The sequence below is a fragment of the Emydura macquarii genome, unplaced genomic scaffold, assembly GCF_026122565.2.
Source record: "Emydura macquarii macquarii isolate MOO-44397 ecotype Brisbane River unplaced genomic scaffold, CSIRO-AGI_Emac_v2 contig_67, whole genome shotgun sequence".
NCBI lineage: Eukaryota > Metazoa > Chordata > Testudines > Chelidae > Emydura > Emydura macquarii.
Window position 1 is genome coordinate 12,792,918 of NW_027130204.1, and position 288,358 is coordinate 13,081,275.

At 40.5% G+C, this 288,358-nt stretch overlaps 3 protein-coding genes and 2 long non-coding RNA genes across 8 annotated transcripts; 4 read left to right on the forward strand and 1 right to left on the reverse strand.

Annotated features, from left to right (window-relative positions):
• Nucleotides 1–4,262: 4,262 nt before the first annotated feature.
• Nucleotides 4,263–14,507, reverse strand: TMEM254 (transmembrane protein 254). Its single transcript, XM_067539898.1, has 4 exons — nt 14,303–14,507; nt 11,685–11,788; nt 11,238–11,297; nt 4,263–6,108 (listed from the first exon to the last, which is right to left on the reverse strand). The coding sequence occupies exons 1-4, from the start codon at nt 14,393–14,395 to the stop codon at nt 5,988–5,990; spliced, it is 378 nt and encodes a 125-aa protein (XP_067395999.1). The 5' UTR covers nt 14,396–14,507; the 3' UTR covers nt 4,263–5,987.
• Nucleotides 10,362–32,630, forward strand: LOC137147567 (uncharacterized). 2 transcript variants are annotated; one of them, XM_067539886.1, is made up of 4 exons: nt 10,362–10,423; nt 20,443–20,565; nt 28,017–28,201; nt 30,201–32,630. In XM_067539886.1, exons 2-4 carry the CDS (start codon nt 20,562–20,564, stop codon nt 31,206–31,208), a joined length of 1,197 nt encoding a protein of 398 aa, XP_067395987.1. In that variant the 5' UTR covers nt 10,362–10,423; nt 20,443–20,561; the 3' UTR covers nt 31,209–32,630. The 2 variants fall into 2 exon arrangements, with proteins under 2 accessions (XP_067395987.1, XP_067395979.1); XM_067539878.1 differs by lacking the exons at nt 10,362–10,423; nt 20,443–20,565 and adding an exon at nt 27,549–27,685.
• Nucleotides 32,631–37,895: 5,265 nt separating this feature from the next.
• BMS1 (BMS1 ribosome biogenesis factor) lies at nt 37,896–77,644 on the forward strand. Of its 3 annotated transcripts, none has more exons than XM_067539917.1 (23): nt 37,896–37,913; nt 41,201–41,444; nt 41,715–41,905; nt 45,835–45,914; nt 49,015–49,203; nt 49,894–50,036; nt 51,675–51,796; nt 52,491–52,687; nt 53,419–53,558; nt 56,006–56,829; nt 57,488–57,589; nt 58,984–59,138; nt 59,774–59,855; nt 60,886–60,962; nt 63,616–63,798; nt 65,564–65,752; nt 66,452–66,632; nt 67,966–68,024; nt 72,140–72,262; nt 73,727–73,874; nt 75,360–75,535; nt 76,114–76,275; nt 77,103–77,644. In XM_067539917.1, exons 2-23 carry the CDS (start codon nt 41,269–41,271, stop codon nt 77,331–77,333), a joined length of 3,930 nt encoding a protein of 1,309 aa, XP_067396018.1. In that variant the 5' UTR covers nt 37,896–37,913; nt 41,201–41,268; the 3' UTR covers nt 77,334–77,644. The 3 variants fall into 3 exon arrangements, with proteins under 3 accessions (XP_067396018.1, XP_067396009.1, XP_067396027.1); XM_067539908.1 differs by lacking the exon at nt 37,896–37,913 and adding an exon at nt 38,086–38,239; XM_067539926.1 differs by lacking the exon at nt 37,896–37,913 and adding an exon at nt 38,086–38,239 and having other exon boundaries at nt 56,009–56,829.
• Nucleotides 77,645–86,394: 8,750 nt separating this feature from the next.
• Nucleotides 86,395–229,230, forward strand: LOC137143770 (uncharacterized). Its single transcript, XR_010917258.1, has 3 exons — nt 86,395–86,514; nt 106,172–106,299; nt 227,926–229,230. It is a non-coding gene; the product is annotated as an uncharacterized lncRNA (long non-coding RNA).
• Nucleotides 229,231–240,972: 11,742 nt separating this feature from the next.
• On the forward strand, nt 240,973–260,715 carry LOC137143822 (uncharacterized). The gene is made up of 4 exons (XR_010917278.1): nt 240,973–241,088; nt 256,557–256,669; nt 256,766–256,829; nt 259,758–260,715. It is a non-coding gene; the product is annotated as an uncharacterized lncRNA (long non-coding RNA).
• Nucleotides 260,716–288,358: the final 27,643 nt, after the last annotated feature.

Below are 288,358 nucleotides of genomic sequence, written 5' to 3' on the forward strand. Positions count from 1 at the left end.
TGACAAACACAAGAGGAACTCAACCCATATTATTTAGGACAACTTCTGTTTGGAAGAAGAAATACAAAGATGTTTCAACATTTATTTCCGTTGAGCTAACAGGTGCGAGTTCACAAATAAGGACATTTCATTCTTGCAGTTATGTTTGGGATAGTGCCATAGTTGTGGGTGCTAGCAAGCTAAATGCATACGGGCCAGATCCTCATCTATTGTGGCTCCACTGATTTCTGTAAAACTATGCTGTTTTACAGCAGCTGAGGCTCTCACCCAGAAAGCCAAATCCTGCTCGTCTTAAAGCAAATGCGCTTACTGGGTCTTGCTTTGGTGAGATCAGAATTTGACCCAAAGGGAGAAAATATTTTTGGAAAAAAGAGTGTTATAGTGAAGGACCAGCCTAAAATTGAGCTGTCTTGCTTTGTAGACTGTTGTGAAGCTTTTAGTCCCATTACATAACATGCTGTTTGATTACGGTTCTTAGATAAGCAGAGACAGCTAGAGGGAGAAAAACAAGTAAGATATAGCAAATCCAAGATCAATTGGAACATTATACTGGCAGATGGAATCAAGTGTGAGCTCATCTCATGCTGACTGGAAAATAAGTGTGGTTCTAAGTTAAATGTCATAGAATAAGATTTTAAAATGTACTTTAGGAATACTTCTGGAACTTTTTCCATCCTACATATTCACTTAATTGCTCTCCAATATAGTCAACAGCTACTGATCACTTCACACTCTTCCTTAGCAAATCACAAACGGTTCTTAGGCAAGGTTCCTAGGCTCTGTTGTGATCTGGGTTATAAGGAATTTTTAGTCAAGGTAGAAAGGAAAATTGTTAGCAAAATGAATATAGATTGGCTGGCTGAATATTGTTGGGATAGGTGACAGCACTGTGTGTTAGCCAGCATCCATTTAAGCCCAGAGCCATATAGCCCGACCTGGCAGTCGTGAGATTATTCATTACAGCTCATTTTCGCTATGTGGATTTGGCAAGTAAAAGAGAGCCAAGTGGTGGTTTATTTAGTACATGCAACTGGTTAAATGTCATCTATGGCAACAAAAAGAAAGCGTGGTGTTCATTTCCTATTAGTCTGGTGTTCACACACAATGCAACTGAGAAGTAAGAACCAGAGCTCCGCTCCTCTTTTTCAGGAGGAAAGGATGGTTGTGTAAATGGGGAGGAAGTATACACTACATACCTTCATTCTGGAGCCTGTGGGAACCCCACCACATCGGCTGCTTTCCTGGGAGGAGTTTCCAAGACAGCAATAGAAAGAGTTAGGGAGTAGCCACTGTCTGTGGCCATACCTCTTTCATAAAAAGTTGGGAATCTATAGCTTCTGCCCCATCAGCCGGGGGATAATGCACACAAATGGCAGCCCACGTGAACTTGGTCCTGCAGAGTCAAATTCTGGTTTGTAGCCACTTCACAACCATGTGTAAAAAAGTCATCCAGTTGGACTGAAGGTGTGCTCAGAGACATTGAGGACAGCTTTATCATTAATCAATCAGGAACTCATTAATCAACCACAGGACAAATAAAAAGTTCTTAACTACAGAATGAACCCTCAGGGACTGATCCAAAGCCTAATGAAGTCAGTAGAAAGACCCCTTCTATCTTTCATGGGATTTAGATCAGGCCTTCAAAGAGAAAAAATCTGGTGTGATCTAGCGTCTCTAACGAGGCTATTAGCAGTATTATCAAGATTCAGCCATAGCTTTTAGGCATCAGGAAGTCTTCTAGAAGCAGATGACTGGCGTCTTACTGCATCTATCTTTAGCTGATCTTTTATTTAAAAAGAAGTCCAGAGTGAGTTTTCTGAGCGTTCCCCTTTCACAGGATTCAGATTATGGCATCCTATTTCTCAGTCTAGCTTGACAAACACAGAAACTCATTCAGTTAAATGAGGCTTTACAATCTAGCCATGTAAGCAGCTGTTTACTGAGTGTGTTGATCTGGCTGTGGGGGTTTACTAAGAGACTTACTTTGTGGGAGTGTATGGCAATTGTGAATGCATAAAGCTACTTGGCAGTGAAAGTGACTTTTAAGAGCTGGATAGTTTCTGTCCCTGCTGTTTGAATTCTCTTAGAATTAAATTAGTGAACAAATCTAGCACACAGAGTGGTTTGTCAGTGACAAATACTTGCATCACTTAATTTCTGCTCATCGCTGGTGCAAGCCGGACAAACTAACTGTTCTTTGTCTGACCTGCTTACACAAAACAGTCCACTGCTCCCAATATAGCTTATTGCTTTGCTGCCTTGTTGACTGTGACAACCTTGCTGGCATTCCTCCGCTACAGCACTGAGTGCTTTAAGCAGGTAGTTGGGTGGGTTTGTAATGATGCTTCACTTGCCATGGTTAAGAATATCCATCTAAATATCTGTAGCTTTATCCAGAGTTATGAGTTACTTTAACATATCACTTATCCCAAGATGAGGGTTTTTTACCTACTTTAATCTGTGAGAGTTCAGCCCCAAGATTGACTAGCGTAGAGCGATTACCAATGGAAGACAGACCTCCCAGTGCAGAACGGACTACACAGTGCTTTCTGTAATACTTACTTTTATTAACCAACCAAACAATACACACACACACTGCTATCTCATAAAGGAGAGAGGAAAACAATATAGAATGTCTGGCATTTGCATTACTCACACTGTCCCTTTATGGAGAAACCAAAAGTGTCAGTCATCATCCTTGTCATCAGCAGTGATAGTCATCCTGGCATCTACCGCCAAGGAATGCAAGCTGTGATACAGCTCTTATAATATGTTAGGCTGATGTTCACTGTAGTTCATAGATATTTAGGAAGATTTTGAACCCTTTTCTTATTTGAAATTCTAGCCTCCACTATTTTTGAGGTGCCCCATTTTCCATACGCTAACATGTTCCCCTTATACTACTTAACATTTATATCACCTTATCATCATGGTAACAGGCAGTTACCATAAGGAAGTCTAACATTTCACCTCAGCTACCAATGGTCATCTTGCGGTTCTGCTGATCTCTTGGAGACACTTTCATCCAAACTCAGCAGCTATTTTCAAAACATCAGCACATCACAAACTAGCACAAGCTCAGCAGGTTTATTATTAACTTAGTTATATTAACTCATCTTTACAATATAGCTAACTTCTACATCCTAATTTGGCTGAGTATTTTACAAGCCTGAGGGCTGTGGGCCCTGAATTGTGACATGAATTCATATTTATTTCACCTCTATATCCTAAATATTCCTGATATCTTTTTATCTTATACCATGTATCTGATGACTATTCTCTTACTGAATCTGTCTCAGCAACTACACAATAGGAAGAGCTAAGAATAGCATCTTGAGTGATAACTGGAAAGAGACTACGACTAGTGCTGTTGAGATTCCATACCCTCTTTCCTTGCTTGCTTCTGTTGACTCACGCATTTTGAGAGTGTCTGGCTTTTGCCAGTTGTACACTACAGGGTTCCCCCGCCTCAACAGCTCAGTTCTGGTTCTAAGTCTGAGTGATCTTCCATTGTAAAATGCACACTGATTTCCCTGGACATATACTAAATTAAAAGATTTCTACACACTTGCTAGATATTTCCTTCATAGCTTGAGCACATATTTTATGTGAGAATATGAATGCTGTACCATTGTTGAATAGCCCTGCATGTTGCCAGGGAGCCTTTACCATAGTGAAGTGGGAATTTAATTGTCTGAGGCAGGACCTGTTATCCCTTTAACATCCTTACAACAGCAACATTGTACACAGGATTGGCGGACAGACAGCTCCCTGACTTCCATTCTTTGATGGCTCATAAAACTTAAGAAATTGTCAACTAAGTATTTAAGACCCATGAGATTGTTAAACTAGAAGACTATTTCTTTGAACTCATGAAAATACAATTATTTACATGTATGCTGGACTACTGTATGTTTCTTTTTAGAAATGGAAAGAATGAGGAATACTGACCTGTGGCTAGAACAGGGAACTTAAGTTAGATTCCAGTGTTCTAGTCCCAGTTCTGCCATGATTAACTGTAGCTCTAGAGAGGTTGTAATCTCTGTTCTCCAGTTTAATAACTAGTTCTCAGTCATCTTGTGGGATTTACTCTCTAGCAAGTGTGTAGAAATCTTTTAATTTGTGTTTAATATGTGTATATAACATGTAAAATGCTAAAACAAACAGTATTCGTTAAACAGGCTTTTCAGACAACTGTGGTTCACCGTATTTACTTTTGTGAACTGGCAGAGTAGGGTCGAAAAGAAAAGTCTCAAGACAACTTTCTCTTTCAATTCTTTATTTTTATTTATTTTCAAGGATCAGAAGTTCTAAAGAAGGTGGAAAAATTATAGAAATGAAGCAAAGCTTGTGCTCTCACACCCAGTTCTTTAGCTACCAGGTGTGGCACTCTACTATCCTAAATGCTCTTAACAGCACAGGTCTGTCATTAATAAACTGCCTCTTATCTCTTCAGCTCCGCATCATATATTTACAATTACAGCAGAATTGGTCAAGTTAACTCTCTATGTTTTAGTGCTTGAATGAAGCCTCTGCACCTCATAACTAACTGCTTAAAAAAGACAATGCCAGCATTGAGAGATCCACCAGTCTTGGTTCATAGGCAGACAAAGGCATTGCCTAAAGTGGTATTAAGATTACTCAGGGTGACTCCACTACAGCAGAAACAGCGCTCTCTCCATTTCTGTAAGAGCCATCATGGAGTCTCCCCTCCACTCTAAGAGGAGACTAGCACCACAAGGGATATGAATCATAGTAGTAATACTTTGTAAACATCTATTCCCCCCTTCTACCTCCTCCCTGCCCTCAAATATTTGGAATACAGCAGCTCAGATATTTTAAGTGGTATTGCTCCGTTGGACTGAACACGTTTTCAGTATTTCAGTAGGATTAAGTGATTGAAAAGTCCAACAATAGAAAGATACAATAGTGTACAGTAGAGTGAAAGCGGTCTTAAACCACTGACAAATTGATTGATTGCTTATAGAGGTGGTCTAAGAAAGATGGAGCAGAATTTTACTCCATACATTTGGGGAACTGCATACTAGAGTCTCTTGGACCAGTACATCAACAGCTAGTTGAAAAATTAATCTATACTATTTTGCAGTAACAGTAGGTATAAAATACTTGTTTTGAGAGAAGAAAATATTACATCTAGGAATCCTCCCAATTAACGTAACTTCTACATGTATTGTTAATCAGTCTTTCAGAAAATAGCTGCACCTACAGTCTGCTCTCCCTCAAGTTATATTTGTTCACTGACTTCCATAATCTAAATTCACCATTCAAAGAGACAAGTTCCCCCTGTGTGAGGCTTATGACAAGGTAACTTCAACAAGTTCTCTACCACCTTAGAGTAACAGAGTGAAATGTTTTACTACATATTCCAGTTCAGATCATTGCATGTCTTCCTGGATAATTTAACCACTTGTTACTGTTCCTGCACCCTTAGGGACCTTTCCATCTTATATGAGAAGACTGAATTAAAGAAAAATAGGTAGGTGGCTTTTTAACCAGAAACGTTGGTGAAAAGCATTGATAGTGAAAGCCTGGGGAAACAGTTCTAAGCTAGAACAGGCAGAGACTTCTTTACACTGCATAAGTAAAGTGTCTCTCTGCTGATGAGGGAGGAAAACACCTACCCCCCCAAAAAAGGTAGTTCTGTCTTAATGCCAATTGCTAGCAAGGGTAGTGGATTTTCTTTAGGTGGGAGTGGAGGGAGAATTGTGCTTTTATGTAAGAAGTAAACTGAATACATGATACAGGGCATTTAAACAACCAACTGAGGAGAGTGATGTTATTTGGTCCCTGACCCAATCTGAACTGAATTTTGAGGCTCTGTGTTCCCATAGAGTTAAATGGGAACTGGCTCACACAACAGTAAATACATTTTAGATTACCAACAGCAACTAAACACATGGGGGTAGATCTATTTTCTGAGAATGAGGTTGAAATATGTTAGCCTTATTTTCCTCTTTCCCAATCCTTTATCTCTGCTTCTTAGATGGAGGCTTGTAAGCTAGCAGGTGGGAGAGAGAAGCTATACCAAAGAAGAAGGTTTGGATGAACCATCGACATTGAACAGAGCTGTCAACGATGCCTTTGGTCCTGCAATAAAACAAAGTAAGTTTTTATTTAAGATACTATACCCTCTTCATAAAAGTGGACTGTGAAATGAATCTAATACTTCATATTTACTGGTCATATTTATTGGTGTTTACAGCTCATGTTGTTTACATCTCAAAAGACCTTGATATGAAGAATGTTTAGTAATGAGCCTCAACTTTTACCCACCATTTACCATAGTCCTCAGTACCACTCATGAAGACTTTTTAACCATGATCACGAGACATTTTTTCTGACCCTGATTCGTTATTGATACTGTCAACATTAACATTATATGTAGAGTCTGGGTAGTCTCATTTCCTGTATATACACTGAAGTGCAAAAGAAGCATGGAGATATGAGACCATTTGGCATTACTAATATAAAGTAATCATGAAGTAAGATATAAAGTATAGGATGCTATGCAAATCCCTACATGATACAGAGTTTATGAATGTGTTTTCACTATGGAAAGGGCTTTTCAGTCAGAGTGGCAGCCTGGAGAACAAACAGCATACAAATAATACATTAAAGGTGCACACTGACCTCATTTTTGGGGAATTTCAGGGGCAGTGATGAGAATGTCAAACTGCTAATACCAGGGATCACATTTCTTAAACAGTGCTAAACTTTTCACATGGAACTGATGCTGATTTGCATGTGGAAAATACTGTTTCCACAGAAACATAGTTAGCCAAACAGACTAACGCCCTTCAATGCTTTATGCAATGGATTTTAAACTACTTTGTCAGTTACAGGAATGGGCTTTACAATGCTGGTTAGCAATCCCCAAGACAGTACACTACGGTGCAGAGGGAGCAATGCTAACAGAGTCACTGAGATTACACTCAATTAGTTTTCTCAATTGTCTTTGAGTTAATATGGTTTGCAATTTTTGTATTGCCTAGACATTTTTAAGATAAATTCAAACAAAAAACAAACAACCTCTTGAATGTTCACTAAAGGGAGATGGGACCTCAACAGGTGCAGGGCTAGCTGACTGTTTTTGTGTGTTTCCCTAGTACAGCAAGGAGGAAGAGGGTGTGTCTGGTGCAGTTTTTGCTACAAGAAACCCGAAGGCACAGGGGCAAATTCCATAGTGTGGTTTGGAGTATATTTCATTGCTCCAGAAGCATTAACCAGCGCTTGCTACTGATGGCAGCTCACCGCTAGTTAATGTGAAGGGAATAAGAGAAGCCGCCAACCCCCTCCTTCAGGTGATATTTCTTTGGCAATCATAATTTGCACTGGTGAAATCATGAGATGAATGACTTCTTCCCATGCTGCAACCAGTTCCAAGAGCGTACAGTTAATAGTATCAGGAGAACTAGCACATGCTTTAAAAGACAAAGAAGCTTGGGAGTGCATTTAGATTAATTAAAAACAGATCCCCAAAAATGTGAAGCTCTAAATCTTTTTTTCCTGCCTTTCCTTATAGTGGGGAAAGGGTAAATAAATAATGCCACAAAAGTGCCAGACAAAGTGGTCAGGAACTCAGTGAAAAACTCATTATTGGAAATATAAAAACAGCTGATGGGCTAGACTTTTAATGTCTTATTTAATGTGTAATACAAGAAGCTTTAACCACACATGCTACCTCAACTTACTTGGCACTCCCTCTACTGATTTCAGCTAGAATATTCCAACCCTGTTTATATTGTTGGGCCCTGTCTAGACTAGGAAGATGAGCAGATAGCAAATGTGTTAGCTAATATATGTTAACGTGTTTTTAAATGGCACTTAGTACCTAGTGTAACGAAAGGCAGTGTTTTAAAACCTAACACACTAGCTAAACACTCTTGTTGTCCAAACAGGGCTTTAGCGTTCCTCACTCTTTTCTGCATTAGCTGACAGTTTTAAATACTTTAAACGGCTTATGCAAGATAACACTCTTGCAAAACGTGTGTGTGTATATAATCTAGGCAAACAAATACTTTCTATCCTTAATAAGATTTAACTGTGATTTAATTCCCTGTCTCCTTAGAAATGTCTGAAGTACTAGTGGAAAGTGGATGTTAGTGTCATTAGAATGATGCTAGCAGCGGCTGCCTGAGAAGAAACAAGGTGTTAGGTAAGCAGTCTATATTTCTTCCTCTTCATAGCACTTTACATTTTAATAATACTTTACAAACTTAAGTGCTTCCTGTCAGGGTGCAAAACCTAGAAAAGGCCTGTCATATCTACTATGTCTGTCTGATTCTTGTAAATTTGTGCACAAACTTAAATATTAATTTTAACTCTGAGACATCTGCCCTTCCTACCTTTAAATCTGGGACATTATGTAATTGCAAACAGGTGTCACTTCATACTCCCCTTCTAACTAAATCATCTAAGGGGACAACTCTTTTATTTCAAATACAATCTGAGGGCCTGATTAAGCAGCCCTTACATGGATAAAATAAAAACACTATTTACTCTGAAGTTTTGTCTGAATAAGGAGTGCTAGACAGAGCCAGTGACAAATGTAATAGGACTGCTACATGAGACCGTCTTCCCTTTCTCAGTACGCACGACTCAAGATGTAAGCAAGACTGCAACATTAAAAGTTAGCAGAAGAGCTACCTAAAATTTTAAAAAAAGAAACAGTTGAAAATATTGCTGTGAAAACATTGCTGATCAACATGGGATTTTTAGTGAGCATAAGAACTATTATTAATTGTACAACCTTCATAATCTGTTGCTCCTGAACCATATACATCTTCCTTTGAGTAGGGCTGAACTTCTGCACACTGTTTCTGATGCAAACAGAATTCCTTTTATAAGTTTTCTACTTCACAAAATCCCACTAGGTGGCAGCCCAGTGTCAACCAGCCCCACAAAAGTGTACTGCTGCATTTTCACAAGATAGATTAGCTCTATTGATTACAAAGACGCCTACAGATTATTTTATAGACTCTCAGAAATGTAGGGCTGAAATGTACCTTAAGAGGTCATCAAGTCCAGCCCCCTGTGCTGAGGCAGGACCAAGTAAACCTACACCATCCCTGTTTTTAAAAACCTCCAATGATGGGGATTCCACCACCTCCCTTGGAAGCCTATTCCAGATCTTATTCCAGATGGTTAGAAAGTATTTCCTAATATCTAACTCAAATCTCTCTTGTTGCAGATTAAGCCCATTACTGCTTGTTCTACCTTCAGTAGACAAGAACAATTGACAGTCCTCTGTCAAATGTTATAAAAAATCGGGTCCCTCCAGCACACTCAGTCTTCTTTCCTCTAGACTAAACATGGCCAGTTTTTTTTAAAGCTTTCCTCATGATCAGAGTTTGTAAACCTTTTATCGTCTTTAGAACGACGTCAGAGGAGAGTAACAATTTGTCCACTTCTTTCCTAAATTGTGGCACCCAGAATTGGACACGGTACTCTAGCTGAGGCCTCACCACTGCTGAAAAGAGAGGAACAACTACCACTCTTGTCTTACATACACTTCTGTTAATACAGCCCAGAATATTAGCTTTTGTAACTGCATCATATTGCTGACTCATTCAGTATGATGCACTGTAACTCCCAGAACCTTTTCAGCAGTACAGCCAGCCAGCCATTCCCCATTTTGTAGCTGTACATTTGATTTCCCCCCCCTTGTCCTAAATATGGTTGTCTTTATTGAATTTCATTTTGGTGAAGTCAGACCAATTCTCCAATTTGTCAAGTTGCTTCTAATCCTGTAGGCCAAACCCCTTCCAGGTGAGTCATCTGCAAATTGTATAAGCATACTCGCCACTTCATTATCCAAGTTGTAATTGACTAGTATTGAATGGAGGACAGACCCCTGCAGGATCCCACTAGGTACACCTGCCAGTTTGACAGCAAACCATTAATAACTACCCTGTTTGTGGTCTCTTCACCAGCTATGCATCCCTCTTAAAATTTCATGTAGGCCACATTTCCCAATTTACTTATGACATTGTCATGTGGACTGTCAAAAGGCCTTACTAAAATCAAAACATCACATCTACAACTTCTCTCCCATACATGAGGCCAATAACCCTGTTTATTTTTTAGTTCTACTTAAAGAAAAGCCCCTAATTTGGTCTTAATATTTGAAGGTATGTGAAGGGATATGCCCTCATTCTGGTGTAGAGGAGACTAACAAGCACTACTGGGCCTGCTTAGTACTAATGAGGCACCCCTGAAAGACTTGTCCAGCCTGGAGGGGAAGCAGCTTAAATAGATAAACCTATCAGAGGAAGGGCTGGTGAACAGGAAGAAGGCTATTCCACCCCAGCAACTGCTGAGTGACTGGTCAGCTGAGAAGGAGATGGTCATACCCTGCACTGACTGGCCACAAAACCATACGTCTCAAGAGGAGGGGCAAAAGGTAGGCCCCACTAAGAGTAAATAGACTCTGATAAAGCTAAATCCAGAAAGAGTGCCTGAGAGACAGGCCACCTTAGACTTTCTTTGTTTTCATTCAGATTCTCCTCTCTCATAAGGATAAGAGTATAAATGATGGAAAGTTGAGTTGGGGGTGTTAAGTATACCCTTGATCCTCCACAACATATCAGAATTGTTTTTATTCCATCTATTGGTATGACTCTTTTCTACGGCACTCTGCACTACAGTTAGATCTCAAAGGATTAGATTTTTATTGGTAAAAGTTTATAAACATCAATTTCACCACATGCACAGTCCATTGATGATAATTATAACTTGCAGAAATGAAAATTAAGAAAAATGCTGCTTGAGAACTCAGTTTAATTTAAGGATATTTACTTTGTACATCTTGACAACTTGTGTTAATGGTTACAAGGCTTCAACTTTTTGAATCTCAATTCCTGTCATTAAAACAATTGTCTGACACCTCAATTTCCCACAGCAGAAAACTTAAGATGATTAAAAATAAATACTTGCTCAACTGTAAAAATTTAAATCAAATAGAAAAAAATGCTTAAATGGATATGCTTGACAGAATTCAATTTATTTTTTTTAATAATGTTGATGGATAAGTAGAATATCAGAGCACACATGGGAGAATGAACTAATTCTCCCAAATCCCCTGCCTTAAGTGAGGTTCCTAAACCCATATTTAACTTTAGGTTTCTGGGTGTGGGGTTTTGTTTTTAAAATAAATCTTGGTCATAAAATCAAAGACAGAAGGAAATTTAAAAAAAAATCCCACCCACATAACTTACTTGCATAACTTGACACTGTACAATGCTTCAGTTACATGAATTCCCCAGACGAGCCAGAACCTGGTAAGACAAGCGTGCACATTAGTTTTAATGTTGTTTCAAACTTAGGACTACACTGTGTCCATAATGCAAAACAGTTCTCTCCACTTGCAGAGAGAAGGTATTTAAGAAAGAGACAAGTTAACTTTTTCTAAAGGACAGCTGAGAAACTTGTATTCTAAGGGTGTGTTTGAAAGAAGTTGCTCAAGGACAGGTTACGAAGCTCAGGTGTAGTGAGTCACCTAAACCATCTGGTACTACCTACCTACCGGCACTGAGGTGAAGAACAAACCATTAAAATGTAACAATAAATCAAACTAGATTATTATGGAATATTAAGAAGGGGTGCAGAGAGGGAAACAAAACAATGTAAGTAGCAAAAATAGTAGTTTCCCAAAACCAACTTACCCATTATATAGTAGCTTGTGGTGGTTGTCCACTAAATATTTAGTAAAATAGCCAAGTGGTCCCAGATTGTTGTAGGGTATTGTTGAAGGTAAAAATACTGCCCACTAAAAGAAACAAACACTTTAGAAATCTCAAAATTTTCACTTTAAGGAGACAACACTAAGCTTGAGCCTTGAAATTTAGCTCCTCATATCCCTGGTCAAATTTGCTTGCTATTAAATTGACTGCCCTTATATGTGCTGGCTGATTTCACTGATGTGGGCTACTTTCTCAGCTTTGTGCATTTCTCTCTCTCTCTCCCACCCCACCCCACCCCACCCCCCCCCCATGCTTAGCAGACAGGCTACTAGCCCTCTAAGATGACTGCAGCAAAATAGGTGCTCTTAGGCTGAAGGAATCCAAGCAAAACAGGCTTATGCCTCTGCATTTCTTGTGCTAGTTACACCAGGAAGATGGAAGGGATGAGGTGGTGAATGCACCAGATGTGCCCTTTGATAAAGTGGCATATCATTAACAGACAAGAACCATGCACAATGTTTAACAGGCAAGATAAATTATCAGTGGTATGAAAAGTTCAAAATCTAATTCGTCAAGTTATATAAGTGATTAGATACTGAAGATGTGGGAAAAGGGAGGAACAGCATAACAGCAGTATCATTAAACAATAGTTTTGGTTGGTAACGAGCATGTCAGAGCTTCCAAAATGCTTTAGTTGTGCATGTGCAATACTCTCCCCCACCCCAGAAATGTTTTGAGAAGGAAGTGGAAGGTACGGACATGGAGTCAAAATAGCAGGGACTAGAGGGCAACTAGGTATGGGTGAAAGACTGGGAAAGGGTCAGGGTGGGAAGGTAAGAGTCACTGCCTGCCTTTGTGCTCCCCTCTAACATGTGCACTGATGAGACAAAAGTGAGTTTTTTAATTGGATACAGTCAACTTGAAATCTATTAATTTCAAGAAATGGTTCAAGAGTATTTTCATGAATCACTCCTGCCAATCTTAATAATCTAACAGTAACTTTTAAAAATAATTATCCTATGCTTGTTGACTCTCACAAACAAAAGAAAAATTACTATACAATGGAGCCAGTGAACCAGACCATGAATGGCTGTCAAATACATAAACTGAACTTTCTCTCTAATCTCCTATTTATACTAATCTTATGTGTTGTAACAGTAACCAAGGTCCATTTTTAAGGCTAACAGACTGGTTTAGTCACTGGGCCCAGGCAATCCTTAATCTCTTTGCTGAGTACAAAAATCCAACACACAATTGTATTTGCAGTTGTCTCCATGGAACTGGACACACGACCCCTTTTTTTCCACACAACTTCCTTAACTGCCAAGTGTGACTTTTGGTCTCATAAGAACTGGTTTTACCAATACACACTTCCGTCTCAGAGTCCCCTATGTTGAAATTTTTAACCTCTCTCCCCTTCTGCACATTCAAACTTTGCATTACATGTGTAATACTTCACCTTCTCCTATAGTTAAAGATGTACAATTCCTCTTCAAACTCCCTATTGGATCCCCACTCATTTCAGAATTCACTTCAAAACTGCCCTCATTTTAAAAAGCTTCAATCGATCTGCTCCTCCTTACTGTACAAACTGTGTCTTCCTCCACAGTTAGAATGAACTTCCTTTTTCTGTGCAAAATCTGGCCACTGTTGCCTCTGTCTACAATTTTTGTTTTTAATTCCTAGTGTGGGTAATATGAGGTCAGCTTTACTACTAGTAGAACTGGACAGAAGGCTATTGTACACAAGCCTCCAAGGTCACCAGTGCTTAACACTATGTCAATTAAATGTACTCTGACCGTGTTTATCCGTGACAGTAGCAGGAGCTTTGTGTGCAAAGGAGGAGTGCAGTGCCGGTATCTGGGAAGAAGATCCTGCTGTTTGCAAGACAGGAGCAGGGACACATACCCATGCTCTATTCTAGATCAGGCTGGCCTATGAGCTGCTACTGTTGTATCATTCAGATATCTGTACCAATTTCACCATCTCCTGGGACAGTGTCTTTTTGCTGTTGTCTACTCCAAGGGAAGAGGACACTTACACAAACAATCCAGGGGTGCGGAAACAGCTATTGATGAGACAAGTGTCCTCATTTCATCATCTCATGAAGGAGGGACACCACCCACTTCACTGAGCTCCTACAACCACCCCTGGCAGCCTGGTCCTGTCTCACCCCTCAGCCCAAATCCGCACACACCCGCACTCCTCACCCATGCACCCTCTATCCCCCATCCCTGACCTCCCTCTCTGCACCCTCTATCCCCCATCCCTGACCTCCCTCTCTGCACCCTCTATCCCCCCATCTCTGACCTCCCTCTCTGCACCCTCTATCCCCCCATCTCTGATCTCCCCCACCCAACCCCTCAGCACCTTCTATCCCCCATCCCTGCCCTCCCCCGCCCCCCAGAACGCTCTATCCCCCACCCCGACCTCCCCGGCACCCCCAGCTTCACCGTGCCTGCCATGCACCTCCCCCCGCCATGCACCTCCTACTTCCCTCCAGCCCTGATCTCACCCCCGCACCAGGCACCCCCCAGCGCTCCCTCCCCCAGCTGCCACCCATGCCCCAGCGCGGCCCCCGGAGTTGCCCGGCTGCTTACGGCGAAGTAGCTGATGGAGAGGACGATGACGCCCATCCAGACGGGGCTGGCGCACCGAAAATAAGCGCCGGGGTTGCCGGGGGGCGCCGCCATCCTGTCGCCGGCCTCGATCCCGCGAACGCCGCTCACAGCGTCACCTTCACTGGCCGAGAGCTGCCAGCCAGCCCCTGTACCCCGGGGGGCGGGCGGACCCTGCCTCCCACCAACGAACCGACGCCTCTGCCCTGGGGGAGGGGCAAGGCAGGCAAGCGGGTTCTCTTCTGTCATAAGCCCCGCCCCTCTGGAGAAGCCCCGCCCCTCGTGGGCTCTGGTGCTGAGTCTGGCAGCTGGTTCCCGCCGCCGGAGGCCGGGCGCGCGCGACCTGCCACTGCCAGGAGCTCGCGAGACGGGGAGGGGGTGGCGCTGGGCGCGTTCCAGCTCCTCAGGAGGCTTGCTTAGAGAGAGAGAGAGAGAGCCGCGTGGGGTGGGGGGGTTGGGGCGGAGGGGCCCTTGACTCCTTGCTAGCAAAGGCAGGCAGGCTGTCTGTCTACGTTGTCAGACAGGTTTTCCGTGGGGAGGGCTGTCCCCTGCCAGCCCCACACGGTGTTCCTCGCCCCCGCACCCTATCAACAGCTTCTCGTTGCTATGCGCTCCCCTCTGACAGGGGTTCCATGTAGTTCCCTACGGAGGGCCTGTATCAGCCCCAGCTTGCAGCAGACGCAGCCTGCTGTCATCCTGGCTTCCCAGTTCAGAGCCACTTGGCTTCCTGCCTGCCCCGGGGGCTTCAAGAACTCCTGCTGCTTTTAGAAACATTGGGCTGGATTTTGCAGGTGACCCGAACAGAAACACAAACCCTCTCTTGGGATAACTCACTGTAAAGTGATGCTGTTTTGCAATTGGCGTTGTCGCCCTGGATAACAAACAAGTAGTTGTAAGCCAATATCCTGGCTTTCACTCTAGGCGAGTCCCCTAGGCCCCAATCCATGAACGTAGTTAGGCTCTCAATTTCAGTAAAAATTAGGACTCTAAATACCTTTTTGGATCTGGGACTTAATTTCTCTGCCTCAATTTCCCCCTGTGTGAAATTGGGAGAGTCACAGGAGTGCTCTGTGTGTTAGTCAATCTTGGTACAGTTCTCTGAACATGTAAATAGTAATCACTAGTGAAGACATTACAGTTAATAATCTGCTCGTAGAGCGAGGACCATGGCCCAGATTCGGACTTCCGATCTGTATTATACAGGACCTGTCCATGAGTTTGAGGTACGAATTCAGGTCCCATGTTGTTTTTGCAACAGGTGTAGAGACTATAGTTTTTGTAGACTTTTATCTTCACTGCTGTGGCAATAATACTTGGTAGTACTACCCTTCCTTACAGAGAGAATTTACGTTTGATTTTTGTCACAGGATTAGCGAAGGCAGAAATTTAGTATTAGATTAGATTATTCCACAGCCTAATAGATCTCACTGTCAGAAGCTTTTTCCCATTAATTATTCAGCAATTTTTCTCTTTCTGAGTTTTACTCAAATTCTTTTCTTAGTGATGACCTTTGTACCACCCTAAGAAGTTCCTCTCCATGGCCTAGATCAATCCCCCTCCCCACTCTCAGATCCACATTTACAGGGATATTCCCACTTCTCCTTGGCCAACCCCATCATGGCCCTCCATGGTGGGTGATTCGTAGGTCTTGGGTCCATGCAACAAGAGGAAGCAGAGATGGGCAAACACAGCATTCCCCCTGTGGCACTGCAGAAATTCTGAAAATGAGCTAATGCAACCTGTATCTATTCTGTATGGCAGAAGTCTCTGGGGGAGTCTCCGGTAGTGAGACTCCAAAAGAGCTGTTCTACCAGAGAAGTGGGGTGGGGTTGCTGGGGTTAGCCAGGCCTCCTGGGGATTACCAGGTTTGGAGGGGGTGGGTCTCATGACCTCTTCCACAACAGAGGAGAGATGCAAACCCACACTACCAGCAGATGTGAGGGAATCTTCACTGAGGTTTCTCCCCCATAGCCTCCTACCACAGGTTTTTCCATAGGAGGAGTTGAGATTTATACCCTTCAAATACCTGGTATATGATTACCACTATAGCTACCCATTAATCTAGCAATACAGGTAAACCAAAATCTTATGAGCAGCCACTTAATTAAAACTCCTTTCTAATCCATGTTTTAAAATTGATACAGGACTGACATTTGTTTATCTGAAGCTCTGGGTTTAAGCTATTCCTTAAAGTCCTTTGCAAAATTGGGATCATCATTAGCTGCTTCGATTGCCTCACAAATCAATCCACCCAGTCCTTCAATTATTTTTTCTTCCCTTGTCTTTGTTTCCTCCAGTTTATCTAAATCTTTCTGGTTATCATTATCCTGGATACTGTTCCAGGTTTCTTCTTTAGCAGTGACTCTGAAATCCAGAGGATTTATATCTTCTATAGGTGTTTGATCAGTGTACTGAATAATCATTTATTTTTCGCCCCCACTGTAATTGGCTTAATACCAGATGCATCGTGTATGAAATGCTGTTGCTGACACAAGAGGGCAGTGGCACATATAGGAAAACAGTTTGCATTAGCTGTTGCTGATATAACGTGGTCCATGAAAGATCATCAGCTGTGGGAATGCAAGCTGACAAAAATGGGAAATCTAATCTGTTCTCCAGCTGGGGAACAGAGGCCAACTCTTCCACTTCCAAATATCTCCTAGGGATGGGAGTGTGCCTGGTGGCAGCCTGCCCTGTGTTGAAGTTCTCTTCTACAGTTAGGAGGTGTAGGATCCCTTGAATTGTTTTAACGCTGTCTTGTGTGGCAAAAAAGGTGTGTTTTTACAGTGAGAAAACTAAAGTGAATTAGTTATCCTGATGTAAATTCTAGCATAGATCAGCCTCCGTAGTCCTTATTGCAGTGTAGCTATGTGATGTCAACTGTGGGTCCAGTGTTGACCTCGCCTAGATATACTGCAGTAAAAACTGAACTAAACTACCACCAAAACTACCTGTGCCTTGTCTCCACTAGACTTTTTTACAGCAAGATAGTTAATGCATGTTAGTTATCTTGTTGTTAAAAAACACACCTTTTTTGGCAATGAAGATTTAGTCTGAATGTGTGTTGTGTCCCTACTACCCCACAGATAGTTTGTAGGGCCACTGTTTGTCCCTGTGTCCAAAACACTGTTCCTCTTGTTGGAGGGAGAGGTCCTTGGAACCTACCTCCAAGACCAGCATGATTCCAGTTGACTTCATAGGGGTTGTGCATACAGGGATAAAGTGCTAGGGTAATGGGAGACATGCTTACATTAGGAGTTAATCTGTTTTATAACGTTGAGCATGTTCCTTTATAGACAATAACACTAAGAATAACCACCGGGTACATAGTCAAAGATCTTGTCTATGCTTGGGTCTAGTCTTGATTCAGTCATCAATGGCTACCAATGAGTGTAGCTGCACCAGTGCTGACACCCTGTAATGTAGACAGGCTAACTTGCTTCATGTTTGCTCGCTGTAGACAAGGCCTTAGAAAGTTAAAGGAGAAAGCAAACTTTAAGAGACTGAAGAGGGGGGAAAAGTGTGTCTCCATTGCTATATAATGCACAGTAACCCGTTTTATCTTTCTGTTCTTCAGTATCATTCTTAAGGGTGCACCAGGCCCAAGTTTAAAAGCTGAGTAATGGTTTGGTCCTGTTGCAGGGAAGTTGAAGTAGATGGAGCAATGCTTCTTCTTCCCCCTATCGCTCTGCGGGCCTATATTTCTGCTGCTCATTTCACGCATTGTTTACAACATTAAATTAGTCTTTCAGATTTTAAATGCCAACGCCATGTCTGTTGTTTCTAGTACAATGGAAAACATGTTCTGCCTCCAAGTTAGAGACATTGGTTTAGGACTATCTGGGAACACAAATGGTATTTGTCAGGCAGTCTGTCACTTGTGTTTTGTGCTCTTGATAGATGCCAGAGACTAGATAGTAGGAGGCAGGGTTTCTTCTTCTGTGTCTTTGGGGAGGGGGGTGAGAGGAAAAATGGAAGAAGAAATTTAGGTTTTAAGAGTTTGATTCCATCTAAAGAATTTTGAAACATGGTTTGGGCTAATCTAGAGTTGTATAGTTGCAGGATTGGGTCCCTTGTTAGGAAATTATTTAGCTGCAGCCAACTTTAAACTGAGTTGAAAGGCTAATGTAGATGAGACAGAATATGTGTTTATTCACTGTAGATTCTATAAGGAGATGGATTTAACAAATTATTTCTGTTACTCAGAGTTAACAAAGAAGGATGTAATGAAAGTGCCGCAAGCATTTCCTTACTATTAAATTAATTTACTACGCATTTTTTTAAAATAACCTCCCTCACAATTTCATTCCTTCTACAAAAATATTTCTTCTTTGAATAATGGTTGGTTTTAAAATGATCACTGCTGCTTTTAAATTCTAAGATGAGACAAACTAAGCAAGAACTCTTTTTCATTTCCTGTTTTACTACTTCATAAATATTTATATTACTAATTACAATGGCCAAGATTTTCAACAATAGAAGTCCAGCATTATCTTCCTAAATCTATATTTAAGCACTTAAATAAGTGGTCACATTTTCAAAAGTATTGAGAAATCCATTATACAGAAATAAATAGACAAACTAAAGGCTGTTTTCTCCCCTCAAACTGTGGGTATGTCTAAACTGCAGAAAAGGTGTATTCTTAACTCAGTTTAGCTAACTAAGGCCTTGTCTACACTAGCACTTTTTCCGGCAAAACTTTTATTGCTCAGGGGTGTGAAAAAACACACCCCTGAGCGACATAAGTTTTGCCAGCATAAGCGCTTATGTAGACAGTGCTATGTTCGCGTGAGACATTCTCCCACCAACATATCCACCGCCACTCATTTAGGTGGTTTTATTATGTTGGCGGGAGAGCTCTCTCTCCCATTAACATAACGCAGCTACACAAGCACTTTTACAGCAGCATAGTAGTACCAATACAGCTGTGCACTGTAAGTTTTAAATGTAGACTAGCCCTACCTTGCTTTAGCAAACGCGGTTAAAATAACAATGAAATGGCAATTCAGCTTTGAACTCAGGTTAGCAAGCCAAGTTAAAATCTGTAACAGACCTTGGGGTTGAATTCCAGCTGTCTAACCTGAGTTCAAACCCAAATTGCCATGTCTTCACTTCCATTTTAACCCAAGATAGCTAAACCAAGTTGAAAACATTCCTTTTTTTTTTTTTTTTTTTTTTTTTTGCAGTGTAGACATACATACTCTTTGTATTGCAATGGAAGTTCTTTGTACAGTAAGAATGATAGCTATATCCTTGTTATACATAAATGTTTAAAGTTATTAAAATGTGATGGAAAATTAAACTAATTGTTTGGTATCATATTTTGAACTATAATAGTAGGTGGCAAAATCTATGGCTTGGATCTTGTTAGCCATATCAGCCTCATTCATTGATATCATCTTTACAAAAATTTAGGAATAAATTCTTCCCTGAGCTATAAAAGTGTAGAAAGTCCCATTGATTTAAAAAGAAATTGAGTACTGTATGTACATAGGAGAGCAGCATTTGGCCTTTAATTTGTGCCAAAGTCCCATATGTTTAACATAAGCTGTATACCATGCCACTAGACATATAATTATCATCATCATGGGCTTTGTATTCTAAAAGGAAAAAGAAAGATGAACACAAAGAAATCCAGTCACTGACATTGTATGTTCTACTAATTATTAAGCCCTTGTTTACAGTAAAATGACTTAGTCAGGAGACATGGTTATAACATGGTTCCAGTTTGCAGTGTAGACAGGATTTTAACAATGGTTTGTAATTGGGCTTTACTGATGTCTGATGGAAGCCATTTAGTGATGCCAATGCACCCATTGAATACATTTTGTGTTTCTCTGTCTAAAAGTAGATTCGGCATACATCTATGCCTCAAGGTGGAAATTTAATTTCCAGCCCAGGTAGACATTCACATTCTGTGTTGGCTTCAGCTAGTATGCTAAAAATAGCAGGGTAGGGGACTACACTTCTATTTTTAGTGCACAAGCCTAATCCAACCTAGTTTGCTCACTTCTGCCTGAGCTGTACATTTCATCCCCAGTTTGAAGTGTATGCATACCCTGAATCTATCCTGTTGTTTTTAATGCATCCTATCCTTTTTGTTTGTTTGTTTTTTTAAATAGCAAACAGTTACACACACAGAAAACAACTTTCATCTGACAATCTCAAAGGACTTTTCAAAGATACATTACACCCAGATTGATGGCACACCGAGGTGAAGCAACTTGCCTCACATTGCGCAATGAGTGAGTAAAGAAACAATCAAAAGGTTAAAAAAATGAGTAAAACAACCGGTGAGCTTCCTGACTCCCGGTTTCCTGCCCTAACTAGGCCAGACTACCTGTATCATCCGTATCCCCAGTAAATGACCTCGGGGTATCATTTTTTCATTTTCTAAATGCTGGCTTGCTATCCTGCTCCTTTCTGCTGTCACTTAACTCGTAGAGTAAGATGTTTAATGCTTTGGAGTCTGTCCAGATTTGAAAAGCATGGTGCTGGACACTGGAGAGTATAGTGTTGCAAAAGAGGAAAGGGTTCTGATCACTGAGAAACGCTATAGTCAACTGCAACCAGCTAGCACATTTTAAACATGACTGTCCACGAAGGGCAAAATCACCTTTGCTAACATGTTTTTCTAACGTGATGCATTTTCGCAGTGGGTATTATGCAAATAAGGATGGGAAGGCAGGCTGAGGTGGGGAAAAAAGCAACATGGACCTGGCAACGGGTCAATTGGAAGAGTAAGATGGGTGGGCAGCATGTTCCAGCAGGAGTGGAAGGTATGGCTTTTAAGATGGGAGAAAACAGCATTGAAAATCAAGGTAGGGCTTCTGCTCTGGGGACAGGGAGGAGGGGAGACTCCAGACGATTTGTCTCCAGTCCCTGTGGAAAAAGCCTTGAGGCTAAGTTTACTTCTCTTCAGGGGCCTAAGGTTTGTAATCAGGTTTGGCAGACTATGCTGTTGTCTTCCCTTTCTATAGCATTATGTGAGGGTGTGGTATTTTACAGAAATCAAAGAAGATGCAAGGCTGGTCCTACAACACTTGCAGTCTAAGAGCCTGCTACTGTAAGGTGCTGAAGGCCCTCATGTGCCACTGAAGTAAGTGGGAGTTGAAAGTGTTGATTGATCATGTTGCAAGATCTATGACAACAGAAAATCTGTGATAAGAGGAGGGAAGAGGGGAAAAGGATTACAATAAAGGAATGCAGATTAAGTGCTTGTCCACACTGGGGATTTCAGAAGTTAGTGGGCATGTACCCGTTAGGGTGACCAGATGCCCCGATTTTATAGGAACAGTCCTGATATTTGGGGCTTTGTCTTATATAGACTTCTATTACCCCTCAGCACCGTCCCAATTTTTCACACTTGCTATCTGGTCACCCTAATACTCGTGCAACTGTACCAGATCCACTGCCTTCAGTTGAACTGCTTGTTGTGAGTAGGGTTTGTAGCACTGAGCTGCCAATGAAACACATGCAATATGGATCCTAAATATATATATACAGAGAGAGAGAGAGAGAGAGGAAAAGAACCCATCTGCACGTGGGGAGGATATTTGGGGGGGGAGGAAAGCTTGATGGACAAAGGAACACAGGAGAGGGTTTCACTTCCAGGTAAAAGCGGTTGCATAGAAGACAACATGAAGGCAGTACTGGGATTTAGACAATCCCAGGCCACAGGTGCACCTCAGTTGGAGCCCCTTTCATGGCCCTGCCCCACCCCTGCACTAAGGTGCTCTCTTGTGCTGGGGCCCTGCCCCATCCTGAGCCATCTGCTAGACTGGTGTGTGGTGACCATCCCTCCTTCCTGAGAAGGCTGATCTTCTGCAAACCCCAGATCATTGCTCCTTGCCTTGAGGTGGGAATCTGTCCCAAAAGAAGAATGTATACGGGGACTCCTGCTAGCACTGCCCCAACAGAGCCATAATTGTCCATTAGCAGCAAGAGATGGTATAAGCATCCTTCCACACCAAAGCAGTGATTTCAGAGTTAGTGACCCACAGAGATGAATGGTGTAGCCCATACCTCTCATAGCTATTGTTTCAGGCTGTCTGCAGACTCTGGCATTGCATCAGTTACTCTCAGGTCATGTTTTCCTGCTGTTTTTTTTTTAAACCACAAGGGCTAGATTTCCCCCCCCCTCCCCCTTTGGACATCAGCACATGAGTCTGGGCATTAGACAGCAGAAGAGGAGTTAAAAGGTCAGATGTTTTTTTCAAACAGCATTATTTTAGATAACTGATTTCAGCGCAGTCCACAGCCAAGTTTCAGGGACTTACAGGCAATGGAAAGGGAGATTTTTAAGGGTTCAGTAAATGTAACAGGTAAGGGTGAGATTTTTCAAAAGAGGGATTTTGCCTGAATTCTGTGAGCATTGCAATCAATGGTACAACTCCTTTTGACTCCAGTGGGAGCAGAGTTAGCCTATCACTAAACACCTTTGGAATTTTATGGCTGTACATTTTTCATCTGATCTCGCTTTTATTGACATTAATAGGGGGCAAGTCGGGGCCCCCTGTGAATTATCTGATGTCAGAAAATTCACTTCAGCAGCAGGAACAGAACACTCTTCAGTCCCAGTGGCACTCCCTACACTAAAGGTAAAGCTCATATGTGCAAGAGACAGATATTCCTCAGGGGTTGGTCCAAGACTGTGTCATGAACTCACCCAGAAACTAAGGACCATGACTAACCTCACCACCTTCCCCTCCCAGTGCAAGGTGCACTTTTCCAACGTGTCTTTGACCTGACCTTCTCTGACATATATATATATATATATATATATATATATATATATATATATAAAACACCATGTATATTTTGAAAAAAAGAAAAGAAAAAAACCTACTAAAATAAGACATTCCGCTGCCCACACTTCTCTCCTGGGTGAGAGGAGAAGCAACAAACAGATGTCAGATGTTAGTAAAGGTGCTTAAGGCACTACTGGTAGGTACTGAGATACTATGGTAATGAGTGTGACAGAAGAACTTCTATAGAATAGAATAGACCCATTACAAACACATTCTATTACACTACATTATTACAGTGCATTTGAATTTGAAATCTCTCTGCAACACTTCAGACGTCCTTTGATATTTTTATTTCAGTGGTATACGCTCTGCCTTCTGCTGCTCTCTGTCAAGTCCAGAATCAAAGTGGTGTTGATTAGTAAATAATGGGGCTGCAAAATTTGACACCAACAAGATAAATAAAGAGGTGTTTTAGATAAGCAGGCATGAGATGAGCCTCCCTTTTATGATGTGTAAATGTCTGATGGCTAAGTTGTACCACTGATTTTGGAACACAACTCCCTACTGGATGCAATGGAAAGTTCTGCTTAAATTGGTGCAGTATGGGTCTAAGAAATGTTTGCTGTATGGAATTAGAGATTAATTTAACAGCAGCTCAGTGATTATTTCACCAGTGGTAGTTGGGTAGCAGTAATGCATTAAGCAGGCGTTACCAACATTTGACACGTGTTGTTTGTTGGCTTGTTCTCCCCCAGGGAGAGAAGTGTGACCAGTGGAATGTCTTGCTTTAGTAGGGTGTTGTTTTTTTAGCATATCTGTTGTTATGTATACATATTACATATACAGCACAGAATGTGGCCCTCGGAGAATAAGGATCCCCTCCCCCCCTTTGCACTTCCCAGAATCTGAGCTGCTCTGGCAGCTGATGCAGCCCATGGCATAAATTAGAGCAGATATTAGAGAGCCTTCTCCAAACTGTTTTTGGCACAGCTGCCAATGGACTGCTCTGCACAGCTGAGATATACGCCCCAACTTGCTCCTTGCTACCCCTTGCAACTCCTGCATATCTCTAAACCAGGTGCAGCCAACTGCCCCAGTGCTGTGAGTATTTTCTAGGCATTTCATGACTGTTTTTGCCTTCTCTTAGCCCCCTTTATACCAGCAGACTGGCATAAAGGGAACTTGGTGGAGGACAGAATCTGAATCCTGACCTCCCTGAAATCAATGGCAAAACTTCCATAGCTTTCAGTGGGACCATGATTTAGTCCCAGATACTCGAAATCAGCACTCATTTTAGGCTAGGTCACATTGGATCAGTGGTGACCTGTTTTGGTGGGAGGTGGTGTTTTTTTTTTTTTTTGAAGGGAGAAGGAGAGGGACGCTTGAAACTGTGGATCTTGTTTTCTAGAATCTCACTGTTTTTGTTTTTTAAATAAAACTTAAATCCCTAGCTATTAGCATTGCAAAGAAAACCTTGGAAACTTGGAAGAGTAAAGAGCCTGCTTGACAATGTATCTGAAACAATAGCTCTGGGAAGTGTGAACTGCCCTATTCATCTTGATGGTGTGTTAACCAAGGCCTTCTCTTGCTCTGAGTCATCAGTTGATGGCTAGCGTCAGAGTTGCTAACCCCAGCTGTGGACAAGGAAGGAATCCCCTTGTGCTTCCTTTCCTTCCTCTTTTATCCCTTCTTCCAGAGCAGCAGATATCTAGCCCTGGTTTATCCGAGTAAATTAGATTGGTATAATTACGTCACTCAGAGGTGTGAAAAATCAATGCCCCTAAGCAGCAGTTAAACCAATCTGAGTCCCCTTATAGACAGCACTAGGTTGACAGAAAAATTCTTCTATCAACCTAGCTACTGTCTCTCAGGGAGGGGAATTACCTACATCGATTGGAGAATCCCTCCTGTCGGTGTAGGTAGTATGTGTCTACACGGACGTGCTACAGCAGTTATGCTGAGCTCACATTGTCAAGCTTTTCTTGGCAGCCATGAGGGCTAGAAATGTAACATTAAGAAGAAAAAATGAAAGTTTATATTCAGACATGGTTGCATGACTTTGGGAGCTGAAGCTCCATGTATATGTTTATTATGCCTATGCCTTAATTCAAACCTGCCCATGGGCATATCTAAACCCCATTAAGATGGAGCCAAATCAAGAACACAGATGATCATATTTTAAACCTCTGCACAAGATTCCATAAGTATAGTCACATGGGGGAGAGTGTGGCTTGTGAGCAGAGTTATTATTAATGCTGTCAATCTGCGCCCTATCTAAATGTATTTATTTATCATTTGAATGGAAAGGAAAGTCTTCCAGACAGTCCAAAGGATTGGTGATTGAAGATGGCTACTATGAAGAAGATCCAATGGGACTGATATGTGCCATAATACCACAAGTTATGGGAGTGATACAGTAAAAGAAAACAAACAAACAACTCACACAGAACAGGGATGGGGTAGGCAGGGGATTGTGGATGGACTAGTTCATTCCGTTAGTGCAGGATTATTGTCTACATGAAACCCATGAGTGTTTCTTCTATACTATCATATGTGCAGATTCTATTGGAAAGTGTATTTGCTTAAACTACTATGGTATTGTTGTGTGTATATTAAGTTGTTGTTTTGTCCCAGAGGTGCACTTCAGTGGTGGGTGATGTGAGCCCAGTGTATATAGCTTAAGGACCTCTATCTGTACCTCTTGGCTTCAGTGTAAGCAGAAGCAAGACACAGATTTGCAAAATGTTTGGGGACACTTTGGGATGAAAGGCATATACAGTAATTATATATCTCCCGTGATAGCCTTTAATGGCCTCTTTTGGTAAATTATTACACAAACGAATTGATCCACTAATATCTACCCAATGTTAGATTTCATTTCATTGCTCCTTGTTCATACAAATATTACCAATAGCCACTTTAAATAATTCTGATCTCTCTTTTGAGTTAATACTTCAGCCATTATTGTTATATCCCACCTTAGACCCAGTTCTGTAATCTGTACTAATAGGAACCATCCCTTGACTTCCTTGAAATTGCTCGTGTGAGTTTCAGACTCAGGCCCCTTGTTTCAGGGATTACTTGATGGAATGAGTAGGATTTAGCTGTAAACAGATTAAACCATATCCAATTTTGGGGCTCAGTTTGGCTGTGCTTAATCAGAAGTCAATGTGACTTTTGCTAGAGTCTAGACTACAGCAGGTTGAGACTCTTACTGTGATTGAAATGTTCATGTTCCACTGTATGATTTTTTATTTTAATACATTTGGTAAAGCCACTGGCATTTACTTACCTGATTTCCTTCAAGACAGTGGTAAAACTCCCTCTGACGGAAACAGAACTGAACTAACGATTATAAAGAGTTAATTTTTTTAAAAAAAGAGAAGTAGTAAAACCAAGTAATTATTATATCATCAACACAATAAAATCTGGATTTGTTTTTGTTCCAAAGGAATACATCCACAGTCAGGGAGGCCACTGTCATAATTAGAGTTCTACTGATGTTTAAGGGAGACCTGGATTTGTAGAAACAAACAAACAGCGCCTCTGTTCTGATCAGCATGAGCTCTGCTTTGGTCACCTGGAATCTGGAAGCAAGGGGAATTTGTTCTGAGAGCTACAAGGCCTTTTTTCCTCTGCCAAGCCCCAGGACCCCTATAATCCTTATAGAATGTTGTATAAGAAAGGAAAATGTTACCCTTGCACATTTGGAAAAACTCTTCTTCCCAGTTGCCAGTGCTGGATTTATATATGAGAGTCTAAAGCAGTGGTTCTCAACCAGGGGTACATGTACCCCATGGGAGGTATGTAGCAGTCTTCCAGGAGGTGCATCAATTCATCTAGACATGTGCCTACTTTTACAACAGGCTACATAAAAAGCACAAGCGAAGTCAGTACAAATTAAAATTTCATACATACAATGACTTGTTAAGTACAATATTGATATTCCAATTGATTTATTTTATAATTATATGGCAGTAATGAGAAAGTAAGCCATTTTTCAGTAAGAGTGTGCTGTGACACTTGTCTTTTTATTTCTGATTTTGTAAGCAAGTAGTTTTAAAGTGAGGTGAAACTTGAAGTACGCAAGACAAATCAGTCTCCTGAAAGGGGTACAACAGTCTGGAAAGGTTGAGAGCCCCTGGTCTAAAGGCCTCAGTCAGAGAGACACTTTGGCTACTTCTCAGGGGACAAGATCTACTTATGTGTATTTTGGTGATTTGATGACAATAGAGGTGTGGGACATCTTTCTGAGTCAGACTTTAACTTTTTTAAAAAAAGGAGGGAAAGCCCAACACCACACAACCTACAGCTCAGTTTTCTTTTTAAATGGGTAACAAAATAGGACACAATAAGAGGCCTTTGCCCCCATTGGATGCAGGATAGTGTGGGGGAGGGTTGCTAACCTCTTGGGTGAAGGACACTATAAAACTGAAGGAACCTACCTACCTTACACTGTTACTCAAAGGAGGAGTCTGCAGCTAAATTAAAACGGGTGGGGCCTTATCTGCCTTCTAGGGTGGTGAACATTTAAAAACAAAACTGACAATTTTCGCTAATTAGCAAGCTCCTAGCCCAAAGATGGAACGTGCCAAAGTGAAAAACAGCGTCACAGGTAACTATAATATTCATATATTTCCCCAAAGTTTGATTAAAATTAGTTGGTGGCCCAGGTAATTTTGGTTGATTGTAAAATCAGGGGCTTTCTGCTGCATAGAGAGCTAGATCAAATCCCTGCGCGTGTAGCACATGGGGTAGGGGCCGATGTAGTTATTTTTTTCGCTTGTTATTGGTGGTCTTGTTTGTTCTACTAGCAGAAAAGCTAAATGGTTCTTTACTGCTGCGATGTTGCTATTTTGCCTTAGGAAAGGTTTTAATAATTTATTTTAAAAATATCTGTTTCTACCTTACCTATTTTTTTTTCTTTTTTCTTTTTTTAATCGCAGACAAAGTCAAGGCATGCCCCGTCATTTCCAAAACGCCGAAAGGAGGAGGCAGGAGGAAACGGACTACGTTTAGCAAAGCCCAACTCGACCTTTTGGTGAAGACGTTTGAAAGTGATCCCTACCCCGGCATCACCGTGAGGGAGAGGCTATCCAGCCTCACCGAGATACCCGAGTCCAGGATTCAGGTAAGAGCACAAGGAAAAGCATATACTTGGATTATTTGTTTGGGTGGGTTTTTTTGTTTTGATTTTTTTTTTTTTAAATTACAATATCTGTTCAACACCCAGTTGGCCTGGAGGGTTAATGAACTGCGCTTTTCCGGATGCATGTCATTCCAATCTGCAAATTTAAAAAACAAACGAAAAAACCCCCCCAGCGCTGGATGCCAGCCAGCTGCTTGATTTCTTCTTTCTCAAGCCCAGCAGCGACCAAGGCTATTTTCCGTCGTCCCGTAGAACTCCGTGGCTTGTGTGCAGCGGGGCTTGCACGCCTGATCCTGGGTTGCCTGCTTGTTGTGACTTGGGTCTTTCTTTTTTGCGCCGGGACCCGATCCTGCTGTACCGGCTCCTGTGATTAACTGGTATTGGAGGAAGGGGGCAGGGGGTTTAACGACTGGGAGAAGTCTTTCCAAGCGGAATACACCATTTCCCTTTTGCTCGTTTAGCCAGGCGCTCGGTAGCACACAGCCGTGATGCCCTCTCCTTGCTTCCCCTTTGGTTGCGGGGAGACGGCAACAAGCGGCACGTTCCACTGTACCATGTAAACGATACTGGGGGAATCTGGATTGAGAAGCGTTTCTAGCGGGAGAAACGCTGCTGCCCTCCCTGCTGAGTTTAGGTTTGAGGGGTCTGCAGAGGGCCCCCCACCCTCGAGTCCCGTTGGGGCCCGATCCTGAAGCTCGACTGTAGTTGAATCTGGAGCGCTGTATTCGCTTGCGAGCGATCAGCGATTGATTGTAATAGCTTTAAGGAAGGTCCGGTGGTCCCGCTGGGGCTTGCCCTGAGTCTGCATTTGTCTGCATGGGAGTTCAAACCCGAGAAAAGATACGTGACCTTCCCTGAAAGTGTTACAATCGGCACAGAAAGAACTGCCAGATCCCAGTATTTATGAGGGGCGGGGGAAATACTTGCCACCACTCACTGGAAATGTATGGGTGTGTTATTTTTTAAAACGATTACAGAGCCCACGATCCACACAACCCTAAGCAGCTTTTTGCTCCCAAACCGAATCCCCATCGCTGTGGGGCCATCACAGATGTAACCACATTAATAAAGCTTCGATTTAGAGTCAGCTTGCAGAGTCACTACTCAACCCGAGCCCTCAGTCAGCAGATCTCAGTTAGGCTCCTGTACTGAATACAGTGCTGGCTAACCGAGGGAGCACCGATTAGCCCGTGCTGGAGAGCTACAAGTTATAACTTGAATCTGGATTATAAATACATTAAAATAAAAAGCAGCCCTCCCCGTTTAGCTCCTCACAAAGACAGGGGAAATAGCACCTGATTGAGCTCTGCTACTCCCATTGACTGTAGAAGGCAGGGTTCAACAGGATCATGGGTGGGGCCCATTGTTTGTAATAAGGCCAAACCCTATTTTCCAGCTGGGTGGAAAAGGGAAACAAAGTAGGGTTTGAATTTGCTTATTAACTAAAGCTGGTAGTGTTATTGTTATGTTGAAACGCTGACAGTTTTTAAAGTTACAACTGAGAATTCTTCACCCACCTTCACTCTTTTCAGCCTGTGCCAGTAGAAACTTAACTGCAAGTTCCTCAAACAGCTGACAAGGACCTGATCAAACTCCCAAAATGCTTGGGAGCCTTTTCATTCATTCTAATGTGAATTGAATGGGGTCACTGATCTCTAAAAGGTTCTGTAGTTTTCCTTAGCAAAATATTTCAGAGAGGGGTATAAATACCTGGCAATTCAAATAGTTAAATGAACTCTAAACTGGAAAATATGAGGGTGGGAACACTTCTTAAAAATTGGGGCCAAATGCTGTACTCTTGTACACCATTAACTCCACTGAAGCAGTGCTCTGACTCCAGACTTACACTGGTATACCTGAGGAGAATTTGACCTTGTAAAAGCTTGTGTATTTGAGTGGGCTTACATTAAAAAATTCACCTGCAAAGTCCCCTTTCACAGAAATGATTATGGCTTCTTTCTTTCTGTTAATTCCCTCCCAGGTTTGGTTTCAAAACAGAAGAGCCAGGCAACTGAACCAAAAGAAGACTGAAGTCCCTACCTTTCCCATACCTGATTATGGCAATAAGAAGCTGACCCACCTCAGCATCAATCTGCAAGATAGGCCAAGAACGACACAGACTCTTGCATCCGATCAGAGTCTGCTCACTCTACAACAATGTCTGCCAGGAGGGAATCAAAATGTTCCTAGGCAGCCCATGCAGTATTCAGAGCAACAACTTCCTAGGTCAGATGGGCATTTCGAGAGCTTGGATAGCACCTTTAGAACAGGGCCCCAAATCCAGATCCCATCAACTCACTTCAATTTGGACTACATGTCAAGAGACAACCAGTTCAGTTTAGGAGCCATGGGGAATCCTTTCCAGATCCAGCACCCTGTGCAACCACTGCAGCAACATCCATACTACCAGAGATCTTTACCTGAAAATGATTACTCAGATGCAAAGCTATTCCAGGCCTCTTCTCCCCTGGGTGGGCAGCAGTGTGGTCAAGATCATCAATATCCAGCAGCTAAAGAGAATGTGTACAGAATGCCTGTCATTGTCAACTACTTAGACTCTAGCCAAGGAATGGTCAGTGAGGAGTGTTCATATATCAAAGCAAGCACATTTCATCTTAGTAAGAGTCCAGTTTTAGGCCATGGTGGAGGAGACCCACAAATAAAAATGGAGCCTGCTCAGGCTGAATGTAACTTGTCAACTGACATTGATTCACCTGTTTCTTCTAGCATTACTCTTCCTCCAACATTTGCAAACTGCCAGGTAACATCTCAGAGGATGTTCACGCCTCTGGTTCCTGTGTTTGGGCCTCAACTGAAAGGAATGATAGATGAATTTGATCCTCATTGGTCAGACATGAGAAATGATGTCTTAGGTACCGGTCTAGATTTGATACTTGAAAGTGAACAAAATGGAGAGCTAAGTGGTTGTAGAAGTTACCCCTTCACCTCTGGTGACCAGAGTTCAAGCTGCCACTTAGGTCACACGTGAAAATAAGTTTGGTGGGTGTGTGCATGTAACAAAAACACCTCATAACTTAGCATGATTGGTAATGGGGAAAGGCTGAGGAGTGTTGCTGGCCAATGTGTTTAGGGTTTGTTATGAGAGCGCTGTGTGTGTCAGTAAGGAGGGAGGGGAGAAGGCAGGCATGTAGAAACTGGAAGGTGGCTGCTAGAAATGAGTGAATAACTTCATCACTGAGTGTTTTCTGTGTGGGCATTGTCAACAAGCTGCTTGCAGTGATCTTGTGTGTGTTCATAATTAGCCACCAGATAACTTTACTTGGTCTGTGAACTGTCCATGACCAGTCTACAATGAAAACTTAAAATGGAAATTGCAGGGAGGTGGGATGGTATATTTCCTACTTGATGTGTGCCTTTAGCTCAAGTCACTAGTATCCCCTCTTTCAGAAGTATTTAACATACAACATTGTTTTTTAATGAACAAAATGTGTAGTCCTTTAAAGGCAATGCTTTGTGCAAATTGGTGGTATTCTAACGGAATTGCATGAATTCTGCCATAAGAAAAGGTTTTTCAAACCCTTTTTTTCTTTACCATTTTTCTTTCTCATAGTCGTCATCCTCTAAGAAAAAGATGGATTAACAGTATCTCTATAAAGTAGGCTGTAACAGGACTTGAAGGAAAGCATCCTTTTGACCTGTACTCTCAATGCTATATTGTAGAGCATGATCCTGATGAGACTGGGACCCAGCTCCTCAAAGATATCGAGGTACCTAATACCCATTGATTTTGGACATCAGTGAGTGTTGGGAACCAAAATATCTTTAAGAAACCGTGCCTAGAGGCTACTGAAAGGACAGTTCCCTGTTTTTGCATGGAATTTGATTGAAGTCAATGAACTCTGGGGGGCTCTACATCTGTGTGGGGCTCTGCTCATGCAGTTGCAGGATTGTGGTCAGGATATCCTAATCTCTTTCATATATAACTTTTAAAATGTTTGTATTATACTCAAAAAGCAGTTGTGCATTCATTTTTTTTAAGTTGGCTTCAAACTTTAAGATGTTAAAAAAAAAATTTAAATTGATTTCATTCATTTTATAAAATAAGACCAATGAAAGTGGTGTTGTTTTTTTTAATTGATGTAGCTACAGAGAGCTAGTCCAGTCACTTGCATATGGATTGAGAATTAACAAGTCTTGGCTTTTACATCTGTGGTCTTGGACAAATCACTTAATCTCTCTGCCTCCATCTTCCCTATATTTAAAATGGAAATAATAATACTTACCTACCTCATAGGAGTCTTATGATGAACAATAGACTAATGTCTATAAAGCGCTTTGCACACAAGGCACTATGTGAGTGCTAAGTATTGTATTTATTATCAAATGATTTGTACTGCTTTTAATGATCTAGCATCTGATTGCCTCAGTAAAGTTTTTATTTCTAAAATGTGTTGAGTAATGCTTATTGTTTGTCACTTATTAATTTCTTGATTTTCTGGTAGATTGGGGGGGGGGCGGGGAGGAGAGTGGAGCCGGGGATGGAACCCTCTCTGGCATCCTAACTCCTGTCCCAATCTAGCAAAGTTTTTGGAAGATGCTTAAATCCTTCTGCTTTCAATAGACTACTCACACTTAAAGTATATGGTGAAAGATTAATTGGGGTCTAAAGGCTAAATTTGTATTTCCCTAAGTATTTAAGTAGCTATTTATAGCACAAGGTGGCTTCTATCAGGCTGGAAATGGAAAAGAATCATCCCAAATATGGCTGCTGAATGGATTCAGAGCCACTTTGAGGCTGCTGTAGTTGTCCTGAGGCTGCCTATGTGCTCTGAAGCACCATATTAATGAATTCATATAGCACTGTAGCTGAGCTCTCGAAATCTTCACTCCTTTGAAGTCAATGGGAGTTTTGCCATTTGGTTTCAACAGGGCCAGGATCTCACCTGTGTGCTTTCTGTGTGGGCTCTCCACAGCTTCCTCTACTTCCATCTTTGTACTGCAGAGCTTCAGTGGTTCCATGACACCTGGAACTCCCCACCCCGCCTGTTTATTATAGAGCAGTGGGCTGTCTTTGCTCATAAAAACCACTGGGGAGATTTATGCCCCCATTTTCAGAAATGCTGAGCACTCAGAACTCCCAGTTCAAGTCAAGAGGAGCTGTGGGGTACTCAATCCTTCTGAACATTGGGGCCCATCTTCATTTTAAAAATTGCTGTTGGGGGGGGGGGGGCGGGGAAATGTGGTGTCTTAAATACACTTCTGTGCAGCAGTGTAAATGACAAGATTTAAATCTTCAGATACAGGAATTTTCTCAAAAACAAACAAAAAAAACAAAACACCGCAACCTTTCCATTTTGCTCAGTGAAATGAATGTAAAGTGGAATTCACACTTCTGTTCTTAATAAAAGTATCTTTTATAGACAGTTATATATTCGAATAGAACTTTAAAAAAAAAAAAGTAAATGTAGAGACCAGGTAAGTGGATGAGGTAATAACTTTTATTAGGCCAGTTTCTGTTGGTGAGAGACCAGACAGGGCTATAGCACTTAAAATAAGAGTAAATGTGTCAGGTATCATGCACCTTCTATTTGTATTTGTTGGGGGGGGGGGGGAATGAATGGGGCAAGTATTACTGAAGCTGCCCACAATAATTTTGTAACACCTTTCTGAATGGTTACTAACTGGGGCCCTTGGGACCTGCTCTATGAGGGTTGGAAAGATGGAGTCTGCATCCCTTTTCAGCTACCTTAGTTAATAGATTTAAAATAAAACACAGCAACATCCACCACTATACTTTACATTTTTTTAACATGAGAGAGGAATCTGCTTGTAGGAAGTGTTTCCAATTCCATTAGTTTCAGGGCTCCTGGGGCTGAGCTCCTTTCAGCTTCAGGAGAGTTTGTGGCTTAGTAAGGGCTTTGGTTTAGAACCTTACTGCCCCACCACTCCTCTAGGCAGATAGAGGAATTCTTCCATTGACTTAGCTACCTTTCCCTCTCGCGGGCATAGGTAATGCCTACAGTGAAGTATGGCAGTGGCACTGTTGTAGCATTTTAAGTGTAGACCTACATTAGCGAAGTGTGTTCAACTAGGCAAATCCAAAAGCCACTGTCTGTAAAAAAAAGAATTGCACCAATGGTGTGGGCTACTACAGCCTCGTAGCTACAGTTGTGCCTGTTAAATGGTGCCATAGCCTGAAGGGCAGAATCTTTTCCTCGATGCATAGTCCCAGCGGGTCACTCCACCACAGGGGCTCTGCTGGTTCCAGACGTCTTTCCATTGACAGACTTTGGGTCAGGTCTTCAATGATTAGTGGCACTTCTACTGCTGAGGGACTTCATCTGAAAGCTACAAGAAGTCAACCCATTACACGAGACAAATTATTAGGATGAGATTCTCAAAAGGAATCTTTTTTTTTTTTTTTTTTTTACCCCCCTCCCATGGGGAGTAATGTGCTGCAGTAATATAGGGCTGCATTGCTTGTACTCTTGGTATATAGTGTATATGGTGAATTGCTTTCTTCTCATTGATCAAGCCTGTAATTTAAATATGAAAGGGGAGTCTCTTATGGTCATTTCTCACAAGTATGCAGTATCTCGAGGTCAAGTAGAATACATGTTTTTCCACACACAGAGCTGTGAGTAGCAAATATGCATGGCACACTGCAGTGCTCTATCCCAAATGAATTGATAATCTGGTGTGAATTATTTGTCCTCTCCCTTTGTTGCAAATTGCATTTTATCTTAAACTGTCACGTTTAGCATGAATTTCATGATAAGGAAATGTGCCAGGACTTGTTAAATACCCACTCTCTCCTTTATAATGCTCTTTTAAAGATTTCCCAAAATCTTTTAAAAAGATTTTATTAAATTACATTTACTGCTTGCAGAAGTTGCAGGACTGAGAGCTCTGGATGGTTATTCTTCAGAGAGCAGGTGCAGCCCAGGCAATGACATTACAAGATTAGCTCTGCTCTACAGGGATTAGCCCAAACTAAGAGTGGGGAGTTTGGTACCCAACAGTCTCTTCTGAGACTGCCAAGAATAATGCCAGGTAATACCATTTGTGCATGGTGGTTTTGGTGCAGGGAATGCCTGTCAACTGGAAGTTGTATTGCGACTGACTCATTTCACTAGAGAGACAAGGTGAAAGAGGTAATATCTTTATTGGACCAACTTCTGTTGATGAGAGACAAGCTTTCGAGCCACATAGGTCACATCTGGTCACATAGGTCACTGAAAAACAATTAGATGGTAACAAAAGCTTTGGTCACTATTAATTTGGCATGGATTCAAACTGGTAAATGAAAAGTAAAGATTCTGTGAGCCTCTGTCAGGTCTCTGAGCCATCCAGTCCCTCATTTTCCACCTTTAACGTATGTTCTTATCTTCTAGAAATGTCCCTGAGCACAATGAAACCAAGGGGAAGCTTGAGGACCCTTATCCCATGCAATCTTTAACACCAGAGGCCCACCCCAAACTTCTTCAGCAGCTGGACCAAACAAAGAGGACATAACCAACCCCTTGCTCATTCCTGCTGGAAACAGGATCACAGGGAAAAGAAATTCACAGCCAGAACCCTTTTCTAGCAGCTCTGCTTGCTGTATTGTTTGGCATAAGGCCAGTCCTGCATTTTCTGGTTGCAAATTACTTTAAAAAAACAAACAAACAAAAAAAAGCCATCTCCATTTAATAATTCAGGGCCCAGCCCTACACATATTATTCTGGAAAATTCCTCATTAATTTCTATAGAAAATTTGCCTAAGGATGGAGTGAAGGCTCAAAGAAACAACTCATTCTTACTACTCAAAAGATATTTTAAATCATATGCCACATCTTGCTATCATGTATTCAAGTTATGCTGGATTTTGCCCCAGTATGACACACAATTCTATCCCTGTATAGTTTTAAAAAAATCCCTGCTGGTTTTCATTAATTAAAAAAGATTTTTCTATACTCCTTGGAGATGAAAACAAACAAAAAAAGATGGTGTTGGAATGAGGTGCATCTTTTATATTATTTATTTCCAGAAACAGAAAAGATTTCCCAGGAGTTGACTCATGCAAACACAAATGGCTGCAGGATCTAAATATAAATAAGCAGTTTCCAATTATTATGCTCTATTTGTATTTCACTAGTATCTAACAGCCCCAACGGAGATCAGGATTCCAATGTGCTGGGCGCTGTACTTGAAGAGCATACAGTCCAAGGCCCTGATGCTGCAAACACACATGTACTTAATTTTATTCTCATTGATTTCAATAGCACTACTCACAATTGTTAAACATGCATGTAAATGTCTGCAGGATTGGGGCCTAAATAGACAAGACAGACAAAAGGTGTCAAAGAAAGTATGGGGCAAATGGGATGAATACTAGTGTTTGTAGATGACTTGTACTAATGGCCCATGTAGCTGCAGAGAAATGGGACTTTAAACCTTTTCTTGTTGTACTATCATAGAAAATGTGCTACTTCACAGTGTGATTAAAATGGTGCTATAATCAGACTACATAGAAACAGCACTACTTTATGCACTACTTTTTCTATGAGTCTTCCATGTTAGTCCTGCAGACTCAATGCAGAAGAAAACTGGGCTCAATGGTGCTTCAAGGATAATTAACAAAATTGTCAGCTGATTGCACAACCTTCATTGCTGATAACCATACCTTGTATCAAAACGACTCAGCTTTACCACCCAATCCTAGGCTGAGTTTGCAGGACTTTTAGTGAGGGGGAAAAAATAATTTTTTGACTGAGGAACCCTGATATAGATTTACTGAGAGAAAATAAATATGGGAAACCAGACCATTTTTATGGAATCACTTTTCTGACTCCTGTGTATCATTTTAAAAAGCTACTGTGAAAGTGATAGCCTTCCCTCTGCAAATCTTCAGCTCATAGTTAAATGAAAAGACATTTTGTTTACAGATTCCTTAATTTAGGTCCCAGTCCTGGAGCCATAAACACCTGTTTACTCTTCCCACCCGCACTGTGAATTGCCTTCGTTACCTCAGGGGTACTACCCTCACTGCACCAAGTTAAGCAGGTGCATAATTCTTGCAGTATCAGGGCCTGGAGTGTTGAATCTCCGAACAGCCCATGAACAAAACGTGCCCGATGCCCCTTTTCAGGAGTCAACTGACAAGTCACGTTTGGTCGGAAACTATCTGGCTGCTGCGCTGTTGTCCCAAGAAGAAGAGCACGCGGAGCGAAAGGAACCCGAGAGCACACGCGCCAGCTGCAGCGAGCTTTCCTTCGCCGGCCTGTTCCCGGGTCCGAGCCAGCTCCCCTGCGCCTCTTTGATGGGGCAGTTTCACCTCTTGTCGCTCTGAGCCTTTCACACACCAACGGGAGCGGAGAAGGCCGATTCTCAGGAGGGAAATGCGCCCGCAAACCTGGCCTCGCGGGCGGGCGGGGTCAGGGGCCGCACTCCTCCCCCCGGGGCCGACCCCGCGGCAGGCGCTGGCTGCCCCCCCCCGGCGGGAAAGGAGGGGGCGCAACCGGCTGGGGGCGGGGCGGGGCCGGGCCGTGACCCGCTCCAGAGGCGGTCGGAGCCAGGGACGGGAGGCAACCGCTGGGGGCGAGACACCGAGTGCGCGCCGGGCTCCCCAGCCCGGCCCCTGTCCGAGGGCGCTGTCCGGGCTCTGGGGCCCTAGGCGGGATTGCGGGGGACTCAGCCCGGCCCGGGGCGCTGCAGCTGCGCAGTCAGTCAAGGGCAGACGTCGCCCCCCGCGGTGAGAGGGCGGGGCCGTCTGGGGCGAGTCAGCCCCTCGCTCCCTGCCTGGTGTTACAGCGATAACCGCCCCCCGGGCCGGACTTCCGCTCCCAGCCGCTGTTGCCGGGCGGGAGCAATTGGGCGGGGCGCACTTCCGGCCGCGGAGCCCATGCGGGACTGGAAGCCGAACGGCTGCTGCGGGTGCCGGGGGGTAGGTAGGGCCGGGACCCTCCACTCGTTGAGCGCCCTCGCGGGGGAGAGCCGGGCTGCGACTTCCTCCTCCGCCGGTGGGCAGCCCCGCCCCGCTCCGCCCAGCGCAGGGGAGCTCCGTTGTGGCTGAGGGAGGTCAGTGACTAACTTACGTCGGGCGCAGGTGGGGCCCCCCGTGGGCGGGGATTTTGGTTGTTGTCGGGGGTGGGGCAGTGACCCCTTGGCCCCGTGGCGATACCCTTCCCCCCATAGGACGCTGAGGGCAGGGCCTCTGCTGTGTGTGAGCCTGTCAGACGCCAGCCTCTGCCAGGGTCAGCGCCGCCCCCCCAAGGAATGGGAGCCTGTGCCACTGCGGGTCACGGGTGGAGATCTACAGCCACCGAGGGGCTCCCTTACACCCTGGGGGGGTGGGCTGGTCTCCCAGATTAGCGCAGCTCCTGCAATGAGCCTAGTGGACCTTTGTGCCCACGTGGCGCCTTGTTGCCTGTGTGGGGGCTCCCCGCAGAGAGAGGCACGGAGCTTACTGTGGAAGTGTATGGGAGGCCACCCAAGCAGGCGCCGGTTTCTGCAGATCCAGTTGCAGGATCAGGGCCTAAATGATAAACGTACCTTTTTAACGGTGACTTGCAGTACGAACTGCAAGATTTGCAGCAGTGTTTTGCAGCATATAGGCAAGTAAAAGCTAAATGTTTATCGTATATCTGGAATGATAGTGCTATTACTGCAGTTTAACTAACTAGTTTTAATGGAGCCCAGTGATTGCTAAGTTTTAATTTTATCCAGGGAGTTAAAACTATTTAAAGAAATCTCTTTTCCTGATACACTTCACAATACATGCTGAGTGTAGGCACATTGATGATCTTCTGGTTAAAACTCAGGACTAGGAGTCTGAATATGTAATGAAATCTGTCTGTGGATTTTCTTTTAAGGCACATATTTTCATGGTAGCTAAGCCCTGGCCTTAATAGATAATTATTATTGGTGTATGTGTGTGTTTTGATCATTTGCTTTCCGTTCCTCAGTTGATGCTGTTTCTCAGATGCTGACATATTGATAATGTAGGGTTCGGATTTAGACCTGAACACTTTCACTTTTAGTGTAGTCCCTCTAAGTGAATGGGAGAGAGCTTGCCTGTTGGCTACATTATTTCAGTCTCTGGCAGTGGCAGTTGTGTTGCCCGGAGAAGCTCTCCTGCCGACACAGCATTGTCCGCACCAGTGCTTAAATGGTCATAAGTGATGTTGATCAGGGGATGGCTAATTCACATCCTTCAGTGACAGTTTATGTCGATTTAAGCTGCAATATAGCCATAGCTTTAGCATCAGTTTAATGTAAAGGGATCCGTAGTTGAAGTCTTCCTGTTGAAAATACTTTTTCCCTTGAGTCATATGTCTGGAAGATCTGAAACATTTATCCAGCAACACCGAGGGCTGCTCTACATTAGACAGTTTTGTTGACAAAAATCAGCTTTTGTCAACAAAACAGTGGAGGGGTGTAAACATTCAAATGCTCCTCCCACCGAAGTAACTCCCTTGTACCCTCAGCGAGAGCTGCAGGGCTTATGCTGGCATACATGAGGCAACGCAGAGTCAGTGTACACACTGTGTTCCCTTACATTGGTGGTTATGTCATTCTTTTCAATTTCAGGGCAAAACCAGCTGGGAGTGGAGGGAAAAGCCCCTGGCTGCTGAGAGGGGAGAAGCCACCCAGCCACTCTCTGATGGGAACTGGGCAGTCTTGTCAATTTCACGGCTGGCTGCCCCAGATGTGGGGGTGGGCTCAGAAGCCAGGAGCAAGGGAGCCTATGGGGTTCCTGGCTGTGAGCCAGGACAGGAGAAGCCACAAGCAGTTGAACCCCAGCTTATGGCAGGGAGGGGAGAAGTGCTGGGTGCTTCTCCGCCTGGTCCCTGGCAGGAGCCGGACAGCAGGTGGGGATGGGGAGTGAGAAGCTAGGAGTACGCAAGCCTGTGGGTCACAGTGGAAGTGCTCCTGCTGAGGACACACTCCACCCACCCAAGGAGGATAGTGTCGACATCAGCCACGGTTGTAATTACTGAGGTGGCTAGACGTCAACCTATGTTAGGGCATCTTATTTTTCAAGTGTACATAAGGCTTTCGTGCAAGGGTCGGTAATCTTTTGGATCCCCTCTCTCATGTGCTGTGGGCCAGCATCCTGGCCAGAGTGTTAGGTGGTGGTGGTGGGAGGGAAGGCCTGCGGGCCAGTTTCCTGCTCTCCCTCTCCTGCTACGGCAGTGATGTACCTGCGGGGGGGGGGGGGGGGGGGCGGGGCGGAGGAGAGAGCCCTCCTCTGAGGAGTCGGCCCCCATTGACATCCCTGGCAGCTGCCTCTCTCCCATGTGGGCCGAGTGGTGTCCTAGGCGGGGGAGCAGCTGTTGCGGGGCTCCTGACCACTGCTCCCAGCCCCTCAGCCTCCCATCCTCCCGGCCCTCGTCTGCCACTTGGGAGGGGGCAGGGTTGGAAGGGGGAGTGGCCGCCACACGGCTCTGCTTTGGGGCTGGGAGCAGCACGGCGTGCCGCTCAAACTGGTCCCGTGTGCCACACCTTACCAACCCCTGCTTTAGGGCAAGAACTAAGCCTACTTCCCAGACCAAACTCTGCCTGGCAGTGCTCCATAGCTTGAGACTCACCACTTCCTGCCTGATCTCCCTGCTCATTGAATTCTGCCCTCAGTTACTGTTGGACTTTTCCTCCCCTCATGCACACCTTCATGAATAAATTAATAAATCATGAGCCACTCCTAAATAAAACTACTACTGCAATCCATCCAATGATAAATTAATGCTGGGCAACCCTGCTGTCCCCACCCATAGATCTCTGTGGAGATGATGAGCCTTCCACAAACAAGGCCCTCTTGGTGGGTGGCAAGGAAGGCAATTTCCATAGTCACCAAAGAAATATTCAAGTGGAAACTCCATCGTTCAGAACTCACTTGACTTTCCTTTCTCTTAGATAGGCATGACCCTCCTAGAGGAAACTTCAGCCTTTTACATCTTAGGTGGAAAATGGGTATTTAAAATAATGCTGCTTCTCTTTTCTGTGTATGTTGTGTAATAAGTGTTTTTTTCCATAAACTAGCTATGCTCTGTACCGTTGGCAAAAGCAATCCACTTGACCCTAGTGACAGGTGATCCCTGAGACAAGAGATGGAGGAAAAGGACAGGAAGAAGCATCATCAGAAGCACAGTGGGCCAAAGGCTGACAAAAAAAGGAAACGTCATCTGAATGATCTAGGACTTGGAGAAGATGAGGATGCTCGAAAAAGAAACCCAAAGGCCTTTGCAGTCCAGTCTGCTGTGCGGATGGCCAGAACCTTCCACAGGTACGGAGACTTTTAGAGCATGAGGGATTTTTTTGTTTTGTTTTCCCCAGTAAATTAATTTTGTGGGTGCTGATTGAACTGTGTTTTGTGAATCAGGCTTTGACATGCTCCTACAGCTGACTTGGGAGTTGTGTGTCTCTGTGTGGATAGCTGAGTCCTTAATGATTCAACCTAAGTGAATGAGTGTCTGAAGCACTTAGCACTTGAAACAAGTGTGATTGCTGCTTTATAACTCTTATTAAACTTTTTAATACATTTCTTCATAAATAGGACTCAGGACTTGAAGACGAAAAAACATCACATTCCGGTGGTTGACCGAACTCCTTTAGAGCCTCCTCCTATCGTGGTGGTTGTAGTTGGTCCTCCAAAAGTTGGGAAGAGCACTTTAATAAAATGTCTAATTAGGAACTTCACAAGGCAAAAACTGATTGAAATACGAGGTCCTGTAACGATCGTATCAGGTGAGAACAAAAAATACAAGAAACAAATTGTTTAGTATACAATGTGTTGGCTATGGTTAAATAGAAAGGTTATTTGATCCTAGCACGTATGCATGCTCTCTCACATACACAATACATTTTGGTGTGACCTCACATATTTAAGATATTACGAGCAGGCAGCATGTTTTGATACAGTAATCTAAGGAATCTGTTGATTTGATAATCTCTTTAAAAGAAAAATGAGTTAAAAGTCATTTCAGATACTATTCCCCTTACCCATTTTTGTAGTTTTATAATCACTTTCTGATTTCTTTTTTTAAAAACATTTGTCTCTCCCCTGCTGCTGTGTGAAAAAACACTAGCAAATATGAGAAATTGACAGACTATTCACAAAATAAGCAAATGTTTTTCTCTTGTTTTTCAGTTAAAATAGTTTTAAATGATGTTTGTAACAGTAGTAGGTAACTATTTTCTAACAGATGGGTGACTTTCTTGTGACTTAAGAAAATAAGATACTTTCCTTGTCATACATTTTTAAGGACAATTTTTATCTACAAGTTATGCACAAAAAAACTGTTATAAGAATATTATTAAGGTTGCAAAATCAAGCATTCAGAAGTTAGGAAATGCCATAATTAAAGTAGTCCGTTTTAACTTTAATTGATCTCCTATCTGTGTATTCATTATGATACAGTCTTTAATTATATGATCATATAATTAAATTTTTCACAGGATTCCATCCTCATTTAGTACACAGGCTGCATGGTGCTCAATTAATGATCAGCCATTCAGCATTTTGTTTTCTTCTCGTTTGGTGTGTGGCCCCAGGCCTTATTTACTGCATGCTGTTCAAACCCTGCTCTGTATGCAGAATTATTAATTTCTTCATGGACTTTTCTGTGTTGCTCATCACTATAATATCAGAAGGATTCTCAGATACTAATTCATTTATTTTCACAAAACCCCTGCGAGGTGGGCAGGGCAGGATAGTATTGTTTGAGGCTCAGAGATTAAGGTCAGAAGTGTCCATTTATTTTGGGTGCCCAGTTTGAAATTTGAGTGATCGAATTTTTTGGAGTACTTAGTATTTTATATGTTCAAAGCACAAAACCCATTGACTTCAGTTGCAACATTGCTGAGTGCTGAGCTGCAAGTGCAGAACTCCTGGTCTCAAGCCAGGTCCCCATAAAGTGAGGAACACATAATTAGTGACCACTTGTGAATAGTTTGGTTTAATGGCTTGATTAGCATTGCACAGGAACCTTCGGCCAGGTCTGCATGGCTGTGGAATCCCCTGGGTTCCCACTCCATTCCCTGCTGCTCCCAGAAAGGCCCCAGAGACCCAGCATGGTACAAGCGGGGGTAGAATGCAGTTCTCCAGGGCAGCATTCAGCTGCCTTAACTATATTATCCTTTCTTTGCAATCCCCTGCCAAAGTCAATACACACCTTCTGCTTTCTGCAAAAATGAAACAGGGGTTCTGTAGATGACTGTCTTCTTAACTACTCGATCCTGCTCCATCCCCAGAACAGGGCTGGCCTGTGAACCAAGTGAAACAGAAAGCCTGTGGGGAATAAAATAGTATGTGATCAGTAACAAAGACTAGCCTAATTGAACCTTGCAATCTGATGAGAACCCGTCAGCCTCAGGCCTGGTCAGGTATGACTTTTCTGAACACATTCGGGTCAGGTAGTTTTTGTGTATCCTGATGTGTTTAGTTTTGATTTTGCTACAGGGAGACAACCCCTGAGTGTATGTGGTTTGTGTCCACGTTTGTGAAATGTGCGTGTCTTTACTGTTGTCTCCCTGGAATGGCCCTAGCTGGGTCCCCTGTCAGGTGGGTGTGGAGGGGTAGGGTCCCTGTTTCAGTCGAGTGTATCACTGGGTGGGGATGTGGCAGGCTTCGTGCTCCTTCCCTTGGGGTGCCATGCGCTGCCTCTGGGGCAAGCTGGGTGATCTAGCTACTGGTAACTGAGGGGGCTTCAGCTGTAGTGTGAGCAAGTGAGCCCTGGCAGTCAGGGAGCGAGGGCAGGTGCAGGCCTCTTTCTTGCTCGCTGTGTCTCTGGGGCCTTTCTGGGAGCAGCAGGGAATGGAGTGGGGACGTAAGGGATTCCCTGGCCATGCAGACCTGGCAGCATCTGCTACCTCCTGAGTTGCCTGAGCTGGCCATCCCCAAAGCCTGTGGAGGCCAAGGCACCCTGCTCCCCAGGTTCCTGCTGCCCAGTGTCAAGCTTGGCTAGCTGGGGAGTAAATCCATGTCATGGGAGTGGGGGGGTTTGTGTCCCTGCTGTATTGGAACAGGGTCCCAGGGCTGGTGACTCAAAGGAGCCAGGACCTCACCCCCCAGCCTTCCCTTCTCTGCCTGGTACAGCCAAAGGGAAGAGACTCTCTGCCTCCACCACCAAAGAAGAGGTCTGGGAAACTCCTCTCTGAGTCCCCAGCTCTAGGACCCCCCATAGCCCCCGAGTACAGCTAAGAGTACTCCAAGTAGACCCTTCAACCCAATCTGAGCCCGATGGGATCTGACTACAAGGGTTGGGTTCAGGTCGGGTGTGATTTTTCTCAATGCTCTGAGGCTCAGGTTTGGGTTGGGCTTTAAAATTAGGCCTGAACACACTTGTGTATCATAGTGTATATGTACAAGGGCATCGAATTCAGGTTGCATAGGAACCTTAATTTTGGTATTTCCAAACTTCTTCTTGCTTGATTTTGCAACTTCAGTAATGTTCTGTCAGTGTAATTTTGTGTGTGTGTGTAATTTCCTAGGTTTTTAAAAAAGCAAACTGAAATAACAAATTTTGTAATGTGGCCTCATATTGCCAATGACCTATGTCAGTGTCAGGGCTAGAACTAGAACTGGGTGAAAAACTGATTTTTTGGTTCATTGGCAGTTCTAAGAAATTAAAAAAAATAATAAATTAGAAAATTGATATGCGTTGCACCAAATCTGAAATTTGCAAACCCCCACCCCCACTTCCCCAATTGGCTAATTGAAAAAAATCTGTTTTGGGTTGAACAAAACATGAGGTCAATCTCAAATGTTTTGTTTGTGGCATTTTTAAAGAGCTACATTCACAAAGAGCTGGAGGAGGACGTGCCGCCCTCCTTATAATTTGTAGCTTAGTGTTTGTGTACTCCCATTGGTTGTGGGAGACTCAGGTTCAGTCCTCCCCTGAGTCTGATGTGAAGACTGGATTTGAACCTGGGGGGGACCTGACCACTGGGATATTCTGGGGCAGGTGTCTCACCTCTCCTGTTGAAGCTGTTTTATTTTTTATAAATCATTAGTCGTTGGTGCAGGAGCTAGCACTTGGTTCTCTCATATCACCAGACTATAGCGTCAGTCTCACTCTCTTCCTGGCTCAATGACTATTGATTGCCATTATGGATTACTATGACTTGCCACTGTGATTGACGTTGAATAATCATGGAAGATTTCAGCCCAAGTGGTTAAAGTTTGGCAAAGTTACAAGCAACTGAAAATAGTATCTTTATAAAATGGGCAGTGTCAGCCAACCAGAATAACAGGTGATGCTCCTAGCTCCACCTATGATTAGAAGCATAAGAAGTTTGAATTGGGAATAAAACGTTGGCTCATCTCATCTATCCCCTCCATCACGTGAGTGCAGTTTGTAAGCCAGGAGAACAGCTGTACAATAAATCAGCACAAAGCTAACAGGAATTTAAAATTTTGTTGTCTCTGTGCATTCACTCTCCAAGGCTGCTCTTATGTTTGATATTTTTATAGGGAAATAAATTATCCATCAAAATTGGTTTGAATAAATAAATCTGAGTAGCATTCCAGGATGCAAGCATGACTAATTAGGGAAGTCTGCATCCACACCGTACCTTAGCAGATTTGATGAAATAGCTGAGACCATTGAAGTTAAGATAAAATATCTTTAGTTGGTTCATTTTTGTTTTTTCTTAAATTTGCATTTTCTTCACAGGTAAAAAGCGTAGGCTAACTATTATTGAATGTGGATGTGACATTAACACAATGATTGATCTGGCTAAAGTTGCAGATTTGGTAAGTCAGCAATTATGTACAAAAGCACAGATACTGATATTGGAAATAATACTTTTGCCTAGATCACACCTACAGATTAAAAGCCTGATCTTTACTTCCATTGCAGTCACTGGTAAAACTCCCTTTGACTTCAGTGGGAGCAGGATGGGTCCCTAAAAAGCCTAATTTTCTTGTCCAGCCACCGTTACTGAGATGTAACAAGGGGGAAACTGCCTTTGAACTTCCATGTGACCCCGTGTTGTCCATACAACTTCTAAACCTTAATGAAAAATCTCTTAACAAGCCAACTTGGAACAGCAACTTTACACTAAACAGATTCCAATTCAGCCCTATTGACATTTGAAATGGTTTTTTAAAACATAAGAATAGCCATGCTGGGTCAGACCAATGGTCCATCTTGCCCAGTATCCTGTCGTCTGACAGAGGCTAATGCCAGGAGCTTCAGAGGGAATGAATAGAACAGGCAGAATCATCAAGTCATCCATCCCCTGTCATCCACTCTTAGCTTCTTGCAAACAGGCTTGGAACACTCAGAGCATGGCGTTGCGTCCTTGTCCAACCTGGCTATCCTCCATGAACTTATCTAGTTCTTTTTTGAACCCTGCTATAGTTTTGAACTTCACAACATCCCCTGGCAAAGAGTTTTATGGGTTGACTGTGTGTTGTGTGAAGTACTTCCTTTTGTTTGTTTTAAACCTGCTGCCTATTAATTTCATTGGGTGAACCCTAGTTCTTATGTTTGTTCACTTTCTTCACACCAGTCAAAATTTTATAGGCCTCTGTTATATCCCCCCTTAGTCGTCTCTTTTCCAAGCTAAACAGTTCCAATCTTTTTAATCTGTCCTTGTATGGAAGCTGTTCCATACCCTTAATCAGTTTTATTGCTCTTCTTTGTAACTTTTCCAATTCAAATATATCTTTTTTTGAGATGGGGTGACCCAAGTCTGCACACAGTATTCAAGATGTGGGCATAGCATGGATTTATATAGCGGCATTATGATATTTTCTATTTTACCTATCCCTTTCTTAATGGTTCCTAACATTGTTAGCTTTTTTGATTGCTGCTGCACATTGAGCAGATGTTTTCAGAGAGCTATCTACAATGACTGCAAAAACTTTCTTGAGTGGTAACAGCTAATTTAGACCCCCTTATTTTGTATGTCTAGTTGGGATTATGCTTTCCAATGTGCATTACTTTGCGTTTATCAACATTAAATTTCATCTGTAATTTTGTTTTCCAGTCACCTAGTTTTGTGAAATCTTTGTATCTCTTCGCAGTCTGCTTTTGACTTCAGTATCTTGAGTAATTTTATATCATCTGCAAATTTTGCCAACTCACTGTTTACACCTTTCTCCAGATCATTTATGAATATGTTGAACAGAACTGGTTTCAGTACAGACCCTGGAGGACACCACTATTTACCTCTCTCCATTTTGAAAACTGACCATTTATTCCTATCCTTTGTTTCCTGTCTTTTAACCAGCTACTGATCCATGAGAGGACCTTCCCTCTTATCTCATGACTGCTTACTTTGCTTAAGAGCCTTTGGTCAAAGACTTTCTGATCCTAAGTAAAAACTGTATCCCCTGGTTCAACCTTGTTCACATGTTTGTTGACACCCCTTGCCCAAAACTCTAAAAGAAAAAAGTCTTCAGTGATCAGATTGTTCACTAATGTGTAGAATGGAAGCATACTGCTACATCATTTCGGTTCATCTGATGCATTCTAGCTAGTGAACCCTGGATTTGAAGGTTTGAGTCTGCTGCAGTCAGGGTGTTTTCATAATAGAGCCTCCATTCTATAATTTACCTCTGTCTTTGGTCTAACAAATCTGAGCCTGTTGATCTTCAGGACACAGTACAAAGCTGACTTGTCTACTCAGATTTTTTGCCTAAGGTGGTGGACATGGAATATATTTTCACTGGTAGTTGATTGTGGTGTTATTTCTGGCCATTGCTGAAATTGACCAGCTAATCTTGATAGTCTTCTACTGTACCTATGTACCTGGAGACAATGAGATGCACTTAAAACGTAAATAATAGATATGGTATATGCCTGAGATTATGAATGTATGAGGCGGTGGTCTGATTGTCACAAGGTTAGGATGACTTAATTACTGACTGAGCCGTAAGCCATCAGTTCCTTTGCATTTTAGGCTCCTCATTGCTGAGGACCTAATTGGCTTTGTGTCATGTTCACGTGACTACAGGAGACGATTATCCTATGTCAATGTTCTGCTCCATTATCATCATGTCTTAGTGACACATTACAGTAATTGCAACATATGAAGGAAGTTTGTTTATCTCACTTGTACCAAAGACCTGTTTATGATCTAAGATGCCCTAGTCCCTTAAGGCATTAAAGCAGTAGTCTCTTGAAGTAACCTAATCTGTGGTTGCGTTTGTCAGATACCCAAAACAATCAGGACCTTTATCTGTACTAATTTAATCAGACATTCCTGCAAATATTGATAAAAGCTCAATCTTGCATGATTTAAGAGAGGACAAAGTTCGTTAGCTGAGGAGGGCCAGATTCTGATACTCTTACCCTGTTTTGTATTATCTTTAGCCTCATTGCTGTTTGAGGAGTAAGATAATACTGCCTCATTGCTGTTTGAGGAGTAAGAGGCTACTTAACTAAATAAGGGTGTCAATATCTGTCCCTCTGTGTTCAGCAATTGCTGGGACTAACAATTTTTTGGGGGGTTTGGGGGGTTGTGCTGGGCAGGGGGGCTTCTGTTCTGACTATTTTTGTCTGTAGGTGGTTTTTTAATCCTTCTGTAATCTTTCTGGAGAGAGGGAAGCAAAGTGAAAGAAAATTATATTGATTTAGAAGAGTGGGTTTGATTTCTTAGCCTTTTCTAAAGTAAGAAGTGCTTAAGACACAACTTTTAATTAAAAGGCCACAATTGGTTCTCTAGGTTTTGTGAAAATCCTTCGGAAGACTGCCTGACTCCTTGAGATTAAAAGTTTATCAAAGACAACAACAGACTGGATGAAAAGATTGATCCGGTTTAAAAGCATTGCTGTTAAATTAGTTAAAGATGCTGATGAGGGCATCCCAGTAGCATCAGAGTAAATTGTTTTCATTCACTTTCAGGTTCTTATGCTCATTGATGCCAGCTTTGGATTTGAGATGGAAACCTTTGAATTTTTGAACATCTGCCAAGTACATGGCTTTCCCAAAATCATGGGCGTCCTTACCCATCTGGATACCTTCAAGAACAACAAACAGTTAAAGAAGACCAAAAAGAGATTAAAACACAGATTCTGGACGGAAGTATATCAGGTGTAACACCAAACAGTTATTTTTCATAAATGTTTGAACTGCAGAAATTGATTTAGAGGTGGGAAAAATATTTAAGTATTTAAAGGTATTGCATTTGTTCTGTCTTTCAGTAACATAGTGAATAACAGATACTGTCAGTGTAGCATTTAGGATTGAGCCTCAAATTGTGCAATCTTTCTTTCTCTTGAAAATTGACTTGTGTGATTGATCTTTACCACAAAATGATAGAACTGTTCCAGCACTGAAGCCTAATAGTCGTTCATACAAGTAATAATGTGGGTAGGGAATTGCAGGATCAAATCCTTGATTCATGAAGGGCAGATGGTGTTGCCTTGCAAACTTTAATGTGGTTTCTGGCAATGCTAATGTTGAGTAGCTTATATATTCTTGTTCTACCTGCTGTTTTAAAAAAAAAAAAAAAAAAGGCTGGTTTCTGTGAAACATACATCTGCCTTTTAACAGATGCATTGCATGTCTTTGAGGCTGTTATGAACCTTGCACACCTGATGCCAAATTGTTGAAGATTTATTTTTGTTTTGATGGAGAGGAGGAGATAATTAACAGAATTAGCTCAAATCTGTTGTAGGCAATTGTAATTTATTGAATGCAATCTCCTTGCTTTAGTTTTAATAGGTAGGAATTTAACTGAGGTAAGTTTTTTTTAAATTTTTAATGTAAATTTGATTTTAGGGTGCTAAGCTCTTTTATCTCTCTGGGATGGTACATGGAGAGTACCAAAAGCAGGAAATTCATAATCTGGGACGCTTTATCTCTGTTATGAAATTCCGTCCCCTTGCATGGCAGACATCTCACCCGTATGTCCTAGCAGACAGGTATGTGGTTTTCTTTTCTCCTCAATTCTTTCTCTGTCCCCCGCACTCCAATCCCTGTGTTGTTTTTATAAGAATGTAATAGAGCCAGTCAGCTATGAGTGTGTGCCAGAGGTTTGATGATGGCTAAATTAAAGTTAATCTTTTTTTTTTTATTGACATAAATGAGGGGAAATCGATGGTTATAAGAAGTGTATTTTCAATCCTGTGCATGCAAATTTAGCCACTTAACTCCACTCATGTCAGTCTGAAGGAATGATGTAATTCTGTTCCTGTGCACCTCTGAAAAAGGCATTTCCACAGTTATGTAACTGTTGGGCATGCCAATGGCCTAATTTATTGTCTAGCTAGAGTTTTATGGAGTTATCCATCATGGTAGCATCTGGTGCATGGTATTTGTTATAAATAAATGCAATTCCACTGATTTGAAAAATCAGTTACAATAACTTGTAATCTGACTTGAGTAGAGCTGAGCCCACTTAAATCGGTGGTAAACTTGGCCTGATGACTTCCGTGGAAATAGGATTTATTTACAGACTTGGAGGATGAGGTACTTAAACGTGTCTTTAGAATATTACAGGATATTTGAACACTGTCCATAAAACATTTAAACAAAATTGCTGCTTGATTATGTTGAACTCCTATGAAAGCATAACATCCCAATAGCGTAGCAGCAGATAGTGAACATATCACTCTGATCTCTAATCACTGGAATGGCTCCCACTGAATACAGTCTACTTCAAGGTCTTTATCCTGAATTTCAAAGCTTTCCATGGGATTGGTTCTAGCCATTGAGAGATTATCTCTCCTCCCTCTGATCTTACACAACAGCTAGGTTTCACTGGAACAATGTATCTACCTACTAAAAGGGGGAGGGAAATTTTGTGAGTTCTGAAGATGAAACTTTCACAGGAGCTGGACCTAGACTATGAAGCTCACTCTTGGAAGAGATTCACAGAAATGAATTAAAAAACCCTTGCTTCTGTCAAAGTTCCATTCATTCATAAGTGAGAGAAAACATCAATGAACTCATCAGGTTATTTTTCTTGCAAAAGGGGAAAGAAGGAAGAAAGAGACATTTTGTTTTCTGTTTTTAAATACTAGGGCAGTGCTCAAGTGATATGTTTGGAAAAGTACTTAGAAAGCTCTGTGAAATGCACAGAGTACGTTGGGGGGAAAAGAAATAAAAATCTACCTGTTCCAGTTGTAGGTGTTAAATTAACATTGTTGTGCATGAGAGCCTAAAAGTGAAATTGGCTAGAAAGTGACTATAAACAAAAATGAAACTGACTCATCAGTTTTCTCTGTCTGCTGGAGGGAAAAGAGAAATGCCCTAAATGAACACACACTTAATCTTTCAGAAATATAGTATTAGATGAAATTTTATACCTTAAAAATAAAATTGTTAGTCAGAAATTGCTACGGTAAGAATCTTTTTTTTTTTTTTTTTAAGATGACTTTAACATGACAGTTCCTATTATCAAACAGTGAAAATGTTAAATGAGATCCTACTGTCTGTGATTTTTAAATAAAGCTGCAATAATAGTTGTGTAGCAAGTGCAAAAGGTGGCTGCAGTACTTTCTTTTTGGAAGATGATAGTTGAGAGAACATATTGCTATATCTTTTCTGATATTCTTTAGAATGGAAGACTTGACAAACCCAGAAGATGTCCGAGTCAATCCGAAGTGTGACAGGAAGGTGTCACTTTATGGTTACTTAAGAGGGGCATACCTAAAAAACAAAAGCCAAGTTCACATGCCAGGTGGTGTATCCAATCTCTTAAAATTCTTCTCATTATTTTGCGGATTTATAGCTTGTAAAGCTATTACTGTTAAAGAGATGGTTTACATCTGTAAAAGACCAACATGCTGTTGATTTTTGCACCATTTTTTTTTAAAAAAAAGTGATTTTAAAAAAATTATAGTTAATATTTCAATGTTTCATAAAACTTTTAATAGCTAAATCTTTTTGCAGTGTTGAATCCAAACACAATAACAGTGTACTAGCATCTGAAAACTAGAAAGTGAAATTGATCTGTGTAGTACCCTCTCTAGGACGATTGGAAATGCAAAAAATAAGTAGTGTAAGTAGTGGAAAAATATTAATTAGTGTAATAAATGAACACTACTTAATAATAAGTTAGAGATTTAAATTATTTTCTTTTTAACAATGCTGAGATCATGTTAGTAATGAAGATAAGTATATATTTAAAGGAATGAGTTGCCAGTGATTTATAGTCCACTAGCTGGTTAACTTGTAAAGTGTTTTCTGCACTTAGTGGTAAGTATTCAAAGTATTGCATGTGATTTTATCTATGCAGTGTCCCATTAATGTTAAATCACTGCATGCCACAGTAAATTCTTTATGGTGAATTGTACAGTATTTTTTGGATTTTTTGTTTTGTTTTTTTATCGGAGCATTGTCAAAAATCATTTCTCCTTTGTCCCCCACCACAGGTGTAGGAGACTTTGCTGTGAGTGATGTGAGTTTTCTGCCAGACCCCTGTGCACTTCCTGAACAGCAGAAGAAGCGTTCCTTAAGTGAGAAGGAGAAACTGATTTATGCCCCCCTGTCAGGAGTTGGAGGTGTAGTGTATGACAAAGATGCTGTTTATATTGATCTTGGTGGAAGTCATGCTCATCAAGATAAAGAGGTGAGGGGGAAAGCCTGTTAGAGTTCTCTGTTCTCAGTAGATTATAGTGTTTGTCTAAAAAAGGCAAAGCAGTGGTGCTTGGAAAAAGTTGTTTTGTTTTGGTTTAGATTTTTTTGATTTTATTTTTTTTAAAGAAACATCATCAACCCAAGTGGCATGCAAATGTATCCTTATCCTTAAATATCTTGATTAACAACCTTTCTTTCCACAATAATTGAGAAAGAAAATAGATTTTTCTGGTTTGTTTTTTTCCCAATCTCCCTCTCTCAAAAGCGGTGGAAAACAGCTAAGGGAGTAATTAATAGTAAATACATAGCTCATTTCTCTTCAAATACTTTCTGAGCGTTAACTAAGTCTCACGCCATCCCTGTGAGCAGAGCCTATGTATTTAGTCTCATTTTGTGGGTGGGGAAGTTGAGGGAAAGTGGTTGGTTGTATCTCATCCAAGGGCCTAGAGGAATGGCCCTCTGAGCCAGGGCTTGAACTCAGGAATTCCATTTTCCCTGTCTTGTACTCAGACCACTTCAAATATTATGGTACATGAGTTAAAATAATATTAAATGTGTGATATTTTTTTTAATACACTGATAAGGAGCCCATCTTTTGTGTGGCTTAGTATTGGGTCTGTTCCCATTGCCCTTTTTTTGGAATTTTTAACAATTTGTAGATTGTTTAGCAGACATTTTGCATAATTGGTTCATTAAACAGAAAAAAAACCTTTGGTTTGTCAGGAAGAAGTGAGACCAAATCATGAACTAGTCCAGAGCCTCATCTCCACACATTCCACCATCGATGTTAAGATGGCTTCAAGCAAAGTGTCTCTTTTCATGGACTCCAAACCATTAGGTTCAGAAGATGTGGAAAACCAAGAGTAAGTTTTGAGTTTTACCAAGCTGTGGGAGACAGAACAACTTGACTAGAAGAGACGTAACACAAGCAGCAGCTTTGGCCACTTATGTATCATAGTTAATAGCTGGTTCAGTGGGCAGACATTAAAGGTGTGTGGCAACACAGTTTGGGAGAGATTTAATGTGGAAGAAAAATGGGAGTATAGAGCTCTGAAAATTGAAACAGACATGTTTAAACTTTGACTCTGTTCCCACACCTTCGCTAGAACCAGAGAATAAGGTGAGATCATACTTATTTTCAGTAGTGATTTTATCAGGGTTTGAACTTGTCTTGTAGTTGAAAAGGGCTGTTGCAGAGTTTCCTACTATTTTCTGTAGCAGTCCTCCCCTAAACAGCAAACATACTTTAGCTGAGGTTAAAGTAGAGGATGGGAGTAGGAATGCTTCAGGATGTGGACATGGATGTTTATAGGAGAAATAATTGTAGGATGGGGATATGTTTGCTTTCACCTTCAGACATGCATCTAGCTTTTTTTTTTTCTTGGACATTTCTATTTTTGGACACAGTAAATTATGATCACTCATTAAGTATTTACTTTTCAGAATGGAATAATCAGTACAAGGTTCCTCTTTTGTCAAGTCTTAAGGGGAAAAGAAATCGAAGCTTTATTTGCATTTTCTGTGTTTAATGTAGTTTCTCCTGGAAGATAGGTAATGATGGTTGTAAATTTCCCTGGTCTTTGTGTGATTAGCTTTGGGATTGCAAACTTCAAACTGCTGTTCAGAATCTGCTGCAGGAGTATATTTCTAATTATAGATGAAATTGGTAATGCCATCCACAGTTAGATTGCTTATCACTTCCCATTATAAGACTCTATTTTCTGTTGCTTGTAACTTTTGTTTAACTGTTCAGGCTGAAATTTTCCATGCTGGATGTCAGCCTTGGCCTAATTATTTTATGTTTTTTTAAACTTTTGCTTAACCAGTTCAGCTATTTCTGAGAAGATTAAGGGAAACACATGTTGTCTTGTTCCTCTTATAAAAAAAAAATCTTACCATTTCATTAAGATCTTCTAGTACCTCCATGTTTTCTTTTAATGAAGTATTTAGGATGTAATTTCTATATAGCTGCAGATGACTGATACATATATATTTGGTGTGTGAGATAGATTGTTGGTAATATCTGTTTATATTGGACCAACTTCAGCTGGTTAGAGAGACAAACTTTTGAGTTTACACAGAACTCCTCTTCAGGTCTGAGAAACCTATTCTCAGGTCTGTGCTTAAAATGCTGCATAATTAAATTGCTGTAGTGCTTTAATGTAAATGCTCTAAGCTGATGGGAGAGAGCGTCTCCTGTTGGCTTAGTTAATTCATTGCTGTGAAAGGCAGTAGCTATGTTGGTGGGAGAAGTTCTCCTAATGATATGGCCGATGCTTAAGTAGGCAATAACAAAGTAATTCTGTAGTGTAGACCGAAACTCAGAATGTTACAGCTGTATACAAGGTAAAACAGATTGGTTAGCATAAGTGGTTAACACATATTTGCACAGAATTAATGTTCCCAGCAGAATTTTATTTTTTCATGTAGAATTTGTGATTTCCACCAAAATGCTTCCTTTTTCTGGGGCTGACAATGGGAGCCCTAGCCGTGTGACATTTCCTGAATCTTTTTTCTTGTCTGTATTGGTACAGACGTACTTGCTGACAGGTATTTTGAAATAAATTACCAAAATAAGTGAAAGTGACTTGATTATATTGTGTTACCTTGACAAATAAAATATGCAGAGTTTTGCAGAATTTTAAAATATTGTGAGCAGAATTTTTAATTTTTAGTGCAGAAATCCCCCAGGAGTAAATTGTGTGGTATAGACATGGCCTAAGCTTGAAAGCTGCTCTCTCCCCAACAGAAGTTAGTCCAATAAAAGCTGTTATCTTACCCACCTAGTCTCTCTAATATCCTGAGACCGACATAGCTACAATAACACAGCATACAACAATGGTTGTTTTTTGTCATCTGTTTCTCCATATAAAACAGTACTTATCCCCAGGTTAGAAAGGATTGAGATGACATGAGCATGGAACATAGTACATTTTTCCTTTCCTTTTTTCTTTTAAAAAATGATTCACTGGCATAGCCATGTGTGATACACTTTTGGTTTTTATGAGGGCTCTGGGAGAATGGCAATCATAATCTTCAGTAAAAAACTTAGTGCAGGCATTCTGTCTAAACTAGTAGACAACAATGAGGAATCACTAATTTAGTTGTGAGATTACTATGATGAAGCTTTTTGAATTGAGAGATTTCTTTGTCAGACAGTGTTGCTCCTTGTTTTAATGGCATAGATAGCCATATTCCTGCAGTTGAAGTCACACCACCAAAATGTTGTTTAAATATTTGTTTGCAACTTCAAATGTTTAATTCAAGCTAATGCTGAAATTTTTAAAAATCTTTTTCTTCTTTTGGAAAGCAGATTTGTGATGCCAAAAGAAGAGAAACAAATTGATTTGAAGACTGGGAGAGTACGTCGGAAGGCACTATTTGAAGAAGAAAATGATGATGAAGCAAGTGACGAAGAGGACGGCCAAGATGAAGAAATGTCTGAGGATGAGATGGATGGAAGTGAAGATGGTGGTGAAGTTAATGATGTTGAGGGAGAAAGTGACAAAGAGGTACCAGGGCAAGAGCTGGGTCTTAGGAGTGCCAAGCGTCTGAAAAAAGAGGAGACTAATAAAGAAACGGCAGTAGAACTGCCAGCATTTGCTGATAGTGATGATGATCTTGAGATGAGTTCAGGGGAAGAAGGAGAAACTGGCCTTGATGAAAGCCAGGAAGAGGCAGAAGATCCTGGAGATGAACAAGAGAGTGATGAAAAGGAGAGCTCAGACTGTGATTCTGAATCTTCAAGCAGAAGAACAAGTAAATTCACACCAAGTGAACTAGACAGGGAAAATAAAGAAAGAAGAGAGAATCATAACCTAGATCACACTTTGGGTAAAAAAGTGGTTCCCACTACAGATTCTGGAAACTGCACAGCTGAAGAGGCATCTGAATCTGAGGCTGAAGGAGCCTCTCTGGATGAGGAGGAAGAGGAAGGATCAAACGATGTCTCAGAAGTTGAAGAGTTAGATAGGAAAGGGATTCAAAGTACTCAAGAGAAGAATGTAGATGGTGTTGAATGGACTGAATCGAAGACTATAGAAATTGAGGATGGTGGTGATGATGATGTTGAAAATCTGCTGAAAGAGGAACAGGAATATGGAGAAGATACTGACTTTTCTGCAGACACAACAGGTAAATTTTAAATTTTTCATTTTTTCTTTACTGTGCATGTGTCGTCATGTTCAGTGCTTGAGACAGTGTCTTTTTCCTTTTGGGAAGCAGGTTGTCCTGTAGCTAGAGCAGAAAACTGCATCTAAGGAGACCTTTATAAGCCATTGATTCTCTGTTTTCCTGACAGTAAAATTAAGACAATACCTAGTTTTTATAGAGTTCTCTCATCAAAGGCCCTTAACATGCAAAATTGTTAGCTTTTAAAAAAAGTGAAACTTCTGGAGTGCATTTGGGAAAAGTAAACCACCTTTCAATGATTTTATTAACAGATGTAATCAGTATTGGTGGTGAATTTATGATGATGAAAATAAATAGTCTAGTATGCAGGCTTTAGTCCTAATCTTTCTTTTACTCTTTATTCCTTCGAAAGTTAGGAACGATCTATACTGCAAAAACAACCACAGCACAGAATCTGGTTACAATACAGGATGAAAAACTAGAGCCAACCCGTATAGATCTGGGTCGCATAACCAGATGAAGTCTTGATTGTATCCACCAATTTTAAGTGCATTGTAACTGGCTTCTGTTTAAGTTTTCTCCCTAATACAGATGGTCCTTTAGTCTAATACATTACCAGTGGAGGAAGGAATTTACAGTGTTTTTTTCCCCCCCCTTTCAGGTGCACTTAAATGGAAGGAAGATCTTACCCAAAAGGCAGCCGAGACGTTTCTGAGACAACAACAGTCAGCTCCCAACCTTCGCAAGCTTGTTTATGGAACAGGTAAAAATACACTTTTACATGTATGCCTGGAAGTTTCTCTCCCAGTGTCGTAACACTACTACTCTGTAGTAGCCGTTTAATCATAGGCATGTCAATTAGCCTTTAGGATCTACTCTTCCATGGGTACATGAGGAAATAATGGATTTAACTCTCCTTATTCACGTTTGGTTTTCCGATATACCCCCGAGAAAGAAAATTTTGTCTTCATTGTGAAACTTATCTTAGGCTAGTTTGAATAGGGTGTTACACTATTTATTTAGAAGTTTGCTAAACATATGTTTGTTTGGTCCTTTCTTTTTGAGATACAGCAATATTTTTCCAAGTGCATAAATAGAAAGTTGAATTCCTGTTTACATTTTTGGTTACAGTGTTTTCCCAAAACCAAGGTCAGCATTAAAAAAAAAAAAAAAAAAATCTAGTCGTAAATACTGTGCTGACACCATCCATTGTGGCAACTGCTTATTTATGATCTGTCTAGTCAGGTTAGATTTTTGGCTGTCCTCAGTGAATTTTGTCTAAAATTAACCAAGCCTTCCTTGAAAGGTAAGGAAGAGTTCATTCAGAATACGAATTGAGTTAATTTTGTAATGTCTGTCATAAGTGTATTTTTCAAAATAATAATGGTAATTAGTCAAGAATCAGGCAGGTGGTTTCAAATGAAGCTAAAGCTGTCTTTACATGATGTATCCTGTTTAATTCATAAACTGATATATTTCCAAGCAAGAGACTGGTTCCTCAACAAGTTGAAGCTATTGGGCATTCTGCATACATAAGATTTGCAGTATAATGCCATAAGAAATTACTAGTAAATTCACAAACCCAGTGTTAGCAGTTTGCAGACTGGTACAAACCAAATGAGATTTGTTTTTGGAGAATTTGAAAGCCTTTTTATAATGGGTTGATTTTTTTTTAAATCTTATGTTAAACAGTTTCTATCTGAGGTGTTGAACAAACACCTCACAGTTGCTTAATCAGAGAACAGATTTTTCAGATAAATTCAATCATCCAAAAGACCACCCGATTTCTCTCTTGAAATATGTGAAATTTTACATGTGGAATATATTTGTCCCACAGTCATGTCCCGACTAATTAGCTCTCCAACTAAAAACCTGATTTTTGGGTTCTGATCGCAATATATAATCATTCCCTTGCTGCTGCTTGCTCTATAAAGGAATCAAACAATGTATTAGTTGCTCTGCTTTCTTAACTTAATCCAAGTTGGAACACCGGTTTTCTTACTAATACACTTGTGCATAAACCACTTCTATAATTTAATTTCTTTTTCCTCAAACTACATCTTAAATTTAAAGATGTAAGGAGCAAGAGTGTTTTTTGATTCATCTAATAAATACACGTTTTGCAGATGATAATTTTAGCTGTTGCATTTTATTTAGTGGCTGAGGATGCCAATGAAGAGGATGATATTGATGAAGAGCTTGGAGGGCTGTTCCATGTCAGCCGTCCTGACAAAGAATCAAAACAAAAGGCTAATGCCCTTGACTGCTCCAAATTTCCAGTGGAAACCCCCCAGGATTGGGATTTAGATGAGGTACTGCTCTTGGAGAGACATCTCTTACGCTCTATTCTTAGGAGCAGGTTCAGTATGTATCCACTTACACTAGTCCTGAATTGCCCTCATAAAGACCTGCTGATATGTCATGGAGAAGTGAAACTAACTCCTGAATTACAGACAGTTCTGCTTATATGTTGTTTCTTTGGAAATTCTCATCTCTTTATCCTCACTAGACACATTTACAAACAAACAGGATGTTAGGGTTTTTTGTTTTTAATAAGAAGGGGAAGTTAAAGTGAATGAACTTAATGCTAGTGAAAGATGTTGGATAGACTGCCTTAATGACTGATGTCATTTATTCACCAAATGGTTACCGCGGGGGCATTATCACTGTAAGCTTCTGTGCTGACTCAGATTAATGTGCTTTAGCTTTTTTCTGGTAGGAGGATTTCTGGGGGGTAGGGAGAGGTTAATTCTTTTTCCTCCACCTCTCTGTGGAGGCTGCCAGCAAAGAAGAGAGTTTTGCTAGTTGTGATGTGGGTAGCTGTGTGCTAGCAAATGGACTGAGAGCAAGCCTTCTCTCAGGAAGATTATTACAAAGTGTGTCAACTGTTGAAGTATTTTTGTGGTGGTGACAAATAAGTGTACAAAGCAACACTTTTAATTTACAGGTTATGAACAGCATTCGGGACTGCTTCGTAACAGGAAAGTGGGAAGCAGATAAAGATGCAGCAAAACTGCTGGAGGAAGATGGTAGGTCTCATGCTCTTAGAAAATGACTAGTGGAGGAAGAATTAGCAAATACTGTAACTTAATATTTAATCCAAAACTCTTATGTATTTTAAAATGTTTTACATTACTAACACCCTTGCCAACTTCTCTACCTGTTTTATATATCTGAAGCACTCTGCAAGCATTAACTGATTTTATTAGTGTAGCAGGTGCACAAATAGGAGAGAAATAGCAGATTGCAACAGGGAGCAATTTACAGTCTTTGAATATGGAATAAGTCTGTCATATAGAATAGAAAATAGAATCCCCACTCAAGGCTGGTTGGCTTACACTTACACATACCCGCTTTCAGTTTTGTGGGTGTGTTTAGCTGTTCCTTTTGAATAGGGAGCTGAAATGAACAGAAATCCTGTTTGCAGAAAGTAAGTCTTGTCTGCTGGGTTTGCTTTGCTGAAAAGTTGGGACTTTAGATATGTTGGAGGACTGAGAGGTACTATTTTTAATTTAAAGTATGATTATATTGTCTCTCGAGCAAACTGTTTGAATATTGATAGCTTTTGTAGAGCAAACTTCCAAGTTTTTTAGCTTGAAATTACTGGATCCATTTTAGATTTTACTCTTCCTGCAGTCTCTGCCTCTACATCCTGGTGAGAGGCAGAGGCTCAGGTTGCTCTGCTGATACCTTAGCAGGCAGTGTTCAATCAGAGATAATGATACATGCTGTCAAAACTAAGAATTGTTTCACTCCTTCCAATTTTGTGACTCTGACTCTGAGAGATGCACCTGGATTTTTGAGGAGGTGGAGATGTGTGAAAGAGGTTGCTGATGGTGCAATACTGAAAGGAAGAAGGAAAAGCCACTGAAAAGCTGGGCTGTCCCTTGCTTGCCACAGAGTATGGAAAAGTGGTGGAAAGGAAATGTGATAAATCTGTATAGCAACCAAAGTATGAAGTATTAGTGAGAAATAAATGTACACAACAAAATAAAGTGCTTAGAAATATTACAGAGCAGTGCAAAAATGTTGCTAACTTATGGATTGTTGTGTTTATAGAACACCTGTATGGTGATTTTGAAGACCTTGAGACGGGGGTTGTGCAGAAAGGGAAACCTGCAGCAGAAGGAGATGAGGTACAATCTATAGCTTGATTGTTTATCAGCGACTCACATTTAGTATGTGTTTCTGCACAGTGGATGGTGATGATGTTTAGGACATCCCTTCAGCTTTGGAGCCCAAATGGAAAGTTGTTTATAATTCAGTAGAAACAAGACTGTAATAAAGAGAAAATTTTGGTATCTGAAGGATTGGAATTAAATAAATACATTCTTTCTTTTATTTTCATTAGGGTCAGATATGCTTTTAATTTCAGGTGATCAAATAAACTATATTATTCCTTACATGGAGCTCATAATTGTGGGGGAGCAGAAGTCAATGTACCATAGCTAACAGTAGAGGGCAGGCGTAATCAACTTGCTGAGTCTGAAAATAAAGGGTTTGAGTGATGGATGATACAAGTTGAATATGATCCTGACTGTTAATACGTTGTACTTTCATGTAATCTTTTCCAAAATAATGTCAGAAAATGGAGGAAAAGAAATGGAAGACTAGGATGTGACACAGACAAAACATGTCAAAGTGAATTTAAGCTGTAGTGCTATATGCTGCTACATAATATGCCCTAGTCTATGGGCTTGTCTACACTTGAAATTCTCCAGAGACATAGCGGTGCCGCTTCAGCATAGATGCTATATATATATATATACATATACCGATGGGAGGAGTCCTCACATCAGCATAGACAATCCATCTTCCCGAGAGGCAGTAGGTAAATTGGTGGAAGAATTCCTCCGTCGATCTAGCACTGTCTGCACTTGGAATTAGGCTAGTTTAACTACTCTAGTCAGAGGTGTGGATTTTCACATCCCTGAGTGACGTAGTTGAGCTGACTTAATTTTCTAATGTAGACCATGTCTGTATGCTTTGAGATCAGTATTGTGCAATATAAATTTAAAGGGAAAGGGCGCTGTTCTAAACTTGGTCTCTGTAATCATGAGGAAAAAAGCTTGTTTTATGTGAATGATGTGTTGCTTTTAACTGTCATCATTAGGGCTTTCTAATTTTGTGAGGCATAGTAATGTAGAGTAACCTTTGTATGGTGACATTCACATTTTTGCAGAAAGCCAGCCCTTTATGGCGGGCTAATGTGGCACCTAAGTGGTTATGAGGCTTTGTGCTAGCTCTCTGTGTAGGGATGAACTTCACCCAGTGTTTGATCTTTCGTGGAATCATAGAAATTTTAGAGTTGGGGAGGGGGGCGGCGGGAATCTATTTGGCCCTTCTAACACTGACCGGCACAGGATTGTTCTCTACAGTTCTCTGATGACTTCAAACAATGGCCTTCCACCATTTCTCTGGTGAGACTATTCCACTGTCTCATAGATCTCACTGTTTTAATCCGATTACTTCTCTTTAAACCTTCTTGAGTTATCCTTTGTTTGCTGAGCAATATATAGAGAGGTGCTGTTATAGTAAGGCAGTACCTCCGCGATAGGTAAGGATGAAACTAGTTCGTTATTTAAAATCCAATTTTCTAAGTATTCTAAAATTCACCTGTTCGTTTGAAAATTACTGTGCCTCATGGTGCATCCAGGATAGGATTAGAGGTTCTAATTTGAGGTTGTTTGAATAAGGAGTTTCTGAGATACAGCTCCCTTAAAAAATACATGACATGAAAATATTAGTGTTCTTACCTTATTTTTTCAGTACAAATTTGGGGCCCAAACTATGGCTTTGACCCTCCCCAAGCTCTCAAGCTCACGATTGATTTTAGATAAAGAGCTGACTTGCAGTAATGACATTTTTCCTCCAAAGCAAAACTGTCTGGAAAACTGGTGTTCTATAGTAGGGGCTGAGATAGACTTTGAGAAGGGAGAGGAGAACGTCCTTTAAGATGAATGGATCAGTCCATGACAGGAGCTCTCAGGGCTCTGTTTGTATCAGCTCTGTTCATTTCCATGTGGTGTTCTTAATGACTTGAGAACGTCCCACTGAGATGAATGAACCACTTCGCACCTCTGCGACCCTCCTATGCTGCAGGGTTGTGCAGAGCCCCTTCCCCCTGAAATGGATTCTGGAGCTACTTCCACTCCCCTTTTGCTGCCTCCTGCTGGTAGACGTACTCCTCAAAGCCCATCAGTCGCCACCTCTCTCTTTTTTCCCATGGCTTCTCCAGCACTACTGGAAGGGACAGGAGACAGGCACAACTGGTAGCTGAATGGCGGGTATGGTTCCTAGGAAGTCTTCCTGTACCTTCCCCACTCCATTAGTCATGGTCCTCTCATTATCACCACTTACTCAAAAAAGAAGGAAAATTCACTGCCCCAAAACTTTGTTAGTGGAGAATTACGGTTCAGTGGCAGTACCTTATCCCTTTTCAGAACATCAAATGCACCTATCCATAGACTTCTGAAAACCAGGAAATAAAAAGTTAAGAAGTTTAAGTATTGGTGCATTCAATGTTCAGGAAGAGAATGTGAATTCTGTGTTTGCTATGGGATCATGAGCTAATCTGAAGTAATAGGGACCAAATTTATTTAGGGCAAATATCTAAGATATATACAAAATATTGTTGAATTTTTTAGATTTTTTTTTTTTTACTTGAGTGACTTTTGAAGATTTTTTTTGCTTACGTGTGAAATGGTGGCTAATGACAGCGTCTTGAATGAAGCATTATTCATGTCCAAACTTTCAAAAGCTGTTTGTTAAACTCCTCTTTCTTACTAGGCTGGAAGTGAAGTTGAGGAAGAGGATAAAGAAGGAAAAGAACCCAAAGCAGTAGAGGAAGAGGAGAAGAAAAAGCGCATGGACAAGAAACGCAGATTGAAGGAAATGTTTGATGCTGAATATGATGAAGGGGATGCCACATACTTCGATGATCTCAAAGGGGAAATGCAGAAACAAGCTCAGGTACAAGCTGTCAACTTGGCAATTTGATTATAAAACTTCATAAGTACTCTTTCTTTAGGGAACTTAGATTCAGCAACCATTGATATCTCTTCAGCATTTACAGGCAAAACCCCATACATTTAGAGGGATTTTTTTAATGGGTAAATATTGTGATTCCATTACTATTTTAAAAAAACCCAAAATAATCGTTCTTTTGAAGCTCTTTGTTTTAATTGACTTATTGAGTCATTATTGCTACTAAAACATGCAACTCATTTAAAGCTCCCTTGTAAATGTTATCTGTTCAGGGGGTCCCGAGCTATGGTCTGTGGAGCACTCCATGGTGGTTTGCAGGGAGCTAACTGGTCACATGATAGGTGTTTTCAGTGGAAATAAATATTAGATGGAAAGAGGAGAGGAAATTTAAAAGCAAATGTAGTCTGATTAACCTTTAAAGAGGTCAAAATCTTTATTGCACTGACTACCACTAAAAAAACTTTGCTAATATTAGTTTTTCTTGGAAGCAATTGCTGTGGTTGCCATATGGATGTTAAGGAATCACAAGTGAGTGTGATGTCTACAAGGCAAAATATCCTGTTCCAGATGGGATGGGATTTTCAAAGACGCTCAAGACACAATTTGAGCAGCTAACTCTGCCCCAATGTTTAGTTATTAAATGAAACCCTGACTGTAGTTTTTAATGTAGCTTTTTGTATTGTACTGACATCTTTTTGAATAACTTTGCTGATTTATGTCATGGTGGAAGGTTATAAATAAAAAAAAACAAATGCTGAGTGTACACCATCTTCTCATCTAACAAAATCTTGCTCAGATGAGCCATTAACTCAGTTGTACCAGTTTGCATTAACCTCTGACACAAGTGACCAAACAATAGACCTAGTGTTCCGATGTGCTTGCATAAGAACACTTAAAATGTAAACAAGCCTCTTCCAGTAAAAGAATGAGGCAATTTAGAGCTCCTTCACTTACCGCCTGTTAGGGAAACATGTATTATTGTGATTCTCAAGCAGTGTGTTGCTATCTCAGGCCAGAGAGAGAGCAACGGATTTGGAGAAATCCAAAGACTTCAGAAATGTACTTGAACCACAGGATTTATCCTGTATTTTAGACTCCAATATATGTACAGACAGTCTCCAGAACAGTCTAGCAGCATAGCAAAGTATTGATGTTCCTAGCAGTACAAAAACAGGGGAAGAAGCCTCCTCTTAGTTACAAGCATCTTTTGTGAATTACACAGAACCTTAGGTACACTTAGCACGTCCCAGATAAAGACAGGCCCTCCCCTGGGGCGCTAAAGGTAAAAAATAATTTCACAAGTGCTTAAATGATTTAGCAGCCCACATCCCATTTTCAAAAGTGATTTTGGTGCCCAGGTCAGTGAGGCGCTTTTTGAAATTTTACCCTAAATTCAGTCTGCTGAGGATCTGTGCACGAAGTCACTCAGACATTCACTTGTTTGTTCTGGGTACTCTACTCAGGGTAGAGCAATATGCCCAGGTGTGATTCAGACTTTGCTATGTAAAGCTGGATCTGCTGTTTCCTAAAGGGAACCACGTAGGAAAGACTTTTTGTGGTAGCAGACATCTGTTACTCTGAAGTAAGTTACTAGAACTATTAGGGCTATCCAGACAGATACCATGCAAATTAGTGTTAATTTGCTTTTCAAATAAAAGTGAAACCTTCTACACAAGCATTGTTGATGCATAATTTTTCACATACCATTATATTCTCATTAAAAATCTTCCCCCCCATCTTTCTCACATAGCTTAATCGGGCTGAATTTGAAGATCAGGATGATGTATCCAGAGTTCAGTACGAGGGCTTCCGCCCTGGGATGTATGTTCGAATGGAGATTGAGAACGTCCCATGTGAATTTGTGCTTAATTTTGACCCTCACTATCCAATCATCCTAGGTGGTTTAGGCAACAGCGAAGGAAATGTGGGATATGTACAGGTATGCAGCCAGAGCTGGTTGTGCTCTGTGTAGTGCTACAACTGTGTTTCAGTATGCATGGTGCTGCTGTTTATTTTTATTTCCTATTTGACAAATACAAATAATAGCTAAAAATTGACGGGGAATCCTTCATCTGAAAGTCCTATTGCTGAAAAAAGAGATGGCTTTAGGCATGGTTAATTTAAAAGTCCAATGTCTGAGTTTGTAACTAGGCTGCCATGCTGTTTTAATACAGGTTTGATGATCCGAAGGAAAACTTTGTCATTATTGTTATTTTGGTATTTATATTATATCAGCACCAAGAGGCCCCAGGGAGGTTTGGGCCCCCATTGTCCTAGTTGTTGAACAAGCTCATGCAAACACATTTGTGGCTCTCTGGGGTCTATAATCTAAATAAGGCAAATTACAATCAAAAGTTTGGGTTTGAATTACTATTAGATATTTTGTGTGTGTGTGTGTGTGTGTGTGTGTGTGTGTGTGTATTATACCCACACACAGTTTTAAAACATTTTAAATAAGTGAAATGCCAGCTATCTTTGTTTGTCAGCCTGACCGTCATTAATAGACATGTTTTAAAAAAATTAAGTTCTTTGGTGGTTCAATAAGCAACTAAGAAGGATGGAAATTGCTTCAGTAATCACTGATGTTAGGGCTAATGCTGTGCTCTTGATGATATTGTTCATCTTTTCTTTTCACTAGCTGCGTCTGAAGAAGCATCGTTGGTATAAGAAGATACTTAAAACACGGGACCCTATAATCTTCTCCTTGGGGTGGAGGCGATTTCAGACTATCCCTATGTACTACATTGAAGATCATAATGGGCGTCATAGGCTTCTTAAGTATTCACCCCAACATATGCATTGTGGAGCAACGTTTTGGGGTAAGGATTACTTAGATTTACAGTGTACAATCGTGATGAACCGCAAAACTCTCTAGCCTTAAAGGAGGCATTAGTACTTTCCTCTACAAATAATCAGCTTTGGGGGGAAAAGGAAGAATAATTTAAAACAAATGCTAGAACATAAAAATGGTCATACTGGACGGACCATTGATCGGACTAGCCCAGTACCCTGTCTTCTGATAGTGGCCAATGCCCGGTGCTTCAGAGGGAATGAATAGAACAGGTAATCATAAAAGTGATCCATCCCCCTGGCTATTCCCAACCTCTGGCAAACTGCAATCCCTGCCTATCCTGGCTAATAACCATTGATGGACCTATCCTCCATGAACTTACCTAGTTCTTTTTTTAACCCTGTTTTGGCCTTCATGATATCCTTTGGCAAGGAGTTCCAGAGGTTAACTATGTGTTCTTAAGAAATGTTTCCTTTTGTTCGTTTTAATTTCATTTGGGGATCCCTATTTTTTGTTATGAGAAGGAGTAAATAACACTTCCTTATTTACTTGCTCCACACCAGTCATGATTTTATAGACCTCTATCATATTCCCCCCTTAGTTGTCTCTTTTCCAAGCTGAAAAGTCCCAGTCTTATTAATCTCTCCTCATATGGAAGCTTTTCCATCTCCCTAATCATTTTAGTTGCCATTTTCTGTACCTTTTCCAATTCCAATATACCTTTTTTGAGATGGGGGCAACCAGATCTGCACGCAATATTCAAGATGTGGGCATACCATAGATTTATAAAGATTTTGTCTTATTATCTACCCTTTTCCTAATGATTCCCAACCTTCTTTTAGCTTTTTTTGACTGCCGCTGCACATTAAGTGGAAGTTTTCAGAGAACTGTCCACAGTGGACTCCAAGATCTCTTTCTTGAATGGGATTATTATTCCCAGGAGATATAAAATAATACCAACAATTAGCAAACATGCAATATGGTTAAAAGAGAGAAGGGGAGTTGGCTGGGAATTATCTAGCTCCTTCATGGAGGGCTCCAGTCAAATTCTGATGAGCCTTCTGAGATATTGTATCAAGTAGGAACTGATGATCATATGTCCAGAACGAGAGACCGTGTTAAGGTTTCTGCAAACCCTTGTGGGAGTTCCTTCACTCATGCAAATAATTCCATTAATGTGAGTAATGTGCTGAATGGCTCCTTTAACCTGTCTTTTTTTTTTTTTTTTGGATGGGGGATATTGAATACATAATTCTAAACTCACTAATTTTATTTCAGTATTCTGAGGCTACCATTAAACAATAGCCCGTTGTTGTTTAGCCAAACACACCATAATTTGTTTTATTCAATGTTGATTTTAGGCCCCATCACTCCCCAAGGGACAGGATTTTTGGCAATTCAATCAGTCAGTGGCACAACGGTAGGTTTACTATTACAAAAACTTATTCGGCTCTTTCTGTAGATCGTTGTATCTAACAATGAATTTTATTTAGAAAGCTTGCTTATGTGTAAAGAAGGATATGACAGAATCTGAGAGGATCTTTTAAAATTTGTAAGGCACTTAAATACTGCTGTGATGAGCATGGGATAAAGACCTGGAGAGGAAGCTAGACAGATACTTCATTTGGTAAAGGTTTTCATCTTCTGTGTTGGGAAAGATGAAATCTGTTCCATTACTTTCTATGGAGAAATATATTCCTACTCCTTCGGCTGGGCTAATGTCCCAAGTGTATAGGATAATTTTATTATAATAAGATCTGATTAACTAAAGGGCAGTGATATATCTGATGCAAGAGATTTTCCTGCACTGTGATTTATCAGAAACCCTGTTTATCAGAAATGTTACAGGTGTCCCTTCAACTTTTTTGATGGATGGTGGTGTGCATGCTGTATTAAATTGTACTTTTTGTTGTGTATACATTTAGGCTATGTCAACATTTAGAGCATGGGTTCCCAGACTGTGGGTCATGCCATCAGCGGATGGAGTTGCGGGACCACGGGCCAGATTCGGCCTGCAAGATGATGCCGTCTACCCCCAAAACTGTCTGGATCTGCTCCACAAACATCGCACCAGGAGGCTGCTGTTTTGTAGATCAAAATGGTGGCTTCCTGGTGCAGCATTTGTGGAGCAGGTCCAGATGCACTGGCTTGGCTGTGCAGAGGTGGCTGTGTGGATTCCAGTTTGGCCATTTGCCACTATCTAGTGCAAGCATCCAGTTGAGGGACTTGAATGAAGAAGTTTCCTTATCTGTGGGCAGCAGCCTCATCAACAGAGCATCCTCTCTGCTGAAGCTGGTAGGAGCCTGTGCCAGCAATTTATGAGATGGGAATCGATAGTGGCTTTTATGGGCCCTACCTTAGGGAACTTATCTTCTTTTATGCCACTCTGAGCACCCTGTTATAACTCAAGGATAAAGAATCATTGTAAGTCTCTGTGCTGCCCTAGTTTCACCACACATTGCTATTTGCCAGAGGCTGGGAATGGCTGACAGGATGGATCACTTGATGATTACCTGTTCTGTTCATTCCCTCTGAAGCATGTGACATTGGCCACTGTTGGAGGACAGCATACTGGGCTAGATGGACCATTGGTCTGACCCAGTATGGCCGCTTATGTTAACATGTGGCTTTCCTAAGTCCTCACCTCGTGTTTACCTGTGAATTCCTCTTTTTGCTTTGCGATAAGACGCACAAATGACTCATTTTTATGCAGAGTATCTACTTCAACCTCCAGCAGTGAGTCTAGTGACGCAGTTATGAACAAAAAAAACGGAGTCTGAGAAACATGCTCACAAATATGACGAGGCTTTCTTTAATTATGGCTTCAACAGCGTTTTGGTCAAGAACAAAGAAAGGCCAAAATGCCTGCTCCGTCACACAGTCTTATCTAGTGAAAGCATGAAGCCTAGTAAACTTAAATGATGCTTGGAACCCTTCATGAAGAACACACAGGAAAACCAGGGTCATTCGTCCAGCTCCAGAAGAAGAACTTTTGTATCAACACTTGGAATTCAAGAGAGCCAGGCCCACCTCTGATGACGCTCGAGTGGCATTTGAGGTGAGTTGCCACATCACGCAGGCCAAGAAGCCTCATGCAATTGGAGAGACTTTGATTTTGCGAGCTACAATCAACATGGTGACGACAATGTGCAGAAAAACGAAGGCAAACAATTTCAAAGTCATCCCACTCTCTAACAGCACACTGAAGCAAAGGATTGAAGTGATAGCAACAGATCAGGAAAAGTCACTGGTGGAGCATCTGAAAAAACATGGATGCTTTTGTTCCTCAAGTTGATGTGAGCACTGAGGTTCATGATACAAATTTCTTGGCTTTTGTGAAACACATAGGATGATGCATTCTGTTCTGTCTCCTTCTCGGAAACGAGATGGCACAAGGAATGTTTGATGTGCTACGTGCAAGACAAAAATATCCCATGTGATCGCATGGTGGGCTTTTCCACAGGCAGAGCTCCGTCTATGGCAGGCCACAAAACCCGTCTGCGTGCCTTGGTAAAGAAAGTTTCTCTGACTGCTGTGTGGACTCATTGCATAATTCACAGAGAACAACTGGCATCTACAGCTCTGAGTTCAGAGCTAGGTGAAGTTTTACAGCAGGTCTCATCTCTTGTGAACTACATCAAGGCAGCCACTTTGCTCACATCTGTTTATGAAACTGCATGAAGAAATAGGATCTGATCATGACGTGCTGTTGTTTTACACAGAAGTTTATTGGCTTTCGAGAGTAAAAGTACTGGGATGATTTTTTGAACTGAAGAACAAGCTGCATGCCTGTGCAATGGACTGCAAAAAGACTGTATTCTTTGATTTTCTATGAGACCGAATGAAGATATGCTTTCTTACCCATGTCACAGATGTATTTGGAAAATTGAATCAATTGAAAACTGGTCTGTAAGGAAAGAACACCCACATCCTTCAGCTGAGAGATTGAATCATAGTATTGATGAAGAAAATTGTTTGTTGGAAGTCTAATTTATTGAAGACAAACTATGAATCCTTCCTCCCCAAGTTCCTGGTTGACAATGACATTTTTCTGCCTCCCACACAGGTGATGGCTGAGTATCATAGTCAACTGGAGAAAGTTTTCATCCTTTTTCCTGCTACTTGGACGTGACCAAGTATAATTGGGTGTGAAACTCCTTTTAGTGCAAGCCTGATGCCATGGATTTGCCAGCAGCTGAAATCAAACAGCTCATTGAAATTTCCTTGTGATTGATTTTTCGAGCAACATATACCCAACTTTCTCCCTTGGAGTTGTGGTTCACTGTCAAGAATGATTATTGCACCCTCTCAACACGCACCTTGAACCTGATGGTGCCATTCTCAAGCACATATTTTGTGAAGCTGGGCTCAGCAGACTTTTGTGTGCTTCAGATCTTGCTATCAATCTATTGTAGATGTCACATTGTTGATTAGATATGCAATTTTTACCATGCTGCCAGACTTTGAAAAGCTGTATTGCAACATGCAAGCCCCATGTGTCACATGAGAGATCATTAAATAAAATACTTAATGTGTAAATTCCTTGGATGTCTTGGTCACTATTTTGGTGTCTGAGGTTACAGGAAACAGTACGTCTCAAAATAGGCTCATGCAGGCAAAAAGTTTGGGAACCCCTAACATAGAGCTAGGGCTGTGGTTCCCAGCTCATATAGACATACTTATGCTAGCTCTCATTGAGCTAGCATGCTAAAAATAGTAGTGTAGCTGCAGAGAGTGGCAGCACAGGCTAGCAAGGCCAAGTATGTACCCACTGGGCTCAGGGGAGTTTGTTCGAGGCACGGCTAGCCTACGTTGCCCTCACTGGCTTCCCGTGCCACCGCAGCTAAGCTGCTATTTTTAGAATGCTGTCTTAAGGAGAGCTAGTGCAAGTATGTCTGTGTGAGCTGGGAATCACAACCCTCGCTCCAAGTTTAGACATACCTTTATTGTATATACACTTGTATACACCTATTAAGAAATTCAGATGGCGCCCTGGTGAGCCAGATAGTAATTCTGGTGATTATTTTTGTTAACCCAACCCTGAGAGAATTCTGTCTGCCTCTTCTTTTATACGTTCTTCCTGTTTGTTTTTATATATTTAGAGGGTATGTTCATAATATCTCAACAAGAGAGGTGTGATTATTACAATACACAAAAAGTCCCTTTGCTCTGAGCCCTTCTGCACGTGTGTGCATGTAAATTTTTCTTTTTCATGAAGAAAGAGCGTGCAGGGTACAGTAGAAAATAGGAAGAAATCTTAAAGATGACTTTGAAGTTAATTTGAATAGCCGTTCTGAATATCTCTTTAATGAATGCTAGGGATGTGACATCGGCAGTAACTCAACCAGTTTTTATGAAGTTGATTGTAGTTTGTCATGCTGCAGTGCTACTGTGAGAGTTGCAAAGTCTGTGAACTCAGGCTATGACATGTAATGAAATAGTACCTGTCAAGTGAGTTCTTCACTAGCTGGCAGTAGGATCATTGGTACACACATTTAATGATCTGCCTATCATCCATACTCTTGTATATTTCAGCCTGATTTCCGGATAGCTGCTACAGGAGTCGTGCTTGATTTAGATAAATCCATAACAGTTGTGAAGAAATTAAAGCTGACTGGTTTCCCGTTCAAAATTTACAAAAACACATCATTTATTAAGGTATGTGTGTGTACTGTAATACTGCTAGAATGAAGGTTGGAAGGAAATGCAACTTGCAGCTCTGTTTATCCGACTTTTCTAAGGCAGAAGTCTCCTTAAAGTAATGGGAATTTAGCTGAGTTAGGGATGTTAGATAGGGTTCTTGGTCTTGTAATTTTGTCTTTTTGAAGTACATTCAATATGTTTCCTAAAAGGATCTTACAGGAAATATAAATTATTTTGACTATTTCCATTAGCCAAACCTCTCTCTTCTGAACGCCCTGTGGTGCCAAATACGTTAGTCTTCCAGCGGGTTTCGTGCAAGTGGGGTGTGGATAGTCAGCTGGCCAGCTTCCCTAGTGCCTTTAATCTTGGCAAAATAATAACCCAGCCAGTTCCTTCTCTAGCAGGTTTTGGTCCTACAGAATTTACAAACTGCAGGATAGAAGTTGAGCTCCCGCTGCAGTTAGAACTTCCTGTACAGCAGTTGGCTGGCAGAGGAGGTGGTGTAGAACTGAGTTTCCAATGAGCCAGCCAGCTTTGTTGAAGCCTGCCATCTGCCCTAAACCAGGGAGGCAGAGCTTCAGGTCAGGGGACTTAAGGCTTGAGCCTGTAAGTTGCTGAGCGCTCTGCACCGAGTCCCGCAAAGCAGTCAAGCACTCACTTAACTTTAAACACACGAGTAGTCCCCTTGACTTCTAGTGTCTGTTAAATGCAGAAACGCACAGTCTGGAATGCTGCATTATATTAGGTCCCCTCCGCCCCTGCAATTTAAGGCAGTTACACCTTATAAGTAGAGCTCTGTCCGGGTAAAAAAATGTGGATCTGCATCCACTGGAATCTGTTGACATCCGACCTGCCATCTGCAGTCTCTATCTTCTAGATCATCTGCAATCACACGTACCTGCAGCTCTGGGCCCCTCAGTCGGCTGTTTGGAGGCCAGCCCTGATGCCACTGCTGCCACTAATCAGCTGTTTGGGGTCCAGCCCCTCCAGGCAGCTGCCCAACAGCTGATTGGTGGCTGGCAGGGGGAGCCCTGCTGAACAGCTGCTCGGCGGCCAGATCCCACCCCCAGATCTCAAAGGCGGGGAAGCAGCCAAATGTTATGTTACAGCAAATAAGTCTTCAAAGAAAAAATAGGCAGATGGTTTCTAATTCTTCCATGGTTGAGAGGGTGGGTGCAAAGGTGAAGACCTGAATTTATTGTTGAGAAACTTCATCTCTATATGGTGTAAATTAGATGATGACTATCTTAGAAGAAAAAAATAATCGCTATAATGGATTCGTAATGTGGTCGGTGTTCTCTATATTAATTTAAGAACAACATTTTATGATTCCAATTCCCTGTTTATGTGATAAACTGCTTGGGGATGGTTGTGTTTTTGTGGCTTACACAAGTCTGTATAGATAATGGTAGGATTGTACATTATTCATAATAAACATACCATCTTTAATAAATGGTCTATAATCTTTGTGTTTCACAGGGAATGTTCAATTCTCCACTGGAAGTGGCTAAATTTGAAGGGGCGGCCATTCGCACTGTGAGTGGTATTCGAGGACAGATCAAAAAAGCTCTTAGCAGACCTGAAGGAGCATTCAGGGCAACATTTGAAGACAAGCTGCTGATGAGTGGTGAGTAGCGCTTCCCAAAGAAAAGATTATCCCATGCCTTTCCTCCTCCTTTGCAGAATATGGAAGCCCCACTTATATTCGTGGACTGTAAGGTCAAAAGGGACCAATGTGATCCTCTAGTCTGACCTCCTGCACAATGCAGGCCACAGAACCTCACCCACCCACTCCTGTAATAAACCTTTAACCTATGACTGAGTTATTGAAGTTCTTAAATCATGGTTTAAAGACTTTAAGGTACAGAGAATCCACCAGCAGGTGAGCGGTGCCCCATGCTACAGAGGAAGGCAAAAAAAAACCCAGAGCCTTTGCCAGTCTGCCCTGGGGGAAAATTCCCTCCCAACCCCAGATATGGCGATCAGTTAAACCCTGAGCATGTGGGCAAGACTCACCAGCCAGACACCAAGAAAGAATTCTCTGTAGTAACTCAGAACCCTCTCCAGCTAACATCCCTTCACAGGCCATTGGCATATCTTCCACCAGTAGTCAAAGATCAGTCAATTAATTGCCAAACTAGGCTGTCCCATCTATAAATTTATCAAGCTCAGTTTTGAAGCCAGATAGGTTTTTGTGTACTTCTAATTTTTGAAACTCTAATAACCTAAATGTGAATTCAGAGAGAACAGAATCTCTTGATTATTTATCATATATTGCGATAAACGTGTGTGTGACAAAGATGGAAAAAAATCACTTATTTGGTTCTTCTCAATGATGCCGTTCTTGAGAATAGTAGAAAAGACAAATGAAGGTCTATTAGATGACCTATTGCCATTGTTTGTGTTAGTTTGTTTTGTAGACTATATTCTGGAAAATTTAGAACTCTGTTTGACTAGAGAATTCAAGCACGTGCTTATTTAGTGGCATGAATGCTAGAAATGGATTTTTGTGATAGCTGTGAATCAGAGGCTTTTCTCTAGTTTATGATTACAAAGCAGATGTTTAATATTTAGTGCTCTGCTGGGGATTCCCTACTCGACTGCAATCGGATGAAATGTGCACCAAGTCACTCTGCCTGATGCTGCTTTCTCCTATGATTGCAGTTACAGTATGTTGAATTTGTGCTAGTGGAAAATAGCAGCATATAGTTCAGTTTAGAAAAATATCTAGTGAGAAACTAATTATTTGGACATGCTGCTGTTGACAGGCACAGACTATATGTGAACTCCTTTGTTATAGACCATGATAAGATTTTAATCATGTAGGAATATCTAATACTGTGATACTCAACCTGTGACTCTTGAGGAATATGCTTCTCTTTGGGACCTTGCATGCATGTTTTGAGAAGTCCAGAGGTATTAATACGTGCATTGCTCTGCCTGATGTTGTAGAGACTGAGGATAAGAGGAGCATTTCTCTTGTAAAATAGAAGTTAATTTAGTGTGTGGTTTGCGATTCAGTTGACTTCCTTATTCAAATAATGTGTATCTGTAGCATGGATACAGTAAACCACATCGTCAAAAGCTAAGTGATCATTTTCTTTCCTATCAGATATTGTCTTTATGCGGACTTGGTGTCCTGTTTCCATCCCATCCTTCTATAATCCAGTAACATCCTTGCTGAAGCCAACAGGTGAGAAAGATTCTTGGACAGGAATGAAGACAACTGGCCAACTGCGGCACGAACAGGGCATCAGACTAAAGCAAAACAAAGATTCCCTCTATAAGGTATCTTTTATAGTCTTGTGATCTGAGAGTTAAAATATGTGTGTGTTCCCAAATTCCCACTGTTCCCAAATTTGGTGTAAAATTAAGTGCAATATAAACATGAGTGTAGGCATATGTACATCATTTTACTCACAGAATAGTTTGCATAGTCCTCCTTTAGTGGTGTGCAGAACAAGAACCAAGTTGTGGGGGGGTCAAGTTGGGTGGTGAAATGAGAATTGACAAAGTGACCCATGGAAAATTGGATAATCACTGGGACATCCACAGGAAACAGCACTGGGATGGATCTAGGCAGACTTCTTAATTACCACAAAGATGTTTGTCATGGATGGCAAGGTTGATGTCCATAATCTTGTAAAACCATATCATAGGATTTTTTGAAGACCCTCAAGTGATAAGGGCTTTGGTTTTACATCTTATCCAAAAGACATGAGACATAGTATAACACAGATGAACCTATCGTCTCCAGCCAAGGGCAAGAATGTGAGAACTGTTTTTTATTTGAAATGTAAAGTACTGTACACATGAAAAGCATTATAAAAATATGACTTATGCATGTGTGGAATTTGTTTTTTCAGCCAATAGTGAGGGAGAAGAAGCATTTCAATAAGCTCCACATTCCAAAAGCACTCCAGAAGGCACTGCCATTTAAGAACAAGCCTAAGAATCATGAGAAGAAAGCTAAATCTACAAAGGACCAGTGGAGACCAGCTGTTATCAGGGAGCCTCATGAAAAGAAGGTAATATTTTATTGTGGAAATGAACATTTCCTGTTTAAAATTGTCTTGCTTGGATCATGGCTGACTTTTAGTTTAATTTTAGGATCACAGAAATGTGCAGCTCTTGCCAAAAATTTGTACCTGGGATTATATCTTGCCCCCAGCTATCATTCCATCTTTGTGTATGGTGTATATCAGCGCTCTGTGCTGAACTGGTCTTGAGCTGATTACAGAGCAGGTGGTTGCTTGGTATTGCTATAGTAGATCATATATGGCCAAAGTGTGACTTGCCAATTTTCCTACTATGTCCTAGTCATAGTGTTCTCAAAATGGTCAATAGTGTGCTGTTCTCACCACGTGGGAATTTTAGATATATAATTGCCTGCTTCTCTGTGCTTACCTTTGCCATCTATTAGTAGTGAAGAGAGGCTTTGAACTCAAAAGATACTGTGCAGGATTTGTGGAATGGTAGAGGGTTTGCAAGAACAGAAGGATCTAAATCTCAATTTAACCTTTCTGAAAAGTTAAATAATCATATAATGATGCACAACATTTTTCAATAATATCTTCAATGCAAGGATGTCAAAAGAGAATCATAAATGATGATAATTAAGCCTCTTAATGCTCCTATGAGTTAGGCACGGTAATTTTCCCTATTTTACAAAAGATGAAACAGAGTGAGAGTTAGTAATTTGCCCAATGTCTCTGATCCTGACACTGTTCATTAAATATCTTTAACTCATGGTTTCCCCGGGGTTAAGTTAGTTCTTACTTTTGGGAGCTGTTCTGTGGCTCACCCAAAATGTAATTATTTGTATGTTTAATGCATCGTTTTCTGTTTCAATCAGATATCAGCCCTACTTAGTGCTTTGGGTACCATGCATAATTACAAAATAAAGAAGGCCAAATTAAAACATCGTCAGCATCTTAAAGATTACCTCAAAGGGAAGCAAAAGGAAGAGGAAGAGAAATTTAAGAGGCAAAAGGAAGCCAAGAAAAAACTCTTTCGGATTATGGGACAGAAGGAGAAAAAGAGGCAAAAGTCAAGCTTGAAGGGATCTGGTGAGAGAGAAAAGTGAGTTTCTGAAGGTCTCATCAGATCTGAAATGGAATTGGAAGATAGTTAGCTATGCAGTACTTATGGACATCAACTAAAAAAGACAGTATCTGAGACCATGCCTTGGAATAAACTGAACTTGCTATTGAGAAGACATGGGGGGAAAAAATGCAAATATGACCTCTTATCATTTTGAAGTGTATTTAAATAAGAGATGTAACTTGTTTTTTTGGGGGGGGGTTTACATATACTGGAGAACTGTCCCCTTTTTTCAATGCAGTTACATCCAGACTGCATGCTCTGCAAGCAATCATTAAAATATTTTAATGTTAATTATTGAATGTCATTCATTTATGCATGGACCATCTTAATTTCAGTGGACTGCTCATGGAGCAAGGTGCTACCCAATAAAGGCATCAGAATCTGTTTCTGGGTTGGTAATGTTCTACAAAATTAAGTTGGCATAACTACATGGCTTAGGGGTGTGAAAAATCCACACCTCTGAGTGGCATTGTTAAACCGGTATAAATCCCCGTGTAGACAGCGCTAGGTCGACAGAAGAATTCTTCCGTTGACCTAGCTACTGCCTCTTGGGGAGGTGGATTACCTATGCCAACAAGAGAAGTCCTCTTGTTGGCATAGATAGTGTCTACTGTGACATGATGCAGATATGCCTCTCTGGTGTTTTTAAGTGTTGACAAGCCTTCAGCCTTTTCCTAATTCTGCTTTGCAGCAGACCTTCTGTGAAAGGGCAGAAAGCTCACTATCAGACAACATCTATGTCCTGCAGAGGGCAGAGTTGCGTTATCTGGCTTTGGCGTTCTAGTAAATGCCATGGAAGTAGTCACTTCCATGTACTTGGGTTTTGCATTCCTGAACGCGAGCACCACAGAAATACATCTTCCCTCATGCCCTCCGCTGTAGTTCCAAGCCAAGTGTTCAAAAGAACAAATGATTCACTCCCTTCCTACCCCTGGTCAGTTCTTATTGTCCACTTAGACTATGGCTAGAACCATGAATGCATACTCCACAACTTGTGTGAGTACTTTGGGACCCTGTCTGCTTGGGTGCAAAAGGTGTGATTTTTGCATCAAGTAAGCTCAGTTGAGTTAGCATAAATCTATTGAAAACACCCTTAACACACGTCTGACCAACTCAGTTGATAGTTATCATATTAAACTGCCTACATGATGGTGGGGGGAGGTGGAAGGAGAGATTTTCAGTCATGTAAAGATGACATAGTTGAAAAACACACCTTTTGGTCCATGTGGACAAAGCATTAAATTGTAAACTCTTGAAGACAGAGGGGACTGTTTTCATTTATTCACATTGTTTGGCACTTATCTAATTATAATACTTCATCCCCAAATTGGCAATCGTCAGATAAAATCATTTTGGGATTATAATCTTTTGGGAGTTTATTCCGAGTGAGATCTTGTTTCCTTAAAATGAATTTCCTCATTATTATTATTATTTTTGTTTTATTACTGCAGAGATCCCAGTCAGGATCAGGGCTCCATTGTGCTCACTTTGTATGTAAAGGCATTATATTCATCTGCCCATTGGTATTTCGTATTACAAAATACAACGGTGCCCGCAGCCTCATTATGCTAGGCACTGTACAGAGTGTTCCCATTGAGACTTCTGGTTTGATGGTGCATGCATCCTGATCTGCATGTTTAGTCTCCATCCTGGCATCTATAGCTTCCTCAAGATGCACTTCTGTGTTCTGCTCTAGTTTATGCCAATTAGGTGTAGACCTGGGGTCCTGACATGTTACCAGTGCAGCCCTTGACTACTTGAAGTTTAGGTTCCCCTGTTTCTTATAGTTAAGAAAACCAAGTTGTGAAGTGTTCTGAACTCTCATCACTACACACTGAAGTGTGCAAAGGGTTGGCTGATAACACCTTTGAAGAGGAAGAAAGTGGAGAAGAGAGGGACTGTAGTTTTGCTTTTCCTTGTGGTCAGATCCACTAGGAGCATTGGTCCAGGTAAGAAAATGTGTTCATTGGTAGGCCAATGCAAAATGTGTGCTCTGATTAGGCTTATACTGTTTGTTTTTTCCTATGCAGCCTCTATAAATATTCTCATTCAAAAGAGCAAATCCATTAATTTAGACAGATGCTTCTATATGAACAAAAACTAAATACGCCTCATGGTTATATATAAAGGTCTGACACAGCCTGCTAGATTTTTGAAAGAACCCATTTTTTATTAATTTGCATTCTTAAATTACTTGTAAAGTCTCAAAGCTCAGTTCAGGTGAGAGCTCGTCTTCTCCCAGAGTTGTACTGCTTTAATTAAAGGTATGATTTGCCTGGACTGGGACACAGAAGACTTGGGCTCTATTCCTGACTGTGCCACTCGCTGGGTGAGCTGGAGCAAGTCATGTCTCTGTGCCTCGGTTTCCCCATCTGTAAAATGGGCATAATGAGACTGTCCCTTCCCCTCCTCACTTTATAAAGCACATTTTGAGCTATAGATGAAAAGTGCTATATGAAAGCTAGGTGGTGGTATTTATTTTATTAAACTGGTGCTAAAGGCTATATAGACTCCATGTACATCAATACAAAACCCTGGTTTATATATCAGTTTAGCTTAAATGAGTTTAAACTACCCTGCAATAAATCATTGTTAACCTGAACTAAGGGTCTGCACCAGTTTAAAAATAACTTTAAACTGGTGTAACATCTCTGTGTTAAATGTTGTGATTTTGTGGAGGGTAAATGGTATTCATGTGTATCCAAAAGGTAGAACTGCTTTATGTGGAAAATCAACTCCACCTTAACTATGAAAGAGTAACTGGAACCCCCCATAGTAGAGAAAAAAATTATTCTGAAAACACCCTTTTATTTTGGAAATTTATGAGGGGCAATGTATTAAGTAACCATCAAGGCAGAATTTTTTTCATTGCTTTGGACTTTAGGGGGGCCAGTATCCCCCACATTTTATGATGATAGGGAGCCTGGCCAGCTTCCAATACCTTTGCTAATTGTTCCTGTGCCATGATTTAGAATGCTCTAAGGTAGGTCCCTATAAATCCCTACCTATAACAAGAGGGAAGTGTGACACGCAATGTATAGGTGTATAAAATAACCGCTGTGAATGTCTGGGGGGGAAAAAAAAAAGTCCAATGCACATCGGGGGGCTCACAGTAATATTGTATGTGCTAAAAGCGAACGGAGTCCTGGTCACATGCACGTATATGGTTTTCATTCAAAAAAACTAGAAAATATTTGTTTTTAATAATAATAAAGGCCTCTAATATGCTATTTGGCCTGTTTTTCACATTGAAATGTTTTCGTCTTCTCTCCATGGAATATGGAAGGGAAGTGCCTTGTTCTCAAATGTCCTATAATGCTAGAGTGGGGCTAAATTCTAAATTAGTCCCTGGTGTGACACCATTAATGATGGTGGAATTGCAGCTGAGAGTGATTTGGCCCAGTTTTGGGAAAACACCTGGACAGCTTTCTGAGATGAGCAAAACTGCTGGTCATTCTCTGGGCCTGGAGAAAATAAGGGCCTCCTGCTACACTGGAGTAACCCCCGAAGTACGAATGAAACTCCAAGATTTGTACTTGGGGAATTTCTTTCAGATTCTCTCAGGAGGGAGGAGTGGGGTTGGTTTTACTCCTAGGCAGAACTGGTACAGAGTTGGCTATTTGAACACTGCTGATCCTTGTGGAGATTCTGTGCTGCTACACTGGCCCAGAACGCAGTGGTTCTAACTAGCATACTGCCCTCGTTGCCCTGACCTCCGCTGTGATGTCATAGCCTGGAGGGAGGTGCACAGGCATGTTAATCTTGACTCAGCATTCACTCTCATTGGTTTGCCCTTGGGCTTGAGAGGGGAGAAGGTGTCAAAGCTGAGCCAGCCCCTGTTCCAGCCTGGCCTTTCCCCACCTAAAGAGCATGTTGTGAAACATCTGCATGTGGGCTGCTGGGGGCATAGCATGGAAGAGTGGCTCAGGGTGTGTCTATGCTGTCGGAGACATTGTCGGCAGTACAGGATCGATTCTGTGGGATCGACTGAGCGGCAGTGGCGACCCGTTCTATCAATCCCGGAAGTCGATGCTGTTAATCCATTCCCGCAAGAAGAGTAACGCTGCGTTGACCAGAGGGCGTTTCCCGTTGGCACAACGCAATGGGGATGCTGTGGTAAGCAGAAGTTAGTAAGCCAACAGGAGATATACAAACTACACTACGTAGCTTGACTATCTCCCGTCAGTGTAGATCAGGCCTCAGCTTGCCAAGCCCTTCTGTGCCCTAAGGGCCAAAATCCATAAGTCTGACTTTTTCTCTGCTCCCTTGAGCAGAGGTGAGAACATCTGGCCCTACATTTGACGGCAGAAAATTGCTTGTATTATAGGGCTGTTTGACAAACTGACTCAACCTCTCTCTTGCATATAATCAAATATGGACTATACCTAACAGGGCAGAGACTTGCAGACGTTCCCAGGAGACCTGCAGTAGGAACATCCTCTCTTTGTACTATGCTAGGTCACGAACTGAAGCTCAGCCAGGCTCTGATGACATGGCACAATTATCTACCTGAAAATGTCAGCCTCCTCTTTGTCTCTGAAGAGTGTTACAAGGTAAGCAGAGTAGAACTATCGTTGTCACAAGAATAACGTTGTCTTGGTAATATACAGCTGGGCGAATAAGACAACAAAGCCCGAGTTAGCTGAGAGAATAATTGTCAATGTTCCTGCAGCTGACAGGTGGCAGAACAAGGGTCTGGAGCTCTTCTTATCTCACGTTGTGAACTCTATGGGAGGTACAAATAGTAAGCAATTTTGCTCATGCCTAATTCCCAGGCAAACTTAAAAAAACAAGCTTTTACACACTGATTCCAAGCAAGACTCACTTTCCACATCATCTTCCAAACCAATACACCAGGCTGGCCTGTCTGGAGGAGGCTCTCCAAAATAAACTGTCCCCTAAAGTATTTCACAAAGCTAACGGTCACAGGGTATTTGCCACCTTTAGTCATGGATTTCAGGGGAGTTCAGTGTAGGGCTGAATCAGCCTACAACATTACAATAAGCACAATACCAGGAAGAGCCTGAAAAAGGAAGAGGATGGGGCAGTACAGCCTTTTGAATGAGATTTGAGAATGGCTGGAGAGTAAGCGAGGGAGCGGGACATGGGCAGAAGGCTGCTCAAGCTGGCAACTACAGTACAGCAGGGGAGGGTCTCGCTTTGCGGTGATGGGCATGTGAAAGGATGGTAGCAGCCAGCGCTAGATGAATGGACAATAAGAGGAGGCAGCATTTTTTCAATTGTCCTGGGAAGCAGAAGGTCAGCAAAGGAATGCTTGCTTCTATGGGGAGGTTTTCAAGTGGGCATATTGCAGTCAGGCGCCCAATGCCCATTGACTTTCAAATCTAGGTTAGGCACCTAATGGCCCTGTGACTTTTGTGATTCTGCCCCACGTTGTCTTCGTTAATATAAAGATGTCAGGTCACTGCAGTACACTACCGTGACTTACTCACGCTGAAAAACTACCCTAGGTGATGTAACAAAATAGGTGCTGTACAATCAGTTTCTATTTATGCATCCGTCATTGTAAGTTTGGAGCTTACAATGGCAGGCAGTCCAGTCCCAACCAGCATTTGGAGGATTTTTATTTTATACCCATTATGTTTTTAAATTGGGAGAGCTACTATGCAATGATAAGAATTTATTACATAAAAGCCCCAGCCACATTGCAGAGCAAACCTAGTGAATGAATACTGTATTTAAACACAGCGGTAGAGGACACACTGGAAACTACTTTGTGAGAAAACTGTTAAAACATCATAACCCCCAGATGTAATCAAAGCATGGTTTGACCTTGTTTGTGTAGGCAAGAAAAAAACATACCTTAGCTGTGTCTTCAAACTATGATACAACCCTAATAAAGTCCAAGTATGTTTGGGGATACAGTTAAAAACATGAGCACTCACCGTTCCACATGAAGTCCATGGGAGCTGCAGGTATTCACCACGTCTAAAGATCAGGGCTATGGTATGTTCCCATCTACACTGTACTAAGAGTCTTCAATAGTGATAGTGTTGACGGAACCTAATGCAATTAGGCATGGTAGATATTGCTTTCTCTGTAACCACGCTTAAACGCCATCCTTGCTCTAGCTTTTAAAGGTCACTGCTGATGGAGCCTTAAATTCAAAAACACCAGGCTTACTATGTTGTCTGTTTTAATATATTGTTCCCTAAATTACTGGGTTTTGAAAACAGAATCTATTAGGAAGCTTAATGGAGCATCTCATTCCAATGATAAGAAATGCATTGGTGGGAGAAATGGAAAGGCACAGAAGATGAATGTGTTATAGTATTGCCTAAAATGAGGAAATAGCTTGAAATTAACCCTGTTTCATACACAGGCGTAACTTGCTACAGGATGGTGCACAAATGTGGTGTCACTTAAATTACAGAGCAAAAGAAACAGTGGTTCCCAGTGTGTAAATAGCTAGAAAAGTCAGGTTAAAATATACCCACAAGTTTTGCACAAGCCACAATCCTTCTCCAAGATAGCCTTCACAGTCCTTTGGCCTTGGCTTTGACTCATACTATATCTGGCTACACCCCTTTATTTTGGCTTTTCCCTGTCTCCTGACAGGCAGACTTTTGTATAGTAAATTGATATGGCAAAATATTCATGTATCAGTGACCCTAGTTCAGTGTATCGGGGACCTCTGGAAAAGCAGGGGTTTCTACCGTTCAACAAGCAGGTCCATTAGCTCCCAGGGCAGTACCTCTATGCATTGTTGACCCACTGGTGGGAAACAGAGCCATGATCTGTTAACAGAGATTGTTCTAAATTCCTTGTACATTCAGTGTGGAGGCAGGCTACGCAAGACATTGCTAAGCTTTTTTGTCAGGCGGGTGCCCAGTAGATGATAGTGATAGAAAAGACAAGATATGGTGGAATAATTTTCATTATATAGTATAATTTATTTGATAAATCTCCTTCTTTGTTGTTGTTTTTGCACAACTTGTCCACAAACCGTTCACCATTTAATCATAATTTAATTAAAACTATTCATGAAATACTGTTCTGTAGCTGATTCACAAGCAAGAAAGCTGTTTGTAGTCCGCCCACAAATTAGCAAGTGGAGATAAAAACTACTTAAAGTTGGTAATACAGATTTAACCAACTGGGCCTGCTAAGTCATGGACAGACTACAAACGTCCTTGTTTTTGTGAGTTAGTTAATGTGCTTTAAGAATGCACACATTTCCCAGGGAAGACAAGGCCCCATGAGGAAAATCCTGCCCTTGAGCGCCTTGGGTGTAATGGAACTGAATTGGACGAAGTCTCTGTTGTGGATCTGAAGATTGTGAGGTCAGTCCCTGCCAATGAATGATGTGGGAGTGAAAAAAAATGCATCTATTCAACTGTTAATGCAAGAACCCTAGAGTGCATTTATACTGTAGAACATCTTTAGAAGTGAATTTGGATATTGTACTAAAATTAGACTTCCCGTTGCATTTTTATTACTTGTATTTGGTTAATGGCAGCTGTCCCTTGAATAATAAGGTGGGGCAGACAGCATGTGTTAGAGACAATCTGGCTGACTTTTCCTGTGTAAACTCCAGACTGGGTTGTTAGAAATCTGCAACCTACCCTTGTTCCCTTGAATCTCTAGCACACCCAAATGAAACAGAAAACCCCACCCCTCCTGGAGGGGACAGGAGCCTGGAGAGCACCTGTGTGACTGGCTCTCTGTGTTTGATTCACAATTAATAGGTTTAATTGGCTTTAATTCTGGCTTTGATCATACCTCCCCTTTGAAGTAAATGGAAGAGAGGTTCGTGACTTTGCTACTGCTGCTAATGTTAAGCCAGAGACACTATCCCTCTGCCCCACCCAGCACAGCACTCTCTTCTTTCAGCAAAGAAGGGGAGATGAAATTTGCCACAGGAGCCCCCCTTTGCTGCTGCAGTGTGCTCCAGGATCTCAGATTTTCATTAAAAAATGTGAATCCAGTGTGACCAATGCAGGGTTGTCTGACTCAGCAAACACACAGCAGGAAACAAAAGCTCTCTGAGCTGTGAAATGCCCCACTCAACTCAACAAGGCATTGGGTTTTTTTAAAATCTAATAATGCGAATTTAAATGTCAATGTCGTTAATGCACAGACAAGATCAACAGTGCGACTGTCTTCAAGTTTCACAGCTAAAGTTTGCATTTACCATAGGCATGGGATGGAAAGATCACACTTTTCTAATGAGATCATGTTTCAGGCTCTTTGGCTTCTGACTCAGCCAGTGGCTGCCCTGGGCCACTTTCAGAAGAGTCCTCCCCACAACACACTGACGCCTCCTCAAAATTTGGATCTGTATTTGCTAACAACAGTGAGGTGCTGAGGCCGACAGCAGAGCCCAGATGTTTTTAACCACTTGCCACACAATTTCGGAGCAGGTTGCGGTGGCTGCAGTCTGTGTCAGTCATTTGGCACCCTGGCACCTGGTCTGGTGAAAATATAGGTACTAATTTTGCCAGTGCAGATGCAGCTAGAATTTTAAGCAAAGCTTTAATTCTGCACAAACTGATTGGGGCTGTAATGAAGTTAATGGTGACTTTGACTCAATTCCAGTTTATTCTGAGCCCTGTGGAAAACATGTTGGAATAAAGTGCTTAGAAAGCTGGGATTTGTCACTGCTGTAGTACGCCCATAGTGCAATAACTAACATAGTATGCCAAAACAAAGAGAGAGGGTGCAGAGTGCGCTCATCATCTCTCCACATTATGGTGGAGGATGATGCAGCTGACCAAACAAAGCTGTGGTTCAACAGATCATTATTGGGGGGAGGGTTATTCCAGAAAGTCGGTGCTGAGCAGCAGTAAGACCAATTTAAGAAAAGGAGGAAGGCAGATGAAAGCATCTGCTAGTTAATGATAAACAGCTGCTATCCCTCAAAAAATCACTCAGCACTGGGTGCTGTTATGAGGCCTCCAGAACATAGCTTAGCTTCCCCTCTAATTGCAATTAACCTACCTCCTGCCTGTGGGAGGGGCTTATTCTAGAAAGGGACTGCCTGCCTAATCCCCTCTCTAGTTTGAGTTTGGTTTGGGTGCTGCTGTTCTTCTAGCAAAGGCTGTTCCTGGTGTAGAGAAGAAGGTACAGGTGAAGAAAGAACAGGCAGAAGGAGGAATGATCAAGGCTGGGCAGAGTGCAGTTGTTGTGCTCTTTCTCAAGTAAGAAAAGAAAGTAAAGAAAGGAATAAATGAAATGTACAGGGAAATCTTCTGTTGAGTTATCTCTGTGGGATATGATAATTTTAGGCATCTCCTTGTTAGGAGTAGAAACCTCTGCGAGGTGCATTAATGCTACAAAAATAGGAGAAAAAATGTTTTTGTTTTTTTTAATTAAATAGCTAGCACAGCAAGATAAGTAGGTGCAAAAGGGATACATCTAACAATCAAATATGATGTTACCCAAAACATTAAAACTGATTAGAGAGAACCAGATTTTCTGATCTTTTCCCCCTTAAAGATCTCTGGTAGTCAGTTTGTAGAGGAGATACTAATAATTAGTAATGATCTGATATCTTTACTCAAGGATCCCAAAGCTCTCACCTATGTACCATTATAAATTGCAAAGAAAATTTGACTCTGACAACCTGTAACAAAATAATGCCCAATCCTGCAAAGACATAGGCAGTATGCACCTGTGTAAATCTTTGCTTATGCGGTCCAAATACAGAGGGATTATTTTGCTCACCAGGAACATATAACTATTGTGCTGACATCTGGCTGGAACAGACAGGTGAAGATACGGGGCAGTGAGGCAATTCAGTTGCTGCCAAGTTCTAATTTACAGTCTGATTGAAAGCCTGGGTACCATATGAGAGGGGTCCTTTGTCCAATAATCAGTACTAGGTGAACATGAAAGGACTGAAAGTTCAGGCCTAGGAGAGAAATCATCAGTTTAGGGAAGGAGCTTTTTGAGGAGCTGTACTATGTGCTTGATATTTGCCCAGATCTTGGTGCCTTCCTTTACCCATTGGTATAGGAGCCTATCTACACAGCTTAAGCTATGGTGTGTGGGAGGGGACATGTTATAAGACAGTTTGGTCTTGCTTTAATAAACATGGTTCATGGACACGCTTAAGCCCACAGATCAAAATTTGTTTCTATCTATGCAGGCAAGAGACAACTGGTTAAAATTAAAGGTCCCAGGAACAGTGCTGAGCCCTAATACGTGCCTGCTAGATGTGAGTTGTGAGGTTTCATTAAGATTTGTGAAGTGCTCGGAGATTCTTAGATGAAAGGCAGGTATCATTGTAGGTAAGGCTTGGATTAGGGCTGTCGTCTTTTTGCACATGTAATGCCCAGGTTCATCAAAGGAGATTTAGAAAGCATAAATCCTCAACAGTTAAAGCAAACCCCGTGAATCTGAGGCAACTCCATATTTAGAGTTTTTTGAAAGCTTCACAGTGCTTTATAAACCGTATCTGATACTCTCTGAAAACTCACTCTCTCCCCTTGCAAGCCAGCTTTGATGCCAAGAACACTTAGAGCTAATTCTCTCTTCTTTGCCCTTGCTGTTGACCTCATTTACAGAGATGAAAGGAGAGAAAACAATTAGTTCACTGAGAAATTCTATTATGTGGAAGGGATGTGGACATTTGATCAATACTCTAGGGTTATGGTCTCAGCTAGAAGGGGAGATTTGTCTCTGGATTGACTGATGCCCATTAGTCCCAGAAGTCTTTGCAAAAGGAGTAAGAGAGTGATCCAAGCTTTCACTACTGAAAATCTAAAATATACCATTTAATCTTCTCAAGTGGTGGACTATGATGTATTTTAAACCTAATTCATCATAATGAGCAAGAGTAAGGTCTAGGTAGGGAAATGTGCCTGCAGTTTCACTGATTTGTAAAGAAAGAACAGATAGTTTCTTTGTATGTTGGTGTCTATATTCTCTACCTCTCTCCATCCCTTTAAAATGCTACCATAAATCCTAGTCCTATAAATTGTGGTCTGGGCAAGCCAGATTATTCCACCCACATAGAACACCATGGTCTTCAAGTTCCTAGTGTACGAGGAATCTACATGCTACCACCATTCTGCACCACTCTTCTGCCCTCGTCCTGTGCCCGCACACACCTTCCATTTTTGCTTCATCAGTTAGCTCAGTTATAATAATTTCAAAGTCTCAAATATTTTTAATAAGGGGTTCTTAAAATATTAAATATCATGTGAGTAACCATAAACTGTAATGGTCACTTGTGTACTCTTCTTTCACAATTACTTTGGAGTTACTGTAAATGACTGTCTCGTTAAGATGGGACACAAATCTGCATACAAGATAACAGAGGTTATTTCTCTGTGTCCATATCATCCATCTCCCTCCATCTCTTTAATATATACCCTAGAATTTAGTGCAATAAGCTGATCTGTGCACGTTCGATCCTTCCTTCCACATGGAAAAACATGGACTTCAACGTATCTTGTTAACAGGCAGTAAAGGTTAAATGAAGAATCATTGTTCCATTCTCCAAATCTTAAGAGCAGAGCCAGAGGTGGCCCACAATTGTATAGCTTGTCACGCTGTTAAAATCTCATTGAACTGAAGGTCAAGATGGTGTGACTGCAGACTCCCATTTCAGGTGAAATGGCCCTGGCTCCTTTTTAAATTTACTCCTCGTTGAGGCATTGTCTGTGTGTACTGGGGTTGCAGGGAGCAACAGAGTTATCTTTGAGGCTGCTGTTGTCTGGCTGGCAGGTGGTTTTCTGCAGGGCTACATGCAAGAGTAATGGTGAATCAGCTGCATTGTTGAAGGCTCTTTGAAACAAAGAAGTGTTAAATGCTCTGCAAAGCAGCAAATATAGGGCACAGACACCACAATTGTCGGGTCTGTCAATTTTTTTTTTTTTAACAGGATCTATGCAAGTAATTTCCAGGGAATGAAGTGCTGCCACTGTTATAATTAAAGGGTTAATTCGACATAACACCTTTGTGAAATGTACAGAAGGATGGCTGGTGATATTAATCATAGTCAGCGCTTCCTATACTAATGCACTTTAAGCACATTTATTAATTTCATGCTGCTAGCAGCCTCCAGGAAGAGACGATTTACCATATAGAGTAAGACAGTTGGTCTTTAGAGTCAGTCATCCTGCCTGCAGCAGCTGCCAGTGTCTGATGTGGCAGGGACAGTAAACAGATATTTTGCATTTGAATAGCACTTTCCATCCATGTGTCGCAAAGGGCCTTGCCAGCATCCATACAGTTTGCCGCCTAGCAACCCTGAGAGGTGGCTAGTGTGGTTACGGAAGGGGAAAGGAGCACAGAAAGGTTAAATGACTTGCATAAGGCCACCCAAGCTAGTCAGTGGCAGAGCTGGAGAAAGTGCTGTAAAGCTCCGGTTAACCTTATCTTTGCATGGATACCTACACTTGAGATCAAGCCCCAGAGCTGTGGCTGCGGGGCTGTCAGGGGATGGCTAAGAAACTGTGCAGGTTCCGGATGTAACCATTCTGAAGGGTGGGCTGCTTTGAAAGATGCTTTTGCTGATGCTGCTCCCCTTTCTGCTCACTCAGGGTGTTCTCCTGAGCACTTTTATCACTATGTGTGTATATGAAGAGGACGAAGGGGGGCGAGACTTTCTTTGCTTCTCTCCTCTGTGTTTGTATCGGCTTCATCTCCTGGTGGGGCCTTGTTCCACCCGAGCTCCTTCCAGCACGAGCGTGGCTGTCAATACACGCTTTACTCTCATGTTTGCCTTACTTGCTGTAACAAATGCCATGAGATCTGTTTGCAGGCGAGAGTGCATTGCACTAAAACAAACTTGGTGTGCACGCTACAGGGAGGGGTTTATGGTTAATGCTGTGATAGAGGCTGGGGAGGCGGTATAGGGGGAATGGGACACTGGATTAAGAGTCGGGAGATCTGAGTTGTAATCCTAGCTCTGCCTCCGGGTGATCTGGAACAAATCATTTCATCCCTCTAGGCCTCGGTTTGCCTTCACAGTCTTTGTTTGTCTTGTCTATTTAAACAGGCAGGGACTCCACCTTCAGCTGGAGGTGCACTTTCCAGATGGGGTGGATGTGCATGCGTTACCTCTGATTGAGCTAGCACACTAAAAATAGCAATGCAGCCATGGCAGGGCAGGCAGCAGCAGCATGGGCTAGCCAACTGATGCAGTAACCTTGGATCCCCAGCAGCATTGTAGTTGGTGGCTTGCCTGTCCTGCCACCCGCACTGCTCGCGGCTCCCCTGGTATTTGTAGGACGCTACAATAAAGGCTAGCAGCTGTCTGAGCTGGAAATGACACACCCCGAGTATCTGTGCAAGGCTCAGCACAAAGGAGGGGTCTTGATGTCAGATTGGGGTCTCTCAGCACTGCTGTGATATAAATAACAAATTAAAAGATCCAGAGTTACTGGCCAGCTCTTTAGGCTGTGATTTTTTGCTTTCCCTTTCCGTCCCCTGCCTCCTCAGAGATTAGACTTGCTAAATGGGTAATCAAGACTTGGTTTATTATTGTTTGTTTACGTCAAAGCTGCCATACTGGGTCAGACCATGGGTCCGTCTTGCCCAATATCCTGTCTCTGACAGAGGCCCATACCAGAGCTTCAGGGGCTGTATTCCAAAGGGCAATTTTGGAGTGATCCATCCCTGTCTTGCACACCCAGCTTCTGACAGGCAGAGGTTTAGAGTTGCCCTGAGCGTGAGTTTGTATCCCTGACAATCTTGGCTAATAGCCAGTGATGGATCTGTCCTCCATGAATGTATGCAGGTATTTTTGGCACCCAGTTATACTTCTGGGCATCACAATATCCCAAGGCAATGAGTTCCACACATTAGTTGTGCATTGTGTGGAAAAAGCACTTCCTCTTGTTTGTATTAAGCCTCTTGCCTCTTACTTTCATTGGTTTTTGCGTTATCTGAAAAGAAAGTAGCACTTCTCTATTCACTTTTCCCACACCAGTCATGATTTTACAGACCTCTATCCTATCCGTCCCTTCGTCATCTCTTTTCCAAGCTGAACAGCCTAGTCTCTCCTCGTATGGAAACCATTCTGTACCCTTGATCTTTGTTGATCTATGAACCTTTTCCACTGCCACTATATCCTTTTTGAGATGGGGCAACCAGGACTGGACACCGTATTCAGTTTGCATTGTGGTAGTCCCTAGGGGCCCTAGCTCCACCGTGCTAGGTGCCATAGAAGATGACCCTGGCCCCAAAGATTTTAGTCTCCATAAGCTGAGTCCTGGTTGTAGATTCTTGCTGAATTAAAAATCAACTTTGCAAGAAAAACCAGGCTGGGGAGATTGCACACACCCATCATTCCTTGAAATAAGACAAACTTCCAGTGCAGGCAAGGCATTGCTGAAAGGGGAATATACAGCGTTTCATGCAGACACAGCAGGATCCGAGGTGCCAGTTGTAATTAAGAGTTTAAGACTGAGGGGGAACGCCACAATGGATTCATAGTGTGAAGTCACGTAATCTAGTGCACTGTTCGACCTTTATCTCTTTGGTCAGGAAATCATGTTTTTAAAATATGCTGAGAAATGGCTCAAGTACAGTTGCGGCCTGCATTAACCCCACAGGCTGAGACCCCACCCCCTTCTCCGCTTCTCCCCCCCAAGGCTCTGCCCCTGCACGCCGGGAGCCTCCTGGGCAGCCTGGCCCCAGAGGCGGGGACGGCTGCTGTTGCTGTGCTGCCTCCTTCCTTCCACTTAGGGTTGCAACAGATTTAAAAAATAAAACAAAACTGGACATCAGGGCTTGTCAAATGGCACCCGGACACACAAGTCAAAACCTGGAGTGTTCAGGTGAAAAATAGATGGGTGGCAACCCTACTGTGTATGCTGCATTTGAAGCTGGGCTTGCAACTCAGGTAGGCACACCCTGGTTAGCTTTAGTGTAGTTAGCTGGCACACGTACCAGTAGTAGTGAAGGCACAGCACATGAGCTTCAGTGTGGGCCATCAAGGCAAGTGCATTCCCTGGTTCCCTGACAGGCCTGTACCAGCTATTTTTATCCATGATAGATAGATTAAAGCCAGTGCAGGTTTGTCTTTACCTTCATTTGCAGTGTAGACACATCCTAGAAGTTCCATGGTCAGTCTCTAGGGAAAGGCTAGGATATTCCAAAGAGATTGCTATTTAGAACATCAACTACACTGATACAGTTAAAGCTATACAACTTGTGTGTGTAGACCAGGTCTTAGTTGAAGTGGTACAGCCCCTTTTCCTCCCACTGTGAATGCAGTTATATAAGTGTGGCTCATTCTCATATGGGGAGGGGAATAAGCTATGCTGGTGTAAGGCAATATTACAAGGGGGGAGCGCAAAAGAAAATGCCCGATTGCTTTCCAATCTAGATGAGCAAGCGAAGAGAAAAAGTGAGCATCGGGACAAGACTTTCGAAACGAGCCCGTCTTCAATGCTGCTGATGGAATTTCATGTAGTTAGACTGGCCTTGGTTAATAGCATTAGGCTTAGTTACCTAGCTGTGTCAAACAGGGGTGTGAAAAAACACACCCCTGACTGGCATAGCAATGCTGACCTAACCCCCAAAGCAGATGCAGCTCTGTGGACAGAAGAATGCTTCTGTTGACGTAGCTACCATCACTCAGGGAGGTGGTGTTCCTATATCAATGGAAAAACCCCTTTGGTGTTCTGTAGCAGGATAGGCCATGTCTGCACTAGAGAGCTTAAAGCGGCACAGCTATACCAACGCAGCTGCACTGCTGTAAGATCTCTCGTGCAGCCGCTCAATGCCAATGGGAGAGAGCTCTCCTGTCGACATAATTAAACCACCCCCAGTGAGTGGCGGTAGCTATTTTGGCATGAGAAGCTCTCCAGCCAACATAACGCTGTCTACACTATTGTTTATGTTGGCAAAACTTATGTAGCTCAGCAGGGTGTGTTTTTCACACCCTTGAGGGACAAAAGTTTTGCTGGCATTAGCGCCAGTGTAGACAAGCCCAAAGTTGTGAAGTCACTTCACGGAGTTGAACTAGTCAGGGTGTGGGAGTAGAGTTCATGTCTTTGCTGCTGCTGTTTGTCAGGAGCCCATTTTTCCCATAGGACTGGATAAACAGGGCAGCAGCACATGGGGTTCTGTTGTGAAAGCTGCTCGCAATGGAAAAAGATAGGAGCAGTTTATTTTAATGAAATCTCAGGCCTGGTCTATGCACTGTTTTCGTACCACTGTAACCGTTAAGATAAGGGGTGTGATGCTTTCACCAAATTACGGATGGTGTGAATGTAGAAGCAAGAGGGCTGTTGGAAGTTACAGAGTCCAAATTCTTGTTCTTCGCTGTGGTTACGAGAATGATTTTGAAAGTTTTTGTTCCTGTGAACAATTACCTTCAAAAGGAACTAATGCACCTTGCTAAAAGAGTTGAATTGATGTCTGTAGCCTTCAACAAAACAAAGAGAAGTTTGAAGATATTTTCTCAGAGATTTCATCCAAGATGTATGTGATGAAGCATCAGCATTAACAGGTGCCATCAAAAGAACCAAGATATTGCCCCCAGAATTTCAAGATACCATAGTCACTGAAGATTTAGCAGGATCCTAAAATGTAAATGAGCATCAGTGGTCACGGACTTGTCACAAATTGATTGATGAAACCAGTGGTGAATTGCAAAGGAGATTTTCTGAGAAGAACTCCAAGTTATATGAAAGCTTGTCAATAATCTATTCCACCAGCTCTCCAGACTTCTTGAAACTTGAATCACTGTGTGCTTTGATTGAATTGCTTGGATTAGATATTGAGAAAGTGAAAGTTGAAAGGGCTGTATTTAAACCACTGATAGAGAAGAGAAATTGCAAAGGATTTGAAGTTCTAGCTGCTGCCAAGCGGGGCTAGATTTAGGGGCAGGAGAACCAGGCAACTGCCTGGGGCACTGGACTCAAGGTGCTGCTTTTGTTGTTAGTGACAAAAGGGAAAACAGAATGTTTGAAGTAAAATGTTTCAGGTATTCCGTATGTGATGGACATCGCAACTACTACTACTTTGATGAGAAAGGGGACTATAGAGACAATAAAAAAAGAGAGTTCTGTGGCACTTTAAAGACTAACAAATTTAATTTTTGTAGGCATAAGCTTTCGTGAGACTCAGCTCACTTTGTCAGATGCAGAGGTAGAATGATACAGTAAATAGGAAACATAGATACACAAGTGCATAGAGAACAATGGGGAAGATAGATGAAAGCCGGGTACTTGAGGGCTAATGACAGTCATTGAGTAGGAGGTGAGAATGGGTGAGCAAAGCAATTTACCTCTTGTAATGAGAGAGCCATTCCAAATCTCTGTTTAAACCCAGTTTGAATGTGTCAAGTTTGCAGATCATTTCTAACTCAGCAGTTTCTCGTTGTTTTTGCTATATACAGACTAACATGGCTACTCCTCTGGAACTGTTCTATAGAGACAATGAATTTGAAGATGTCATCACTGCTGCCAAAGAAATGGCGGAAAACTTAAGAGTTGAGCCTGTCTTTGAGGAAACTCATTCATTGGAAGAAGAGACAGTTTGCTAAGGTTATGAAGGCAGAGATGAGGTGTTGGAAAGCTCAGAAGAAAAATTCAAGAGGGAGTTTTTGTTTTTGTTTTTTGTTTTTTGTTTTTGCTCGCTCATTGACACTGAAAAAAGGTTTGGAGAAATGAAGCACCACAAAAAGACCTGTGGGGTTTTGTATGACTTTAGTAAGCTGCTGGCAGACAGGAAAACACTCTTGAACAATTGTACAGACCTTCAGCAGACGCTGACACATGGGGAACGTTCGGACATCAATAACAAAGACCTCTATGTTGAATTGGACAACATCTGTCACATTTTGCCACATGGGAAGCACTCTCCACTCTAAGGTCTCCAGTTCATTGATGATGCAGAGCTGAAGGATACTTTTTCCTAATGTGTGGGTGGCTTGAGGATTCTGCTCATGCTCCCAGTCACAGTCGCAAGTGGTGAGCGCAGGTTTTTGAAAATTAGGCTCGTTCAAATGTATCTTCTATCAGTGATGGCTCACAAGAGACTCACACCGCTTGCTATTTTATCACTTGAAAATGCCATTGGCCAGTCTTTGGATCTCACTGACGCTGTGCTTCAGTTCAGGAGGGCAAAGATGAGAAAAGCAATCTTTGGAACTAAAGGACTAGGGTTATCATTCTAAGGCTATTGTACCACTGTTTAATACTGCTCCACCCAGTGTTGGTGCACAGTTCAATTTCTTGTTAGTACATTTCAGTTATTCTTAAAATGAAAATTTTCTATAAGCTTAGAGGAAATGATTTTTTTAATATTTGCTTATAAATGGCTTGAATAAGTACAGATTTACAGATCTTAGCATGCACATTTATCGTCTTATATGATGGATAAATCATACATGCAAATCATGCATCGAAGTCGTGAAATAGACCACAGATGCAATAAAAAATAAGATATTCAAATGTTTAACAAATGGGGGGTGTGCCAGAGATACTCCTCGCCTGGGATGCTATTTGGTTTAGGGCTGGCCCTGCAGTCAAGGTATTAAAGAAGGCTTTTCTATGTATTTTTGAAATGTCTATGGGGGTCTTGTTTGGATCATCAGCTGCAGCTTGTAAGAGTTCCTTTTCTTGCTGGAAAAAAATGTATCACACCAACACATGAACATGATCCAGGAAAGAGAGAGAAACCTAATTCTCCTGTCATATGAAAGTGATTTCACTTCAGAACTAAACCTGGATGTCTTTGTGGAGGAATTGAGATGCCACGATCCCAGAAGACTACAATTTTAGTTTCATGATAGTCTTTACATTACACAGCACTTTCCTGTTAAGATCCATACTGTTATATTTTTGAATCTTTGAATTTTTTTAAACACTTGAATGTTTGTTACACTGAACAATCACATAAATATGTCTTATTTTTTCTTAATTCATAAAAATAAAGTGTAAAAAAAAAAAAAAAAAAAGCTGTTGACTGAAACTGCATTTTTCACTGAGTACGTGAATTTCTGAAGGCCAGGACAAGTGCCCCTCTTGTCATGCAGTCTGCCCCACTCCTCGTCGATGTCCTAGCTACATGACTCTTGTCACACCGAGTCTGCACAGCCTGACCTAGCTCCAACATGGTTTTCAGATGGGCTCAGGTTATTTTAACAAAGAAATTGCTCATCCTGGAAAAGATTCTGAATTTAGCCAGTCACCAGGAGAAGGCTTTCATCCTGTCTTCCTGCCCTTAGGCACAGTATAGGCTAAATGGTTTGCTGCTTAGGCCTTTCCGTATCAGGTGATACCTTAAAAGCACTGGATCCATTGTGATCTGTCATCAATAGACCAACCCTGAAACTGCTCTTCTCCAGTGTGGAGGTCCTGCACACAACTGAACAGAAACGGAGGTAACCTTTAGAAGGCGGAAACGATGCAGACAGGGTACTGAGTGGGTTGTAGAGCTAAATGGGAAGGAGGATGCAGGGTACACCACTTTCTGTCTTTGCTCCGAGAACCTATATACTTATGGCCAGCCCTGCACTGTGGGCCACTATTCTTCGCTTTCACCTGTGTGCTTCTCTCACCTTATGGGCAGAAGGAATAGAATCTGGTTTTAGAAAGCTGCAACTTAAATGCTTATGAACTGTGAACTCATGTATTGCATTATTTAACCTTCACACAGTGTTTGCCCTTTGTTCAGTACACCTCGGAAACACAGCATTATGTCTCAGAAACTTAATCTAAAGGCTGTAGTATTGTGCCCTTGAACTTGCTACAGTATTCCACATCTGCACTGAGTGAAGGTCAAAAGTTGTTTAAAAAATAGAGAGAGCAGGAATTGTACTAGAAATATTGGAGTGTTGGGGAGGAAATCTGTAAATTAAACAGTGTCAAGAAAAGGGGAAAGCATTTGTGAGTGGCCAAGGAACCTTTCATCACTTATTGATTCTGTGTTAATAGAAAATGACAATCTAAGGTTTAAAAAAAAAAAAAAAGCGAACAAGCATGGAGGAAAATACAAGGACTGATTAAAAATTTACAAGGCTGATCTCCAAAACCTCAGAATGACATTTGCGTCGGGGCTCTTTCTGTAGCAGTATTTGTAAATAATCTGGAGTGGATTAGGCCTTCATGAGTGAAAATTTCATTTGGGGTCATCTTTAAATGAACTCTAAAAGCGTTAGATTTCACTTGGCTGGGCTCTTTGTTTTGGGCTTAGGCCCAACGTATCTTCAAATCAATTCCAAGGTCCCTTTATAGCCCAAGCTACTATTGATTTTTTTTTTTTTTTCCTTTTTACAACAACTCGTCTCTAAACTGATCGTGGTATATATCTTCCCTAGTAAATCAATACGGCTGAATTCAGATCAGGAGAAACGATTGTACCAGGAAGTAGGAACACCCTAGCTTGTTTGTGACCACTGAGGATATCTGGCAGTTCCAAAATGGATCAGGAGGTGGCATTTCAGGGCTAAGACTCAAAGTCAGCTAAGGCTGTTTCTGCTGTTACAAGGCTTCGCATTCTTGTAATGTGTGTGTAATCTGAATGCATATTCATATTATAGTCTTCTATTATTCCTTGCTGTCAGAAGGCCTGATCCAGTGCCCTTTGAACCAGGCCATTACCATACACCTCATCAGTGAAACATTTTGAGGCGTTACAAAGAAAACGTGCTATGAATGTAATGCTTTTTGCGTGTGAACAGCTGGATTTACTAGAGGTGTGTGAGGTGGCATGTGTTTCTTTTGAACAAAGAACATGCACGGCATGCGATATCACCCTGGGCATGTGAAGTTCTGTGCTGGCCTTATTTACAGCACACAAGCAGATACAGAGTGCATTTCCTGAGAACCCAGGCACAGGGAGAGCTGACAGCATGCTTGATTGGGCTGACGTGACCTCCTGCATAGGGACAAGGCTAGAAAATCAGTGCATCAGCAGTTTTCTTTCTTGTCCCATCGGTGGCAGAGAGAATTCAGATTCATGTATTTCATTTGTACGTGCACGGTTGTCAGAAGCAAACGTGGTACAACACAATGGATTGTGGCATCCAACTGGAGGAGGTAATACATTCAGAGAACTCTTGCTGGGCATGTGCCATTCACAGTCAATAGGATCATATAATCCAGAATACAATCACAGGGAATTGACTGTAAGGGGGACCTGATTGAAATCTATAAAATCATAAATGGTGTGAAGAAAGTGAATAAGGAATTGTTGTTCACCAGGGGTCACCCAATGAAATTAATAGACAGCAGGTTTAAAACAAACATACGGAAGTACTTTTTCATGTGAAACTTGTTGCCAGGTGATGTAGTAATGGCCAAAAGCATAACTGGGTTCATACAAGAAGTAGATGAGTTCATGGAGGCCATTAGCCAAGATGGTTGGGGGGACAACTCCATGCTCTGGGTGTCCCTAAACCTCTGACTATCAGAAAATGGCACTGGACAATGGGATGCATCACTCAATACATTTTTGTTCTGTTCATTCCCTCTGAAGCAACTGGCACTGACCCCTGTGAAAAGACCGAATACTGGGCTAGATGGACCAACGGTCTGACCTAGTATGGCTGTTCTTATGGATTGTTTTCCCATTTCTCTATCCTGTTGCCTTTTTGACAAGACAAGAATGAGCTTTGCTATAAGGTGCCTTGGTTTTAATCTGAACCAGGTTTACCTGCTACAGAAAGTGTGGGAAAATGATTGTTTCTAGGAAACTCTTAAAAAGCACATCATCTTGCTGGAATGGTGTTTCTCTTCTCATTTTGGGCTGGTATTTTTAAGGTCTATGTGGGTGAAGGTGTTGTGGTAAGAAGTAGTTCAACTATCAGAGAATGGGACATCCTTTTTCTTTCTGGTCACTTCACTACCTTTTGTTTTAGAGAGATGAGGTGGATGCAGTAATATCTTTCAATGGACCAACTTCTGTTGGTGAGACAGACAAACTTTCAAGCTTACATGACCGAGCTCCTCTTCAGGTTGGGCAAATGTACTCAGTGTCATAGCTACATACAAGATGGAACAGATTGTTTAGCATAAGCAAATACATATTTCAAGTGACCTTTTAAGGTGAAGTGGCCATTAACACCTCTCCAGTCATGGTAGAGAGGGAACTGGGGTTAGTGGGTAATAGATTGTTGTAATAAGCCGTAAATCCTGTGTGTCTTTTCAGTCCATGCTTTTTTTTTTAGTGTCCAGCAAATTTATGAATTTAAGCTCCCAGATTCATCTTTTGAAGGTGTTGTGCACGTTTAATTTGAGGATGAGGACTGATAGGTCAGATATAGAGTGATCGCTTTGTGAAAAGTGTTCACCCACTGGTGATAGGTGTGTTTGTCTTTTATCATTTTTCTGTGTGTTCATTCAAGAATGTAGTGATTGTCTGGTTTTACCCACATAGTTGCTGTTGCGGCAGTTAATGCACTGGATGAGGTACACCACGTGTTGTGATAGGCATAGATCTTGAAAGGTGTGTTGGGGGAGGAGGGTGTTGATCATTGGACCAGTGGAGATATGTCTACATGTCTATGTCTATCTGTTGTTCTGACAGGGTCTAGTGCCAGAAGTTGGTCTAATAAAATATATTACCTCACCCACTTTGTCTCTTTAATATCCTGGTACTAATGTGGCTAGAACAATATGACATATCTTTTGTTTTGGCATTCCTGAAGCAAGAAATGACCCTAGTTCTATGTATAAAGTTGCATTGGTGTTAGTAAAGGTGTGATTTTAAATCAAGTTAATTGCCTCAGTGCAACTTTGGGTGTGGATGCTTTTAAAATTGATTTAAATCTGGCTTATATAAATTTAGCTTTCTCCTATAGTAGACTTGGCAGAACTCAGTTTTTATTTTTTAAATCATTTTGATGGATATTGGTTTATTTTAAAGCATTTTTCTATTTTTATAAATTTAAATTTTCAGTTACATAAAATTATGGGTTTTATGCATTGTTTTATTTCTGTTGATTTAAATTTTCACAACGTTGTCACACAATGTGGGGACAGGGGATATCAGACAGTAATTATTTAATGACAATTTATTTAATGATAATTTAAAACATCACACATCAAAATATACAAAGTAAATACCCTTAAATCAAATTTTGATAGTTTCAAGCAGTATTTTTCTCATTTTGCCGATCTGTAAATTTCTGTGATCATCGATGGAAATACTTTTTTCATGAGTTTGTGTGTATACTGCGAAATCTATGTTTATTGACCTTTACCAATGAAAACCGAATCTTAACAAGCCTACCTATAAATTACTAGTTTTAAACGAGTATAAGTGGGTCCTCCACACTGGGGTTTGTACTGATTTAACTAAACCAGTTTCATTAAACTGATGCAAGCTCCAGTGTAGACAAGCCCTTAGTCTCTTATGTTAAGCAGGATGTGTGTATATAAAGATCAGCATCTTGCATGTTTCTAGGGGGATTCAACCTGAGGTCTCCAGCCCTAATGTATGAGCTTCTACAATTTAAGATGAAGGACTAGGAGTCAGATTTTTAAAGGTATTTAGGTGCTTAAAGATGCCAATGGGGTCAAGTGGGATTTTCAAAGCACCTAGGTGCCTAACGCCTATGGACTTTAAATTTGCTTTTGAAAATGCCACTAGGCACCTATTTGCATCTTTAGGTGCCTAATACCTTTGAAAATCTTGCCCTAAATCCCTTAGCTTGAAGCCAATACAGAGGAGCCCATATAACATACATTTAACAATTTACACCTTCTCCCCTACCAGCACTACCTTCCACTTTGAAGAGGAGAAAGCTGTTAAAGCATCCTTTCCCTTAGCATTTGGACAATGTTGATTGATAGAATGAAGGAGACTTGCTTTTGTGCTCATATGAGGAAACTGAGCTGCAGAAGTTTGTGTCCACCTGTAATACATGAGTTTCTACAGGGCTTAATTAAAGTTTAGTGCTTGGAGATTCTTGGGTGAAAACAACTCTCTAGAACGTGTACATTGTTGCTGGAGTCCAATGGGATTATAATGAAAAATAAGGAACAGATATGAACATAATCTGGAACAAGGGAGACACGTATGAAATAAGAATTAGTCTTTTAAAATAAAGACCAGGTGGCAGTGGAAACCAGAGCATCAGAGCCCTTTATATGTTGGCTACTAACTTGGTTAGTGCAGTTATCAATAATTACCACATCCTTAAATGGCCATATTGTATTCACTAATGCCAGAGGTCAATTCCCAGTCATAGGATATAAGGAGGGCAATGCAGTAGCTCCTAATGTGCATCAGAATGAGAAGATTGATATTGACAAGGTGACCTCAGGCTCTACAGAGGCAGTTTATTTTGAATGCCTCTAGTTTATCCTGCTTATGTCTGAGACTCCAAGCGATAGGACTTTTCTTTCTTTCTGGAACACAGTTTACACAGGATGTTTTAGAACAGGACAGCAGCGGTGGAAATAAACGGAAACTGGTAACTCACCCTATGGAAACTTGTTGCTGTCCTAATACCCGATGCCCCCAGAGTGCCCTTTGGTTGTTCTCTGAATGACCGCAGTGCCGTGTTCATGTCTGGCAGAGAGTTCCGCAATTAAAATGTGTTGCCTGAGATCAGTTCCGAATTTGTGTCTCTTTCCATTTTTCATGTCCACCCAAATTATCCCTGTATCCGCTTAACCATCTCTGTGCCAGATATGTGTGTGTGATTCCAATCCTTTTGTTTGCCCTCAGTTGCCAAGTTTACATGCTGCTGATTTTGTTTTCTCTGTTTGTTTTACGTTAACTTTTGTGCTGGGAAGGATTTTCATTGATCCTGCAGTTCAGTTTGAAATCTGTGGTTATCTCCCTGTTGTCAGTTTGCTTTAGTTTTTGAACTGAAGGCAATTTTGTTTAGGAGGAATTTGGCTACTTCAGAGGTATACTGATATGTAACTTCAGTCTGTTCAGATATTTTTGTCAGGGTTTTGCACTGGCAGATCTGCCACTGAAAATCCATTGATTTAAAAAAAAAAAAAAAAAAGTCACTAAAGCAACTGAATGTAGCATTTGTAAATGCTAAGAGCCAGGTTGTCAAAAGTATTTAATTAAACTGTAACTGGAATTTCGCACATGCAATTATATATGTGTTTTAAAACTCAAATTTCTGTTCTTAAGATGCACTTATCAATGCAATTTTGTGGGTAAAATTTGATACTAAATACAGAACACTTTTTGTTTGTATAGACAACTTCAATGGTAAAGCCTAGTGCTCCACTTTATTTTGAGAGGAAAAGAGAGACGTGAAGCATTTTTAATAAAAACGCATCTCCTTCAGGATTTGAACTCGTATTGAACGCAATACAGGATGGATATTTTCTCCATCATGCTGCACAATCCTCGTTTCACCTGCTATGGGAATTAACCAATGTAAAATTAGCTACAGAAGGGGTCTGAGATTGATGCTTAAATGAACAGAACAATCTTATTGAGCATTACTGAATTTATAAGGCGTTTATACACTTAATGTGTATGCACAATGTCTTGGCAATTAGGGTCAATTTACAGAACATTTTGCTTCAATAAAATAGTGAAATAAAGAACAAGAGTTCTGCATTTTAGCTTTAAATTTGCCCCTCATTAGGGCAGATTACTAATGTGACTTTTTGTATGATCAAGTGTGCATGAAAACACAAAAATGGCATTGTTTGTTTAAATAATGCTGTCCGCTGCGTAAAATGAGCCTGACAAATAGGAGTCCTAGCCTTGAAGACCTTACTGTCCTGCCATGTACGGATACAATACAAAACAGAGTAGAAAGTAGTCTTTGCAGGCAGAATGTTCTATGGAACAGGTTAATGCAGGGCATAAAGTTCCCCAGTGTTTGGTGTTGTCAAGGCAATAGGTTTCAGCTTCACCACTAGATTCTGTCATACATATATATATATAAATAAATGAATGCTCAGTCTTTGAGTTGGGGGAACTCTCAGGGCCAGATATTCAGCTGATGTGAATTGACGTAGTTCCATTAATTTTACTAGCCTATGCTGATTTACACCAGCTGAGGCTCTGGCCCTCAATAACCAAAACTGTACTTACTGCTAACGGCACTTCTATGTGAATCTGCACTGACGTACTGTAATTTAAGACTAGTTAATCCAGGCTTGCCATTTCTTTGTCTCAGTATGGGTAGCAGTATGTGTGCACTGCTGATACTATACTGTGTGGTGTTGTCTAACCCCCTTGTGGTGGGGGTAGAGAGGCCATTTTTCTACCAGTTTGGCTAAACTAGGTGTAACCGATTGCCTTGAATTTTTCTATTAACCAGATCCCGGGAATATTCTGAAGAAACTTTGGCTAACTACTGAAAACAAAGTCAATATGTACGCGTTGTAATAAGCTTGCATCGATTTTGCTCATATGTTAAGATTTATGCCCTCCAGAGTGTAATAAATCTGAGGTGGAAGACAGGTCAATATATGTCATTATGTGCTGTCACTGGGGAAATAGACTTTCCAAAGAGATGTCTGTCCCTAGAGATTAATACCATCAGCCTGCATATCTAGCATTGAAAAGGCTATTCTTTTTACTTGTAATGGCCTGATGTTCAGTGACAAACCCGCATGGCAGTTCTTTTAGATCAAGGCGGTCTTCTGCAGTCTTCAGCTCTAGAGGGAGAGGTATACAATAATATAAGGCCTGGTCTAGACCTAAAACTTAGGTTGATTTAGCTGCATTACTCAGGACTATAAAAAATTTCACACTCTGATCACTGTAGTTCAGTGGACCTAACCCCCAGGGTGATGCAGCTAGGTGGACGGAGGACTCTTCTGATTAACTGCATAGCTGGAAAAACCTCTTCCATCAATTTTGGAAGCCTCTACCCCACAGTAGCACAGCTGAAGCATAGCTGTGCCGCTGCAGTGGCTGTAGCATAGGTATGTCCTGAGTGAGGTATTTGGCCGTACTGCTTGACATTTATATGTCCCATTATGTCAGAGTTTGCATCGTCCCTGCAAAGTGACCTTTCTCGTATTCACCTTGACAACATGGTGATGCGAACGTATATTTTAGTCTAGTTCTTGACCAGAACCTGCCTTCATTTTAGCACCAAATGTGTTAATCCCTGCAATTGTTCAATGTTTTGCCTTCACTTTGCTGGTTCAAATGGAGGGAAGTGTGTGTGCGTGCGTGCGTGCGTGTGTGTGTGTATGCATGTGCGCCCACCCCTGTCTTGATTGATTCTGTGTTCAGTTGTTCACCCTTTGAACAAAGCTCTGGGAACAATAAATAATGAAGTGTTAGGTGCTTGTTTCGAATGGCAAAAGGGTGGGGGATCAAAGGGCACTCTCCTGATTGCAGGTGGTTCTACACATTCCATAAAGAAAGCAAGTGAGGTAGTTAGATTTGTTGTTCCATTATTATCTGTAAAGGGGCACTTGTTCTGATAAACCCTCCCCCATCTTGCAAGCTGTGTCACCAGCTCCTCTGACCCAGCTAGCATCCGTTCAGGGTGAAAAGAGACCCTAGTGTTGGGATTTACTCAAGAGACTCACTGCCATAAAGCATTTAACACGGTCTGTGCTGCTCTTGTGTCGGTAGACAGCCCATTCCCTAGAGGAGGAGTAGATGAGTGAATGGTCTTCACCATGACTCTGGTGAATGCAGCTGAGAGGAGGTGCAAATCTGCAAGGTCTCCTCTTGTGGATGGGAGTATCCCGCTTTCACTTGCATTCTGTGCATCCCCTGCCCTGGAGCTTAAACATCCTGTTTTGGAGATCTGAGAGATGCTCTAGGCGGTGATCAGAGCCATACTACGCTGGAACCGGTCAGCTTGAGGACTTTAACCAAAGATATGTAGCCTCGAGCAATATTGGCAGTGCTTCAGCCATCGCTCTCTGGCCACATTGGCAGGCAGGAGGACCACAGAAAGAGTGCCCCCTAGCCAGGGGTCAGGCCTTCCAGCCAGGTGACAAGGGACAAGAAGCAGGAAGAGCCAGACCCCCAGCTAGGGTTCAGCAGCCCAATCAGAGCATCCTGTTGATGACAATTAGTAACCAGATTCCTCTCCCAGCCCAGGGCAAGCAGCAGCTGATACCCTGGTCTAGCAACCCAACCCCAGCCCTCCACTTGGTCCAGGAGAAGAAGCAACAAAGCCCAAGGCCTCAGGAAGCCACTTCTGGCTGGAGACCAACCAGCCCGGGTGATTCCAGAGCCAGCTGGGCATATAGCAATTCCTATGCTTCAAAGCTGGTCCCATGCTGGAGCCTGGGTCAGTGTTAAGTTTGGATAATCAGCACATTTGTCATTATCCATTTAAATAAGGTAATGAATATTCATTGGATATGCAGGATGTATATAAAATCCTGAAGCCTCAGGCTGAACCAAGTCTGAGCTATACTGGCCTGGCCACAAGATGGGTAGTCAGATGCTCTGAAGTCCTAACCCTAGTTCCGGTCCAGAGTTCCTCTGAAGCATGTTTCACCTGTACTCTCTGCCTCTCTTTCCCATCAGCAAAACAGAGAAAAAGCTTCCCTTCAGGGTGTTTTGAGGACTAATTAATGACTTTAAAGCAGCTCAAGGGCTATTAGAGCGAAGTATTATTATACAGCAGATAGTGTTGATTGAATAATTTATTTGTCAAAATTGTTGGCCGTTTCTTAAAATCAGTCCCCCTCCCTACTCCCTAATTCGATACCTGTAATTGCAAAACTGTGTCTCGCTCATCAGCAGGACAAGGGTGGAGGACACTGAACAGTAACTTTTGTCCTTCATCAGAGTATTGAATGTATCAGTTTCTTGTGGAATGGTTTGCCACGTTTGCCTGAATAACCCCTGTGGGAGGGAGGGTGATGGCAAAGATTTAATTCTTTGCTAAATACATATAGTTTTTCTAAGAAGTGTGTGTCCTTGTTGCTGCACCCAGGAGCATGGTATCTGATCATATTGTTTTCTATATTCATTTAGATGGAGGAAATGATATGGAGCGCATGGATGGTATTGGGTATTTGGTCTGTCTGCCCCTGCTGAACAGAATATTACTGGGGTCTCCCGTACTATTGTTATGGACAAAGCCCCTGTGAACAGTTATATCTGTAAGTAGTTGACATTATGTTGGTCCTTTAATTTAAACTGAAGGCTTGTGCTGATTCAGGTCAGCATTACTGTGTGAACAAATGGATTTCAATTTCTTCTAATGTGGCTTGCGTTTGAAATTCCTCTGAGAGCATATATAGCAGGTTTGTGTTTGGCTGGGTATCTGCGTACGGGTTTCACTTCACACTCTCAACCATCTCATCACTGCAACTTTACAAACGTTTTTCATTTGTTTCTGCTGTTTTATTTGTGTGTGTATTATCGACGCAGTCTCATTTCCCCAGCCCTCTGCCCTACTGTAACAAAGCTCAGCCTCATGGATGTCAAAAACAGAATGAAAAAGAGAAATAACTCTGGGCAGAAAATGTTGCCTACTCCTAAGGGTCCCCTTCTCTCTCAGGCTTTGCTGGCTATTCTGGTTCATCAGCCAAATGTGGTGGTAGCAGGACACTTTAAATCACCTCTGTTACTTTCATTTTTATCAGTATCACTTGGGTACTAATCTGTCAAAAGAGACATCTGGAAGAGGAGCATGTTATCCGTGCTGACTGCCATCCTGAGCAGTTCTTTGATACTGTGGGACAATTGGTGGTTTGTGCATCTCTTCCTGGACCACCCCCAATGAATTCTTACAACACACAAAAAAAAAAAGACACACATAGCTAGTGAGAGAGAGACAATTTGCAACACTTTGCAGCTGCTACAACAGCCCTGGTGACTTTTCAGTACAACAGTGCGAATCTCTTGATTATTTCCCAAGCCAAAATTTGTTACAAATTCATTCCTTAGAGGATGCCACAATGAAAAACAAGCAAAATAATCACAATGATTAGTTATTGCTATTTTTTTAAAGACAGGCATGAATAAACAAAACACAAACAAGTTGTAAGCAATGGTTACTTCAATTACATCTTCTTTTGTTTGTCTGTTTGAGGAGAGCTTTCAGCACAGATTATGCCTTTGAGAGTGCGTCTATCCTTGGAGGGGATGCTGTTATCTTGTGCCAGGTCTACACTACAGATTTGTATTGGTATAACTACATCGCTCAGGGGTGTCCAGAGCAACATAGTTACATTGACGTAACCCTGCCACATAGACAGCGCTACACTTAATTTAAGACACTCTATGCCAATAGGAGAGCTTCTCCTATCACCGTGGCTACTGCCTCTTGGGGAGGTCAATTAACACACCAATGGGAAAAGCGCTTCTCTGGGCATAGGCGTGTCTTCACTTAAATGTAGACTGTCCTTGGTAACTACAATCCAAGTATGTTTTTCCTCAAATCAGCAGAGTCTTGTTTTAAGGTTTCTGGGTTTGTCTGAAATGGTACAATGGCACAGTTGCGCTGCTGTGGTGCTTCAGTGTAGAGGCCACCCATGCAAATGGGAGGGGTTCTTCTGTTGACCTACATTGGAGATTAGGTCAGTTTAGCTATGCCGCTCAGGAGTGTAGATTTTTCAGACCCCTGAGCAACACAGTTAACTTAATTTTTTAATGTAGACCAGGTCTCAGATAGCTAAAACAGTTCACAGATGGTAATGACGTTCCATTTAAGGGTTGGTGAGTCCTAAATAGTTTGTAATGGGCAAAGGTGAGTAATTTTGACTGTCTTAGGAAACCAAAGAAAGTATTTAAATTCAGTCACTTAAAAGAAGGCATTCCAGGAGTGGTCCTGAGACAGACAAATTAATGATGATTAGGAATCTTAAATTCAGATTAAATCCCATAGAGATTTATACGTAGCTCTTTTCATAATTTCACTTCAGGAGGAAGGCACACCTCTTTCAGGCATTTGGTTAGATTTAAATATCAGCTGCTGTCATTCATTCACTGACTCATCACCTTGACAAACGGAAAAGGTAGGAGTAGCCAAGGGAGACAGCAAGGGATTGGAAGGAGTGGTCCTTAGCTGCCTACCACAGGGTCTCTGGGCTCAATCCTAGAGGAGTTCCCTGCCCTCTACAAGAGGGGAAGTCATAAGCTTCAGGACCTAGAAGCAGAGACATCTGGGTCCCAGATGGGGAGGCTAAAGGTCTGGCATAAAGACCACTGGAATTTTGGTTTGTTCTGTTTATGCTTTTTCTGTTACCCCAGAAGGGGACTGAACTGAAAGGTGACCTGACCAGAAGGCCACGCCACAGAAGCATCAGTTTGCTGCGCAACCCAACCAATAGATGATGGGGGGAGGAGGGCACTAGAGGAGAACTTTCCTGAAACATCACATCTTGGCACAAGGGGGCACTGTGGCAGTGAATCTGTGATATTAACAGAAAATAGGGATCTCCAGGCTATGGCAAGTTTGTAATAATCTAATGTTACCAGGAATACAGTGTATATATTTTTATTAATGATTTTTGCATCAGTACTGAGGCTTGCCACCTGCAATAGATTTGTACATTTAGCATTTTTTGCATTGAGATTGTAGGCATTTGATATGTGCCATCGCAGTTCAGTTATTTTTCAATGCATCAACTGTGGCTACGCAAACTGATGTTTGGGATCTGTTGGTATACTGTAATCCCTCTGCGCTGGCTGGCTTCTCTATTTGGAAAATTCAACCTGCTTGACAGCAGCGAAGTCCTTGTCTCTGCTTCTCAGTCTGGAAACAAGTTGAAAATGCTAAAGGAGGAAACAAAGAAATAGGGATGGAAACCGTGGAGAGGGAAAAGGATTTGTTTACTTTATTCGGGTCCAATCCCTTCTCCCTTTGAAGTCAAAGGAAGTTTTGCCAATGACAGCTTATAGCTCTTTGAGGCTTTTGTTTATATGTGTGTCCAATGCCTAATATAATGTGTCTCTGATCTCTGTTAGGGGGAATCTCTAGTCACTACCATAACACAAGTAAAAAATGACTTCATTAGAAGCAGGTTGGGCTAGTTCTCAAACTCCTCTTCCATCCTTACTAATCAGCAGGACTCTAGCCTTTGAAATTATTGTTCTGTATTTGTGCATATATTGTTTGTTTATATTGGGATTCTCCAGCTGCCTCACATTGCTTTGAAACAAAATGTGAACAGGTATATTGCAGTTTTTCTGGGCAGAAGAGAAGAGCTGGAGTGGGGAAATAAGGTGGAGGGAAGGACAAAAATAAAAAGGAAAATGATAGATTTGTGAGTTTATTCAGCCTGTTTATGGTTAATAGCTTACAAACAGGAAACATCCTTAAGTTAGCATTACAGTACACTGGCCTGGGAGCCCTATAGGGCTTTCCCTGAGAGAGAAAAAACTTGAGACTTAACATCAGAGGGCAGGCAAAGAGTGGCCAAGAGTACATAGGGATGGCAGAGCCTTGTTTGTATTCAAGAAATGTCTGATAAGGCAGGAAGGGTTCAGATTTAAAACGTTAAACAGCCCCATCTTGTTATTGCCCTGCATTCCTCATTCATATTCATTTCAGTGTAGCCCCATGCAGAGATTGATGGCAGGCTCAAGCTTCAGAAAGGAATTTAAAATTTGATCTTCTCCATTTGAGCAGTTTGTTGGAGAAACAATATTTAAATATTTTTGTAAGTATTATTCCTGTAGGAAAGTAGCATTTAAGACTCTCCTGGGCTATATGCTCTTGACTTTTATATTTCTTCTTCACAAATGCCTGTCATTATGGAGGGGTGGAATTGCATCAAATTTAATTTACCACTGTTAGTATTTTACACAGCATCACTTCTGGAGAGAGGAACAAGGTAAATTTACAAGTTTGTTAGAAAAGCCAAAGTTCATCTGTTTGAACAGAGATCAAAAATTTATGGGCAGAATGTCAGGAAAGGCATAAATCATTTTGAAAATGTTACCACAAGAAATCATTGAAATTATTCAGGCTCTAAGAGCCACAGTACCATTTTATTTCTTCCCAGAAAAGGGAATATATTTCCTGAGCATATTTTAATGAGGAGTAATATGTCCCTTCGTGCTAGTTGTTTTTCAGAAGCTGTATAAATATTATGATGCAATAGAATGATGGTGTATGTGTTTGTATTTGGTATATTTGTTATATATTTCACATTGGAGCTAGATGTGAGACTTTCATGAATTCAGTGGTTACATAATTTAACTGGGTTTAAATATTCCCGTGAACAACATTATTGGTGAGTGAATATTCATATTTGCTTCTGATGGAGGATTTAGTTTGTCTTGCTGATAACAACTGATCTGTTATTATATAGAACCTTATTATGAAAGTTTTCCAGAGGGGTAGCCATGTTAGTCTGTATACAACAAAAACAACAAGAGTTCTGTAGCACTTTAAAGACTAACAAATTTAATTTCAGCGGGCATAAGCTTTCGTGAGCCTCAGCTCACTTCTTCAGATGCAGTTGGTACAAATGATACAGCAAATAGGAAGCATATAGAAGGCAACATTTACATATCCAAGGGCATAGATAACAATGGGGTAGGTGGATAGAAGCCGGGTACTTGAGGCTTAATGACAACCATTGAGTAGGAGGTGAGAATGGGTAGTCAGAGCAATTTACCTCTTGTAATGAGAGAGCCATTCCAAATCCCCGTTTAAACCCAGTTTGAATGTGTCAAGTTTGCAGATAATTTCTAACTCAGCAGTTTCTCTTTGAAGTCTGTTTTTGAAGTTTTTTTGGAGAAGTACAGCAACTTTCAGGTCTGCGATAGAGAGCCCTGGGAGACTGAAGTGTTCTCCACCTGGTTTATGGATGTTGTTATTTTTTATGTCTGATTTTTGTCCATTTATCCTTTTGCATAGTGATAGTCCAGTTTGGCCAATGTACATGGCAGAGGGGCATTGCTGGCACATGGTGGCATATAAAACATTAGTGGATGTGCAGGTGAATGAGCCCCTTACGGTGTGATTGATGTGGTTAGGACCAGTGATGCTGTCACTAGAGTTGATGTGTGGGCCGAGCTGGCAACGGGGTTTGTTGCAGGGATAGGTTCTGGGTTGGACTTTTTGTAGGGTGTATGGTTGCTGGTGAGTATTTGCTTCAGATAGGGGGGCTATCTGTAAGCCAGGATGGGTCTGCCGCCCACTGCCTGACCGAGAGACCTTCAGTAACAATGTCCTAATTCAGCAAAGCACTTCAGCATATGCTTCAGTAGGATTTTAGCATGTACTTAAGTGCATTGCTGAACTGGCAGTCCAAAAGCATCTGCCTCTGTGCTCTTTATCTTAACTATTAGTAGCCTGTACTCTTGATGCTGACAGCCCTGGATACACATCCTGTTGATGAATTATAGCGTCTCTGTCTGAAGCCATTTCACATTAAATTCAAACATGCAGCATACCTATATGTTGTCTTGATGTAACAGTACAATTTCCTGTTATTTTCTCAGCAAGCAGGTGGGTAATTAAGTTCCTTTTTGTTTGTGCTTTGCACTGTGGGAAAGAAAATCTGATACCACACATAAGAAAACTGTGATAGACACCTGCTAATTCCATTATACATCAGAGACTATATATACCTCTGGCTTTACTTAGCATAACCCACCTATGGGAGGGCTTTATTCTGTAATTAGACTTATCCAATTTGAAATTCTTTGTCCACATAAACACTTCTAGAGGGGAGTGAGAAATGGCAAAAGGAAAGAAAAGAAACACCCTTTAAAAGAAAACCCTTTACTCGTTAGAGCTCTCTGGGACACGAATCACTGCACGTGCCCCTATGTCTCCCACCCCAATCACACGCAACAACGTTAAGAGTAAACTGGAAGTTGGCTTCTCCTTCTGTTGCACATAAGGAAGTTCTGGAATGATATCTCACAGTACTTCCTTTAAATGGAGAAATGTCACTATTAGAGACGATAAGAGCAAGAAAGTAAACATTAAAAGCTAAGCTCATTCTCCCAGCACCTTAAAATTATTCTACCTCCCTCCCGTTGACGAAGAATATGCAACAGAAACATTTTCCCAGAACAAATGCTTTAAAACTGATAAAGCAAAAGGTTTTTTGTTGTTGTGCTATTGGCTTCACCTATGAATGAAGCCAAGATAGATCCAATATTGAGCTGGCCTATAGAACGTCTTGACATTTATTGAGAAACGTTACTTGGCAATATGTAAGACAAACAAACAGAAGTCTATTCTACCCAGAGTGAACTGAGACTAGAGAGGCTGCTTGAGACTAACGCAAAGAGACAGGTGTCAGGGTTAATACCAGCTGGGGAAAGCATGAGAACCCAGAAAGGAAGAGGATGCCTAATGTCATTTTAAGGTTTATGAGACTTTGGGGATCTATATTCTACTTATAAAATAGAATAAAGTGATTGATACCCTCACACTATCCCCCAAAAATCTTAACATGTCTCATATTTTCTGAAGGCAATTTGTGACCAATTTGTATTGAATCTGCTGTGTTTAACTTTTTAACTCCAATACATTCAACATTATGACTAATAAATCCTTTGTTATATTTTGGTATGTCTCTGTTAATCAGACTTGCGGAATCAAGACAAAAGATGTGATATTTGTTTTAATGGTTCCTTTTTTTGGACAAATATCTGTGTTTAATAATGTCACTTTTCCAGATATTTGTGTAGTACTGCCTGCTAGATATATTGTGTTTTAATTTATCTGTTTGTGTTTGCCGAGGGAGATGTGAAGCACCTTTCTAATGGTCAGAGTTGAAGCAGATGTAGGGCTGGGCATTTGAACTGTCCACAAATAGTTGGTCATTTGATTGGTCAAATATTGTCAGATAATGTCAAAAATAGTTAGATGTTTCAAAGCACTAATTTATTAGAACAGTAACAAAAAAGAGTAAGACTTTATGGTCTCTTAGCCTTACATACTTATGTCTAATTGCAAAACCAAGTTTTGTTAACTGAGCTATTTTAACTCAGAAAAATGTGAAACACAATGAAATGAGGTTCAAAAAAAGAGAGAGAATAATTGTCTTTTTTTAGCTATGTGAGGTTAGCCCTTAAACATGAAAGTTATTCAAGACTGAATAGTTACAAAAGAAAAACGGCATTAAAGAGAAATAAAACAAACATATGGGCACATAAAAGAAAAAGTAATTTTTAAATGCACTTAGGCTAGTTAATCAGGAGGAGGCCCAACTCTTCAACTATTTTACTTTTCATTATCATCTTTTTTCTTTATCAGCTTCAATTGCTTCATCTATATCTTTCTTGCCATCATCAAATTAATCAGTATTTTCTTCTTTTCATCTGATGAATTTTGAGTCAACTCTACATCTGCCACTTTCATCTCTAATCTTACATTGTGATACAGGGTCACCAGCTTTCCAGCAGTGGAGGTCTTCAGTCTAGTTCTGGTGTCTGAATGGATGATTCCCCAAACCAGTTTTGTTCTGCATTAGGAGTACTACACAAAAGTATTGAGTTTCTTCCCCGGAGGATAGAATGCAAGTAGAGATGACACACAACTGCTGATATAGGGAGGGGAGGGGCACAATGTAAAGATTCTGGAGGGTCATGTGACTGCCCCAAGTGTTGCCTCTGGGTGCAGAAATCTTCCAGCACTACCTCTTTGGGCCAGGGCAGCCAATCCTGCTGGCTCCTAGGGGGCTAGGGCTGCAGGAATGGTGAGCATGGGCCTCTCGGCCAGTCCCAGAAAGGGAACTCATAGTAACAAAGTTCTCCCCAGAACTCCTGTGTCCTTGTGGACTCTTCAAAGGGGTGGGGGGTAGGCGATGCCCCTAACTTGGGCTGAGCACAAGGAACCTGCTTCCAGTGACCATACGCCCGGCCTGGGGCCAACATGCTCTCCTTGCCCCACAGGCCTCTGCCACCTCCCCAGCTGGGCTCTCACAAGCAGCTTCCCCGCTGCACAAAGGCAGTGACTTGGAGCAGCCACCCTCACCTGGCAAGGGAAGAGGAACTGTGCCACCCTCTCCCAGGCATCACCTTTGAATACAAAGAGGACATGACACTTCCCACCATAAAATTTAGTGCTGTACTAAATGACACTGAAAAATAGCTGCTGGTACTTGTTTTAAAAGAACTTGACAATGCTTTTGACACCTGTTGAGAAAGCTGTCAGATCTTCAACATCACCATTAAAATGCTGCATCATAAGGACAGCACATCCATAACACAGAAGGTAAGGATATTCATTTATCAACAATACCGAAGCAGCTTTCATATTAGCCATGTTGTCGGTCGCAACTGAAATAACCTTTTGTGGACCCAATTAATTGATTGTTTTTATACTGATCAGCAATATATTGGGCAGTGTGTTGATGCTCAGTTCTGCATTGGAATGAGTAAAGCACTGGTTATGGAGTTATCGGGAAGTTTGACACCTTCCCTGGGAATATTGCTTCATCTATCGGACAGTAGAGGCATGTGAAGAGCTTGTGGAATAAGGACACCAACTCTCTCTTTCACATCATCCACTTGAGCAAGCAGGAGACTTCTCACAAGCTGTTTCCTTCTGGGTAGGTTGTAAACTGCCCTCAACCGATAGTCTAAAAACCTTATTCTACAGTTTTTCCATCTAAAATGATGTATGGCTGGCATTGATACCTCTATCAAGTATATGGTTAAGTTCGATTTTCTGGTCATGGGACAGTCAATTAAAAAACCTCTTAATACCACTTTGATGAACATCTGAAGACTTTACAGGAGTAGGAGTTTTTGATGCGGAAGCGGATGATGTAGCAAAATTCTTATTAGACGATGGAGAAATGAAATTAGCTTTACTTTCATTGTCACTCAGGACTCTGTCTTCATCAAAAGACCCTGTGCTTTATGAGCTGCTGCCAAAGACAAGTATAGAAGGAGAATGCACAGAAGAAAAATGTGATACAGATGAGTTTTCCCTTTCTTGCTCTTTGACTGCAATAATCTATCTTTGACGGTAGCTGGAAACCTACTGCAAGAATTCCCCAAGTGTCTCTCCATTCTATCTACATGTGTCACCTCTTCAGAAGAACAGAACTTGCACTTAGCTTTAACAGTTTTTCCATGTTCATGTCTAGTAAAAGGATTCCATACAAATGATTTTGGCTTTCCCCGACTCTGCCTAATTTATTATGTCACTATTATTAAAGTCTCACTGCTTCTGACGTGCTTTCTAGATTATGAAGTAGCTGCTGTATTTCAATTAACCAGTTTCGAATTGCTGCTCTTCCAGAAGATTCCAGCAAGTCAACATGTTTCTGGGCCTGCTGCCTCTTGGGAACCTTATAGATCCCAGATGGCATGTAGGGGGAGGGGAACAGTGGCACCGTATTCCTGCAGTAAACACAGTAGACTCATAATGGCAGGAGGAGGAGGGAACAGAGCAGTAAGAAAGGGGCTTCTACATAGATATGGTGCCGCACACCTGTTAGCTCTTCCAAAAAGGTGAGGTAGCATTAGCATGGAGTCGAGTGAGCAAGAGATTTGAGCAGGCTTGCTAACAGATGGAACCATAATGCAATCAAAAAAGTAGGCAGCCATCTACATTAAGACAGACTTGCTGGGATTTTGGTCAATGTCCGATTGGTCAAATAATAGTCGGTCAATTGCCATTATTGGATTGGTCAATTGACTGGGCTTGCCAAGGTTAAGCATGTGTCATGATAGAGCCTACTATTTATTATTTTATTATTTGTATTTTGATAGTGTCTAGAGGAAGACATAACTAATAAAATAAATTGGAAGTAGTTATTACTAATTACTACTAATTAATTATAATTGTAAATAGTAATTATTTAATTAAACGAAATTAAATTATACCACTACTATATATAAAAAACTTCTGTAAGATAAAATGTTGATGGGCCTATCCACCTCTGTCCTTAAACCAACCAAACCTTTTAATGAAACTACAGCAAAGGAACAAAGGAGTGAGTTTGGCTGAAATGCATTAGAATAATAGATGTTAGGGCTAAAAGGGACCATTATGATTGTTTAGTGTGACCTGCAGAACACAAATGTTATAGAATTTTTCACCCAATAATTTTTTGATTGAACCCAATAATTTGTGGTTGAACTAAATCCTATCTTTTAGAAAGACCTCCAGTCTTTCTTTATGGATAGTTCACTGCATCACTGGGTAAGCAGTTTCAATTGTTAATTACCCTTGTTACACTTCAGAAAAGTATATTTATGATGGCCCAGAAGTGCAAAATGTGTACAAATTCAGAAGAGACTAAACCTGTTCGATTATACATGCATGACATTGAGAACATAAATCCAGAATACCTGTCTGAGGCAATTTCCACTATGCTTATGACACAAATTTCATGGTAATGCATCAGTTCAGAAACCCAAAACTATTGAAATTAGGGGATTGTTCCAGTTTCAGGTTTAGAATCTAAATGGGCATTTCCTGTGCCGATTTAAACTGCCGATTTTAAAGGAACAACGTTAACTTGTCTAGGACCCAAAATACACAGTCATTAATAAAGGCTAAATCCTCAAGCACTCCTGGAAGAAGACACATATGATTGTTTAAAATCCCATTATACACTTGATTCCCGGTTGGTATCCTCGGTTATGAATAGCAAGACATGAATATTGGTGGGAGAGGCACTTAAATATTCAGGTTAATCCTTGCCCCTTTTGGACACATGATTCAGGATTTTACATTCTGTGATCCACTCCCGAGCTTTTATTTCAATAACAAGAAATGGCCAGTCATTTTTAATAAGCCTCTGTGGACCCTCATTTCATTTACATTTCCTGATCCTGAGTAAATTTTGCTTGACTTTTGAAGGTCCCTTTTGCATGTGTTCTTGATCTGACGCTTTCAAAAGTTGAGGAAAATTGCCATATTTTGAATAAAAAATAGACAAACAAGCTAGGGTATTTTGCCTTTCTACCGAGACTCATGCCTTAGAGCTCCAGTACAATACTGCAGTATAACATGCATGCAGACATTGCACAGCCACAGCACACTTTGTGTTGAACATGGCCAAGAACGGGAGAAATTAAACCCCTCATTACTCCAGCAGATGTTTCAGCCATTTGAGACAATAGCACTTTTACAGACTATTCTTCCCCTTCTTTCCAGGAGCAGTGCCAGCACACTCGAGGACAGGAAACTTGGCAGCCCCAGATGCCTTTCTTTATTAGTGCACTGCACCTCTTAACTTTTATTCTCACCTAGCTAAGGGTTCTGGAGAATAGAAGAGAGACTCTTGGAACCTAGAATCTCGGTGCTGGGGAAATCCTTTATCCTGGATTCAGCTCTGATTGTCTTACTGGAGTAAAAATGGCTTCATTTGTCCTTTCCTTTTTAAAAACAATTCCCCCTTAGATCACATGAATGCTGCTTTTTCTTGGGGTCGGAAGGAGCAGCTGCTGGTTAGTTATTAAAAGCTACAAAGGCTAACTCTGTCAGGTGCCATTAAAGTCAGGCATTGTAAAACACAGAGATAGACCATGACACTTGCTTGATGCTGATGTTCATGTCTTGTCTAGCAAGTTTTTCTTTGAAGCAACTGACTCTTTTTGGGAATGGAAAGAGAATAGACTGGTAGGTTAAGCAATTATACTAAAGATCACCTAAGATGATAAAGTGATGCATCATTCAGGAATTCAAATGTTCATTGAATTGCATCAGGTACATGTACCACCACTGAGGCAGCTGAATTGCTAATGAAACAGTGTCCATGATTGATAAGATGTTATTTCTACGTCTGCTCATGCATTTGCTCCTTTTTTTCTTTTTGCAAAATTATATCTGGTATTTTCATTAGGGATGGGTGATTCTGCTTGGATACCTTTTAAATGCTGCTTGTTACCACATTTTTGCGTGTAGTTGAGTGAGCAAGACATTTGAGCAGGCTGGCTAACAGATGGAATCTTCACTAGATCAAGCTTAGTTTGAGGTTCAAATATTTCAGGTTAAATTTTGTCTCCACTGTTTTTGTTCTGTTTGGTTTTTGTTTTACTTTCTTTGCACTTCTGGATCCTGGCTAGAAACAAGTTGCTGAGGTACTATCTTGGGGAGAAAGAACCTGCCTTCACAAGATTTCCAGCTCAGTTCGGTAGACTTAAGAAGTTTGAACAATCATATGAGCTCTTGGGTTCTTTTCCAAATAGAACCTCTTGATGTTTTTCCCTCATTGATCTCCATATTTATTTTTATACCCTAAATGAAACATGTTTGAATGATCACAGGAAACACATGGTGACTTTTTACATGATGGCAGTTTGTTGACAGTGCTGTTAAGTATGGGAGAGCAGCCTACATGGGTCCCTGAGTCATCTGTGGAGTCTCATTCAAGTCTTGTTTCCTTTTATCTGTGAATCAATTAACTTTTATCCATTCATTCCAGTGCTTTCATGCCAGTCCTTAATGGGGCAGAGGATTTGTAGTGTGGTGTGTATAGTCTTTCACCACTGGGCTACTAGTTCAAATTCAGCCCAAGTCAGTCATCACCCCAAGTCATTGTTTCCCCAGGATAGTTGTTTCAGTGGCTGAGGTCAAGTGACTTGATTCCTACTTCAGCAAAGCACCTAAGTATATCCTTAAGTTAAACACATGTTTAAAGTTAAGCATGTGCGTAGTGTTTGGCTGAATCAGGATTATAGAGGGATGTGATGTCAGTCTAGTTCCTCCTGGCCTAGTGTCTGTACACCATGATATCATCAAATTGACATCCTCATTGACAGTATCCATAGGGAAAGCTAAATACTGAATGTGATTATCTTTCCTAGAGGTTGTCATTCCAAAACCTAGGTGAGTGGCATGGAACAGAAGGGGATATGTATGAGGAAGTTTGCAATTCACCGCATATCCTATAACTGTTCTGATGATAGATAGAGGACTTCCTTTTCTAGCGCTGCCAATCTGGCACCATAATCAGCTCTAATTTAATTTCTTAATAGTATGTGCAGCAAGTGGAGCAAGAGAGAATAGCAAATGAATAGATGTTCCAGCTCTTGACTTTTACACAAGTCTTTTACACTGGGTTTTATAAAGGATTCTTGCGGTGAGATCTCTATTGATGCACTATTTTTGCCCATCATAGGAAACAGAGTTGTATCTTAGTCACACACAAACAATTCACCAACACAGTGATCTGGTTCCCTGGCTACATCTTCACTTTAAAAATGGATTCCACATATGTTACCAAGTTGTTGCTATATCTGGTTTTTGTGATGCCAATTAGCAACTGGTTAGGGTAAAATGGTCTTGTTGTGGAAGGTAACTCAGCCCTTGTGAGTGCAAGATAACAGGTGAAATAATCCCTACTCATTATGTTACACTGTAGGAACTGTGCCAGCCTGCCTGGGGTGTTTATAATTATTGAATCCCACTTGTGTTGAGGTACTTGACTTCGGTGAGGTGCCTGATGATAAGGTCTCAGTGAGTGAAAGCTCAGTATAAATACAACTAAATTAGTCTGACTCTGTTTCATAACTTGCAGGTGGTGGTTGCTGCTTCTGAAAGCACTGATCCTCCTTTGGTTTTATTACAGGACTCTGTAGAGGCCCCAGCTGCGGTGGGTTCCCAGTGCTACGCATCCACCTCGGATGTGCCCAGGGCCCAAGAATAATTTTTTGAGGCCCAGGACAAACTTGTAACATGGGCCCTCTCCCACACAATCCCTCATCCCATACATAGAATCTCGTGAGCCATGAAAAAAGTTTTCCTTGTGGTAATGGGGGTTGCAGCCTGGGCTGCGCCCCCCAGGGCCTCCGGGCCCCAGGAAAGTGTACCCTTTTCCCCTCCCCCCCCCATGTGTGCCTACGCTGCAGCTGGGATCATGCTTCCTGGTTAAGTGGAAAGACATGCACTACCTCTGCTTGAGCTAGAGCACTAAAAAGAGCAGCATAGCCAGTGCTAGCATGGTCAGCACTCAGGGGAGCTACCCTAGTCCAAACCTGCCCAGACCCCCCCAGATAAGTGTTTGAGCAGCTGACCTGTGCCTCCACCCATGCTACCCCCGGCTACACTGCTATTTTTCCTGCGTTAGCTGAAGCAGAGCTAAGGCATGCCTCTCTGCCTGAGCTGGGAAGTGTGCTCCCAGCTCAGATATAGATGTCCCCCTATGAGAGTTTAAAATCTAATTGGTTAAACAGACAGAAGTGTGATTATTCCAGTTTTATAGGCGAGGAACCTGAGTTACAGAGATTAGATGGCTTGCCCAAGATCACTCAGGAAATCTGACTGACTGTAATAGGAATTGAGCCCAGGTTTCCTGAGTCTTATTCTAGCATTGTAATCTTCTAGTGCCAAGACCGTGTTCCTTCCTTAATCTCGGAAACAATTCCGTGTTCTCCTAGGAGCTCTTTGACACATCGTACATGTTCTCTAATGTAGTTTTTATTTCCTAGTTAAACAACTTGGAAAGGTGTATCAGAAAGGAAAGGGTTTGGGGGGGGGGGCCTCCATCTGTTACAGTGATTCGGCATCTAAGATGATGCATATTATTTGGAAAAAGAATCCATTAAAAGCAGCAAGTTTGAAAGCCAAAACAAATGACAGGATGTGTGAGAGATTAGTTGTAAGGAGCATCTGTTATTAATACTGAAGAGTGCTTTTTGAAAATGAATGTGAAGCATTAACATGGATGCGAGAATGAATTTTAATGCTTTTCCACAAAGAGGATGAATGAGATTCATGTTGTTCGTTTAGTTTATGTAGAGGTACTGTTTTCATTTTTTGTGCTACCTCAGTTTTCCCAAACTTAAATCCAATCCTAGTTGATAAACAATTATCTAGAATCTTGGTGTGGTTGTGCACTTTCTCTGTGCGCCCCCATATGGTGTTGTCGTCTCTGTTTCCTCTTGGTTTTCCACCGCTTCATCCAGCCTCCAACACTTACCATCTGGACTGAAGCGACTTATCTCACTGGCTAGGTCATATAACAGTTACACCCCTTCTGGGGTACTCGAAGTCCAAAATAAACATAAGGAAATGTAAACACTTCCCTTCTTTCAGAGAGGACCTGAGAGGTAGCAGTCTCTGTTTCCTGGTCCTAGCTACCATTCTCTCCTGAAGTGAGAGCTCAAGGTATGTTCTCTCTCTCAGCCAGGCACCAGCTGAGCTGGACTCTCCCTTTATAGGTCCTTCCTTGAAGATTCTCACCTGCTTGAGGTGGGGCTGATGGGCCCATTAATTCTTTTCCTGAGACGTGGGTTTGTACACCCCGTCCCACTTTTTTATTGCTGAGCTTCCAAAGGGAGGTTAGCTTGTCAGTGACACAGAGAGCATAACGTGAGTTCTTCAGGAGCAGTAACCATACATTTCATACCCTGTCATGTGGTGAGGCTGTGGAGGAAAGGCAGGCGAGGATAACTTTCTGTTATGCAGTGGCAAGCAATGAAAGATTAGCTGCTGCAAGCAACTGTGACACGTTCCTGGGGATTTATTGATCTGGTTTTCCCACAGAACAAATTTTTCTCCAGCAGAGAAATCCACCTACTGTCAGGAACTGAAGGTGGTGTGTGTATGTGTGCGCACGTAAGTTTCATTGAGCCTAACAACCATGATGAATGAATGTGGTTTCCAAAGGTTTTTCTCAGGTGGCACCAAAGTACAAGTGTTCCAATAATCCATTGTTAGTTCTTTTTCTTTTGTTATTGACACTTCTCTGTAACTCACTGGGCACTGGTATTTATGAGGCATTTATAGAGTGCTCTCTTTCCAAGTTTATAATAGCAGCCCTTCTACTTTTTCGTCACTACCTCATTTGAAGGGTGACAGTGACTGTGCTGTTGCTGATATATGAAATGTGATTACTTGCCCACTGTTTATAAAGGGGGCTAGCATGAAGGGCTTGATTCATTTCCATTGACTTTAGTGGGACCTGGATCAGCTTTAGAGTGATTTGCACTGAGCCGGATACGGTGTATTCATTAGTTGTTACAGACTGTGTCAAGATAATACTTTGCATGAATATAGCAGCAACCTTCATCAAAGGATCTCAAAACACTTTTCAAATATTAAGACAATAAACCCTTATGAGATTAAGATTATCCTCTTTTTACATCTGGATTAGAGAAGCAGTGTGGTCTGGTGGGGACTGGACTGGGACTCAAAAGAGCTGGATTCTATTCCTGACTCTGTCAATAAACTCCTGTGTGATTTAGGCAAGTCATTTAACCTTTCTGTTCCTCCTCTTATTCTTTATTAAGATGTAAACTTTTTGGGGAAGGGCCTGTCTCTACCTATGTGTTCAGTGCCTCGCACAATGAGGACCTGGACCTGTAGACACTATTGTAATACAAAGATACATGGCCATCCAACATCTTGACAGTTGAAAGGAAACATGATGAAGTCAGTCAATGGTGCTTGGCTGTAGTGTGGGAGAAGAGCCCAATGTGCGAGCGACAGACCTTCCCACAGTGGTTACAGGTCCACTCGCCAGATGGAGATTGGAGCACGCTCTGCTTCTTGGCTTGCCTACAGGCCTCAGCCTGGGCTCTCTGATGACTCTCTGCAATACTGCACCAGTCTGGACCTGATTTCTCCAGACTGAGCGGTTGTGGGCAGGGCTCTCCCAGCTCTCAGCGGGAATGCTGAATTTCTTGAAACCCTGCTTGACCTTGTCGCTGTATTGGAGCTTTAGCCTTCCTCTGCACTACAGGTAATTCTTGTGTTGGCCATAGAGCACAACCCTCAGCAGACAATCTTGAGGCATGCGCTCCACGTGTCCCAGCCAGCAAAGCTTGCAAGCGTCCCGCATAGTCTGCATAGACTGTAGGCTGGTTCTCTCAAGGATCTTGTTGTTAGTGATCCATTGGTCCCAAGTGACTCCTCGATATTTCTGAGACGGGGAAGGTGGAAGCTGTTCAATCTCTGCTCCTGCTTGGAGTACGTGAACCAGCTTTCACAGCTGTAAAGGAGGGTACTGAGACCCTGAGAAGAGGGCAAAGAAAGTGCTGGGGTCATGGGAAAGTGGCTCAGGGAAATGTACTGAGCAATTGGAGGGGATGCAGCACGTGGCTGCCATCTACAGGGTCTCCAGGCTGGGACCCGGAGTAGTGGGTGGGCCTGGATCCCCACACACTCGCCACTGGGAAAGTGGCAGGATTGGACTGAGATACCTAACCCTCCCTCCCCCTAAAGGGGGAGACATAGACGGTGACATGGCTGAACCACGAAGAAGACACTGCATGGGTCTGCAGACAGAGAAGACGACAGGAGAGGCACCACCAGGAGAGGGCTCATCGTCTGGCAGAGGTAATCGCCACGACAGCCAGCAGGAGATGCAGCCATGGTGAGTGAATTCTGAGACACAGGAAAGAGGGAAACAGTTTGTATGTTCTGGCTGCTAAGCAGGCTCCTGTCATACTCTGAGCTGGTTGCTAGATTGTCTGGATTTAACTTGAAATATATCAGATCAAGTAACCGCAGTTTTAAATTATTTTGGGTGAAATCTTAGTCACATGGAAATTGGTCCCAAAAAGTCCATCGACTTCAACGGGACAGGGATTTTACCCTGAAACTTGAATTCATGCTTGCTTTCAAAACTCAAAGGGTAAGAATTCAGTGAGTGCCACTAAAAAACTATTTAGTTCTGCACACAGTTTAGATGCACACTTGCATACAGAAAATGCAAAATAGAGGGGCTAAATAGCTCAAGAGATTGATAATGCCATCTATAACCCTCTGTATCTAGTCCCTCATTGTAAATCACTCTCAATGTCTGGCAGTTGTTTCGGTGACTTATGTGAAAACAGCTGCCAGTCTAGCTCTAGTGGACAAATAACCGTATTACAAAAACTGCCACAATTTGGCATCTTTATTTGCAGTATCACCAGAAAGAGCAAGGACTGAACACTAGTGTAGTTTGATCTACTTCTCCCGCCTCTAATACCCTCATGTCAGCTAAGTGAGACAATATTTTTGAAACAAGAATATATTTTTATCTTAGTTTTTGATTAAAATAATCACAGAAGAGCCAATGTAAGGATTCTTTTTAAAAATTTTGGAATCTTCAGAATTGCTACTAATTTATTTAATATACCCCATTCATCTTCCTTCTAGTTGTCTGATAAGACTGTACAGGTCACCAATATATCTTTCCTGCTTAGCTACTGATATGACTTTCTAATGCATATGTGCACCAGCAGGGGCCACCATACGCCTCTGTAAACAATAACGCTGGTCAAATGAGAAAATAATTCAATGGTGGGAAAAAGCATCTGTTTCCTGATGTTCTCTGGATCCTCCTTAGGGATGAGTAATCCACTGAGACAGACGGCACCCTCACCAGCATGGCTAGGTGGGGATTTGGTAGGGGAAATAAACTCCCCTCATATCCCTACGAGGTCAGTTTGACCGGAGGCAAACTTCAATAGTTGGGGGGAGTCCAGACATCATGATTCTGAGTTAGCCTCTTAGTGCATCTCATGCATCAGATTAAAAAATGGATTTTCAAAGTAACATTGCAGTGAATGAGTGCTTGAACTTTTCTGAATTAAAGCATTTCCACAAAGGGTTGGACTAGCCACAGAAATTAACTTGTGTCTTTTCTTTTGCCAAAAATTTAAAAAATGGGCCAAAATGTTCTTGGTGTATTAATGCCAACTGTAGTAGTTAGGAGCTGGAATCCATCTTTTATATAACAATCAAGGACATCCCTGGTTTTGCCCATTTAAAAAAAAAAACAAAACCAATCAAATAAATAAATAAATCCAAGTTCATTTGTGTGCCTGGTTCAACCCTTTGTTGAAATGTTTTAATTCATGAAATCTGAAGTAATCAAAGCATGCAGGGTTCAGATAAACAGTCCTAGTTTTTGCTCATCTCCAGTAAAAAAACAAAAAACAAACCCATCTTATTTCTGGAAGCTCTTTCTTCAGAGATATGATCGGAAATGATTTCACAGTTGGGGATAGTCTCTCTCTCTCTCTCTCTCTCTCTCTCTCTCTCTCTCTCTCTCTCTCTCTCTCTCTCTCTCTCTCTTCCCCCCGCTCCCCGCCACCAAAAATCCCCATGCATCTGAACCCCATCACCTTCCCCCCCAGTTGCAGCACTCAGCATAATCTGGTCCAGAAGATGGTTTAACTGTGCTTGGGCAGGTAGCCTAATGTAAGGGGGAGCCTGGGATAAATAAATTAAAAAGATTTATGTCTTGGCACCTTTCAACCCATAGTATTTTAGAAGGGTAGCTCAAATACAGCTCAGCTCTCTTGTGAATGAATGTTACCACCAGCTGATGGTTTTTCAGTGGTCTGGGTTCTGGTTGAGGGTTCATCTCTTCTGGACCAAGGCCATATTGCCACTGTCATTGACATTAACTGCCACTCTTGTTGGCAGTCTTAGCAATGAAGCCAAGGATCAGTGGGTTTGGAGACGAACTCACTCCTTTCGCCTCTCTTCACATGGAGACATGATCCCTGTAGGTCCTGGTAGAGGTACATTGATGGGGCAGCATGGGAATTTTGCATTGCTTTTGTCTGTGACTTCTGTCTGTGCTTTCTATCATGACTAATTTGAGAATTGAAACCTACAGACTTAATCTAGCACAATGTGTGAACAGTAAATTCACTCAAACAAAATCCCTATATCTTCCTTATATAAATAGTTTTCCTAAAGTGAACATTTAATTTCTCTTATTAACAATAGTTTCTGCATGTTATGCAGAAGATGAATGGAAAATAGGAGAAAATTAGAGACCACAAGCACAATTTTCACCATGGTGTTATATCCCGATATCTGGGGATTTGATTGTTGGAAGAGGAGAATGGATAATGTGCGTCATCGGTGATCTAGATGGAAGTTGACTGTAACTTTTGCTGCTGCTTTATTCCTTATTCCATTGCCTTCAGTTGGAGTACTTTGTGGAGAGCTTGTAGAACCAAGCCCATAATTCATTTTTATCTTGTTGAATAATCAATGAAGTGCATTGAAAATAGCAATCTTGTTTTTAAGGATTCCCCCGCTCATGTTTTCCAGTTTTTCTTGTTGCTTCCTGCTGTTAATCCTGCCACCTGTTGGAAAGTAAACTTAAGCAGCTAATAGCAGATCAAATGATTTTACTTGTAAGGAGCGGGATGTAAAAGGTGATTTATTTCAGGGCGTGAATAACTTATCGGAATACAGCCAATGTATTTTTTATTATTTCTATTAAAATAGCAAAGTAGTTGTATTGGGTACCGTACAGACATATGGGAAAGACTCATTCACAGTTCCTAAAAGCTTGGAGTTTAAAGAAATAAGTATTTTTTCCTAATGTAATCACTTTTTGTTTTGTTTCTCTATTGTTTATCCTCTGTGAAGCTTAATAAGGTTTCTTTGTCAGCTAACTTTTTCTTCTGTTTGAACAAGTTCGGCTAAATTGGGTTTACTTTCACTACACCACTTTACTCAGCTGTGAGGAATCAAGTTAACTGACAGGATGCTAACTACATCTTTGGCTATGTCTACACTAGCACTTTTGTCGGTAAAACTTTTGTCGGTCAGGGGTGTGAAAAAAACACACACCCCTAACCGACATAAGTTTTCCTGACAAAGGCACTGGTGTGTACAGTGTTGTGTCAGCAGGGGACGCTCTCCCGCCAATATAGCTACCTTCGCTCATTGGGGGTGATTTAATTAGGCTGACGGGACAGAGTTCTCCCATCCGCAGAGAGCAGCTACATGGGAGACTTCCTGCAGCCGTGCTGTTGTAAGGTCTCTAGTATAGACATAGTTTTTATGGTTAGCGTAGACCAAGGCAAATCATTTTCAGCACTGCCAGCTAACTGTGATTAAAAATGGAAGGCCTAAGGGTTTAATAATTGGTAGCTGAATGTATGGTTCTGGTGTGGCTTTGTTTGATGCAAAGAGGTGGTGATGGGTGATTGTTCCTTTGATTAATCTAAGGCTATGGCTACACTGACGGCATCAGATCGACTTATCTGGATCGACTGAGCGGTCAGTGAAGACCCGCTCAGTCGATCCAGAAATCGACTTACTAAAACCACCTTCGCAAGTGGCGTAGCGCTGCGTTGACGGGAACACGGTTCCCGTCGGCGCAGTGCAGTGAAGACAGCACACAGAAGAGGAGCCCAGAAGTAGATGGGAGTTACACAAGATTTTTGCATAGATTGTATAACTCCTGTCGACTGCCGCCGAATCCCAAAGGTAAGTGTAGGCAAGGTCTTAACCAATTCAACCATCCCTACCTTTTAAACCAGAAACTTAGAAAAGAAGCTATTAAATAGGTGCAAGAAGGAAACAGTTAAGTGTGACTATATGTATTTTTTTGTGAGGGCAAATATGCTCCTTTTTCTGCTGGGATCTGCTTTCAAGATGTAAGCTTATCAGAGAGACACACAAAAGCATTTCCAGTTTGACAGCAGTAGGAAACAGGGGGTCTCACACCATTTGCTTGTGAACAAGATTACATATCATAAAGCTGTCACAAGCTGGTACTAATTTGACAGTTTGTTGGCTCAAGAGCCTCCAAGATTGCGAATGCAGGGGATGGAAATGTCTTGCTGATGCCATGAGGTTCTCACTGAAGGTTTTGATGAATGGGAGGCAAATTGCACGGGCAACTGATGTTGTCTTGGAAGAACCAAAAAAAAAAAAAGCCCTACAAACTTTGTATTCAAAATGTGTAACAATGAACAATGGAAAATTGTAGATGCATTAAAATTAGGAGTACTTTTATTTTTATGGTGGCCCACAATATATGGACCTTTTGTTGGTCAATTTTCAGAGGACTAGCCTCATAGCTAGTCTGTATGTTCTCTTTCTGTACCTGGCTGGGTCTTTTAAAAAGCTTTTTATAGTGGCTAAAGTCTATTGGTCAGAAGCTGGAATGATAGGTCAGCACTAGACTTCATTAAAAACTGACTTTGTGTCCCTTGGGACAGGGACTGGTGAGGGGCAGCGAAGATGAGCGGGAAGAAAGGAGGCAAGATGGCTGGTATGAAAAATGGATGAGGAGAGAGGAGGATTAGAGATGAAAGATTGACAACATATGTGGAAGAGACTAGGAAAAGCAGAAATTTCCTTTGTTCCAACCATGATTTTAAGGGTCGTTTCTGCCATATTTCAAAGGCAATCTCAGAATCCATTTTGGCCAGTGGTGAATGAACACTAAAAATATCATTTTATTTCGTGCTTTACACCCAACAAAGCACCAATTACCTTAGGGTTAGAACAATACTGAACACCAGTCCAGAAACTACTTAAATTCTGGGAAAACTCAGATCTGAATTTCTTAACTTGAATGCATTTCTTAATCTACATGGTCAATGGGCCCTTATCTTTATAAACAAATGATGATATATATGCCCCCAACCCATAGTAGTCGCTGGGTGCCTTAAATAAAGGTACTCAGATGATATATTCATAAAGAGCAACATTATCTTTGAGTCCATCACTTTAAATGAGCTGCAATATAAACCACAAATGTGAATAGCGTTTTATCTATTGAATAACATAGAATCATAGAAAATTAGGGTTGGACTATTAGGGCTCCAGCCCCCTGCTCAAAGCAGGACCAACCCCAACTAAATCATCCCAGCCAGGGCTTTGTCAAGCCACAGCTTAAAAAACCTCTAAGAATTGAGATTTTACCACCTCCCTAGGTAACCAATTCCCAGTGCTTCACCACCCTTCTAGCGAAAAAGTTTTTCCTAATATCCAACCTACACTTCCCCCACTGCAACTTGAGACCATTGCTCCTTGTTTTGTCATCTGCCACCACTGAGAACAGCCTAGTTCCTTCTTTCCTGGAACCCCCCATTCAGGTAGTTGAGGGCTGCTATCAAATCCCCCCCTCACTCTTCTCTTCTGCAGACTAAACAAGCCTAGTTCCCTCAACCTCTCCTCAGAAGTCATGTGCTCCAGCCCCCTAATAATTTTTGTTGCCCTCTGATGGACTTTCCAATTTGTCCACATTCTCCCTGTAGTAGGGGGCCCAAAACTGATATAATAAGCATTGGTGAGAAGATACGGTTTGGTCATTTGACCTTATGTAAGTGGAATTTAGTAGTAGTCCAGCCAAACAAGCAAATAACAGTAATCTGATTTTCAAATAGCTGATCTTTGAGTTACTTTTTTTTTTTTTTTAAATCCTGCCCTTGTTCTAAGCTTCTCTGTGCAATTTTCCTACAACCACCCGGCTGGTAATCAGTCCACTGTGCACTACTGTAATTAGATATTGACTGGATGTACTGGTTTAATAGTATAAACTTGTTCTGAGAACAAAACAAACTCCTTTGCTAAATGAGGCTGCGCGCTTGCATAGCTCGAATGAAGCAACAATAGTAAAGCGTAATCACCCATACATGGCCAAACCCAAACTGGAATCTTACATGTATATGTTTTGGCCTTGTTTGTGCCATAGGATGATTCTTAGCCCAGGTGTGTGTGGAATACCTGAATGTGACAGGGTCAGGCCAGATTGTTACAGGTGAGTGGTTGAAGGCAGGTATATTAGCCCCAGGATAAGCCGGTTCCCTTGGTAGATGAACAGGGGTTGCTCCAGGTTAATTAAGACACCTGAAGCCAGTCAAGGACCTGCCTAGAACCTCTTAAAAGCCTACCCTCCAGCCAGAGAGAGGGTGTGACAGGAGTTGTAGGCATGAGTTGAGCGGTACAGATGCCATCAAGAGCCAGGGGGTGCAGAAGGGGTGAGTGGAATGCTGGCAGGAGAAACCCCGCAGGTACAGAGACTGGGAGAAACCCTGAGGATCTTTTTAGGCCTGGAGGCCTCCCTGACAAGGAAGCTGGGAAGGACCCTGCCCAAGCAGGGTATGGCAGTGAGCCAGGGGGCATGGAGAAGTAACCCAGGGAAGCTAGCAGCTTTCCTGAAGCCAGCAGCACAAAGTTGCTACGAGTGGGGTCCCTAGGTTGGGAGCCAGAGTAGAGGTGGGACTGGGTGCACCTCTCCCCCACCAGCTGTTCACTGGAGCGGCCAGAGCCCCAGCAAAGGGGCAAGGACCTAGCAGGCCCAGAGATGGGACTGGAAGCCAGAGGGGAATGCCCGTTTTGGGAGACAGAATTACCTTCACCCATCCTTAGAGGGGGAAGCTCTGAGGAACAAAATAGTACCCCGGCCCACCGCTAGAGGGAAGCCCTGGATCCACTGCGGCAGAGAGGAAACTCCATCACATGAGCCATGTAAATAGCCACCCTTGGTAGAAGGCGTTATCCTCATCCCCTTGGTGGAGGATTTTTTGAGTTCGTTGATTGGCCCTTGTCATGCTGTGTGGAGTGGATCACGACCGAGAGTGCCAACCTCAGGGCAGTTGGTCAAAAAGCCAGGCAGACACCCCCCACTGGTGGTACATTTGCTCATTAGATTTCACCAGCCCAGTAATAAATGGGAATTCACAAAGTGCTACAATAATCTGAAGATGGAGTCACAAACCATCCCCTTGGACACTCCAATCTATCTTGCCACCCAGGCACGCTGGACCACATGATAAATGATCATATATACCAAAAAATCACAAAATATTCAGCTTGCTTCCAGTCCCAAGAGACCAGGCACTACCCCAAAGCAGTTTGTATCTTAGCTCTCTCACCAAAGTCAATGCTGGTTGCCAATCCTGTAATACACTAACTAAAGGTTTATTAACTAGGGCTTGGTCTATACTTACCCTGGCGATTCGGCGGCAGTTGATGGGAGTTACGCAAACTACGCAGAAAACTAGTGTAACTCCCGTCGACTGCTGTTCTTCTCTTCTGCGTGCCGTCTTCACTGCACCGCGCTATGCCACTTGTGGGGGGGGATTAATAGCGTCGACTTCTGGATCGACTGAGTGGGTCTTCACTGACTGCTCAGTTGATCCAGATAAGTCGGTCTGACGGCAGTGACTTTGCCGCCGTCAGTGTAGACATAGCTCAAGAAAAAGGAATAAGAGAGTTATTAAAACAGGCAAGCAGGTGTCTATATATACACAAATGAGTTTGTCTGTGATTCAAAAGGTGGCAGTTGTAATAATCTGTCAGTTCAAAATGTCTTTCAGGGCTAACCAATGCCAAGTAGCATGGGGATCTCTTCACTTATGTTTAGGAAACTTTGCCTCTCAGAATCCAGATGGCATGAAAGAAATTCAGTTTCTCCTTGTCAGGGATTTTTATCCCCTCCACTCCAGAGTCCAAACTAATGGAATGAGTTCGTTAGTAGGTCTTTCCTTCCTGGAGAGAGTTAGGAATGTAATCAACAGGGCTTCTCTCCGTTGATGCTGCACAATACCTTATTTGGCTTCAATGTGCCATCTTGAGCACTTATCCTTAATTAATACTACTTTTTCCTGTTTGGTGAGTTACACAATTACAGAGGTTTACAATGCAAACCCTCACTATATGTTTATACCATGGACTATAGAGAGAACAATGCATGCAGCATCCTCCAAGCATTTTATAAAGTCTAAACACATTCTTATCAACTTAACATCTAACGTCTATTTTGATGATGCTAACACACAGGTAAGCACGACTAGTTTCCAGCTGTGTATTTGGCAGTGTTCAGTGAGGCCTGGGGCTCTGACATGAGCTGGCAGCTGGTTTGCCAGCTTCCCAGTCCTTTCTTTTGAACACACACAATGTGAGTAACTGAATTTCTATAGCATATCCATGTGTTATTTTGAAAGAGCTTTTGTACATTTTGCAGGCTGAATAGTGAGTCCATATACAGATGCAGGGAATGTTCACTCTCAGGGATGTTGAGGAATGGGTGCTTCGAACAGCACAGAAATCATATCAGACCCAGGGCCGGATTTATGGGCGGAGGAATCCGGTGATAGACCAGCGTGCTGGACTTGGGGTGCTGCTTTTTGTTGTTAGCGACAAAAGGGAAAATAGAATGTTTGAAGTAAAATGTTTCAAGTATTCCATATGTGCATTCATTTTTCACTAATCTCCTGGAATGTTCTAGACCTTTGTAGAATTTTGTGGAAACTTCCTGTCTTTCTGAGAGCTACATTTTCCTCAAACCTCCTAGAATGTTGTCAGCCCTGCCCTTGTGGGTATATAAGGGGCGAGGCATCGCCAGTCACTGAGATAGAAGAACAAACTGAAGTGAAGTGAGAACCTAGCTGAGATAAATCATGCATCAAAGTCGTGAAATGGGCTACCAATGCAATAAAAAATAAGGTATTCAGAAGTTTAACAAATGGGGGCAAAGATGTTCCTCACCTGGGGCATCATTTGGTCTAGGGCCGTTCCTGATGAGAGCAACCATGAGAAATGCTTAAAACAGGCTAGAAGGTTTGGAATCTAAAAAAGCTGAAGCAGTGTCAGTAAGTTGTATTAAAACACAGCCTTAATCACATTGCTTTGTCTGCATATGTTTATATATAAAATGGAGGCTGAGGAGGAGCTGAGGCCCAGCTGTAGTGATGCCCTATCAACAGTGTCTGTTAGGAAGATCTAACTGCACCATGTGGGTGAATACATGTCAGCGTGTGTACATGAAAGACTAGACCTGATACTTTGATCATAAGGGAAGCTTCAGTTTAATCTAGCCAGGCGTGTACTCAGAGGTCCACTTTTATTCAGCAAGAGTGGTCAGGAGGGTCTCAAAAGTCACTTAGAGGTGGTTATTGATTTTCTTTTTCTTTCAGTGTCTGATATGCTACTGAGAGGAACATGAAAAGGGCAAATGTTTGTACTTATTCAATGCCTAAGAGAGTCTTTGTGTTTAAGGTGCATTAAATTGGCACCAGGATTAAGGTATAATGGTGGTTAAAATCAATGCTTTGCTTAATTTAAGTCCCCCCACTCGTCTTTAAATCACCAAAGAGAGTGAGGGAGAATGCTCTTTCACAAGGGTTGGTTGTTAAAATTAACTTTTCCCAGTTGCCTCTGCCCACCAGGGGCTCCGGTCTGGACAAATGAGAAGGTGAAATTTAGCAGCAATGTTACACTTCACTTAATGGAATATCAGTAAGAAATTCCATGGGTGTTAATTTATGACTTGATGTGTGTCATTAATTACCACAGCAAAGTCAGGAACCTGGGCTTTGAGGTGTTCTACATGGCTTCAGTGAACAGAGCAATAGATGCTGAGGCCTGATTCTGCTCTCATTTACACCAGTGTAAATTAGGAGTAGCTGCATTAAAGAGAGCTCCTGACCTTAACATGATTTTGAGTCTTCCTTTTTTTTTTTTTTTTTTTTTAAGTATAGGAGTAACAATGCATATACAGTTTTTAAGTTCTTCACAAGAATCTTTGGGTGTAAACGTGCACAACTGAAAATGAAGCCCCTAGGAATAAATTATTTGTTCTAACAGAGCTACAAGTTCTGTCAGAGTCCAGGAACAAACAGGAGAAATTATTTCAGTTCTGCTACAGATGTCATGGACTAAAAACATCTAGATAGTATAAATCAGTGCGAGGGCATGGGAGCTGAAAGCGTAAATGTATGAAATTAAATGCAGGCCACTGTTCTTCTGCAGGACACACTTACACTTCTTTGTCCATGTCGCAATGCTACCGAGCTCCAAATGGAAAAACAAGTTGTTTCTAGGTGACGGCTTAAGTAAACATGGTCACATCCTGACAACTGGTCACTCCATAGTAACAGGATCTGAATGACGCCTAGTGGAAAATGCCCTGTTTACTTATTTTAAATGTCATGAGCAATAAGGGAAAATAAGATGCAGACAGATTATTGTAGACAGTGCACTGGGAGTGACCTTCTTACTTTTGGAAGCAATTAGAGAATAAGTATCCCAAGCCTTCCGAAGAAAGACAGAGTTGGAATGGTGGGATTTACCATCTTCATGAACCTGGAGATCCCTGCTGGTCTGCCCTAAGCTCTAGGGCACTGTGAATCAGCTACTAAATCATTAAATTGCTTAGAAGTGAAATCAACTGCTTGACACCAACAACCGCTGAAGAGCATCTGGACCAGGAGCCAAAGTAGTATTGTAACATCTGGATATGGGGAATTGATTACAGAATTGATAAAAGAAACACAGCCTGGCTGTATAGTCCAGCTGGATACACTTAACTGCGACTAGACTTACAAAAAAATATTTTTAAAAGCTAATGGAAGGGGCAGAACAATAGTGAGCTGAGGAGAGGGCTGAACATCAGGACATAAACATCAATACATATTTTATAAAGATGAAAAATTAAACTTGAGGCCAGGTCCAGAACAAGAGCAGAGGAATAAGGAAAGGGAAGATACAGACTGTAAATTAGGTGAAGGATTGCAGGGTGGTCTGGTGCATGCTGTAGGCGACTGGGGTTCAAGAGACCTGGATTCAGTTTCAGTATAGCCCCAGTCTTGCTGTAGGATCTTGGCCAAATCACTAAGGTTACATCTGCATGAGCATAAATATCAGTGTAGCCATGCTAGCACAGGCAGTGGCATCAGAGGCCTGGCTTAGCCATGCTAAGTACATACTCACCAGTTTCAGATGGATTTGTACTTGGCACAGCTAAGCCGTGCCTCTGCTGCTGCTGCTCATGCTACAACGGCTAAGCTACTATTTGTACTTGCGCTAACTTGATGCGAGCTAGTGTGAGTATGTGTACATGAGCAGGAGAATCATGTCCCTAACTCATAGGGTAGACATAGCCTTGGTTGTTCCTATATCTCAGTTCCCCGACTGTGAAATAGGAATAGTACTTCCCTGCCTTAGAGGTGTTCAAGGGTAAACTCCCTTAATAATTGTGTGGTGCTCATGTCCTGTGGTGATGAGGGACGTATAGGTACATAGATTGGAGATGTTCATCACCATCTCTTCTAACAAGACTTTTGGCAAAACATGCAAATTCAAGGTAAACATATCAGATTTGTTTTACATACATTAATAGCTTGTAGGAAGTTCCCAGATACAACAGGAGAGTTTGTTCCTCTGTTATCATCTTTCTTCCGAGGGCCAATTGTTTAGCCTCCATTCCTCCGGTAGGATTATTTTATGCAGTGCACTGTTCACTCCTGAACATTAAGGCCCTATCTGCACTAAAACCTTAACGGGGTCCATGAAACCTGGTTAAAACATATCAATAAGCTAAATCCTTGGTCTGATCAGGATTCTAACACAGTCATGGGAACACAATTAGGTTCCATCTACACCACATCATTTAACTGGGTCCTTTGAATTTGTTATAGTTATAATCTTTACAGGGTTTACGATACAGTCCCAGCGCTTAGGAAGGGTTTATTTTGTAACACTACAAAAAGTGTGTGGATGGGGTGACAGAAGGAAGCATTTTTACTTAATCTTCTGATTACCGTCTCATCCCTCTCTCACTAAGCAAACATCCATTTCACCTCCCCCCTTACCTTTCCTATTTACACAGTTCCATTCACATTTGCAGTAGGAATTATCAAGAGGTTATTATGGAACCTGCAGTTGCTTCTTAGGCTTTGGAGGATCAGTGTGTTTTATCTATTCTACTATTAATCAGCCTTTTTGTTCCTTGTGCTTCAGTTACCTTATTTTCAGCTCCTTATATTACTTTTAAAGGACAATTTCCTACATTTTGCTTAAAAGACATACATAACCTTTGCTTGACCTTTTCAGAAGTAATATGTAAAATAGGTTGCTACCGTTAAAGAATAGAGCACATCTGCATGATATTGCAGGAGATGAAATAATGCAACATAAATAAGCAGTTCATTTAAATTAATACAGATACTAGGCAGAGAAGCACAAAATAAATGAAAACACTGAAATAAATATTTTAAGTGAAAATACAAAAAAGAAGCATATTTAAGTCTGTTTGCGAGGAGATTCATTTTAAGTGAAAAAGTAATATATCTTAATTCTTTTCTCTGCAGGAAGTCCTATGAATATTACCTCCCCATTTACATTAGAACAATCTAAGTAAAATTTTGTGCCAAAAAAGAAAATATATTACTTAGTTTTTATATGGTGCTTTTCATCAGTAGATCTCAAAACTCTTTCTAAAGGAGGTCAGTATCATTATCCCCATTTTCCAGATAGGGAAACTGAGGAACGGATGAGTGAAGTAATTTGTTCAAGATCACTCAGCATGCCAGTGACAGAGCCAAGAATAGAGCTCTGGTCTCCTGAGTCACAGTCCAGTGCTCTATGCCTAAGCCAATGCTGCCTTCCTACATGGCATCTTCTCCTATATCACATGGTTTGATTTGTGTTTACTGATAGCTTCCTTATGCTGCTGTTATGGAACATAGTTGTCCAGGATTGAATTTAGTAATTAAAGCCACCAAGAAACTACCAAGGAAGTAGCATATAGAGATGTCAAGAATGCACTAGAGTACAGGGAGTGATAGACCGCCTCGGTATTTGTTTTTCTCACTTCGGACCTTTCCCAAAAACCTCTTTGCACCTTTTTCAATATTTTTCATACCTTCTCACCCATAGGCCTAGTGGATGAGCATAAAAGTTAGTGCAATGAGGATTGAACAGCTAGCTGTAGTAGTGGCGTTTTCAAAGACACCCCAAGCAATTGGAACATAGTATGAGGCACATGGAATTATAGTCCATAGTAGATAGCAGCAAAGGCTAGGAATAGGTTTGCCAACTGTCCTTAGTCAGATGTTGAACTCCAGATCACACAGTGCTGGCCAAAGAACAGCTACCTCTTAGCATCAGGAAGAATGGACTCCCTCCAGAGGGATATGAGGTACACTCTCAAAGACAGATTTTGGAAGACAGCTGACTTCTGTTTGGTAATTGAGAACAAAAATATTGTAAGTACAGAAAAGGAGAGGATCAGAAAGCATGTTGCTGGCTCTTTTGTGCAAACCCTTGAACGAGCATACATGATGTAGAAATAGCACAAATCAGCGCCCTTTAATAAGGACTGGCACCTTAGACTTCACCTGGAATTTGACTGGTACAGAATACAGGTGTAATGTGCATTCTGCTTGAAACCCAGTTTCACGTAGAGACGACTGCACATTAGCTGTGGTTACTGCTTGCTTTAAGGATGTAATCCCAAGTAAAGTGCGTGGCAACAACTTAACCACGAGGGGAGAAAGTTTGGTTAAGCCATGACAAAGACTACATCCAAAAGAAAAAGGTTGCAACCTTCTTGCCAACTGCATTTGACAAGAAGTGTGTGTGACAGCCGTTGGTACGGTGATCTCTAGTTGTTCTTGGATTCCCAATAAGACCCTTTGGTTGAGAACATAATGCATTGGCGGTTGAGGGCACTCAGTACTTTAGGGTAGTGTGCCTTGTATCTGGTGTAATGTAGGTGATGCTCTGTCCCAAAGATTAGGAATGCTTGGAAACCTGGTTTTGTTTGTTTACAGCCTCTAAGTGTAAACAGTTAAGACATCTTTTATTAGACTATGACATGGAACAGCTCTAAAGTTAATCCATTATAAAACACACAGATATTTCAAGCAGAAGTATTTCAGGGACAATGATGTGCTTCGTTATATTTTCTCTCATGAGTTTTCTCCACCCATCCTTGCTTTCTCGTTCAATACAAGGTAAGGATGCAGAAATGGATAGTTGATGTACAAATGTGTTTGAATTCACTTTTAAAAAAGAGGGGTAGCTATGCAGTGTGAGGCTTGAGTTAATGTTAGTCTAGCCCTTGGATGTGGGAGATAAGTTTGCAACAGTGATATCAAAGATGAGCAATGGTTTTAGGACACAGCTGTGTAGTCCGTTATAAAAAATGATGAATTCAGAAATGCAGAGAGGAAATAAAATGGGTCCCACCCACATATATGGAAAGGAGAACTAGAAGCAGCTGTTGATGGGCTTGTTCTGGCCCATCTACCACCTGCTAGCAGACAGCTCTGACAGTGTCCCTTTAGCTGAGAGTCTCATTAACTGGGCTGAGTCTCAGTGATTTCACTACGTTCATCCAACTGCTGTACAAAATACAAATCACTCAAAGAGGCTGCCAAATTGGAAAAGCTGTGCAGGAGAGTTTTGTTACGTCTTTGGCTTGACTTTGTTGACCTAAAAGAGCAGACTTGGCATAGGTCAGAGATACGGATCTAAACATCCCAAAAGTACTTGGGGTGCTCAGATCTAGGGTTTTAGCTTGTGCCTGTCTCCTAGTATGTGATATAGACACTTACTTTTCAGTTCTAAAGCATGTCTCATCATAGAATCAGCTCTTAAATCATTCATTAAAACAGCTTTACAATATACCTGTAAGGTAGGTTTCATTAGAGCCTTTTAAGGCAGGTAAAACAAAGAGAGTCAATAAAGGTCAAGTGACATGCCTCCTCTGGTTCCCCAGAATCCTGCAGAAATCACTATAGTTTAAATGTGTAAAATAACAATCTCTATCTTGTACAATCAGTTGCCCTGGGCAGTTAAGTGTGGGCTGCTTGCATTTTCTTCTCTCATTATTTTAACCAATATCATGTACTTGATATGTCATAAATCGCATAAGAAGATGGTTTCTTATATTCTGTTTTGGGATATGTTGTGTAAAATTAGAGAACACCGAAGATAAAAATACATATTTAAAATGTTCCCTTAACTCTGTTACTAGTTACTAATACCCCACAGTACTGTAATGGAGTGGAAGATTTCAAAAATTCAATGTAACTTAAATTGCTTATTATGTTTGTTGCGTACCATTGGACCAGCAGTTAGAAATGAGCACATTTTTTTGGTGAATTAATAATTCACTGAAGAATGCAGTTTCAGGTTGACCAAAACTGTTGTTAAATTTGGTGAATAGTTTTGGCCAAAAAAAAAAAAGTGGGAATATTTTTTCCAAAAAATTAACACTTTTTGGTTTGACATTTTCTAAACAAAACACTTTGACTTTTCATTTGAAACAACATCTTGTTTTGAAATTTAGCAAGATTTAACTAAAATAAAACCCCAACCACCAAAACTATAATGGGCAAAAACCACACAAAAATTAAAACTTTGAATTTCGGGTTGAATCAGTGCTTAATTTGTGCCAGGGCTTTCCAGGGTTGAGCCCCAAAACCTCTAGGTTTGGCAGTTGATAGCTCTGGCATCTCTGCTTGCCACATCAATTATGAAAGTAAAAAAAAAAAAAAAAATTGCTTGAGCCCCGGCACCTCTTTCATTACAAATTTAAACACTGGGTCGAATGAAACATTTTGATGCATAGCAAAATGAAATGTTTAGTTCGACCTGAAACTAATTAAGGTTTGGTTTTACATTTTGGTGAGAAAAATAAAAAACCCTGTTGTTTCAGGTTGACCCCCATTCGATTAAATTTTTTTTGTTTAGTTCAGCTGCCAAATCAAAATGTTTTTATTTGCCCAGCTCCATCAGGGGTGATTAGACTTGTCAGTTTCACTTTTGTTTTGTAGTCACTTTCACTTTCAGATTTTCATGCTCTTTTGTTTTGCCTTCCATCATCACAGGGAACTTTTAATTGAAAAGTGCCATGAGCATATGTATTTTAGAAATTTCCTCACACATTAGTCAAAGCTAAATTTTAGTCCAAAACTACTTGACAGTGTCCAGAGACTAAGCAAAGATTGAACCAAATTGATCCCTGCTATAACTCATTGTTCATTGGTGTAAATGCCTGAATGAGCTTGTCCTAGTAAGTTTGTACGCAAGTTGGCACTTTGGGATACATAGTTATATTTGTTATGGAAGTGGCTATTTAGGCACTTAATTTTCATTTTAATGAGAGACATTTACTTCCAAAAATCCATCCTAATTTCATTGCGAGACTGTAGCCAAGGACAGTATCAACCTTTGGACTAAAATCTGTGAGAATCCTTCAAAGATTTCCTTTCTTTTGCCAAGGATAAGGATAAAATATAATGGCAATAACTTGAAACCCTCTGCAATCTAAATATCTTAAACAAATATTTCAGTTACAATACAGACCACCTTGGGCAGTTAATCCTGTCTACTGGCACGAGTGCTGATATTTTGGCTGTTTATGATCAGTCCTTTAGAAATACCCTTCTCTGCCTCCTTTCTCCTTAGTAATGAATTTAGGGGCTCATACGCTGCACTGTTTCTTCTTGCCTACCATTTAAAGATGAATGTTCTACCTGGGACTGCTTCATATCCCAGCTTTTAGCAACATGGTTTAATCCAGGATGATGATTGCTTACAGCTGAATGGGAGATAGGCCCAGAGTGACACCTTCCCATCTTAATGGTAGCCAAAGGGAAAAGGATAGGTGGTTAGCTGAAGAGGAATGTGGGTGAAAAGGTTTCTGATTGAGCTATTGGTCTACGTTTCGATATTCAGTTTGGTCTCTTAGATTTCGTGCTCTTCTCCCCCAATATCCACGCTTAAGGAATTTCTTCACTGGTGCTTTGTCTTGTAGTGTGTCTATCGGCTCTGTTGGGGTGGCACTTGCCCTTGACAGGAGGTTTAAGATCTCCCAAGATCCATCCAAAATCTCTGCGCGGTGTTTAGGTTTTTCTAGATCCCATGGCAGTGGGTCCACACCTGTGGAGTAGGTAAACCCACATAAATGAATGCTCTTAAGATTCTCCCTTGGTACCCATAGAGCACTATCCATGTAGAGTTGTCACAGAGGGGCCTTCTCGATGTCAGGGCTGGATGCTAGGCAATAGAAGGAGCATGATCTAGACCTGTCACGCTATGTCTGCCTGATCCAATGCTTCTGCTTTCGACTCCCCTCCAGTCACTGTAACTGAGGGGAAATCACTGGGTCTGTAGTTTGCTGAATTGTACAGTGGCCAAAAAAAAAGGAGGCAGGGGATGGGGAGAGGGAATAGAAGAGCTTTTGAACCCTAGCAGCGTTAATGAACCAAAGGAATAGAGGCTTGACATAAAAAGCTAGTTTTCCAGTCCAAAGATGTTACTTCGGTTATGTATTCTTATGCAGCTCTGGATTCTTTATATCAGAGGTAGTGAGTGATCAATATGTATTGCTGTTGGATTAGTCTTGTCAATTGCAATTTTCATTTCTTGTTACTGTTAAACTCTGCAAAATGTGAAACTACAAAATTTAGAACAATGAAATGATCAGATTTTGCATGTGCTTGAATGTACTCTGTGTGAAACACACATATATACCTGGAATACAGGATGGAATAATACCATATAAATAGTCCTATTGGCATGAATTTGGGATAGACACATGATTCACAAGCATTGACTAATTGTTTTGTCCATTTGTTTTCGCCTTTAAAATAGTCATTTTAAGGCATTGGTAGCTATAACTAAACTTAGTTGCCATACTGCTGCTAAACCTGTGGAGGAAATAAATGAGTCTCTGCACAACCTGTTCTATTTTTTCGTTGTTCCCTTTAAATTAGAGATGGGCTCAGGAGATGGTGTTTGGATTTGGATTAGTATTTTATCGTGGGGGAAGGGAGGAGGGAAACTGGGTACAGGGCAAACTGGGAGCAAGAGCTAGTGTTCAGATGTGATAGTGGTATAGCCTTGTGACCAGTCCTGTGAAGTTTTGGCCCAGTATGATGGAAATCATTAGTCCTCAGACCTTACCTCAAAACCAAACCTGGGGGCAGTTAGGTTTCAAATTGGGTACATACTGATGGGGTAGGTGGAGGAATGTGGAATTAGGGATCCAGATACATTTTAAAGTTTAACAGTCAAGATCATTTAAAAAAAAAATCCTTCCTCTAGATTCAAAGGGCTGTTGATGGGTATAGCTATGTACAGGCCCTTAGAATTGGATTCACTCTGTCCAGCAAAACCCCCAATCAAGCAGAATTATTTCTAGTGGTTTTTCTGCTTACATTCAGAATCTGTTTCCAGCTTCCCTCTTTTTGGTGGAGGACTTGGGTGAGATCTGTGAAAGATTTGGATGACTACATCACAGGGATGCTAAAATTTGAGCTCCTGCTGTCCTAGAATATACTTAAGGGATAAGAATAATGCTGAGTCTTAATCCCATTTGAGGTCTAGGAACGTTAGCTAATAGTCCAAGTTTTGTATGGGAAAATTTATAATACATGGGGAAAAAAATCCCCACAGCCCTTCATTTTAAAGTTACCACATCAAATAGCTGCTGTTTGTTCTCTATATCAGCTGCGAGTGAATAGGATACAGAGAACATGGGGTGAAACTTAAATTTCTAGATTAAAGGTCTGTACCACTAATGATTATACACAATAGCAGTGGTAGTCTAGTTGTGTGTTTAGCAACATGTGGAATGGTGGACAGTGAAAGGGTTAATACGACCAATCGGCTCTTATTTGCAGAAATTAGTGGTAGCTGATTGTAACTTCCAAACTAACAGGACCTGACTTCTCTGAAAGTTTCCCAATAGTCTGCATTTCCCCAGGAAATCTCTCTATGGTTTGATGGATGTGTACTGCTGTTATAAGTCCACCTGTAAAACACATTTCCTGTCTGGATGCAAACATCAGCTATACCTAGATTTTTAACTCTGAAAACATGTAATCAGACAACAACCAATTAGTTCTTTCATTTCCCCCTCTAGCAGATCTGTAACCCAGGGCTCAATCCATTTGCCAAATTGCTTTTTCAGAAATTTAGCTTCCCTGTTCATTAGTTTTACTTAAATCAACTAAAAGCAAAGACTCAACCACAACTTACTTCAGTGAAGAAAATTCCAGTGTTAAGCTTTTTGAGAGGGAAGTCTCCCTTTGTTTCCACAATTCCCTTGCAGGCATCCCAGTTGAAAAACATACTTAATAACCTTCCAACCCAAAGTTACCCCTTTTACCTGAGTAAAACATTCAAGAGAAGACCATTTTTCTTTTAAACTTTTTGTGTCAGCATTTTTCTCATGCTGAAATAGTTAATTGCTTGAGTGGAAAAAGAGAACGCTGAAGAAACTGAAGACTGTGAGGCGCTTCTTGTGGTGTTGTGTTTTTGCTGTGTGAAGAGGACATGGTCAATGCAAACAATCTATCTCAACTCATCAACATTTTTATTATGAAGGCTTTTTATTAAGTCCTCGTAATGTTGATTGATAGTGAACACTGGGTCTCTTCACTGGTTCGCTGCAAGGCAGCAGTATGGGATGTGTCCTTGCAGCATGCAATTAACGAAACTCCTTTTCAATTATTTTAACCTGTCAGCCTCTGATTCACCATGCTGGATTTCAGATTACACTGCCTTGCTGTAATTTTTGTGAGAGTAACAGGCTCTCGCTTGAAAGACTTCACCAGAGCTCCTAAATGTTGAGTGTGTTATGCTCCCCACTGATAACACTAATTTCCTTTTACCCTAGGGCACAAAATTTCATATGGTGACAAGTAGACTTCAGTAAGAACGTTTAGAGTATTTTTTCCTTTTAAATTAAAGCTATTGTATCTAAATGTTCTGCGGAAGGGAACAGAGTTCCCAAAAGGCCCAAGAGTTCTGCAGGGTAGGGGAGAAGGAAGGTGTTAAGAATGCAAGGTGGAGGGCAGCATACATTTCGAGCATTGCCCAGAACCTCAGTCACTTTGTCTTATGATGAGGAGAAAGCTGATTAACAGATTCTCTTAGCTCCACTGGTAGGGCTTGTGCTTTTGAAGGAAGGGGGCCTGGATTCAGTCCCTTGTGCCTTAGTGAAATTCTGATTTACTTTAGCATGCAGCAGCACAGTGACAGCTGTGAAATCCTGTATGGCCACGAATTTGTAAATAAAGGATATGGGCTCAGTAAATTCCTGATAATATCCATATTTGGTCCTCTGTCGTAAAAGGGAGGCATGTAGAATCACTAGTCACATCTGAAAATCTTCATACGTATGTATGAACATGTGCTAAACTCTTAGTAGAGCTGGTCATGTCATGAAAAATGCTGTTCACAATATGTGTATGTGATGTTTGGTTGCAAGATTTCATAATTTGTGAATCTGAACATTCCTGAGCAATCTAAAGAGCTGGTTGAGTGATGAAAACGTATTCAGTAGTAATTTATTTGACAATGAGAGGGGAAAATTTATCAAATAAATTAGTGAATATTATTCACCCAGCTCTAATTCTTGTATTAAAGATTTCGAGGCAATCACTTGTTTTGTGAGGCCACTGCTTGTCAGCTGCCACCCAACTGAACTGTTCCCTCGAAGGAAAAATGAGAGATCATTTGCAGTAAAATATGGTGAAAATACCCAGCAATCCTACTTGTTCGATTTCACTCAGCCTTCTCGGTTGGACTGTGCTTTCATGGTACATTAATTCTGAATATAATTGAATGTTGTCATCTGTGTGCCATTTTGCTGCAGGGAGCCAGTCTGAAAAATAGCAAAGCTTTAGTTCATGGAATAGAGAAAGAGGTTGGCAATTTCTTTCTACACTGAAGGAGCCATTCTTCTTTTAACAAATATGTCCAAATGGTATATGATCAGACCAATTAAAAGCTTAAGTAAAAGGAGTCAATAATGTGCTTTTATATTAATTCACAGAATATGATAAAATATAGATCTGTATATCTTTAACAGGTTCTGTGTATTAAAAAAGGCTCATTTGACAACTAGTCATTGGAGAGAGGCATAGTTGGTGTGCTCAGGTGCTGGACTCAGGTCATTACCTGAGAATCCCAGCTTTCTTTTAAAAGAAAAAGCAAGTTTCTAGTACTGTTGATTGTAGAGAAAAGTTTGAAAATGTGAACTCTAAAGGCTCAGACACCAGAACACAAATAAAAGGAACCCCACGTGTATTAATTTAAAGATTTTGTGAGTTTTGCAGGGCCTGATTCATGGTGTCTGAACACTTGTGGTTGGCAATTCCGGTTTCTTGACAATGAAGTTAACAGGTATTAATATTTTTTGAGAGTGTAAGAAAAACCTAGAATAACTTACAGCATTTTATTAGCTTACATGGTCACATGCAATCAAATGCAATCCCTTAAATGTGACTGACTGGTGCCTCTTGCAATGCAATTCACTTACTTAAAGAAGTGTTCCAAAACTCATTTGAAATCAGATTATAAAAGCACGCTGGAACGAGGCAATTCCAGAGGGAAGCTTTGCCCCCGCGCAGTGCAGGAGCAATGACCAGATTCTTGCTCTCCCAAACCTGAAAAATGCTGCTTCTTTAAATAAAATTTTACAAGAATCAACATGTCAGAAGATAAATTAACATTTTGATGTGGATCTGGGTTTTGTGTTTTCTTTGTTGTGATATTAAATATATAAAAATACAGCACAGGACAAGGGTTGAATAAGGCGGAATGTGTGTTGCGTTTCCGCTGTTATCGCTGCCAGCGTACAAGACTAGTGTAAATTATTTCCACTAGATGAATTGATGACCTAGAGAAAACTACACATATCTACTCCATACTCTTTATCTGCTACATCATTAATCTGCTGTTTCAACACTTTTAAAACCACAAGACAATCTGGGTTTCTGAATGTTCTGCTTCATGTTTATATTTTTTTCATTCTCCGTTTCAATATATTTATCTGAACACAAATATTCACAATATTCCAGTACACAGTTAGATCTAGGTAGACATTTGCACTCCCACTAGTGTTAGTGTTGACATTAGAAATGATTCTGAACCAAGGATCTGAGTACCTTTGGACTTTGAGAGGGTCTGGAATTGAATGCAGACTTTTCATCTTGCTACAAATGCTAATGGTTACCAAACATGTCGGTACAAGTTAACCTAGCATTTCAAAATTGTCATGCAAAACCTGCTTATTTGCCATTCATAACAATGGTAGTAAAAGACAATGAATTAACTCATGATATTTCTCTCCCTTGTGGAAAAGTTATTTACATTGGTAAATAGAATTTAGTAAGGCTGAGATCACGAGAACAAAGCATGAAATCCTGATCTCATTGAAGTCAATAGCAAAACTATGAATGGGTCCAGGATATCACAATAGGATTTTCTCATTGAAAGGACTTAGAAAGATGTATAGATTCTCTGGGAACCACTCAACATTCAAAAAGCCACCGAAGCCCTTGCATGTTCTGCCCCTTCCCGACACACACACATTGTTCACCACTTCAACGTGAAACTTGTTGTTTAATAGCTGAGATAAAATTTTAAAAATTGCATGGTAGGGAATAGTTTTGGGCTACTCACTTGATTTTAACTCACATTTTAAAATGTGAAGATGCCCTCTGATTTTACAGGGTTAGTCACTAAAAAATAAACTGCTTCCACGGGTTAAAGCCGTAGCTGTAGGCTTTTCAAACATATAGAAATGATACAGCAAACACCTGTGCTAAGACAGCAGCATGCACCTGAGACAGCACAGGTATATGCTGCTGGAAAATCTGGAACTGCACATTATCTGGAGGTCTTTGACATGGACATGCCCACTGCATGGACTCTGAAAGCCTTATATGACTTACAGAAATTTTCCTAATCAAATAATTACAGGATATCAAGGAGTCCCAAAAGCCATTGCAATGACGCCGTTACAACCCATTGTTTTGATCCCCTATCCAAAATGGTTACTATTGAAAATAGCCATGCTAGTAAATCAAGCTATTGTAAATTACCATAAAGTAATTTCCCTTGATTACAGCTTGGTCTTAGATTTGAACTATGATCTTGATGTCACCAGTTATTAATGATCTCCATGCGAGTAATGTACAAGCACACAAATATAATTTTTTTAGATTTATTAGAATTGTTTTATTTTGCCAGGATAATCTCTGGAGAAGCCATTAATTCAATTTTTTTATATCTGTTAATTTAAAAGGTGTAAAACCCCCCAAAAATGCAACATTGACCATTTTGAAAAAATTAGCATGTCACTTGCTGTTGGAGAGACATCATGAAATGATATAGTAAAGTTTACCTATTAGTTTACCATGTGAGAGAATGAATCTCCTTACTTTAATTTGTATTATAAAAATGCAATTTACTTATATTTTCATATGGTAGCACCAGATGTATTTGTGTAGAGCACACATATATGTTGAAAAATACATAGTGCAGATAATGCAACTGTGGGCTGTGAAGAGCAATATGAACTTCATTGCTTGCTGCCCGGTAGGTGCATTTCCACAGGCAGCTTGACTTCCTGTATTTTTGTGTGTGTATTTTTTGGCGCTTGATTGTTCATTAACCTCCAGCTGGAGTTATGAGTTGTCCTTAAGGTGCATCGTGTCTGATAAAATCATTTGGCGCTGACCTATTCTGGGTTTTATTCATTTATTAAATAACTATTCTTTCACTGTGAACTCTGTACTTCATTAAATGGTGTGGTTTTCACGGACCCATGGATTTTAATTAACTGGGGCAGAATTCTTACCTCTGATTAATATATACTTTGCAGCTGCCACAATGAGATTCCATATATATACACACACACACACACACACACACAAATTAGAATTAAATAAATGCTTTTCTGGATATGAGTGCTATATTAGTGGCAGAATTCAGCATACAGGTACAGAATTAATGCTGACTGTCAAAGCTGTAATTTCCCCCTTCTCCCTGACTATAAATCCTATTACATGCTGTTCCACCCCCTTGTTTTTACTGCAGTATCCCTAATACTAGCTGCTAAGCATTAGCTGTTTAAGACTGAGTGGTCAGGGCTTTCTGATGCTCAGTGAGGACTAATTAATTTTGAAGATTGGGATATTCAGATCCTAGTTCAAATTCTAACCATTCCCAAGGCTAGAAGTTTGCAGCACTGATGCTTTAACACATGACAGATGTTAGTCACATTGCTTAATGTTCTACTGGAAGATGCTCAGATAGTACGGTGATGAGTGCAGTGTAAGAACCAATATAGAATTGAATTATGTCTTAAGAGTATTTTTTCCTCCTTGTGAATACTTTTGATGCTTTTGTAAGGAAAGGAAGATGTGAAGTAGTATTTCATGGTCTCTGTTTATTTTCTTACTAATTATTCCTGCGTGGATGTGAAGTAATTGTCCACGTATAGAGATTATCACCAGTTGCAAGTCATTTTTATTTCTATTTATCTTGGTTCTTAAACCATACTTATCATGATAATATCTCAGCATCCTCTTGTGATCTTGATAACTTTCTCCAGAAGTGGAGGGTCAACATGCAATTATAATTAGTGAAGTCACTAATGTCAAATGGTTGCTTCTTGAGTAAGGATCTGGGCGCTGCTCACTGTCTGTTTTCTCAAAAGGAGGCATTCGTTCATCCCCAGGGATAATGTACTGAAAATAACCTTGCTGAGGGGCTTAAGTCCCACCTCACAAATGGTAGTATGCAGCTTTTCCAGCACGACCAGAGCCGCATTACATGAGAATGAGAGAAACTCTCAGAAAAAGTGGGCCATTTGTCACATTCTGCTCTGGCATTGCTTTCAGGGAAAGAGCTGAATCCATTTATATATGATTATCTGCAAAGCAAATGGAAAATTTATACCCGGAAATACTCCGTTTTTGATGAGGCGTGGTGATTATGCAGTTAGCAGGTTGGTGAGTCCACACTAAGTTTCATTGGAGAAGAGATCTCTCTCAGCATCCACCACAGTCATGCACGGGAATACAAAATCTTCCTATGTGACAGTCATATTTGGAGTGAGACAACTACTAGCAGCACTCTTTTCTCATCCCCTTCTGCTTTATTTTCAGGAGACCTGGGAGGGCAATGCAGAACAAAAGTATATCCAGGGTCCATTGTTGATGCTTGAGGACTAAATATATGATCTTCAGGTCCTAGACCTTCCACAAAGTAGAATGTGAGGACTTAGAATAGGGTTGTTGTAAGCCCTGTTTTTGACTAAACTGTGATGTAGTTACCATAAAATTGGCCCCTGCATGGACACGATGCTTAGTCAATACAAATATTCACTTAGATTATGGGCCCATTTGAAGAGATCTTTTGTCTGGAAAATGAGAAGTTACAATCTCAGATCCATTTCAGAGCTCTAAGAAGATTGCATCCTCTGTGTGTGAAATAATTACTACTAAATCCCTATCTCCTTCATCCACCCATCTTTACTGTTTTATTTTCAGTTACTAAACTCAGTACAATCATAGCTTTCTAGAATTGTATTAATAAGCTTGAATGCCCAGAAGCACATTTGGGAGAATGCCTGTGTCACACTGTAATGTCTAAGCATTGATTGATGGTTGTCTATATTTCCAAACAAATATCTTCAGTGTTGTAGGTCCTTGATGTTTATTTTGCTTCCATACCTGTGCTTCACTTTCTGTTTCACAGGTTATTAAATTTGGCCTTTACACAATGCCGATTTCAACAGGAGTGAGTTATGCCATATTGACAATCATAAAAACACTATAAATTATTTACCTTACTTAATTGAATGTTTGTTCCATTTTAGATGTGTCATATTTAGGCAGTAACGATCAGTCTGGGGGCATTTCCAGGGGATTAATGACTGTCTGGGAGGAGTTGGTGACCTGTAAAGCAATAACTGTGTCCATTCATTAATCCCCAGGAACTGTTTGCTTTGAAGTCATGATTGTGGTTAGAACTAGAAAACAAAACAATCCTAGGAGTGTGGAGCAAAAGGAGGGTAAGGGAAGAGAAGTTGATGTTATCCTGTAGGTAGAGGGATAAGGAAGAATCCTCATCTCTCTCTCTCTAGCTGATGCTGTCAGGGACTTGAGGGGGGACTTGATTTGGTTTTACTGTAACCCTAGGGGATTAGAAGTAAATATATGGCCTTCCAGATGTGATGTATGATTGCACCAAGGGGCCTTTATAGCTATGTACAGAAGAATATAAAATAGGATAGATCATTAAGGAATGCCAGCTCTTGTATCTCTTGGTGATAGCACACAATTACCAGTCACCATGGGTTTACTCCTATCTTCTGGATACAACTTACATTTTATGAAGGGCAGTTCCTGTACATGCTACCTTTATTATTAGCCACAGTAATGCTGATGTGATGCTATGCCCCCTTTCCAGCCATAGGCATCAATGTAGAGTTGTCTGGCATTTAATGCGAATGATAAAATGTTTAGGATTTTTAGAGAGAGGATTTTTGCTTTTAAGAAAGCACTTTATTGAGAAAAGCCTTTGGGTTTTTGTACAGAAAGGTAGTACTGCTGCAGAACCCTGATTTGGATAAATATGGTTTCTAATAAGTGAGGGAGCTGGCCAGCAGATTTTCCAGTTCTCCTGGTACTGGATACAGTCTCAAAAGATGGCCGACTAGCTTTCCCAGTTATGAAGAGTTGGGGTCAGCTGAATTGTAGTACTGCTTCTCCTCCTTGTCCAGATTCTCCATTCTTCTTCTTCCTACAGCTGGCACTCTCTGTTTAGGAGATTATTGGGTACAGAGCTTCGATCCTGTGGTGTTTAAAGGATTAGGATGAATACTAAATTGCGCTAATTCTGTTACCCTTTCCACCTGTCCACCCACAGGGATATGGCTCTATTTTAGGTACCAGCATCTGGGAAAATGAGATTTGAAGTTCACTATGCCCTCTGTATCTTGTATCTGATATGTAGATCAGTCTTAGGAGCAATATGTTTTAGCACAAAACCACATGTAGGATTACAGTGCTCTCACATCAGGCTGTGTAGGAATGGGTGCCAGCTTCTCCTGTTCCAAAAAGCTTTATTTTCCAGTGGATGGGGAGTGACTGGTAGTAATTTGTCACTTGGGTATCAGGCTAAAAGCAGCCAAATAGAATGCATGACAACCTCTTGTTCCTCCAATTGCCCGACCATTGGAATAACACAAACCAGATCTATGTTGGTAAGGCTAGCTGTTCCAGTTGTGTGTTGCACACATGATACATGGATGTCAGATATGCTGTCTTTCATCAGAGATAGCCATAGCTGAAAACGGATGCTTTCTTCCCTTTGTCATTGTTGAGCATCTAAACTGTGTTATTTGCTTAGGTGCTGTCTAGAACAACCCCTTTTCTGATTTGTCAGCTTGACTGGTGCTTTTTGCTTTTTTTAAACCAAAAACTTTCACAATGTCTGAAAGGAAAAGTGTCATCTTGGTCATATATATTCACTCTCAAATCAGACTGGTGCCTTGAACTCTGGAAGCAGTCATGGTAAACACATTTCTGTGCTCAGACTGCAGTGCATAACTAGAGGTCACAGGTGAAGGAAGCCGCAGCGGATTTACAGCCATAGTTCCTCAATGCCTCTGGACTTTTACAGTGATGCTTCCTTCTGATGCAGAATGAGCCTAGTGTATTGGAGCCGGAGCATCTGTCTGTTTGTAGAAGTACATCGACACTGCATATACAACTGTCAAATGCCACAGTATTTATACAAATAGTAAAAACCAGGATATACTCAGGATTGTTTTGGGCCACCTGTTCCTGGGCAAATCAAGTATCAGTGAGGGTATGATGAATTGCCTTCCCCCAAAACTATTCTTAAACAAATCAACTTAATCAGCAGCAACAAAAAAGTAAATTAATAAATCTAAAAAATCAAAGACAAAATCCTCTCCCAAGCAGAGTTTTGACCCTAAAAAGGGAGATGTGCCAGAGGCTCTGGGAAGTCCACTAGGGACTTCTTTATTGCTACTGATTTTATGTGGAAGGGGCTCCTACTATGGTGATGGGCTGCAGTATAAAACCTTCAAAAATATAGCTATTTTAGATAATACAACTGCTTCAGATACAGCTGGTATGGAGTTAAAATACTTTTATTTTAGAACTGCTTTTGTTCCGTTTTGTACAAGGTTGTATGCAGATCATGGACTAGATGGGAAAACATGCAGTTATTTCACCCCTTTATAAATTGTCATATAAATCTTTTGGAAGGATTAAGTTGTTATACTCCAAAGTCATTGCTGGCCATGTGCCTTTGATAAACAAGGGCTTTTTTGGGGGTCTCAGACACTGTATGTGTGGATTAATTTTACGCTAATGGACTGAAGGTCAGATGCTGTATAAGGCAGTAATTAAAATATTATGTTACAATATCAAGAACAGCAATCTGTTTTTCTAATCAATAAACAGTGTCAGACAGCTGAAAAGCTGCAAGTTACAATTCCCCAGTCACATGTACAAGGCTATTACACTGCAACTGCGTAGTTAATCAATTGACTAACATCTGTGAAATGTTTCCTCTGTTAGATGCTGGGAGTTTTTACTCTTGGATAAATTCCTGTGTAACATTGACTGCTATTAAACTTCACTGAGGTTTTGAAAAGAGCTGAAACAGTTCCTGCTCTTATCTGATGGAAATTGTAGTTGAGCAACTGGTTGGTTTTGGAAAGTTTCGTTTGGGTGAGCATTGCCTGGGAGGCCTAAGATTTTTTTCCAGAAAAAAGACATGCATAAGCCTAGGAAAATGAGAAGAGCAGAGGAAAGCTATATTGTTTGAAATACCTGCTGGATTTTTTCTGCTGAGGGTGCAACCAAGCAAAACTATCCATTGCATCAGTGGAAATGACCCAGCCAAAACCAAACAAAAACAAACTGAAATAAATTAAAGCTGCTCAATCCATATGTTTAAGATGTATCTCCACAGATATTTTCAACACAGGAGGAAGAACTACCCCTACAGCCCAATTTATAACATGTTTACTTCATTGTCACTGCATGGTTCAGGGGAGTGGTTATTTTCTCTAGGTGACCCATTTGCACACAGCTCAGATCACCAGTGATGGAAAATCATCATCTTATAGATGCCTAGTGTCTGATATGTAATAAATTGATGGAGAAAGCCAACAGGACTATGACATATCTGTTAAGGATGTCGGTGTTACAATGCTGTGCAGCCAGTAAAGGGTAGGGCGTACAACTGAGCAGGGACAGGGAAAGACCACACAGGACATTTCTGTGAAATCAGTAGGATTTCACATTAAGGAGGTAAATAAAAACAAGCATATGGTCAAAAATAAAATCTATCAATTTCTATATACAAATGCGAAAAGCTTAGGTGAACTAGGATGCCTTGCAATGGAAGAGGACCTTGATATAAAAGGTGAAATGTGTAAAATAAATAAATAAATAAAATCCGTGGGATGCTGTAATACATGGCTATAAACTATATAGGAAAATCAGATTAGGACAGAGAGGTGGGGGAATGGTCCTATGTCTAAAGGAGTCCCTAGAATATAGTGAGATAAAAATCTTAAGGAGCACATGGGTGAATGTATATAGTTAAAACTTCCAAGCTGCAAGAATATAAATATATTATTGGGGCTACATTACCAGTCTCCAGACCAAGAAGAGGATATTGAGTGCACAATGCTGGGAGAGATCAAAGAGGCAGCAAAATCTAACAAATGGATAATAATGAAGGATTTCAACTATTGATGTATAAACTGGTCATAAGAATGGTGATACTGGGGCAGACCAATGGTGCATCTATCCCAGTATCTTGTTTTCCAACAGTGGCCAGTGCCAGATGCTTTAGAAGGAATTAACAGACCAGGGCAATTATTGAGTTGATCCATCCTTTGTGGTCCAGTCCTAGTCAGCTTCTGGCAGACAGATGTTTAGGGACACCCAGAGCATGAGGTTCGCATCCCTGACCATTTTGGCTAATAGCCATAGATGGACCAATCGTCCACGAATTTATCTAATTCTTTTTTGAACCCAATTATACTTCTGGCCTTTACAACATCCACTGGCAATGAGTTCCACAGGATGACTGTGCGCTTTGTGAAGAAGTACTTCCATATGTTTGCTTTAAATCAGCTGCCTGTTAATTTTATTTGATGACTCCAGTTTCTTGTGTTTTGTGGAGGCGTAAATAAAACACCTCTATTCACTTGCTCCACCCCATTCATGATTTTATAGACCTATGATATCTTCCTTTAGTTTCTTTTTTCTAAGACGAACAGTTTTAGTTGTTTAATCTTGCCTCACATGGGAATCTGTTCCATACCTTTAATAATTTTTGTTGCCCTTCTCTGTACCTTTTCCAATTCTAATACAGTATATCTTTTTTGAGATGGGGAAACCAGGCCTGCATGCTGTATTCCGGGTATGAGCATAGCATGGATTTATATGGTGGTGGTATTGTGCGTGTGTGCGCACGCGTGCGCGCGTATGAGAGAGATTGTCCTGAATTCACCCCTGCTCTGTAACCTCTATCCCTCCTTGGTTTAGTTATCAAAATGCTTAATTCTAAGAACTGTCAGTAACTGCTGTGGCAGTCCACAGATGACAGTGTGTAAACCACCGTTCTTTTGAAAATTCTGGTGTGAGATATCTTACTTAGTTCAATTATTGTTAATTTAACATCTCTGACACAATACTGTGTATGGGGTCTTCTAGATAAAACCTTAAAAATGGAGGTGTCCACTCTTTGTGGACATTAAACTTAGTGACACTTTCTCAGTAGTAGGGATTTATCTTTGTGTTCTTTGCCCAGATTTTCCATTCCCCTCACTGTTAGGTAGTTATGTGACCTGGCAATATTAGGTCTATTCAACATTTAAAGACTTGTTCTGTCAGTACCTGGGCAACACAGATTCAAAGCCAGGGCCCCAGCCTGGATACTCCATTTGTAGTCTGTTCTGAGTCTGATACCTGTGGGAGCATAGCAGAGTGGAATGCCCTAGGTGCTCTCCATAATTTCCATTTGGAAAGATGCACTTGGGTTCATCTCCTGTTGGAGGCTGCGGAACTTCAAACCAGGTGAAGGTGAACGGAAAGTCACCACATGCTGACAGGACAGCAGGCAGAGAATGGGGGTGAGGGAGGAATAGAATGGGAAGTTACAGGTGGAGAGACAGCTGGATGTGGGGACGAATTTAGGTGCTCTCCTGCAGCTCGGGAGACACTTGGTTCAATTCCCTGCTCTGCCACAGACTTCCTGTGTGATCTTGGGCAAATCATTTAGTCTCTCTGTCTCAGTTTCCCATTTGTAGCAAGGAAATAAGAGCACTTTCTTACCTTGCAGGAGTGTTGTGAGGATAAATATATTAGATTGTGAGGCATTCAGATATGATGGTAATGGGGGCCGTTAAGTACCTTAGATAGACCACATTTATTTCTCACAAAGCATAACTGCCCCGTGTGTGCTGTCGTTTATCGCTCTCCATTCCATTAATTGGTTCTGTGTGTATATAGATTTATTATTTATACACACACATTATGTGTAGTTTACTGAGCTCTTGTGGATTTTCAGGAAGGAATGAACTATATAATTTTAAAATTATTATTACAGTCACTAGATCTTGAGGCCAATGAAACTGCTTTTTTTTTTTCTCCTCCTTAAGATTTAATAGACCATTGTTAAAGTTAGGAAGCATAAAATGTAATCTGCTGCTTTTATATAGAAAGCAATCGGGAAAATACTTTGGCAGTGTTCTTTAGAAATCTAAGCGGAGGTATCACAAAACACATTTGTCCTTCAGAGAGTCATTTTCTTTTCTTAAAGTGCTTACACACAAGACTGTTGGGGAGATTACATTGCTTGCAGTAAATGGCTTTAATATAATGAAACCTTATTTTGAGCCTGTATGTTGCCTCAGCATTTTTTAAAAATAATAAACAAATACTCATTCCCTAGGACTGCCACACTTGGAATGAAATGCACTGTGGCCAAACTTTAATCCTTTTTCTTTTTGCTTAATGTGTATATGGTGGTTACTCAAGGTCAGCTTCAAGAAGCAGAAGTGAAGCCTGTCAAAGGTAATTTTTATGAATGGGTTTTCATCCCTCTGTAATTGAAATTAATGTTGAGTTGTCTTTTCCAGTAACTTCCCAACCAGACAAATCTGAGTAGACGGAGGGATGAAGGGTCTGAACTTAGGCTATGCAAAAGATAGCTCAAAATGTGGCCAAGGATATAAATCACTTCCTGAAATGATAATGCAAATGCTAATTGATTTGGAGTCACATTCCTAGCAGAGCCTGCAGCACTCTTGATCAGGCATTGTCATCTGCAGGTAATAGGACAGGGAGACCAAGTGGCAGTTATAGAAAGAAAACTTTTTTTTAAAATTTACCTTTAAAGAAATCACTGTAAAACATAGATTAGCTCTGCTTCTATTTTTTATGTACTGTACGGAAACGAATCTACAATTGACTAACTGAACAGAGTGAATGTTGTGATGTGCTATCCTTGCTTTTTCCTTGTGTTCTCTTACTGATTCAAAAAATTCAGTGATTTGCAATAGGTCTCAGCTGTGCGCCTCAGGGACAATGCAGTTTATACAAGCTGGAATAAATCACGTGAAAGCTGAACATAAACCATTCTCAGTCCAAGGAGTCTGACTGTGGAATATGGTCCTGGGAGAGGTCAGACTCATTTGGAGTCAAGCTGGAAGACATCTCTTCTTTATGGTCCCCATCCTGCAAACACTTGTTAACATGCTTAACTTAAGCACGTGAGTAGTCCCAAGGATCTCACTGAAAATACTCACCTGTTTAATGTTAAACTTGGGTGTCAATTTTGCGAGGCTTATGAAAACTTTCTCACTGTACCTGAAGTGATAGAGAAGCCCTCTCTATGGTCTGTTTTTTACTTTTTGAGATGGAGTGAGCAGGATACCGGATGAGGGAATACTGTTGATTTATTTAATGGTAGTATAATTTTTTTGGTATCTTTCCCTTTTTCTTTAATGTAGGTGTTTATTAGACTGTAGATGTTAGTTTAGACACTTCACAAACATTTGCTCTAAATCCTGGATTTGCTTAGGCCTGGATTAGAAATTAACTAAGAGTACAGAGAGTAGGAAATAACTGGGTTATTATGAACATGATTCCAGGCTGGTCTACACTGGGAATTTACATTGGCATACCTATGTCTCTGAGAGGCGTGAAAAATCCACACCTATGAGAAATATAGATATGTCAACCTAACCCCTGGTGTAGTTAGAGTTGTGTCAATGGACGAATTCTTCTGTCAAGCTAGCTTCTGCCTCTTGCAGACATGGATTATCTATGCCAACAGAAGAACCTCTCCTGTTGGTGTAGATCGTGTCTACACTGAGGCACTATTGCAATCAGCTGTAGTGTTTTAAGTGTAGACATATCCTCAGCCTAGGCTTGGATTGACTTAGCAGATGCTTGTCATGTTGCAGTCATGTTAGTTAACTAGAGTTAATTAGCAGTCTATTAACTTGAGTTACAACACAACTAAAAACTCAAGCTCTGTGAAACCATATACAACTGAAGAATTTTCCACTCTACTGATGCTTGAAATTTCAGTATCATTTTCTATACTATTCCTTATCCAGCCTAACATTTTGTTTGTGTTTTAATCATTGTTGCGCACTGAACAGAACCTGTCATTGAGTTGACCACAGTGATGCGTAAATTATCTTTCCTGAGTAGTTAGTTAATTTAGAAACCAGTCAGATGTATGACTAGTTCAAACGATTCTTTCATTTCCTTCAACATTGTGGTTGCCAGCAATCAGTTTCCTCTGCCATTGTGCTGCCATTCAACTGGCAGAGCCTTGTTATTCCCTCTCAACTTCTTCAGTCTTCTACTATTTTAATTTAGTGTCCTCTGCAAATTTGGCCACTTTGCCATTTACACCCATTTCCAAATAACTAATAAACATACTAAACATCACCAGTCCTAGTACAGAGCATTGGGTACCCCAGTATTAACATTTTTCACACGTTGAAAATTAATTATTTCCTGCCCTATTTTCTATCTCTTAATCAGTTTCTAGTACATGGTAATACTTCCTCTATCATCCCATGACTACTTAGTTTCCTTTAGAGTCTTTCAAGGGAAACTTTGTCAATGGCTTTTTGAAAGTGCAAATAAATTATATTAACCAGTTTGTATTTACCTATTATTTTGTTGACATGCTCAGCACATTTTAATACATTAGAGAGAGAAGCACAATTTCCTTTATGGCAGTTGTGCTGGTTTGAGCCTATGATATCATTTTGCTTAGTTGTTATTAATTACAGTATATGGTAATTATTGTTTCAACCAATTTAACCTTCTGCTGAAGTAAGACTTATTGGTGTGTAAATTCCAGGATCAACCTTATTTTAGAATTGGCCCTTAATTTTTAGACCTTAGAATGTCCCTACTTCTCCTTTTATAACTTATCCTAAATTTGGGTCTTTTCCTTATTGGCAAGAACACTGGAATGGGATTCAGGAGACTTGGGTTCCTGGCTCTGCCATTGGCTGCTTGGTGGCCTTGGGCAAATCATTGCACTTCCATGCCTCAGTTTCCCCATCTGTAAAATGGGGATATGATGCTTACCTATTTTGTGAAACACTTGAGATGTGTAGATGAAAAGCACCATATATAAAAACTACACATTGTTATTGCTTTAGTGCCTTCTACTTTTTTGAATCACGTAGTCCAAGAGTGTCCTAAAATTTGCTTTGGGAAGCTTTTTCCAACGTAAAAACTTTAAATGATTGATCCCAACCAGTTTTCCAGGAGATGGACCGTTTGTGACTGACATGCTGTCGATTCGTGTGAAAGGACATTGGCTCAGTGCTGTGGAGCAGAGGACACTTAGGATTTGTCTACACTAATACTTTTGTCAGTCAGGGGTGTGAAAAAAACACATCCTGACCGACATAAGTTTCATCGACAAAAGCATCGTGTGGACAGTTCTGTGTTGGCAGGAGACACTCTCTCGCTGATATAGCTACCGCTTGTCATTAGTGGTGGTTTAAATTATGCTGGTGGGAGAGCTCTCTCCCGTCGGCATAGAGCGGTTACATGGGACACCTTACAGCAGCGCAGCTACAGCGGTACAGCTGAGCCTCTGTAAGGTCTGTAGTACAAACATAGCCTCAGAGAGGCCTGTTGTACTACACCCTCCATTTTAGTTAATCTTTGCTATTTATCTTTGGTTTCAGTACAATATTCTACTTTGGTAGAACCCTTTTGGATCTTATGATCTCTGTCAAGCTGTATTGTAGAATGACTAGTGCCAGACGAACATAACTTTCTCTCTTTATAATGATGAATGATTCAGTTAAGTTGTTCCACAGGATTCCTTCACATCTGTGCTGTGAAAGGGGACTCTGTGGATGGGGTAAGTCAGCAGTTTCTCTTGCTGAGGACTGACTGGGATGCTTCCATCTTTTGAAAAGAATGGGGTCCTGATTCTCCATTTCTCTGCCTCTGGTGTTTAGTCATTTACACCAGCACAGGATGGGTGCCAAATGCTATCACTACAATTTGCATTCACTTTGCACTAGTGTAAATGGCTACGTGAGGTTCAAGGCAATGGAAACTCAGGCCTTAACATCCAGGCCTGTGTATCTTAATAGACATTTTATTTTAGCAGAGCCATAGAAAGTGTCTGAAGTTTGACCAAAAGTGAGTAGAATCCACAAAATATGGCATGAGTAGAGAGAAGTATCCCTGAAGGGGAATGTTTTGGCTTAAGGCCAATTTCACTTGAAAAAGAAAAAAACACATGTGCCTTTAAGCCTCTAAACCTGTGCAGTCACTGGGGAATGTTCAGCCTACGTGTGTAGTTTTTTTTCTCATCTGTAAGCAAAATTGGATACAAATGCCTAATTTAAGACGTAGGAATGCTTTGTAGCTTTGTATCACTCCCTGGAGGGCTTTGGGTCCACAAACAGTGAATGGAAGAAAATGAGACACAGATATAGTATTGTCAGCTGTGATATAATCTTGCCTTAATATTATTTAAGATTTTTAAAGAAAAAACATAGCCAATTCCTGCAGTCCATCACTCCCAGAATGAGGGATTGGGGGGAGAAAACTGTTAGTTAAATATGTTAGTTTGGGGCTCAATTAGTTTGGTATCAGGTTTTGAAACATCACACTTCTAAGATAAATGAAAACAAGATAAATGAAAACTTTTGTTTTCCTATACACTAATCAAGCAAACTGGCAATGAAATTGACTACCTGAAGTATGAGAATGGAGTTTGCAACATTTAGTGGCGTGTGTCACTCAGTAGGACATACCATCACCCTTTCTTTTTGGCTGTGGAATGGACACACAACCTAATTTTAAACAAGTTAAGCACTCAATTGCATATACAATTAGATTGCCTATGATGTATATTGGGTAATTGTGCGTGGAAATTACCTTAGTAATTTATTATAGCATAATTTTAGTTAGCCCATAGGTATCTACTGTAGAAACTTAAACAGAATTTGCCCACATAGCAGCTATGTGATTGGAAAATCAATATGTTGCTGAACATTAAATTACCTGCAGCACATTTGGTACAATACACCAGGTCATTAGGCAGTAAGGACTTTGTCTTGCATGTTCTATAGCACAAGTTGGGCATGTCAGTGAATAATATCCTTTTTATCTATAGTAAACCGCCATCCTAAACTATTCCATCACACTGCCAGATAAATGACCTAATTTTAAACCAATTTAGGTGTGCAGATTGCATGGACAAAGCATCCACCTAATTTATGAGCACACTTATTGTAAATGTATATCCACAGTGAGTAACTACATGCAGATTATGTTGGCCATAACAACCAGGTGTATTATACTGATGAGCTGCATGTAAATTAGTGTTTTGAAGCGCTAGACTGCTGTATGGGCAAAGTTTCTACAAGTTTTGACTAGCATAACAGTATATGGACTCTAAAATAGTGCTGTCACAACCGAATATGCATTTATGACATGTGACATGTTTAATAAATATCACAAAGGCTATAATCCATTGTTGAATAATTTCCTGGACTTCTCTGCTGGAGCCCAGGGCTTTTAGCACAAATAAAAATGCAATTCAGATAATGCTTTTCTGAGTTCAGGAGAATAATGAGCGCACTTTTAGTTAAGAGAATTATTAAGAGTCATGTCCTATCTTTTGCTGCTAGGACAAAGCACCTTGAATTAAGAAACAAGAAAAGTTTTAAATTTAATCCTGGTTATGAAGCTATATGTTGATTTAAGTGTTTTCCGAATTACTAAATGTAACCCCCCCATGCCCAGAATTTCTTGCAAAGATCCATATTTTCAAATAAGAATATTTTGTACAAAGTTCTGTTGCCCTTAGGGGTATCACCCTGGGATGTGCCGAGGGCTCATTAATCTCAGGAGAGCATGGGTTAGCCAGACCCCAGGTGCTGAAATGTTCTACTTCAAGCACTTTTTTCTTCACAAGTGCAGCATCCAGCTCTCACACCACACAGAAATACTTCTTCACAATGCTTTTGTCTTGAGTTTATGATCAATGCAAAGAAAGCATAATCCTCTGTAGCTGTAGCAAGTTAGGTCAGGTAGTACTGAGAGTCAGGGTGTCAGTTCTGCAAACCCAAAATGTTCAAAACTCATGAGTCAGGCCACAAAACAGTCAGGCTTAGAAATCACGAGTTATAAATATAATACATTTTATGTTCTTCTTCTTTGCCTTCTGGTCATGTATTTTTAAGCTTTACCCGGTAACTATAAGGGCAAGGAATTTAGCTTTCATTTTTAAAAAAGTGAGAGTTTCACGTAATCTCATGACTCCAGGAGGCTTGGCTTTCAGAAAAACACTAAATGTCACAAGACAGAAGATAAAATAAGAAGACCTGGAAACACTGAATTCAGTGTTGCATTCTAATATGTGATTTTCCTCTCATTCCACTTTTACACTGACGTAACTCCATTGACTTCAGCGAGTTACTCCTGTTTACACCAATGCTAGTGAAAGGAGAATGAAGCTGTAGGTGTCCTGTACTCCAGTATAGTAATTTTCTGTATTTCTAACCATACCTTTGGAATTACTGTGGTTATAGTGAAGGCTTGGTTCACCCGCTACCTTACTTCACTTTTATGGGGGTCTAACTCCATTCGGTGGATTTATAACATTGAAGTAACATAGTGATGAAGCAGGATTTAAGTGGGTTAGGCATAAAGTCGTCAAAGGCTTTGGCAGCCCATGCCTGCTGTGAGGCAGGTGCTTGGTATCCTTCAGATAGCTCTAGCAATGCTTGCTCATTTGTAGTGCATGAAGAAGCTGTGTCTCTACACGCTGGTGCTCCTACCCATAGTAGGTTCTTTGCATTGGTGCTGCTGTACATACACATATCCAATGATGATGTGCTGCTTACTTTAAGTTGCACTGATGCGAACTTTGTTTCCCACCAGTGTAAATTTCTGTATTTTAGCAAGTCCTGGATCAGATTTCCTGTATGTGGAAGTGCTTCTAAAATTTGTTGCATCACTATGAAATGCAGCTGAGGTCTGGGAACTGTATCAAGAACACTGGCACTTACCATTGCACCTCAAGACCTAGATTTCTGCCTTCTGAGATGAGCAAGGCCGCATAAGTGACTTGAGAGCTACATTACGGTCTAACTAGCTGTTCGTGATTAACCATATTGGCTGACCATAAATTCTCACATCTCCTGCATAGCATGATTGAATTAGAATTACAGCCTTTCAAAGAGTGCTGACAACCATTCTTATGAGGTGAAGAACAGCAGGTTTAATAAAAACTCATCCTATCATTAATCAAAACACACAGTAGCAAATAGCTAGTTGTTTTTAGTTACATCATGAGGTATTATCATCTTACTCTTCATTAGCCCACCTTTATATACTTTGCTTTAGAAATTCCCTTGTGCTGCTACCAAGCAAGAGAGAAAATCAGTGAGGCTGTGAACTTCAGCTGGGCTAATGTAAGCCTCAAAAGTGTCACTGTTTGGGTTCATTTTAGATGCTTTATCTGAATGGGCTGGGTCTATATAATCAGGTTGGAAATTTCAGAACAGACTTTCCGAGAGATTGTTGACACTTCCAGAGGCAGAATTAGGGAGCAAAGAGGCATGTGAACATTGACAATGACCCTAACTGATCTTTTTCAAACCTTAGTAGATGTTTTGTTCAGATATGGGTTTGGTTTTGGTTTAAGATTTATGATGGAGCAGATTCTTATTTGGTCCCCCTTCCTCACTCTGAAATGAATGAATTGGAGGGGAACAGATGGTGGTCAATGCAGTATTATTTTTGAGTTACAGATGTGAAGTCACAAGTGATAGAATGAAATGTAGCCATGACTAACCTGTCCCATCTATGTGACATGGGAATGGCCTGGAACATTTACAGGACTATGGTGTGGACTAAGCCTTTTTTCCTTCCCTACCTTTCTATTCTAGACGTTTCCATTCTTCCCCTAGAGAAGGATGATCCAGTGGTAAAGGCATTTATCTGGGATTCAAGAGCCCCAGGGTCGATTCTGCTCTCTATGGACTTACTGTGTGACCTTGGGCAAGACACACGCTTTTTCTGTGGCTCAGTTCCCCATCTATAGAGAAGAGATAATAGCCTTTCCCTACCTCGGGTGTTGTGAGGTAAGTACATTAAAGATGGAGAGATACTCAGGTGCAATGGAGATATGGCCATATAAGCATCTAAGGTAGATTTCTACATTGAAAGAATTAGAAGAGAGGAATTAATGCTCTGCTCTGCCTCTCCATTCATTCTTTCTTTTCATCTTCATCACCACGATCTTGCGCTATGGGTAGTCCTTCACTCCTGTGCAAAGTGGGTATAAAAGGATGCCAGACCAGAATCATTGTGTTTTACGCCCACTGTGCACATATGTAAATTAATACGCAAGGCCTGAGGCAATGGATAAGTGCAAATGAGCAAGATAAGTAAACAGTGAGTAAACACTACAAAAAATTACGTAGTTTGAAAAGAGAACTACAAAGAAAAGAAGGGAAATTCTGCCTTCCAGCCTAGAACACCTGCTATTAAGGACAATTCTACTTGTCTTATATGTTAAGCAACCTGTACGTTTGGAAGGAAGCTTCCTTTGTCTCTTTATTTGCTTGTCTCCCTAATTGCTACTGTGTCAGGATTTATATGATCTGGGAAATGGCAGTCCAGAGTCTGGTTTCTACTATCAGCCCCCTGTCATACATAGGATTATGTTAATTATGGGGTGGATTTATAGACTATGCATGTAATACATGCATATAATACATGCATAGTAGCTAGCTAGCTGCCCAAAGTATATTCCCTGGATGTTGGACCGGGTTGTGCTCGGGCAGCAATCCTGAACCACTCCTCCCCTGTTGCCAAACTACTTTTGCTCAAATTGAGATTTACATCTCCCAGCTGCCGTGTGGACATAGCTTGTAAAAGGGAGGTAAAAAGGGTTTGAGTTGTTCTGCCCCCCCTCCAACCCGCCCGTTTGCACCAGACATTCTGTAATAAATGATAAGAAAATGCATTGTTACATTGCTTGCTCTTATGTTCTACATTCACCTTGCCAGAAGGGATTTGTGTGTCTTGCCTTCCTGATTTGATTACATTGTAAAGGATTGTAAAGCTTTGGATGGATACTAATCTGCAGAGTCACAGTTTATACACTCATAACTGTTGCTTTATTATTTGTATAGTGTGGATGCTTTTAGAGGAATTAGTTTGATATCTAAATCACACAGCCATAATGTGTTCCAATATTATTAGAATGTAAATCTAATGTATGTAACTATATAGTGACATTGGACATTAGATCCACTTGGCCCTGAGAAGTTGCAAATGCGTGACCCTTGGTGTTGCAAAGTTTGACTGTCCCTTTATGTACATCCAGACCAGTACCAGTAGCGTGGTAAATAAATTTTGGGCTCAGTTTCTTTAGTCTTCAGTATACTGGCTAGCAAGGCATGCATATAAGTTATTAGTGTAGCTGAAAGTTGTCCAGTGACACATTTCTTTGTACTTGTATCTTCAATGCAGTTCATGAGCAGACATTGTTTGTTGGCTGAGCACAACAGCAATAAAATTCTGCAGTTGATAAGCTCAGGCTGCAGTTACAGGAAATAGTTACATATGGCTTATGGAGAAAGAGGACAATGGGTCCTTCCAGTTATACATGAATGAAATCGAAGGCATCCGCAGAGCCAATAAAGAGGAATAGCAGAGTTGGGCTCAGGTCAAAAAAGAAATTAGATGATTTGTTTGGGGGCATGGAGCGTGTTTTGTATTTCTACAATGCCTAGCACCATAGCGCCCTGCTGCTGATTGTGGATTTCATGTACCATCACAAAGCAAATGAATAATAATGGTCCAGAAGGTGGCTATGGACCCTGTGTGTGATGTGCTCTGTTATTTGAAGAAGGTTTGAGACCAAGAGTCAGATCCTCACCTGGCATAAATTGTTATAGCTAGGTTGCAATAAATGTAGCTACAACTTATACCAGCTGAGGTTCTGGCCTAGTATTTTAACTCTGCATGAAGAGGCAGTGTACCTCTTGAACAAAGTAATATGTAATTCCAGACCAACCACCATGCCCTTCTCATGGTAAAGTTGCATGGTAAAGCCCTGGAAAGTGAGAAAATGCCAAAGTAAAGTTGCAAATGCAGCCTTAACTCTGCCTCTTCATGCAGAGTTAAAATACTAGGCTGTGTACTATTCAGTGGTATGTGGTGGTTTTCTTTTAAATGTTAGTAATTCCTTATCTCCTGCTATATGTAGCACTTCTCAGGGGACATATTCAAAATTATCACAAGTGATGCCTGGTTTCTTTTTTCCTATTGACCTTTGAAAGGATTGGGGGTGGGGGTGGGTGTGCAACATCCATATCCACATGAAACTAATGCTTGTTTTTGCTTTCACCTCTGTTGGTGGCTTCTGCTGTCTTTGTTGCTGTGATTCTGCTGTATTTTTTCAGATCCTATGTCTCCAAGTAAGTCTTTCTTTTGTATGGCTTGTATCTCTCTAGTACTGATTAGTCCTGTACCTTAGCTAATGTTACCTTGGAGTCTTCATGTTTAGAAACAGATTTGCATTGCACATGCCAGTGCTTAAAGTACACCCCCCGTACTAGAAAAGGGCTTAGGCCACGGACTCCTCACTTTGAAATGGCAAAATGTGTTGTCTTTGGATATGGGGTTTTGGATGGGCCCCTCTCTGTTTAATACATAGGCAACTTCCTTGTGCAAGGGCTTCCACTGCTTATAGGCAGTGCCTTTCCTTTTGCGAACTTGAGCTTTCCTAAAGAAGGGTTGGGCTTTTTTCCCCCCCTTTCATTTTTTTCTGTGGTCCAACCTAAAAAATCCTTGCATTTGGCTTTCCTCCTGTGCTTTCCTCATCCTCGCTCCTTTTAACTTCTGTTTTCAAGAAGTGACTATGGATCTAGGGCTCACTATATCTTGCAGCAAATGCTTTCCATACTTGTTAAATATTATATTAGAGAGGCAGCATGGTACAGTGCTTCCTGGAGACCTTGGTTCTATCCCCAGCTCCTATTACACTGACTGACTGCGTGACTTTGGCAAGTCACTTCATCTCTCTGCCCTGGCCTCTCTTGGTACAATTAATTCATATGATTTCCATATGCATACAAATGCATATGCTCTGGTCAGGAATACACATGCATAAGGGAGAGAGGCTTTAAAAAATAAGTTCCATTTTCCAATATTCTGTATAAAGATTGCACAGTATACTCGTACACATTGTGAGACAGCAGGGTCAAATGGCAGCAGGAGGGTGATTTTTTTTCTGGGTAAATCCCCTGCAGAGATCCAGCAGGATTGGAACCAGCAACTCCTGGCTTCCTGGTCCACTGCCCTAACTGTTGTACCAAGGGAAATGTATAAGTCCCAGAATGATCAAAGCCTTGTTGCCTGTAGACTGGGCAGGGGTCACTACAGGTTAATTAGGAGCACCTGAGGCTAATTCAGGCCCAGCTAGAGACCTGATAAACCCCCCCCATTCCAGTCAGACAGAGGGAGGAGAACTGGTGGTAGTGTGGGAGGAGTGCTGCAGTTGACCAGAGGAACCAGAGAGGAGCCATGAGAAAGATACAAGAGGCCAGAGAGGGGGAAGAAGCACAGCCACAAGCACTGTCAGCAGCGCATAGCTACTATTCATAGGGCGCCTGTGCTGGGACCAGGAATAGAGGGTGGGCCTGGGTCCTGTCCTCCTACCCCCTAACCGGGCACTACCAGAGGGAGCTGGCAATTTGCCACAACACACTTAGCATTATGTTAATATTGAGTAACAATAGTGAGAGTGTCCTTTAAGATGTACTAAGACCTTCATCCAGAATCAGTTCCTGAATGTACAAGCACACAGGAATTACTTCATCCACCACTGAAATGCTCCCACCTCTGAGTCGAAATGCAGCAGCAACAGTTTAGCATACAAATTGAAGAAGAATACCAAATCAAACTGAAGGGTAGGCATATAATGTATTATATCAGTAAGAGTTATGTAGCCAAATTCCCACACAGTAATTTGTGGCTTTCAGTTAGCTCAGACAAGCCTTTGTACAGTTTGTACATCAGCTGGCACTGCACAGAGCTAGATTTTAAGGCAAACACCAAGGATCTTGGATGCAAATTTATGCAGTGGGGTGTACTGTTGAAAGGACAAACAGTGAGAGAGAATGAGTGGCAAGCAGCCAGTGCCGCATTCTGAGTTGCCCTACAGTAAAGAGGAAGGTTATGGGCAGACTTGATATCAGATATTCATGAACGAAAGGTTGTTTGAGGGGTTGCACTACTTTGCAGCTCTGCTCAAAGTGCTTTGTGTATAAACGAGAATGAACTGTAATTCCAGGTGCTTTTCTAAAGTCATGGAACCTGAGGTTACCTTTTCCAAAGCACCCTAGGAAGTTTAAGAGCACAAGCACCATTGAAAGTCAGTGGGAGTTTTGATTTTAAATCTCTTGGAAGCTTTTGAAAATCCTCCCTAAATCCATTCAGTGGGAGCTGTAAATCAGGCCACCTTTATTTAGGTGCCTAAGTATAGATTTGGGTACTTAACTCTAGGCATCCAAATGTGAAAATGTTGGTGACTGTTAAAACATGCATGGTAGTGAATATTGCCATTTGTTACCGTGCACTTTTTCCAGGCTACACTGTACACAAGAGTGCTGCCATGTGCTTCAATGGGAGGGGCTTCTCATGTCTTGAATTCTGTAAGTACAGTAATAACATCACAAACCCTTTATCATACATTTCATTCTCATGCGCTCTTTAAATAGTGAAATTTAACATAACAGTATCCCTGGGCCTTCTAGCAACTAGAGAAGGGATCTGAACCATCCTTTGTCAAATATCATGCGAATTACCAATTATCATCCAGCATCTTGGCTGGGTGGGCACCAGAGTGGTCATAACGATGGCCATCGAGCACACTCAACCTCCTCTCCCCAATGAATACGATAAAATGATCTAATATCATGAACTTGATAGGCGCATGTGAGAGTTGCTGCCATTTTGTTGTGGGAGCCAGAGCCTGGTAAAAGCTGTTTCTATTCAATCCTGTCCAGTAACTAAACTGCTGTGGGGCTTTTCTTTGTGTTCCTGGGTCCCTTGATGGTGCTTTTGTCCGAAGAGAGGCAGGTTTTTTTTACATGGCAGCTTAACATGTTGGAAATGAGAATGTGACTGCTAGACCAAACTTGAGCCGTCAAGGACTGCAGATGATATAAAACCTTTTTAATACATGAAAGGAGCAGAGGAACTACGTGTGGTGTAATCACTAAAACTAGGTTACGTTGTAATGCGTTATTTTGATTAATTAGACTTTGTGTTGATTTTGTCCTCTTTACGGGGTAAATCTGGCAAATTTAAGCCTCTGTTATTCTTAGTCTATACATGTGTGATTTGGTTAGCTTGTTGATCAGCCAGCACTAAAAAAGAACCTCCTTCTGTATGTACATGTAGAAATGTAATAATCATCACTCATTAGGTGGGAGAAAAGGCCCTGAGACAGACTGTGTAACAGCAGTCCCTTCTTTCCCAGCTGCAAAGGTAGGTAGAAATAGGAAAGATAAATGGTTGTGGGTATATAAACAGTGAAGATTTAGTACTATACCTACATCTTATCTCATATTATTAGTATGGTGGTACCTAGAAGCCCTGACTGGGTTTGGGATCTATTCTACAAACACGCTATAAGAGACAGTCCCTGCTCTGAAGAGCTTACAGTTTAAATAGACCAGCCAGACAAAGAGAGGGGATAGGAAGAATGATCATTTCCCATTTTACAGACTGGAAATAAGGCTCAGATAAATTAAATGACTCACCCAAGGTCACATAGCAAATCAGGGGTAAAGTGAGGAATAGAACTAAGACCTTTTGAGTCTGTCCCGTGTTTTAACCAATAGAGCGTGTTTACTAAATGAGCCAATTCTTTTTTTGGCAACTTGAATTTGTATGACTTTTACAGTAAGCTGCATAGATACAGTAATTCTAGAGTTCACACGCTATTTGGTACATTGAGGTTGTTAATTAAAAAAAAAACTTGGAAAAAACATATCTACTGCTACTGTTTTTAAGAATAAGGGTCAAATTCTCTGCTGATGCAAGTGAGCGCAGCTTGATTGACTTCACTGGAGTCTTGTTCATTTACACCATCCAAAAATTTGGCCCTAAATCTTACGAATTGTTTTATTCTGAAAATAGCAACTGTAATAATAGTGCCTTGACTTTTAACTAATGAAGGTGTGCTGTTCCTAAATTCAATTCCAAAGGTTTGGCTGTAATACCTAGTACTTTGTAACGTTTTCATAGACATTAAGGCCAGAAGGGATCATTATAATTATCTAGCCAGACCTGCTGCATTACACAAGCCCTAGAATTTTGCCTGCATCAAACATATAACTTCTGATTTATCCAGCTATAGGACATGAGAAAACTCCCTTTAATGGGAACATTGCCTGACCTATGGTTTATAGACCAGGGCCTTATTTTCATTCCATAATGAATTCCATATAGAGTGGATTTGGGAGATAGTTTTATGCATCACCTTGTCTATCACATGGAGTGTTTGTTACTTTTTAACGGATCTGGTTAGAGTGACGACAATACCACACAATTAACTGCCTTCAGTTCTGCATGTGTTATATTTGGGTGTGCTCATGTCTGTGAATGGAAAGTTTGGACTGCAGAGCAGGAATGGAGAGGGATACATGCCATTGTTTTGTAGAAGTTTATATTGAAAGCAGTTTTTGCTATTGTGTGAGGCTCTGCATTATCAAAAGTCAAGCTACACTTCGGTTTACAGTAAGGACTCTTAAAAAGCAAATACTTGGCAGGGTGTACTCCATTTCAGCTATACTAGAAAAATAGGCTTACTAAACTGATCACTGAATATGGATGCACTTGAACTAATTTTCACACAGTGTTACATCAATTCAGCTTAATTTAGTAGTTTACCAACACAAGATAAACCAACTTAAGCAAGTGTTAAACTGGTTTAAATGCATCTACAGTGGGTTTGTACCATTTTAACAAGATTAATTAAATTTATTTTAAACCAAACTGGTACAATATTTGTAATATTGACAGGCCTAAGTTTTCCATTGTGGCACATCAGTTGTTATAGGAACATTTGTGTGTTAGGATGCAGATGGCTGCTGAATGAATGACTCAGTGTTACTGGCCTAGATTAATATAGACTCTATAAATTGAAGGTGGAGTACATCTGTTTAGTTATCTAATTCATTTCCTTGTGCCAGTGCAGGAGTTCTTCCCACAATATATCCAAATTTAAACAATCCAACCAGTGGAACTTCTGTCTTTTCCCCTTGGAAGGCTGTGTTCTGCAATGCAATAGATCCTACCCTGAGGAAATTTTTCATCACATTCAGCCTAAATGTCCCTTTGCTTGTTTTTACCTCATTTCTCAAATACCTGTAAAACTCTTGATGTCACAACGACAAAATCTGATGTAAGGATGAGAACAAATATTTTAATGAAAATAAGTTTTTGCACTCATTTCTAATTTTATCCCAGTTAATTTCCCCAGTATTAAAACAATAGCATATTGTAGAAGACCAAGCATATCTGGAAAAAGCTTTCTTTTAGTTAATCTATTTATGTTGTGCTCATCTACCTAATCGTTAACTGGCTATTTGCTCACAGATCCAAAGAAGATTTTCCCCACTGTGAGAGATCCAAATGTTGCTCAGTCTTTCTCTGTAACAGACTGGTATGTCTGGCTTCAGCTAGCAGACAGCACTGTTATCTTTCAGCTAGCAGAAAAGTTTGTGAAGCTAAATTAATTCCCGCTGTTGGCACCCACAATTTGTTCATTGAAATAGTCCATGGACTTTTACCTGGTTTTGCCACAGCTGGATTTGGCCTGATGTGTCCTAATGAAATCTGAAGCACACATGGACAAACCAGTTCAGATAAAATAAGAACTGACTTGAGCCTTTGACCCAAACTAGTACAGAATTACAATCAAACTTCTATTGGAGCTTTGAAAATGTTTGGTGGTTGGATTTTGAACTTTAATTTTTGTGAACCTCTCCATTGCCTGGCGTTGGTAAAAATGTACAGAACAAAATACTTATGAGAGAGGCTGTTTTCATAGTTTCAGTCTGGCTGGAAAGCAACATTTCAGTTAAGTGTAAGAACTTGTGAGCACCGTCCCAAACTTCACACTATAACTTTTTGAGCAACAAAAATGAGGACATTGAGAAAGAGGTTGACTTGCAATGAAAGATGAAAAGAACCAAATAAATATAACTTAGCCAAATGACCACAGGAGGTGGTTGGGGGAGAGAACGGTCTACAAGGGTGGAGTACAGTTAGGAGCACACCACCACCAACCATGGACCTGATCCACCAGTTCTATCACACACATTACCACATGATCATCCATATAAGACGCTAAATAGAAGTTTTGTACAAATAAAAGGCTTATGACATGGCCTCCTGCACACATGCTGTACATTCTTTTTTTTGTGTGGGGCTAACCGGGGTGTAAGATATTTGATAACTGACTACTTATTTATATTGGGGGGGAGGAAGCTGTCAGATCATAGAGTAAAAAAAAATTTTATTGTATGTGAAAGCAAAACAGTATAAACAGTTACAAATGGAAGCTTATTTTCAACAAATCAGTCCTAAATGTAAGATTAAGGATCCTGTCTACTAAGTTGCACTGGAATGATGTTTCATATTTTGGATATGCATAGTATTGCTTCATGTATTATTCAGCAGTCGCCTGTCAGCCTAGGTAATATAAAACAATGTGCTATTCAGAATGAATATTACATTGCACTTTTCAGGTAACTGTACATGTACATGGGTAGCTTGTAAAAAATCGTGTTTCATAAAAATATTGGTCTGAAGGAAGAGGAGAAAGCAGGTAACGAGAATAACAGGGACATGAATGTTTAGTACCTTTTAAAAAATGTGATGCAGTTCGCGTTTAGTTCATAATGTACTTCTCACTATTCCACAAGAAAAATGAATCACAATTATGAGTTGGTCTGAAATGGGCCTCAGCTGGCTAGGTGAGTATAATGATATAAAATTGGAATAAAGAAGCTGGTGCCATTCATCAAGGGAAGAAGGAATTGAGTTTAGAGGGATGCAATCTGGCCTGTAGCTCAGGCGCTTAATCTTGAAGGACATATTTTTTAACATGATGTGATTGCCAATATTAGTTCACTGCAGCATTGGTTGGCTTGAAAACTCCTGCAACAGAGGCACAAACCATAAAAATCAGAGCCTGATTCTAGCCACCCAAAGTTTCAGGGTGTTTAGAATATCACCTGCAAAATGTAGATCTGAGTTTGGGCTTTCAACACCCCAAGAGCTCTGGTGTTTTCGTTGAGACCCATCTCTAACTGTTGCTAAACAAATTAATACTTACAGGGGTGGGGGTTATTTCTATATCCAAAACTTTCTTAAAAATGGGACTATTGCTGTGAAAGCAGGTGCTAGAAAATAAGGCCATGGCTAGCCACTGGCACTGTTCATGCCTGACTCCCATTTAAATTGTGATGCGTGTGATGCCCATGAAAGGATTAATGGGTATAAAGCTACTGCTTCCATAGGCAGAATAATAATAATCCCGTGGGGTTGGTAGAAGTTCGAGAGGAGGAATGATCTGCCTGTGAGAGTCTGTTTTGAAGTTGCAATGCTTTGAACGTAATATTGTGTCAGAGAATTTTGGGAAAATATTCTCATGGCATCCGACACCATTGGATTTCTCCTTCTTCTGTGGGCACGTGAAGTTTCTTTTAAGTGTAAATGAGTTAATCTCTCCCTTTTAATATTGTTTTTCTAATTCACCACCAAAGTCTTCAATACTAGTACCTCAAATACAACAGACAAAAATAGAAGCTGCCCTATGGCTTGAGATCCAAAACAGGGTCAATGAATCCTAATTTATGGGTAGAGAAGACTGTTTTGATTGTCCATCCTCTCCTCTTGTACAAATGAGGATTTGCTTCTTCTGGCATATGGAAGTCAGTGTAATTTATTACTTGTTAGTAGAGCTGGTCAGGAATTTTTCAATTAAACTTTTTTTTTTGTCAGAAAATGCCAGTTCATTAAAACCAAAACTTGTTCTTGGGAAGCTTTCTCAAGTCCAGGATGGGATTGAAAAAGACAGAGAGAGAGAAATTCTCTCCAGAAAAGCCAAAAGCCTGGTGATAGGACACTTGTCTATGATGTGGGAGATTCAGGTTTCAGGTGCTGCTCTAAAACAGATGTAGAACAAAAATTCTTGTTTTCTGGCCAGTCCTACTTGTTAGCTTATTCACTGATGCAGTACCATGGCCAGCAGTTTTCACAGGACAACCTTTATTTATTTTTAAAAAAATTATATATGTATTCACACAATCTCAAAGCCCCTCACCAACCCACTGGTATGCAGACTCATCAGAGGTGAAACACAGCTGTTATCTTGTACCAGAACAAATGTACAACAGCTTCCAGTTATTGCTTACAAATACCAAAGCTTAGCAGAGGCAGCAATTTACTTTAGGAATCATTTCCATTATCAATGAATCATCTCTTTTTTTATTAGATGAGAAATAGGCAGGCATGCCAAGTCCCAGTGCTCTAGCACATTAGAGAAAACTTCTAATGAAGATGTGTACTTTTCCACTGAAATACACTGTGAATCTCTTTCCAAAGCAGGTTACTAAGTTATTGAAAATATCATAGCCAATGAATTCCCATTCACCCATGATATGTTGAGTGATTAAAATGCCAAAATTATGTTTAAATTATTTCTTGATTCATTTTTAAATGAAATGAGTAATAGTAATATGAACAGAACTCTAAATCTTCCTTTGGATATTTTGGAGCAGCAATCATGGAAAATTTTGTGATTTCTTATTTTCCTCTTTACATCCATGACACTGAGCATCATGTTGATGAGATGATATATGGCCAATTCCCATATTATTTTTATTTAAAAAAATAATTTCTCTGGATTCTGCACTTCTGACTTTCTCTTTGGGTACCTCAGGTATCTGAGTGTTCTTGGAAGCCATGCACTGCCATGTTTTACAGATATTTGATTTAATAACCCACTGTTTCCTATCGTTGATGTACTATGATAAAATGTTTGTGCTTTTACCTTGCCTGATGACTGTTTTCCAGTGTTGCTTGACTCAGATTGTTTCTGGGAATGCTGAGTCAGTTGCTGACTAAAGCTTCACATGCACCTCATACAGAAAAATTGTAGCTTCCCTGGTACCAGATAAATATACATTGTGCCATAATGTGTAAGGTATCTACAGTCCTCACAATTTTACACCAGTGAGTTCATTACAATGAGTGTATACAGTTCCAAGGTCTTGAAACTCTTCAAAATGGGAGCAAATTATTTCTCCTTTCATGGACATGGGGGGAGGGCGGGCCTGAGAGTCATAGAAATCAGTGCCTGGGGGCAAGGAGATGAGAATAACAGCACATGAGGCATGTTTGAGACAGCACATGAGGCCCCTGACCCAAATGTTGGAAAGCATGGCTTGATGGGTGCTCCTAATACCCCAAAGCAGAGAGGCATTTTGAGGGCAGGACAGTGTAACCCTGTTCACGTGGGTTCACCAACTCTGCTCCTGCTTGTGAGGTAGAGGGTGTTAAAGGCTTTGGAGTTACCTGGAAGAGGAGGAGTTACTCTTTCCTTGGACCAAACAGTAATCAGTGGCAATGACGTCACTGAGACCTATTGTGTGAGAAACACTGACTTAAGTGCTCATAGTTAGTGACAGTCTAAGTAGGAGCTCACACAATCTGGTCATAACTGAAATCCAGAAGAATTTTAGAGGAAGTACAATTTTATACTGGGGCGGGGGACAAGAACAGGGTAACTATCTTAAATGTTATATAGACATAGTTCAAAGAATTCTTTAAAAAACCCTTACAGCGCTAATAAGAATGATGGTACAGAACTGTGATTTATGAAATATTTTGTTAGACACAGATTTTTTCCTGTATTGTGTTTTTTTAAAATAAAAATCAATCCTAGGAATTTTTAAAAAAATGAAAGCAATGGCACAATTAATGCAAAGACTTCCATTAGCCTCGATCTCTCTCAGCTCTGTATAAATTAGCAGAGATGCCACCCTCTATGCAAGACTTTGTGATATATGGTTGACCTTCCAGCTGTGGTATGCTGTGTTGTATAATAAATAAAATAACCTCAACTGAAAAATACAGAACGCCTTTAGAACACTCTAAATGCTCTGTTGCCAAGGACTACATTTTGACTAAGTATAAATGTGCTGAGTTTCATATTACTGTTTCTTTTTAGGAGGACCTGGGAATCTTTTCCTTTTCTTTTGGGCAGTATGCTTTCCGGAGATATGCAGACTAAGGGTATGTCTACACTGCCAGCGCCATTGTGCAGGATTGATTCCGCAGGATCAATTGAGCGGCAAGACCCACTCAATCGATCCTGGAAGTCGATGCTGTTAATCCACCCTTGCAAGAAGAGTAACGCTGCGTCGACCGGAGGTCATTTGCCGTTGGCGCAGTGCAGTGGGGAAGCTGTGGTAAGTTGATGGGAGACACGCAAGCTACTCTACATAGCTTGAGTATCTCCCGTTGACTGCCACTGAAATCCGCCGGCAGTGTAGACCAGGCCTAAGAAAATAAAGATGATCAGTGTAGTGTTCCATTGTATAACTAGATCATCTGGGCAGGTCAGAAAGGACTCCAAACACCACTGTGTAATTGGCGAGATCTATTATGGAACTTGGCTTCCCCCCATTTGAGTGCACTGCCAAACGTTCCCCAGAAAAGAAATCTCCAAAAAAATGGCAACCTTCTGCTATACAAATTGCCTACCAAAACAAATTTCTAATCCATTTAGATACTTCATCTCCTCTAAAGAGGATTCTGCTCTGTTGCTGTAACAATTCTTTAGCCTTACCAAAAGCCTTGAAAACTCCTAAGCAACCATTTCTTCTGTACAGACAAACAGCTCTCATTATTTCTTTAACTCATACTGTGCTTTGTTTCATAAAAAAAAAAAATGACATAACATACTTTAAAATAAACTTCATGCCACCTTGTCATCTGTGTAGAACAATTTAAGATTTGAACCCAGGGTGTAGAGTTCAACTTCCCAGTGAGAAGGATTAATGATCTGAGTTTGGCAACTCATGTTTTATGCATTATCTTGCAAATTGCAGACCATATGGCCCTTGATCTTATGGGAAAGTCTCATTGACCCTATTGCAGTGATTTCTATTATTGAATATAGGAGATGAAATTAGTGAAAAGCCACATTTCAAAAGAGCCGGAGTCATCAGAAATAGATGGAAGTAGAATACATTTACTCACCTAGATCAAATCCTTCAGATTGCAGAGCTAACATCATTTGAAATGACCAAACAGGTTAAAAGCTAGAAAGGTCAGATTTCCATAAATATCTCCAGTTGCAACACACATCTTCACACTTCACAACCCAAGAAGCTGGAAAATTAACCAATGCCTGAATCTGAAAGCAAATTGAAAAGACTCAAACCATCAGAACTATTTGCCAAAGCAAAAGCCCACGTTTCCCCCTATGCAAGTCAATTTCCAACTCACATAAAAGGTCAGGCCAACTCCTGCGTTTAGTCTAGTACACTGGCGTGACTGCTCGTTATGTGTTAACCAAATGATTAATTGCACCAAACCCAGCTCCTCATGTTTGTAACTGTGGGAAGTTAAGGTCTGATTCTGATGTAACTTGCACCGGTGTAACTCTATTTGGTTTCCACAGAGCGACTCCAGATAATCATTGGTGTGGGTGAGTTCAGAATTTCCCTGTTCACATTATCTATCTGTATCATTTCACATGTACTCTGAGCACTTTCCAGTATTCAGCCCCTTGAAACACAAATAAATGGTTGTAAAATGGAAGAGTGTATTTTGAAACTGCATAACAAATCTGTGAAACTGCATCCAGTCTGTCACTGTTCAGGCCTATCCCAGGTGGGGTGACCTTGGATTAACCCAGTCTCTATGGAGATAACACTTTTCAACTGAGAACCCCAGCCAGGTAAAAAAGTTCCTATGTTGCATATTGGTAACAGCTTTGACACAGGATAGGATCAAATCAGTAGCCTTAAAGACATGATGAGCTCTAATAATTGATTGCCCTTTATTTAAAGCAGCAATGTGAGTTAATATTAACAGGTGACCCTATGGCGTAGCAATGTATTCAGACATAATCAATTTCTCCCTTTTTCCACCTCACTTCCTCCCTCCCAGGAATAAAATCCCACCCCAAGTAATAAACTGGAGCAATTACATGCTCCAGCTGTACACTTCTCCCCTCCCTCAGTAATTCCGGGTCATGGTGATTTATTTTAAATTTAAAATAATTTTCAACTCCCCTTATCCCCGGCAACAGAGTCCCATTCTGGTTGCCAGTTAACGATCTGATTGGTCTGAAATAAACAAAATAATCTTCCTTCAACGGCTGCAATTCTGCATATGTGTAGTCTGGATCTGTGATAGCCTATTTTTCTATGAGACTGGCTGTGTTCTTCTCCCTGTCTTATATTTTCATATAGTCTCTAAGTCATCTTTTATGTCTGTGAGTTGCCTGGGACAGTTACAAAAAACTTTACAGAATAATTGGAACTTTGGTAAGATCTAGTAAATGAGTTTGCTTTAAGGTTTGTTTGGCCTAGTGGTTAAAACATGGAACTCCTAGACTGTATTCTTGGCTCTGGCATTGTCTCATTATGTGACCTAGAGCAAGATGTTTCAGAGAAGCAGTGTAGGTAGAACATCAAACAGAGCCTTGGGTTCTGCCACTGGTTTGCTGGGCAAACTTGGGCAAGTCACTTCCTTTTGCTGTGCCTTAATTTGTCTATTTGTAAAATAGAGAGAATAATATTGACCTCCTTCGTTAAGTGCCTTGAGATCTACAGATGAAAAGTGCTAGATAAGAGTTAGGTAGCATTTTATTATGTGCCTTCATTTCACCATTTTTCAAATGGCAATACAGTAGAACCGCAGTTACGAACTGTCCGGTCAACCACACACCTAATTTGGAACTGGAAGTATGCAACCAGACAGTAGCAGAGACAAAAAACCCCAAACAAACACAGTATAGTACTGTGTTAAACATAAATAATTTTTTGAAAAGGGGGAAAGTTTAAAAAAAAAAATCGACAAGGTAAAGAAGCTTTCTGTGCGTGTTTTGCTTAAATTAAGATGGTTAACAGCAGCATTTTCTTCTGCATAGTAAAGTTTCAACACTGTACTAAGCCAATGTTCAGTTGTAAACTTTTGAAAGAACAACTATAAGGTTTTGTTACAAACAACCTCCATTCCCGAGGTGTTTGTAACACTGGAATTCTATTGTGATACTTGCCTACCTCTCACTGTCACTGTGAGTTTAATATTTCTAAGAGTCTTTGGAGTCCAGGAGTGAAAGGCATTGTAGAAGTGTAAACTATTAGTATTGTCATAATGACATACATCATTACTCTTTAGGACTGAGATTTGCAAGGGACCTTAGGGGAGTTAGGCACTCAGTTCCCATTAAAGTTCAATAGCAATTGGATGCCTAACTCCTATGGGCTCTTTATGAAAATCAGCACCTAGGAATTTTCTTGTACCAAATTTTATCTAGTGCAAGGCACCGAGAGAAGAAATGAGAGGGGGAGAGAGAAAGAGAGAGGTCTTTTCTATACACACACAAGGTGCATTTGTTTAACTAAAGGTGTTGATGTCAAACTGGTTTAGTTAAATCAGTGCAGTTTTATATGTGGGTACTTGTACATTGGTTTAAACCTACTTAATATCAGTTTAGCTTCCACCTGCTAAATCATAGAGAGAGACAGAGAGAGAGCTGGAAATACTAAATAAGGATACGTGAAAATCAGGCATGAATTTGTTTTATTAATGGGCTCCAAATGTTCTCAGATCTGTCTTTGGGTTTTTTTAATCAGTGTTTTTTGTATGTTTGTTTGGCCGCTCCATCCCTCCCAATCAGCAATTTGAGAATCCCAAAGCAAATTAGAAGAACTTTCAGTAATCATATAATTAAACATGAAACAATTTCCAAGATGAGGACCCCCCCCCAATTCTCTTGGAATTAGAAAGAACTGGAGAAAACAAACTGAATATATTTTCCAGCAATCCACCTAACCTCTGCTAATCTGTCTCCTGTTCCCATATGTATGCTGTCCTTCCCCCGCTAGCACATCTGGAATGTATGCTATTACTGTAAAGTGTCAGAGCCCAATGTACCTTGAGCTGCTGCTTCTAGCTTGCCCAATTTAACTAACTCCAACAGTAGAAGGCTAATAAGAAGCAGGTTGCCATAACTTTTTAATGCAACTGTCAGTCTGTACACGTACTGTAGGCGCACTCTCTCTCTCTTTCTCTCATAGCCCGGAGCTTAAAAGCACTGTTCTTTGCCAAGGAAGAGGCAGCTATCTTCAATCTGGCATCTGAAAATGACAAAGAGATCTATCAAACAGAATTAGGAGTACAGATCCTTCCTGTTCTGTTTAGCTTTGTAATTCAATATGAGTCAAACCAGAGGCCTGGCCTGAGGAAAGGCACTCCTTCAAATCTAATGAAGTGCCCCAGCTCCAGTTTACCATCATGCAAACATTAATATATAAACTTCCTATATATATATAAAAATAAAAAAAGATATAAGGGATATTGTACACAAAAGGAGAAATTTATCGAAGTATTTGAACTTTTGGAGCTTTGCTTACTAGGTACGATGATAGTTTCACAGCCAGCTTTCTGTTGTTCTACTCTATCCACTCCGGAAATCTTAATAGAATTTCTGCCCTGTGCTTAGGAATAGTCTTGAAATGTGATTTATTGGGTTTCACAAGAAGTCTCAGGCTCTTCTGGGATGTCTATTACAAAAGGGTTCTCAAAAGTTTATTTACGGTTTTACTCATTTTTTTTGGCCTCCTATTTCTTTGTTGATGTCATCCACTTAATCCATCCTGTAGCAGGTGCAGCTGAACGTAGCATGTGAAGAGACTACTCGGAGATTCGACTTCTCTCTCTCCTTTGATGCGTACCCTGTTTTTATGTGTAAGAACAATGGCAATGGAGCTATGCTGGTTTACGTCAGCTGAGGATCTAACACACGGTGTCCAGAAGTATAATTAAAAGCCCCCCACCTCAATGCAGCACATTTTCCTACCTGTTCTGGTCCATCACCTGTCTGGAAAATTTGCTGTAACTATTTGTGTTACAACAGATTTCAATCCTGGCATGGTCGATACAATTCAGAATGAGCTTATGCTAGGTAGCTGAAACCGTTTCAAGAGTCTTGAGACTAAAGGTCGTGTTTTACCAGAAATCCTGCTGGCAAAGAGCACCCTGATAAATGCTTGTCAGATACTTCCTTAAACAGGCCCATGAGCTAATTGTGACAAGGACATATTTTCACCTGACCTGGTTACAGTCCCTTGTCCTCCCATCCACTCTTGTGTGTGTCTTGTAGCCCGTCTGACACCTAGATTGTTGGTTCTCTGGCAAAAACTGTCCTTGTCACTGATTTATGTAGCACAGTGGGCCCCATATCTTCTGTTTGAGTTTCTAAGTGCCAATAATAATGGTAGTCGTAATAATTAATAAATAAATTATTCCCAAGGATGCATCTCAGCTTTTGAAAACTCTGGAATGAGATGGAGTTCATTGTCCAGGGAAGTCTGCGTCTGCCTGTGTGCCTATATGCTTTTTAGCCTAATTATTTCCCAGTATTTCAAGAGTTGGCAGCAGTGTGGAGCTTCAGCAGCATCAAGTATTCTATCAGTTGAATGGCTCCGAGTTAGGCGGCAGGCCAGCGAAGGCCAACTGCACTGTGAAAGTGACCTGATTACTCTCCTGAATGGAAAACAGCAGCCAGCTTTTCCTATCCAGATTATTAGCATGTGCTGTGGCAATGTTCAAGACACTCCACATTCTTTCATATCACGGTCTTATATACTACATATTCTTCTTCAGACACGTGCCAGGTAACTACCCAGAAGTTTGAGTGCACTGTGTACTGCACTGACTTTCTGTCCGATCCATTTGCACAGTCATCCTGACTAGGCCTATCTCTTGTGTCTGCCACCCTGTTTCCAATTTGTAAACCATACTGGAAAGAGATGCGAATGCCATTTAAACCATCCTGCCCCCTTTTTTTTCCTGTGTAAACTTGTTTTCCTACTGGGAAGGAAATGTTAGTGACGAAGTCGTGTCATAGAACTTGCCACTCATGGGTCAGAGTTGATTCTTACTGGATGTACAAAACCAGAGTAGTTTTAACTCACCGGCACAGAGGGCAATGGGGACTACCTCGTGTCCTGCATCCTACCTATAAGTATCAGGATACCTCAACGCACTGGGAGTCAGGAGACGTGGATCTGTTCCCAGCTCTTTAAGTCCTTGGACAAGTCTTTTCTCTCTGTGTTTGTTTCCCCTGTCACACTTTGTCTTATCTATCTATTTCAATATAAAGCTCTTTGGGGCTGGGACTGTCTGTATATGTATGTACAGCACCTAGCACCCTGTCAGTCCCAGCTGGGGCTTCTAGGAACTATTGTAATACACATAACAAATAGTCATTATAATCTGGGTGGTACTTAGCCAGGCCCATCAGCCTACTACCTGCCTTTGATGTGCATCTGGCCTAATTGGACAGGCCCATTCCTCTTCTCATTTCCTCTATGGCATGTCTGTGTGAAGGAGTGTGATCAGAATGTTTCTTACTAGGTCTTTGGCACTTTCACTTCTGTTAAAACCAGGAAGGGCAGAGGTGCAAAACTTGAAAAAACATTTGTAAAAGCTAATTGATCTTTTCTGACCATCATTTGGATTTGGACAAAGATGTAGGTTAGTTTTTATCCAAACCAGCTCACTTGTACCTATGAGCTATCCAGACCCCAGTTTGAAGGAAATAACATGTTGTTATTTTAGCAGATACCAACTATACTGCTTTCCGCCAGCTAACATAATAAATGCCCTTACCATCATTGTATGAGAGTCATTTAAACATCTCATTGCCAGTAGCAGGTGACACCATAATCGGAAATCAGGGCCATATGTCGTTTTAGTGGAAATTCCAGCTGAAAACTGTCATTTGATTTCGGTTTTCAATTGGCAATTAGATTTGGAACATAGTGAAGGAGGTCTATTTGTCAGTTATTGTCAGAGACTGCGGATCGTCCAGCAAAAATCAACAAAGCCCGATAAAACCCAACAAAGACCATTAGGAGGAGTCTGATAGAATTTTTAGCAGTGAGACATATGCAGACAGTGTGGTTGTATCGGGCCCCACTCTTCCTAGAGTCCTGTATCACACACACATACCCTGATCCTCTAGACAGAGTCCTATTCCTCATTTCTCTTTGGGGTTCTGAATAGAAAATAAATTTCCTTAATTGCCTTCTTCATCTAGAAAGTAGCATGTTGGCTCCATTCCTGTTGATGTTCCATAATCAGAAGCCTTGGATCATCAGATCCAGAGGGGAAGGGTGGTGCTGCCACACACTGAGTGGGAATTGCAATCATGCATACACAGAGAGGGGTATCCAATGGGGACAGAAGGGGTGAATACAGTTGGTTACAGACTGAAGCTGGGATGGGTCCCATGTGTGTTACTTTTCATAGGGTCACACAAAAGCAGGGGCCAGCCTTGATACAGTGAGTTGAAAGTACTATTAAAAATGTGTGGTCCATTAAAGAAATTATAAAACCTGTTCCCTAATTGTACCTCACTTAGCTGCAGATAGGGTGATTAATGATATACTCTAGACAAGCAGCATGCCGAGTGGGTAGGGCACAGGAGTGGGTGCCAGGAGACCTGGGTTGTATCTGTGGCTCTGCCAGTGACCTGCTGAGTAACCTAGGGCATGTCACTTCACCTCTCCATGTTCTGTTTCCCCTCCTGCCCTTTGTCTGTCTGGTCTATTTAGACTGTAAATTCTTTGGAACGGAGATTCTCTCTTACTAAGTGTTTTTACAGTGTGTGGCACAATGAGGCCCCCTTTTGGCTGGGGTCTCTACATGCTGTTGTAATATAAAGTCTAAACTACACAAACACAAAAACATTATGTTAAAAGTACATTGCTAAGTTTTCAAAATCAAGCACTCAAAAGTTAGGAAATGCCTGATTTAAAATTGTTCACGTGATCTTAATTTGACCCCCTTACACACATGCTTTATGATTAGAACTGAGTAAAGAGTAAATTCACCAAAAACTGCATATTTTCAGGGCACCAAAACGATTAATGAAGTTAGGTTGAATTCAGTAAAGTTTTGTCAGCGAAAAATTGGGAATGTCAAAACATTTTGACATTTTTTCCATGAAGTGTTTCAAAATGGCATTTCATTTCAGAACTGGCGATATGACTAGGCATTCAAAATGTTTTGTCTGACACAAATTTTGTTTTTTACAGTTTTTTGTTTCAGTGAGAAAAACCAAAAATATACCCGTTTTTATTCAAAAAGAACCAGTGTTTTTGTTTGACCCCCAAATCAAAAACTCACTTATTTGTTCAGTTATAATTATGACACAGTCTTTAACTGTATGATCACATTCTATTTTTTCCCACAGTACCCTTGCCTCATTCAGTGCACAGGATGGACAGTGCTTACTTAATGAGCAGCTATTCAATATTTTGTTTTCTCATCATTGTTCAGTATGTGGCCCCAGCCTTATTTACTGCATGCTATTCAAACCCTGCTCTGAAGACACAATTATTACTTTATTTGTAGATTTTTTTTCTGTTGTGCTCATTGTGACCCGTCCGTACCTAGGGTAGCCACCTGAAAATGCCAAGGTCAGGGCAAGCTGTAAAAGGAGAGCAGATTCTCCCAGCAGTGGTGGATGACACTGAAGTCAGACTTCCCAAGCAGCCACAAACAGTGCTTCTGATTCCCCACACTGGTTATCAAGAAGCCAGAATAAAAACATACACAGCCCCCTTTACTGCATTTCAGTCTCTGGCTCCCAATCAGCCACTAGGTCCAGTAAAGAGACCAGTTATTTAAAACTCTATGCTCTTTACCAAAAAGGTTTCTCCTGACCCCGAAGGGCCACAGTACCAGATTAATATAAGTTTAGATCTTATCCAAAATACCATGCCACCAGCCAATCCTTTAGTAACTAAAACTAAAGGTTTATTATAAAAAGAAAGAAACAAACTATAAGAGAAATGTTAAATGATTAAAGCAATCAGACACAATTGATTTGAAAGTCCACATATATCAGGTTTCTAGAAGAATTGTGGAGTTTGCAGGCTTGTATAATCCCTCTGGTATACATCCAGTACCTGGATGGGTCTCAATCCTTTGTTTCACAGCTTCAGTTCATTTGCAGAAGAGTTGATCCAGAGGTAGGTTGGAGACTAAAAACAAAATGGCTGTTGTGCAGCTGCCCTTTATGTCCTTTGACCTAGGCCATGCGGCTTGTGGAATTTTATAGGAATAAAATGGAGTCCAGAGACACATGAGTAAGTCCTGGTGACTCATCAGGTATATCCCTGGCTTTTCCCCCCTGGGTTCGTTGCCCCTGTGAATTTCTTAATGGGCCATTAAGCAGGCTATTGCTGCAGCCATCCTGTCTGGGGTGTCACCCAGACAGAGCACAATTTGAAATACAGATATATCAAACATATCCATAACTTCCATTACACACACAACACATGAACATAAACATCATCATCTTACTTAGCACATTATAGCCTTTCTAACAGTACCTGACATGGCATATCTCACATGAATTATTATGATTCTGACGTATTGATGTTAAATAACATAATAAATGCCTCCCCCCAATCTAGGCAGCATGACACTCATCACTATAATATCTGAGAGCTTCACAGATATTAATGAATTAATTTTCACAACACCCCTGTGAGGTTAGGGGTGGTATTATCCCTGTTGTACAGATGGGGAACTGCGATTAAGGTAAGAAGTGTAAACTAATTTTTGGTGTCCAAGCTGAGACAAGTAGGACCTGATTTTTCAGCATACTTTGCATTATATAGCCCCTTTTTATGTTCAAAGTAAATCTCCCATTGATTTCAGTTGCTGCTGTCTGGATGCCAGCATTGAGAGGTCAGGGATCATTGAGAGCACATGAGACAGGCGCCCTGGTCTGTATTGAGTGCATGGCCCCACATTGGCTTGGAGCAGCCAGGTTACAGGGAAAGTTCATCTTTGTCCCTGTAAACCTGGGCTGGAGCATGCTCAGTTGCTCTGCAGGAGGCATATGTGCAATTTGATCTCATGTAGGAGCGGTAAGGAGCTGGTGCATGCTCAGTCACTCTGTGGGGAGGTGTGCGTGCAGTCTCCTGAGCCCTAGTAGCCGCGAAAGGCTCGAATGTGCTCACAGAGGACAGAATCTTGAAAGATCTTAGTTGACAACATTGAAGTCTCTACTGAGCATGTGCACATTGTGATTGTTTCCCCCCTGAATCAGATAGCTTGACCAGACTGGGGTGGATTTTCATGGAGATGGCAATAAGGCACATCCCTGACAAATTTCAAGTCCCTGCTCCGAAGCATGGGGGACGCTCAAGGTTCTCAAATAAAAGGTTGTCAGAATTTTTTTTAATATGGGGAAAAATTGTATTTTCACAAGCCTTGTTCTCAGAAACAGTTGAACTATTTTGGCTTAAATTTTCCCAAAATTAAGGCTGAGGCAGGCCCACGGCATGGAAAATATCAGCCCAAACGGTTACGTTATGGCAAAATTATAAACAACTGAAAACAGGGTCTATAGTGGGAAGTGTCATCAACATCAATAATAGACAATGCTACCAGCTCTGCCTATGATAATAGCCACAGTAGTATCCATGTTGCCGGGAGACTAATAGGTACCTGCATTTAACATCACTTAAACGAATAAAGAATAAGTAGTTCACCAGATTTTCATTACTGGTGTGTCTGTAGCGTGATTTTAACACTGACATTGGGGAAAAGGCTGGTTAGGTGATGAGAATTTTTTATCTGTGCGGCTTTATGAATTGACCGTTTTGTGTGGATCAGACAACTGGAAATCTTGTATTAATACATTTGCAGTACAGTAATTGAAACAGCTGGGGGGGGGGGGAGAAGGGGAAGGCCCCCATAATAATCAGAATGTTTTAATGCCTGTTCTGCACCCTTTTTTGCAGGTATTGAGAGATAGGTAAGATATGCTTCAAAATCATGCAGGCTGGGGTCGGGGGAGAAGGCTTTAGGTTTTGCTTTTGCACAGAAACAGCCAATGTCACTTTAAAAAGTAGAATGAGCTTCTTCCAGTAGCTGGTAGAGGGGGCTCTGTGTACGTTGTTAAGTAGCCCCACATCCTTCAGACCAGAAACCAAGCTCTGGAACAAGAGCAGTTCACAGCAGTGCATTGGGTGCACTGGGCAAAAAACACACGAAGCACAAATGTATGAAGAGCCTGATCCGGAGATGTGCTGAGCTCTGCTATGCCATCTTTTGTAGTAGTTGTGGGTGCTCAGCTTTTTCTGGATCAGGCCTTACAGGCAGATTGTAGCAGCCTAAAAGGATAAAGGAAAGAAAACACAACCACTGAAGACATATAATATTAATTTATTCCAAGGAAATGTCTCCACTAAAATCTGATATACTAGGATGTCACTGTAGAATGACAAACTAACAGAGTGCAACTATGTATAACTTTAATCATTGCAAGAGAATACACAGGAAAGTACATGCAAGTAATCTGCTCTACAATGATAATCTGTGTTTAAAGCAATTACTTTTAAACTTTATTAGTAGAGTGATTTGATTTTTTCAGTCCTATAGTTATAGAAGACTCTTACCCAGGAAAGCTGATAAGGGCAATTTGAAAGCAAAAACCAGATTCTTAAGTCATTGATTTACGATTCCCAGGGAAATGAAAGGTACAACTGTAAAATTATGATAGAATTTTAAAGGGAAGTCCCTCCTCTGAATAATCAGTTTGTCAGAACTTTTACTGCTTAAATGGAAAGTTAAAATATTTATTTGGAATTTCTTGTGAAATACAGAGAAACCATGAATAGAGATTTAACAAAGGAACACCCAGAAAATAAATGTATACATATAGTTAAAGAATAGAAAGGAAATTTACCATATAAAACCTCGATCTTACAAATACTGATACATGTGCTTAATGTTAAACACGAGTCACTCTGAATAAACCTGGATTCTCTCTGTCCATGTACTATTTACCTTTTGACTAATTAAATTTGAATTAGTTTAATGTTTTTAAAAATTAACCAGTACAAACCTCTCCCCTCATTAACCTGTTCAATTTTAGCAGAGAGAGAAATTGAGCAAATAAACAATCAATTCACAGTTATAATCATTAATGGCAGGTTGAACTTTAACTGCTCTTCTTAAAATATGGGCTGGGATTTTCCTGCTGACAAAAATTCCTAGATTCCTCCTGATGATCTGTCAAGTCGGTTGTTCCATAAAGTGAAATTCAAAAATAACTGCCTTTCAGTTTGTGCCAGACTTTTTTTTTTTTTTTTTTTTTTTTTAAAGATACAGAATTTGTACGGTCAAATCTACAGTCTATCATAGGTTAGGTTGTAACCCAGCCCCCCCTACCCCTATGTCCCTGTTAAATAGCAACTAAAAGGAAACCTACGTAATGAAAAGGCATAGAGGTCACGAGCTGGTTATGAGGCAATTTAGGCTTCTCCTGCAGGCCTGCTGGGTCAATGGAGATATGAGCCTGCTTTGGATAGGAACAATGAGCTTCTATTGTAAACTATGAAGAAAAAGAAAACTGATTTAGGACAGTCTACTGTCTGAGTGAGGCTTAATTGGATTTTATGGGATGTATACTGCATGCTGTTCCAGGACAGGATGTGTAGGGTTGGCCTTGTCACCACTGAAGTACTATAATTGAGAGAGATAATAGCATCCTATTTGAAAATAATATCTGAGTAAACATTTATTCAAGCAGGAAATGAGGCTCTAGGAAATATTTTCTTCTGAGCATAGGAGCAACTCACCACTTTATTGTATGAGAGAAAGACTTAGGAGGGTTACCGCATGACCGGCAAGTCAGTTGAGTTTTGTGCTCTTACACATAACAGACAGTTCTGGTTACTGCTCTTAAAAATGTAATCTCCTCTTCCCACCCATCCTGCTTTTTCCCTGGCTCCAAGGTTCACTTGAAATTTCAAGTATGAACAAAGTGAAAAGGACAAAGCAAAGCTCTGTTGAATGACCTGGGGAGCTGAGAGAAATTCATAGGGCCTGATTCTCATTTATACAAAGGCCACTTTACTCCGGCATGGAAGGAGTCCTTAGCAGGAGTAAGGCTACCACTTAACATCAGCAAAAACTTGTGTCGCTCAGGGGTGTGAAAAGAGCACACCCCCGAGCGACACAAGTGTCGTTGGCATAAGTGGTGGTGTGCACAGCGGTATGTCAGTGGCAGAACTTCTCCTGCCAACATAGCTACCACTGCTCGTTGAGGTGGTTTTCTTATGTCGACAGGAGAGCTCTCTCCTTTTGGTATAGAATAGCTACATGAACAATCTTACAGCAGCATCGGTACAGCTGTACCGCTGTAAGCTCACTAGCGTAGACATGGCCTAAGTTTTAATTGCACTCACTTTAAAGTGCCTTAATCTTCCATTTCCTAGGGAGAACCAGGATATGTTGTAGGGTAGAGGGAACTTAATGAACTGAGAAACTTCTGGGCATGAGGTCATTCTTTAGCTCTGTGCTGAAGCTCCCATCTGTGTGAATTGTAGAGCTGATTGGGAATTTTTCAACACAACCTTTTTTTTTTTTTTTAAACTGAAAAATGCTGATTCATTGAAACAAACTAACCGGTCTCCCTGTATTTATGACCTGAACATTTTTTGGAAAAAAAATAGCAACATTGTCATAATGTGACATTTAAACATTTTTGAACTGGAAAGTCTGTTTTTTGAGTCAAAACGACTTTTAATTTGCTAAAAATAAAACATTTTGAAATTATAAAAATGTTTCAAATGACCTAAATTAAGGGGTTTTTTTTTGGTTTGTCTGCACTTTTTTTTTTTTTTTTTGAGATTTTGACTTTTCATCCTGATTTGGTATGGGAAAAATTTCAGAATCTTAAATCCCATGGCAAGGGAAAACTATTTCTTGTTCAGTCCTAGTGTATTCTTTCTCTGCTCTCAGAACAAATCTCAAACTTCACTAAACCATAATCTGACCTACGTGGAGCTCTTCACAGGATCAGGTGGTGTGTTTCCTGGGGCCCTCTGATATCCAAGTGTGATTAGACACAGAGCTGATGTGTTTCCATATACAAACTAACTACTAACCAAAGGTAATGTGGTGAAAGATAACCACTTTGACTGTTGGAGCTACGTGTAAAATTAATGCTCTGAGGCACACATTTTCAGTACTCCAAATACAAAGAAGGAAAAATGGGAGGCTAACATTTCTAAGGTGGGGGATGGGGGAGCAGGGTTAAGAGCAAATACTTGAATTTAATTTAACTTTAACTTTAATTTGCTGTCTTTTCAAAGGCTTTTAAAAAAAAGATTACAATGTTAAGCTTTTGACCCTTATGTTACTGTTATATACCTCCATTTTGACAGAGTTTTGTCTGGTATATGACAAAAACATCTAATATGGCATACCTTGAGTTACTGTTTTAAAACCTAGATTATAGAAAAACCAAAGGATCAACATATTTGTTTTTAATTTAAATTATTTTAACACAATTATCTGGTAATCCAGGGCCATGGCCAGAGACAGTTAAATCAATGAGAGTCTTTCTATTGCCTTCCATGACCTTTGGATCAGGCTCATTGCATCCAGCTGTAAATAAATGCTTAAAATGAAGCATGTTAGACTGTGCCTACCTATTCTGAATATGTTATAACATCACACTTTACAATGCATTCATTATTTTGTAAATACACTCCTTTAAAGTCTAATTCATAATGGTCTTTCCAGGGAAGTGGCACACCCATGCAATACTTTCACACCTTCATTCTTTTCCCCCTTGTGAGTTATAATAATAAGATAGATGTATAGTTGGCCAGCCAGATATCTCTTCACGTATGTAATGAAAATCTATTTTTCCCACTGTCATTGTCCAGTACTACATATTTGTGTCATGCACTACAGGTGCTTCTCTGTACACTCGTGCCATATGGAACCTTTCTGAATGCAAATGTTAGGAATGATATTTTATAATTGTCTGGTGCCTATATGAGTGGTGGTTCAATCTCCCCTTCCCTGTCCCAGGGTTGGTTCCTCTGTATTTCCTTTTCCCCGTTCTGGTTCCAGTTGCCTTTTCCTTGAAACTGTCTCCATTTCCTCACAAACTGCCCTTTTTCATCTTTTCTCAGTCCATTTTATATACTTAAATTTTGGTCCAAGATTTGTGTGACTTCCCAAGTTTCTCTTTTGTAACAATACCTTAAAACCCATGTGTTTTACTCTGCTAAAATAATAGATAGCGGCTGCAATAGACCACTGTTTTCTTGCCAATGCCTTTCCTGCTTACTTCCTCTTAAATATACCACAACTTTTTAAAGCTCCTCTTGCTTCTGACCAGTGACCTTAAAAATAATTTACTAATTCTTCTTTGGTACATCCTGGGCTAGATGCTTCAGATAGTTCAGTGCTCAATATTATTATTATTTCTGAACTAAACCCTAGTAATAAGATTTTACATCAGTATCAGGGAATATCCAAAATATGTTACAATTCAAGTCAACCTTGAAGTGAAATAGCATGTAAATTGTGATAAACACAATAAACATATGATCGGGTCCTGCTTCCACCAGAGTCAGTGACACTTGTGTACACATGTAAGAAGTATGGCCAAAAGATGATTAGTAGTGCCAACCATGATTCAGAAGTTTCTGGCAATTGTACATTAGCTTGGTTTGTGCCATTGTTAGAATTCTGAGCATCAAAACATCTTTAAAAAAAACAACCCAGTGAAAATACTGTTTCTTCCATTCTCTGATCATGAATAGCCAACCTGAATTTTATCCCATTATTTCTCTGCAAAAAAATGTATCTGGAAGCTGACAAGAATTGCAATTGTACCTCAAAGATAATTTTTGAAGCCTTCTAGGGACCAGATTCAAATCCATTCTGAGCTTCAGTATTCAGCATCTTCAAACACTGGGCTCTATGAGTTTGAAAACAGAGACTTACTATGGAAGTGCTGACTCAACCACAACTAACAGCGTTGCTAGAATGAGGCAATAATAAAGTCAATCAATGCTGACTTCCACCTCTCTAACCTGTTGAAGCACCCTGAGGACTGGACTGATATTATTTAAGCCTCCTAGCATATGAATCTCAGGCTTTGGACATGTCATGTGACATGTATGCCATGATTCATTAATGTTTTAACTTTTCTGCATAGGATGCACTTACCAACATACAGTTTAACTACACATATTAATCTTTTCTTGTCGGTCAAATGTCATGGGTCTATGGCAGGTCATGAATTATGAATCATGATTTATGACTTGATTTAATGCAGCTTCATAAAGTAAAAAGCAACAGTGATTGTGTAAGCAACTGGTATGACTTGGGATAACATTATCCAGAATGGTGATGTCTCAACTGTCCTGAATTTTAATATGTTCCTCCTGCATCTTCTGTATGGAGACTCCATTGATTTGTTTCTCAGTTAACATCTAAATTCTCCTCAGGTGTGGGATTTGTTTTGATGTAATGTCTTGATCCTGACCCATATCTAAATAATTGAGGATTGGGTAGACTATTTTATACATGAGCTCATCATTATACATTCAAACCTATTAGTCAATCTGTCTGATTCCCATTGGGACTGGTAAAACCCTTATCTATGTCAAAATTATCAAGAAGACAAACATTAATTGTAACCGGAAGCAATGCAATCTTTTACTTCCTTCCTGGAAATCCATTTCAGAAATTATATTGTGAGGAAGAAGCAGTATACAATTAATACTGAGATCAGCAATTCAGAGTTGCCAACAATCAGTCCATTTTTGATGATTCTCTGCAGAAGGGTAGTAGAAGTTGGTACAAACATATATATGGCAAAACAGTTTAGAAGAGAATATTTTTCCTTTATCTGGTTTAAATTTGCATCCTATGGATCTAATTATGCCACTCTTAAATACACAGAACTCCCGTTGATTTCAATGGGAATTCTGCATGGGAGGAGGGGGGGCAAAATCTGCAGTCAGATGTGAGAGAGAACTTCAATGAGAAGTTTCTTATGTATGACCGAGGGCAGAATTTGACTTGTGGAGTGGCTACAGAATCAGTTCTTAAATCAATATGTAAATTTGTAAGCTGGGTTTATGGGTTATTCATGGTTTAAATGAATAGTTTGTTGTTTTTTTGGGTTTTTTTGAAAAATCACAAGTCATTACAAGCAGCAGTTATACAAAATTCTTGCTTTGAAAAATTATTTTGTTGAAAAGCATGCTTGATCCAGCAGCGCAAACATGTACAATTACTAATTGGCTTAATAGGAGATGGGCATAATTAAGAACTGCATGTTCAACCTGTTTAGGTCTGATACCTTGCCAGAGAAGTTGATTGGCATTTTACCACTGGCCTTGATGGAAGTTAGATTGGGCCATATATTGGTACTGTTTAATATAGGAATTCGAAATGATAAATATTTAGGATGAGCATGCAAGAGGGCAGTTTAATCTTCATCGCTTTTGTGTCGCTGAAAAATTTGTCCAAGTGTCAGTAGAGCTATAGTCCTGCCAATAAGGCATTGCCAACCAGGAAATAAAGAGTTAAGGCAAAACAGATTTTTTTTTCTCTGGCTTATCAGCTTGGCTTGAGCCACATTGGTAGATTCAGTTTTCCCACACATAACTTTTAAAATATTACTTTGCCAAAAATTTGGCATCACATAATTTTATTTTTCCAGTGGGAGGGGATGGCTGTATCTCAGAATCCCCGTGTTCCAATGACCTCAAATTTGCAATGCTAACCCCACACTGGGTCTCCGTGAGGCATAGCAATTGTCAAGACACTTCTAGTATGTGTGGGGATTTTGAAGCACTTACAAACATTGGCTGCTAAACTGTAAGCTAGTCTCAACCTTAACTATAGTGATACTACTTCCCCACTCTAGTGGTTTGAAGCTCAGAGCTAGAACAAGATTTTCAGGTTGCAGTATTTTTTCCAGCAGTTCCTGAGGTGTAGTTGGAATTTTCCTCCCATTTATTCAGCTTATTCCCATTTATGGGTGTTTACCTATAATTCCTCTTCTGAATGAGTGAAAAGCTCCCTCTTTATGCTTTTTACTAAAAGTACTCTCACACGCAAACTAGCCAGGTAACTCACCATCTCATTTAAATACACACTTGCTATGTAGTTTATCATGGAAGCTGGAAAAGCAGGAAACGTATGATTTCTGACATGTAATATGGGTCTTTTGCAGCTTGACTCCAATGTGATTATATGAGGGGGAGGGCAGTAAAACAGGCAGTGGTGTAGGGTTTTTTTGGTTTTGTTTTTAACTGGTTTTGTTTTGCTGATCACTAATGAGTTAATCGGTTATTCAAGTGGTTTGTCATTGGTCTGTTGATGCAAATAGACAGGATGTATAAATTAGTATTTGATTGACTTTTTATGGGGGAAGGGAATACATGTATCTGTGTAATATACACACCAAGCTCTGTGTGTGTGTGTACGTATAATGTATATATTTGTGTATGTATTTATGTAAAAATAAAATACACAAAGATTGTATGTTGCTTACACATTCAGACACATACTTATTTCAGTAACCTCAAGCCGCATGTGGACCAAATTTATTAACTGAGATTGGGTCATTTAGCCTCCATTCTAATTTATTCCTTGTCCATTGCCGTGCAGAGACTGCCAAGTACAGCATATCAGACTCTGAATGGTGAGAACATATGTATTATCAGGGACTCCCTGCCAAATCTATTTCATGTAAGGCTTTGGGTTGAGCTCAAAGTTGTGTTGCTAAAATGGGGGAATGTCCATTATCCTCATCCTTCCCATTGATGGCCTTTGCATTTTGTTTTGGTGATTTACTAAACAAAATCTGATCTTCCCAATAATACCATGGGACAATATTCTTCATATTCTAACCATTGATAAGGCTTCACCAAGAGGCAAGTAGGCATTTTACAGCCTCATACTCCTGGAGGAAAATGAATGAGTCTCTCTGGAACTACATAAAACAGACTGTCATCCTTACTGCATGGCTTTTAAATGTGTGGGATTATTTATTTTGCATTAATTGCCTCTGGTTATTAATGTTCTTCTAAGTGATCTTTGGTTTGTGCCGCAAAAAGCAAATAGAAAAATCTGAAATCTAAATGCTGACAGCCGAAACACTGAAAAAAGAACCTGTGGATATGAAAGTAAATAAGAGGGGAGTCACTTGTATATGCTTTTAAAGTTAATACAAATATAAGTGGAAACAATGAAAATCCCTCCAGCAAATTAGATTTGTCTTGTTTGGAGGAATGAAATTATAGAATTCTCCCACTTCCTACTTGGGTCTCCCTCCCTCTGTCCATTATAAAGCTAAACTTTCAACAATGCTGCAACTAGGTGGCATTGGACTGGGACGCTAGAGAATCTGGTCCCAATTCTCCTCCCAGTTACAGCCCTTTTGCACCACACAGCTGTAATCTGACTGCAACTACCAAGCAGAGAATTCTCCAGTAAAAGGGGGAACTCCCTGCTGGCATAAGTGTGCCACAAGTCTGCTGTGAAGCAGAAGGACAGTTGCAGAACAGATTTAAGGACCCTGAGAACCAGACTCATGGGTTTTAAACTTGAGTTCAGGCAACCTTTGTTCTGCACACAGAAAATAAATAAGAATTAGAGGCCACGTTGCTGAGTTCGCTAAAAATCCTCGAGGTAGGCTTATGTTCTGTGTTATTGTCAGAAGGCCTGAAGAGGTAGGCTGGTTTGTAAATATCACACTGGTGCTTCAGATCGTTTGGCAAGGATTAATTCCCTTTATTTTTGCCCTCCCCACTTTGAGGAAAAAGGAACAGAACAACAATAACCAACCAGCCAAAACACACTACATTGACATCCTGAATAGCCAGCTGTGAGACAGTCCTTAGTCACTAGCTCCCCAGCGCCTCACTCCTTCTCATTTTCTCTTTACCCGAGGTGTACAATTTCCCTTTGCCTTGATGGGATAACTCACTGCAGCTTGCGACTTTCCCAGCTGTTAAAGGTCCTTAGCAGCAGCAACTGCTACTGCTGTTTCTTTGGTGCATGTCTTTGGGCCCAGTCCTGTCAAGCGAACATTGAGGGAAGATGAGAAAGGAAGCAACCCAGGCAGTCTCTCAAGGTACTTGACTGCTACGCCACAATTAGCGGGTAGCTAATTATAAGTAGCAGAGAAGAGAGAAAATAGTGAGGAAATGAGTTTCACTGCTCTTAAAGTGGTGGCCTTTCTTAAATCAGTGTTTGCTACGTACTTGAGATTTTTTCAAAGGTGCTGTCCCAGGGAAGGTGCACTGAGAAGTTGATCCTGTCTACTCAAATGTTCTTGCTACTGTCATTCTAACAGGGAAGTGACGCTGTGTTCAGTACATCAAGCTAGTGAGAGACAAAACAATGCTTTTGGCTTGTGGGGGAGAGAATGTCTGCTGGATCAGGGCAGAGGACTGGGAGTTGGCTTCTGGGATTGATTCCTAGCTCTGTTACTTGGATCTGAATGTGTGACTTTGGGCTAGTCACTTAAACCTTGATCTCTATGTAGGTGGACTCCCCTTTGATTTCAGTGGGGCTCAGGCCTGGCGATCTGTCCATACAGAACTCTTTGCAGAATAAGGGCCTTAAACGTTCAGTTTGTTTACCCATCTGTCTAATTGCAATAATGAATCACCTACCTGATAGGTGTGATATTACATTATTAATTAATGTAAAGCAGTTCATGATCTTTTGATGACAGGCAAAATGATACAAAGTGGGTTTTATGATGTTTATATGTCTTTAGTTTGTCCCCTTTTCCCACAGGGCTGCTCTGGACTGGATGGTAGAATGGAAAATATATACGTATAAACAAACAATAAATGTCAAATAGCCTTAACATTAAAATGAAATCTAAACTTCTGAATAATATTAAATTATTTTGTTTTCTGATATAATAAATGTTTTTAGGGGACCAACTGTATGAACTGGATCACTGATTCTGATATATTGATTAGAATTCCCATCAAGAACCAATTTTGTGTGGACAAAAAAACTCTGCAAAAATTGTGACGGTCATGGTCTGTTACATCATATATCAAGATTGAAATGTTGATGGATTTTGAAATGTCTCTCAGCCATCCGTGTCGTTTCAGTCGTCTGTGAGTTTATTACTGTTTACCTCTTACTGAAAGCTGGTGATGAAAGTATACTCGATAGATCTCTTACCAACATCCAGCCTGTTTCCTGTGATCTTCTTAAAAGAGTAGAGGCGAATTCCTGACTGGGAAATGAATCTTAGGGTTAATGCAGTCTATCTTATCTCAGATCCCACTGGGAGAATAAGCTTTCTGTAATTCAGCTGCAGGTTATCCCTCCTACATGCAGACAAGATGGATCGGGAGGTGGAACTACTCATTTAAAAAAATGACTGGGCTGGGATGTCTGAAGACAGGAAAGAAATTGATTTCTGTTGGGCACATAAGAACCAAAAGCTCTGGTGCAATAAATGAGACATTTTCAGAAATTATTGCTTTATATTTAAAGTAATAGATGCAGGGGAAAATGGAATCCACATTATTGAAAGTGATATAACCACACTGTCAGGGAGTAAATGTAAAACAAGGTTCCGCCTCATCCTCCAGTCATTACATCTGTTAGCTATCTCCTGATTAAATAAAAGCTCTTTTAGATTTAGTAACTTTGCTCTGGATATTGTGGCATCACTGTGCATGTAATGGTTTTAATAAATTTCATTTATAGAAACTAAACAGAAAAGCAATCACTGGTGGAGCGGGCTATGGCTGCAGTATGTTAATTCTTTTGAAATGCATCTGGAGAAAGGCATAAATATTGAACCTCAGCAAATATCCTGAAATGATCCAGAGATCTGGAAATGATTCATGTGATTTTTAATGTGAATGTGTAGAGCCCTCACACAGCATCACATCTGTTCATGAACAATTCCTCTTGCAGCATGGGGGAGAGGTGATAATTTTGAATTAGGGTAGACAGCTCTTAGGGGAGAAAAGTTTACAGGAAACTTTTAATCCAAAAGCAAGATAGAGATGATTTCCCTGCAACATTCCTAGGAAGAAGAGTCTGTATAAAAAGAATGGAAAGGTTTGCTACCATGTTTTGAGTTAGCCCTTTATTGAGACCGGGCACCTGCAAACTTGGGGTCCAAATCCAAGCTTCATTGAAGTTCAGAGGTATTTGACTTGTTCTGGTTTGGGACTTATCTCTAGTTCTTTTATGCAATAGTTGCTTTAAATACATATGTATAGATGAAGAGTGCTATGTGTGAGCACATAGAATAAATATATATATGTGTGGCAAATACATGGGGCCAAATTCTCTGTTGCTATAAGTTGCTGCAAATCCATCGACTTAAGGGGAGCTGCACCAGTTTACACCAACAGAGAAGGCCAAAATCTAACTTTAAGACCTAAGAAACAAATATTCATAGGTCTCATTCTACAGGCGCTCTGCAATCAGCAACAGCTACAGAACTGGGCCGATATTGTGCACATCAATAAAGGAACTTGTTATTTCTTTGGAGGCTTTGAGGCAAGCTAAATGATTTATAGAGAGGATCGGAACAGAAGCAGAGTTAAATAATACAGAGATTTAAAAAAGGGGGTGCAAAAATCTCCTCTCAGAACTGCACAGCTGATTTTGACTCTCATATTTCCCTCTCCCAACATGAACAAAGCTCTCTTTCCCCATGTCAGCATGAGTGCTGTGTGTGCACAGGAGGAACAGAATATTTAAACTGTGATATGCTGGGTGAATCTGAGAGGATAACTCTTCCCTAAAATTGTGTATGCCTATATACAATGCCAAAGTTAATTGCTTTGGAGCCAGTCAAAACTCTGTGTTCTGTCAGGCTAGCATGGAAACCTAATGCAGCAATAAAGTGATAAATACTGCAGTGTAATGTCTTTGGCAGTGATGGTAACGGCAAAGTAACTTACATTAACCACTGTATTTAAGCTTTATAGTTATAGTTATAACCTCAAATAATTACACTGTTTCTTACCAACATACTACCACCATGTTCCAGTGAGATGACAGGATCAGAATGCCAGGACTGTACTTAGCAAAAGTTGTTAACACAGCCAAAGGACCATTCAAGCTGTACTGTCTCAGTTTCAGAGTAACTGCTCCTGTATTCCCCCTCCATGGTTCTTCAAAAGGCTCCCAGTCATCACCCCTTTTGGGGGAAGACCTGTATCTCATTCCCTCCTGACCAGTGATTTAAGACTGCCCAGGTCCATCCCATACACCCCGATATCACCAGCAAGCCAGAGTGCCTAAACAGGCCAGCACCTGTGCTTTGCCTTCTCTCCAAGGGGTATGAACAGCACATTGCCAGCAGTTACAAGTTACCATGCAGCTCTTTCTAAGCAAGCACATTTATTCTTAAGGTAAAAGCATTTACCAGAAAACGTCATAAAGATATTAAACAGATTTAAACACACACTAAATATACCAGGAATCACCCATCAGTTTTATGGAGCCCTGGTAGGCTGAAGTCTTTCCCGCCCTTCTTCAAGGATTGGGTTCTCCTCGTGGACAGAAGGCCCCTGGATGTTTGCTGGATCAGAGAGAAGACCCTGAGTCCGTTCTTTTTAAACTAAAGGTTATCTTTTTAAACCAAAATCCCATTCTTTGCCTCCTTGTCTCTGGAAAATCCACCTTGAACCACTTTATGCAAACCATTCCCAGTACCCAATCCAAGTAGTAGCTCTAGAGTTGTTTAGGCTCAGTGACTTGCCTTAACCCCTCCTGCCCCTTCAGTTGTTAGTTCCTTGAAGAGCTATAGTAACTCTCCCCCATGTAGTAGAGCACAGTCATATGTAAATCATTCAGAAATTTGATACAAACCTGAAGAGATACTGCATGAGGTTCCAATATTGGTCACATCTATCATGAGAGACTATTTGTTGTTGAACTGCTCTGGGAGTCTTCATTCAGTGGGAACTGTATTCCCTAAATCGGTTCTATTCCTCAGGAACTGTGCTTAATGAGCAATTGCTCCTGGCATATTAACTTAACTTACTTTATGCATCTTGGTTGCTGAAGGAAATCCAATAGGGCTGGATCCAAAGACAATTGAAATGAATGAGTCTTTCTATTGACTTCTATGAGCTCTGGATCAGCCTGTACGGCAGATAGTGACTGAATAAATTACCACAAGACAGAGACATTTTCAAATTGATCTATATATCAATAGAAGTGGGGCAAATGATTTTTTTCTTGGGAGGAGGCAGAGGAAAAAAGTAATAGTGTCTAGAGTAGACAATCTTCTGTATGGTATTATCCAACATAGAGGAATGGAAACTACAAAAGGTTCACTTTGTGAGTTAACATAGCATTATTCTGGAATTATTCCCTGGAGGACCATCATGATTTTTCTTTCTACCACCATACAGAATGGGATTCGTCTTCCCAAACTATCAGGCCTCTGACTATACAGTATACTATGTGCCCCTTCTGGCCTCATGACAGAATAGTTACAATAGCAGAAGCTCCTTTTAAATGTGGAGTTAAGTCTATGCAACATGGAGGGGAAATGTGGACTTAAATTCTGCTTCAAGAGCTATTCTTCATTCCTCTATCACACCACATACTCAAATGTCCTCCTTTATGATATCCCACCACTACTTCTCTGTCTTTTTCCTTCAGTCTTGATCTGTTGGACTATCTTACTCACATAGTTGTCAGGACCACGCTTTACATGACCAAACCACTTGAGCCTGCACTCTTTTCTTTTTTTGTTTATGGGCTTTACTTTGAACATGTCTCTAAGAACAGAGTCCTCATGTGGTCTTTCTTGCTTATGCGCTACACATCCATCTAATCTTTCACATTTCAGTGGAACAGATTACTTTTTCTTATTTCTTCTTTCATGTCCAGGGTGAATATCATCTGGTCCTGTTGAATTATTACTGTTTAATTTATCAATTTGTTCCAAAACCTCCTCTATCGACACCTCAGTCTGGGACAGTTCCTCATATTTGTCCCTATAAAAGAGGATCCAAGTGTGGGAATCTCTTTTCCATCCTCTGCAGTGAAGACTAATGCAAAGAATTCATTTAGCTTCTTCTCATGGCCTCATCTTCCTTGAGTGCTCCTTTAGCACCTCAATTGTCCAGTGGCCCCAGGCTTCCTGCTTCTGATGTACTTACAAAATTTTTGCTGTTAGTTTTTGTGTACTTTTCTAGTTGCTCTTCTGATTCTTTTTTGGCCTGCCTACTCATACTTTTAATCTTGACTTGCCAGAGTTTATTCTCCTTTCCATTTTCCTCAGTAGGATTTGACTTCCAATTTTTAAAGGATGCCTTTTTGCCACTAACTTGTCCAGAGCACAGGTCCATATACATGGTTTTGCAGTGAGGAAAAAAAAAATCTGCCTTTATCTAGAGTCCATGGAGTAGCACCAGACAGCTGATATCTCAGCCACGGATAACATAGTCCACTATTTGATATGCCCAGCTGGCCACCTAAGTGGTCCTGAATCTGCTGTCCTTATTCCTATCTGTATGTACTTCAGTGAAACTACTCTCAGGTGTGAGGGCTGCAGGAGTATATTCCAAGGGCCTTGTTCATTGTTGCTTTTACCTTGCTTAGTCATTTGCATCAGTGCAAAGTGGGTATAAAACTGCTATTCCAATATGGTAGTATTCTACAGGCACTTGGCATTTGCACAGGTGTAAGTGTCTATACAAAGTGCAGGGCAGTGATGTCTGAGGCCTTGCAATAGCAATTTCGTATGCGTCTGTAGCAAAAAAGCAATTAGAATCACCAAAGGGGGAAAAGCCTACAAGATTTCTGTAGCAAATTGCAGTGCTTTTCATGCCCAGATGTGAACTGACTTGAATTCAATGTGAAGGTGGAGAGGGATATTCTCTGACCTTTTCAGCTGTTTGAAATGGAGTTCCACTGTGACAGGGAAGTGCTGCAAAGATTAGCTATGGCAAAGAGACATGCTTTGCCGATGGGCAGGGTTAATAGGCCAGCGAAGTGGGCCCCGCTGCCTGTCAGGACAGATTACATGTCAAACATGGCTCTTGGGGTGCTATTTATTGCACCTTTTAAACAGTATTTTATGATGTTTTCCCTGTGTTAATAATACAAAGAATGACAGTGCTGACCATGAAATGTTTTGTCATTGGTATCTTTCACTGACAAGGCTGGTAAAAGCTTTGGCTGAAGGATACTAATTATTTGGGAGAGGAGGGAGAAGGATTTACTAGCAAAGAAAAATATCCCGTGTTTCTTGGTGTCTGCTGGACCAGTGCAAAGGAAAACGGTCAGCGGCACTTAGCTTTTTTTCCTCCAATTATCTCCCCTCCCTGTTTTCTCATCTTCTCCTTCTCAGTATTGTGCAGGCACCATAGCATCATTTCACTATGCTCAGGAGAACCGATAATTGTTCACTCCATTCTCAGGAATGGATGGACATCTGTGACTCTGCACTAAATAAATATAAAATAAATAAATTGAATTCCTTTGCCCAGATTTTGATTTGTAGTAGTGTAAACCTACAGTAGCTTCACCAAAGCCAATGGTGTAGCATAATGATAAATCCAAAGTGAGATAAAAATTTTGGTCCACCATATCTGTGCTCCACGATTCAATCTCTCTGTTAAAGGTTCACATGATGAAAATGTACAATACCCGTGTAAGCTTTTTATTTTCCTTAAAGGGTTCTGTGATGGGGTGTTCAGCCCACACCAGCCCTGAAAGAGGTAAGGAAGCTGAGAAAAGGCCAGTTAGTGAGATAGGGTCCCTGGACAGGAATCTGGTGTAGAGGGCTGGACCGGGTTCCCCTGCTAGCCCGTGGAGGAGTGGCACAGTCAGCAGTAAAGGGAAGACTACTATTTTGCATAGAGGGACTTTGATACCCATGGAATGGAGAACAATAAGGAGTTGGCTGGAGAGAGAAGTCAAGAAGGAGCACCTGAGTCCCAGAGAAAGACACACATCACTGGGGGAGGAACTGCAGGAAGGGGGCATTGGACCTGTGCAAAACTAATCCACAGAGCATCCAGGAGGAGGTGCCCTAGCCGTGAGTGGACCCCTATGACAAGTTCAGAGAGTCATTAGCTAACCCATCCTGATAAACAATTATTGAAACAATTCATTTAAAAATGAACTGCTGTAAAACTGATAATTAAAAATTCATTTTAGTCAGAATAATTGGTTTCTTTCCTCAAGTGTACTTGTAAGTCATTTTAGATTTTCTTTGACTTAGCTTTAATGTGGTCAGGACTGCTCAATCTGTGCTGTCACCATCTTCTAAACCGTACTGCAGTGAGACTGTTCTAACTTTTAAAGGCGATAATAAAACCACCTACTATCTCCAGTTATTGCTACTCTTTGTTTGGCAGGGTTTATTCCCCTTCCAATTCTAATATGATTTTTCCCTAACTACAGTGACATTTTTATTATTTGTATTACAGTAGCACCTAGGGATTGCAACCAAGGCCTCCTGCAATATAGACCAAAACCTACTCTTAATGCTTTGTTTTTTACAATGCTCATCAGCTTCTCTGGAAGCCTGTCATCATTTATATATTTAAAATAAATATAGTTTTAACTTGGAGCATGTGTTTTCACAATCTTCAGAAAGATGACACTGTCCTGGTCAGCAGGTAAATGCTTAGATGTACCCTCTGTTTACATGTGTGTCTTCTGTAGTGATGGGTGACCCTCAAAAGGTACAGAAGTTAATAGGATTACCCAGAAGATTTCCAGTGCTTTGAGGTAGGCCAGATAATTATTGAGAAAAGCTTTTCACATGTTACTTCAGTGCACAAATATCAAGAGCAGATAGAGGAGCAAGGCATCCAAATATATATATATATATATTTAACTTTAAAGATGAGCAAATAATTCATAACAAATAATGTAGCTCATTTGGAAAATTCATTCTCTGCTCAGGTAAGTGAAATTCACCACTCTGTTAAGAGCCAGAATAAGGCCTCTTCAGCACTCAATCCTTGTTTTGAGGATCATGTGGAATTTGAGTGAGACATCATCCTTGTGCTGCACAAGGACCATAAACTTAATTATGCTACATATTGGTCAGAATCAATAAATGATCAGGAAATGGTTTATTTTAATTTACTAGTATCTCTAGAACTTTCTTCTCTCTCTCTCTCTCCTTTTTTTCCCCCCCCAAAGAGACATGTACTTTAATAAAGTATCATAAATTTCTTTCCAAAATGAACTGTGAGGCAAATTTCTCTGCCGGGTTTTCTGCACTGTCTTTTGCACTCTGTAATGATGAAAAACATTATATTAATTTAATCTAGTGAAGGGAATAACCTGTAATCTGTGCAGGTCCCTGAAGTATGAAACCATCATCATCCCCTTCTGTTTCTGTTTCACAGCTTTAATAACAAAGCAGTGTGTTTATCTGATATGCCAAGGGAAGGCGTTGTAGCAAAAGTTTACCTAAATTGAAAGCTCTTCTGAGGCCCCTTTAATCCACATGACTCAAAGTCTTACAAACATTGGTAAAGTTGGCCTCACAACAACTTTAAGAGGTAAGTGCTGTTTATTCTTCTCTGTAAAACAGAACCTAAAGGCCTTAACTGAGACAGGGACCTCATTGTGCTAGGTACTGTACATATACATAGTAGGAGACAATTCCTGCCCCCCAAACTCCTACAATTTAAACAGACAAGACAAAGAAAAGGTAGGCAAAAGGAAGCATTATTATTCCAGTTTTACAGATGGTGAATTGAGGTCTGAGAGATCTGTAAATATGGGAAACTGAGGCACAGAGCACCATCATATATGATGAGTGCAATCAGCTCATTTTTAGTGCATCTTTATGATTTAAATTTAAGGGATCTTTCCCTTTCTTCAATCTCATTCGCTCTTTGGTGATATCAAATACATGAAACAGGGATGAGCAATTTTTGGAGCTGCCCAAACAACAGATGATAAGACTTCCTGTCATCAGAAAGAGACAGATAGAGAGAACCCTGACAAATCACTGAAATGCAAGCAAACCTCTGTAACGAGGGAGGAAATTTCATGCTGTAAATGAAGAGGAGGAGGGGGAAAAATTACTTTATATTTGTCATCCCATTTGAGGATCTTAAAACACTTACAAATGTTAGTGAATAATGGCGCACAATACCGCTAAGGGGTAGATAAATAATTATTTCCAAATCCTTTGTCCCCTTCAATTTTGGCTGCAATGGAATGTCCCAAATGCCTCTTTTTCTTTTGTGCCTCTTTGTCTCATTTTGGAGAATCTTCATTTTCAATGTGTCTTTTTTGGAAGAAGAGTTGCTTTGAATGCTAACTTTGGTGGGATGCTTAAAAGCAACCAAGGACTCCTTATAAGTATATTGTCAAAACACATAATTTAAAAATGTACCTTGGTCAAATATTAATTTAAATTCCCCCAAAGGTAAACTCTTCTCTTTCTATTAGAACTGCTCTTGTAGTGAATCTAAATAATAGAAAGCAGAAAGGAGAGCAGATGTAATTATGTGAAGTCAGTTTTCAATATCCGAGCAAAGATATCGAGGTCAGTTTTTGCTTTTTGAAGGTGAAAGGCATATTTGGCTCTGGAAAGATGGCAGTGTAGTCCATGGTGCAGACTGTAAACAAAACAGGACCAGTGTGTATGAGTTGAAGGGCAGTATCAGATGTTCCTCGTGGGAGAAGAGATTGCTATTGAAAGGATCGTGCTATAGCTGAATTTGTTTGGCTTTTGCTAATGATGATATTTCAGATGGAAATATCCAGTTGCTAGTACACAGTAAAATTGACACAGTAAAAGTGTATTGCCCCTGTGTTAATTGTGCTGTCTGAATTAACACAGCTGTATTATTTATTGGAACACAGCAATCAAACCAGCTGCTGACTGTTGCAGAGAGGGGCCCATTTCAATTAACAAGCATTGATCCCAAAGGGGCAGTAGGGTGAAAAGAGCAATAGATGTACAATGATAATCAGTGAACAGGCTGAAAATGGGAGGATTGCTCCCTCTCTCACATGACTGGCTGTATGTGAACAAAGACTGTGGTATATGGAGAGCTACAGTGCTCATCAGACATGTTCTTGTATCTCTTGTTGCATAGTTTACCATAATTTCATATTGGGACACAGCACACGATTTAGTAACAGAGAGTGCATATATTTCCTCATGGGCAGCAATTCAATGCAATGAAGCAAAAAGCCGTTTTAGTTCATGCTTATAAGTGGAGCTCTGAAAGAATGGTTTGAAGAATGAAAAAAAGTATCTGTGACTCCAAATGATTAGAGTATTTTCCATTCTTTGCAGTGATATCGAGAAGAAGCAGCAAAAGGCAGTGTATGAAAGGAACAGTAAGGAGATAAAAATCAGTGTAAAACATTGAAACCCTTCCCCTGTGAAGGCCCCGCACGTGGGAATGAGGGATGTTCATGCAAATAGTCTCATCGCTTCATATTATCAGATGGTGTAAATCAGTATAGCCCTGCTAATTTACATCAGCTGAGGATGTGACTCATGGACATCAATGGGTTTATTTGTGTGAATGTTTGCAGGACTGTGCTCTAAACAATTAAACCTGGAAGTATTTTCTGACTTTGTCTTGCTGTTTGCTTTTTGCCCTTTGCTCAGCCTAATGAAACGACACAAGTCAGTTGTATTTTCAGGATCTCATGCTTCAATAATAACAGTTAATAATAACACCCTGATGTTGTGTTTTGGGTTTGTAATAGTTTTAATTTAATATATTGTACCAGTCATCAGGGATTGAACTCAGGACACCAGAGCTAATGCATAAACCTCTATAGCTTGAGCTAAAGGACTAGCTTCTTTAGCGGGGAGCAGTCGTATCTTGTGTGAACTGAGCACACAACACACACTGAGCAGTGGGCTACAGTAAAATTGGCTAGTGAAATTTGATTTTATAAAATAGTCATGAAAAGGTGGTTTGAAATCTTTATGCAGCCCACTATTCACTGGGTTTCAAAGGAGCTATACAGTTTTACACCAGATGAGGATCTGGGCCTCAGTCTACACAGTTTGTATAAATATCCGCTTACAAATACACTTGTCAATATAACCCATACTGTACATTTAATCTATAATTATGCTGTGATTATAGCAAACTTCTTTATAGTCATAGCACTTGCACTGAAGAGAACTAAACTGTGTTGCTAGCTTTTATCCAGCTGTTTTCAAGAAGAGATTGTCCCACTGCATGTCTAAACTGCAATCGGGGATGTAACAGTAGCTCCGGTAATGCACGTATACTAGCTGTAATTTACCTAACACTGGGAACAATAGCTTCATCGGGGCTAGCAATGCTAGTACATACATAGGGCCCAGGTGGGCTTATGCACCTTGCACAGAAGCCTGTGCCGTCTTGTCTTCACCACTATTTTTATCCATGCTAGGTAGATGAAAGCTAGTGTGAGGATGCCTACCTAAACTTCAATGCCACCCCGGATTGCAATGTAGCCCCACCCTGAGTGGTCTATAATTTCCAAAATTAAACTTGGAGCTTTTTTGGCAACCCAAGTCCCTTTTTTCTTTTCCAAGATTCAAAAGGTGGGGTTTTTTGGTCTATCCCAACTCAGTAGTACAGGGGACATTTTCAGTCTGCTTTGTTAACAACTAAAATATCAGCAGCTTGTTTGCAATGGGGACAGAGGAAAAGTAGATTGGTGGCTCGATCTGTTCTAACCATTATAATGGAGTTAGGTAATAGTAGGCAAATCCCAGCATACATTTCAGAAGTTGCTGCCACTCACTGTAGCTAGAGAAATGGATGCCAAAACCTGTTGTCTCAAAGATTAGATTGTTTGGGCAACATTTACCTTTGGGTTATCAGAGTTATTTTATCTGCTTCCTTCTTTCACTTGTGCTTTCTGTTTCTAGATATGAGCCCTGACTAAACTCTGTACTTCACAGAAAATTGAGCTTTGCAAGTTGTCCCTTCTCTTTCTAATAAGACAAACTGCAGTCCTGAACCTGAACACTCCAGACTTTGAGGGAGCTTGGATTTGAATTTGAACTTTGCCTGCTCAGTCCCATCTCTGCTTTTTTCACCCCACAGTATTATCCATCTCTTTATTTGGTATCTTTTCATATACATTTCTTCCCCCCCCTCTTTTGTTTAACTTTCTTTCTCCCTCCATCAATATAATTTAATTGACACTGGATAATCAAGTTAGATATCATAGTGGCTAAATTTTAATTGCATGCACACATAACAAGGCCTACGGTTTTACTTAGCCATCTGCAAATTGCTAATTCCTCCCCAGGTACAATCAGCAAATGCCTAACCTAAAAGATGTCTTACACTGTGCCGTGGACTCCACCAGGCTTACAGAGAGAGCAAGTTCCATAGACAAGGAAGCCTCTGTTGAAAACTGTCTTCAGTCCTCTTCAAATGACTATCAGTAGGAGGATCTTAGCTAGTCTCAGCCATTGTGATGGTATGCAGGAAGAGGCAGCCAAGTCTTGAAACAGATAGCATTTTCTGGATGAAAACTAACCTCTCAAACTTCACCCAGAGGCGGATGGAAAGCTATTGCAGTTCATGGTGCGCACAGGGGTAACTCATGTGCTGGCCTAGTCCATTAAGCAGATAGATGAAGATATCTGTAGTTTCCAAGTGTTGATCAAGATAATCTAATTGGCTATTTATACTGCACTCATCAGCATGGAATTTGAGTGTCTTACAAAAGTTTAACAGAGTCTGCAAAGCCAGTTGATATTTTTGGTTCTCTCTCCCCATGCATGTTTTCTTCCTTATTGTCTTCCATCTCTCTCAGAATTCATTCTTGGTTCAGTTACTTTACTCAGAAATGGCTGATAGTGTGGAAGAGCTATGGTGAAAACGGGAGTTACATTTGTCTTAAAGACAGTAACTTTCCTGGTGGCACAGAGTTCAGAACCACGGGCAAATGCTCTAACGCTAAGTCCCCTGCTCCAATGAGTCTTATCCTTACTTTTTACAGTTCCATTGTTCTTGATTATCCCAGTTACAACTGTAGGTCACGGAGATTTCAGAGATGGTGGTGATCTTTGAATTAGCTCAAGCCCAGTCTGATGAGGGGGATTTGAAGATTTGGGCTGAATTCTGCTTCATTTACACTAGTGTAAGTCAGAAGTAATTTAATTGAAGTCAGTGGAGTTGCAGTGGCTTTGCAGCAGATGTAAATGAGAGTGGAATTTGGCCACTTGAATTTGATCTGGTGTTGTATGGGTATTCAGTGTAGTATCAGGAACACTGTAGATGCACTTGCATGGACTTCTTGTTTGTTGCAGGCTATCCACTGCAGTTTGGACCAATGGAGTTTCTTCAAAGCCCCTACTTTTGTTCCCAGTTACAGTGCATTGTAGAAGTCAAGCCAGGGTAGCCCTAAATAAAGTGGGTTAAAGTAATCAACCCTGGAGGTAACAAAGACGGAGATGGCGGTGATGAAAGGAAAGGTTGCAACCTGCTAGCTGATCACAGGGCTAAAAGAAAAGGCGGGATGAAAGCTTCTGCTATTGGGGTGGTGGGTCCAAATATCTAAGGTTCAGCATGTTTTTTATGTGGTACCATGAGCAATGGAGTCGAGGATGGAGGTGGAAAGGTACAGCTCGTCCTGTCAATTCACAGGAGTTGTCCGTAAAGCACGTGCTGTGCATATTGTTTGGATAAGTAAAGCCAAGAGAGGAATAGTCTTCTGTGTATGTTGTGTTTCTGTATCTACAGTCTCTGCACCTTGACTGATATTCTCTCTTTATTGGTTCATAAGGTCATTGCAATATTAATGGAGGTAAGGACGAATACTCTTATCCATCTTACTTAGACTGTAAGGTCTTCGGAGGAGGGTCCATCTTTTTGTTCTGTGTTTGTATAGCACCTAGTAGAATTGGGTCCTGCTCCATGAATTAAGGCTCCTAAGTGCTATTGCAATACAAATAATAAATAATAATTGTGAGACAGCAGGGCCAGGAGGCAGCAGGAGAGTAATCAAAGGGAGATATATAAGCCCCAGAATGATCAGGGCCTTGTTCCCTGTGGACTGAACAGGGATTACTACAGGTCAGTTAGAAGCACCTGAGGCCAATTAAGGCTCAGCCAGAGACCTGCTAAAAAGCTCTGTTCCAGCCAGATGAGAGAGAGAGAGAGAGGAAAGAGAGCTTGTGGGAGTGTTGGAGGAGTGCGGTGAGTGATGGAAAGACCAAAGAGCCAGGTGAAGGGGAATGCTGGGAGCGAAACTTCCCTGCCAAACTCCTGGCTCAAAGGTACAGAGGCTTGAGGGAAAAGAATCCTGACAGAAAGGGGGGAACGGGAATGAGATCCTGCCCCAAACAGGAGGATTTGAAGAGACCCTTCCCAAGGAGAGAGGGGGTGGGGAACCCCAGAAGCTGAAAGTTTAGAGCAAGAAAGTAGCTCAGAAGACAGTTGCAGCCAGAAGCACTGTCAGCAGCACATAGCATGTGGTAGTGAGGAGTAATGAGCGATAGATGAGCAGTTTTGGTCTACAAAATGCCAGTTGCTTGTCTTAGAGTCCTAGTTTTGTCCATTAAAAGCTTTGTTTCAGTTCAAAAGATTAAGTGTGCATCCATCTTGGCTTTTGTGAATCACTCGACCCATCAATAAAATAAAATTCCCCGAGGAACTGTAATCCTACAGCTACCAAAATGTTAGTAAAGTTAGAAGTGCAGGGAATTGCCACTCAGCTTTTATAGGATGAAGAATAGTTTGTTGTGCCCAGTCCCCCTGTAATGCACCTTTATTCTGTATTGTTTACCACCGCCTGTTGTCCCCGCGCACTTTAATGTGATAAATTTCATGGGCTTTTGCATTTTCATTTTTTTTTTTTTTTAAAAAGAGGAGCTTAGCTTTAATTATGAGTCAGTTAAAAGCAAGCTCCTTTGGCAATACAGATGTGTCTGAGTGAGTTTAAATATCACATGCACCCTGGAACAGCATGAGGTAGGCTTAAGAGCATCTTTATCAAGGTGTAATTCAATTTGAACTATTCCTTATCAGACTCTACTTGATTGTATCTCTGTAATTATTTTAAACCTTGTGGTCAATCAAATCAATCAGTTCAAAAACTGACCGAAGTATAATTGTTTTAATAATCAAAATAGTAAAATTAAGCTGGAACAGAATATTAACCCTTTGGAGATTTCAAACAGAATGGGGCAGATTCCCCACTTGTGTAATCCTCTGCAACTGTGTAGCGTCGGTGTAAAATGCTATCAGATTAGTGGCTGTTTTATCTCTTTGCCCTCCCTCTGCACAGGCATAAATGACATCCAATGTGTAAGACCCTGATCCAGGAAAGCACTTTCCCTCTTGTCTGACTTGAAGCATGTGAGTTGTCCCATTGAAATCAATACAAATGTAGATAAGCCAGTGGGACTATTCTTGGGTTTGAAGTTACACAAGGGTTTAAGATCTTTGCTGCATTGGCACCTAAGGAGGTAGAAAATGAGGCTTTGCGATCTAGGCTGCCTTTTGGCATCTTGAAAATGTCAGCTGTGCAAAACTATACTTGTCCAGAATGAATAATTGGGTTTATTTTCATGAGCAAATAAACTTCCAATAATGTGGTTTTCTTCCCCCATTAGTGTCAATCATCTTGGGAAAGTGTAAGAAGTTAAATGTTGTTCCTGGGATAGTAAAAATGTTTATGACAATTTTGCAAATTTGGGTTAAGTGTTTAGGGCCAGATTGTTAAGCCTTTTACTTAAACTGGAAAGTGGAACTGACCTGACAACATGGGAGTACAGGAATGAATAACTGCTCCCTCATGCTAGTAAGGAGTTCACAGTCTTACCCTTACATTCCATAGGAAAAAACGCACCAAAGCAGCTCCACTGTTGCCCTGTGGACACACTTGCATGCCTCTGAAGCTTACTGCACTTCCCCTGCTCTGCCCTGAGCGTACACTATGTCCAACCTCTGGGGCCCTGGCACTAGGGTTACCACCTTTGAAATGCAAAAAACCCAGCACTCACTCCCCACACAAGCCAAGCCCGTTGCAACCCCCAGCCCCCAGGCAATCCCGCAAAGCCCCCTTCCCCCCTTTCAACAGTCACTTACAATATCTAGAGAGAGAACACATATTGATAACATGGCACATCTCATTCTCGCGTGACTCAAACCTTCTTTCTCACTCTCTCTCACACACACACGTGCGGTGCACTTGTGTGTTGGTGGACAGACAGCTGCTGTATTTTCAACTGTTTTGATCCGTTATCACTTAAACTGCGGCAGTGGGAACACGGCAGCATCTGCAACTGAACACAGAGACTTTTAACATTAGGTGTCCCCCTGTATTGTGGTGATGATGCAAACCTTTAGACCAAGGTTTAAAAAGACAAAAACAAAAAAAACTTGGCAAATTATATTTCTGGCAACTGGCAAATCCATGGAAAAAAACAGTCAAGCTGGTCAAACACGGGCCAGGTGGTAACCCTATCTGTAACTGATCTCTTTAATTTGAGAGAAACACTGCTCTCTGCCTAGGTCTGAAAAGTATCGAAAGAGAATTCAACATAATACAGAGTGATAAAACAAAGGTGTCAGAATTTCACTGCAGCATCCTAGCTGGAGCGGAGAACACATGGAGAACCCTAGGAATATTTATAGAGCAGTGGCTGGTCTAGGTATAAATTTAACTGGAAACACTCAGGCTACGGCTACACTGACGGTGGCAAAGTCGCCACCGTCAGATCGATTTCTCTGGATTGACTGAAGACCCACTCAGTCGATCCAGAAATCGACGTACAAAGACCACCTTCACAAGTGGCGCAGTGCAGTGAAGATGGCGTGCAGAAGAGGAGCAGAGAAGTCGATGGGAGTTATGCAAGTTTTTTGCATAGCTTGCATAACTCCTGTCGACTGCCACTGAATCCCGGAGGTAAGTGTAGATGGGGTCTTAGGCTTGGTCTACACTTACCCTGGTGATTTGGCAACAGTTGATGGAAGTTACACAAGCTATGCAGAAAACTTGCGTAACTCCCATTGACTGCTGTGCTTCTCTTCTGCGTGCCATCTTCACTGCACTGTGCTGATGGGAACTGCATTCCCATCGACGCAGTGCTACACCACTTGCAGGGTGGATTAATAGCATCGACTTGTGGATCCTCTGAGCGGGTCTTCACTGACTGCTCAGTCGATCTGACGGTGGTGACTTTGTCACCGTCAGTGTAGACGTAGGCTCAGTCACTATCTATAGCTTCAATTAACTCAGCATTTAAAGTAACAGTAACGGCGTTGTAGTACTGTGAACCCAAGCATTCAAAAAAATCATGTAAGGCCCCTAAAAATCATGAGTTTGCTTGAAAATCATATTTTAAAGAACAATACACATGAGGTCCCTGTTTTTATTATTCAGGTTTGAGCATTTAGATTATACCAAAGTCATATTTGCAAGCTTTTCTCGACCTCCATGAGAGCTAGAAACATCCTATTTAAAAAAAACCCTCTGATTCTCACAAAATAACATGACTTTGGCAGCTAGGGCTTTAAGCAAACACGCAGTCTTGTGAGACTTGTAATAAAATCATGAGAGTTGATAACACTGATGTTTTGGTGGTTTTTCCTAAATTCTCCACCTCCTGGAGTCATGTTATTTTGAGAGAACCTTCGCTTTCTTTTTTATTTTAAAAAGTAAGTTTCTAGCCATTACATTTGTGAGAAAAAGCTTGGAAGTGGAAATCATATATGCTTACAACCCAGAAGATAATGAAAAATAATCCCACATTTATTATTTTTTAAAACCTCATGAATTTTAAGCATAATTCATGATTTTGCAGGGCCGGATTTATGATTTTTGAACACTTGGAATTGGCAATATTTCAGTAACCAAACTCAAACAAGCAAAAATGGTCTATAATCATTAGAGCTGGTTGGTAATTTTTCAACAAACTATTTTTTCATAGAAAAATGCCAATTTGTCACAACTGTTAGTGGTAGAGGGTCGAATTTGATGAATTTCCCAGCTCGAAAAATGTCAAGACAGAAAATATCAAAATTGCCAGTGTTTCACTTCAACATTTTCTAAATAAAATATTCCAGTTTTCCAGTTCACAATACATTTTAGTTTTGAAATTTAATTAGATTGAAGAAAGGTTTAATTTTTTTTTCAAAATTATTGAAACAAAATGTTTCAATTGACCCTAAACAAAAAAATTCCAGTTTTTAATTTTGGGAATATTTTCAAGAGTTCTCGTGCCAATATTAATCCTTAGATGGAGTTTACCACCCTCTTTGAACTGCATTCCCAAGCAACCCGACTCCAAGAAGACCCAGTCCTGGTGCGCCAGGGTCCGCTACTGGCCTCACACCGTCCACGGGCCGTGGACCCCACCTGTTTACCTCTTAACGGTTTCATGCCCTCTTCAAGAGTTCAGTTTTTCATCTTCATCTGACATTGGGGAAAAGAAATTGAACTCTGGAAAATACATGTGGGATGGAAAAACTGTTTCCCAGCTAGCTACAAGTAACTGTGCCATCTTGCATTGTGAACTTGTTAAAGGTTACAAATTGCTACAATGGCTTGTGCCTTGTCAGTGTTTATAAAGGGACGCCTCAAAAGAAAACGTGGTTGTGGTTATTCATTAGTAGTCAGTATTCATGCAGTACCCTGTCGGAGTGGTATTAGGGGAGCAATGAACTTCTGCAGGTACCCCATTGTGGATGGAGTTAATGAGATTCTGAGAACTTGTGGACCTTAAAGGTGTCATGACACTTCCTGCAAGTCCTGATGTGCTTTCCGTATTTCTGCTTTGGTAGTTCTAGTCTGCCTACCTGTGTCAGGAGTAAGGACCTGCAGCTAGTCTGCTTACCTGCTAGCTTAACTTCCAGGCACTCTAATGACCACAGCTGGGCCCCTGTTTAGCTTTTGATTTGTGAAACTGCCTGATTGGCGGAGGGGCTGAGCAGGCCTTCTTTAAAGACAAGCAGGAAGTTGTGACTGCTCAAAGCATTTACCTGCAGCTGCTGTTAATCCTATGTCTACTTAGACCCAGCCCTGCTTCTGTCCTGTCTCGCTCCAGGCAACCTGGTTGTGACCCTCTCTCCAATTTCTGATTCCAGCTCTGGCTCTTGGCTTTGACAGCTGGCCTCTGATTCTAGTTCTGACCCTGGGCTCTGACTGCTAGCTACCAGCTCTGCTCTAACTAGTAGGCATGACTCCCGCTCTAACTGCTAGGCCTGTCCTGGCCACCCTGCACTTTCAATTGGAGAGGTGCTTCTGCTTCATTTCCGGTGCTAACCTGCTGAATGGTGTTGCTGTGTGCTGCCAAACAGGTGATGCATTTCTCCTCAGAAGTCTGTTCACACATAGAACCGTGCATGTGCTCATTTGTGAAATGCTTTGAAATCTTTTGGGAAGCCTGATTCTGTGGTGTGCTGGGTTCTCTCATGTTGGGGTATGACTCAATCCTACTCTCTTGAAATCCATGACAAAACTCTCAAAAGAAACATTTCCCCAAATACAAAGGCTGTTTCTGCTATGCATCTTGTGATTTTAAAGCCATCAGTGCATAAACTGAATTTAGTGTCTGTAGGTGTTTCACTGAAGCAAGTCCCCAAAGTCATAAGTAGTAAAATATTTAGTAGCTAAAAGCAGCCAGGAGATCTAGCGTTTATGAACAGGCCTGTGGTCTTTCTCGTAATTTTTCCCTTTCAAATTACTGGTATTCAGATAGCATGAGTACTATCATGGTTGATTAGAGTAGCTTAGATTATCTGTCTTCAGAAAAGCTTTGTAATGCCTCCTGGATTTTTACTTGCAATTTGTATATTTTGGGAGTTGATATATTTTTATGATTTCACTTAGATTAATTATTCTGATTACCCTTTGCAATTAGTTGAGAAGTAATGGCTCTTCCTTAATGGATGATTTCTTGATATTCTAACGTAAGCCTCTGCCACTAAATCCATATTTTCAACAACAAAATGGGCTGTGTTATGGAATACCAGCTGAAAGATTACATCACACTGCACCTTAGAAATTTATCAGAGCATGAATAGCTGTATGGCTATTACATATGCAATAGTTTTACCTATGCAGAAAAGGGTAAACTGCGTGAGAATTTTACTTAGCAATAGCTTTGCAGCTGCTTTTAATGTAGGTTACATATCCTTATGCACAAATAGAAGGACATAAGCATTTTGAATGGAAAGAACAATTGGCCCATTTAGTTTATCTCTTGCCACTAAAGCACCACCAGTAATTGCTTTTGGAATTCACTGCTGCCAAGAACAAGAAAAAATGTTCTCCTTTTCTTAATAATGGTGACATTTGAATAGGCCCATTTAAGCCTATGAAGTTTGCACTCAAGAAGGTGCATAAGGATAGTAGTTCCATCCCCACCTTTCCTGCTTGTGTTTTGTTAAAGGTACCGATTCCCATTGGATTGCATTGTGGTGGCTGTATCTTGGCAATGGAAAAAGAAATGTAATGATTTAATGAAAGCTTAAACTTTGCAAATTACTGAAAAATAGCAGAAATTTTGAATAGTCTTAAAATCATGGAACCCGAGTGATTTCTTTCCCCCCACATGTGGTGTTTGATGTTCAATTTTTTCTGTGACACACGTTAAAATCTCACTTGTGGAATTGTCCCGGGAGCAGCTTCTGTTCCTGTTTAACCCTTTCCAGCAGTGGTGTCACAAAGGAGACTAGGCTTCATTAGAAGCTACAACATCTGAGCATTACCCACTGAGCATGCTCAGATGTGATTTCCCTCTCCGCCCCCTCCCCCAATAACTTGTAATTCTCTTATTTCTCAATTTTTTTTCTCCAGATGAATCAGAGATACTAGTCTTAAAGGAGGATTGTGTTCATACAAATATCAAGCAAGTTTTCTATAACTTTGTTTAAAAAAAAAAAAAAAAGTGGGTAGGATTTTTTTTTATGATGGGATAAAAGCATTTAATCCACTGGGAGGATTTAGAACAAACTTTAAAAAAAATCACTTCAGGCTGAAACAAATATAGGAATTCCAGATCAAAAGTTAGACATTTTGGCAAATATTGATGATATAAAACGTATTATGATGGAAACTGTTTTGCACCCATAATTGCAGCAGTGCCCGACATAAAATTATGGGGCATATTCAAAATACCCAAGAGCAGGATGGATGTTAATTGCCGTTCCCATATAGATCCCACTATTTTATATAACCCATGTACAGCACCAAGAGACTGTGGTGACAGAATGATGAGAGAATCAGAGATGGTGCAAATTGAGAAGGTCATTAAATGTGGTGATCCTTATGCAAAACTTTCAGAAACACATATGCTTGTGAAAATGGTGGTATATCAATGGCACATTAACAAAAAGGCATGAGGAAAATGAAAGTGATAACTTGTGTTGTAGAGAGTAAAGAAAGATTATGGGAAGGCGACATTTTCTACAGGTGATTTTCTCTAATAAGCATGAATCTCATTTCAAGTCTTCAGAAGGTTTTAATGCTGGGCATGCATTTAATGCATGAAAGTTTACCTTTAAGGGAATTTCCTTTTTATTTGTACAAATATATAACCCTTTGACAGCATCTGACATTGTGAAATCAGAATTTAATGCATGATAGTTTACCTTTAAGGGAATTTCCTTTTTATTTGTACAAATATATAACCCTTTGACAGCATCTGACATTGTGAAATCAGAATTCCTAGCATTAAAAGGTCAATAATGAGATAACTACTACATATTGTACCTGAGCTTCATTCTTCAGAATTTTTTTAGTGATCTAATTACAGGGTTACATAGTTCACATCATGATCACTGAGGAACTTGCTGTTCCTCATGAGCTGAACCATACCTGTGTGTTTTCAATTCTTCTCCTTCCCTCTCCTCGGCAGTATCCAACCAGTAATTAAGTTACAGTGGACCTCTCTGAAGACGGGAGTTTAAATATCAGTAATTCGATCTGCCTTGTTTACTGATCTCTGGTGTTAGCTGAGTTGAAAGCAAAATGTTTTAATTTAAAAGGTTGGCAATAAGTTGGTATAATGCCATAATTTGCACGGGGCCTCTTCTAGAAAATGACTTAACCTCTGCCTCTGTTGCTAAGGCAACTAATGGACATAATTGTAACTGTGCGTGTGTATGAAAGAGAGCAGAGGGCCTGAAGCTTTTTTAAATAGCTGTGGTATGATGATATTAAAAGATTAAAATGTTATGTTAGCAAGATCATCCAAAAACCTTCCCATACTTGGATTTTAGGCTATTCAATTTATCTTTTAATATCATGTATCCACTTCCAAAACTTTCAGGATCAGGCTCTAAAACCCTATGACATCCTACTTACTCAAATTCTTTAATGCACCAAAGCATGTATTATAATGGTGTGAGATAACCTGGAAATTGCAATAACTGTTCTACTGGGACTAAAAGTAATGCATTTGATGGAATCTCAGTGTAAATTCATATTCAGTCACCAAAGAGTTAAGACTTAGATCATACATTATAGGGTTTTTTAGATAAAATCCATGAAAACCACTTTTTTGCCTTCTGCTCATTAAACCTCAATGCACATAACTAACCTGACCTCACCAACCTGATGCAGGATTTCTTGAAAATTGATCAACAAAGCCCAAAGTGCACCTTACGTACCTATTCACAATTGCCAAGAACAACACCTGTCAGGAGTACAGACATGATATTTGATGACGACTTTTCAATTACGTTTGAACTTATCACTTTGCAGCCTGCACTTTCTCTCTTTCAAGTGAGGCGAGGTTGAACATTTGTTACGTGGCTGTGTTTGAAGTCACCTAGGGCTGAAGTTCAGAGAACTGGTGGTATGAATTGACATGAGTATGATTTACACACTGAGAGAGAAGAAAGGCAGAGTGGTAGTAAAAGCAACCAAACTGCATAAGATTAAAGTCGAGGGGCCCTTGGCAGGTACATCTTAGAGATGTATAATTCAGATCACCATGTGCATCACCTCTCACTTTGGCCCCCGGACTTGTCAGCTAATATGGCCCATTTCTAGAGCATTACGTTATAGTTGGCCTTGACAATACAATTTAATCATCCAACGTTACAATACAAACTGCTGTCTTGGACATGCTTTCTAGACCTTGGCCAGTGCAACCACATCCATGACTCCTGGGAGTCCACTCAGTTGAGAGCCTCCTTCTGCGGCTTATGGTTTATTTTCCCTACCCCCATCCTCATATGCTTAAAATTAAAAGTGTAGGTGTCTTTATTTAAAAAAACCCATAACCCTGAGGAAAAGGCTAGGCTTTGGGAGATGAGAAGAGGAGATTGTCAGGGGCAGATTGAAGCTCATGGGGGAAGAAGAAAGGAAAAGTTGGGGCTCCACTGGAAGCAAGCCGCAGGTGGTGGGGCAGTTCCAGGGGATGGGCAAAGGAAGCATCGGGCATAGCTAACGGGAGCTGCCAGGAGATGGTGGGAAGAATGAAGGGAGCAGCAGGCAAAGGGGAGTGCACTCATAGCACTGCCGAGTGGGACTACTTAAATCACATGACTTAATTAATTGATTTAAACCACGTGATTTGAATCAGGATTTGAATCAACTGATTTTTTAAAAGAAAATGATTGGTTTAAAATACTTATTAAAAACATTTGAAAATTTGTGCTATTGCAGTTTGGGATTAAATTTTACAATGAGCTACATTATAATCGGTGAGGTTTCCTTTAATGATACTAGAGGTAAGGCATCTTATTTGAATTTTACAGAACGGCTACAGCCAAAACACAAAATATTGAAAACTAAGGACCTCCTCTTGCAAACACTTAAGTAGGTACATAACACTGTGCAAATGGATAGTTCCTTTGTCTTCAAGAGGACTGCTTTGATGTGCTTATAGTTAAACATGTGCATGTATTTGGAGCATCAGGGGGCTAAAATTGTGTTTTTGTCTAAGTGGCATTAAATCTTTGCCATTTCAAGACAAAACAGCTTCAGTGTTAACAGTGAAATGTTACTTAGACTGTCAATGCGAGAAAAAAGTTTGAGGGTATTTTTATATACACAGACCAAAATTTTCAAAAAGAGGAACCTAAAGTTAGACTTTTAAGAGGAGCTTTTTAAAAATGCCTAGGTAACGTCAGTGCACAAATCCCATTGACTTCAAACCTGATGGAGGAGGATAGCCTGGTTGAAGCATTTCAGCTTTCTTGAATTGTGGCAGTTGAATATGTCAGTCGATGGTGTTGATTGCAAATATAGCACAGTCTGTTTGCCTGTAGGATATAAGAATGGCCATTCAGGGTCAGACCAATGGTCCATTTAGCCCGATATCCTGTCATCCAACAGTGGCTGGTGTCGGATGCTTCAGAGCGAATGAATAGAACAGGCAATCATCGATTGACCCATTCCCTGTCATCCAGTCCCAGCTTCTGGCAATCAGAGGCTAGGGACACCCAGATTATGGAACTGCATCCCTGACCATTTTGGCTAATAGCCATTGATTAACTTATCTAGTTCTTTTTTGAACCCAGTTATAGTTTTGGCTTTCACAACATCCCCTGGCAGTGAGTTCCACAGATTGACTGGGCACTGTGTGAAGAGGTACTTCCTTTTGTTTGTTTTAAACCTGCTGCCTATTAAAATCATTGGGTGACCCCTGGTTCTTGTGTTATGTGAAGGAGTAAATAACACTCCCTTATTTGTTTTCTCCACACCAGTCAAGATTTTATCTGTTTGTGTTCTTGCAGGAAGGATGTTAATGAGGCCCTGGACTTGGCTTTTCCAGCATAGATGAGCATTTTAAGTGAATAACTTCTTAGTAGAGTATATCTCTATTCAAACTCTAAAATTCTTCAAGCATTTCGGAAAGTAATTTAACCCAAGTAAAACATCAACTTTAGCAACTGAAGGTTATAAAACGGGATGAAAATAAAGATGTAAATAAAAATGATTTAAATTCTTTTCCAATCTTGAGCACAGTGATGGGAAGGGGGAAACAGGTCCTGGGAGAGGAACATCAGCCATTCAGAACAAAGCAGGTGGAGGCAGGTACAGGAGTGTATGAGAAATCCCAGATCAGGCACGGCAATCCAGTGGCCTCAGGAAGACTTCTGGAAGTACCATGAACACTACTCAGAGTAGCTCGTAAGGAGGGGGTAGTGTAGGGTGTGTGTGTGGGAGGGAGGGAGGTTGTGTTGAGATGCCTTACTTCCTGTATGATACTCTCTGGTTTCCTGGGGCAGAAACAAAGAGGCCCAGGACAAGGCAGTCACAGGCTGCAGCTACACAGAGCAGTAGAAAGTTGGTTACTTCATTTCTGTATGTAGTTGTGTGCATAATGATGGGTTTATCTCGACAACGGTCTGCTCATCAGTAAGATACTACAGGTAGTATCAGCCCTGCAGGGTAAGGCGTGAGTAAGACATAAGCCCCCATCTGGGAACAGCCAGAGGAGCATTAATACAAGGGAATCAGGCATGGGAGCTGGGGAGGGGAAGGATACTGACCTCCTTCCCCTCCCTTTTCCTTATCTTACGGAATGGGCAGTGGGCATTGTCACTGGAGCTAGTCAAAATTTTTCCATCAAGGATTTTTTTGGCAGAAAACTAGGCTTTCAGTGAAATAAAATTTTTGCCAACAGTGTCTCCTTTCCTGAACACTGATTGATTGATTTTTTTCTTCAGTTTTCAGCAGTTTTTGCATTAAAATGTTTAGATTTTCAGTTTCTTGATAAAAAGTCAACTCCCCACCCTCCACCCTCAGGAAAACGTTCCCACCATTTTCTGACCTGCTCTTAGCTATCGGGTGCTGGGCCTGAATGGCTTCAGATGCAGTAGGTGAGAAGAGAAGCTCACTCTCTCTCCTGGTATGGAATGGAATGAATAGCGTATATGGGGTTCTCTCTTTCCTTCCTCCCTGTGGAGGACTATTGCATTTTGGCCCCATCCCTGGGATCTGTAGAGTCAGCAGTTGGCAGCAGTGGACCTGATCTTGACAGCTACCACCGTGTGCTTTCTCATTTTCACCTGCAAAGGACTCTGTAGCTTGGAAATACTCCCAGCTCTCCTTTTCCAAATATTCCTATTTTCTGACATTGTTTGATGAGCTCTAGATCTCATGAACCCCCATCTACTTAACATTCTCCTGTGTGAGAATGGTCTCAACATTAGTGTTCACTCTGGTGGTTTGAAATGCTTCATCATGCTGTACTGAATCCAATATATCGCTTAGGGAAACGGTTTTGGTAGAGGCTTCTTTTTTTTTTTTTTTTTGGTCTTTCTTTCTGTCTCCTTAACCCTGCCCTTTTCCCATAGGGCTCAGTTGTGATTCTGGCTTCTCAGGGGGGAGTAAGGGACAGAAGTCACCAGATCCTATAGGAGCGGGGAGCAGCTGCCATCCATCTGCTATTCTCCATCCTGTGCCGTTGGATGTGCAGGTGCTAGACATGGGGGGAAGTAGGTAGAGCCATGGCTTTGCTGCCTTGAAACATGCTGACTAGTACAGTTGAGCCATTGCAGAGGGAAGTATAAGTTGTGCCAGGAAAAGAACTGACACCTTTTACTGCCCCCATGGAACAATGGGGAAGAGGGACTGAATTTTGATTCTCGGAGCCACCGTATAGGCTCTGAAATGCTTCTGGGGAAATGCAGCTATGCACTGCCCCTTACTCAGGCTGGATTGTAGGGTGCCATTCCTGCCCATAGTGACTGGCATTACCTCAGCTGAATTATTTCCACCCCCCCCCCCCCCCGATATGAATGTATCTCAATTTAATATATGAGGTGATCATTATTGTAGTTTCTGAATTTCCTGACCTATTTCTCCTGCAAGACAGATATTTAGTGTATGGCTTTCCTCAGGCCGAGAAGCCCTCTTTATGTAAGGGTTCCATTTGGCACTCACCAAATGTCATGCTTCCTTTAAAGATGACTCTTATAACTAAAAGCCCAAATCAATTCAAGAGGTACTCAATATCAGCAGTAGAATAGTTAACAAATCACCCCTATATGCATGAGCATTGGAGTGGAAAGATAACCAATGGTACAAATATTTATTCTTATGTTTGTCATGCAAGTAAGACCTGCTCCCTACAAATAAGAAAGATTGTGCAGGAGAATATGAGATAGGAAGTTGGCAAAAGAAGCTTCTTAATGAAAATGTTTAATGTATTTGAAAAAGAGACGAAGTACTAATTTGGTGGAAATCAAGCTGAAATGAAATCCCAAAATGAAGTGGAAAATTTGAGAAATTAGAATAGGAAAAAATCCCCGATATAATATTATGATTAAACTAGCTGAACAGTCTGAAAAACTAACATTTTCAATGTAAACCAGTTAAATTGTGCAAATGAATGAGTTTTAGTGCATGGCTAAATCCTTGTATATTAAAAAATTGAGCATACCTATTAAAAATGATATGCTTGCTTGCCTGTATATTTCTTTATTGTTACTATTCAAATCAGTTATCATATATAAAACCATACTATGTATAACACTTAACAAACATATGTATCTATCTATATATATATCCTTCTATAATTTTTTAAAGAACCCTATAAAGAAAATAATTCTCTATTAAATTATAGGATGATTCCCAAAACCCTTATTCATATTACACTTAGGCTGAGAGTAGTCCTCAGAAAGCAATGGGCTTCTTGTAGAGTAAAATACAGGGTATATTTATAAAGTTCATTCTGGTTTTAGATGTACTAGAGGTTCCAGTGGTATTCCCTCTCTTTTTGTTTTTTAAATGAGGAGTACTTCCGGAAGTGGAAAAATCTTTAAAACCAGAATGAACAGTGTAAGTGTGCCTACTATACTATATGAGTAAGCATATCATGATCTGGCCGATAGAAAGGTTGTCATTTCCTGTTAAATTCTGTATGTGTTTTCCATAGAAACAGACAGGACAAACACACACAATACAACTAGTCAGGTGAAGAGGAGGAGAAGGGTGGTGGGGGGAATTTCTTGAAAGCAAGCCATCAAGAGGGGCAATCATGGCTGAAGCCAATTCATGAAAAATGCAAACAAAAATTAATAGGTAATGTTTTGCATAGTCCTGTTTGTTTATAAATAGTTACTTTGGCATACTGCGTGTAGGCAAAACGCTCAGTAGCGTGGAAACGTAAGCTCAGAGTTTTCCCAGCATTTTGCAGATGCCCACATCATTCCACTTATGAAAAGATTAATGGACTTGGTCCTTTCATAAAACTCTGATGTGAATTAACAGTTGTATCACTAGCACAATTTTGTAATATGACAAAGACAGCTCATTGGTACATAACTCACAAAGCATAACCTGTAGCCATTCTGATAATGTTTTGCATTTTTGAATTATTGTCACGTGGTTATCTGACATGCCTTTTTTCTCAACAGAGTTTGTTTTCTAACAATTAGGGCAGTATTCAGGTTGGTCATATTCAAGATGATCAAAGTTGAAACTACACTGTTTTACTATTCTCTCTCTGTTTATATCCTGAATACATTATTATTGATATAATGTATCAATGCCATTACCATATTGGACCACACCATTATGTATTATGTATCTATAATATAGCCTACAGAAAAGCTATTTTAAAAATATTTTAAGAGTTCCTAAAAAAAAAAAAAGCTCAGAAAATATTACTGGGATTGGATTTTTTGTTTCCTTTCACCCGTAGAACTTTAGTTAACATGAGTCCAATTAATCTAATTGTGCAGAGCTCAGAGGGAGTCAAAGACACAAAGTATAGCTTTTGCATTTCTAAAATGTCTTGTCAGGGATTTTCCAGGGTTAGAAATAAATGTATTAGTCCCATTGGGAAGCAAATAATCTCCCTTCCCTAAGAGTATAAAATTCCTATTTCCAAAGTCATGACATAGAGCACCTAACAATGTCTGACAGAAAACCCACTCCATGACTGTACCTTGTCCAGCTGAGGCAGGCAGGTGTAATGCTTTAGGAGAAATGGCTCATTGGACAGTAGATGGAAAATACACCTATATGGGACAGGGTTTTTTTTTGTTTTCTTTTTTTTTTTTTGGTCTGGTTTTAAAGACTGCAACTTATTTTAGTTGCTGAAGAGTATAAAACGTGTGTGGGTTTTTTGTTTTGTTTTGTTTTTTGTTTTTACAGCTGGGAGAAATAGATTAGTGGTCACAGAGCAAGCAATGGATCAAAGGTGAATGATACTTGTATTTTTCACATGGCTTTTCAATTTATCACATGATGATTACCATCACTTGTGCTATCATATACTCACATGTGAAAATAGTATATATATGTGATAGTATATACTATATACTTCCATTGATATAAAGTACTTATGAATAGAGAAAATTTTTTTGTCCAAAACTTTTTTCACCACACAATTCACATTCAGGTGGACTGAAACATTTTGTGAATTCATGTAGAATTTGTCAAATTGTTTTGGTCAAAAAACTGCAATCAACACAAAAGAAACGATGTTTTGCATTTAATGAAATGTTGTGTTTGACCTGAGCTGAAATGTTTTTTCTGAATTTTTTGGTGAAAAATATGAAAAAGGTTTCATTTTGGGTCAACCCAAAAGAAAATATATTTTTAATTTTTCAGTACAGCCCATGAACAAAAAAACCAGTTATTTGCACAGCTCTACTTAGTTATATATTTACAGGGCACGATCAATCAGGTCATACGTCTTTGAATAATATTTCAGTTACTTTAATTACAAGTAACACTTAAAATGACTAAACTGAAAGAGATGAGAACTTTTTTCCTCCCCTGTTTGCTTCCTTTGTGCATTTGACAACATGCTGTGTTTAGTCAGTCAGTTTTCCTTGCTATTTATGTGGGTCTTTCACACAACAGCGAGTAAGAAACAAACATCATAATATGATTATGAAACCATGAATATTGGTAGAGCTACTCTGAGGCAAGAGTAGTATCTAAAACTAATTTTAATTCATTTTAGGAATTAAAAAACCCTAAAACAATTTAACTTTTTTTTTTTCAAAGCACAACAGTAAATTGGTAAACTTTTTTAAAAAAACCCAAAACCCTATTGCAAGTAGAGGTTTTATCCTGAAAAGTGCCAGCCTCTACAAAGTGTCCTAGGGACTTTGCTAGTGCTATTGATTTTATGTAGGAGACACTCAGATACTATCCCAATGGGCTGCAGAATAAAATCCCAATGAAACTGACCAGATTTTGAATTTATAGTCCCTTTGCTAGTCCCCACTGAAGTAAATTGGCAAAACTTCTGTTCCCCTCAGGGAGTGTAGGAGTGCATCAACAGGGCAAACTTCTGCTCAGAGTTGCACTAGTGTAAATCATAGTTTCTCAACCTGTGGTATGCATACCCCTGGGGGTACGCGAGAGACAGGCAGGGGGTGTGCAGCAAAAAACCCATTGAAAGGAGGCAGGCGGCAGCCGCCGACTTCTGGGGAAGCCAAGTGGCAGCCACCCACTTCCTGCCCAGTCCCACCTCCTAGCTGGGAGGTAGACGGCAGCTGCCCCAGTCCTGGGAAGCTGGGCAGCATCCGCCGGCTTCTTGGGACATCAGATGGCAGCTACTGACTTGGGCCGCAGCTGCTGGCTTTTTGGGAAGTCTGGTGGCAGCCATCCACGTCCCACCCATCCCAGCTCCCAGGTGGGAGCCCAGCAGCAGCCTCCTGCACCCTGTGAGCTGGGCTCGCAGCTGGGTGGCAGCCATCCACACCTGGCTCTGAGCCGAGAGACAACCTCCCGCACCTGGCTTGAAGATGGGCAGCGGCTGCCTGCCGCATGCCCGCATCCCCGGGTCCCAGCCCGCGCGAAAGCCTCCTCCACCCCAGCTCGGAGCAGGTGGCAGTCGCCCACCTCCCGGGCTGGCAGCCAGGCAGCAGCTGCCTGCAACTTGCCCACGTGGCAGCTCCCCTCCCCGGCTCAAAGCCCGGTGCCCAGAAAGCCAGGTGGAGAGCCCAGCGGCTTCCTCACTCCTGGAGCTGGGCTCTACCCGCAGGCTTACTTGTCATTTTCACGGCTCTAGCTGAGCCATGAAATTGACAGCTATGACAGCCCTAGATTTTACCAGCATAACAATGTTAAGAGAGGCCCACGCAGTGTGATTTGACCCAGGCCCGAACCCCCCTAAGGATGGCCATGGGGAGCGCTGTTATCCACTCTGGGCTGCTAGTGCCTGCTCATACCTCACAAGTTCCTGCCTGTGTGAGGAGAACACCACCTGACCCCGCCATCAGGCCATAGTGATTGGCTGGCGTTGACCTTTGCTCCAATATGGAGGAAGGGGAGGAGGAAGGAGGGGAGAAACAGCAGGGGGTTTTGTGACCTGCCACAGCCACACAGCATTGCAGAGCTCAGAACTTTCCTGCTTTACGAGAAATACAGTCGTCCAGTGTTAAAGGGGAAAAAGATTGTATTTCTCAGAGTGGAAAATTGAGTGTTGAGGTACTTATTAAAATTTCAGAAGTGAGGGGGTACTTGCTACTTAAAAGGTTGAGAAACACTGGTGTAAATGGATAGTAACTCTTTTGGCTTAATAAGAGTTTGCACCTGTGTGTGTGAGCAGAATTTGGTGCTTTGTCCCAAAATTAAATTCTTGGGACAAATACTGCCCTCAGATACATCCAAACGACAGAATGGAGTTCAGCTTTGCCTCATTGGGGCTTTACATATCGAAAAGAAAGATGGTTATATTTTTTGAAATGCCAGTCAAATTATTTAGGGTGCTTGTTTCTTGGTCTTGGTCTCTGTCTCCTCTACACACTCTTCAACAGATTTGAGAGTTTTAAGGGAATCATAATTAATCAGACTAAGCTTTTCCTTATTTAGTCTGTTCATTATTTTCCTTTTTAATATTGATATTCCCGAGTAAAACAATGTTTATGTTTAAGAAAAACTTCTTGTCAGTAGGATACTAGTTAACCTATTAGGGCAATCGTATGTACTGAGAGAGACGTATTTGCTCACTTATAGTATATTCTCACTTCCCAAAAACTGATAACTGTGTCAAAATAACCTGTTTTCACATACATTATTATGAAGTGTTAAAAGGTGTGCTTTACAGTTGATAACTGTGCTTTACTATAAGGGAGAGTATATTTGTGAAGTTGCATTTAATGAGAATTCATCTTTTGTCCATTTCTGAGACAGCTTGGAGTCTCATGGTCAGCTAGAAGTGCTGTGTTCTGCTGCAGAAGCCCATTTCCAGAATACCCAGAGAATTAACTCAATGTTGGGCAAATATGAAGCAATAAACCATTTGCTACAACAATCAATTCTGAGGGCACAGGTTGAGATAATTTTGTGCCACCGATTATTATTTTGGATGAATACATTCCCCTTTTATCTGTAATTATTAAACAAAATACCCAAACCAGCATTGCATGGCATGGCATGGCATGGCTGGAAGACGTGCATAGCTGCCAGATGTTCAGAACTCAAAACAGCTTAAACAGTAGCCCTAGAATAGGGGACATTGCAGCCTTAAATGTCGGGGGGGCGGGGGAGGCTGAGATTAATTACAGCAGTCAATGAAAGCATATGGGGACAACAGAAGTGGACAGCCACTGCTCTAGGAATTTTGTTGCTGGGATCACTGGCAGTCATCTTGGGCTAGACGCAGCAACAATAGCATTAAAAAAAAAGCCTTGTCTAACTAACCAAGTGGCCCAAAAAGACAGCCACCACCTGGCTGCTGATCATGTACGGTTGTGGAAAGACAGCTGCATGGCTTAGTGCCAGGTGTCACAGTTGCAGTGTCTGCTGCCTAAAAGATACAACAGAGTAATGTGCCACACTATCAGAAATACCGTCTATGAATTTTAATTGGCTGGTCATCCCACTCGACAGCTCTTGTATCCACCCAAGAGGAAGCAAAGTGCTTAATATGGGGGAAAAAAGCAATACAGCATAAGCACTTCTGGAGTCTATAGTAATCACTAGCCAGCCATCTTTTTTTTTTTCTTTTTTCTTTTACATAGGCCTGTTCAAACCTGGCGCTTACAAGAGCTTCTGCATGGCATTTTCGGCTCCACTGTGAAACTATATCAAACACGTTTCCCCACAAAGCAGGGCAGTGCCCAGCTTCACTCCCAACCAATTTTCATAGGGTATGGGATCCATCAGAGATCAGCCACCCTGCAGTGATTCTGAGAGCTACGTGTCCTCCACAGAAGCAGGAGGCTGGCTGAAAGTAGGAACAAGGAGAAGCAGTTTTCCCTGTGAAAGCAGTTATCCGTATGGAAAGGGAGAGCAGGACCAGCTGAGGGAGGCCGTTCCTCTGTAACCATTCATTCCCAATGCCTAGTTTTTAATTAAAAATATTTTCTATGCATAGAATAAATTCCCTTTTTCTATACACTGTCACAGGCAGACCAGTGGGGGAAGAGGGTGTGCAGGGGGCAGGAAGGCTTGTGGAAAGAGGTGAGAGGGCCAGTCACATTTGTTGGCAAATTGAGAGGAAAGGTGGTAAAGGACAAGTGAGCAGCAGAGGAGGTACAGAGGAAAGGAGCTCGGGGACAGTCAGACGACAAGCCAAGTTGCAGGACAAACAGCAGCAGATAGCACTGAGCTGCAGAAGTAGTGGGGAGTGTGGGGGTGTAGAGCTTGGAGACCTGCAGGTGGTCTGAAGCATTTGCTTGGGAAGGGAGGGCACAGGAGAAAGGCCCCACTCAGGCCAGTAACAGGTGTCGGGGGTGGGCCTAGAGAATAACCCTCTGGGGCAGAAGCAAGCGTCAAGACCCACAGAAAAGAGAAGGAAGTGGCACCTCTTCTTGCTTACCCTTTCCCTGCATGTCTCCCTGTGTCTGGGGGAGGAGAGTACTGGGTAGCTTCAAACTCTTGGCTGAGCCTAGATGGTTTGACTCCGTAAGGCCAGAGTGAAGCACATCTCAGTTGCTGACACTGGAGGAGTTAGGTTCAAAGCAAGCCCATGTGCGCTGCGAAACTTCCGGGTCTCCTGTGAAAACCTGGCCGCCATAAATTCTGCAGTCCGTCAGCACCAATCTTGAAGGATCACCGGGACACCTGCCCCTTCATAACAACTTCATCCATTTGCTGCAATGAAGAAGCAGTGGATGAGCCAATCAGTGGAGTGTGAGATGTTTGCCTGTAATCTGAGCTGAGGAGGAAACTCAGGCTTTAGAGTGTATGTGTGTTGTAGTTTAAGTAAATAATGAAGGCTAATCCCAGGGAGGAGGTAAATTGGTGTGCTGTGTTAGAAGCAGAGTGAAAATGTCATGTGCTTACAGATTCACAAAAAGGAATATTTTATTAAAATCCATGGCTACCTCTCCGCTAGACTTAGTCCAATAATTTCTCAAATAAAAACACTGACCATCCCCAAATCAAAATTGGTTAACAAATGCATTTAGCAATTAACACACAATGTAAACCCAAAGTCCTAATACCGCCTGGTTGTATGGCTAGTTTGGCTCTAAAGCCAAACTTTCACTTTCAGGTCAAATAAGATCATGTAAGCATCTCTCCCAACTAGTTGACTTGCACATTTCATCCTCTGGTTCTCCTTTAATTCCTGGTTGTTAAATTCCTTAAGTAATTTTTTAAAAAAAGTGTATTGGTCTGTGTAGTGGCACAGCAGTCCAAAATATGTCAGCTCAAAATGACCAAAGAAGTTGGAAACAATAGGACTGCCCTGTTTTTTTAATCGTCTTCCTGGGTCAACTGAATCTGAAGCTAAAGATGAGAATCTTAGCTGCCCTCTAGAAAATAATTAACATGCTTCATTTTTATTCCCTACTGCCATGTCATAGGGGCATAGCCTTTTGTAATCCTGACCCCCCACCCCAACCGTTATAAGTATGTCCAGAGAATCAAGCAGTCCCTTGCTGATGCTTCTGGTATGCCACACCTTTATTACATGTACCTTTGCAGCTGATAAATTAGAAAACTTCAATAACCATTGGCAGATGTAGTTTCTTGCATGTCTTTTAAGTCTAAGGTCAGATTTTCAAAGCTAGATACATGCAAATAAATGAACACAATTCCAAATGTGTGAGTAGCAACTCACTGCTGCCCTAATTCTTTTGTTAATCCTAAAAGATTAAATGGATTCAATACCTTGGATAATCTTTCTACCACATTTTTGTGATGGTTCAGTGTATTTTTAAATTAAAAAAAAAAAATTAACACAGGGTATAAGCAAGAAAGTGGTTTTTGAAGTACCCTGGTTTATGAAGTTCAAATCTCTTATAAAGAGGGACTTCTGTAACTGAAAACTCTGTTGAGAGCTGTCCTTCCATATTACTCAGTAGCAGAAAGGAGCATTTTCTAGTCTGTCACAGCTGTAAAGAATGATTTTTTCAACAAGCCAATGAATTAATTAATATTATCTATTCTCCCAGTTCTGACCAAGGGTTGTCAGATTCCCTTAGCCCATATATTGATCTGTAATATAGCCTTCCATTTCCTGCATGTGCCATTAAGTAGAATAAAATTCATAATGATTGCATTCCTGAGCAGCTGTGCACCTATGCAGTGTTGTGGGGTCACCAGGGAAAGTTGCTACTCATAGTACATGAGAAGAACTTCCCTTTATGTGTCGATGTCCTTTGTTGTTTAATTAACATTTTCAGTGTGGATGAATAGGGAGAATATTTAATATATCAACCAGCCTTAAAGCAGCTCTTTCCATTTTCCAATGCCTATGCCAAATATAATATTTGTGTTCATGAGAGTTAAAATGCTTATCTGCCTTAGGGCATTTTTTCCAACAATAATCATAATAATGAAGGGCATTCAGTACATGAAAACTCATTAATCTCCTCTGTCGTCTTTATTTTATTTATCTGATGCCAAAAGCAACACATTTTTGTACTCTACCACAGATTAAAACTAAGCTGTGGATGGTGCCTCCTTCCAAAAGAAAACCTGCAAAATTATCAATTTTCGCAATTAATGTTATCTCTCTTCTCAGAAAGCTGCTGCTTATTGTTAACTGTGTGTTTTTGTTTATGCAGATATCTCCCAACAAAGATTGTGCATTCTTTCCTTTCTCATTGTTCTAATATAGGGCAGCTGCAGGAACCCAAAAATCTGTGTTGCAGTCTGCAATTAAGAACCTTTGCTCCTAAAAAACGAAACCTTTACACATTTGTCTAAAATGAGGAAGACATAGAGGCAGATTCTCTCCTGTGCCAGAGATTTGCTCTGGCTCCATCACCACGTAGAAGTAGGTTCCTTAATGGAGTCTATATGAGGTTAGGAGAAGTGTGGCAGAGCTGCAGCACGCCCTCTCCTTGTCCCTGACTCACCCCTTACACCAGAAAAGGTGGGGTGATGCAGAGGCACTTTTGATGCTCCTCTTGAGCTCCCTTGATGCTCCCCTACCAACCACAACAGCACAGGGGAGGAGTGAAGGAGTATACTGTTAGCTCCTCCTGCTCACATAATGGCAGGGAGGAGAAACAAAACAGAAACAATATGTTGGCTCCCCAACCCACACTATGTGCCCCAGGGCTAGGAAGAAATATCACAAACTCTTGGGGGCAGAGTGGAGTGGTACTTGTGGAGTGGGCCTGGGACTTGAAGATGTCTGGAGGGGATAGAGGCTTATAGGGATGGACTAGGTTCTTGGGGAATGACTAGGATCCTTGGGGATCTGATGGCTTCAGGAGGTAGTTATGACTCACTGGATAGTTTCTAGGGAAACGGGAGCCTATAGAGAACAACATTGGGATTTAGACTTGTGAAGACATCTGGGGCTCATGGAGTTTCTGGAAGAAACTGAGATCTGAGAGTCTCAGATGGGAGATACAGAATTTCTAGGTATTACTGTTGCTCCCATCACAGGAATATTGGTAGAGACTACCCACGTTTTTAGAAGGCCTAATGTTAATACTCATAATGATCATAGATAAATTGTGATTCATTTTTAATTTAAACTCAATCATTGAAGTAACCAAGCAAATATGAACTATAAATATCCGGCTTGCTTGTCATACACTGGCTGCCCATAAAATAAAATCAGCAATGATATCGTACTACAACCGCCACAATGTGTGTGGCATTTTCTAGTACAGCATTCCATAACATGATATCAAAACTTTATATTTTATTTTTTAAATTCTTTTATTGCATCTTAAAAAAAATGGGGTGAAGATTTTCAGTCTCTCTCATCACTTTCTAAGAAGGTATATCCAATGCACTTGAGTTATTGGCTCAATTACAGAAAGAACAAAGGTGTCTGAAATGGACCCTGCTTCACTTTCTGTGATGAAGGAAGAAGACAGGCTTCTGTCTTAAGCAAATGTGGTTTGCTTAATTTTGGAGGAGTTCCTGAACAAGTTAAATGAATTTCCGAGGTCTCTGAAGTTACTTATGTGCTTACTATGGAGAAACCCCCCCTGAAGCAGCCTACGATGCTCGGGCACACATTTTGACTTGGCTAACTAGTTTTTCAGCTTAGAAAATTGTGTCACATGATGAATATAAGACAAACCCAGACTTTTGCTAATCAGCTTCTGATTGTGATGGGCTAGGCACCCTGATCCATGCCTGGCTGCCAAATTTTGTTCTTCTGATACAGAAAATGTATGAGTAGAGAACAGCTTGATTAAGAATCCACTATGACCATCACTGAAGAATAATTCTGTGTGTGCTCATAGTTTTACTTAGTTTACCCATGGCCTTTGAGTGGCATCCAAAGCGAATGATTCTGCAGTGATGGGAAAAAAAAGATATTGCCAAAAGGAATAATTCTATTTTGAGCGGGTATTCTGCATCCAACTTTGGGTCGGCAATGGACAACTTTGGCGAGCAATTCCTACCAGTGAATCACAGCTAAAAAAAACCTAAAAGCAAGTTTTAAAATAGGAGACATTGTCCTGATGAAAATAAGTTAGTAATTATTTTTTCCTATGAACATATATATTATGTTAAATACCCCCAAATTCCTTCTGAAAAAAAACAATGGAAGTGTCTAAATCTGAATGACAAAATATTTGGGGGTGGTACAGTTAATGAGCATGAGGAGAGACGAGGAGCAATAGCACTATGCTGTTCTGATATTACGCTTCATATTAATGGGAATTTACATCATAAATACATTGGAGAGGTAATGGTGCAGTGTCGGAATGTTATGTTGACAAACAAAAGGAATAACTTCAGCAAAATTGAAAGTGTCATGTCCATACCTTGACTATTTGTCAGTGATATTGTTCAGTGCTGTCAAAGAACTTCAAATCTGTGATGACTGAGAATTAATTAAGCAGCAACAGTCCAAAACTTGGCTGCAGTGTTCTTGAAGTATCTTCATTTGACATCTTGCCTCACCATATGGACAAAGATGCACATTCCTTTTGAAAGGCCCTGGCGTTAAAGAGATCACATAGAGGAAGAAATGATGCTGATTAAAGTCTTTTGACTTGTGCCAATGGGCCAAATTTTCAAGAGAATTTATGGCCCCTTTCTGCTGTGTAAAATTATTCTATAATTCAACTCCATTCCACTTTCTCTTTGGAGAATTTGTTCAGCTAAGAAAGGCAGTGGTGGTGGTGATGGGGGATGAAGGAGAGAGTGAGAGAGAGGCAGTTGTTCATTTGCTGCAGCAGATGGTTTTGTTAGTGAAGTAGAGGGACAACAGAAAGTTGCAAGGAACAAAGGTGGTGGTTTCTAAACTATGAAAGCTGGTGGGAAGCATTCATCGACGCACCTACACTGTAATTACATCTGTGGCTACCAACATTGTTACAGAGCCTTATGCTGAAGTCCTCTTCCTATCCCTTTGTCTCCATTTCTAGACTCAAGTGGCTTTCCCACTCTAATTTTCTTATTTTTATTAGATTATATTTGGTGGTTCTCTAAGACTAGAGTTTAGACTTTAACCTCTGAGATAAACACATCTGTTTTTGGCTGGTTTGTTCTTGTGAACCTTGTCTTTTTCCTGTTTGCGGGGGGAAAACACCCTGGTTATTTGTTTTTTCCCAGATTGTCTGTTACTGTTATGATCTTTGTTAATTATGATGGGAGGGGCTACAGGTTATTTGAGCCTGCGCCATGGAATGGCACAGGATAACTTCCACTTTCCTTTTTCATCTCAGAGCACTTTAAGCAAATCAGCAATATAATTATTGATCTGTGAAAGAAAAGGAATTAATATGGCTTACCGTATCCTCTGTAGGTAGGAGTATTTAAGAATGAACTCTGCTTAAACTTCATAAAAGCCTCTTCAGCAAATCAGCAGAAAAATATTGATCCTAAAATAAGCATCTGAATTCTAATTGTATTTTGCCTTTCCACTGGAGGACCATTACTTTATTTAGCTAGAGTTCATTCTTTAATTTTATAGTCTTAGTCTGTTGTCTGTGAAGGCTTTTTTCTTCATGTTTAAGCAAGGTCTGTAACTGCCTAGTTTTGCTGATCCTTCCTTTTCACTAGAGCATATCGACTCCTGAGAGCTAGAGAGAAGCTTTTAAGATCATAGTGCCATCACAAAAATCTCAGTAACGTAACGATGGATTCCTGGTATGTCTGTTAAATGGATAAGTAGGATGTCAACTACAATAATTACCTCTCTCTGTACTTCAGCTCACATCAATTGATGTTGATTATGAACCACCATCTTCATAACATACATTTTAATTACATATGCGTTTTAATCTTTAAAACCACATATATCTCTAGGTTAATCATACTTGCGACAAATGACTATGGGTTTGGTAATATAAAACTATAATTTGGGTGCTCTGCAATTTTTCATAATTTCCTCCTTGGGTTTTTCTCATGTTAGAGAAGTTTTTTGAAAAATTAGAGTGGAAAAAGGTGGCAATGGAAGAAGGAAAAAGAAAAAAGTAAAAGTGAAAGAAAAAAATCTCCTAGACATCATTTCATTCCATTCAGTGGCACAAAAATATTGGGGGGGGAGAGAAATAAAAATACATGCATTTTTAATTTTGGGGGTTTTTTGAAAATCAAATCAAAGTGTAACTTCATTTTTGAAACAAAGTGAATTTTTTTTTCATTTCAAAACTTCCTATTTAAGAAAATAATGAAAACCATATTTTCCTGTGAGAGAAATTCACTTGTGAAGAAAATCCCATTTTTCTGTGGAATATTTTGTCCAAAAAATTTCAAACAGCTCTAACTAATGTAATGCAGGAAACTTAAAATGTCCAGGTGACTAGAAGTCCACCACATCATTGGTGAGTTGTTCCAGTGGTTGATTACCATTGCTGTTAAAAAATCTTGTTTCTAGTCTAAATTTGTCTAGATTCAACTTGCAGTCATTGGATCTTGTTATGTTTTTGTCTGTAACATGAAAATGCTCTCTAATGTCAGACAATCTTCTCCCCATGCAAGTACTTTTACATTGTGATCAAGTCACTTCTTAACCTTTCTTGGTTAAGAGAAGCTACCTGGTGAATACTCTTTACTGTATGGGAGATAAGAAAGCTCAGAATAATGTGGTGGAACAGCAATAGTGGAGCTACTAGCAGATCTTTTCTTGGAGTGGTAAAACATAACATAACTACCAGAAGGCAGTCCGTGTGGGGATTCAAGTTCTTCTTGAAGATACTGGAGCTAGGGAAAAGACGGTTGCAGGTCTCTGGATTACCCACACACTAGTCCCCAGAACACTGGTTAACGCTGAGTGTTCCTGTGGCAGTTGTATCTGCTTATGTGGATAGACGAAGAGTTTGTGAGGTAAAATTAAGCTAAAACTCAACCGTGATTTAAAATTTAGACAAAACAGAGTGAGATTTAGTTTCCTAATGAAATTTTTTGCACAAGTTAAATAAATTTAGGTATTTATTTCACTGAGCTTGTGAGCAGAACCCCAAGGAGTGGCCATGGACAGCTGTATCTTTTGTGGTTTTGCTTTTTTGTTTCTGTTTGAGATTACTATGTGAGACTTGGGGTATATCTACACTGACGGCAGCAAAGTTGCCACCGTCAGATCGACCTTTCTGGATCGAATGAGCAGTCAGTGAAGACCTGTTCAATCGATCCACAAGTTGACACAGTAAAACAACCCCCTCAAGTGGCGTAGCACTGCGTCGACGGGAACATGGTTCCCATCGGCGCAGTGCAGTGAAGACGCCGTGCAGAACGGAAGCACAGCAGTCGATGGGAGTTACGCAAGCTACTCTGTGTAGCTTGTGTAACTCCCACTGACTGCTGCCAAAATGCCAGGTAAATGTAGACCAGGCCTTGGTTTGAACTGAAATCATTGTTACATACAGTTTATACATGAGTCCAGAGTATGAGTCTAAGCACATTTTTAATAATGAAAAGAAATAAATTATTATCCAATAAGACAATAGTGAGACCTGAATGATATTTATGTGAATTGCAGTAATGCCTAGTGGCCCTGACCAGGGAACAAACAGGGCCTTATTTTGCTATTTACTAAATGTACACCTATAATAAGATATTTCCTGCTCCAAAGATGACTAGAATACTAGAGGTGGCTGAAACAAATAAGTAGGGGGTGGAGTGAAGGACAAACTGTGAAACAATCATCATGAACTTAATAAGAGGTGGTGTCAGCTCAGAAACTTTTTATTGAGTGATTTGATAAGCATTTGCAGCAAAAATATATACATATATATTGACGCCCCTGGGGAAAATACAGACTGGACAATAGACTTGGTACATAGTTTCTGATAAGCTTGCTCTTGTTTGGAGAAATTTAAATCTGGGCATGCACACAGCTTTCCCAAAAGAGAAACAAAAATTGTATTTATTTAGTTTGGTTTAAGGTTGTTTAGAGTTGTGCCATATATGCAAAGCTTGAGAAGTAGTGTTATTAAATCCATGTCCATGTGCCTTTTTTCTTAAAAGAGCGTTCCAAACAGTTTTTAATTGGTACCCAATGATATTTAGTTGTCTGCTGACTCATATGGCTTTTTTCCCCACAGCATGTGATTTCATGATCACTGCCTCATCCTTGAGTTTGATTTTTAAGTCTACAGTTTCTACTGATAACCCATTTTAAGAAACATTATCCACATTTGATGGGAGATCTCTGGCTTTAATTATAGGGCTGACAGTTGCAGATATTGTGATTCCATGGTAAGTCACTGAGTTCCACTTAATTCAAGATTGCTTATTTAAATGGAGATAAAATAAGCCAAAGTTTTATTTATATGTGTATATATATCTATATATATCTAGATATATATATATATGGCCCTGAACAGGAAAAATCCCACTGATAACATGTAAGGGTGAAGAAGTCACCTCCTCTGTTTAGGTCCTTACCTTTTGTTTGTCTTTTATTCCATGCTTGTATTTCATAAAGCTTTACTCCAACCTTATTAAGTCAAAAATAAAAGTAGTAGTTTTTGTGTTTAATCCTGATGTTTTTAGTTTACTCAACTCTCAGCCAAGCAAACTCCCATTTACAGCTGGGCAAATTTTTTTTGGTTGAATTGTAAATTTGTCCAAAAATGCAGTTTCAGGGTGAAGTCAGGTAGAATTTGGCAAATGATCTCAGTCAAATAAAAAATGGGGGGAGAGGGGTTGAAAAAGCTGAAATTATTCATTTCAAGATCTTCCGTATGAAGTGTTTGGACTTTATTTTGAAACAATATTTGGTTTCTAGATTTAGGCATATTTGTTTAATTTTTTTAAAAAGGGCAACTACCTGTACCCCCTTGAAAATGTAATGAAATACAAATAATAATAATTAATTTCAGGTTGAATGAAATGTTTCCTTTGACCCACATTTTTTTTTCCTTTCAGTTTTCCGTTTTGGTGAGAAAAACCAAACATCTTCAGTTGCAGTTCAAAATGAAACTTTTTTTTTTTTGGTTCAGATTTTTCAGTTTGACCACTGCACTGAAAAATCAATTATTTGCTGAGCTCTACTCCTGTTGTCCTAACCCCAAATAAGTGTTAAGCTAAATAAAGTCTGGTGTAGATCACCCTTTGCACAAAGTCACAGACTAGCTCTAAAGTAAAACTTTCAAAAGTCCTTAAGGAGCATAAGGGTATGTCTAAACTACAAGAGCTATAGCGGCAATATCTGCAGCACTGTGGCATAGACATTTACTGCAACAACAGATGTTTTCTGTACTGAGGCTGAGGTCTGCTTAATTATGTCTCTGAGGTGTTTTAATTTTTCACATCCATGAATAACGAATCTAGTGTAGACCAGGCCTATCTCTTTGAAAGTAAAAGGCGACTTTGGCGCATAGGAGTCTGTCACTTTTGGATATGGGATTTGGGTTCCTAAATTATTTAGGCACTTTTGAAAATATCACTTCTAGCTTAGAGATCTGTCTCACTTGCAGGAGTGGGAAAGGCGTTAAAGGTAAAGGTATAAGACATTATTTTTATTAAAATAGTCTCAGTGTGCAGGTCACTATCAGGAGAAGTGTTCCCTCACCTCTTTGAGCAAAACCAGGGAGTTTTTTTTTGATGAAATGGGAGAATGGCTGGACATGCACATTCTCTGGGCTATCGGAGAGCTTCTTTGTAGACTATTAGGCTGGTTGCTTACTGTAAATAATAGCAAGAAATGTGAAATGTATGGCTGACACAATACAGAATGCTAGCTTTCACCTTTCACATCTCCCACCTACAGCAGTTGAATTGCAGTCCTGAAACACAATTTGTAGATCCAGTGAGGTGTACTTAAAGGAAATGGAAAACATGGTGTGATGTTTTCCTGCATCCAAGTAATAGGAATAAACAAATACTGCCCCTGGTTTAGCTGGGATCTCCATGTGTTATATTAAAACCTTGTAGGAATACTGGGATGATTATTTGTATTATAGTAGCTCCTACAGGTTGCAGCCAAGATTAGGACCCTATTATGCATGGCACTTTATGAACATGGGCCCTCCACTGAAGAGCTTAAAATCTAAATAGACAAGAAAGGGGATGGGAAAAATGTATTTTATCCCCATTTTACAGAACTACTGAAGCACAGAGAGATTTAATGATTTACCCAAGGTCAGACAGGCGGCTTTGAGTCCAGAGCTCCCAAGTCTCAGCCATAATCACAGAATCATCTTTTCTCTCTTCTAAACACGCTCTTCTTGCATGCAATGGACTGAGGCATACAAGATCTGTAAAGGAACTTCTGATCTAGGTGATCCTGCAGCTCACTGAGGAAAACGGATGACAAATATGAAATAGCCTCCAAAGCTAATGTGTATTTTAAATGAGAAACTGTGTCCAAGCTGAATTAAGATGGATTTAGCAAAGGAGTGTCTCAAAATCCTGGCATCTCGAACTCAATCTGGGTGTTGCTTTAAATTGTGTCATCTTGCAAAATTTGGTCTTGATTCTTTTTCTTTTGTAGTCAAGATCTTTTGTTCTTTAAAAAAAAGATCCCTCCCAATAATAGTCCAGAAGGATGAAAAGGGATATCTTTAAGATGAAGATGGGAAAATAGCCAACAAGGGAAATAAAGAAATATTAAAAAGTGCCAAACATGCAGACCTGTCATCCTTTGCCTTAATGGGCACTTACAAATGTGCAAGTTGCAAGAGATGTTCTTCCACAATATGATTGTGGTTATAAAACAAACAGCATGGTCAATAATATGATCTAATCTGATTGAAGAGGTCAGTAAGAAAATTATTACCCACTTTACAGCCCATTAACATCAAACCTACATTACAGGAATGTATGCGATAGATGAAAAACTTGCTTACGTAAAGCAAGTCCACCTAAATAAACTCCATTATAAAAGTTTTTTTTTACTTTGAAGCCAAAAAAAAAACCCCAACCCCTACCTCCCCCCCGACCCCCCCCCCCAAAAAAAAAAAAAAAAAACCAAAAAAACCCCAAAAACCACATCTTTGGTGATTGGAATGAAGTGGGGGTAGGGGATTGAAGAGTCTGCAGATTGCTGAGTTTAGTTTTTTGATCTCGGCATCTGAGTTTCATAGTTAATAGATTATCAGACCTGCAGGCGGGGGATGGGAGAAGTCATGGTTTTGATGATTAGCTTTGCCTTTTGATTGACAAATTGAGAGGGTTAGAAGAAAAGGAGGAAAAGGAAGCTGAAGCTTTTGAATTAAGTTACTGGAATTTGGAAGCAAGAGGGTACTATTTGGTATGAGAGAGTCTTTTGGGATCTTTGATGACACACAATATTTTCTGTATCAGGAAAGACCCAATAAAGTCTGGTATTCTGCCTCGGACATTGATTAACAACAGATGCTTCAAATGAAGATATAAATCCCCATAATGCATTTACCCTCCATTGCATAATAGTACAGGTATGTGCTTTTCTGACCCCAACCAGTGATCAATTTAGCATAAGGACTGAGAGTTCTTGTAACTTTATACAAGCCAGTGTAACTGCAGATGCTAATCTTAATCGTATAAATGAAAGGAAAATTATTGGGGGGGTGGGGGGCTCTTACTCATTAGCCTGAATAATATCCTATGGCAGTGAATTCCATCAGTTATTTACTGTATAAGAATGGATTGTTACAGGAATTTACAGTCTCTTTGCCACTTCAGTTAAGCTTGGCAGAAAAGTGTGAGTGAATGTGGGTGTGAGGAGAAGAGAGATCAGTGGAAAATGAAACGAAGCAAAATAAAGATGACCAGACCCCTTAGAGCAATTCTAATGTGTAGTTTATTTGCCAGTCTGTTGGATGGTGGTATAATACAGTACAGAGAAAGGCAAAATAGAAAAGGAGAATCATATGAAGGGGAAAAGGTTAAATTATTTTACGTGTGACATTACTTGTCATTATGATCTCTAACAATTTATTTTTTATTTAAGGGGCTTTTGAAATGAATATTTCTCTGAACAAATTGCTTAATCATTGATCCTCTCTTCTCGCATCTGGGCTTATTCTATTAAAGGACTGAAGGTTTATTAAACTGATTGGAACACCTGGTTTCTTGTTGAGTACAGTCTGTACAGCAGAATCAAAAACTGCCTTTATTGTATATGATCCATTCTGAGTTTGAACCAGAGGCCTTTAAAATAGAAGGGAAGATAAATTAGTGTGCTGTTCCAGCCAATTCTGACAAGTTTCTTTGATTTCAGGTTTGTTTTTATCAGTGGAACTTCAGAGCCTCATGTTTTTCATGGAATGTTAAAAAGAGGAGTGAGTCGCATCCAGTTCTTGCTTAAATTGACATGGAGGGACCATCATTTTACTGGTGATCAGGATCTTCTTCCTTAACTGTGGACCTGCAGATGGGCCATGTAAGTACTTGACTTTTGCCACTAGTCTCTTAGCACCATCACTTAAGTGTACAGATCGGGCACCCCTTGCGAAAAAAAATACAGGTTAGGCAAGATGTTTAAAAGTCAAGGCCTTCTGTTATGCCTCTCCTCACCAAAAGTCTGGTTGAACTTTGCTGGTTTGAATGATTTGTGGTGTTGCTTGTCAATATGAAGAACCAAGAGATTCATCCTTTTTCATGTCTAGGACAGGGGTTTTTTTTTTTTTTTGGGTTTGTTTTTTTTAAGGAAATTATTAAAAAATGGGTTGGAAATGAAGCCAACAATTTGTGGAACTTAAAAAGAGTTAGGGCAATCAAAAATATACGATCCAAAGACAGGTTGAACCATTGGATAGAAGCGTAGCTGCTTCAGGTGGGTATTATGTAAGCAGGTTACTGGACTAATTGGGGATTAATGGTAGAGTGATTTCTTCTAAGGACTATCTATAGCTCTCTCAACCCCTGAAGCCTTTTGACAATGTTCTTAATTAGAATGGTAGAACATTCAATAAAAATAGGTTAACAAGATCCAGCCCAGCAAGAGAGAGGAAAGTTGAGAGGTTTGATCTGTTGACTCTGACTTGTTATGGTGACTCACAGACCTCAGAATGCCTGGCAGTTGTCTGATCTTATGCAAAACAAAAATCTCATGGGTTTAAGGAATCAGGTGGGAAATCTCACAAGAACAGCTCTTTCCTAAGAATAGACCTTCTCTCGAACCTTTGGTAATTACATGCTTGCCATAGCAGAAAACAGGAGGTGACCCAAATTAAGATGCAGAAAATTATAAAATGTTATCAAACCCCAAAGCAGGTTTAGGATTGGTTTGTTTCAATTTGTGTGGGGAAATTCAGGTGGACTCTTAGTTTATCTGGATGAGTTTGCCCATCCCTGCTTGTCAATAGCAGGAATGTTGCCCATACGCAGTAGAGAGGAATCAGTGCTGACACGGTGAAATTCACTCTGTGAATTCACTGTGTAAGGCCTATACTGAGGGCTTAGGTCATGCGTAGGAGTTATGCACAGGAGTGCATTTCACCCATATTTAATCAGAGCAGTGCAGGACTATCATTGATCTCTGCATTTGCTAGGGAAAATATTTTCACTCTGTAAAAAAACCGCCTTTTATTTTTATTTATTTATTTTTATTATAAATAAAATTTCTGGAGAGACTGAAGTGCTCTTGTGAAGTGGCATTTTCTGAGAACACTGAAATTTTCTACAATGTCTCTATAGTTTTTTTCCTGGAAAAGCCATTGTGGTGCTTTTGACACATCTAAAAGCACCCTGTTGTGCTGCACATCCTTGCCAAATAGATGCGTTTGTGGCTTTCTTTTGCCTCCCCATCAGTACTATCATTCTGCACCTCTGCGGAATGCTCTCTAAGGCACTGTTGTCCTGTGTATTTCAATAAACTCTGTTTTTTAGCTGTGGTGTGTGTGTGCACGCAAGGTTATGCATGTGCATGTACTTCGATCTTGATTTTCATAACTCTGCATTTAGTTTTCATTATGCTGGGCTTTGTAGCAGCAGTGGTTGCCTCATGACTACTAGCATTAGCATTTTAGACTCAATGAAAATGTAGTCACGTGTTTGATTTTTTAAAAATTAAATATCCGGCTTCCTTTTACGACATAGCTACTTCTAGGCAAATTGTTATTGATGTAATTTTTTTTTCTCTGGATCTTGCCAAAGCACAGTATGCAGCATTATGTAGTATCTTTGCATTTAGTCACGTCTAGTTCTTGTCCATCTGAGCCCAGGTATCTAGTGCAGTGAGTATCATAACAACAAGCTATTAGCACTGTGCTGCTTCCAGCAAGAATGGCTGACTAATTCAGTTTAGTAAAATATGGTGATACGTTTAGTGACCTTAATCAGATCCTGGAGACTTTTAGAAACAACAATTATCAGACCAGTGGTGTCTCATTTCTGATGCCCAATGGCAAATCTTCTAGGTATTCAAAATGTTTTAGGAAGCCAGTGTATGTGGTCGTGTTGGAGTGTTTGGTGATCATTTATTTATTGAAACATTTTCTTTTAGTTGGCTGTTACATTCAGCATCCATTTTCCAGCAGAAACAAAATATCACACAATTTATGCAGCCTAAGGGAAGAAAGAGGTGTGAGAGGGAACTAATTTCTTGGCACTTTGATTGGACAGGATTGTGTCACCAAACCTTTGTTTCAAAATAGAGAGAGACTCGTTTAATTTTTAAAAGGATTAATCGTCACCTGAACATATGAATTCACATGAAAACAATAAAAAATAAAACATTCTTTTTAGTGTTCGCTTAAATTGATAGTCTGGGATACCCACAGCGCCATTTTTAGAAACATAGATAGTATTAATATTAAATCTTCAGCAAGAGTCTATTCAGAGTCTGAAACACAACTTGCTGATATGACTTCACTTTTTGGGGAAAAAGCTCTTTGTTGCAAAATCAGTAAAGAAATCTAATGGATGGGAGCAGCAGGTAGGAAGATAATGGAGTGATGTAAATGGACTGTACTTTATGCTGTAGTCTTCTGCTTTTTGACGATCATAGTATATGGGAATATGAGGGGAAGAGAGAAGTGAGAAATGAGCTTTCCTTTGTTCAGGTTCTCAGAACTCTGGACACCTTATAGTAGGTATTCACTCTGGCTGCTGACTGTTTTCACACTGTCTTTTGCAAATGTAGTTTCATGTACACTGCCATATGTTTCTGCAAATGTTTGTGCATGTGCAAAATCAGAGGCTGGGTATAGATCTTTCTGAAAACATAGCTTTCAAAGTTTTTTTTGAAGTAATCATGCTGATCACTTTTCTTTACTTTTCAAAGTGTAACTCTGCTGTCAAGTCAAATAAATACCTACTTTATGGATGATATTATCTGTACTTCTGCTAGAAGGACAGCTCAGACATACTCAATATTAATGTATATCGGTAGAAAATAAAAGCCATTCAAGAGAGCATGAATATAAAGTTTAGGAGCACAGATCCCATTGAAAATCAGTGGGACTAGTGCTCCTAAATCACCCTAGGTACCTTGAAAATCCTACCCTCATACATTTTAGCAATCACTAAAGTGAGGACTGTTGTATTACTTTAGATGGAATATATGGGCCAAAGGTGCTAACTGTCCAGCAGTAAACCGTGTTAAACATGGTTTGGTGTACAGAGACCTCAGCCTGCCTGGTGCCATGGCAAACACACCAGTAAAATCCTTTAACCTTGAATTCAAGATTAGAAGAAGAAAACAGTCAAATTATTAAATTATGTTTCTATTTTAACAGCATTCCTTGCTCTATTTCCCTTTAGCTGGAAAGAGTTTTTAAAAAGAACCCCCCTTAGTTGACAGTTTCTTTGATGGAATCAAAGATGGAAATAGCTTCTTCTGCAGCAAAGAAATGAAGTTCGTTGAGATGGGCTTGAAGATATTTTTGTTGCTATTGTTGTTAAAGTCCAATCCCATTTCACCTTAGGTGCTGTTTGCAATTCAACTGTAGCCAGTAGAGATGGTGATGTCATCTGGATCCCTCTCTCTCTTTGGACAGGTCATCTCTCAGGATCAGGGTGACAAAGGCCCAGGGTCACAGGATATGGTGGAGATAGCAGCTGTGATGGTGAAGTTTGCTCCAATAACCAATTTTTCTCACCAAAGTCTCTTCCTTTATGACCCCAAAAGAGCATATAGAGTGGAGTAGCCCATCCCCTCATTATTTTGTCCACCAATTAGGCTAATATCTGACACTCCAATTTTGGTTCATTAATTTCCAGTCCTACATTTTCTGTTTAACAAATACAATCTTAACATGGTCCTTAGAATTCTATCAGTAGGTCTTTCTGTCTCCCTTTCCACCTTTTCCCATCTGCACTTGTTGTTGTCTGTTATTGTGATACCCTTATGTAAGTTCATAAGATATGTTGACAATGCAATAAAAACCCCACAGCACTGAGTTACAAAGCCCAGATATTTGGACTCAAGCATGAATCCAGGATCTCGGAGCCTGGACTCTTGCCTGAGCCTGAATGTCTACATGGCAATTTTATAGCCCTGCAGCCTGAGCCCCTTGAACCCGAGTCAGCTGACCCAGGCCATCTGCGGCTGTGCACAGGTCTTTTATTGCAGTGCAGTACCCAAACTTTTCACAGTTGAGCTCATAATCAGGGTAAATGGTCCAATTATCACAACGGGACAGGATCTGTCCAAATTTCTGTATGCAACACCTGTAATGCCACTCAATCCTGACCTAGAGCACTACTGCTGTGCTGGGCCTCTGCTGAAGAGAGAGAGAACCAGCCATGCAGTGGTTTTATAACGTGGGCGGACAGCCTCAAATGGACTGGGTAGGATCACCAAACCACCTTTTCACTTACAACCTAAAGAAAGGCCTTTTTAAACAGAAACGTTCACGTGTGAAAGCTATTGTCTTAACCGTCAGCACCAATTCGGCCCAATTCATTTTAGAAATTTGATCAAAGTGGAGTGGTGCACTGTGTATTGTTGGCATTTCTACAGTTCTGTTCACTAGTAGGGAGATGATATCCAATAGCTGGAACAAGCAACAGACAGTCAGGAAGGGCTCTTGTGTTTTGTCTCCACTGACTTGCTATATGACCTTGGGAAAGCCATTTAACTTCCTTGTTCTTCATTCTCTCACCTGATATTTGCAACCTTTGCAAATCACTGAGAGAACCACAGATGAAAATCACTATAAATTTGTGCTGATGATAATGATTATACTATCTGCTTAAAAAAAATAAAAACTGAATTTTCTATCAAAAACTTTCATTGGAATTCTACGTTTTCAAAAATTTTAGACCAGCTCTAATTTTTAGACACTGTGCCATGAAGGACTGTTGTGAAGGCTAATTTGTTTCTAAAGTCCTTGGAGATCCTCTCCTGAACTGAAGCACTACTAAAGAGAAATCTCTTTTTGCAGGGAAGCTTTTTAGGTCAGGCAAAAAGTACAGTTCATGTAAATCAGTCCTGAACTGAATGGATGTAACTTTCTTATTAAGACATTCATTTTGGATCTCTGAGTTTTGTAATGAGACTTTTAATATAGTTCAGTGATTTCAGTAGAGCTATGCTGATTTATGCCAGTTGAGGATTTGGACCGAAATGTGTGCGCCTTTTTCTCATACCAGAATTATAACACGGGATATTGTGGTGGATTCTGGATGAAACTGATTTCTTTTATTGGGAATATAATTCTGCATAAACATTTAATGGACGCAAACTTGTATCCTGTCTGCATGTAAATCATTTAAACAACTGAAATTAAAAGTTGCTTTAGGCTGGGGGAGAAGCACCTTTGTGAGTAGAAATGTTTATAACATCCACACATACCATATATACATCCATTCAGGGAAAGTTAGACCAGAGCTGTCTTTCTATATTCACCGGTACTGCGGAGCTTGTTCTCATCATTCATTCCCACTGGAAATGAAAATTATTTGTTGGGTTTTTAATCCAAATGTCTAGATTCAGGGAAGATTTTTAAAGTGACAAATGGTGCTAATGTGCCCAACTTGCATTAACTTTCACTGGTTGTTAGATGGCTCACTATTCTCTATGCCTTTAAAAATCACAGGGCTTAGTCTACTCTGCACTATAAAACCTGGTCTATGGGACCTGGGCTTGTGGACTTGGTGTTTATAATGTGTCCACACTGCATTGTAAACCTGGGTTTACAATTGCTGGATCTGGGTCTTGCAGCCATGCTAACGCGTCCTTACTATGCTATGCAGGCCTTCTGACTCTGGACTGCGGCGTGCGCTGTGTCCACACTGCAAAATGGCAGGGCTTGGACCTGAGTTGAAGTCGGACTTGGACTCTGACCTCCTACATACTTGCAGGATCCTAGGATTTGGGTCCTGAGTGCTTGCTGACCTGACTCAGACTGATATGTGTGGGATGGAAAAGGGGCTTGGGCTCAAACCTGAGTCAGAGCCTGTGCTTCATGTGTAGTGTAGATGTATCCTTAGTGTTTTTCTGATTCCCAGAGTCAGGAGTTGTAATACCACAGATGTTTGCCATGAAGTCTCATTGCAAAGGAAATCTGCACTGAAGGTTGGAAAAAGAAATTGCTGCTCTATCCACATAACTCCACTGATTTAATTTTCACTATATATTTTTCCCCTTCCCGACACTTACTTTGCATTTTTCATAGTTCTTTAAAGAAAATTATGCTGATATATAGCAAGATTCGAATGATAAAAATGGGAACATCTGTTTGCTATTAGGATACCAAAATTATCAAGAGATACTTAACAGTATTTAGTTTTTCAAATTGATTCTCTTTTAAATTTAAACCATCTCTAATGGAATGTTCCACTGTATTGTGGTCACTTCAGTTTTGACATGTCATCAGGAATAAATATTGCTAACATTATTGTAAAGGGATTGTTAAAAATGTGTTATACAATATACTTAGGAATCACATGCTGAAATTAAAAGGTAGGTTTAAATTCTGTAAGTGTGAGATCTATTGAGATGGTAGAATGAACTTTCAAGAGGAGTGGTAGTGCCATTGCTGAGTCCCTTTAAAATTAGACTAGAAAAAGCACAAGGAAAAAAACTGTAAAGAACTCCTCATAGTGGCAGGGAGATGGATTATAAGAGCTTCACTAATAGGTATTTTTCTTTTCTTAACTTCTGTGGTTATAATGAACTCTCCTGAGTGCATTACAGGACTTGGAGTTCTCACCATTCATGAGACAGGTGCAGGATTTCTTAGCCTCCACTTTTCATCTGGGAAAATCACAGTAAAGCCCAGACTCCTCTTTTGCTTCCTGGTGACTACAGTAGATTAGGAGGCTAGACAGATTTTAATAGAATTGACAGGCATGAGGCCCCATGTGTTGTACAAAATGCTGGAATTTTCCTTTTGGTAAGAGTTCAGGGTGACCTGTATAGAGGTGCAGAAAATTTTAAGGGCAACATCTGTCATGGAAACCAAATGGCACAGTAAACTGAAAATCCCTCCAGGGAGATATTTTGCATTTTTTGAATCTCAAGAGATCCATCCTCTTTATTTCAGAGACAGAAAAGCAACATTACTGCTGAGCATGGCAGCAATGGGACATTAAGGCCTGGGCGCATGGCCAGTGAAAGAAGGGATGCTCTCTTGAGTTAGTGAAAAAGTAGCTGAGTAAAGTACAGGCAAGTTCAGAAAACCCTAATTAGTTCAGAATAAGGTTACAAGGGGCTTAATTAGCAGTTAGATTGATTGCAGGTGGGGAACAAATAAACTGTTGTGGCAAGAGGACTCAGCAAGGAAATGGGAAAGAAAGGAACTAAACAAAGCAAGGATTTTGTCTCCCCTCACCTCTTGACCTTCTTGGCTCATCACAGGTTCCTTGAATCCTGTATTTGAAGTGCTATAGTATTCACAGGTGGAATTTCAAAGTAATGAGCAGATGCTTCATTTCCAGTGGATTTGTAACTACCAAGATAAGTCCTTGGGAACCTCAGGTTTTCATGGGAGTTTCATCTACATGAGGAGTTCAGAATTGGGCTCTGTACAATGTACATGGTCAGTTTGAAGACCATGGGTGTACTCAGCACCTCTGAAAACCAGGGCTTACCATTTTGGAATTTGGAATGTTTTGTACACATTTAGTTTGTCAGGGAGGAAGAGGCATGGGAATAACGAATAAGCTTCAAAGCTCTTTCGGTTGCAGTATTCCCTTCGTACTCTAGCATTTGTGTCAAAGTCAGACCTGACAGCTATAAGAACGTGATGATTGGCATGTATATCAGCCCTAGAACGGTGAAGGCCCTTTTCCCTATGAACTGAAAAGAGGTTTCCTCAGGTTAATGAGACACACCTGAGTCCAGTTAATGGCTGCTGGTAACCTTTTCTGGTGTGTGAGAGGAAAGAGGGCTGAGAAACAAGCTTCAGCAGAATTAAGAGCAGCAGGGAGAAGAGGTTTTTCTTGGGTTGAAGGCTGCTCTCCTCTAGGGGAAAACAACCAAGCTAACTTCTGTTTGGGGAAGGGCTGGCACCCAGAAGACAGCGTAAGAAGTCAACACCCTGGAGGGGGAAGCAAGGAAATATATTCCCTTTGTGTTGCGAGTTTGGTTTATGCTTAAGAGAACTGTTGGGCCTGTTCTGAGGCCCACCTTGTATATATGGAAAAAATAAATCAAAGTGAAGAATTAAAAATCTCCAGAGAAGGACTGATTTACTCCAGGCCTCCACCACCAGAGGGAGAAACGCTGAGGCTGTCAAGGTGAAGGAGATATCTTGCCACACGTTGTACATATATGCTGCTAATGTATAACCTGTTAGCTAGTGTTTGCCTGTCTGTACATTAGGCCACTGATATTTTCTGGTAACTTATGTTTAGGTGAATCTTGCTCTAGGCCTCCTGATATGTGATAAAATTGATTTCATTGTATGGAAAAAATCTCTGAAGCAGAATCAGTCCCTATTTTATGTAGCTTCTGTAACAAGGCACCTATTTTCACCACAGCTGCTTATGACCTTTGAAAAAAGCCCAACTTATATTTTGCTAAATGGGGCCAGTTGCAATGATATGCGTGGCAAAGACTAAAATACTGTGTGCGTACCATTCCTTTTGCATGGTGCAAATTATATATAGGAGCTACCAAAAATAGAGCATGTGATTATATAAATACTCAGCACAATACATTGCATTACTTGTGTTTCAGTGCAATTTCCTGACACTTAAAACAAAATATTACCTATAAATATTAGTAAGCAGAACATGTCTGGTTTTTTGCCTTTTAATTCAAAAGTTTTTAACTATGGGACTGCAGAGACAAGAATACCTTTCAGAAAATGAGGAAGGAAGCACAGAAGCCAGCCTCATAAATCAAGCAGGCTAACTGTTCCCCTAAGACTTAAAGACATGATATTTTTTTTCCCCCATGATCTGATACTAAATTTGTCTATGTATATTATCTACATCTTATACTAATAATTCAGAGGCCATGACTGCACTGGAAAAATTTGGTATATTAACAACCTAACATGCTTATAATACGTCTTGCCTCTACACCTAAAAATGATCCCCATGGCACCCAACTTCTGCCTCGATTAGACTTCCTTTGAGGAAGGCTAGACACTATGCCTTTCTCCACTAGTACAGTGCCAGCATGGGTGGTTTATCTGGTTCAGTTGCTCAAAAATGCAAGTAGTCCTCCTGCAGTGTTGAGGTAGCTTGTCTAGTCTACTTTCTGCACTTTACCACACAAGGACCTGATTTTCTGGAAGCCACTTATTTGTACAAATAGTGCCACATGCACAGTAGAGCTCATATGCACTCTGTTTTCCCAGCAATTAACTCCTTCTGCAGAAATCTGCTACGTTCTTGTTAACAGGTCTCATGGAAAGCTTTCCTGACAGCTTTTCTGACAGTGGGCCAGAAACTGATGTGTAGGCATTTGGGAAGAAGAGGAAACTTAGGTCCAGGTGAACTTGGTCACTCCAAATGCTTAATTCTATGACTGGGTGTCCAAGCCCCTGGCTTAGGTGTTCTGTTAGTTCCAGTGTTATCCCACAGGTGTAATTGTCTAAAGCTCAAATATTCTAGTGCAGAGGTATCCAAAGTATATAAAAATGAATCAAACTGAAAAGATCTGATGGTCTGCAGACATGTCAAATGGAAAGCAAATATACAGTAAAAATGATTGACTTTTTGATCTCATAGGGTTTAATGACTGTTATGATATGAGGCTTACTGTATGCAATCCTCTTGGGCTCCTGAATTCAGTTAAAAATGAGCTTGATGTGCTAGAAATGGCATGCCTGGCTTTCAGTATCTTCCTATTGCACGTGTTCCCTAGAGTAACGAGAGAGGGGCTCTGCTATGTATCATATTATCAAAAAACCAAATACTAATGTAATAAAATCCCCACTCAATCTCACAGAAATTTTGTAATGTGATGGAAAGTTGGTAATGTTATACTACGATTTGCAAGATACATTGTTCCTATTTCAAAGAATATAGATATCAGAGAGTGGGCTTTCTTAGCTGAACCTGCTGATTGGAATGAGCACTAAAAGCAAAACGGAGGATCCATTTATTTTACTCTGTTTTTAAAAATGTGAATGAATACTTGTGCTTACCAAGATTAAGTTACAGACAGAACAGAGAGATGGAATTTTGTACATCTTAGCAAGAAGCCACAAAGACTCTAGGCTGTGTAAGGTTTTCACTATTGCCCATTACCAACTGCTGTAATGTCGTCTTATAAGCACACTCTCCATGTTCTTGACCAGGAATTGGAAATACCTGCTATAGAAACAGATTCTCCACAGAATATATCCCGTGTTTTACTTGAGAAACCAGGCATGCTGGTTCAGGGCATATCAGCTAGCTTCAGGAAGATGACTGTTGAATGGATTAAGTACATCTGCTTGATCACTGATTTAATATTGAGTCTCAGGTCTTGTCTACATAGGGTCATCAAGAAAATTAATCCAAATTAACTAAAGGTGTGAATTTGAAGTGGGTTAGTTAAACTGCATTTAACCCCTGTATGAACATCCTCATTCAGAATTAAGGTGGCCTTTCTAAATGAGGGTGTTCACACAGGGGTTTAACTAATTCACTTCTAATTCACACCTTTAGTTAATTTGGATTGATTTCTCTGGATGTCCATTGCATGAGTTAAGGCTTGTCTACACTTCAAATGCTGCAGCAGCAGCACTGTAGCACTTTCAGTGAAGACACTATTTCTACTGAAGGGAGAGATTCTCCCATGGGCGTAAGTACTCCACCTCTCTGAGAGGCAGTAGTGCTGTCTACACTGGGTGTTAGGCCAGTTCTATTGCATTGCTGGGTAGTGGGGGAGGATGTTTCTCACCTGAGCGACGTAGTTATACCAACCTAATTTCCTAGTGTAGACCAGACCTTAGCCTACCAGTAACCTGGGCCGTGGGAAGGCCAACCTTCACTTGGTATCGTTGGCCTTGCTAGTATTGACAGAATTCTGATGTCCTAATGAGGTTCTGTAACAAATGGCTATTCCCCTGAAACACCTATTCTGGCAGCAAGTGTTGATTCTGCTAAGGCTGTGGTTCCCAACCTGTGTCTCAGGGGCCAGAAGTGGTCCGCAGAGGCTTTCAAAGTGGCCTGCCACTTCCCTCCCACTGGCTGCAGAAGGGAGCCGCTGTCTAATGACCCAAGCAGAGTGGGTTGCCGCAGGGCTACAATACCAGTGCAGGCCCCTTGCTACAGCCAAGGGCACGGGAGATCAGCGCTCCCTTCCCCTGGCTCTAGCAGAGAGCCTGGGTCCCTAGGTTCTGGGATTCCTGCTGGAGCCAAAGGGAGAGGAGCACTGATCTCCCGTCCTCCTGGCTGCAGAAGGGAGCCACTACGTAGGGACTCAGTTGGAGCACATGGGGCTACAGGATGCGTGTGGATTCCCTGCTGTAACCAGGGGGACGGGAGATCAGCAAGGAGGCAGCCTTCTCACTGAACTTCTGTCTGGATTCAGTGGGGGCAGGGAACGCTGCTGGTAGAACAGCTAGGACCTACAATGATTGAGGAAGGGCAGGACTCTAAAAATCAGTGCCTTTACAGTTTAGTCTGCACTTAGCAGGCCACCCACCATGACTTAGCTGCCAGGCCATATGCTCCAGCGTGTAGTGACAGTCACTCATCTACACTAGTGTTTTGTCTGTGAGCATGTGACATACTGTGAGTAATTTGTAGGTGTAAAATAGTGAATGTAAAAATGAGCACAGTATCATCAAAATGTTTACTTTAAATATGTAGTGATTTGTGGTCCTTAATGGTGTGTACATCAATACATTTTTTATGAATTGATAGACTGGTGGCCCTTCAGGGTTGTAAAAATGATATTTGTGGCCCTCGAGCCAAAAAAGTTGGGAACCATTGTGCTAAGGAATGTTAAGTAGGTCCTTGTGATTCATTAAGATATGTGGCTGTTTTATCCTACTAGGATGTAAGAGCTGAGCTGTCTAGTCTGGAGAGAGGAACCCTAAGAGCAGCCAAACCTCGGGGAGATGGTTTGAGCTGAACTTTCTTATTATTTTTTCTGTTAATTAAACCAAACTACCAGATGGATGGATGTGTGTAGACTCTACTTGAAAGAAGATTTGGTAAAAGCACCTACTTCTCACAGGCATCTACATTTGAAAATAGGGCTGCTTAACAAAATGTGTGCTTTTATGAAAAGGGCAAGTCAGATGTTCCAAGATAAATGACGGTCTCCTCAATGTGAAATGGAGCTTCCGGGACGTTTAAAAGAGACAAAACTGATTTTTTTCATGATGATTTGACTTTGCAAACCATCATAGATTTGACATAGGCTTTTCTAGCTCTTTGTATCAGAATAACATTAATAGAAAGAAATTAACTTTATGAAATGTTTGTTGTTCCAAATCAAGTCTGAAGGGTACTGAGTAATCATTTTCTCACTGCAAAAATAGGACTGGTGGCACTAAAAGCCAAAGCTATATATTTTTAGGGGGGGAAAAAAAAGGAAAGAAAGAAAGAAGGGGAGGTTTTTTAATGTATTCCAAGGTAAGATTTCTTGATAGCATCCAGATGACTACATGATTAATTTAACTAAGGCAACTGAGAGCCCTCCACAGTTTGTCTGTATCCTCTTGTCATTGTTACACTAAACTGCCAGGTTCCTCTATATGGGGAAAACTAGAAAGCAGAATGCTCTTAAAAAGCATCCTCTTCAGTCTTTGCCTCCTTTATGCTTGCACAACAAAAGCTGAAGAGTACATTAAGAGTAAATGGCAGTAATGTACTGATGGGAATACTTCCACAGTAAGTGGACAATATAGCTGGATGGAGCCCAGTGCTTAAGAGTATGAAACATGCTGATTTATCCTCACATTTTCTTTGTCATCATAACCCATGCACTTTAAAATCCTTGGTCTGACAAGTGAGGAGAGTAGGCATGTGTTTGCTGTTAAGAAACTGACAAGCACCCAGATGGCTGTTATCAGGGAGAGGATTAATTTCCAGGTATTGGAGGCGGTTACTAGGAGACACTGTGCCAGGGAGGAAGGGAAGTATGTGGGTGCTGGGGGAGCAAGGTCAGTTCTGGATAATTAACTAGCCCTGTCTTCCCTTCTCTAGAAGTTGGAAGCTTATTCAGAATCTGTGAGGTCTAACATGGCTCTTTTTAAGTATGTTTGATTTTTGGTCTTTTTTCATGTTGAATCAAGTGTTTTTATTTCCTCCTCCCCCCCATCCCCAGGACTCATGCAGGTATTTTGTTGCTATCTAGATTTAAAATCTATGTAGAGATTTACACTCTGCTGTCTGAGGCAAGGTCTGTCTCTTTCTCTGCATGTGTGTGAATACAGGAGTGCCTAGCACAGTGAGGTCCCAGTCCCTGATTGAGACCTCTAGAACAGTGTTTCTCAATTGGTGTTCCGTGGAATCCTGGGGTTCCGCGAGATGAATTTCAGGGTTCCGCGAAAAATTGAAATCGTGCCGCCGAAAGCTGCCGACAGCGCATGCTGCTGAAAAGGGGAAGATGTCCTGGATTTTTCAGCAGAGGGTATCTCATGGCCCTGCAGAAGTTAAAAGGGGTTCTGTGGCCAAATTTAATTGAGAAACACTGCTCTAGAAACTACCACAATACATATTATTATTATTATTGCAGTATTACCTTCTATATTTCTTCTAGGAAAGGTGGTTTTCTTTCTTTTCTAACACAAAGGATTAGTTTGACCAGAGGGAGTATTTTCTCATCCTTATGCAGGAATAGGCTCACAGCAATATTCAGTGTCTTATGTAGCAAGTGAAGGGTTGGTACAAAACTGTAATGTTAGAGATTATCCCTCTGAAGCTCTAGAATAGAGTTGTGTCAATCTATGTCAACATAAAGATTCATAGTTTCTCAGGTTTTTTTTTAATGTATTTCAAATACATACTTGTAATAAATTGACTGTTTCATTAATGAGTTTTGGGAAAAATGTGGAGGAAATTTTAATGCTTGAGAAAAGCTGCCAGACTGACAGGAAAGGCGCATTTCCACCATATGCTTCTCTCTCACTGTTTCACGCAAGTGCCTTAACCCTATTGTGGGAGAATATACTTAAGTTGTCAAGGAGAGATCATTCCCCATGCCTATTCCATCCTTCACCTGCTGAGACTGGAAATACAAGCCTATTACAACCATTTGTGATGTGGTCACCTGTCCTCTAGACAGAACACAAACTTGTTTCACGTATGCTGCCGGACAACATAGATGGTGACCAAATTTGAGCTTAATTTGAACTGAGAATCCAGGTAAAAGGCTGTGTGTCTCACTGCCAATCTTTTTAGCTGTCTAATCCACATCAAAATATTTTAACAACAATTTATATATTCTGTATCATTTTGGGTAATCTTGGTACAATATTCCTCCTTAATGCTGTTGATTGATGATTGCACTGAGTTATCATACTGACCATGTAAACTTCAAGGCATGTCGGTTCTGCAAGTTAAATGAATGTTCAGCATTAGGCTATTTCTACACTAGGGCTCGGTCTACACTTACCTGGTGATTTGGCAGTCGATGCAGCTCCCGGCGACTGCTGTGCTTCCCTTCTGCGCGGCGTCTTCACTGCACTATGCCAACAGGAACTGTGTTCCCATCGATGCAGAGCTACACCACTTGAGGGGGTGGTTTTACTGCATCAACTCTGGGCGACTTCTGGATCGATTGAACAGGTTTTCACTGACTGCTCAATTGATCCAGATAGGTCGATCTGACAGCGGCGACTTTGCCAATGTCAGTGTAGATGTACCCTAGAAAGTTTACAGCAGCGTAGATGTACTGATGCTGCTGGGTCACAGTAAGATGTCTTGTGTAGCCGCTCTATACTGACCGGAGAGAGCTCTCCTGGTGATGTAATTAAACCACCCACAATGAGCAGTGGTAGTTATGTTAGCGGGAGAAGTTACCACTCATGCTGGCGTAACTTATGTTGCTCAAGGGTGTGCTGTTTTCACACCCCTAAGTGACGTAAGTTTTGTTGACATAAGTGGTAGCGTAGACATGGCCAAGGCTTTTGGACTTCATGCCATAGAAAAAGATCTAAGCATTTTTTTTCAATGGGTGCATCCTGATGGATTAAGCTTTTCTCTATGTAGCTCCCAGATTGTTAGTGTTTCAGGCTTTTCCCCTTATTGAAATGTTTCCTGTAGGTTGAATCTTGTGTCATGCTTGAAAAATGAGATTGTCTCATCACCCACACATGTGCCATGCTAACCTCTGATTTAGCAGGCTTTTCTTTTCCTTGATGGATGATGATCTATTAGTTAAAGCTGTAATTGGTGACAGTAGTAATATATGATGACATTCTCTATCTGCCACTGCACAGCTGTCTTAATGGGTGGTTGGGTGTACCTTAATCAACTTTTGGGGCTTTGCATAGACTGCACATAATTGCAGTCTACTACATTTTGGTGGTAATGTCACGTTGCATGCTCATCTTTCTCCCCACAGTATCATGGAGCTGAACAAGTATCCCAGAAGTTCTGCAGGGTTTTGGGTTTACCAACTTCATTATGGCTTTAATGCAGACCTGCTTCAGCATAAAGGATATCCAGAAAGATCAGGTGAGCTGTAATAATGTGCCTACCCTTACAAACATATCCCTTCTAGTTTTAGCTACAATAAATGCTCCCTATCTTTTTTTTTTTTTTTTTTTAAAGTCTTGAATACGAGGAGCCTTCCATTCCCTCCTCCCACCTCATGATTTTGGTCCAGCGTGCAAAGGTAAGAAAAAGCTAACTGCTCCATTTCATGTTTTCCCTCTCCCAGCCTTCAATCCTGTACTAATGTTACTATCACAGAGGCAGTATGGCATAAATGCAATTCTCCTCTTGGTTCATTAGGGGCTTGATCCTGTTCCCATTGACCCCTATGGTGCAGAATCTGGCCTAGAAGTGCACCCAGCAATGCAGATGATGTTATGGTTTCAGTGGATTATCGTTCTCATTAACGAACACTGGGTTTTTTTCAGGATTTTTAGATATGAGCCCAGTCTTTTCTCCCATTCCACCCCTTAGGGATAAGATGATCTTCTGAACAGCTCTCTCCTCCCATCTTTTATTTTTATCCCCCTCAACTTCTGTGTGAGATGGGGTTACCTAAATGCACGAATGCTGATGGGGTAATGAATATGTACTGTTTTTCTTTATTTCTTTATTAGAAACTAGAAATTGTTGACAATTCCAGTCTGGACACCGTGACCTCCAGAGCACTTACAGAGTGACCTAGAGAATTAGATACCTGGATAAAGGAAAAACCTGGAACATTGTAACCTAATGCATCTGGGGAGAAATAATTTGTAACACAAACACATGCACACATTCGGAGGGGGAGTGAGAAGCATAGGGATTAGCAATGCTAAAAGAGACCTAATGGTGGCGGTGGACAAATTAGACGTGAGTTTACAATGTAATACGGCAGAAAAAGGGTCTGTCCCAATTTGGTTTGTATCCACTAAGGCGTCATGGGGCATTATAGAGCTAAGTGGCTATAATACAAAGGAGAGCCTGTATTAGTGAGTTCAGTTTTGGGCGAGGGGAAGGGGGGAGTGGTGGTGTAGGGGGATGGCTGGAGGGATTGAATTATGAGGAAAGATTGAGAGGTAATTGTGTATACTTAGCCTAAGTGATGGCTATAACTAAGAATGGTTACTGTACAAATATTTGGGGAGTGTTAATAACAGGAAGAGGAGGAATTATTTTGCATGGTACAAGAGAGGCTGTAACTAAGAGTAATGAGATAAAATTGAGACAGGAAATTTAGGCTTACTATTAGAAGAAACTTCCTTGTTATGAGATGTATTAGACTGTGGAATAGCCTGCCGAGGAAAGGGATAGAGTTCCAGTTTTTCACAGTGTTTAAAATTAAACTGGACAATGTATGAAGAAGAGTTTTGCATTGGCAGGCATATGAACTGGATGACCTCAAAGGTCTTTTCCCTCTCTGGTTTCTGTGACTCTGTTTTAAATTTAGTGTAAATGCATATTTATAGGTAGACCATAACAGACTTTTCATTGCTGTAATGGTATATTAATGATACACGTTTTTTAAAAAAAAATTCAGTACATAATTATGCAACGGACCACAGTGACTCTACAGAACCTCTTACAGAGTGCTGAGTCAATGCTTTTAATAATGATCTAAATATATATTTTCATGAGTGCTCAAAACCACCAGTAAATATATTTGTTTAAAATAATGTACATATTTACCTAGATCAGGGGTTCTCCAACTTTTTTTGCTAGGACCCCCTTTGAAAATATTTCAGGCTATGATGACCCTCTCCCCCCAAAAAGTTGATCTCCCCCATGCCATGCCACCCTCACTTCTGTGCTGCTGCTGGAGGATGCGCTGCCTTCAGAGCTGGGCACCCGTCCAGCATCTGCTGCTCTTCAGCCTCCCAGCTTTGAAGGGCTCTGGCTGTCAGCCATGCGCAGGGGGCTGACAGCTCATAACCCCCTCCCGCAATAACCTTGTGACCCCCAATTTGATAACACCCGACTTAGATGCTCCTGCTTAGCCTATCATCTGCTTCTCTGGTCAGTTGTGGCTACTTGCTGCTCTTCACACTGCTACCATGCGTTGATGCCTTCTCTCCTTTACACACTGCTCTTCACCATACTTGTGGTGTTATTATTTATGTTCCCTTTGTAGGCTCTGTTAGACAAGGCACTTTACAGCTTCATAGTAAGAGACAATCCCTCCGCCAGAGACGTAACACTCTGAATAGAAAAGACAAACAAAAGGTTAGGAGGGGAAACAGAGGCATAGAGAGGTGAAGTGACGTGCCCAATATCACACTGGAGGTTGGTGGCAGAGCTGGGAAGACACCCCAGAGCTCATAGATTCTAGTCCAGTGTCCTAATCCCTGGGCCATGGCTGCTTATCTACTCTTGCTACAGAACTAATGAACTCTTTGTGGAGGGCTGTAAGTCAAAGTAATACTCTACCGAAATGGTCTTTTCCTTGGCTCTTGCTGTCTAACCTCCGAGCCATGGGATATAGTTGTCCTCTCTGTATATTTCCCTGTGGTTTGCATTAGTGTTTGGTTACTGCTTTATAACACTATTTACCTTGGGCTGGGGCTGTGAGAGCTTTTTGTTCAAGATCTTCTGCCCCTAGAATATCAGCAGTAAATCAGGCCTTTCTACAATTTGATGGTGTCACTCAAAACTCCTGGGCACCCCACGGGGGGTAACTTGATAATGGACTGAGCTCAAACTTCAAAAGATTCAGATTCATTTGTGGAACTTTGAACTCATTGGGGAAATTTCAAACACACACCATAAATACATAAACCACCCCTTACCCCACCATCCCTAACTGGAACAGTGATGTGGGAGTTAGACAACGTACTGACAAGCTTCTTGTGCTTTCCACAAGATTAAATCATAAAGCAAACAGTTTTGCGTTGCTTTTAGTTCTGGGGGAAAAAAAAAAAGTCCCTTAAGTGAAAGTGATAGGATGTAGATAACAGATTGTAATTGCCTCTTTCACAGACTGTACTCTGGTTAAAACATAGCGTTTCCTGCTGAATCACATGAAAGAAAATAGAGCTTTAAATATTGATGTCGATGCGAAGCTTCCTAAAGTGCCCAGCTATACTTATCTGACAGTATTTCTTTAACAGCATTTATTTTCTGCTCTTTTTAGATTGGTTGCTGGTGGGCTCCAGTCAGAGAGATTGTCGTGTACTGGCCAGAGTGGATTATCATTGCTGTTATGGGGACAATGTGGCTTGACCTGACATCCCTGACTTGGGTGCCCCAAGTAGCTTAGAATGAAAAAAGAGAATCACATGATTGCAGCAGTGTGAGGCGCGCTGAAGGCTTTTTAATGATAAAAATGTGCCTCCATTTTCCTTGCTGCCACATGCCAAGAGATCTGTGTACGGCCCCCATCCACCCATGCCAGAGTCTCTGTGTGCACCAACAGACCTCGTTTTCCCTTTTCCCCGCATTCTTATTTCTTTTCTTTCTATCTGGGAGAGAGGTCATTCAGGGTGTCAATATTTTAAAGCTATATTGGGAGGATGTAGAGCGTTCCTCACTGATCTAGGCACAAGGGTTGAGAGGACAGAAATTCTGTCTGTGTACCCTGCCCAGCAAAACCACACCAGTTACTCTGGATGTGGTAACTCCTACTGCAATTCAACTATTAAGTACCCCAGGATATACATTCTTCAAAAGGGCACTTGTAAGGATCTGCTACTACACATTACATGTCCTTCTGCTATATCATTTAAAATATTCTCCTTGCCTGCAGCAAATTCTGCCTAATGTGTACGTGTGGGTTTGTGGTAGAGCTGTGTGAAATGATTGTCAGTTTTCATTTTGTGACACTGGTGTAAGGCAAAATGTTAATATTTCTTTCAACAGGCACAGTTTATTTTTTCCCAGCAAGATCTTCCCTTGCGGGTTGGCCTCAAGTGAAAAAGTATAACTTTTCACAAAGGAGTTAGGTTGGTTTTCACAGGGAGAGCACTTTTTCCTAGAAAAATGAGTTTTCCTCCTGTAGGGTTTGAGGTGAGACTAAGACGACCTTGCTCTTAAAAGTGGGTTTATTTATTTATTTATTTATTTTTGCCACTGGGGTAACCCTTTCTGACATACATTACTATACATGACACTTAAAATTTTCTGTCTAGATTGCAGTTAAATGGTCATAAGCAAAATATAAGACTATACATGGAAAGACACAACTGAGGCTTTATATCTGTAGCTCTCTCTGTCCCCCCTCACCCTCGGCAACTCTCACTAACTATTTGGATGGGATCACGGTTTTAATGCCTTAGGAACATATTCAGCTTGTTAGGGGACCATCACCAATATCCAATTTGCCCACTTATGGGTATGTTGGTAAATAGCAGTGGCAGGCATGTTTTTCATGTCACTCCTCAATGTAGAGACTTTAACCCACACATACATCCAGGAGTCATATTACACTCTTACACATATTACACACCTATGTCCTGTCACCTGCTGCAGCAGGATAGTTTTGCACAAGCACAGGCCTTTATTCATTTGCAAATGCCTCACCCTTTCATGGCTGACCTAAAAAAAGAGGTTCTGAACCTGCCAGAGCTCCTCCAGCTCTGCAGTCTTATGAGTCCTACATAATGTTCTGACTCCTGCTCATTTTCCTCTTAACAGAGCCTTCTGCTCTACCTGCTGAGCTAAGCACCCCCTTCTCACAACTGCTTTTCTTCTGCAAAACTCATGAAAGGCTTTTAGCCTTTGTAGTCTGTAGCCACATAATAATTTACATCTGAAGCTGAACATCCCCAAAATTTTGGGATGTCATGAGCCAGTCATTTGGTTCAGGCCTGTTTCTAATTCATTTACAATCTTCCCATATTCAGCAATGAAACCAATGGTCTCTGCTTGCCCGCTTGTAGAGCAATTTCCACAAACTCTCTTAGAAGAGGTTGGGCTTTAACTTTCTTGCAACAAACACAAAAGTAGGTGAAAGGAATTTGTAACATGGTAAGTCATTACAGCCTCTGATTTAAATTGATTACAAGGAAATGATTTGGCCTAGGGGAAAAAAAATAGATGAAAAGAAGCGTAAGTAGTGAAAGAAGATGAATACAGTATGTTTCTCCACCTAAGATTGTTCACGGCAGAGTATGATTGTGTAATATCTCACCACGAGGAGGCTAATATGAGGCCATAAATCAAAGAGAACCGCTTTTCAAATAATAAAACACTCTGTCTGCTCACTAATATATTCCAAGTTAGAACACCGAACTATTGAAAACAAGCTTTAGCAGTCATCTCAGTGTTGGTGACAATGACTTATGCACATTTTTAGGTCGAATAGATAGTTTTTTGGGGACAGATGGTAGCCAACCACATAAATACAGCTGATTTGTAGCTTGTATTGTAGACACATAAACATATAGGTTAATTAAAATGAATATAAAAGTTACAGAATTTAGTATAAATTAATTAATATCTATCACTTAAATAAACCTAAAGCTCCATGTCTGTTTATGTTATCTGGTGTATTGTAAGGTTTCCATACCTGCAAGCAGAGATTTTAAACTTGAAACTGAGATGGCCATTTTGTTCACGATACAAGAGGTACATCATTTGATGTCCCTAGCTGTATTGGCTTTGCCATGCCAACACTAGGGAAAAATCTGGGGGGGGTTGGTTTTTTTTCATAGTAAACTGCAAAGATGGGATGTGGAAGACATACATAGGACAGGTAGATACACTCATAAAGTTATACTTTAATAGTCACTTTTCTGACCATAATTATGCTTCATGAAGAATAATATGAATACTGAGGAAAAACGAATAACAGAATAGACAATAATCGTAGGGTGATAGTATGCAAAGATTTCATGCAGCTCTCACATCATCATCACTGGGAGTTCCCCAGGTGGAGGGAATCAGAATCAGTCCATGTGTCAGATATAGGTCATGAATTCCCACCCATACAAAATAGTTAAAACTCAGAAGTCTATGGAAGCAATTATAAGTTCACTGCAGAGCGAAATCTCCAACAATATGTACTAGATTTATTTTAGGTGAACCTTAATGGGAAGCAGGGATTTTCAAAGAAATTAGGTGCTCAAATTCAATTAAAATTAAATGGGAGTTAGTTTCCTTTGAAAATCCCTGCCAGAATCCCTGCCCTTCATTGGAAGGGCAATGGACTCTTTAGTCATCATACTTACATCATTTAAAAATATTTAGGGAAATTAAGACACGAGACAGTTTTGTTCCTTATTTTTAAATGATAGTTTTTAATGTTTTTTTAATGTTAATTAAAGGCGATGAAGAGATGCATCAAGTAACCTGTTTGTGGCCCAACTGGCAGAGACACAGACAGATACATGAACCAAATTCAAACTACACTTCCAGGCGTTAAGTGAGAAGTTGTTTGGGAAATGATTTTTTTCTCTTCCTAGAAAGCCTTTTTGGGTTATCATCTGAAAACTGAACAGTTTTTGGTTGTCAGCAGCAGGAAAAAAACCCCAACTTTTTGACATAACAGCTATACTACTCACTTCTTCTGTCTCCGGTAAGATTTTGATACCTGCTAACCTTCTAAATGTGTCTGCATGTGTACAGCTGGACTTCAGAATTTGAAACACAGAGGGCCAGATTTTGCTTTCAAGTACATCAGTGTAAATCCTAAGTAGCACCTTTGAAATCACTGGAATCAATTTTTATTTATGTCCATATAGATTGGTGGAGATTAGAATTGGACCCAGATTCCAGAGTGTGGGATATTTTATTAAACTCAAAAACCCCATATAAATCCAAAAATACATGTAGTATGGTATTATTATTAATGAAACAGGAAGCGAAATTCTTAGTTTGAATATTTACTACAGTATTATTGCTCAAATCAAAATGTAAAATATCTTAAATTAGTGCGCTGCTAATCAAAAATAAATGATTTTGAGGATAATTGCTGAATTTTATAAGCAATAAGCAATAATGCTAGCTAAGATACAAGCTCTGATCTTAGTTTAGCCCTAAATGTATCTTGCAGACAAACTTTGTCTGGGGAAAACAGCAGTGGTTTGGTGGGACATGTCCCGGAACAAGGAAAGAGGAGGACCAATGTTCTGTTCTGAGCTCTGCTACTGACCTGCTGTATGACTCTCGGCAAGTCACTCTATGTCTTTGTGTCTTGGTTTCCTCATCTGTAATGATACTTGCCTTCCTTTGTGAAGTGCTTTGAGATCTATGGTGAAAAGGCCTATATAAGAGTGTTGGGATTATCTCCTTTCCAATTCATTTATCCAGAACACCTTATACAATTCTGGGAAAACACGACGTTGTTTTCTGGGATCCAAAAAACTCAGTTCAACTCCAGCTTGTCACTTAATTTACTTTATTAGGCATGTAATAGGTCTATGCCCACATTGGACAGGCCCAGAAATGGGATTTAGGTACAGTGTGACACAACAATTCCAAATCATATCTCACACTCTCAGTAGTTTGTATACATCTTTCCTAGATACTAACATCTGTAATTGCATGTAAAGACCAGTTGTTTTGTAGCTTAGATAAAGCAAGCTGATCAGTTCAGGGTATTTCTGCCTACTTTGTTTACTGTAAACATACCCACAATAGTTAGTTCAGTTAGTTTTCGGCCTCCCTTATTTACTATCAACATATAATAGTTAGTTGTTTCTGCAGTTACTTGTTCAAGCTCCTTCAGCGGTTACTTGTTCAGGCACGTCTTGTCTTAACTTGGGTCATCTCACGTCAGCTAAGCCAGCCCTACAAAGAGCTAAGTATTATTCCCAGAAATATAAAGAATGTAAAAGGCCAAAAAAGAAAAAAAAAAATGAAACCAACTCTCCCAGCTTTTTTCATTTTTTTCGACATGTATCTTTAAATAAGTGCAGGTTGAAATATAACCTTGGATTTAACCCCCCCCCCCCCCCCAAAAAAAAAAAAAAAAAAAAACCAAACCAAACCAAAACAAAACAAAACAAAAAAACATTCAGTTTTGGCAGAGAGGAAGGGGTGTGTGAAAATCAGAGCCCTGAAGTCCTAGCTCATCTTCACTGAGTCTAGAAGATGAAAGAAGGGGGAAGCCCTTACAATGATTTTTATTTGCCTCTCAACTTGTCCTCTGGCAGAGCTTCATACACGAAGGAACATGACTTCAGTTGTTCTATAGTTATCCCAATGCCTCATGAACTATTCTGCTAGCCTCTTGCATGATGGGGTGCTAGTACGTTATTATAAATGACAAACATAGCCTGAGGGCAGGTCTTACACTACTGTTTAAGTCAATCTAATCTATGTTGCCCAGGGGAGTGAAAAAGACACCTATCTAAACGACGCAAGTTATAGCGACCTAAGTGTTGTCCATACCGGCACCACGACGGAGGGAGAATGCTCTCCTGCCAGCATAGTTTCTGCCTGTCATGGAGGTGGAGTAATTGTGCCGATGGGAGAGCGCTCCCCCATTGGCATACAGTGTCTTCACCAGACACACTACAGTGGCACAGCTGCACCAATGTAGCGCTTTTAGTGTAGACCTGCCCAGAGACTGAGGATAGTAAAAGGGTTATTTAATATCCCATGCATGTAACTCTATCCCACTCCCACTGTTCACCTACATGATATGTCCCCTTCTGCCTCCCCCCAACTGGCATAATTTTAGAAAAGCTTCCACCTATCCTTTGCCTTTTTTTTTTTTTTTTTTTTTTTTTGAATGGGAGGAGGGAGGAAAAGAGAAACCAGAAAACACTTCCTTTTCTTCCTCTTGCTAGATTTTTAATGAGACTGTAGATTGGGAACTTGATTGCATTTACCCTTTTCTGGGATTTAAATTGAAGATGTTCTCAGGTAGGAAAGTAATGGAAAACTGGTCGGGGATCTGAACTGTTAATGAGGGGAAATAAAGAATCTACTTAGCTTATTTTGTGGGAGAGAACTCTTGCTTTCCTTTTTTAATAAGAAAAAAAATCTGCCTGCGTCTGTCTCTTTATACCAAAAACCCCACGTTTTCACTTGTAGAGTGGTCTCACTGACACCTGTGTAAATCTGGAATAATATCAGTGAAGTTAATGGAGTCATGCTAAACTAAAACAAGTGTAAATGGGATCAGAATCCGCTTCAGTGACCAGTGACCCGTATCTGCCTCTTGGTGGCTAGAGAATCAGACTTGACTCATGCAGATATTTGAGGCTGCCAGCTGTTTGCTTGACTTGCTTTATGTCAACTAGATCATTACTGCAGACTTAATCAAATGTTATGTATTTAATGCCATTTAAGACAACAATGTAAAAAAAACAAAAAAACAAAACCACAAACTGTCCCACCTGTGCTCTAGGTACCTCTGATAATGTACAAAATAAAAATACAGCCAAAACCAAACCAGCAACAAGCCTTTGTGGAAAAACTCCAACCCCAAACCATTCAACAGGCCAGACTAAAACTTTCATTCCATAAGCAGTTGCCTCTCTCAAGGCACAGCCATTTCAGCCATCTTGACAAAAATGAGCCCTGTAGCACGTCTTGCCAGTTAGCCATCCCTGATTGTTTTGGAGCAAGTGCAGAATTTTTTCCATAGCTACCCATTACATACAATAGGAATCTGTCAGGTTGGCAAAAAAAAAAAAAAGGAAACTCCGTGTGCCTGATCTCGGAATGACACTAAATGTGTTTCAGGTGGATGCAACTCTTCAAACCTTACAGGTACCTGTTCAGATATTCAGCACTTACACATTACTTAAGCTGTGAGCCCATCTCTAGCAAGAGTTAGGAGAGGCCACTAAGTCCAGACAGACTTATGGCAGTTTCAGTTCTTCAGTATTTGCAGCTTATGAAAACACTAAAATGAACAAAGGGTGTAATACTTTTACAATATATATTTTACTGGGGAAACTTGGTTTAACCAAAAGCAGCTTTATTAAATGAATTTATAGAAAACATATTGCTAAGACAGAAATGACTTTCATGTTCTAACCATGATAGTGTTTTTTTGTTGTTTGTCAGAGGTACAAAAAAAAAGTACATCAAATATCCAAATGAGGTGAGATGTGTTTTGCTGATGTTTCAGCAGATGGTACATCTCAATTAGAGAAACCTATTTTCTGCTTGCCTTATTATAATACAGTTTTAAATTGAATTTCAGTTCTAGTGAAAGATCAGACACAATAAATGGACAATAAATGTGAATTCCAGAATCAACAGGATTTTTCTGATTCTCTAACCATCAGACTAAATATTGCACAATACACTAATATACGTACAATAATCCCTAACCATGTATTGAAAACAAACTCCCAGATTTAATATAATAGCAGTCAAATCTTGCACACACAAAAAAATCAGTTCTGACAGCTGGAAACCTGGTAGTTGGAATTAATTTTATATTTGGTATCCACAGAAGTTACTTGGGTTGTAGAAGGATAGAAGGTAATGGAAAATACTCCATTGTACAGGTGATGCAGCAGAACACATAGATAAGTGGCTGCTTGGAGAAGACCATGTCTACTGCTACCTTACGTGTAAGATAATTGATATTGAAGGGGCTGTCTAGCTGAAACCCTTGTAATATGTGAATCATTTTGCCTATAGCTTTGAGATGATTGCTTTGTTGGTCTCATAGTTTAATAAATCTTTCTCTCCTCTCACTAAGAATTAGCCAGGTACAGTAAATAAAAGAGAATATTTTGTATCATTATTGTAACATTAGCTCACTGTGTGTGTTTACTTAATGAATACAACAAATAGTACTAACACTAAAGTCTGAGAAGTTAGGAAATGAAGAGATATTTGCATAACCTTAACTCTGTTTTCTTGTGGCTTAACATTCTGATCTTTCTTGACTTGATTAAAAACTGTTAAATGTAATGGGTGAAATCTTGGCCCCATTGACGTTAACAAATTCCCATTTAATACAGTGGAGCCAGGTTTTCACTTAATATATAATTAACACATTATCTTGGTATTTATACATTACTAAGTGCTTCCCAAATATTTAAAAATAGAAATGACAGTAACAATTTATTTGTTCCTTCTCAGCCTGAAGAAGAAGAAATAACTTAATTACTTCATGGGGGGTTTGTCTGTCTGTGTTGGATTGCTTGTTTATGTTTATATGCACAAGTCAATGTGTGTTGTATAAGAAGAAATTCTTAAGGGAAAACTGAATCAAATGAGTTTTGCTTTTAATTCTTATACTGTCTCACTGTTACAGAACTGTTGGAATGCTCTTCACACTTGATTTGATATGTCTCTGAGATTTACAAAACAAGTCAGGTTTGAAGAAAATTCATTTAGTAGTTTTAAAGTTATAAAAGTTTAAAAATTGGCAGAGACATCATTTTTTCATCCTGTAGTGTATCCAAAATGAAAGCAAATTAGAATGCTAGGTTTCCTCGAAGCTTTGGGCTTCTTAAATCTGGGATCCTCTCAAACTGTAAACTGTGTCCTGAGTGGACAGGTTCAATCTCTAAAATATAAATGTTTCATGAGTATAAATAAATTCATGAGTATGGTTTTTCTTTAAACTGGACTTGTTTGGTAAGCATCGTTGAGAAGAAATGTAAAAATCAAACCACTCTTCTATGCTACCTAAAGTCAAACAGCCAATATTCTTTCACATCTATCCTTGTTTGCAGTCTCCACACTTGTGTGCCTTTTTATTGGACTATCCACACTGTTGCCCTTGCTGTGCATTGCAAGATAGCTGGATGCTCGACATGCTCTATAACAGTATTTCATTGTAAATGGGGAGAGAAACCAGGATAGCAGCTGATGTGTGCAGTTGGGAAAGTCTAAGAGCCAAATAATTTATGGATTTAATTTCATTCTGAGAATGAATTATTTATGGATAGAGTTGTGCAGGCCTAGTACCATCAGAATTGAGATTAAAATCTTCTTTGGTTGTTCTAGCATCTCTTCCTGAAGACCCATGCTCAAACACAATAATCTCCTTGTGCTCTTTGAGACCTTGATTTCGCAAGGACAGATTTGTAGGCAACTCTCCTGTGCCACATGATTCTCCCTTCCAGATTGGGGCCTTAATCAGGGGAATAATGGGGTCTGCTTGGGCATCTTGCTTATTCTGTCCATTGGCTCACCCTGACATCTTTTCTTTACCTTCTAGTAGCATTTTTTGGAGAAATGAGGGATCTTGAGGGAATCTAAAAGAAATTGCATCAAATTCATTCCTGATGTAACTCCATTATCAATGGAGCTGAAATCTGCAGAGTTTCACCAAGGATGAGTTTGGCCCAGTTTCACATAATCATAAAAAGTGAGAGTTTCTCTAGTCACTTTCCATCCAGTGCTATGCATTAAGAACGACATGTTTGCTTACCATTGTAAATGTTTAATTTATAAAATTTCACTCAACACATCTGACTTCTTGCTGTTAATGAGAGTGCAGTTCCACCAGGTTGATTTATAACATGCTGTCCTGTGTTTTGTAAGATGATCTGGTTTTGTTAGAATCTTTTCCTCAGTTTTTTCTTCTGCTTCTTTCTTGTGGTTTTATCTGTGAGGAATATTGCATGGAATAATTAAAAACAACTTCTGATTTCAGACAAATATTAGAAATGTCGTATGGCTTCCACAAATGCCCCCACAGCAACCAGGAAAATGAAAAATTGACTCCCACTTACAGTGCCTGGCTGAGGGACATGAGAAAGTTGCAGCCCAAAGATTAAATATTTAGAACATAGATTATAGTTGTAATTTAATGAGTGAAAGTAATTAAACTGGAAGACAGTTTAGAGTAAGACTTTGGTGTTTATTATCTTAGCTCAGCCATTTTAAACCTCTTTCAAAACACATTTCTCAGAAACAAATCAACCCACTGTACTTAACACAAGAATAAACTAACAGGTGTTTGCCAATAGGAAGCTGATATTGGGGAAATAAACTTTTTTTTTTGTAATAGGATTTGAATGAGAGTAGACTTACTGTGGGATGTGGAATCTTTAACTACGGTGTGAATTCTGTTCAGTAGAGACAACAAATTTTTATCTGATGGCTCTCTGGTGGTCTGTGTGAAATAAGTTTGTAGTCTCAGTCCAGTTGATAGTGCCCAGGATCCACACCGTAAAAACTGCTATTGTAATTGGTATGAATGTAAACCGTTGAGGGGCCAAGGTAAGGCTGGGCTATAGAGACTAAACTATTCTGTCAGCACTAGCGTGGATATCTGTCTTGAGGCACATTGGTAAGCCAATGTGAGCAACATGTTCTGTGGGAAAAGAGAAGACTTCGTCTTCAAGGCTGTCCAATGAAACACTTAATATAATTTCTTAATCCCTTTGTAGGTTTTTTAGGGGGGAAAGAGGGACATTACTTGGGCCACAAGGCCCTGGTCCTGCACTTTTACAGTTAGTGGGATCTTTGACATTGACTTTAGTGAGTGGGGAATGAAGCTCCAGTGGTATCTCATGACAGAAAAGAAATAAGATGAAGTGTGGTATTTTCTCATATATGCACTTCAATGGTTGGGCATACTTAAGTTCAGGAAGGACTATTTACCCAAGAGTGTGTTGGAGTTTTTCACCTTTCTTTGGATCATGGAACAGGATGGTTACAAAGTCAATTTCCTTTGATTGATGGGGATGGGCAACAGCGGACCTAGTTTCCCATCTACCACTTGCTTGTCTCTGTAGTTCTTCCTTGAACCCTACACCGGTTAAGTTGCAGAATTAAAAATAATTAAACTTCAGGAAATGTGGAAGCCAAAGTTTCACCAGAAGTGTTAAAATGATCACATTAGGTGTATATTTTATATACATAGTAATATGTTCATCTAATTTATCAGCAAAAAGGGTTAGAAAATACTATATACCAATATGTGCAACCTAGCTGAATTAATGTTGCTTTTGAAACCTTAATTCTCATGTTCTGACTTTTATGTTTATTTCAATTAAACAAATGTAACATTGCATTAATGTTCTTTAAAATTTAATTTTCCTTTTATTTTAGATGCAAGAAGGTTAGCGTTAATGTGGTCCTAATTCAGCTTAATATATTAAATTAATAGTATGGACACTCAGATTTTGGCCTCTATTTGTGGTGTTGCTCATCCTTGTAAATTGTATTTTGGGATACTATTGCTGTCCTGCTCTCTGCTTTTTCAGGCTTTCATACTGCCTTGCATGATGTATAATAATAATCAGTAAGTAATGTCTATCCCACTCAGGGATTTCAGACTATGTCACACAAATTAGCTATCTCCCCCGACTCTCCTTTCTAATAAGCATGGGATGCGAGCCTGATTCAAAGGCCATTAAAGTCAGTGGCAAGACTCCCACAGAGTTCAGTGGCCTTTGGATCAGGCCCAAATTAGTACTGTAGCCACCCTGAAAGTGAAAAATTGGGGCCAGTTGTAAGAGTGGTCGAAAAATTTATGATGAAAGTTGCCTGTTGAAACCTAAATGCTTTGTGCAAATGTATTGGCTTTGATGAAAGTTTCATCAGGAAGGTTTCTGAGGTCCAGGATGGAATATCTGGTCTCTCTCTAATAGGGAGAGAGAGAGAGACTAACCCACCTGATCTGGAGCAGCATCTTGAACCCCGGTCTTCTCCATCCCAGGTGTGTGCCCTAAACCACCAGGCTATTGGCTGTTCTGCATGCACATGTGCTCTCTCTCTCTCTCGCTCTCTTGTTCTCTCTTATGTGTTTGTTTTTGGAACAAAAATTTTGAAACCTTAACATTTTTTTCACACTATGGAAATGTTTTCTGAACAGCCCTCGTCGTTAGCTTTTAACAATACACAGCAACACTTCATAACCGTTTAGGGTAGGAAGCAAAGAGTACTCTGCATAGTTAATTTGCAACTTTCCACAGCAGCTGTGACTGAGCTTCCCTAGATGGGCCGTAATAGCGGATAGCAAGATACAGACTGAATGTCAAAAGAAAGTTTGAACAAAGTGAGATGCAAGATACACTAATCTAAAAGAACCAGATTCATGCTCAGACATGTAGCGGACAGGTTGAAATTTCAGAGACAAGGGTCTGCTCTGTTTCTGGATCTTCCAAGCTTCGCTTTTGGGGCATTTGTCTGGAGCATTCTTTCTGACTTCATTTGTCATGGAGGGGCAACAAGCTGAAAGTGTAGCCTTCAAAGTTGGTCTGAGGTAGAGCGTACTGCAGTTATCTAGTTTTGAGGTAATGAAGGCAGGGATTACCTTGGCATGATAGAGAAATGAGCTCAGTCTGTTTGTCAGCTGAAGATGAAAGCATCGCTGTTCGCTGCTTTCTGGAAATCCAGCAGCTGAGAGGAATCTAGCAGGACTCTGAGATAAGTAAATAAATTTGGCCCCTGTTTTTGCCAATTTTCAAAATGCTTCCCTTTGCCAACTAGCATCACTTCTGACTTACCCAGATGGTTTGTAAGCCAGCTGGCTTTGAGCCAGAGCCCTCTCTCTGCTGTACAGAGCCAGAGCAGGAAATGGCTCTGTCCAGGTCTGCTGAGGTGGAATTGCAGAGTTGACTATCATCAGCCTATTGGTGTCATTGTAGCCTCTTTCCAAATCCCACTCATCTTCTCCTCATAACCAAACAATCCTCCCTTACTTACTCCTTGTACAGTTTTAAAGAAAGTATCATTTACACTTAACTCTTCATTTTATGTTTTGTATACCACCAAGTACATTGTAATGATTATATAATATAGCAAACCACTGCAAGTCATCTGGAATTACACACCTACATTTCAGTGCATGAATTTAAACAAAATTCTATGGCCAGTTTTGAGAAGAAAACTCAACTCTTTCATTTAATATCTAATTATCTCTCTTAGGATTTTGGGTTTTTTTATTACAAATCTGCACAGAATGGAGGTAGCAGATGCCTACCCTAACTTAACAATTTACCCAATGTAAATGATAACTCTAACTCTTTATAACTGACAGATGAAATTTACTTTGTGGTCTAAAAGATGTGTATAGACATGTCACTGTTTTAAAAAAAAATTTCTTGGTGATTTGCAAGAAAAGAAAATAATAAACCATCACATGTATGAACACTTTCTGTTTTCTCCCTTTCTGTAGTCTAAAACCTCTTAACTTAATACCAATAACATGTTATTTTCTCCTTTATTGCAGGAACTATACAAAACATCATAGCCTTTTGATCCTGAAGGTGTTTTACGTGCAATCAACTCAGTGGTGATGGATTTCTTTGGATTTCAGGTAAATTCAAGGGGCAGAGTACTCATTTTAAATACTCTTTAAAATCCTTTTTCACAATTTTAAAAATTGAAACCCATTTACACTTGAGTTATATCCAGTGTATATTTTTGCAATCTGACATCCAATATGAAACTACATTTTAAGGCTAGTTTGAAATACCCAGTGGGAAATAAATTGAAATTCTGGAACATAATCATAGAAATTGTCATATTGGAGAATACCAATAGTTAAGTATTTTGCTTGCACAATGGCCTATAATATATGCTTAAAAGGAAGGCAAAATCCCACAATGCACCTGGTGAATTATGCAATAATTTATCTTAGTGAGACGATTCCTGCCCAATCCCAGCTGGTCCAGATTTATTCCAAATTTGTGACTGTTGGTCTTCTGTGTAGCTGTTACTGAGCAACCATGATAAATGCGTGCAATTTTTTTTGAAAGTACTCCATTTGTGTAGATCCTCATTGGACATATGAGAAGAAATGAGGCAAACAATGTGAAAACAGTGTGTCTAGTAACCTTCTAGAAATAACATTAACATTCATTATCAGTATAAGAATTGAAAGCTTTTCCAGAAGCTTTCATGGACATTTTGAGTGGTTTAGAATCCTCAGAAATAAACAAGTTAAAGACAGGTAAAAAAGCTTGATACAAGCAGCTTCATAATGACGTCTCATCTCCCTTAAACACATGTCTAGTTAACTTATTCAATGATTCCTTTGTCTTGAAAGTTGTTTTTCTATGAAAAAAGCTCACACCCTCCAGAAGATGTTACAATTTCCAGTTTGGAAATATCAATATGCATGAAAGACTATAATGTAGGTTGCTGCTCCAAACAGGATGCCCAGTGAAGGCAGCCCAGCCAAATAATTCTGCAACTTAGAAAAATCAGTAAGGCAGACCTTTCCTTTGGCCGTCTCAAAATGGCTAATATTCATGCTAGTGCACTGTCTTCAGAGTGCAGAGATTATTAGGTGAATAAGACCATAAAATAAAGTATTGGAATATCACTTGTATTTGAATGTGTACCTGTAAAGCATAAATGTATACATAGGTGAACTTTGTAAAAACATGCACTCACAAAATGCACTTGTGTCTACATGGCAATTAGACACCCGCGGCTGGCCTGTGTCAGCTGACTCAGGCTAAGGGACTGTTTAACTGCACTGTAGATGTTCAGGCTTGGGCTCTACCATGCAGTTAAACAGCCCCTTAATCTGAGCCTGAGTCAGCTGACACGGGCCAGCTGCAGGTTTTTAATTGCCGTGTATGCATACCCAAAGGAGCAGAGCGGTCCTGAAAAGAATTTCAGTAAGTCTTTGTGGAGTGGACTGGCCCAGGGCCCTGACAAAACTTAGGCACATGCTTAACTTGGTACACTATGAGTGGTTCTGTTGCAGTCAATGAGACAACTCAGAATGCATAAAGTTAAATATGTGTCTCTGTCTCTGCAAGATTGGGGCCTAGGTCTTCATCGTTAGAGAGGACTATACTACACATCAAGTACTGTTCTTCAGTACCCCCTTTTTAAAGGGGAAGCACACTTCCTTTCTCCTACCCTTTGTCTTCTCTATTTAGATTGTAAGCTCCTTGGGGTAGGGACTGTCACTATGTATATTTACAGTGCCTCATGCAGTAAATTAATGATCTCGTTGGGCCCTGTAGACACTTTTGTAACAAAATTTCTAACTACATTTAAAAAAAACCCTATAAAACTGAAGCAAATCATCTAGCACTTCAATGTGTATGTAATTTCCATTGAGTGCTTATTAGGGATGTTGAAAAATAGAGTTTTAAAATTTTGGGGGGTCGGGGGCCACAATTCTCAATTCTGACCAGCTGTAGCACTGATTGATTAGTCCTGTGGTCTTTCACAGATTACAGTTGTTCATCAGTGAGGACTCCAAATTTATCAAATGTATGGGTAAACTGGAAACCTTTAAATATATTATAATAGAGGTGTGTTATTTGCCACTGCTTGTGCTGGTTATTCTATGGAACTATTATTGCACATCTGAAGTGTATATGTGCTCCAGGAACAGGTTCTATAGTTGGAGCCTAGAGAAGAAGTTTCAGGTAGCTTAAAAAAGCACCCTTGAAAAATATAATTTCAGTTAAAGGTCAACTTTTCCTATAATAAATTAACAGGGATTACTTTGGGGCAGTTCTTGTTTTTTCAGTTCTGGGCCCCTCAATATAAGAAAGATGTAATCAAATTTCAGGGAATTTAGAGTACAACAAATGACTAAGGGGCGAGAGGAATTGATTTATGAGGAAAGAATAGGAGTTTGTAAGTTTGTACAGCTTGGCCCAATGTCAACAAAATAGGAACATAACTGCCTACAAATATTTGAAGGGTGGAAATGCCAAGAATGGAAAGTAACTTTTCTTTCTTACAAAAGAACAATGGGATGATATTGAGAAAAGAAAAAATTAGCTTAAATATCAAGAAAAGATTCCTGTCTGGGAGTTTTATTAGACTGTGAAATTGATTCCGAAGGGAAGTGGTAGGAGCCCTGAAGGTTGAGACATTTAAAACTAGCTGCAAAAAATGTCAGAAAATGTACTCTGGGGAACAATCCTGAACTGCTTTGAGGATGGGGGATTGATCAAATATATCTTTTTCCATTTCTACCTTTCATAATGTTACGGTTCATTAAGTGACACCCTCTTTTTTGTACCTTGGCTTATTTAAGAGATGACTTTTAGGCAGTTTATGAAAACTCGTTTTTTTCACAGCTTGAACAGATTTTTGTTCTGTAGCAGAATACCTGCAAACATCACCAAGATTATTGTATGTGGCCTCATGACCACCTGGCCTGTTGCCCTTTACCTTGAACTCCCATTAACATCATTTGCAAAGATGGTTTTTGAGAATTGGGAAACCCAACCATAATGTGAATAATCTTAAAATATGTTGAGAGGGCTTTTTTAAACAAAAACAAAAAAAGTGTGTATTTTTTCTGCTTTGTAGCATTTTTAAAAGACTTAAGCTGTTTAACAGATGACTTGTGTCCTGATAATATGAAGCAAGAGGGGGGGAAAAAAAACTTTTTTGGTTTAAAAGGTTTTCTGAAATGGGGCATTATTCTAATTCTTGGAAAAGTTGCCTTTTTAAAAAAGATTTTATGACTCCCTTGCTTAAAGACTGGTTACCAGTAGAATTTGTAAACCTAAAGCCTGTTAAATTTTATGGGACTCTTGTTCACTAATTTTATAACCGCAGTTAATTCTCAGACTTGTATGAGGTGTCAGGTCTGTCAGCTGTGAGAGGGAGGATTAGAAAGCAAGTCAGAATGAATATTTTCTCCAATGTTTCTCATTTGTTGTCAGTGGCCTTTCAGCAGAGTACTCCTCCAGTACAGCTGCTGTGTGACATCATGGTGTAGACTAGAAATCCCCACAGACATTTGCTATGTAATTTGCTAAGATGTATTTGAATCTTACAAGGTATCAACTCTTTGCTTTTTAACCATTTTAGTGTTTTAGAGACTCCTGCAAAATATTGTTTGGGCAAGGTTATATCATTTTAGGGTCTTTTAAAGATATTTTCCTTTGGATAAGCATAGACAACATATATGCTGTAATCTACTCTATCAGTGTACTAGTTTATGTATTGCCAGTATAAAATGAGCTAGCATATGTATCACTGCCCAGGAGGAAATTTAGAGCTGCTGAATTGTCATAAACCCTTTGGGGGAACAGCAGGAGTGATTGAGAAGTAGGTGTGCTCTAATCTAATGTCACTGCCATCAAGGATCCTAGTGACTGATGGATTCAGACCTAGACAGCTGACACAGTGTATTTCATGGCATAAAATGATCCCTTTTTGGCTCCTTTTGGGGAGCATTTTTCATTCACAAATGGGCAGAAGATTCTGTTCCAGAGAGAACAGAATGAGAGTCGCTCACCACTCATCTCAGTCTCTGATATTTATTTATTTATTTAAGTAATTTGTTCGTATGATATCCTGGAAGTTGATGGCAAATTAGACTAAGGTTATACTTTCTGTTTACTTCCCTCCTGCCCATGGGTGTCTGTTTTATATTTATGAATAAGCAGCTTTATTGTTCACCTGCATCCTAAGTTGTTCCCCCTCCTCTTCTCATGTACAGTATGTGTTTATAATTCGTGGTAACAATGTGGGAGGCCCATTGTGATGGTTTGCAGAACACAATTGTTCCCATTTGTGGATTTTTGGACAGGTGGGGATCAGTGGTGTGGAAGGGTTTCTGGTTCAGCTTCTCTAGCAAGTTCAGTTGGTGTTTTCTGTCTTTGTCTTTCTCCTCCATGGCTATTTCCTGCTCTCTTTCTTTCCTCGCAGCTTCTTGCTGTTTCAGCTCAAGAGCCCGCACATGAGCTAACTCCACAGCTTGCTTCTGGGCTTCAGCTTCTTTCTCCTTTAACTGCAATTCTCTTAACTCCAAAACCCTTTGGTGTTCTTGGAATAATCCCAATTTTGCTACAACCTCACTTTCACCCATCTTTCCTGCTTTTTTTGCTCTGTATCCTTTTCCCAAAATAAGCAAACAGAAAAAAAGCAAACGGGTAACTTTCCCTTCAGCTGTTTTCAGCCACACTTAAATCTCACTTAAAATCTCTGCACCAGTGCATGAAGTATACATCTCACTCAGAACAACAAGCTGTGCATTTCACTCTTCTCGCTGCGCCAATTGTGACGGTATGCCGAACCCTGGGGTATCACTTGGTAGCTGGGATACCACTGAGCCCTCTGTCTGACCAGCTTGGGCTCCCTCCCTCTCATACTGTGATGCTGTCTGTGACAGGCCACAAACCCCTGGCAGGTTTTGCACTTACACAGCCCGCCGCAGGCAGAGTCCATACCCAGCTTAGTTCAATGAGTGCTTTCCAGCCACTAACGAACCAACAACAGAGAAACTTCAGCTGGCTCCTCAGCCGCAGGACCCCAGGACCACACCTGGTCAAAAAGCCTGACCAATGGAGATTATTATCCAGTTGGCCCTTCCCTCAAAGTGGGAAAGACATCTAAGAGCGTTTGTTACTGAGCAGTTTGTCTAAACACTTTACTCGAAGACATACTGGTTAAGATACAACATTAAACAAGCGTATTAACTACAGAAAAATAGATTTTAAATAAGTGGCAAGTGTAAAGAGATTAAAAGAAGTCTGAGTTCTACGCACCAACAAGCTCTTGAATTAGCAATGTCTCACATTTGTTAGCTGATACAAACAGTTTCTTAAATGCAGGCTGGGCAACTTTCCCTGCCTGGGACTCCACTCCCCCCTTTCAAAGTCCTTTTATCTTCCAGATGATCCTTCAGGTATTCAAATGAATGGGAGTGGAGCCAAATGATGATGTCACACTTCTCCTTTTATAGTCTGTTTCAGCTTGCTAGAACAGTCCATGCATGTGATGTGGCAGCTGCTTCCACTGGTGCAAACGAGCTTCATACAATGAAGTCTTCACTGTAAACAATTCTTGTTAGTGGAATCTGTTCTTGAATGGGTGAGAGAGAGCTATTAACTCTGTCTAGTCACTCCATTGTTGTGCCTGTTGTGGGTGTTTCTCACCTTGCAACATATTCTGGTAGCATTTATAACAATATTTTATAACTTCACATACTGTGGTGGCACATACCATCCAACAGAATATTAATTGTCAGCAGATCAAGACTTTTAAAATAATACCAAACAAGGCATACTTTGTACAGAACATATCATAATTATATGACATTGGTGAAGATGAGGTTTTTGGAGTATAGTTTTCAGACACAGGTCACATGTTATAAAAGGTCACAGTTCTTAAATGTACAGATGGTCCAGTCCTCCATCCTCACCCATCCGATGTTAAGGTAAAAGTTGCCTCCAATGTTAGTTCGTTTTGCTGTTGAAATCCATAACACAAGTGTTACATTTACTTTAAATATTCTCAATCCTAGTAATAAAAGCTGTAATGATAGTGAAGCTCTGTCCATTATGACATTAATTTTCACTGCTGTGATTAAGGCCAATTTCAAGAGAAATTAACTTTAAAATGTGTCAGAGGTGCTTGTGGTTAATTCTATAGTCAACTGTCTGCTAGAAAGCTTCTGTTCTTGTAAGCTCTGTATTCACTTGCTACAGAACGTTTCTAAGAATATTTTATCTCTGCATTAAAAATAGGATCTATCCCAAACTACAAAGATTCATGTTTTAAAAGAAAAATTGATAATTCTCATGTTTTTGCATTTCCTAAATATTGTAGACCTGCCTAATAAAATAGTTATGTGTGTGCTGGGTGTTTGAATACAGAGCAGGGAAGAATCAAAAACAGAGATTTAAGACATGTTTAGCTGGCTGTATATCCAAAGTCTCTACATCATAGGCTATCATCCTATGGGTCATGAATGGATATAAATAGGTTGCAACTATCCTGTCCTTCCCATATGGGGTGCGAAAGGCTAAGAAAGCACTTCTCTAGAGCAAAGCTGAAAGAAAAGTGATAGCACAATTATCTGTGTATCTGACTATACACATAGCAGAATGAGTTTCACATGAAAGCTCTTTGTGATGCACCATGGGACTTTTCAACATGACCAATATTTAAGAATTGTAAGTCCTTGAGCAGCCATTTTAAGAGATCTAGTTGAATTATCACCAGAACAACTTTACTGTGGTGAAATCTTGGCCCCTTTGAAATGAGAGTGAGAGAGACCCATATGTGCCTAAGGTAGCCCACCTGAAAATGCCAAGGGCAGGGCAGGCTGCAAAAGGAGAGCAGATTCTCCCAAAATTGGTGGCTAAGACTGAGGTTAGATTCACCAACTAGTTACAAACAGTGCTCCCGATTCCCCACGCTGGTTATAAAGAAACAAAACAAAAATACACAGCCCAAAATTTTGTTGCATTTTAGTCTTTGGCTCCCAATCAGTAACTAGATTCAATAAAGAGAGAAGTTATTTAAAACTCTGTTCCCTCTACCAAAATGTTCTCCTGATCCCCAAAGGGTCAGCCACGTTACCAGATCAATCTAAGTTTGGATCTTACCCAAAATAGCACGCTGCCTGCCAATCCTTTAGTATCTAAAACTAAAGGCTTATTATAAAAGAAAGGAAACAAACATGAAGAGAGATGATAAATGATCAAAGCAATCAGATACATGCAAAAGACTTCAAAGTCCATATATATCAGATTCTTAGCAGTATTGGCGTTTGCGGGCTTCTACAGTTCCTCTGGAGTATGGGTCTCAGTCCTTTGTTTCACAGCTTCAGATGTAGAATAGTTGATTCAGAGGTAGGAAGCAGGAATGATGACAAGATGGATGGTGCAGCAGCCTTTTATGTCATTTTGTTATGTGACCTGTTTCTATCACAAGCCCATAAAACATGTTCATGGAAAAGCACTTGGAGTTCCCTGAACACTGGTGTGGCTCTACATGTCCTGAGGACTCATAGGCATAACCTCTGGCTTCTTTTCCTGGGCTCATTGTATAGCTGATGACCCTTGATTGGCCCTCAATCAACCTGGACAGTGCTGAGGCTAGTCTGTCAGGGGTGTCACACAGTAGCACCACACCAGTTTTAGATACAGCAATATCACACACATTCATAGCTTACATAACAAAGATGATATATAGATGAGAGTTCTATGGCACTTTAAAGACTAACAAATTTAATTTCAGCAGGCATAAGCTTTTGTGAGCTTCAGCTCACTTCCTCAGATGCAGTTGGTAGAAATGATACAGCAAATAGGAAACATATATAGAAGACAACATATGCATATCCAAGAGCATAGATAACAATAGGGTAGGTGGATAGAAGCTGGGTACTTGAGGCCTAATGACAACCATTGAGTAGGAGGTGAGAATGGGTGATCAGAGCAAATTACCTCTTGTAATGAGAGAGCCGTTCCAAATCTCTGTTTAAACCCAGTTTGAATGTGTCAAGTTTGCAGATAATTTCTAACTCAGCAGTTTCTCTTTCAAACTTCAAAAACAGACTTTTAACCACAGCAGGGCCGTGCAAATGCATATTTATGGCTTAGAATCATAGAATATTAGGGTTGGCAGGGACCTCAGGATGTCATCTAGTCCAACCCCCTGCTTAAAGCAGGACCAACCCCAACTAAGTCATCCCAGCCAGGGCTTTGTCAAGCCGGGCCTTAAAAACCTCTAAGGATGGAGATTCCACCACCTCCTTAGGTAACCCATTCCAGTGCTTTACCACCCTCCTAGTGAAAAAGTTTTTCCTAATATCCAACCTAGACCTCCCCCACTGCAACTTGAGACCATTGCTCCTTCTACTGTCATCTGCCACCACTGAGAACAGCCTAGCTCCATCCTTTTTGGAAACCCCATTCAGGTATTTGAAGGCTGCTATCAAATCCCCCCCCCTCTTCTCTTCTACAGACTAAATAAGCCCAGTTCCCTCAGTCTCTCCTCATAAGTCATGTGCCCCAGCTCCCTAATAGTTTTCGTAGCCCTCTGTTGGACTCTTTCAAATATGCCCACATCGTTTCTGTAGGCTTTCCCCCACCTTGGCTTATTTTTCATAATTTCTATTTCATAATAGAAATGAGACAGTCCAGATCTTTAGCCTCATGCCTTATTGTGCACCCAAAGCCATTGTGAATCACCTAGAAATTCAGTGCTTGTCATGTCTTATTGGTTTAAAAAAAAATCCAGTCTTTGTTTATGGCTTTATGCTTCCTTCAAGGACGCTGGACATTTACCTTTTACCATTTACTAGCAAAGGTAAATGCCATGTGTGAGGTTAATTGAACAAATTAACCATGAACAGCCTTAAAGATGAATTTTAAAGGGCTTTGAGGTAGCAGTCTGCAGTCTCTCTCTCCTTTTAATGTGATGTCTTCCGTTTATCTTGATTTCATTTATTGAAGTCATTTAAAACTTAATGCAGAGTAAACCATGGCTGTGTTCACCCTTCTGATTTGTTGAAAGTAACCTGCCGGCATCGTCCATCCTTTTTTCTATGACAGGGAAAAAAAGCACATTTGCTAAATCAAGATAAAAGCATGATGGCTTGAAAAGTGGAGATGATAAGCCATGTTTACTTGAAGCAACTTTAATGTTATTCATTCATCTCATCAGCAGGAAATTTTATTAGCCACTCACTGCCCTTTGCGTGAGGATGATAACTGATAAGAAATCTAGCACATACCTTTACAGCTAACATTATCCCTGTTTCAAATGGCTTTGAAGCACTCTCTCTGTCTCAAAGCTAGACTACTAATTCTATGAAAGAACATTTCAAAGGGAACTGCTCTTATGGGCTGGAAGCTGAATTATACATATATTTATGTTCTGAAAATCAGATTTTATGAATCTCAGCCTGTAGAACATACTTTTTTTGCTCCAGGGTAGCTTTATGAGCAGGTAGTAACATTTTAGTGTTTAGCATTGACTTAATACATTTCAAATTCATAGCAGGGGAACACTGAAATCACTGATTGGAACTCTCAATGGATTTTCCTCAGGGTTTGGTCAAAACCACTCATCATAGATTCAAAACACTAGTCTGACTAGTGTGTTTTTACAGAGCCAGACCGTCCATTGATGCCCATCTCTATTGAAGCCTAGGAATAGGCCAAAACATTAAGCAGTCATCCAAAACACTTGAACTCTGGGTGTTTGGATATAATCAGACCCAAACTGAAAGCAACCCTGCAAAATCCAAGCCAGTGGCACTTTTCCCTATGTTGGTTCCACACATGCTTTTAAAATGTGGCTCTGCTCTAAAACGTGACTTAAAAAACAACAGTGCAGCAGAATCTGTTTATTTTGGCTAAACCATTTTTATATCAAATTTACTCATTTACAAGTGGCCCCACAGATGCTAGCCACTTGGCTCAAATGGATGAGGGAAGTGGGTGGATGGCCATCGTGGGGACCTTCCAGTCTGTAGAGAAAAGCGCATCCTCCTAAATGGTGTGTCAGACAGAGATTCTACTCCTTATGCATCAGGATAGGAACGGAGCCTAACTCTGTACAGTGGAATAGAAGCAGAAAATGATGACACACAAACTGAAATGCTTTATTTTACAGTTGAATTTTTTAACACTTTGAGCCAGATCCTCATCTGATGTATAGCTCCATTGATGTCAGCGTACATACCCCAGCTGCTCAGTTTAGTGTCCGATCCATATGAACCTGTCTATTTCTGGCTTCTCTACATCTGGACTTGTAAGCTACACTGCTAGTGTTGAGACAGAGGAAATGCAATAAAAGATATTTAGGTAACAATCACAAACCAGACATATTGGACTGACTCATTCGGTACTTCAGGGCACCTGTATTTCAGGGCACACCAGGAACAGATCCTGTTGGCTATATTAAAAAAAAAAAAAAAAAAGAGTACTTTAAGACAGGGAGACAAATGCCATATGTGCAAGCAAGTGAAATGTTTTCCAGATGAGCTGGATAAATACTTGGGGCCAAATCTTGAGCATTGTTCAGTACCCGCCAAGCTCCCACCGAAATCAGTGGTAGCTGGGACTACTCAACACTGCAGTGTTTAGCTCTAGATTTTTATAGAAATATTGCACTGTTATATCATTTATGTTTGTAACTTCTCAGAATTTTTATTGTTACATGCTAAACACATTTTTTACGTGTTTGCCATATGTACCAAAACAAAAGGCTATTGTGTTCAGTTTTTCTTTTACAACTACCAAATGTCACTATTCTAAGTTAGCAGAGCTTCAAATAGAGAGAAAAAAAACAGTTTGGATAAAATAAAACCCCTCATCTCCACGCTGCCACTCACCAAATTTGGACCTGATACTGTTCTATTAAAGAGAATGGGACTTTTAAGCTTGATCCAGTGCCTATCAAGGTAAATGGGAGTCTCTTCACTGACTTTGGTGAGTTTTGAATCATGCCCTGGGTCATCAGTTGTAATGGGAACTATCTTTATCTTAAACCCAAATTCAAATGGAGCCTTTTTTGACCTTGAAAACCACACTGGTTACCCCCTTTTTCATTTCCATGTGCCCCTGCTCTTCCTCAGCCTCTCAAAGGTTAGAAAATGATGAAATACCAGAAGAGGAGGGAAGTTCAAGTAGACGAAGGAAGTATTGGAACCCTCACCAGGTTGTGTCTCTCTGAATTCCTTGCTCAATTTGCAGACTCAATAATCGGGTGGCTGCTTATCAAAATGGATTCCAGCCTCTGAATTTTGTGGGATTCACCCATCACTGATTATAAAACAGTTTGGTCAACATGACAATGTCTCATAAAATGTGTGCTCAAAATTCTTTTATCATCTCCACAAAAACAGAGGTTTGAAATTTAAAAAGCAACAGCTCGTGAAGAGAAAAAAGACCTATGGGCCCTTCTGAATGGAGATTCTTATGCTTACCTGTTTTCTCAAATAAAAACATAGAACAGTTCCATGAATGGTTTGAAGAGGTTGTGCTGAACAGAAATTTCTTTAAAAGCTTACTATTTTTGCAATTTCTAAAATTGTTTTGCTTCTGATCTAGAACAAAAACAAGACCTTTTAAAATGTTTATTTATTTACTTATTTTTGTCCTCCCCCAGCCCCCCCACCAAAAAAAAAAAAAAAAAAAAAAAAAGAGAGAGAGAGAGCACTGGGAAGTGCTAATCCAACCCCGGGGTAGGGAATAGGCTGGTGGTTAGGCACTCAGTGGGGATGTGGGAGATCCAAGTTCAAGTCTGGGAATGGGGTAGAGTAGAAATGTGAACCATGTCCCAGGTGAGTTCCCTACAACACCAGGCCATTGAGTGGGGTGGTCTCTCACTGCCCTTATTTCCCCATGTCGGACCAGAGAAACCTTCCCAAACAAACTTTTGTCAGAACTGATATGTTTCTGCAAAACATTTTAGGTCTTGATGATCTGGAATTTTCAATGGAAAAAAGTTTAATTAAAAATATTTTTACCAGCTCTAGTAGTTCCTCACAATAGGGCAGGTGTTTGGCTGGTACAAACTGTAACATTTCCATGAATTGATCCAGATGAGGATCTGCCCAACGATCTTTCAACATTTTAAGAAACCTTTAAAGCCAGTGTAATGTTTTTGAAAAACAGCACTGGCAAAATAAAGGCTATCAAAGTTAATTAGATCGGAGCTGGTTGAAATTTTTCAAAATTCAACAGATTTTGTTCATGAAAATTTTCAAACTTCTTTTGTGAAAAATTTTCCACCCATTTCCAATCAGCTCTGCTCAAGACTTAAAGTGGCCCCCAGACTTCTTATATTTAAGCTCTATATTTCCCCCTTTTTACTTTTGATAGAATGAAACAATTTGTCTGAAAATTTGTGTGGTTAAAACAGGTAAGGAGAACTTTTCCTTGGAATATAGAAACAGGAAGATTTTTTTTTAAAAAAGTCTTGAGTAAGCAAAATATGTAAGCAATATGTGCTTAGCTTTAAGCACGTGCTTAAGTGTTTTGCTGAATTGGACCCTTGATGCTTTCTTCAAAATTAGCTGGTATTTTGGGTTGGTTTTTTTTTTTTATCAACATAGTCTCCTAATGCTGCAGACACCTTTTTATTCCTCAGCACAGAAATTATTTAAGGACTCCAAATTTTACACATGCATATAAGTCTTTACTCCCGTGAGCATGTTCACGGGGCATTAAATATATATATATATATAAATGAATCTGAACTGGGATCTACAACAATTACTTATGATTTAGGTTTAACAGGCTGATAATTAATGTTTTAATCTCACAAAATGATAAATGTATCACTTTCTAATGAAACCAATGTTTTTAAACCTCCCAGTTATTTCCCAAACAAATGCAAATTGTATTAATTAGTATAAGTATAAAAATAAACTTGTATGTCATTAATTGAGAGGATGATATTTACGTTTGTTTAGGAGTTAGAAAACTCACGGTCAGTTTTTTAAAATCTATCCAGACAGAAATTTCCAATCTATGGTTGTGTGTTGGTAAATGGTGTGCTAAAGTTGGTGTCAAAATAGCATATTTAACCTTAGCTGTTGATTTCCATTGTTTTTGTTTGGTTTTGTTTAATAACTGTGCGTTCAATGGTGCATTGTCTTTGCAGTATTTATTATAAATTAATGAATCTTTTTGTTTTGAAACAGGTTATTGACATTTGTCTAAGTGCAAATCAACTGAATGTTTTGTGTTTCTTTCTTCATTTTACCGGGATATTTCTCTGTCTTGTTTGTGGTAGGACAATCTCCAGTGACAGGCACAGGTCATCTGATTGACTAAATGTTTCACCTTCGAAGCTTAGCTCTATAGCATCTATACTCCTTCGTATTTGTCTTTGACTCCCTTGGCTTGTCTGCATGTGGACTTGTTCTGTCATCCTGCAGCTCCCCTTTATGTGAGCCCTCTGGGTCCTGTTTGGCTGCTCTGTTCAGCCTTTCTCTGATTTGCTGTCCCCTGCACTACCTCCCTAGGCTGCTTTTAACCCCTTTTCTGCCAGTGAGGGGCAGACACCCCATCACAGTACATAAAAAATCAGGGTTTGCCATTCTGTATCATCCTGTTGGTCTGTCTTATTTGTGGCAGAGGTAGATAGTAGATGCTTTATAGGAAGGTGAATGTTCTTAGCAGTGCACCTGACATAATCTGTCCTGCTATTTTTTTTTTTTTTTTACGGAAGGAGATTTCATTTCTGATCCTTGTAAGTGATCACCTTTATCCTGCAGCATGAGATTTGGTTACTCTTATTGTTATGTTAGTTTGAATAGTTATGAAACTATCTAGCTCCTTAAAAATCCAACCATTGTGTTTGGCTCCAGGTCATTGAATGGTGAATTTATATATACTCCAGAAAGTAATATATCCTTTATTTGTTTTAAACTAATTGCCCTCTATTTTCTTTATTTAAATGAACTTGCATGGCTATTCTTTAAATAATCATGCTTCAAATATTTGATAATGATCTCTTCAATCTAGCAGAGAAAAGTGTCACATGATCCAATAGTTGGAAGTTAAAGCTAGACAAATTCAGACTGCAAATAAGGCATAAACTTTTAACAGTGAAGATAATTAACCACTGGAACAATTCACCAGGAGACGTGGTCCATCACCAACAATTTTTAAATCAAGATTGAATGTCTTTCTAAAAGATACTCTCTAGGAATTATTTTTGGGAAATTCTATGCCCTGTGTTATTAAGGAGATCACACCAGATGATCATAGTGGTTCTTCTGGCCTTGGAATCTATGAAATATGTGTATAGACAGCCATCTTTAAAAATGGGTCTGATTTTCATTCCCACTTACTGTGACTGTACACAGATGATTAATTAGATGCATTTATGTGTAAACTTGGTAACTGCATCTGAAAATTAGCCATGCAGTTGTGTGATTATTTTCCCCAGAAAGTTGTACTTCAGAAATATATGAATATTAGCCCACACACAAACTTACATAAGGCATATTATGGCCTCTGTTACATCCCTTTGAAGGCTAAGTGGAAGTGGGATGAATATGTGTACCAAACACATAGTTAATCCTGCAGTGTCTCTTGCTGCTGATGGATACATAAGAAAGAAAGCCCCGTTGTCTTTCCAATCACTGTTGAAGTTTGTATAATGGGCACTTAAATGGGGGGGTGCAGGCGGGAGGAACCTTTTTAACTATAAAGCGAGCACATTTGATATGTAATTGGTTGTGGAATAGCAGACCCGAATCGTCAAAATGGCATTTTTGCAAGTCACTTTCTAGAGCAGACCTGCATATGAAGGCTTAAAAGCAGAAAGGAACTGTACATTTTGAGCTCTTGCTGTTTCTTTAAGGCACAAGCAAGCTGTCACCACAGGTGCACCCTTGCTTTGCTGCTAAACAATTTAATGTGGTGATTTCTTGGGAAAAAAATGTCTTGATGAAAAAAATGCTCAATATGCTGAAATCTGAGGATGACCCAAGTTACTGGAGGGGAATGTGTGCGCGGGGGGGGGGGGGGGGGGGTGCGCTGTTTTCTCTTGTTCTGTACAAACTGTGTCTGGCTCACTCTCTCTGCAATAGTTTTCCATGACTACAAACTGCTTTCTTTTTATTCCCACGGGTGACAACCAGCCACATCACCATGATGCTCTCTTGATGTCAATGATGTGACATCACCTACCAGGTGTTGCCTTTAACTGGGTTTTCTGTCCTGCCTCTGTCCCTTTCTTTGGGAGACAAGGGGAGGGGTAGGCTGAAATGTGTCATTCAGCACATTTGCATTAACAAACCTGTTAACAATGACTAACGGCTGTTTTTAGGCTCCTGTTGAATCTTCACAAAGAGCCAAGGGAGGGTCCCACTGATTGACGATTTTTAGACTGGCTCTTACAAGAGTTGGAGTACACAGTGATACGCTGGACTTCATGCTCCAGTCCCACCCATATTGAAGGGTAAGCTGCATGAATCAAGTTGTTGACTGCTGTGCAGAGGTGAGTGACACAAGAATCTAGCGTGGCTGAGTTTTATGTACAGTTTCCCATAATTCTTCTTATGCAGTTTCTGATTTTGTTTTATTTTTTAAAACTTTCAGGCTGTGTATTTAAAGACGTGTCAAAGGATTGAAATATCACTTTGCGTGATTTCAGGACGAGTCCTCCTGTAAGCTACTACCACAAGCTTTCTGTTAGAAAACGTAGTTTGTTTCCCCTCTTGCCATGTCC

Bases quoted from the DNA above. Each gene is read 5' to 3' on its own strand.
- BMS1 (XM_067539917.1), top strand. From the start codon at position 41,269: ATGGAGGAAAAGGACAGGAAGAAGCATCATCAGAAGCACAGTGGGCCA. The intron at 45,915-49,014 runs GTAAGTCAGCAA...ATTCACTTTCAG, and splicing joins TGGCTAAAGTTGCAGATTTG to GTTCTTATGCTCATTGATGC. The intron at 63,799-65,563 runs GTACAAGCTGTC...TTTCTCACATAG, and splicing joins AAATGCAGAAACAAGCTCAG to CTTAATCGGGCTGAATTTGA.
- TMEM254 (XM_067539898.1), bottom strand. From the start codon at position 14,395: ATGGCGGCGCCCCCCGGCAACCCCGGCGCTTATTTTCGGTGCGCCAGC. The intron at 11,789-14,302 runs GTAAGCAGCCGG...TGTTTCTTTTAG, and splicing joins TCTCCATCAGCTACTTCGCC to TGGGCAGTATTTTTACCTTC. The intron at 6,109-11,237 runs GTAAGTTATGTG...GTTTTATTGCAG, and splicing joins TACAGTGTCAAGTTATGCAA to GACCAAAGGCATCGTTGACA.
- LOC137147567 (XM_067539878.1), top strand. From the start codon at position 27,652: ATGGAACGTGCCAAAGTGAAAAACAGCGTCACAG. The intron at 27,686-28,016 runs GTAACTATAATA...TTTTAATCGCAG, and splicing joins AGTGAAAAACAGCGTCACAG to ACAAAGTCAAGGCATGCCCC. The intron at 28,202-30,200 runs GTAAGAGCACAA...ATTCCCTCCCAG, and splicing joins TACCCGAGTCCAGGATTCAG to GTTTGGTTTCAAAACAGAAG.